At 32.5% G+C, this 288,358-nt stretch overlaps 4 protein-coding genes and 1 long non-coding RNA gene across 10 annotated transcripts; 1 reads left to right on the top strand and 4 right to left on the bottom strand.

Moving 5' to 3' along the window:
• Positions 1–49,231: 49,231 nt before the first annotated feature.
• LOC143045413 (sodium-coupled monocarboxylate transporter 1-like) lies at positions 49,232–104,054 on the bottom strand. The gene is made up of 16 exons (XM_076217899.1): positions 104,002–104,054; positions 80,016–80,405; positions 70,468–70,533; positions 68,519–68,570; positions 67,714–67,781; positions 64,484–64,638; positions 62,142–62,282; positions 60,049–60,178; positions 59,229–59,317; positions 58,334–58,449; positions 57,550–57,617; positions 55,947–56,033; positions 53,273–53,490; positions 52,848–52,948; positions 51,771–51,889; positions 49,232–49,527 (listed from the first exon to the last, which is right to left on the bottom strand). Exons 1-16 carry the CDS (start codon positions 104,038–104,040, stop codon positions 49,348–49,350), a joined length of 2,019 nt encoding a protein of 672 aa, XP_076074014.1. The 5' UTR covers positions 104,041–104,054; the 3' UTR covers positions 49,232–49,347.
• A 4,652-nt stretch (positions 104,055–108,706) lies between these two features.
• Positions 108,707–128,261, bottom strand: LOC143045412 (sodium-dependent multivitamin transporter-like). Its single transcript, XM_076217898.1, has 15 exons — positions 127,900–128,261; positions 126,241–126,306; positions 125,762–125,813; positions 124,478–124,545; positions 123,311–123,465; positions 122,217–122,357; positions 121,623–121,752; positions 120,790–120,878; positions 119,191–119,306; positions 113,489–113,556; positions 112,063–112,149; positions 111,264–111,454; positions 110,315–110,415; positions 109,314–109,432; positions 108,707–108,936 (listed from the first exon to the last, which is right to left on the bottom strand). The coding sequence occupies exons 1-15, from the start codon at positions 128,239–128,241 to the stop codon at positions 108,769–108,771; spliced, it is 1,893 nt and encodes a 630-aa protein (XP_076074013.1). The 5' UTR covers positions 128,242–128,261; the 3' UTR covers positions 108,707–108,768.
• A 2,822-nt stretch (positions 128,262–131,083) lies between these two features.
• On the bottom strand, positions 131,084–146,515 carry LOC143045411 (sodium-coupled monocarboxylate transporter 2-like). The gene is made up of 15 exons (XM_076217897.1): positions 145,950–146,515; positions 144,460–144,525; positions 143,591–143,642; positions 142,347–142,414; positions 141,624–141,778; positions 139,308–139,448; positions 138,757–138,886; positions 137,737–137,825; positions 137,032–137,147; positions 136,134–136,201; positions 135,458–135,544; positions 133,899–134,131; positions 132,546–132,646; positions 131,913–132,031; positions 131,084–131,421 (listed from the first exon to the last, which is right to left on the bottom strand). The coding sequence occupies exons 1-15, from the start codon at positions 146,316–146,318 to the stop codon at positions 131,263–131,265; spliced, it is 1,953 nt and encodes a 650-aa protein (XP_076074012.1). The 5' UTR covers positions 146,319–146,515; the 3' UTR covers positions 131,084–131,262.
• A 4,372-nt stretch (positions 146,516–150,887) lies between these two features.
• LOC143045410 (WD repeat and FYVE domain-containing protein 3-like) lies at positions 150,888–265,050 on the bottom strand. Of its 6 annotated transcripts, none has more exons than XM_076217890.1 (70): positions 264,923–265,050; positions 260,542–260,718; positions 260,029–260,152; positions 259,165–259,439; positions 258,234–258,426; positions 257,322–257,508; positions 253,303–253,469; positions 252,935–252,964; positions 250,826–250,881; positions 249,296–249,442; positions 248,934–249,031; positions 247,878–248,038; positions 246,938–247,033; positions 246,195–246,388; positions 245,075–245,213; positions 243,085–243,185; positions 242,012–242,157; positions 241,461–241,547; positions 240,839–241,070; positions 240,299–240,513; positions 239,736–240,130; positions 235,051–235,269; positions 224,907–225,088; positions 223,347–223,575; positions 222,877–223,016; positions 222,445–222,556; positions 222,031–222,221; positions 221,252–221,404; positions 220,598–220,671; positions 217,457–217,618; positions 216,845–216,963; positions 216,260–216,368; positions 213,145–213,362; positions 212,384–212,568; positions 211,583–211,726; positions 210,433–210,636; positions 209,301–209,358; positions 208,173–208,288; positions 207,438–207,639; positions 206,753–206,824; positions 204,045–204,270; positions 198,590–198,764; positions 197,776–197,861; positions 195,973–196,078; positions 195,599–195,700; positions 195,057–195,134; positions 194,494–194,709; positions 190,694–190,856; positions 189,636–189,871; positions 184,136–184,284; positions 183,815–183,865; positions 183,235–183,381; positions 169,947–170,030; positions 169,173–169,227; positions 168,685–168,804; positions 168,144–168,261; positions 167,580–167,686; positions 167,064–167,217; positions 166,007–166,098; positions 165,349–165,561; positions 164,566–164,710; positions 162,163–162,320; positions 161,528–161,620; positions 160,340–160,573; positions 159,912–160,034; positions 159,395–159,454; positions 157,951–158,653; positions 157,293–157,404; positions 156,560–156,754; positions 150,888–155,916 (listed from the first exon to the last, which is right to left on the bottom strand). In XM_076217890.1, the coding sequence occupies exons 2-70, from the start codon at positions 260,707–260,709 to the stop codon at positions 155,817–155,819; spliced, it is 10,701 nt and encodes a 3,566-aa protein (XP_076074005.1). In that variant the 5' UTR covers positions 260,710–260,718; positions 264,923–265,050; the 3' UTR covers positions 150,888–155,816. The 6 variants fall into 6 exon arrangements, with proteins under 6 accessions (XP_076074005.1, XP_076074011.1, XP_076074007.1 ...); XM_076217896.1 differs by having other exon boundaries at positions 156,700–156,754; XM_076217892.1 differs by having other exon boundaries at positions 224,907–225,082.
• Positions 261,884–263,163, top strand: LOC143046991 (uncharacterized). Its single transcript, XR_012969349.1, has 3 exons — positions 261,884–262,082; positions 262,505–262,743; positions 263,031–263,163. It is a non-coding gene; the product is annotated as an uncharacterized LOC143046991 (long non-coding RNA).
• Positions 265,051–288,358: the final 23,308 nt, after the last annotated feature.

Below are 288,358 nucleotides of genomic sequence, written 5' to 3'. Positions count from 1 at the left end.
TTTCATTTGTCCTTGTTCTATTATTAATATTACTTTTACTGTTGAATGGTTTGGTGTGATATCCGTTTGACGTGGCTCGGTACTTATACATCTCGTCAATGTGCTTGTATTGTCTTTCATTTTTTGGTGGGGTGCTTTGTATATGCGACTTTTTGTATTTCTTTGGTTCTTATAACGTGACTCTGTACTTTAAAAGATCCCGTCAGTATGATATTGTTATAGTTTATGTCATTATGAGATATTTCTATTATGAATTACAAAAAACGTTGAACCAACAACGTCAAAATCATTCAATCGCGTAGTGGAATTAACTATTTTTGGATTCTTATAAATTCTATATATAGTTTTTGGACTATTTTCAATCTCGGTCTGTTTCTGAAATTTATTCTTACATACTTTTGATTTTTTAACCCTATATGCTAACATTGCCTATGTAAATTTTAAAAGTGTTTGTATGCACATTGAACGACAAATTTATGTGACGTATAAAACTTTCTGACGTCAGACACACAAATCAATGAATGTGTTTGTAGATAGATGATTTGTGTTCTGTTAAATTGTTCCTTTTAAAACTGTTATGTTAAATTGTTCCTTTTAAAATTGTTATACGATGATGACTGATGTACCCATATTTAGACTATTTTATTTATTGTGTCTGTTTAGTTAACGCATCAATTTAATTATAACGGAATTAGATGAGACTGTCATCAAAGTGACAGGGTTAGCGCTATAAAACCAGGTTTAATCCACCATTTTCTACATTTGAAAATGGCTGTACCAAGTCAGGAATATGACAGTTCTTGTCTATTCGTTTTTGATGCGTTTTGTTATTTGATTTTGCCATGTGATTATGGACTTTCCGAATTGATTTTCCTCTAAGTTCAGTATTTTTGTGATTTTACTTTTTGGACATAAATTGATTTGTTTACATTCAGTAGTGGTAAACCTATGAAGTATCTGTATCAGGACTGTAAATGATGATGTTTATAGCAGATGATGTTACATCGTGTAACCAAACTCTAGTGTCTGCCTCTTCGTGATCACCAGATGCGTCAAAATATTCTGTAATAGAACCATGTTTGGAGCATAGTGCTTTGTCTTTGAATTTAATATCAAGGTCACCAGCGTTAACTAAAAAAAAATCAGAAATTTAATAGTTTTCATTTGCCAACTGTAAAAATTTGTCTGAAAGAAAATTAACAAGTAAACGTTTTTGTAATCTGACACCAATAAAAGATCGTCAGTTCTCAGGCAAGACTGAGTGTGTTTGGACATATCTCTTCTTAATCTGAGGATTGTATTTCAGAATCACGTCTGGATCGTTGTAGGTCCTTTGGACTGACACCATTTCTGTTCGGGTGGTCAAATTTTATATGTACTTCTGAGACGTTAAGTTGGTGATGTTGACGTACTGCACTTGCCCACAATTCAAAAAAGGAAGGCTGCATATTCTAAAAACGTTTTGTGAATAGAAAGAGGACTTGTATTTATAATAAACATGGCACCAATAATAAAAGCTAGTGACTTAGCTGCTGTAATGAAAATGAAAGAATGATTCTGGATATAATTTCTAAAAAACTTTTTGGCTTTTCTCGGACATACCCTCAGCATCACAAATAGCAAGAGACAGCTGTGTAAACTGTTCCAAACTAGAAACAGGATTGTTTGTTAATTTAGAAAAAGCAATTGTTTTCCTTAAATATGAAATAACAGGGGTTTTTTTTATCTTTTGTTTCTTTTTTTTTGACGATGAACTGTAACCTTAGGTTTTAAATTGATTTTTTATTGGGGAGGGGGTTTTGTCTTGCTGTCCGTAGTCCTCCGCCAAAAACAATTTGCCGAATTTGCTAAATGTTCCTGTCCAAAATGTCTGTATTTCATTAGACTGCCCGTCAGTGTGGCTGTTGCGTCAGTGTCGGTAAAAATGTGATGAAGTATCAGTCTATCTCATGTACTAAATACTAAGACTGCTGTAAATGACAAAAATACTCCTGAATGTTCCTTTCCACAAATTCAACATAAGGGGTAGTGTGTTGTGTATAATGAGGCATAGCATTTTCAAGGAGTAATTTTGTTTTTAATTTGTGAGGAGTTTCAGCCCTGTATAATTGCCCTTGTATACCGTCACGACAACGCCGGCTATATGGTCCGCGTCTAAAGGTGAATAACTTTTATAATGGAGATTCACCGAAAACTTTCACCAAACGTAGCAATTCAACTTGTCTTAAGTCAAAGCTAAGTATGCCATGTGCTGTCTTATTCTATGCATTATTTGATAAATATTATAATCATGTTTTTCCGGTATCGTGAAATTCAAGACCTGAATTGATACCATTGCCAATACTGTCGATCTTGTTTACAAACACAAAAAATATCCTAGTAGTAAATATTACTAAATTAGATTGACCCTATTGCAGTTTTGGTTAGTTCAGATGGAAGCAGCTCTGAGATTCTTATTCCGAAACAAATGGTTATTCCTGCAACGGAAATTAATCCGTACTTTCCAGAAAACCCTATATGCTTTTGTAATAAGCTTATATCATACTGTAGCATAATGTACACTATATACAGTATAATTTGTTACAACTTCAAGAAGCCTAATAGAACTAATAGTTTTGTTTTTAAAAAATCAAATTAAGTATTAAATTAAGGCGATAAATCTGCCAGATACAATGATTTAATGCCAAGATAATGATATTTTTTCTTATTATTAATAAGCTGACCATAAAAGGTGCATGTTTCGTTTGATATCCTTTCTGTGTTATTAAAAAATAACACTTTGAGTTTTTACATGTTAATTTCTTGTCCCTATTTATTACAAAAATCCATTAAATTATCTAAACAATTTTTAAACCAGATGAAGTTTAAGAAATCATATTGAGTTGATATGCATACATTAAACAGTTAAGGGTACTGTTGTTCAACAAAACTGGGCAACAGCTAGAATAAATTAAAATCTGGTTAAGTATTTGTGAAAAGTTTAAACAATGTTACGCTCAAAGTATCGACTTGACAAACACTAATATCTGATGGGAAGTTTTCAATGCGTGTGTTACTATTAGTAGGTTTTACACATAAAGATGTGTTTTATACATACCTTTAATTACATTATAAAAGCATCGCTTAATCAGAGCTTCCTCAATTTAAACAATAAGACTTAACGCCAAATCTTGTCGAAGGCCTTCTTTAAATCAACAAAACAGTAGTGTATGTCCTTGTACAAACATGTCCACTAGTTCTTTTTCCTTTACAAATTCTATTTGCTATGAACAAACTATATTTCTTTTAGTTTTTGACTTTTTCTAATCTGTTATTTATAAATATAATGGAATTTTATGCCACTGGCATACACGTGACAAGTTTAGCTTTATAAATCCAGGTTAAATCCACCATACTACATTTGAAAATGCCTGTACCAAGTCAGGAATATTACAGTTGTTGTCCATTTGTTTGTTGTGTTTTATGATTTAATTAGGGACTTTCTGTTGTAAATTTCCCTCGGAGTTCAGTATTTTTGTGACTTTACTTTTTATGTAATGGGACAATAAATCCTTTAGTCTATATTTCAGGAAATTTTCCTGTTAAATACTAAATATCTTTATATAACATTGAAGCAGATATGATTTGCTGCACTTGAGCACCTCATTTATTATGAAGTTAAAGTTGGCAACTTGCTTGATTTATTGTTTAACCTGAATCAGATTTTCAGCATTTGCAGCGATTAGAGGTATAATCTGTCTAACATGAATTTCCTTTTGAGTACCACTGAACTGTCTGCTCTACTTTCTGAAAATTCCCTTCAGTGTTCAATATACAATCAAGTAAATTATTACTTACCTTCCGTCCAAAATCTGAAAAGAGCTGAATGAATTTTTCAGAGGCTTGTGTCTAAACCTGAAAACCCAGTTTCATCTTAGCCAATGAAATTTCTATGCCACAAAATTTGGCATGATTTCCTGTTCTGAAAGGGCACTCTCCCACATTTCCCCCTAATTTGAGATATTAACGATACATGTGTATCCTGAATATTTTGACCAATAAGGATTTCACAGAGGTCAGTGGCTAAAATGTAGCGGAATAATCAGAAAAATACACTGCTGATATCAATCCATAAAATGCAAACATGAACTTTCTGAATCAAAATCTAACAAACATGCAGTTTCTGTACCAGTGATAAATGAAGCATAGTATTACTTTCTAAATACACCTAAACAGGTTTTCCTTCCAAAACCTTTAAAATAGGGAGACGTAGTCACAACTACTGTAAATATACAGCAGTTGAATACATGACTCAATATTTCTAATACCCTCAAAACAAATATTATTCACAAAAACATTCATGCTAATAAAAAGTTTTTTTTTTTCATATGGGGAATCTTTTAATTGTACAAACAATGAATCATTACTGTTTTTTACATGAGGAAGACCTATGAAATAAACATCGTCGGTATCGGGACTATAAAGTATAACTGTTTGACCAGTGGGAGTAACAACATGAAGCCACACCCTAATGTCAGCCTCTTCACGCACAGAAAGAAAGGATCTCCAGCTACAGGGTAAATTGGTATCGGGGTTGGGGGGGGGGATAATTGATCACATTCAACAGTTTGATTAGTTATATCTCTTCTGGATCTTTCAATGTCTTAAGGACTGGTACCCTGTCTGTTTGGGTGATCAAATACCAAATGAACCTCAGGTGCTTTAAAATGAAAGTGGGGTCGTACCACCCCACTAATCAAACAAAACCCCTGAATATTCTAAAAATGTTTTATGCACAGACAGGTGAATGGTAAAACAATAAACATTACATCTACTATATAGGCAGTATCACGTTGGGTCGGGGTGAACTTGGAATAAAGGATACCGGATATATCTTCTAAAGTAGCCCAGGATTGCTGACTTTTCCCTGGTATTCCATCTGCATCACACATTGCCCTTGGTAATTGCAGAAACTGGTCTAAATTGAAACATCATTGTTCGTAAAGTTGGAAAAACCTGTCTTCTGATCTCTTATTTTCTTCTACTGTTTACCTACTGACATTCGGAGCAGAAAATGTAATAAGGTTTCTTTTTCTCCTTTGGGGAGCTTTTTGAAAGAAAAAAACTACCAAAAACACTGTACATAATATATAAGGTCCTCATGCCCATACCGTCTGTATATATAGGCCTATATATATTTATTGAGAAACTACCCCTTTACATCGGGGACAAACACCAATAGGGTATTAGTGTTTGCGTCATACAAACTATAAATAAAGTGTACATAGATAAAAACATCACTATAATTAAAAATGTCAATATATTCTTTAAACCATTTCTTTTAAAATCCAACATTTGGTAATAGAAATAATAATAATAAAAGGCTGTCTGAATTTTCATCTGTTGTATCAGTGTCCCAAAATGTGGTGAAGGTTTTTTTTTTTTTTTTTATTCTGTGTTAAAATCCTAATTGGGTTTTTAAATTATCAAATGTTTCTGCTCTGTATGGCAGATGCTATGTTAATGTTGCCAGCGAGGATTGGCTGAAAAAATTTAAGGCATTCTGTGTTTTTAAATTAATTTGCATCTCATGAGCTTCATCAAGACCTACTGAGAAATTATTTTCTCCAGAAATGGAAACTGAGAAACACCTTTTTTGAAAAAAAAATCCAAAACATCAGCAGGGAAGTTTTGCAAATCTGCAAGGTGATAAGGTATCATCCTTAAATAATTATGGAGCAACATAAAAACCAAGATAGTTCATAAAATCTGTATGAATAAAAGAATCCCCGCCACAAAAGAATGTCTCATTTTTTAACTCTGGAGTATCTAAATCAGTGTCATGTTGTAATTTAAATGTTAAATATATTTCTTTTTAAATATCAACATTCTCTTTAATTATATATGAATATGACTTAAAACATCATGTACATTACTTCTGTTTGAAAATTTATCTAAAAGGTTTACATCAAATTTCCTTTCCAGTTGGATCAACAGACGTATTGTGATCACATTTTTCTTTGCATAAATTAAAATTATGTAGAAAACATGTTTTTTTTTTTACCTTCATTTGCGCTATCAATGTCTGGACAAGGTTTTTTTTATGACGAAACTCCAATTTCATTTTCTTCAGAAACTTTTGCAAATGCACGTCTAAATTTCATTTCGCATGTTCTACAAATACAAGCACTTTTAGAATAATTATGAATTTGAACAATTGGATCAATAGACGTATTGTGATCACCTTTTTCTATGCATAAATTAAAGTTATGTAGAAAACATGTTTTTTTTTTTTACCTTCATTTGCGCTATCAATGTCTGGACAAGGTTTTTTTTTATGACGAAACTTCATTTTCTTCAGAAACTTTTGCATATGCACGTCTAAATTTCATTTCGCATGTTCTACAAATACAAGCACTTTCAGAATAATTATGAATTTGAACAATAAACTGAGAGAAATCAAAATGATCAGTTTTTTTTCTGGATGAGATGGATATACCCATCATCAAATTTTCTTTCCAGTAAAGTTGGATCAATAGACGTATATTGTGATCACCTTTTTCTATGCATAAATTAAAATTATGTAGAAAACATGTTTTTTTTACCTTCATTTTCGCTATCAATGTTTGGACAAGGTTTTTTTTTATGACGAAACTCCAATTTCATTTTCTTCAGAAACTTTTGCAAATGCACGTCTAAATTTCATTTCGCATGTTCAACAAATACCTTTTTCTATGCATAAATTAAAATTATGTAGAAAACATGTTTTTTTTTACCTTCATTTCCGATATCAATGTTTAGACAAGGTTTTTTTATGACGAAACTCCAATTTCATTGTCTTCAGAAACTTTTGCAAATGCACGTCTAAATTTCATTTCGCATGTTCAACAAATACAAGCACTTTCAGAATAATTATGAATTTGAACAATAAAATGAGAGAAATCAAAATGATCAGGGTTTTTTTTCTGGATGAGAGGGATATACCCATCATTGTGACTTTCACATTTAATGAAAGGTCAAGTCTCTCTTTCATGATATTTCTTCAACCAGTTTGTCTTCTTGGGCATATTTTTTATTTTTTCAAAATATTGTTTGTAAGGTTAAAGTTCAATACAAATGTTGTGCTTGCTACAAGACTGTATATTCACATTTAATGGTATTATGGTATACTAATTATAAGTCTTTAAGTTTTGTCTCGAGCAAATTTGCGTTTTTTTATGCTTCAGTTAACTTAAATAGTTGTCAACAATAACTAATTATTGGTTTTTCTTTTAAGTAATCATATTTGCTGATCCAGTTCCAAAATAATGTTCGAAAGTAATACAAAGTTAATTGTTAAATTTCTGTGCAATACTCTTTCTATTGCAGTAACTTTTTTTATTGAAGGGGTATGTTGTATGAAGTGGTTTGCTACTGGATCGTCTGTTTATGTATGTCCTTATTTTTGCAAAGTTTAATATAAAACATCCTTTGATAGAGTGTATCGCAAGTTTGTCCTACATATATAGGTTTTTTCGCATTTCATACAGTATACTTATTACATACGGTTTTACAGTGAATTTGTTCCTGTATGGTCCCCAGCTACATGTATGATTTTATTTAAATAAATATGTTCCTTTTGACTTAGATGTATTTAATGTTGTTGTGAATGCAAATATCAATACAATTTTATTGTTGTAAACATGTATTCTTTTTTATAATATTTTTTTATTGTGTGCGGCATTCACCCGTTTGTAGCATTCTCTTTAGATTTTGTGTAATAGGTTTTGTCCCTTTACCGAAAGAAACAGTCGTTCAGTGATTGAATAATATGTCTCTGAAAGATATGTCCTAAATGTTTGCACATGTTGGTATTTTCTTTCATAGAGTAACGATGAACAAAAGATGGAAGAATAAGTCCAATCATTTTTTCAACGATTGCAGACGAATTTGAGTTACCTTTTGATTTAAAAAAAAAACAACCTACAGTCGTAAGCCTAAGTAATTCAGACACAATGTTTTACAATGCTGTCAACTTATATGGGAAAAGCCTGTGCTACATTTTACCAACTGTAATGAAAAAGGTTCTGCCTTCCTTCTACTTGATATTGCCGAAACAAGTCACGTTAGGGCATTCGTAAGGTAATATGTTTGATCGTCAACGAATATGAAATAAACCGAGATTATGTTGTGTTTTGCGTACTATTGTTTTGGTCTTGGTCTTTTTCAGCCAGTTTATTTTCGACACATGGTCAATCATACTTCTGAGTTCCTTTTCTATTCCTGTAGGATTTCCTTGCTTCTGTGAAAGAGCACAAGAAAAGTTCTTCAAAGTACTGTTAATTACCATTGCTGAAAGTTCTTTAGTCTTCCATTTAAAAGAAAACTTTTTAGTACTTGCATTTACAATTAAATGGCATCGGTACCTAATCTTAACTATATGGGAATATGGAAGTAATTTAGATGCTCTATTCAAACCAGTTGAATCATCATCTCCTGTATATTCTCTAAATTGACACTTTTATTGTTCAAGTTTTTTTATCATTATATCTGGTTTCATAGCCTCGGCAGATCCGTTTGCCTTGTACCAACGTTTCTTTAGTGGAAGATATTAGCAAGCAAAATCAAGGGAATAGTGCAAATGATGATACTAGCATGAAAATTAGCACGAAGCATCATTATTATATACTTTTCAAGAAAACACTGCTGGCCATAAGAAAATTTCATTTTTTCAAGATGGCCACCACCTTTTCTAAAATGGCTGTTTTTTTCCAGATTAAAATACTTATTTTTATGGAAAACGTTTTCTTTGACCTTCTTTGAGTAAAAAATATTATCAGGTTTGGTGGATACCTTTATATGTGAATTATATCCTAGAAATTAATATTTGACATTTTCTGGGTTTGCGCATGCGTGAAAATGTTACAAAATTAACACACAAACATTTGATTTATTTATTACATGCTTAGCGGTTGTTGAATTTTGAATGATGTGAATTTGTTTGGTGACATTTGTTGTGGTTATGATACACTTACATTTAACAATTTCGCGCATGCGCAAACTATTTATAAACAAAGAACACATTACACGCACTACAAGGGCATAATGATGGAAATCGTTGTTCATCTAACAGATGAGAATTTGAATTCCTAAAACATAATTATCTTGGTCGTCATTCATTCCTCTAAGCATCTAGGCCCTTCTGTTCGAGTATAAAGTGTTACTTCTATAATTCCACTGTTTGAAAACACGCCCTTCCAGTTACAATGATTGAGCATTCGATGGATAAGGTGAAAAAGGTGGTTAACTTTCACAATATCGGGCAAACATCAATTATAGCTGTAGGTAATCCGTTTGGTATTGGCTAAGGGACTGGTCAAAATTTATCGTCACATAGGACCGGTGCAAAAAATAAAAACATTTAATAAAAGTAACAACCCTATGGCTTTCTGACTGAAAAAAAAATGATGTCCTATGCCAATTTAGTAATAAAAAGGTTGGTGTCCTATCCTACTTTACCAATGTATTGTTAATAAAAGTATACTTAATAGAGGCATTTAACATATGTTGTCTTCATAATATGATCAAAAGCAACAGTTTCATGTTTTATTTTGTTGATTCACATACAATTACAGGCATGGCATTATCATAAATTATACTATGAATATAGCATTGAAAAAAACAAAGACATTGCATAATGCAATAAAACCACAAATAGGTGTTTGTTAAACTGAAAAATTAATGAAGCTGCATGTATCTTATATAGAAATTTATCAATACCTTTAAATATTAATTATAAAAACAAGCTCCAGGAGAAACATGCAACTCAATAGCATTTGGTTTAACTATCTATATATATTTTAACCTGAAGACACATAGGTTGCCTTGGAATGTTTTTTTTTTATTAGGAATGGTAATAATTGCTTTAACATTTTCCCATTTACAGAAAATGTACCTGATGTGACCCCTGAATGATTTTTGCTACTTTGTTGGTTGATGTAATGTACATGATGTACATGATGTATGTTTGTTGCACTTCACCATATAAGTGAAAAAACATTTTACAGCAAAACAACAAAAAACAAAATGACATGGGATTCAGTAAGCTTGATATATATCTAAGATAGCTGCATAGTTTGATGAAAATCCAAGTTGAATTTAAAAAGTAATAAAAAAAATTAAAGTGTACTATCTCTATTTTGTTTGAACTGCAAATTCTAGCTTTTTTGACCTAGATTAATTTAATTCTTGAATTTGATAGCAATACAACAAAAAAACAAAATGACCTGGGATTTAGTAAGCTTAATATATATCTAAGATAGCTGCATAGTTTGATGAAAATCCATGTTGATTTGAAAAAGTTATTAAAAAAATTAAAGTGTACTATCTCTATTTTGTCCATATTGCAAATCCTAGCTTTTTTTACCAAGATTACTTTAATTCTTAAATTTTACAGCAATACAACAAAAAACTAAATGAAATGGGATTCAGTAAGCTTGATATATATCTAAGATAGCTGCATAGTTTGATGAAAATCCAAGTTGATTTGAAAAAGTTATAAAAAAAATTAAAGTGTACTGTCTCTATTTTGTCCGAATTGCAAATCCTAGCTTTTTTTTACCAAGATTACTTTAATTCTTAAATTTTACAGCAATACAACAAAAAACTAATTGAAATGGGATTCAGTAAGCTTGATATATATCTAAGATAGCTGCATAGTTTGATGAAAATCCAAGTTGATTTGAAAAAGTTATAAAAAAAATTAAAGATGCCTATCTGAATTTTTATATAATAATTTTTATTTTTACATATTGTAAATTATACTTGTTATTTCAAGTTTTGTTATTAAAATGTTAATAAAAATTATTTCAAAGTAATCGTTCGAAAAAAAACTTGTGTCCTATGGATATTATCTGTGAAAAAAGTGATGTCCCAACAAAAGCGATTCCGGAAAAAAGTATCTGTCCTACTGCACTTTGCACCGGTCCTATGTGTAGATAAATTTTGACCAGTCCCTAAGCAATTTCAGTGGGAATAGCCAGATATATACGGAGAAGATGAGTTTATCGTCATGTTTGGTGGATTTTACATTAAAATGGCTTCTTTTAAAATTCTGAGTGATATATTGCATGATAGTGGATGGACATCATCAAGATATGGCTTCCCGCCATGAACATCACCCACAGGTACCATACGTTTAATTGAAGATCCCGTTGAGACGATGGATGGCAGCTGGAGCAGAAGTAGGTAGACCGGCAGATGAATTTGAAAGATTTAGTTGTTTGAGCCATTCTACAACAGATGAAGGACGTCACGAAGACTCAACGAAATCACAAAAGTATTTCATCGGAAAACTTTAAAGGCTTTCTAAAGTGATGAACGAGTTTCGAAATCCATTACTAATAGGGTCGTCAGATTTGTATTAGATTTACTCTTTTAAGGAAATTGTTGATTCAGAAGTAGGTAAGATGTGTATATGAACTCCAAGAAATTGGGTCCAAAAAGTATGATCTTTTGAAGCAAATGCGAAGCGAAAGAGAATCTGCTTTTTTTAACCAGATAAAAAAGAACGTTTCCATATAAAAGCCGTAAAATGAAACTGGACACTTTGTAAAAACTCAAAGCTAGAAAACCTGAACACCAATTGCGGTCCCTGTTCTAGACTTTTCATTTCTTCTTTAGCCATGAAAACCAAACTGCTCCCCCGTCTTTGTGTCAGGATGTGGTATTAAATAGCAGCATTTGGGTATACTTGAAACATTCTGCGATTTGCCATCAACTAATCCAGTTCTGACGCATTTATCGTTGGTGGGTCAGCAATGGTTAATTTATTGTCACCACTTGGGACAAACATATTTGATGATTATGCAAATGATATCGTACTGCCTTACATAAAATCTTCATTCGGTAAGTATCCAAAAGTAGACATTGATTTGATGTTTACTTAATTAATTATTAAAAGGCTGGGACGAAAACAAAAGGCAAAGTACTGGTGCAAGATGGAAAGACCAATGACCGACATTCGAGTAAAAGGATACCAACATTCGCAGATTAAAACTAAAAACAAATTAACCATATTAATCACTTAATTTTTCCTGACTTACTATAGCTATCCAATGTGTATTGTTCTTATTAACACATCCTATTGCCACATAGGTCCTCACAAACTATGTCCGAGCTGTTTCATTCCATCCATTTAAAAGATGATTACCTATGTTTTCATTTAGTTCATTATAAAAAGTGAACTCTTATTTATGATTGAATATTACAATGAGAAAGGATATTTTTGTAAGGTCACTCAAAAGTGTGAATATGTTCTAAATTGGTCAGACAATACTTGGTCATGTTTTATAAAGATTTAAGCCCTCGGGTTCGCCTTTGGCTTAAATCTTCATAAAACATGACCAAGTATAGTCTAACTTATAAGTAAAGAATAAAAAAAAAATACGTTAATAAATTAAGAAATTGTATTTACACATTAAGAATTTACATTTCACAAATCAAGAAATGTAGAAATTCATGTAACGTATGGAAAAAATACATGTTACAAATTAAGAAATTGCATGTTACGAACTAGGAAATTTCATTTCATAAATTAAGAATTGTTTAATTATGGCGGATATTTACGAAAGCCGAGAAGGCTCACCTATAATTCAGAATTCAACATTCAGAATTCAGAATTCGGAAATATTCGTTTTATAATGTTATAAACTTAGTTATTATTGTAATAATTACTATTTGTTTTCATTGTGATATGAAAATTTAATACCTGTCTTTATATAATCTACTCCTTATATAAAGAAATTCTATTTATTTCTCCATGGCATAATCTATATAGGAGGATTTGCTTTCATTTCATCTTTGTGTGTTTACTGGTTTGAAATCAACCCTTGTAATCCTATGGTTTTAACTTTCACCCTTACCAACATCCCAACATACACCACTACGCTTTTATATTCCTGTCTTTATTTACTCTCTAAAAACATGCATGTTCATCAAACCCCGAAAATATCTTATTTCGAACAAAAAGACAAAAATCCGATTAGCGTAGCTGCTCGATCTGAATTAGGCAGCTATCCTATTGATTGCTTTATAAAAAGACAAACTCTTCTTTTTCATGATAGACTATTAAGGGAAGAAACTAGCCCCTTACTAAAAGAGACACTAAATTTGGCAAAAACTTTACATAATACAGGTATTTATTCTTGGTACTCATATGTAAATCATGTCAGAAGTCAAAATGATTTAGAAATTGTTAACCAAAATAAGGATAAAAATAATAGGCTAATATACAAACAAAATTTAGAAAACTCCTATGAAAATTTATATAATGATAAAATTCTCAATTTACAAGAGAATAGCAAACTCCAACTTTTTAAAAAAATAAATAAAAGCTATAACTTTGAACCATACCTACTTTCTCAAAATTTTGAATATAGACAACTAATTTGTAAATTTCGAAGTGACCACTGTTTATTAATAGAAACTGGTAGATACAGGAAAATTCCCAGAGATTTAAGACTATGTACACATTGTGATGTACTAGATGATGAGTTTCATTTCTTCTTTAAATGTAAAATAAATGAACAATTAAGAAAAGAATTTTTAAATGAAAATAAATATAATAACTTAAATGATATAGATAAATTAAAACATAATTTATCCTCAATCCTGAAACAAAACAGGACACATGCAAATTAGACTCCTTTTTAAAAAAGTCACCAAGACTGAGGGCAGGGAGTCCTTAACATGATTTAAATCTCTTGTGTATATATATATTGATTTAAAAAAAAAGACAAGGATTATAGTTCAAAGTGCCTGCATTGTTAATTTTCATTGCTTTATATATGTAAACTGTATAGTATCATGTTTTAAGCCATTGGCCCATATGGGCGTAAAGTGCTTTTTCAATAAAGTAAAGTTAACATTAAATATAGAATTACATAAAACTTAGGTAGTAAAAGCTTTTTCATGATCGAAAGATAATTTCTCTGGCAAAACTTTGTAAAAAAAGTATTCTCAATTATCCGTATTTTGACATGTAGATACGGACCTCCATATAGTTTATATCTATAATTTGGAAGTGATTATTTTAGGGGGAAAAGCAAGGCGATAAACAGGTGACGCGGATTCTAGCAATTTTCTAGCTTTGGGCTTGCTCTCTCTCAACACTATATTACATGCCTATGAGTCTAACTACAATCCCTTTTTTGTCATTTGCCCTTGTATTGACTTGTATAAACGCATGTTTCTGAAGGGAATTTACTAGTTCCGTGAAACGTTTTCTCGGAAAAATGTTTGATTGTAAAAAAACAGTTCAGATATATATTATATCCTATATTTATATATTTGTTTGCAATCCCCTTTCAACTGACGCGATAGGAACGTGTACATATCTTGCTGAGAAAAGCGATATCAATTTCCCGCGAATTTTAGTGTGGTGAAAGCAAACTTACACAATACTGAGTACATACAAAAACGCAACACAACACGTTTGAAACTTTTATTACAGTTACTCCGTTATCTACTACAATAAAAGCAACAAAAAAATAATAACCTGGGGGTATTGCACATATTTCTTAATCGAATTTTGATCGATCCTAATAGTTTAACGAGTGAGTGAATGAATTCTGCTAAACGTACAGAAGCAAATAAACTACATGCATATTCCTGATGTGAACATGTGAATAAATGATGAATAAACTCTGCTTTGTGTTTGTCCGATATGTTGAGCCGCATACCAATTTCAAAGTATTTTGATTAATCTAGCGGACAAAGGTTCGAACTTACGACATTCTGTACTCAGACAAGCATGCTAACAACGAGACCATCTAGTTTGTTTAGTATAATAATGGATGTTTAAATATTACTTCCATGGTATAATATATTCTTCCCTGAACAAATATTTTTTATAAAGTCCTGTTATTTACATAGCTACTGATATATTTCATGGGAGATAAATTGTTTCAATCTTTAGACAAAGTAATGTTTCATTTGTTGTTGCGTTTTAATTGACACTCACTATACTAACGGAAATCAATGACCGAGCATCATAGACTATCAATGACCGAACTAATAAACTCATTATGTATGTTTATCTTATCTATCTTTATCTTTATCTTGTATTTGATTTGAAGTTGGTCGCAGTTGAAAGTTAGCTCTTATAATAATGATAATTACTGTATTTAAAGAATGTGACTCAATTAGCATTCACTAATCTACCTTGAGACCCTCACAAAAATATTAAAGATATTACAGTCTTTGAACATATCATGCTATATATATAAATGATTGTCTGTAGAAAAGGAAAAATGAAAACAAATTATACATTTAAAATTTATTGCTCAGACTTGTAACTATATAAAGATGTCTTTTTTTTTGGAACTCATAATTGATAATAAATAGTTAATATCTTTTTAAATATAACCATTATTATTTGTTCTAGTACTTTAATTTATGATACTGCAGTTAATGACGAGGGTTTAGGGAGGCACGCACGGGAAATGTTTATCTGTAACAGTTGATTGACATACAGTAACACATGCGATGATAATTTTCATTTTCAACATCACGTATCTTGAATTTTGACTTGACTGTATTTAACTTAATAAAAAAAAAAAGAGACATATAGAAAAAGTTGGCCAAGTTTTGTAATAAATGATTTTGTTTTAAACATGCTCCAAATTGTCCACCTGACGGGACAGATTCCACCGGCCGTCAACATATAATACTTAAGGGGTACACCAGATAAGTAACGGAGTTTAACGGATATGAACGGAAACGAACAAATTGTTTAAAGTAACAAATTGCGATGCTATCCGTTACTCATCCATGCGCGTTATCCGGTTCGGTGATCAGGGCACGGTCAAACGATCTGTATACGTTTTGTTGAAATTATGATTGTTCGTTCCAGAACTATGGGATTTTTTTTATTAGTTGAAAAAGGGAAGGTATTTTATCACATATCTTTAAAATGCCATATCTGATTGGCTTTAAACTTTACACAATTCTTTGTTATTACTAGAACACACCCGTGATATCGCGGGTCCGTGACTGAATTAAAGTATATAACTATGCGCAAGCCTTATTTTAGTATTATTTTTTATCTGATAAAGTCATGCCGATAATAAGATACACAGTTTTTTCTGCTTTCAAATCTTTCTGTTTGAACCCGTCGAACTGGAACTTATCAATTATTGGTAATATTAATTATTTGGATAACAAAAGGTCCTGGAATGGAATAATTTTTAATCAACAGCTAGCATTGTCCTATATGTTATTTATAAATAAAGTTGAATTATTTGATTCACTGTTTTATGTGTAATATTAATTATTTGGATAACAAAAGGTCCTGGAATGGAGTAATTTTTAATCAACAGCATTGTCCTACGTTAGTTATAAATAAAGTTGAATTATTTGATTCACTGTTTTATGTCATGCCCGCTAACAAATTGAAAACGGTTCCTATATACACCTTATTTTTAGTCCAGATTTTTAGTATTCGTATTGTTATCTTAGAAAGTCTTACTGATTAAAATACTACAATAGGTAACAATTTGACAATGATTGAATTTAGTAGTGTCAACCCTGTGATTATTATCCGTGTATATAGCATAATCCTAAATACACCGTTTGGTGGTGCACCTGTTAGATGCGGAACGTACAGATAAGGTAATAGGTAACAGGTGAATATACTATTGGTATCGGTATCGGACTCGACCCGGAACTTCTTAATTATTGGCAATATTAATTACGTGGAAAACAAAAGGGCCTGGAGTGGTGCAATTTTTAATCTACACCTTTGTACTATATTAGTTATATATAAAGCTGAATTCTTTGATTCGTCGTTTTTACGTGATGACGGCTGACAAATTTTAGTATTATAGATATATAGTCTTAAGGTCTGATTAATTTTTTATTTAAGTATTTAGTTACAAGAGATACGGACTTCTTATAATAAAAAATATTAAAAGGGGGACTATATTTCGCGCTGTATTTTGAAAAGGCCTCTTATAATTGGCTTAACACTTTACACAGTTGTTATTGTGAAATTAAGGTCTGCAGACTTTTGGGTGAAATTTTAATATTTCACATGTCGCAATGCGTCTTGAGAATGCATTGTTTTATTTACTTCCGACTTTACGCAGTTGTATGTTGTCATAGTCGGTCTGTATATTAATTAAAGCCGGTTCATACACATACGGTAGGACATTTACCAGCTGGACCATATGAGTATCAATACCAAATAGGTTTTTTATACATGTATCAGAATTTCTTAAAAATATCTTCAAAAATGTAAAATTTAGATTTTACCAAAACGTTGATTGATTTCAATAGTTGAAATTGAAATAGATGAAAAAACTGAAGAAATTAGATTTTAAAGGATCAAATATTTGTATATGTGAGTTTAAAAAAAACTATTACGGTATTGTTGTATAACTGTTGTTCGTCCGTCCGTCGTCCACACTTCGGACTTCTAAAACGATTTTTTAACTTTAAAACATCCGTGCAACCTTGCATTATATTTTGCCTGATACGATCCGGCAAGGTGACGTCGCGTTAGTCCTACAACTATTATTCCGACATCCAATTATTCCGACAACCCATTACTCCGACAGCTCATTTTACCGACAATGCATCTGCCATAACTTTATGGGTTAAGTTTCTGTAAATGACCAACTCCATTCTCCATATTATTTGTATTTGTCCGTTTTTATTCCTATTATTCGCCTCATGTTGGATATTTGCTGGATATTTGTCTCAGTTCCCTGGAGATACACATTCTTATTAATAGACCCCATAAGGATTATTGCCCTTTGAAGTCATTTTTTTGCAATTTTTTGTACACTTTTGTAATCTTTTACAAAATTCTTATCCTCAGAAAGCCCAATTAAACCAAACTTAGCCTGAACCATACTCAGGGAATGTTGTTTAGCAAAATGTATCTGAAAACCTCGCCCATCAACCAAGATGGCCGCCATTGCTAAAAAATGAAAAGGGGTAAAAAACAATTCAGCTTATATCTCTGAAACGTTATCATCAAGATCTATCTACCGTTGAAATTTTCACACGCATCGGACAACCTGCTGTTTGATTACTTCCCTGAATTGGTAATTTTTAGGACATTTGGCAGTTTTATTCTTTATATTCTTGCCTATATAGTTCTTAAGTGTCCTTTGTTTAATATGCACTGCAGCACATAGACCAAGATGAGCGACACAAAAGTCTCATGTTTTGTTTTGTCATCACTTCTTTTCATGTGTCATGTGTTCAGTAGATCCCATTGTAATTAACACCTCTTGTCATCTTTGCAAAAACTTTTTATTACCTTTGATTATGACTTAAGAGCTATCTTAGTCTTACTTTTTTTTAAATTGTTATTTGGATGGAGAGTTGTCTCATTGGCACTCACACCACATCTTCCTATACCTATTATAAACAATTGCTGGAAATTTTGTCGGATGAATTCGAGTCAACATCAATGTGTTGACTTTTGAAGAGGGTTAATTACTTGGGGAGTATGAAATCTGCAACAAAATACAGATGGATAGTTTTAGATACGAGTCCGATAAAGTGATGCTTGATCTAAGGTCAGTACTGTAAAAAATATCTTTATCTGATTCGCATCTTTTTTCGTTTCACAGTGAATATATCCACCTGGATTTGCACCTATAGTGAAGAAAAACTGATTAATATGACGTTAAACGGTTGTTGCTTCTTCTTTTTTCGAACATGATACATTCGGGGGTGTGGATAGGTAGTATTTGTATTATCGTGTAATGGACATATTTTGAGATAGTTAATAGACTATGAAACTTGGATTGAAAAACAACGTAGGGGTGTATGCAAGGACGGTGATGAGGGGGGCATTTTGAACCAGAGACTTACAGGGGTAGATTTTCAAAACGGCAAAAGCACAAAGATATGACGAAAAGCAACCCCCACTATAGATTATATTATGGACAACAAAATAGATATAAACTATTTATATGAGGTGGAGTAGTTAACATAAAGACAGGCATACAATTTTCATATCACAACTAAAACATATATCAATTATTACAATGTGTACGTTATAACATTTGATAAAAATTATTTCCCAATTCTGAATTCCGAATTCTGACTGCTGAATTCTGAATTATAGATGAGCCTTCTCGGCTTTCGTAGATATTCCCCTCCATACTGGTTCATTTTAACATCAAACGCGCACATCAAACATACTAATTATTGTTATGGTTTATTGGACGCTTGATGTTATAACAATAGAACACTGATTTTAAGATAGTGTCTTAAATTGACACCTAGAACATACAAATGTTATTTATTTATAGGTTAGACTATACTTGCTCATGTTTTATGAACATTTAAAGTCCAAGGCGAAGCCGAGGGCTTTAAATGTTCATAAAACATGAGCAAGTATTGTCTGACCAATTTAGAACATACTTACCTCTCCAAGTAATACAATTAGTCTTCTTCTATCAATATAAGCTTAATGTCATTAGTGTGAAAGCTTTAGTAGCCAGTACTTCGGTACTGGCATGAAAATACGGATTTTTTGTGTTATTAATATTTGCTGTTACAAAATGATAGAAGTTATTATAAGTTCAGGAATGTATCTCCCTCATGCAAAGCTCTGATTCCTTCCACGGATTTGACTGTGCTTTTTGGACCTTTTGGATTGTAGCTCTTCATCTTTTATATAGGCTTTGAATTTCAAATATTTTGGCCACGAGTATCACTGAAGAGACATGTATTGTCGAAATGCGCTTCTGGTGCAGGAAAATTGGTACCGTTAATTTTATTACTACCACTGGGTCGATGCCTCTGCTGGTGGACTATTAGTTCCCGAGGGTTTCACCAGCCCAGTAGCTAGTACTTCGGTACTGGCATGAAAATACGGATTTTTTTGTGTTATTATGTCACCCGATCGACAATGTCGGGTGACATATTGCTTTTCCTCTGTTTCTTTTTCTGTATTATTATTATTATTATACTTCCACCTATTTTGTCCGGCAGGATTTTTGGAGTGAAATGGAACCAATCTTAATGATAGTTCACTATAAGGTGGAACACAAAATTTCGGGTTGCAGGTGGGTCTAAGACCATAAAAAATGGCTGCCGTTTCCATGGAAACAGAATAATTGTGAAAAATTCCAGTTTTTGGTTTTGGTGAATAGTTTGGAGATTCTTAAACTCAGAATCATCATATTTTGATACAATGTAGGTGCCAGCCATATACTGGTTTTGGATGATTTTGGCAATCATTGGAACTACTATGTTACCATGGAAACTGCACCAAAAATTTCAAAAATATCAAAATGCTCCAAATTTTTTTAAACTTCATGGTAACGATGAGCAACATTGGTAGATGTGGAATTTGGCGTTGGAATTTCCAAAATGTCTGCCGTTACCATGGAAACAGAGCATAAGTGTCAAAATGCTCTAAAAACTTCAGGGTTTGGTGAATAATTTTGGTATGCTTGAACTTGAAATCATCAAATTTTTACACAATATAGTTATCCACTATATACAGGTTTTGATTGATTTTGACAATCATTGGAACTACTCTGTTACCATGGATACAGGATCAAATATCTCAAAAATTTCAAAATGCTCCAAAATTGATGAAACTTAATATGATAGTTGACTGATAAGTCTGGATGAGACTTTTGACTTTGGAATTTCCAAAATGGCCACCGTTGCCATGGAAACTGCAAAAAAACCAAAATTTCTCAAAATGCTTTGAACTTAATGAAACTTGATATTATTGTTACCTGGCAAGTACAGATGAGACTATTGACTTTGAAATTTTCAAAATGGCTGCCGTTGCCATGGAAACAGCAGAAATGTGAATTTTTTTAAAATGCTCTGAATGTACTGAAAATTTACAGAAAGATGTATTGCCATGAATATATGTGCATTCACTGTTAAACCATTTTGAAATGGCTGCCGGTTAGTGGCAATAGGGGAAGGGTGACATCCGCTATTGCTTGCAATGGCAATTCTAGTTAATATTTGCTGTTACAAAATGATAGAAATTATTATAAGTTAAGGAATGTATCTCCCTCATGCAAAGCTCTGATTCCTTTCACGGATTTGGCTGTGCTTTTTGGACCTTTTGGATTGTAGCTCTTCATCTTTTATATAGGCTTTGAATTTCAAATATTTTGGCCACGAGCATCACTGAAGAGACATGTATTGTCGAAATGCGCATCTGGTGCAGGAAAATTGGTACCGTTAATTTTATTACTACCACTGGGTCGATGCCTCTGCTGGTGGACTATTAGTTCCCGAGGGTTTCACCAGCCCAGTAGCCAGTACTTCGGTACTGGCATGAAAATAAATAATAATTTTGCAATTCATTTTGACATTGTCCTTTCAAAATTGCATATAAGACTAAAAAATAGTTTCGTACACTGATATCTAGCTGGTAATTGACAATGCAAACAATTAAATAACTTAAAATAATCATAGTACATTACAAATTGTTTAAATGATTAAAACACTCATACTAATTAAGAAATCATTGAAATGATTAAAATCAATCATATTAATCAAACTATCATTTAAATTATTAAAAACAATCATAGTAATCAAGCTATCATTTAAATGATTAACATTAATCATCGTAATCAAGCTTTCCCCTCTTTGCAATCATCTAAATGATTAAAAACAATCATAGTAATCAAGCTATCATTTAAATGATTAAAATCAATCATCGTAATCAAGCTATCCTTTCTTTGCAGTCATCTAAATGATTTATCAAAAGCATTATAATTAAGCTATGATAAAGAATTGAGTGAACAATATTAATCCAACTAAACAATTCTAGTAAAATAAAGAGAACAAAAATGGTGGTAAGTTGTAATCACAAAAATGTTTGTGTGTTTAAACACAGTTTGATATGCGAGTTGTACACAAGTGAAAGTGGCTAATTTAGAAAGTATGGATCTGCCTGATTTTCAAATAATTTCAAAACACGACACCGAATGGGAATTAGAAGTTTTGGATTTAATTCAAACTAAACAGTTGGTTTTTAGTGACAATAAGAATAAATTTTCAAATCCAGTTTCAAGCACAGAGTTTGAAAAGCGCATAAGTGACAGAATACCAGCCAAAGCTAAAAGTTCTACTAACTGGAGTGTAAATGTTTGGCAAACATGGGCTGAAAACAGAAACTGTAACCCTATAACCGCTACTGAACATTATACATGTGTTCCGGTTGAGATGAAATCTGCAGATTTACAGCAGATGGACTTCTGGATTTCTAGGTTTATAATGGAATGCGTGCGCGAGGATGGGTCCCCATATCCACCTAATACACTCATTAGAGCTTTCTTACAAATTGACGAAAGGTACGTACGCATGACGAATCATACGTAAGACTCGTTTTAGGGATCCTTTATTTTGACATATCTAAATAATAGTCATGGAACCTCAGACAGACCATTACCCTACGTGCATCGACATTTTTTTCCGATATATAGGACATATAGGATTTCGGGACGTACGATAGGTTTAAATATAATACCACCAGGTGGAAGGAGATAGCTCTATAAAATATCCTAAATATAGGGAATTCAGAAGAAAAAATGCCCCTAAAAACAAAAACAAAAAAAAACCCTTAAGCTGGGGTCACACATTCACGATTTTTACTGCCGTCCTTGACAGGACCGTTCCCGATTAAAATTTGTCAAAAGTATGATCAAGATCCTGTGAATCGTGGATGTAAATTCAAACTTCAATTAAAATTTGTAAAACAAATAATTTAAATAATTTAATCACAAACACATATTGTGGTCATGCAGATTACAAACAAAAAATTCTGAATCCTTTATAGTGTTAAAATTTTGAAAAAAAAAATCAATTGCTTTATAGCGTCGAAAAACCAAGAAAAGAAAAAAAACATTACCCCTCCTCTTTTGAAGTTGGTTGCTCCCATAACTTGTTTTTTCCCCAATTTTATACTTGGTTTCACAGCGTGGACTTTGTAACGTTCATATTTAACTGAATTTGCAATCATTACTTAAAGTTATAATAGTTTCAGATAGAAAAAAAAATTGATCACAATTCATTTCACATTACTTTTTCAAAACAATGCAGCATTATTGTTTTGCAAATCTCGATATTTCACGTTAACAATTTGCTGAAAGTGTAATATAAAAAATAAAAACAAATGTGAGTCTTGTCGTTGAATTTAAACTAACGTACCTCAATAATGCCATTAAAATTTTAATCATGAAACTCGTACTTAAAATATTCCCGCGGAAATTTGTGTACTCGTGGTTTACGTAAGTAACGTATCGGACGTAAGTGTATTTGACACTATTTTTCTTTGTTTTCTTATATTAAAAAAGCGTGTATTATTTGCGATATGCTTATATTTGAAAGATAAATTTGAACCAGGAAAGAACGAGACTAAATTGTTATTGTGGAAATGAAATACGTGCTCCCTTTACGTTCGTTCGCACCTTCCGTCATTTTGTAAGAAAGCTCTATTAACTTGACAAATGGACTACAACGTTACCTAAGAGAGAATGGTCGTCCTGAAATATTTTTTTTGCAAAAAAATACTTCCACGTTTTCGACGTTTCAGAAGGCATTAGATGCAAGAATGAAAGAATTAACCCATGATGGTATTGGTAGGTCATATTTTTTTAAATTATATTATAAATGTAAAAAATAAACACCTTTTCTACGCTATGGCATCAAAAATTACTGATGTTGCCAAACTTCAAGTGAGAAGTATTACATTCACATTCAAGATGTGATCCAATTCTTAAAACAAAATTGAGAGAAAAAAGCAGTGACATACTATCTTGTTGAGAGTGCAAGCTTGTTTTATACATATATCATAATTATAGTTTTTCAAAGACATTTACTCTTATAGATATATGTGGTATGAGTGACAGTGAGACAACTCTCCATCCAAGTTGGGATGTACACTTGATGTGTGCCGAATTTATAGATTTAATGATGATTTTTATTATGCCCCACCTACGATAGTAGAGGGGCATTATGTTTTCTGGTCTGTGCCTCCGTTCGTCCGTCCGGTTACAGTTTTTGGTCGAGGTAGTTTTTGATGAAGCTGAAGTCCAATCAACTTGAAACTTAATACACATGTTCCCCATGATATGATCTTTCTAATTTTAATGCCAAATTATATAATAGTTTTGACCCCAATTTCATGGTCCACTGAACATAGAAAATGATAGTGCAAAGTTCAGGTTAAAGTTTTTGGTTAAGGTAGTTTTTAATGAAGTTAAAGTTACATCAACTTGAAACTTAGTACACATGTTCCCTATGATATGATCTTTCTAATTTTAATTCCAAATTAAAGTTTTAACCCCAATTTCACGGTCCATTGAACATAAAAAATGATAGTGGGAGTGGGGCATCCGTGTACTATGGACACATTCTTGTTTTTCTTAAAATTATCAAAACTGTATTTGTTTGATATCCCATTGTTTTATCATATTTTTTATTGTGTAAATATACTCTTTATCCTTTTTCATATGGGGTTGTCACTGTTCGTCGTCCGTCATGTTTGTCGTCCGTTGGTCCGTCTGTCATAACCTTTTTAGTAGATATGTTTGCTCAGTCCAATGACCAACAATTAAAATTAAGGAGGAAAATGTTTAAGATAAAAAGTACTTTTGCAAATAAATATTACTTCAAATATCCAATGGGATTTGGGGAAACCTTAATTCATCCACCTTTTTACAAAAGTATTTCAAATTCAGTTTTCTTTATTTTTCTGATTTTTTTTTTTTCACTTTTGTCAGGAATTCATAAGAAGGAGCAGATCCCGTATCTATTGATGATGAAAAGATCTTATGGGAGAAAGAAATTTTTAGCATTAAGACATCTGAAGGCCTACGTTTTGCAGTGTTTTATTACAATTGTAAACTCTTCGGTTTCCATGGAATGGATGAGCATCGAGATTTAGATACCTCACAGCACAAAATCTTTATTAATTATACGCAAAACAAACACTGTTTTAAGTTTTTACTTTTTAGGTAGAGTATCCAAAAATGTACAAGGAGGAATCAATCACCGCAAAATTGAACCGAGGGAATTTACCCATTGGGAAGATACTTCAAACCCAAGAGACATTTTTGAACTGTTTAGCACATATTTGAAATATATTCCGGGTGAAGGGCCCTTTTACAAAAGGCCAATCGGGAAAATGAGTTTGAAAAACGAGGGAACTAAATTTTCTGCACAAGTCATTGGCGTGAATAAACTGTCTACATACATTATACTTGTGTTTGATAAAGCAGAAATAGATTGTTCAAACCGCAATATTTCAAACCATTTAGGAAAGGTTTCATGTGTGACAACCCTATACAATAGTGGTTTTGGTGAATCTGCCGTAAAATCACGCAGTGGTCATCGCAGTAACGCGGTTGAGACATACAGAAGACAGAGCATAGAAATGAGCAGAAATATAAGTGACGCATTACAACCCCCTCTCCCATCTGTATCTGATGAAAAGGAACGACGGACCAAAAAGCGCAGTCCAACAATGATGAAAACGAATTGATCATTCATGTACCCAAGAGCGTAAAGCGTTTGAAAGTTGTCTCTTTCGATGGCAAAGTGATGTCATTTGACATGTATAATACATTTAACTTTTTTCAAATTGTGTTCCTTTTAATCTTTTAAAACTATGTGTTTGTAAGACTCATGTTCTTTATTGAAAATCCTCAATAAATATATGATTGAAGTAATATTATTATCATAATTGTATATTTAAAAGTTATAGACTCATTGAAGATTCCTTGCAATTTGGTATGATTTTTAGGCATCTCCTTTAATCTTTTCTGTGAGAAAGTCAAATTTTCATAGATTGTTTCATTAAAATTTAATGAAATAAATGATTTCAGGTTGTAAATGAAAAGTAATTGTATTAATTTAAATTTAAGACGGAAGTGTATATAGAGAAATAAATGTTGTTTCTGTTGGTGAATTTTAATTGTTTGAATGGCTTAAGGGTGAAATTATTGCATGGACATACTTTTTAAGTAGTACCAGAATTTGACTTGCTTGTTTGTAATTTCCTATTGATCCTTGAAAAATATTCACATTTAACAGATAAATGTGTACAATACAAAGTTAATTGTGAGTGACTAAATATAGAGCATGGTTTGACCATGTACTATGAAAAATAGTGTCTCAATTCGATACTTTTGATTGGACGAGGAGAGGTGAGTATGTTCTAATTATAGGTTAGACTATACTTGCTCATGTTTTATGAACATTTAAAGTCCAAGGCGAAGCCGAGGGCTTTAAATGTTCATAAAACATGAGCAAGTATTGTCTGACCAATTTAGAACATACTTACCTCTCCAAGTAATACAATTAGTCTTCTTCTATCAATATAAGCTTAATGTCATTAGTGTGAAAGCTTTAGTAGCCAGTACTTCGGTACTGGCATGAAAATACGGATTTTTTGTGTTATTAATATTTGCTGTTACAAAATGATAGAAGTTATTATAAGTTCAGGAATGTATCTCCCTCATGCAAAGCTCTGATTCCTTCCACGGATTTGACTGTGCTTTTTGGACCTTTTGGATTGTAGCTCTTCATCTTTTATATAGGCTTTGAATTTCAAATATTTTGGCCACGAGTATCACTGAAGAGACATGTATTGTCGAAATGCGCTTCTGGTGCAGGAAAATTGGTACCGTTAATTTTATTACTACCACTGGGTCGATGCCTCTGCTGGTGGACTATTAGTTCCCGAGGGTTTCACCAGCCCAGTAGCTAGTACTTCGGTACTGGCATGAAAATACGGATTTTTTTGTGTTATTATGTCACCCGATCGACAATGTCGGGTGACATATTGCTTTTCCTCTGTTTCTTTTTCTGTATTATTATGGCACCCTCAACGGAGTTGGGGTGACATATTGTTATTCTACGTTTCTTTTTTTTCTTATTATTTTTATTTTTCTTCCACACATTTTGTCCGCGCGAGTTCTCAGAATTGAACCTACCAATGTTTATGGAACTCAACTATATTGAAGAACCCCACTTGAAGTTGTGCACCTTGCTATGGAATGGTAAAAGATGGCCGCCGTTTCCATGGAAACAGCACAAATGCGAAAAAAATCAAAGTGGTCCAAACTAAAAGAAACTCCACAGGAATGTTAACTGGCATGTGCTGATTTCCAGTTTGACTTTGGAATTTTCAAAATGGCTGCCGTTACCATGGAAACAGCTAAAATATCAAAAATTCTAACTCTTTCGTTATAACATCCAACTGGATGAAACTTTATGAAAATGTTCTCCAGTATGCCAAGATGTCAAGACAATATTTGGATAGTTCAAAATGGCCGCCGTTGTCATGGAAACTGGGGCCAAGTTTTGCATTGACCCTATGGAAAAATGCATAAAATCAGCATTTTCTCAGAGAGTAGTGCACCAAAGTTAATGAAACTGCATTGATATATAACATGACATGTGGCAAAGAGATGTACGCTTTTAGAATTTTGGAATTATCTACTGTAACCATGGTTGCAGCACAAATGTTCAAAATTTCCAAAAAAATTAAAATGCTGCAAATTGGATGAAACTTTACAGGAATAGTAACTGACATGTGCGGAGTTGCATTTTCAAGTTGGAATTTCCAAAATGGCTGCCGTAACCATGGAAACAGCAAAATTGTCCAAAATTTCAAAATGCTCCAAACTTAATGAAACTTTACAAAAATGATGACTTGCATGTGTAGATGCACTCTTTGACTTTGAAATTTTCAAAATGGCTGCCGCTCGCCTGGCAATGGGGGGACGAGGGTGCCATCCGTTATTGCTAGCAATTACAAATCTAGTTATTATTATTATACTTCCACCTATTTTGTCCGGCAGGTTTTTTGGAGTGAAATGGAACCAATCTTAATGATAGTTCACTATAAGGTGGAACACAAAATTTCGGGTTGCAGGTGGGTCTAAGACCATAAAAAATGGCTGCCGTTTCCATGGAAACAGAATAATTGTGAAAAATTCCAGTTTTTGGTTTTGGTGAATATTTTGGAGATTCTTAAACTCAGAATCATCATATTTTGATACAATGTAGGTGCCAGCCATATACTGGTTTTGGATGATTTTGGCAATCATTGGAACTACTATGTTACCATGGAAACTGCACCAAAAATTTCAAAAATATCAAAATGCTCCAAATTTTTTTAAACTTCATGGTAACGATGAGCAACATTGGTAGATGTGGAATTTGGCGTTGGAATTTCCAAAATGTCTGCCGTTACCATGGAAACAGAGCATAAGTGTCAAAATGCTCTAAAAACTTCAGGGTTTGGTGAATAATTTTGGTATGCTTGAACTTGAAATCATCAAATTTTTACACAATATAGTTATCCACTATATACAGGTTTTGATTGATTTTGACAATCATTGGAACTACTCTGTTACCATGGATACAGGATCAAATATCTCAAAAATTTCAAAATGCTCCAAAATTGATGAAACTTAATATGATAGTTGACTGATAAGTCTGGATGAGACTTTTGACTTTGGAATTTCCAAAATGGCCACCGTTGCCATGGAAACTGCAAAAAAAACAAAATTTCTCAAAATGCTTTGAACTTAATGAAACTTGATATTATTGTTACCTGGCAAGTACAGATGAGACTATTGACTTTGAAATTTTCAAAATGGCTGCCGTTGCCATGGAAACAGCAGAAATGTGAATTTTTTTAAAATGCTCTGAATGTACTGAAAATTTACAGAAAGATGTATTGCCATGAATATATGTGCATTCACTGTTAAACCATTTTGAAATGGCTGCCGGTTAGTGGCAATAGGGGAAGGGTGACATCCGCTATTGCTTGCAATGGCAATTCTAGTTAATATTTGCTGTTACAAAATGATAGAAATTATTATAAGTTAAGGAATGTATCTCCCTCATGCAAAGCTCTGATTCCTTTCACGGATTTGGCTGTGCTTTTTGGACCTTTTGGATTGTAGCTCTTCATCTTTTATATAGGCTTTGAATTTCAAATATTTTGGCCACGAGCATCACTGAAGAGACATGTATTGTCGAAATGCGCATCTGGTGCAGGAAAATTGGTACCGTTAATTTTATTACTACCACTGGGTCGATGCCTCTGCTGGTGGACTATTAGTTCCCGAGGGTTTCACCAGCCCAGTAGCCAGTACTTCGGTACTGGCATGAAAATAAATAATAATTTTGCAATTCATTTTGACATTGTCCTTTCAAAATTGCATATAAGACTAAAAAATAGTTTCGTACACTGATATCTAGCTGGTAATTGACAATGCAAACAATTAAATAACTTAAAATAATCATAGTACATTACAAATTGTTTAAATGATTAAAACACTCATACTAATTAAGAAATCATTGAAATGATTAAAATCAATCATATTAATCAAACTATCATTTAAATTATTAAAAACAATCATAGTAATCAAGCTATCATTTAAATGATTAACATTAATCATCGTAATCAAGCTTTCCCCTCTTTGCAATCATCTAAATGATTAAAAACAATCATAGTAATCAAGCTATCATTTAAATGATTAAAATCAATCATCGTAATCAAGCTATCCTTTCTTTGCAGTCATCTAAATGATTTATCAAAAGCATTATAATTAAGCTATGATAAAGAATTGAGTGAACAATATTAATCCAACTAAACAATTCTAGTAAAATAAAGAGAACAAAAATGGTGGTAAGTTGTAATCACAAAAATGTTTGTGTGTTTAAACACAGTTTGATATGCGAGTTGTAAACAAGTGAAAGTGGCTAATTTAGAAAGTATGGATCTGCCTGATTTTCAAATAATTTCAAAACACGACACCGAATGGGAATTAGAAGTTTTGGATTTAATTCAAACTAAACAGTTGGTTTTTAGTGACAATAAGAATAAATTTTCAAATCCAGTTTCAAGCACAGAGTTTGAAAAGCGCATAAGTGACAGAATACCAGCCAAAGCTAAAAGTTCTACTAACTGGAGTGTAAATGTTTGGCAAACATGGGCTGAAAACAGAAACTGTAACCCTATAACCGCTACTGAACATTATACATGTGTTCCGGTTGAGATGAAATCTGCAGATTTACAGCAGATGGACTTCTGGATTTCTAGGTTTATAATGGAATGCGTGCGCGAGGATGGGTCCCCATATCCACCTAATACACTCATTAGAGCTTTCTTACAAATTAACGAAAGGTACGTACGCATGACGAATCATATGTAAGACTCGTTTTAGGGATCCTTTATTTTGACATATCTAAATAATAGTCATGGAACCTCAGACAGACCATTACCCTACATGCATCGACATTTTTTTCCGATATATAGGACATATAGGATTTCGGGACGTACGATAGGTTTAAATATAATACCACCAGGTGGAAGGAGATAGCTCTATAAAATATCCTAAATATAGGGAATTCAGAAGAAAAAATGCCCCTAAAAACAAAAACAAAAAAAAACCCTTAAGCTGGGGTCACACATTCACGATTTTTACTGCCGTCCTTGACAGGACCGTTCCCGATTAAAATTTGTCAAAAGTATGATCAAGATCCTGTGAATCGTGGATGTAAATTCAAACTTCAATTAAAATTTGTAAAACAAATAATTTAAATAATTTAATCACAAACACATATTGTGGTCATGCAGATTACAAACAAAAAATTCTGAATCCTTTATAGTGTTAAAATTTTGAAAAAAAAAATCAATTGCTTTATAGCGTCGAAAAACCAAGAAAAGAAAAAAAACATTACCCCTCCTCTTTTGAAGTTGGTTGCTCCCATAACTTGTTTTTTCCCCAATTTTATACTTGGTTTCACAGCGTGGACTTTGTAACGTTCATATTTAACTGAATTTGCAATCATTACTTAAAGTTATAATAGTTTCAGATAGAAAAAAAAATTGATCACAATTCATTTCACATTACTTTTTCAAAACAATGCAGCATTATTGTTTTGCAAATCTCGATATTTCACGTTAACAATTTGCTGAAAGTGTAATATAAAAAATAAAAACAAATGTGAGTCTTGTCGTTGAATTTAAACTAACGTACCTCAATAATGCCATTAAAATTTTAATCATGAAACTCGTACTTAAAATATTCCCGCGGAAATTTGTGTACTCGTGGTTTACGTAAGTAACGTATCGGACGTAAGTGTATTTGACACTATTTTTCTTTGTTTTCTTATATTAAAAAAGCGTGTATTATTTGCGATATGCTTATATTTGAAAGATAAATTTGAACCAGGAAAGAACGAGACTAAATTGTTATTGTGGAAATGAAATACGTGCTCCCTTTACGTTCGTTCGCACCTTCCGTCATTTTGTAAGAAAGCTCTATTAACTTGACAAATGGACTACAACGTTACCTAAGAGAGAATGGTCGTCCTGAAATATTTTTTTTGCAAAAAAATACTTCCACGTTTTCGACGTTTCAGAAGGCATTAGATGCAAGAATGAAAGAATTAACCCATGATGGTATTGGTAGGTCATATTTTTTTAAATTATATTATAAATGTAAAAAATAAACACCTTTTCTACGCTATGGCATCAAAAATTACTGATGTTGCCAAACTTCAAGTGAGAAGTATTACATTCACATTCAAGATGTGATCCAATTCTTAAAACAAAATTGAGAGAAAAAAGCAGTGACATACTATCTTGTTGAGAGTGCAAGCTTGTTTTATACATATATCATAATTATAGTTTTTCAAAGACATTTACTCTTATAGATATATGTGGTATGAGTGACAGTGAGACAACTCTCCATCCAAGTTGGGATGTACACTTGATGTGTGCCGAATTTATAGATTTAATGATGATTTTTATTATGCCCCACCTACGATAGTAGAGGGGCATTATGTTTTCTGGTCTGTGCCTCCGTTCGTCCGTCCGGTTACAGTTTTTGGTCGAGGTAGTTTTTGATGAAGCTGAAGTCCAATCAACTTGAAACTTAATACACATGTTCCCCATGATATGATCTTTCTAATTTTAATGCCAAATTATATAATAGTTTTGACCCCAATTTCATGGTCCACTGAACATAGAAAATGATAGTGCAAAGTTCAGGTTAAAGTTTTTGGTTAAGGTAGTTTTTAATGAAGTTAAAGTTACATCAACTTGAAACTTAGTACACATGTTCCCTATGATATGATCTTTCTAATTTTAATTCCAAATTAAAGTTTTAACCCCAATTTCACGGTCCATTGAACATAAAAAATGATAGTGGGAGTGGGGAATCCGTGTACTATGGACACATTCTTGTTTTTCTTAAAATTATCAAAACTGTATTTGTTTGATATCCCATTGTTTTATCATATTTTTTATTGTGTAAATATACTCTTTATCCTTTTTCATATGGGGTTGTCACTGTTCGTCGTCCGTCATGTTTGTCGTCCGTTGGTCCGTCTGTCATAACCTTTTTAGTAGATATGTTTGCTCAGTCCAATGACCAACAATTAAAATTAAGGAGGAAAATGTTTAAGATAAAAAGTACTTTTGCAAATAAATATTACTTCAAATATCCAATGGTATTTGGGGAAACCTTAATTCATCCACCTTTTTACAAAAGTATTTCAAATTCAGTTTTCTTTATTTTTCTGATTTTTTTTTTTTTTTCACTTTTGTCAGGAATTCATAAGAAGGAGCAGATCCCGTATCTATTGATGATGAAAAGATCTTATGGGAGAAAGAAATTTTTAGCATTAAGACATCTGAAGGCCTACGTTTTGCAGTGTTTTATTACAATTGTAAACTCTTCGGTTTCCATGGAATGGATGAGCATCGAGATTTAGATACCTCACAGCACAAAATCTTTATTAATTATACGCAAAACAAACACTGTTTTAAGTTTTTACTTTTTAGGTAGAGTATCCAAAAATGTACAAGGAGGAATCAATCACCGCAAAATTGAACCGAGGGAATTTACCCATTGGGAAGATACTTCAAACCCAAGAGACATTTTTGAACTGTTTAGCACATATTTGAAATATATTCCGAGTGAAGGGCCCTTTTACAAAAGGCCAATCGGGAAAATGAGTTTGAAAAACGAGGGAACTAAATTTTCTGCACAAGTCATTGGCGTGAATAAACTGTCTACATACATTATACTTGTGTTTGATAAAGCAGAAATAGATTGTTCAAACCGCAATATTTCAAACCATTTAGGAAAGGTTTCATGTGTGACAACCCTATACAATAGTGGTTTTGATGAATCTGCCGTAAAATCACGCAGTGGTCATCGCAGTAACGCGGTTGAGACATACAGAAGACAGAGCATAGAAATGAGCAGAAATATAAGTGACGCATTACAACCCCCTCTCCCATCTGTATCTGATGAAAAGGAACGACGGACCAAAAAGCGCAGTCCAACAATGATGAAAACGAATTGATCATTCATGTACCCAAGAGCGTAAAGCGTTTGAAAGTTGTCTCTTTCGATGGCAAAGTGATGTCATTTGACATGTATAATACATTTAACTTTTTTCAAATTGTGTTCCTTTTAATCTTTTAAAACTATGTGTTTGTAAGACTCATGTTCTTTATTGAAAATCCTCAATAAATATATGATTGAAGTAATATTATTATCATAATTGTATATTTAAAAGTTATAGACTCATTGAAGATTCCTTGCAATTTGGTATGATTTTTAGGCATCTCCTTTAATCTTTTCTGTGAGAAAGTCAAATTTTCATAGATTGTTTCATTAAAATTTAATGAAATAAATGATTTCAGGTTGTAAATGAAAAGTAATTGTATTAATTTAAATTTAAGACGGAAGTGTATATAGAGAAATAAATGTTGTTTCTGTTGGTGAATTTTAATTGTTTGAATGGCTTAAGGGTGAAATTATTGCATGGACATACTTTTTAAGTAGTACCAGAATTTGACTTGCTTGTTTGTAATTTCCTATTGATCCTTGAAAAATATTCACATTTAACAGATAAATGTGTACAATACAAAGTTAATTGTGAGTGACTAAATATAGAGCATGGTTTGACCATGTACTATGAAAAATAGTGTCTCAATTCGATACTTTTGATTGGACGAGGAGAGGTGAGTATGTTCTAAGTGTCGGTTAGTGTATAGAAAGGTATATACTAAGAAAATTAGAACGAGGGGCTTGCCCCAATCTCTTATTTTCATAGTATATACCTTTCTATTCACTATCCAATTTAGCACATATTTACAATTCGAGTAATCCTGTAATTAGTCTATTGATATGTTTTGACTGACAAGGTGTAAATCTACTCACTATTATCATTGTAAGATATTGACTCCAGAATAAAACGATTGTAGTAGCTAGTGTAAGTATGTTTATTGGTATATTTGTATAAAGCTGTGTTTTATGTCTGACCAGTTTAGAACATATTCACACTTTTGAGTGACCTTAAAAAATTATCCTTTCTCATTGAAATATTCAAACATAAATAAGAGTTCACTTTTTCACTGTGTATCATCGCCACCGGAAATTGGGTACTAACGAAGCGGAGAGAAATAGAAAAAAAAAGTAAACAAGTTAAGAATTCATTCAATTTAAAGCTTTTCCACTCATTTGATGAGGGTGCCGCTTAAGAATTGATTTTCTGATATATAATTCTTTAGATTATTAGGCCGATAAGTACAAAATTCATACAAGATTTTGTGTAATACTCCAAAACTTGCCACTTAGTACCGGAAAATTTTGAGGTCGATCGTCCTCTGTCGCCCCATTCTCACGATATTGAACTGTTTTTCATTATTTTTCCAGACACGTTTTTAGATTATTATAGTGTGGCATCATATTTACTGAAATTTGTTGTCAAAAAGATGTTTTTTAAAGAATACGGACAAAAACATTGTTTGTTTATTGTACGGCGAATTGCAGGCCGTTGTACGGCGAATTGCAAAATAACAACTTTTGTCTGTACGGCGTCTTGCAATATATTATAATTTTAAGAGGAAATTAATCACTGTTTAGATAATATCGAGTGACGATATTTTGTTGATATCAAAGCTTTACAGGCTTACAAATATACAAAATGACTTACTTATCAAACATTATTAAATATATGCCGTTAATTCCGTTCATAAGTCGTCGTTGCGTCCCGCTATTCGACTTTGTACAAAAAGGTTTTTTTTCAACCATATTATCCTAAATACATTCATCTATCGTTATACTACTAACGACTGTTGTCTTATTTGTTGTTAGGGTGAAATTTTGTAAGTTCAATAAAATAAACCGCCCATTCATCTTTTGTTGGTGCTAGTTGGGTTTTTTTTTAGATAAAACCAGGCAGTGGAGATGTGGTATGATAGCAAATAAGATAACTATCCATCAGGATCAAATAAAGTGTATGTAAGCAATTATATGCTATCGTACGGCCTTCAACAACGAAAACTCGTACCTTATAGTCGGCTTTAAAAAGCACCGACCGAAAAATGTGGAAGGATTCAACAAGAAAACTAACGGCCTAACTTATAACAAAACAATTTATGAAAAACAACAAATATGATAAAGATGAACCAACGACAACATGCATCGAACCACAGGATCGAGAATTTGGACAGACACATAAAGTATGTTCTGGGTTAAATACACTGTTTGATTATTTAGTTTCTGAAGTGATTCATTTGTAAAAGTAAGGAGAAATAAATCGTGAATTGCATTTCGAATTAATTTTCTTGTCAGTTTCTTTTTGAAAATATATAATGTGTATACATCTTAAATGCTGTCAAGCGAATGGTATTTCTATCTAATGCATTTTATCTAATGCATAATTATACGGGGGGCGGGGGCGCAATAAGGGGTCCGTTAACATGTTAACAACACCTCGATTTTGGCAAAAACAGTTAAAAACAAATTTTAAATACTGCTAACAGTTAACAGCAACTTTAATTTACCCTTTTCAGGCGCGGATCCAGAGGGGGGGGGGGGGGAGGGTTCCGGGAGATGGAACCCCCCTTTTTTTTGGACGATCAATGCATTTGAATGGGGACATGTAATTGGAACCCCCCCCCCCCTTTGTCCTGGGTTAGGAACCCCCCTTTTTAAATGGCTGTATCCGCCCCTGCTTTTTTCCAAACGAACCCAAAAGAAATGAAAAGGGGAAGTCATTAGTGCATATCTTCAATGTATTCAAAAGTTTGAAAACCACTGTACAAAGTCGCAGATATGCCAAGCTTTATAAGGAAACTTTTGTAAAGCTGACTAATTTTCAGAATACACACGCAAGTACCATATTTTTTTTATTGACACATGGACAGACAATTGAACGAATTGAAAAGCAGACGGAGTGATTGACTCCAAGAAAAATGACTTTATCATGAATAATCGAAAATGCTTCAAACAGCAAAAGGAAGGCTTCTTCTGGTTATATGTATTGTTGAGTAAATGTTTTATGTCAATCAGTCGTAACATACTTGGGTTATCGTCATGACGTAGGAAAGTGTAACAAACAGATAGAATGAGTGAATACTAAAGGGCGCGAACATTATTTATTTTTATGGCGGGGGCTCTCATAAATTATGGTAACATCTCAGGGTATTCATACGACTCTTTGCTTACATGATTTTATTAAAAGGAATTACGAAAGTTTACTGATTTTTATTTTAAATCATCAAAACCAGTGTATAAATCAGAAAGTAACATGTAAGGTGTCACAAGTTGAAGCACTCTTTCATCTCCAAGTCCCAATTATGAACTCTGAGGTGATATACAAAAAATCCTTGGTCCATCTTTACATTTCCGAAGTCTTAGACTAGCAAATTTGACATCAATTTGAGAACCAAGTCTTCATTTTTCGGCCTCTTCTACCAGGCCACACTGTTCAGTTATTTTACGGATTGCAAATTGAAAAGGTACTTCAATTTTCACCATTCTATTCAGATACTCTGGGTCAATGTAACTTATCAAACATTACATATACATCTGAATTATTTTCATCATAGGACTGACCAGGGTTTTAGCTGGGTAAGAATTGGCCCTTCCTTTTAAAGTTTTGTATACATTACAAATAGAAGCCAGAAATAACTATTTTGGTTAGACGTATAGGGGGCCTTGAGATATCCAAAAACTTGTTTAACACTGCCGCGTTTGTTGCACCTGTCCCAACTTGAGTCCGTAACCTCTGCTATATAGTCTTGTTTTTATTTAATTTCTAAATTTTGGTTCATTTATATGTTTCAGGAAACAAATATTGAACTTCTACCCCCTTTTTGTAGTTAAATGATTGCTCACTTAGGAGACAGCTTCATGTATACCAACACACAGTTACAAGTTTAGTTTCGTATTATGGCCATGGTGAATTTTCTAAACATGAAAGTTTTTGTACAATTAAATTGATTTTTAGATAGTTGAAGTATAATATAGCCTTCCTAGTGGATTTATATGAACATTTAGTTTGTTTTTAGCATGTTATATAAGCCATTTTTCAGTTTGACTGTCCATATTTTCCTATCCGTACCGCCATAGATTTAGAAATTTTGTATTGTTTTTCAACAAAGATTTGACGCTCGATCTTTTTAATTTAATTTTATGGAAAAACCAGCAGAAATGTATATGCTTTTTTTTTACCTCTTGATAGATATATATGTCTATGGTTTCAGGAAAGGTATCACTCTAATTGATTGAAATGTTTCTTTGGACCAAATTTTTGAGACCTTTGTGTGACATGTTCAACCCCCTATTTTGCAATAATTGGTATTAAATAAATGCTGATTGTTGCCATGGATACACAAAAAAAAAAAGATATTATATCTCACCATTATAACTATTGGAAATCAAATCTATGGACGATTCTCTTTCCATAAATATACACATGCATAACTCAAATATTAAGCATTATGTGTTAGGAAGGAAGGGAAAGAGGGTGTTTATAAATACATCCCCCACCTTAGATATTTGAACTTAATACTTTATTTTCTTTGAAAGGACGGTAAACGAATACTCTAAAATTAGCAAGTTGCCATACAGTTGAAAACAAGTTGCCATACAGTAAATTTGTCAACACGAGCAAGTTGCCGTACCCTAGACTTTATTTTTTATGGTCTATATTCTTTAAAATACATCTTTTTGACAACAAATTTCAGTAAATATGATGCCACACTATAAAAATCTAAAAACGTGTCTAGAAAAATAATGAAAAACAGTTCAATATCTTGAGAATGGGGCGATAGAGGACGATCGACCTCGAAATTTTCCGGTACTAAGTGGCAAGTTTTGGAGTATTACACAAAATCTTGTATTAATTTTGTACTTATCGGTCTAATAATTTAAAGAATTATATATTCGAAAACCATTTCTTAAGCGGCACCCTCATCGAATGAGTGGAAATGCTTTAAATTGAATGAATTCTTAACTTGTTTACTTTTTTTTCTATTTCTCTCCGCTTCGTTAGTACCCAATTTCCGGTGGCGATGATACACAGTGTTTTTATAATGAACTAAATGTAAAACATAGGTAATCATCTTTTAAATGGATGGAATGAAACAGCTTGGACATAGTTTGTGAGGACCTATCTATCCCAAATTCATGTATTTGGTTTTGATGTTATATTTGTTTTCTCATAGGATTTTGTCTAATGCTTAGACCGTTTCAGTGTGTGTTACATTTTAATGTTTTGTCGTTGTTCTCCTCTGATATTTAATGCGTTTCCCTCAGTTTTAGTTCGTTACCCCGATTTTGTTTTTTTTGTCCGTGGATTTATGAGTTTGAACAGCGTTATACCACTGTTGCCTTTATTTTACTATACATGATAAATTTTAAAACATAAAGATAGTTTGCAGATGCAGATCCAAAAAGAGGGTGGTGGAAAACGCTTTTAATTTTTGGAATGATCAATGATTTGAATAAGAACATACAGTTGGACCCCCTCCCCTTAATTTTGGGTTGGAACCCCTTTTAAAATGATGGATTTGCCCATGGTGTACCCATAGGTAGTCTAGTGGATGGCATGATATATCTGTCACTGAAAATTAAGCAAACAATAATCATCAATTCATGACGAAATAGAATCAATGGATCAAGTTGCTTTAATTTCCCTTCTCAAGATTTGATGGTTCTCTCTATTTTTGGGTACAAAGTAATTACATGGAAGATAAATGATTACAATTTTAGATGGCATTGTACTCTTATCAAGTTATAAAGAACTATATGTGTTACTCTTTATTTAAATGAAAGAAACTTTTAATTGTCAAATCATTTTTAAATCCAAAGTGGGATGTTTAAATATTAATTTAAAAAAAAACTATTTGTGGGATATATGTTTAGCGACTACATATATTGGGTATATGTTCAGGAGAGCACATATATGGGGTATATGTTCACGAGACAGCAACAGATTTACCGCTAAGTTTTTGAATACACTTGTATATTTTCAGGTACAATTCTTACATCGGATGATTGGTCGTTAGAAAAAGAAAAGATAGAATTTTATAACTGTTATTGTAAATATCCTTTGGTTTTATGAGTCTTTGTTTACTCCTTGGTTTTGATTGTTATTGTCTTTTATTTCTAGGATGCAGTCATTAAAGCTATTGAAGAAGAAGAAATGTCAATAAAAGAGAACTTATAAATAGCCTTTAAGAACTTTGATATTTTCATCCATTCTGTGTCAGCTTTTGATAGCAAAATTAGAAACATAATGACTCTTTTTTTTAAACGCATTGGTGTTACTTTAGTTTATGATGTAGTTTATTTTTAGCAATGCATTTTAGTGAATTATGGCCCTATTGTATTAAATATGATATTTTATTTTACTGGTTAAAGAACCCCTCTTAGTTGGAAAGTATTTTCAATTTGCCAGTTGGTTTAATTGTAGAGATGTGAAAACTCAGACTCAAAAAACATTAAAAAAGATCAAGACATGTACTTGGATAGTATACATGTACTCCCATAAAACTAAATGTAATGCTACAGTGAAAAATGAAGCTAAAGGCCTTCAACAAAGGCGTCCTTGTTTAAACACTGTAGATGGAGATAATTGTACGTTAAAAATAATGTACAAAATCTTGAAAACAAATTGAAAATTGCTAGGAATACTAGAATCATGAATGCCAATTTTAAATTGACCAAATTTAAGAAGAGCAATGTGAAAAGGGTTTACTCATCAGATGGACAAATTAAAGTACAAGTGGACGTGACCGGGTTATTTACTGGTTCAAGTTATTTACTGGTCCAATGTGGCTTATTATAGAAAATTAAGATTATATCTTAGATTTTAATCAGGTTTGGGAACAATTTAATGTCTTTTTGGAGTTTTATTCTCTAGATGATACTGATTTAGTCGAAGGACAAATATTGTGTAAAAACTATAATAATATTGATGAAAATTTTTATTGTTTATTTGCGATTGAAGACGAAAATCTCAACATTTTTACTACTGAAGCTCTTCAAATAATTATATTAAACTTTCAGTAGATTCTAGAGAGACAGTTGAGTGAGTATCTTCCTGGAGGAATCTTAAATGTAAAAAAGCCAGATGGGATTGATTTAAATTGAAGAGAACAGAGCGAATCAGTCGCTACTACTTATATATTATGGAAAGAGACTTTGCAAATTTAGATAGACTTCAAAGGGAAGAACCAAATACTAATGTAATTGCACTTGAAGGTAAAATTTTATTTGCTTACAAGACAGTTAAGTGTGGGGTTTTTTTAAAGGTAAACGACAATCATAGACTTTCACCTGGAAAGTAACGATAACAAAAACAATAAAACTAGACGAGAAGGCTAAATGAGATGCAGAAGAAAAGAAATTAACAGCTATTAAAAGGAAGAGAAAAGGCAAAAAAGTGCAATTCATTTATTAACACTTTAACCAGAGACGAAAGAAGTTACAACTTACCAATCAGAGATTACTATGGGACCAGATGAAACCCATGTAGACATCTAAACTATCCTAGACCCAAGTGCATTAGAACTACCAACAAGAGCCGACATTGATAGTAACGAAGATCTTTCTGATGTCGTTTTCGACATTTAAACCACCGGATTTGTAAGTTGAAAATATTAACACAACGATGTTTATTATTTAAATAACTTTACTGAAAAGGACATCGAACATGAACATCTATATTAATTGGAAACATTTCAGAATAAATTGCCATCTATTGAAGTTTCACTATGGTATGAAAGCGATGACCGAAACATTTTTTTTTCTCTCTTTTATCGTATTTCATTTAGTTAATGTCACGTATACTTTTTGGCCAATAGATAAATGCCTGTTGGCTTGATTGATTAAATAAATATATATATAAAAAAAAGATGTGGTATGATTGCCAATGAGACAACTCAGCACGTGAGACCAAATGACACAGAAATTTATATATATATATCAAAGTTCGGTCTTCAACAATGAGCAAAGGCCATACCACGTAGTCACCTATAAAACGCCCCGAAAGCCTTTTTATGATAAAATTAACAGGCATCCACTAATACAGTTATAAGCCCATTAGAACTAACGTAAGACGCTGTATTTTTTTGTAACATATTTCATTTGCAAAACACTATTAATTTCTGGTTCATCACATGGTTGTCAAACTTACCGGATTACTATCGATTTATGAAAAAGAAACAATCATACGTTATATAAAGTTAGACGCAATTGTTATTAATAAAAATGAAAATTTTAATGTTTATAATTGTTAAATATATGTGCATTTATTACAGGATACGATTCCGAGATAGTTCAATGTCAGCAGTTTGTATCAAAGGAGGGTTTGATAAGTACATTATTCCGACAAAACCGATTCATCCAAAAGCTACCGAGGTCACCTATCTTTTCAGTACAGGGACGCGGCTTTATTATAACTATTATTATATCAGCAACATGTGACAGGACCAAAGGAGAATGTTTTTAATAGTTTTATTGACTGGTTGTCGAAGAACTCATTACTGGTTGCACATAATTGTAAACAATTCGATGCAAAACAACTGGTTTCCCAGATGCAGCCTTTTAACTATTTTACAAAACCTCAAAGACCATATATTTCGATATTGAGACACGTTACAGTTATTCTGTGTTAAATATCCGAAAGGAAAATTATATATTCACAAAGCTTATTTGCCAATGACATTCTTATAATATAATGCTCACAATGCCCTTAAACTATTAAACCAGTTGATAGAGGTAGACATTGCAAATAATCACCTTATTGAGAATAGTTACGTTGTAAATGATGGATTTTGTCTGATGCTTGGTCCGTTTCTGTGTGTGTTACATTTTAGTGTTGTGTCGTTGTTCTCCTCTTATATTTAATGCGTTTCCCTCGGTTTTAGTTTGTTACCCCGATTTTGTTTTTTTGTCCATGGATTTGTGAGTTTTGAACAGCGGTATACTACTGTTGCCTTTATTTATATAGACCGACAATCGAAGCTGTTTCGCGTTGTACATGATATAGACCGGCAATCGAAGCTGTTTCGCGGAAAGAAGCATTTAATGGTCTCCTATAAATGGGGTTATTAGAGAAAAGGTCATATCAAGTCTTCTTGTAGAGCTGAACAAGTCGGCGTTCGGAGTATTTTGCTGAGGACTTCAAATGGAAAACCACACATAAGTAATCGGAAGAAAAATTATAAATCGTGTTAGCCAGTATTTATCTAAAAAGGAAAATCACAAAAATACTAAACTCCGAGGAAAATTCAATCGGAAAGTCCCTAATCACATGGCAAAATCAAATGACTACACACACCAAACTAAATGGACAACAACTTCCATATTCCTGACTTGTTACAGGCATTTTCAAATGTAGAAAATGGTGGATTGAACCTAGTTTTATAGCACTAAACCTCTCACTTTAACAACAGTCTCATCAAATTCTAATTTATCATATCCATTAAATTATATTTTTATACATGATTGCGTGTTATTTACTTGATACTTTTATGTTCCAAGAATAACAGGAAATGAAATACAACTGAAATGAGTCAATGTAAAACAACGTAAAATTCTGTATTTCGTAACGTCACATATTTTTGATAATTTCTAAGGATATTGGTCATCTTTGAAGCGATTTATCTGCAAAACAAGGATGGTGACATATGTTTTTTATGTATATATTTTGTTCACATTCCTGGATATTGTTAGATTTTAGACTTTCTCCGTATATTAGAAAATAGCCATCCATTGAAAAATTTAGAAAAGCAAGTAGAAAAAAAGCTTTTTCCCTATATCTCTTTGTAAATTTGGCACCAAAATTGGCATTTACTTAATCAAAGTACTAGTGTGCCATATTTTTTTGAAATCGGGAGATATGCCATTCGGTATCGTGTTACCTTAAAAAAAGAAAGATTGAAATAGAAAATCAACATTTATTAAAACTAAAGAAGAGCGGTAGATAAACTATGTACGTGTCTCTAGTGACGTTTTTGATTTTAACGAACGTAATCTATGTATTACTGGTAAATTATTAAGCCAGGGATTTCGTAACCATAAATTGCTTAAAACCTTTAATGAATTTTTCATAGATATAAAGATTGGTTCTGAAGTTATTTCTAACGGTATAGCACATCCTCATTTTTACGGAAATGTTGTTAAGCGTGCCCGAAAATTTAGACACGATCCTGGTAATCTTGTCGATCCTTTAAATAAACTTATTCTAAAAGGTTACCAATTCAACACTCATAAGATCATTGGATATTGTTTTTATTGGTATAAATATTGATTTTGTTATCAGTAAATTAAAAGCAAAATAAATATGACTTGTATGTTAAATACATACTAGAAGACACCCGCGAAATCGCGGGCATTCAGAGCGTAGTTTAAATTATGTAAAGTGTTGTTGGAAGAATTTTGTAAAATACTGAATGACTGGAGTATTTCAGCAAAAGTATCATATTAAGTCATAGGTTATTGGGGACAGGAAAATGTTTTTTTTTTATCCCTCCACATTTATTTCCAAAGTTCCTAATTTTTGGTTTTCTATCAATTTCAATATGAACATACATTAAGTATGTTATGAACATTTAAGTAAGGAGCTTGTAATTCAGTGGTTATGTTATTAACATTTAAGTAAGGAGCCTGTAATTCAGTGGTTGTCGTTTGTTTATGTGTTACATATTTGTTTTTCGTTCATTTTTTTTGTACATAAATAAGGCCGCTAGTTTTCTCGTTTGCATTGTTTTACATTGTCATTTCGGGGCCTTTTGAAGCTGAGTATATATGCGGTATGGGCTTTGCTCTTTGTTGAAGGCCGTACGGTGACCTATAGTTGTTAATTTCTGTGTCATTTTGGTCTCTTGTGGAGAGTTGTCTCAACATGGCAATCATACCACATCTTCTTTTTTTTTGTAATCAATGAATTTTGTAAAAGATTTAATGACTGCAGAATTTCAGAAAAGGTATCAAAAGTTCACATGAATAATTTTAGCGCTTATCTGTATATTATGAACATTCATTACTATATAAATAAAGCGTATTTACTTTCAATTCTAAGTTAACTAATCGATCCATGGTGGTCATTGATATAGTATACAGACCCTCTCTATTTAATAAACTCTGTGACCGCCGTGGATAGCTTGAAAATGATAGCAGATAAAATTATGAAAATACACTTTATTTGTAGTATATGTATGTTCAAAGTATACATAAACGCAAACCGGAAAGTCTAATCCGACTTAAAATTTCGTCCAATGACTGGACAATATCCGGATGCCTTTTTTCTCGTTTTTCTCCCAAAATAACTCAATCTGAATAATCATATGAATGGATGACAAATGCAACTATGCACTGTACCTATAGGACACAGAGGCGTGTTGATTAATTTATCGTGGAAAGAAGAGAAGCGACACACAAAATGAGGTCTTCTCGTTTAATAGTATAGATACACATTCATGGATCTACAATCTGTTGATATCTATATCTTGGCATTGCACAAGATCATGTTTTTCTCTGATGTTTATGGCGTCCTTACACGAAATTCATTGGATGTGTACGGATTGATAATTTAGTCTTAGATACATGATTCTTTTATTAGTTGTCAGAAGCTTTGAACTAGCTGCCAGTTAACTGCAAGTACTCTCAGATCTGTACCTAGTGTTTTTTTGTTGTTGGGATGTACAAGTACCCGTCCACGTCCACTTGTATTTTTGTCCATCTGATGAGTTAAGCCTTTTTCAACTGATTTATATAGTTGTACTGTTATACCACTGTCCTAGGTAAGGGGAGGGTTAAGATTCTGCTAACTTGTTTAACCCCGCCATATTATGTATGCATTTACCTGTCCAAAGTCGGGAGACTGTAATTCAGTGGTTGTCGTTTGTTTATGCGTTACATATTTTGTTTTTCGTTAATTTTTTCTACTTGAATACAGCCGTTAGTTTTCTCGTTTGAATTGTTTTACCTTGTCATTTCGGGGCTTTTCTAGCTGACTTTTCGGTATGGGCTTTGCATATTGTTGAAGGTCGTACGGTGACCTATAGCTGTTAATTTCTGTGTCATTTTTCTCTCTTGTAGAGAGTTGTCTCATTAACAATCATTCCAAATCTTTTTTATAAGCACTGTGCTACAGAAGGATCGGTTTTGTGGTGGCAGTTTGATGGTTTGGGGAGGAATTCATTATGGTGGTACAACACATTAAGTGATCGTTCGCTGTGTGGTTTATTTATGTAAGCAGATAGCACATATTTCTGTGTAGTAGTCATATATATTTCTAATATTACTAAGATTTAATATAAACTTTTATCTTAATAAATAAGTATAGTATATTAATAACTTAGTTTGGGTTTGGGCTGTTTTAATCTAGATCCCATAGATATAAACAAACATGTGATTGCCTTGAAATGGGAGCCATTTTGCACCTGCGAAAATTAACCGCTATTTGGTATGTGCCGTTTGGTGTTGCTTCGATACATAAAGCGTGGCTGTGTACTTATACATCCAGTTATTGTGATATTGTAAAAATAAGTTTGTATGATTGTCTTTCCTTATTGCTTTTTTTTCTTTGATACATTTAGGACGTGGCTCTGTACTTATACATCCCGTTATTGTACTTTGGTAAATTTCTACATTCTTGTTTTTAATTTTTGCTAATATTCCATTTTGTGCGTCTTTGTTGCATATTTTTTGTTGTTTTTAAAGATCGATTTAAGATTATAACACAATGTTGACTGCTGTATATTTTTTTTTCGTCGTCCGTCGTCGTTAACTTTTACAAAAATCTTCTCCTCTGAAACTACTGGGCCAAATTAAACCAAACTTGGCCACAATCATCATTGGGGTATTTAGTTTAAATAATGTGTGTCGTGACCCGGCCAACCAACCAAGATGGCCAACATAGGGGTAAAATGCATTTTTTGGCTTATAACTCAAAAACCAAAGCATTTAGAGCAAATCTGACGGGGTTAAATTGTTTATCAGGTCAAGATCTTTCTGTCCTCAAATTTTCAGATGAATCCGACAACCCGTTGTTGGGTTGCTGCCCCTGAATTGGTAATTTTAGAGATTTTTTGCTGTTTTTGGTTATTATCTTGAATATTATTATAGATAGAGATAAACTGTAAACAGCAATAAGGTTCAGCAAAACTAGATTTACAAATAAGTCAACATGACCAAAATGGTCAGTTGACCCCTTTAGGAGTTATTGACCTTTATAGTCAATTTTTAACCATTTTTCGTAAATCTAAGAAATCTTTTACAAAAATCTTCTCCTCTGAAACTACCTGGCCAAATTAATCCAAACTTGGCCACAATTATCTTTGGGGTATCTAGTTTAAAAAATGTGTGACGTGACCCGGCCAACCAACCAAGATGGCCGCCACGGTTAAAAATAGAACATAGGGGTAAAATGCAGTTTTTGGCTTATAACTTAAAAACCAAAGCATTTAGAGCAAATCTGACATTTGGTAAAATTGTTTATCAGGTCAAGATCTATCTACCCTAAAATTTTCAGATGAATCTGACAACCTGTTGTTGGGTTGCTGCCCCTGAATTGGTAGTTTTAAGGAAATTTTGCTGTTTTTGGTTATTATCTTGTATATTATTATAGATAGAGATAAACTGTAAACAGCAATAATGTTCAGCAAAGTAAGATTTACAAATAAGTCAACTTGACCGAAATGGTCAGTTGACCCATATAGGAGTTATTGCCCTTTATAGTCAATTTTTAACTATTTTTCGTAAATCTTAGTAATCTTTGACAAAAATCTTCTCCTCTGAAACTGCTGTTCCAAATTAATCCAAACTTATCCACAATCATCTTTGGGGTATTTAGTTTAAAAAAATGTGTCCGATCACCCGGACATCCAACCAAGATGGCCGCCATGGCTAAAAATAGAACATAGGGGTAAAATGCAGTTTTTGGTTTATAACTCAAAAACCAAAGCGTTTAGAGCAAATCTGACGGGGTTAAATTGTTTATCAGGTCAAGATCTATCTGCCCCGACATTTTCAGATGAATTGGACAACCCGTTGTTGGGTTGCTTCCCCTGAATTGGTAATTTTAAGGAAATTTTGCTGTTTTTGGTTATTGTCTTGAATATTATTATAGATAGAGATCAACTGTAAACAGCAATAATGTTCAGCAAAGTAAGATTTACAAATAAGTCAACATGACCGAAATGGTCAATTGACCCCCTAAGGAGTTATTGTCCTTTATAGTCAATTTTCAACATTTTTTATAAAATTTGTAAATTTTTACTAACATTTTCCACTGAAACTACTGGGCCAAGTTCATTATAGATAGAGATAATTGTAAGCAGCAAGGATGTTCAGTAAAGTAAGATGTACAAACACATCACCATCACCAAAATACAATTTTGTCATGAATCCATCTGCTTCCTTTGTTTAATAGTCACATAGACCAAGGTGAGCGACACAGGCTCTTTAGAGCCTCTAGTTACCTATTATGTCTGGTTTTTTTTTTTTTTTTGTTAACGCATCGTTGTCAATATAATTAAATTTGATGAGACTGCCTAACAAGTTAGAGGTTTCGCTAGCTATAAAACAAGGTTCAATCCACCATTTTCTATATGATAAAATACCTGCACTAAATCAGCAATATGACAGTTGTTATCCATTCGTTTGATGTGTGAGCTTTTGATTTTGCCATTTGATTAGGGACTTTCCGTTTATAATTGTTTTGGCGCTTTTGTTGTCTACCTTTATTAGGAACACTCACTCTATGACCTTTGAAATTCAAGGTTGCAAAAATATGTAGAAACTTATTGAGCTTTATGGCTTAAAGAGACTTTTAGGAAATAGCTTAATTCATCGAAGATCAACTTTGCTCAAGGGAATAACAACCGAAGTCTCTCTTTGTCTTCATTCATCATCGGGACTTCACAATTTAAGTTATAAAATGCGCCACTGAGTTATATCCAAAATTTATTTTCAAAAGCTCTTACTTCAACACCAAAAATAATTGTTGTAGTTTTAACATTGGCAGGCATTATATTCGTGATTATTTTTACCCGAGCAATGGTGAGTGCTAAAATAAAACAAATATAATGCCTTCCCATGTTAAAATTTCAATAAAGTATTTTTAATTTAATTTAACTCCCGTTAGCGCCATGTGTCGCATAGGGCGCGAATGGAAGCCTTCCATCTGAGCCTGTCTGCTGCTGCTTGTTGTGCTTCTCCCTTATGTTCTCCATCCAAATTCTGTTCTTTCCATATCTACAAATCGCCTATAAGTTTCTATTAGTCTTCCTACATTTCCTGGTGGTGTCCATGTCTAGGCGATTCTACAATCATTCCATGGGTCCATCCTCAGGGTGTGAACTGTCCAACGCATGGGTCCATCCTCAGGATGTGACCTATCCAACTCCATCTCCTGTTCTTAATGGTGTTGGTTATGCTGCACATGTTGGCTTCTTGTAGCAGTTCTGCGTTGGATATCATAGTTGGCCAAAATATCTTAAAGATTCTACGCAAGTTCCTTGTGTTGAAGGTGTTAAGTCTATCTCCATCTTCCTATATTCTGCCCCATATAGCAACAAAGATATTACATTGCTTTTATAAATTAAATAAAGTATAGCTTGCATCAATTATTTGGATTCTGATTAGAACAATTAATGTAAATTTTTATGACCGATGTGTATGCTCTTCCATGAACCTCCCTTTTTTTGTTGGCAATGTGAATTATCAGAGGGAGCAGTTTTAAACAGCCAGCATGAACGGTTGTTGTATCTAGGTCAAATATGTCAATTTCGAATTACAACACATTACAGTCATAATAAACGAATAAGTGCCAACATGTGCATCATTTAAGAGTTTGGAAGTGTTTTCAGTAAATGAAATATATTATATGTATAGTTCATTATTTTACAGTAGTCAATATACGCATGTGCAAACAAACTTTAATGGATTTAGAGCATGGGTTTATTCTCACAAAGCGAAAGAAGCGTTATATATAATATCATATTCACTTCTTTATATAATAAATAATATATATGTATACATTTCAGTAGTGTTTTCCATTAGTGTTCCTGTTAATCACCGTCTCTTTATCATTTATTTGTTCACCAAGATTAACCGGTAATAAGGTTTCTCCTTCCTTTTCGTCATTTTTGTCGTCTACATTTAGCACAATGTTTTGTGGTTCTTTAATCAGTGTAGACAATGTATGCTGAATTTCAAATTTCTGAAAGAATTATGAAAAATTCAAGAAAAGACATACACAAATTAAAACAGTGGTTCACCAAAGCCCTAAATCCTAGTATTTTTGTCTATATACTAGCTGGGTTGTTTATAAAAGATTGATACTTGTATCTCGACACTAATGATTTCACTAATAGTGAAGGAGATCAAAAGACTGTTCTACAATCCTTCTGTTGATCTTGTAATCCTTATTTTCACAATTTCAAGCTCTGCAACTCTTCATTTCGCTACAGCGTAATCGATTTATGAATTTATCATGTCACTTCGGTAGTCTCCACCTATTTATTTAGTTCAACTCATCCTTTCCTTACATTCTATGAAAATTATTTGAAAATAAATGTGGATATTGTTTTATTGTTTTTTATTTCAGAAATGCATTTCAATTCGAATTTCTTATTTTTATTTCTTGAAGGTAGTAGAAGATTTTAACTTTGTATTTGATATATGGGTACCTTTTGGGATTTGTTTTTTACAGCTACAAAAGGACACGATAAATTATTCAATGCAATTGTTATTTGAAGTAATGTAAATATTTCTAGCATTCATTTGATGCACCATTTACTACAATAAATAAATGGTGAAAAGGTATCCGCACTCAATTCTATTTTGGACAAAGTTTTATATTATTGTATATAGTTGTTTATAGTCTTGTTGTGTTTAAGAGTAATAAGTTTGATCCGATAATCTTTGTGAATACAATGGTATACAAAAAACAATAACAACAAAGTAACCCTGTGTCACAACGATGGTGAAACTTGAGGTTTACATAGAAATATTTAAAAATGTACCGGATTGTCTTTAAAATAACAGAATTTGTTAATTTGATAGCAGAGTAATATTTTGGCGAAATAATATTCCCTTTTCACATATGAATTGAACAACTTGCTTTTATGTACAACACATGTTAGTTAAGAGGTGTGATGTTTCAGATTCATTACTTGGTGTTGATCTTTTGTTACTATATTGTTGTGGTATATTTTGCCGATGCATGATACTATCGACACTTGCGTATTGTAGTTTTTCGTTTCCAGCTATTTCAGTATTCGGTCTGAAAAGATCGATATACAGCTCATCTCTAACCAACAGTACTTTCCTTTTTTCCCTTCTGGCCTGTTTTGCCACTGGGTATAAAAGTTTTCTTTTTTGTTCTATTTCTTTATGAAATTGTTCTTGTACTCCGAAATTAGTCCCCTTTAATTTAATTCATTTTTCAATACAATTTCTTTGTCCTTAGTTGAATTAAATTTTGTCAAAATCGGACCATTACTTCTGCGACCTCTTTTCTCGAATCTGTGAACTGTAACGAAGTTGATTATATCATTAACTCTATAGGCAAGTGAGTTAGCCGTGCATTGCATAACATCTAATTTCTTAATTTTCTTTTCAAACTTCTCGAATCGATGCTGAAGACCTCGAACAACTTCTAATAAACTGTTCAGAACCGTAGCAGTTTGGTGTCAAAACTGTATTCAGACATTATTATTTCACAAAAAGTCTTTCACATACTACTGTTGTCTGTTCTATGGTCGGGTTGTTGTCTCTTTGACACATTCCCCATTTCCATTCTCAATTTTATTTCACATACAGTTGATCAAAAAATATATCGGTATTAAAGTATCAAGGAATTGTATCTAAGGCGCCATATATTTAAGGCAATCTTCAGACCAATAGGCTACTATTGGAGACGGTGCTACGTTGACCTCGTCAAGATAAAGGTATCGCTGATTTACAATTTTCACAATATTCTTAAGTTGGCATTGTTTTTTGATCAACTAAGATTGCATTTTAACGAATTATCCTTTTACTGAAGACTGTTCCACTTTTCATTCAGAATTACTTCCAAAATTTAACGTAATATCCTCTTTTTTCGGGAGCTCAAATTTCGTTGCCGTTCCTTAGTAGTTCATCCGTGGTTTTGTGTGTCTGTTGGGCTTTTCATCTTTTAGTCCTGGTGTTTTCAGATCATTACTGACTTATAAATGCGAATAGCCCTTAAGTATCTCTCGCCTCTCTTTGGTCAATGAGTCAACATACAACAAAGACCAAATTACACAGAAATTAACCACTATGGGTCAGAGGACGATTTTTAAGCATGAGTAAAAGCTATGAAAAGGATCAAAATGGCAAATAAAATAAAACAATCGAAATGTTAAAAGTAAAGACCTAACATTTTAATAGGGCAATCTTTGTTTTAATTTGAAATATATTTATATAACTAAACCTTACGTTTTTGTGTACTATTCCAAATCGTAGAGGTTTGAGTATCTTTTCGGGTAGATATGGACATAGAACATCAAATATTGGACAAATGAACCGTGCATCAACCGACTTTGGATCTGTATAACCTGTGTTAATGATAATTAGTATATGTATTAATGGGTCTCTATAACTTGTTACTTCAAAGAAAATTATATACATGCTCACTATCTATGATACTAAAGGTACGAATTTTCGATCATTCAAGAAGTCTCATGAACTCTGAATTGTCTTATCCTGTAGCCGAAACACTTTCTACAAACAGGTCAGATCATTTATTGAAGTAGTAAATGAAGAAATACCCTCATGTCATATAAACTCTGTGTTTAATATTCATAAGAAACGTTCCAATCTAAACATATATTTAATGGAGAGTTGTCTCAATGGCATTCATACCACATCTTCTCATATCTTTGTAGATACTTAAAATACGATGTAACGTTAGATGGTATATAACAAAAGTTAAAAGTTAGCCAGCATGTTATTAGATTTTACATGTTATTTGTGTTTTATTAGCAATCACAACGAATATCCATTTTATTAGTGTATAAAGTTACCACAGCATAACAAATTTGACAATAAAGACAAATATAGTTACTACCTCGGAATATACATATGACAGATTTATTATTCATACACAATATTAGAAAAACTTTTTTTTTTTGAATATTTTACCTGCATTTCATTTTACACGCAGAGAATATAGCACAAAAAATAGAAGCATGCAATAGTGTTACTATAGTTTCAATTCAAGAAAGAGTATTTATGGCTAGACACAAAACCAGGTCCAACCCATAGTTTTTTCTTAAAATTTCCTGAACCAAGTCATAAATATGACAGCTGTTATCTGTTGTTCTGTTCTTTTTCTCTTGTTACTTGAAGTGTTTTCCTAGGATTTAGTTTGTTACCAGATTTGTGTTTTCGAATTAAGACTTTTGAACAGCGTTTTACTGTTACCTTTATTTGGTAGTCGCATTTCGTCGATGTCATTATCAACATAATTATTTAGTTAACAATAAAAAAGTGAAAAGCAAGTAATTAACATACCTGTCATAAAACTGACAATAAGACCCACCACTATGACTATTCCCGGTCCCAGAACATTATACCAAACAAATGACAGGTCGTACAGTGGAAAAATTGTGTTACTGAAAAAAAAAGTTGTTGAATATTTGATTTCATTCTGAAAGCATAATTAGATATTTCATCAAAATCTCTTAGTTTTCGTTTGCTCCTTAAAAGAACTTCTGAGGTAATTCATTTTAGCCTTGTGCTTTCCAGGTTTTATATTTACAATTCATCAAACAGAAAATATGTAGTCAGTGATTTACAATTTTATAGATATGCATGTCAATCAGAGGGAAATTTATCGGGATTTGTGCATTACATTGTTCTATAAACATTAAGTATGAAGATCAAATTAAAAGGTCCTATGAAATCTCGTATTTGTTTAAACAGTCCAAACCTCAAACCTGTTGTTTGTCGGCTCTATCGCTGCTGTAGAATTGTATTGTGTATCTACCGATGCTGTAAAGTTGTACATTGTCCTTGAGTAATTGCCAAATTCAGATGTGTAATTCATACATCCCTCAGTAGACAAAGGAGATTTTGGATATATTTTATATAAAAATGAGCCAAGTCCAATCCACAGCATCATAGCAATGCTTACAATTGTTCCCACAAAAGCTCCCTGAAAAATAATTCAAATAGCTACAATTCGTTTTGATTTAGACAGACAAAAAACGTCAACTGGAATTTTGATATCACTTTTCTCACTTGGCAATAGAACGAATGTCGTATCATAATCAAGATACAGTCTTCAATTACAGAAAAACTAATATCACTGCTGTTACTGGTGATAATTGGCCTATATAATACAAAATTATTTTTTTTTTTTTTATTTTCAATGCAGTAGCACTTGATTTGTGTTTATGTTCTTCAAGATTTGAATCATTTACCTCTGAATCTTGTGTACCCGAAACGCGTCGACATACTTATACTAAACGTTTTATGATTGATTGATTGTTGGTTGCTTTCCATTCAGTGGCAAATATTTCATGTTTGTCAAGGACGAGAATAGATTAGCAATAAATACAACACAGATGGTAGTTAATACGCCGTCCGGGCAGAAATTCGGGTAAATATTTACTGCCACTTAAAACTGAAGGTATATTGCGTAACCTTGGACGGAAACGTTGTCTGGCAATTGGCCATTTATGAACCCCTTTTTGTGCCCTCTTCTTGTCTACTGGTTTCTTTATAATTATGAGGCTGACTTCATACAGGAACTTCTTAGAAAGAAAGATAAGAAGTTAGCGATATCTTTTAACTCTACTTTCCGCTATATAGATGATGTTCTTTCACTAAATAATTCAAAATTTGGTGACTATGTGGAACGAATCTATCCCATCGAACTAGAGATAAAGAATACTACAGATACAGTTAAGTCGGCATCATATCTTGACTTACATCTAGAAATTGACAATGAGGGTCGGTTGAAAACAAAACTTTACGACAAAAGAGATGATTTCAGCTTTCAAATTGTGAACTTTCCATTTCTAAGTAGCAAAATTCCAACAGCACCTGCATACGGGGTATATATCTCCCAATTGATACGATATTCCCGTGCTTGCATTTCCTATAATAATTTTCTTGATAAAGGGCTGCTGCTCAAAAGGAAGCTATTTAACTAAGAGTTCCAAAAGGTGAAGTTGAAATCATCCCTTTGTAAGTTTTACGGACGCCATTACGAGTTGGTTGACCGTTATGGAATAACCGTTTCACAAATGATATCGAATATGTTACTTACGTCGTAACTACAATCCCCTTCTCTTTCATGAATGTGACCTACCGAATTAGACTATACCGGATTTGTTTTAACATAAGCAACACGACGGGTGCCACTTGTGGAGCACCTGAGATCACCTCTAGGTTTTGGTGGGGTTCGTGTTGCTTATTCTTTAGTTTTCTATGTTGTGTCATGTGCACTATTGTGTCTTTTTCATTTTAGCCATGGCGTTGTTAGTTTATTTTCGATTTATGAGTTTGACTGTCCCTTTGGTATCTTTCGTCCCTCTTTCATAGAGATGGTGCAATTGTTCTTGACGTGCAGTGCAGATAGTGTCGCATTGTGTTTGCAAGAGCAATCGTAATTGACGTCGTCATTATGAATATACGTAAATCAGAAGTTGTACATCTAGAACAACCTATCGTACATCCGCTTTGTAAACGGTTCAAGTGCCCGTCGGAAGAAGAAGATGTGACCATATCCTTAGTCACTTTCGTCAAGGTTTTTTTCTCAAATATATTAATGGTACCTTTTTGTGAGTTTCGAACTTTTATATCTGGGAGTCACTGGTAAGTCTTCTGTGGACGTGGCGCGTTTTTGACGTATTGAATTTTAACCTGATGCCTTTTGTTATCTATTATTCATGTGTTTCTTTGCCTAATACGTTCTCCTATTTATTTGTATTGCAGTCCTGTATTATTATGTTGTCACTTTAATGTTATATTTAACAATGCCATTAAAGTGCGAGGTTTGGCATGCCACAAAACCAGGTTCAACCCACCATTTTTTTCTTTAAAAATGTTCTGTACCAAGTCAGGAAAAGGCCATTGTTATATCATAGTTCGTTTCTGTGTGTGTAACATTTTTACGTTGTGTTTCTGTTGTGTCGTTTGTTTTCTCCTATATTTGAGTGTGAATTCACATTACTATAAGACGTGTCACGGTACTTTTCTATCCCAAATTCATGTATTTGGTTTTGATGTAATATTGGTTATTCTCATCGGATTTTGTCTAATGCTTAGTCCGTTGCTGTGTGTGTTACATTTGAATGTTGTGTCGTTGTTCTCCTCTTATATTTAATGCGTTTCCCTCAGTTTTAGTTTGTTACCCCGATTTTGTTTTTTGTCCATAGATTTACGAGTTTTGAACAGCGGTATACTACTGTTGCCTTTATTTAATGGGTCTGATGAAACCACTGTAACAAGTGTTTTCATTAAAACTCGAGATATTCTTTGCTTTTAATTATTCTGGCTGTCCTCAAAAACCGACGCCATAGTATCAAATACAATTTTCATTACATAGCTGTTAAAGATGGACAATTTTAAATATATATCCTAAGATACGAAAACGTGAAATACCTTAGTATTAGACCATGGGAATATCATTCCTAAGGTTATCACGCCACAAATAGGCGATCCCAAAATTCCAAACATGGATACAGCAGCCTGAAATTATACATTTAAATGCGTATCAGTATCACAAGGTCGATAATTAACATTAAATTCACACAAACAGGAACGGTCTCCGACGATATCTGAATCTAATCGAGACAGAAATATTTTTACTACCAACTTTCTATTTAGTAATAAATCAATACTTGGTTTTTACTGTGGATACATTTATTTCGTGGATTTTATTTTCGTGGAAATTAGGTTTTGATGCCGCGGTATGGCCAATTTTAACTTTTCAGAACCTTACAAATAAACTCATCAAAGATACAGTTAGATATTTACGCCAGACGCGCATTTTGTCTACAAAAGACTCATCAGTGAAGCTCGGATTAAAAATGTTTAAAAGGCCAAAAAAGTACGAAGTTGAAGACCAAAAATTCCTAAAGTATTGCCAAATACAGCTAAGGTAATATATTCCTTAGGTAGAAAAGCCGTAGTATTCAAAAAATTCAAAGTTTTGATGACAGTTAATTTATTATTATGAACATATCAATGATAACTCAAGTAACACAGAAGTGCTGACTACTGGGCAACAAAATAAACGAAAACTTAAACGACTTAAACAACAAGCATTCTGAAAGTATTGCATGGCAATACATAGTCCCCTACCGGTTAAAAATGTATTGTACAAGAACAAAATGCTAGCACAATAAAACAAAATAACAAATATCAAATCAATATCTTATAGAGTTTACAAAAAATAAGGGTAGAAAATTGATTATTTGCGTTAATATTCTATTTTCGAGGACCATATAAACACTGCTCATAAAATCATCCAAACCGAACAAAAGTCTAACTTGATATATAGCTGCTATTGTTAAACCAAAATATCAAATTAATATCTTCAAGCGTGACAAAAAAAAAACGTATGGAAACCGATTTGCGGGACCGACGGATGGAGTGCAAACCTATGGTATCCTTCTTCTTTGGTATGAGAATAATAATGAATCGCCTATGTATATTTTATGACACAAGCAGGTAATTATGGTTCTAGTAGGTCGCAACAAGATTTCAAGATTTCAAGCGTGATTGTAATTTGACCATACACACTTTCACACTGGAACTTATAAATATATATGATTAAAATATCAAATTATTAAACAATAAAATATACAGCTCCTTTACTGAAGTTTTTCTACTTTTCAGCATTAAATAAAAGTATTCATAAATCTTACATGTCTGCATTCAAATAGTATAAAACAAGGTTCAATCCACCATTTTCTACATTTGAAAATGCCTGTACTAAGTCAGGAATATGACAGATGTTGTCCATTCGTTTGATGCGTTTTATCATTTGATTTTGCCATTTGATTAGGGAATTTTCCTCTGAGTTCAGTACTTTTGTGATTTTACTTTTTATGGTACAAAAATCAAAATCAAATGTACCACTTAATTTTTAAGGGTTTTCTGCAATAAATGTCTTAGAAGACGTACTCGCAATTTTTGTTCAGTACCGTAATCTGTTTATTTTTTTAACTTAGAGTTAAGACTCCTTTTTAATAACCATTACCTTGACAACGCCTCCCATGGCTGATGCTAAGTATACAAAGAACAAACATACAATCCCGAGAACCAGTACTGAAATGTATAAGATGTGTCCTTAAAAATATAAAAGGAATTACTTTTCATTTAATATTGTATCCATTAAAAAGGTTTATGAATACACTTCATATATCAAAATTAACTAAATGTGCGGAACGGTGTACAAGAAAGAATGTAATAATTGAATGAAATTCATTTTTGCACAATAAAAACTACTGGCATGTTTTACGTGCTTTCTGTTTTTTCAATTTTTTTTACATCGATCGTACATAAAATCCTACAAATGTTTCATGGTGTTCCTTAAATCTTCCTACTACCAGAGCATTTGCATTATTCACTTTTGTGGATCAGATCGACGTATACGTATCGAAAAGGTTTGTATAAAATTGTTATGTTGCTTCAAATCTATGTTCAGTATAATGTATGACATTTAGTGTGTAATGTAAGCTTAAAATACCAAAGCATTTATGTGAACATTGATTTGAAATACGCAGAATAAAATTTTAAGGAAAAATGAACATGTATTTTTATTGTGCATAGTACACCTTATAGATGATGCAAGACAAAATACAAATATAATGTAATATTTGACATTTAAATGTCATATGAAACCTGAAGGATATTGTTTGATAGGTTAAGAAAACTTCACAAAGGCCAATTGTATGCAGATGGCTGATCATCCCTCTAATTTCAATTAAACGTAGATGTCAAGCCTAAAAGAATGTCCACTTTTATTTTTTGTATTTAATCACCTATGAATTTTGAAATGATTGCTGCTCTTTTGTCTGTTAGAGTTGATGATACAAATGGCTTAATGATATCCTGTAGAAGTGCCGCAGACATTGCGTTCAGACCAGACGACACAGTGCTGAAATAAAAATTGGTATATTCTTGTATGATACATATTTCTGAAGAATAATATAACTGGACAAAAATACCATAATACAAATCTACTTCTATTTTTTAAAGAAGTGCCGAATGAATGTATGTTAAACATGTTATTACAGCTAAAATTTGATTACTAGATTTGTAGAAATGACCAAATTTACCCATACATTTACGACATAAGAGACGACTTCGTTTATTTTCTATTAAATGGATATAGGAAGATGTGATACGAGTGCCAATGAGACAACTCTCCATCCAAATAACAATTTATAAATGAAAACCATTATAGTTCAATGTACGGCCTTCAACACGGAGCCTTGGCTCACAGCGAACAACAAGCTATAAAGGGCCCAAAATTACTAGTGTATTCAACGCCTGATAAACAGTCTTCTTTATGATATAAAAACTTATCAACGATACCAGGCATATGATTACGAAGCCAGACGCGCATAAAGTCAGCAATAAACTCGTCAGTGCCGCTCGAATGAAAACATTTGCATGGTGTAATCAAAAACGGAGCTGGTTTCTGGATTTCGTCAAACCCGGTTAAAAAAGTTCGGTTTTTTTCTAAAATCGAGACTTTTATCTAAATTGTTCATATTTGTAGGTACTTGTTCTGATGTTGGTTCATTAAACAGTTTTAGTTTGTTTATATTTCGAAATCAAACGATAGAATTGGACAATTTTGTTATATCCTTCACTTTATTTATTATTATAAATAATTGCAGCATTCTCTTATTCTCACTAGTAGACACGTACCTTAGTGCACCACTAAAGACAGCAGCAATAAAAATACCACATACTCCAGGATAAATTCCCATTATGTCCATTACAAACAATGGTAATAACTTAAATTATATAAAACAATTATGGAATAAACCAGTTTCTTGTTGATCATTTTGAATAAAAATGTTCGTTTACTGTAACAACGGTAAATTCAGGTTTTTTTATGAATGCGAATAATACGAATGTTTGAGTATTGCAATATTGAAAACTCGCATTCTGATATCTGATACATATATATGTACATGATGATTTTCCTGAAATACCAATAATTAATCTTGCACTTTTCTTCTTTTTTAAAAAATCGCAACAATAAACGCACGCAATAATTTCCAGGATTTAGTTTGTTTTGTCCTTCTGTCCAATCAGACTGATATAACGGTAACTTAAACATCGATTTTCCTTAAGAGTTTTGAATGATTTCGAATGTCTATCGTATGTCAGTCAGGGGACTAAAAACACTGAAATCTAGTGTAACTTTTAATAACATATACAATTGCTGGTGACTTGTGCAAGCTTAATCTGAGATGAAAAATCTGACAATCTGGCCGTAAAAGATATTTTCTCATCTTGAACCCGTTCCATTTTACGATTGATATATGAAACGTTATAAATCCCAAAACAAGAAAACAATAAAGTACTTTTTTTTCAAATATCAACCATACAGTGATTACCTTGAAGGCACTATATGACATATCACTTAACAGTGGATTACAGTTAATTTAAGTGATATATTGTACTGCTTCAAAAATTGATTTTTTTTTTCTTTTTTATTAAGGCTTCAATAATATCAAACCTGGTCACCCGCTTTAATAGTTCCTGATGACAGAGGGTCACAGGTATGATAGTAAGCAAAGACTACCAGACCATTCAATCCTCCTACCACTAGTATCATCATTAGTCCAGGTACACTTATCCACAAAGCCCTGTAATAAATATTGATTGCAAAGTCTTAGCAGTTGAAATAAGAATTCTAATAAAACAATATCGTATTAAGTTATTATATAGGCAAAAAAAAAACGGTATATTGTCAACAAAGTAAACTGGTTAGGTTAAGGTACTGTCTCACAATGTTGCTTTTTGAAACGCTTTATATTTGTTATTTGTATTTTCTAGCACTAGGTTAATAAAGGAAAGAGTAGTACGCCGCTAATCAAAAGAGTAATAAATCGATTCAGAGAAAATAAATCCGGGTTACAACTAAAACCGAGGAAACACATCTACTATAACATACCACACTTAATGACCTTCTATTTCCATGAAGATCCTCTGCTAATGAATATTGCTTTGGGAGTACGCAGCTTATGATAGTTATACCGAATTTTGCATGTTTTTTAGAAATTGCAGTTTAAAAATATATTTTTTGTTTCCGAATGAGAGTCAGAATAGTGGTTTTACGTTTATGACGTTAAATTATAAATGTGTTGAATTCTAAAAGTTGAAAGGTGATACTTGTATTCATAGTCCAACGCCTGCAAAAATACTGCATAGGCTTTTTATTTTCAGATTTCTTCAGTTATAGTAATTTTACCCTACGTATAATGTTTTTGACCCGTCCGTCAGTCCTGTTTCTTGTCATCGCAAATCCTCTCAAACCAGACAACAGAACAGAATTTCATGAAACCTTTTTAGAGCGTTGTCAGTTTGTTTTCCATTTATGAGTTTGACTGACCCTCTGGTAAATTTCGTCCCTCTTTTAGATAATAAGGACATACTATGTAGATGTGCGTATCGACAGGAAATTACGATTCATTTTTTTTTTCTAGGAGTTACGCCCTTTTAACTTATATGCTTCAATATACTACTGTAACAGTTTGTCATCGCAACTCCTCTGAAACCATACAATAACATGACTGTAACAGTTTGTCATCGCAACTCCTCTGAAACCATACAATAACATGTCATGAAATCTTTTTCCATATTAAGGAAATACTATGCAGATGTGCATCTCGACAGGTAATTATAATTAATTTTTTTCTATGAGTTACTCCCCTTTGAACTTATTTGTTTCGATATATACTACTGCAACAGTTTGTCATTGCAACTCCTCTGAAACCAAACAGAATTTCATGAAATTTTGTAGATCATAGGGACAAACTATGTAGACAATTATGATTCGTTTTTTTTTCTAACAGTTATTTTATTCCTCCAGTGACAATGTGGGGACGTGGGGGTATGTGAACGCGCTAAGGTTCTTTAATTATAGGACAAAAAAAATGGAATAAAGAATAGTCCCTAGGTTCATATGACCAAGAACTTCTACTATTGTTCAGTAATCAACGTAAACATTTCTCTGTGATTGAATACTGCTTGCTTGTGATTAAAGTAATTTTGCAAATATTTCATGGATATAGAGGAACACAAAAAAAATCTGGGATGAATGATGGGACATTTGGACTGACAGTGACAAATATTGCATCTTATATAGGGTCAGAATGTTTACAAACTAACATGCCGCCAACAAGCGACCCTTCACGGAGTTATTGCAAGGGTTATTTATATAACGTGGAAAGAGCGTGGTAAACTACACGAAACATTGAATTCAAAGTACCTATCAAAACCAGAGGTGACTGTATTTATACATTCACCGCAGATATATAACAGGTGTATCCGTGAAGAGATCAGTGACTCAGATACGACAAGTAGTATGTAACTTTATTTTGTATATATAATGATTGTAAAGGGTATTTGTCCATCTGACCGACAGATTATTGGACTTTCATACCAATTTGACATTAATTAATGCATGGCATCATTACATAAAAGTTTAATAAACGAAATAGATTTTCACACGAAGGTGTATATTAGTCCGAATGGAATAAGTTTTTTTTTGTAAATACAATACAATCTTCGTACCACAAATTCGACGTCACATAAAAGTTTCCTTACCTTTGTGAGTTTTTAAGTGTAGGACATGTCAGCGTTCTTTGTACCATTGCCTGATTGGTTCCGAACAGTATAGTCCACATAAATGTTTGACCAATTATAGCACCCCATACCGTATAACGTGTTGACATACTAAAGCTAAAACTACATATTTAAAAAATCATTTAATTAATTTGCATCTTGATAAAGAATCTGTTCCCGGTTTACATCGGGTATTGCATCAAAAAACTAAATTTGATTCCATCGCTTCATGTATTGCTTTGTATTCTTGATTTCTGTGAATTGGCTTCACTAACAACACCTATAATAATATAATAACATAAAACGTTTCTTTATCTTACTAGCCTAAAAACCAACAATTGAGTTAGTATTTGTTTATCAAATGATTTTGTATTAGTACGGGTGGATGCCTCTGCTATTCTTGGGGAAATGCGCATTTGATGCATTGAAATTGGTACAGTGAATTATAATACTCTAATAAAGCCGATACCTCTGCAAGTGTACTTATAGTCACAGATTCCAGTAGCCAGTATTTCGGCACTGGTATGATGAAAAGGATATTGTTTGATTGACATTTTCTCATACAAAGCTATTACCTTTTCGGTTTTGACAGCTCTACGACGTTTTTATAAGCTATCAAATTATAATCTTGATATCTTTGATACCCCAGGGTGAACGTTGCTATTTCGTCTCCTAGAGCATTGCAAACATGTTGTCAGCACTTCTGTGTTAACAGCAAATGTTACTGTAACAATGATGTTTCTATTTACTGTTTATATGAGTCATATTGACACAACTTTGGGGATTTTATAATATAGTTTCGCTTCTAATTTAATGCATTTTTGTTTAAACAAAATGATAAGCTATGTATCTTTCATGAATTTTATGTATGCTTCAAAGAGCTTTTCAAAGGATAAACAAGATAATCGTACTAAGTCGTAAAATTATTTTGATAATGTCATTTATCTTAAGTGTATATTCCATATTAGATTAGAGGCGGGGCTTATTTCACTACACGGTTAGTAGTGGAGTTACGTCCCTTTGTATAGTAAACATGGCGTCGACGAGATGTTCGTAACGATTTGCAAGCACAACAAATCAAGAAATTGATGCCAAAAGATTAAATGTGAATGCCGATAATACTCTGAAGGCAAACAGAAAGTGTGCAAATATACTCCGGGAATATCTGCAGGAGAAAGAACAAGATTATGACTTTGAAGAATTTGATAGTGTGCTAAACGTTTTAGATTTCTCAAGTATAAATTATACTATACTATTGGCTATAAAAGAGAGTTTTTACATCCAATTGGTTAATTCCAGAATTTACTTGACAGTAACGTAAAATATGCGTCACCGATGACCACCAATATTGGTGTCGTTTTCCTTTTCTTGGTTAGAAAAATGACTAAACACAACTGATAACTAGATTTTTATTTTTAACAGGACGGACAATGAGTGATTTATTTTCCATTTCCCGAAGTTACCACCTTTTTTTTCGTTTTGTTTACCTCAATTTAATTTAAATGGTTATCAAAGGTACCAGGATTAAAATTTAGTACGCCAGACGCGCGTTTCGTCTACATAAGACTCATAGTGACCCTCAGTTCAAAACAGTTATAAAGCCAAACAAGTACAAAGTTGAAGAGCATTGAGGACCCAAAATTCCACAAAGTTGTGCCGAATACGGCTAAGGTAATCTATTCCTGATATAAGAAAATCCTTAGTTTTTCGTAAAATTCAAAGTTTTGTAACAGGAATTTTTTAAACAAATGACCATATAATGGATATTCATGTCAACACCGAAGTGCGGACTACTGGCCTGGTGATACCCTCGGGGACGAAACGTCCACCAGCAGTGGCATCGACCCAGTGATGTAAATTGTTATCAAAGGTACCAGGATTATAATTTAGTACACAAGACGCGCGTTTCGTCTACATAAGACTCATCTGTGACGCTCAGATCAGAACAGTTATACAACAAAACAAGTACAAAGTTGAAGATCATTGAGGACCCAAAATTCCAAAAAATTGTACCAAATACGGCTAAGGTAATCTATTCCTGGGATAAGAAAATCCTTATTTTTCCAAAAAAATTAAAGTTTTGTAACAGGATTTTTTTTTAAAACAGGGACAAACATGCCAGATTTAAATTTGATGTAATTTTTATCACCATACTGATAGTTTAACATCATATACTTACAATAACTATTGTACCAAAGGATTTAAAGAGAGACAAATCTGAGAGAGTAGGAGCTCATTGAAAATTGTCTGCGAACAAGTGCAAACACGTTGCAAAAATGCCTACAACTTCGTCAATATTTCCTATATTTTGATAATTTATTTACTCAGTAAAATTTATTCTTCCATATTCATCTGCAATTTTCCAAACTGCTGACATCCCACCAACTTTCACAGAACCCAAAATAAGGGTTACCACGATACCTGTTAGCATAAGCACGGCTTGAAAACTATCAGTCCATAAAACTGCTTTCATACCTCCCTAAAAGAAGAACTGGCAATAAAAGCATTTATATAATCCGAAAAAAAAAATATCTGAAACTTGTGAACTCATAATTTTCTTCGGAAATGCCTGAACCAAGTCAGAAATATGACAGTTGTTTTCCTTTTGTGCTGTTTGTTGATATTGTCTAACGTATGATTTTGTCGTTTAAGTGGATTTACCTTTTTTTGAAATTACCGTTGAGTTTTTTATTATACTTTTTTAATTGATTGTGGAGAAAGAGGCAACCTAAGTTTAATTGAATAGTATTCAACTTCATCACATACATTTTTATTTGTAAACAATAGGAAGAGGGAAGCTCATGTAGTTTATCTGTGGCTTTAATGTTAAAAAGAAGATGTGGTATGATTGTCAATGAGACAATTATCCACAAAAGACCAAAATGACAGACATTAACAACTATAGGTCACCGTTCGGCCTTCAACAATGAGCAAAGCCCATACCGCATAGTGAGCTATAAAAGGCCCCGATAAGATAATGTAAAACAATTCAAACGAGAAAACTAACGGCCATATTTATGTAAAAAAAAAATGAACGAAAAACAAATATGTAACACATAAACAAACGACAACCACTGAATTACAGGCATATACATAAATAATGTGGCGGGGTTAAACATGTTAGCGGGATCCCAACCCTCCCCTAACCTGGGACAGTGGTATAACAGTACAACATAAGAACTAACTATAAAAATCAGTTGAAAAAGGCTTAACTTATCAGATGGACAAAAATACTAGTGGACGTGGCCCGGTACTTATACATCCCACACAAAAAGACACAATGAACAGATCTGAGAGTACTCGCAGTTATCTGACAGCTAGTTCAAAGCCACTAACAACTAATAAAAAATCAACTAAGACTAAACTATCAATTCGTACACATCCAACATCTAATGGATTTAGTGTAAAGACGTCATAAACAGCCAGAGAAAAACATGACCTTGTGCAATGCCAAGTTACAGGTATCGACAGATTGTAGATCCATGAATATGTATATACATATAGCATACTAGTAATATTTAGTTAGCTTTTAATTTACTGATAACAAAATCAATATTTATACCAATAAAAACAATATTCAATGATCTTATTACAGTGTTGAATAGGTAACCTTTTAGAATAAGTTTATTTAAAGGAGCGACAAGTTTACATGGATCATTTCTAAATTTCCGGGCATGGTTAACAACATTTCCGTAAAAATGAGGATGTGCTATCCCGTTTGAAATAAGTTTTCTACAGGTACAACCAAATTTCAAAACCAACTCTTTATATCTTTGGATAAATTTAGTAAAGGTTTTAAGTAATTCGTGGTAACGATATCCCTGGTTTAATAATTCACCAGTAATACATAGGTTGCGTTCGTTAAAATCAAAAACGTCACAACAGACACGGGCATAGCGAACGTAAATTTTAGTGTGGAGTTTCCCGTTTAAAGCCGAAATATCTAAATCCAGGAAAGGACAGTTATTACCGAATAAATTTGATTTATTTAAAGTAAGTTCCTTTTGGTAAATTTCCGCAGTATATTGAGAAAATTCTTGATTATTTAACGAAAAAATATCATCAAGATAATGGTAAGTGTTGTTGAATTTATCAATTAAATGCAATTTCGACGGGTCTTTACTGAGTTTAGTCATGAACTGTGATTCGTAACAGTACAAAAACAAGTCTGCTATTAAAGGGGCACAATCAGTGCCCATTGGGATACCTACAACCTGTCGATAAACTTTGTTGCCGAAACGTACATAAATATTATCAAGGAGAAAATTAACAGCTTCAATCATCTCATCACACCTTCAGTAAGTATATCTAGCATATTAACCTTTCTCATTAGAGAAGAAGGCTTTAAATGAGTTGCAGCAAATATATCTACATTCAGCTTTACCAAACGACCATTTAATTAAATAGGAAAACTTTTGTTTAATAAGCTAGTGTGGAAGTGTAGTGTAAAGAGTAGAAAAATCAAAACTATTAACAGAATCAAAAGGACCATCAAAAGCACGTAATTTATCTGAAACATCCAAAGAATTTTTTACACTCCAAAAATAGTTTATACCACTATGTTCATATATTTTATTACAATAGTTTATGATAAGCTCTTTAATAGTAGTTAATGAACTAGTTAAGAGCACTGAATGATTACTTGTAGAACACTTACTAGAGGCCGAGATGAAACGATATTTAAATGTTTTTTGTGTACATTTAGTTTAGGTAGCCAATACATAGTAGGGACCTTCAAATGATCAGAAGAAACCTTAAGCTTTGATGTGGTTGTGATATTCTTGTTTACTATATGACTCTCTGTGGAGCGGATGGACTTGAATGTAGATGAATTTAAAACTTCATTCTTAAGAACGTCCGTCTAGTATTTACGGCATACCCCCACCATATTGTTGGCTGCTTTGTCGGCCGGTACAGACACAAACCGCTTTGAAAGTATTTGAAGTTTATTTCTTATTCTGGAAATAGGTGTATTATGTACTCTATTATTTACTTCTAAATTATTTTCAAAATATGATATTCTCTTATCTACCACATTCATACATTTATTTAAATAAGAATCAAGAGATTTTTTATCAGATTTTTCAAACTAATCATCTTGGAACTATTCATACTTAAACATTGGTACTTCTTATTGCAATGTAACATCAGAGTATGCTATACTTATAATTTTCAAATGCTTTTTACAAGTTTCTTATAAGGATTCCTTACAAATATTCTGAAAGAACTGTCTATTACATGCAATGCTGAAACACAACATTTCTCTCTAATGCTTACTCTAGCTGAATAACAGGAACATGCGATTTACTATTGCTAACATTTACTCTATGTTTCAATACTATAACTGACACTAACTCTCTTTTTTTTTGTGCAATACTGTATTAACTCTTGTTTTAATATCATGAGTAACATTTACAATTTGTTTCAATATATAACAAACATTATAATTTTGTCTCAATTCTATGAGTAACATTTACTCTGTTTCAGTTATGATTATCAATTAATACACAATACGTAGTTCTAATGGATTACACATTTGTATATGTATACTTACTATAGATGTATATACTATGCATACAATCCCAGCAGATAATATTGTTCCCCACAGCGAAAGTCCAGTTACTGTCATCAGAATAATAGAATTATTAAAACAAAAAAGTTTAAAATAAGAATAAACAACTTTTAAATGTTGAATTATGTTTTACTGTTGAAAAAAATGAACGAAGAAAATCTACGATTGATGCTATGAAAACTTACGCGCGAGCGCACTCGACGTATGATTTTACGTTGTTTTCTGTCAGTTTCATTATAATGGAGATAACAATATTGTCTTTTAAGCTCAGATGGCATACATAGGTGATTTGATAGTCGCAAATCCCCGTTTACTGGCTGCGCAAACGCGTCGCCAGTAAACTTAATTTGCGACCATAAATCACTTATTTCAGCCGTCGGAGCTTAAAATACAATACATATATCTCCTAATGTTTAAATTGAATGTGTTGTAAGAGTTTTGTCTGGATTTACCTTCACCTGGAACGCTCAGTGTCGAATAAATGAAAGCCAAGGTGTTATAAGAACAGAAAAGGGTTAAAGTACTATATAACAAACAATGGACCTGAAGATAATAGCCACAACCATCGGTCTCAGAGTGTGATCATATGAAAACAATCGTCAATTATGATTAACATCACAAAATTGGTTAATGGTTATCAAAAAAGACAGAAATAAAAGCCGAAAAAAAAACGAATAACTAAGTATTTATTTAAAGTACGTCTCATTTAATTACCGTCATTACCTTCCGTTATTTTTTTTTTTTTAAACTTATATCTTCTTAATTCTATAGTAAAATTCATAGTTACCTGCATTAAATGCCAGAGCTGGAGCATATAAAACGATTGCCATATACATTATCTGAAAAAAAATAAGACAATTTAAAGAAGTAAATATAGATTTACTATATATTTTTTTTATCAAGATACATCGATCATATAAAGTTAATGGTACTTAAAGGGCAAATGAAAAAAAAAACACTTCTATTAAACTGCAAGTATTACTAAGAAACGAAATTCAGTCAGACGTTTTGGAAAATATACAAATTACATCTACAACTACAGTTGCTAGAATAATCTAAAGTGCAACAGTTTCATAAAGGTATGGACTAAGTTATAATCCTGGTACTTTTGATAACTATTTACACCACTGGGTCGATGCCTCTGCTGGTGGACGTTTCGTCCCCGAGGGTATCACCAGCCCAGTAGTCAACACTTCGGTGTTGATATGAATATCAATAATGTGGTCATTTTATAAATTTCCTGTTTACAAAACTATGAATTTTTCGAAAAACTAAGGATTTTCTTATCCCAGGCATAGATTACCTTAGCCGTATTTGGCACAACTTTTTGGAATTTTGGACCCTCAATGCTCTTCAACTTTCTATTTGTTTGGCTTTATAAATATTTTGATATGAGCGTCACTGATGAGTCTTGTGTAGACGAAACTCGCGTCTGGCGTACTAAATTATAATCCTGGTACTTTTGATAACTATAGATATAAACACCAGTCGCTACATCATGGAGTAAGTGACATGAAAGGGAAACAACACAACTGTAAAATTAAAAGGTGTCCTGAAGAAAATTCACAAATTATTAGTGTACCCTGTTCAGTCCACTGTTGTGCACTGGCTACATGTTAAGCAGCTCAATTTGTTACTGAAGACTACATATTTTGTACAATAACCTTTGAAAAGTTGAGATAATACAGCTCAAATGATGCAGCAAAATCCTATCAAGATGATTCTTTTTTTTTTTAATCATGGTATTTTTCGCAGAACCAGAAAGCCAAAATTAGAAACATAAGTACTGAATTTGTCAAACACTATATAGCTAAACATAAAATTAAAATGACTGGTTGGTATTGAAATATGTCAATGTATGTTTTACTTCTACAATTAAACGTTGTTTAGATTTGTTATTTATATAAAATATGAGTTTATTTGTTAAACTTTCCTCTTTTCCCGTTTTCATTAGTAAAATAGAAAACTTTATCTCATTGGTAAATGTAGACATAAATGGAATCTCATATTACCGTGAAAACTGCTCCCCTTTCGTATACCATTAAACAACAGATGGCAAGATATATGTGTTCCTCATAACTTTTATTTCTGTAAACGATTGTTATAAAAATGGTATGATATCTGTTCCTATCAGAACAACTTTTATATCGTAATTCCGTCTCTAATATAAACAAAACAATTTCTACTTATTCCATGACATTCAAGAAGACCTGTACAAACTGTAAGTAAATATAATATTTTTATTCATTTAACGAGTGAGTTTGAATTCATAAGTAAAGACATATTTCACATTTACAGGACATACCATTTTGACTCAGACCAAACCAGTGTATGTAATTCGTCGTGATAAGTTATAAAACAGCAGCTTTCGTTACCACTTGGAAGGTGAAACCCCGTAAGCTCAACCAAACATATTACCAATGTTATTTCAACTGATCGGGCGGAGCTTACGTTTTAATTTCCATACGGATAGTCTCTTTGAAGATGTGTGTGTGATAAGGATGATGGCCGTTATCGTTATAATTGATTTCTAAACACCTATCAGTTTCACTAAACTGATATACAAAAGAACTAAGAGTATGATATAGGACAAATAACTGAACACTTCATTGATGAGTGTATCCAAAACTATCTATAGATAGACTATTCTTCAATAAGTGAACCGGTTAAGCCCCACCCAGTCAAGTGAAATAAATCAAGTAATAGATACGAGTGTAATACAAAGGTGAAACTTACCATGTAGACACAAAAACAAATTGTGACTAATATTCTAACACTCTTGCTAAAACGTAGTTCCAGATACTGAAAAGGAAAAATACTAACATCTTTATATAATTTAATTTTGGATATAACGCGTCTTCTGATTGGCTGTTATGAGCCCATAGACATAATTTAGTCATGTGACCGTGACGTCATCAACGTGTTTTCATGGTTTTCTACGGTTTAAAATGAAATTAAGAATTAAATTATAAGAAATGACTTAGATATTTTTTCTGTCTATTCGAAATAACATAAAAAATGTGGTGCACACTGCTAAATAACCCGCTACGCGCGTTATTCAGTGTGCACCAAATTTTTTATGTTATTTCGAATAGACAGAAAAAATATCTAAGTCATTCCTTAAATAAATTAAAATACTGGACGATGTCATGTACTTACGACTTTGTGTTTGCATTGAAGTAACTTACTTATCATTGTTGTTGGGATTAACGAGAGTAAACAACAGTTTTCTATTTAAAAAAAATTTGAATTGCTTTTCCAGAGTTTTGGACTCTTAAGCGTTTGTAGACGTTCAAGAACATCCTCCTGCGTTTTTCTGCTGAACCCCTATTTACTGACTTACGATTTAAAACGTTCTACAGTCTACATTTTTCATTTCATTCTTGCACAAATTTCTGTAGGGCATATCATGAGATCTTGGAGCAGCTGTGTACTAAGAAAAACAAACCTTTTAGTAAAGATAAACGAGCAAAGCCTTGACCTAGTAAAGATTTTTATTTATATAAAAACAAATCGGATTTGTCCTAATGTTTTAACTAATATTATTGAACAATTATTATAATTTTTATATTTTTTGAATTACAGCCAACAAGATAATGACCTCATGATCAGGACAAGAAACAGGAACTCACTAACGTTGCAAGTTATGAGAGAAGAGGGTCAGGTGAAAATGACATTTATGAAAGTGTATGTCCCATGTTAATACATATGGATAAATGTCTTAGACCACACGTAAATAACCTCCGGACATATCACAAGGAAATAAATAACAAATGTGATAGTTATAAGAGAAGTGGGTCAGGTGCAAATGACATTTACGAAGTCCGTAGGCACTCATACCACATCTTCTGTTATCTTTAACAAAATTTTCCCCATATTTTGGAGTAAGGAGAAACTCTCCCAAATACATTTTAATATTCTCTATACCTGTTTCTTAAAATTTTGCTATGATTGAAATAAAGGTTGAAACGGGAGAATAATGTTTCATTATAGCCAGTTATCAAAGGTACCAGAATTATAATATTATAAGCCAGACGTGCTTTTCGTTTACATAAATAAAACTCAACAGTGACGCTCAGATCAAAATAGTTATAAAGCCAAACAAGTACAAAGTTGAAGAGCATTGAGGACATTAAAGACCTTATAATACCTCAATCATACACACAGCGATTAAAAAAGTGTAATTTCCTTCATTCATAGATTTATGTTTAATTGTTATTGTGTACTTTTATACTTCTGGTTGGAAACTTGCATCATTGTGTAGTCTAAATCTGTAGAGGAGAGGGTTAAACACTCACAAACATTTTTATCCCCACCACATTCGTGCCTGTCCCAAGTCAGAAGCCTGTATCTCAGCACTTGTTGGATGTTCATGTCTATATATTTGTTTTTTCGTTTATGGGTTTGTTATACAATAGGTCGTTACTTTTATCAATTGTATTGTCATGTATTTTTCAGGTCGAGAATTTTTTATGGGTTTTTTCCCATTGTTGAAGGCCATACGCCTGCTTATATTGGCTAACATTCAATTCCTTTCGATATATGTCTGATAACAGATTTATTTTAATTCGTAAATGCACTTTGAATAATCTACAAACTGCCACGTTTATTTTTGTTTTGTTTAACATTGACATTCCACAATTTGAGAAGACGAACTAATACGTGCTTGACCTAAATAAAAGGCCTTGTAACAAGGATTCTGATAACAGCAATACGCATGTCATACATCATTTTGCATATAATCTAATAATATAAATTTACGAAATTACAAGTTTAAGTGGGATAGACAACAGCATTATCGAAATATATTAAAGTGCGTGACCAAGTGTCATTTCTATAAAGTTCTATAAAGTTCCAGTATGAAAGCTTCTGTTTTATAAGGGTATATATGGTGATTTTTTTCAGAGAAAAGTGTCTGTCATCAACATGCATTTAATAATCACTCTCATTTGCTCCACAGTGACTAAGAAGTGATTGGAGCATTGCAGGAGGATTTTGAAAATGAATGAACTGGCCTGGTAAGAACTGAAAATAAATACTAGTAACTTTCTCAAGATAAAAAATGAATATTCTGCAACAAAGAAATAAAGGATAGTTGAGGATTCAAATGTGTATATACTAAAAGTAATAGTAGTATATGTGTTGTCGTTGGTTGCAGCACTAATGTGTTCTCTTATTTCGTTGTTTTTCACTTATAGTTGTTGTGTTTCCCGTGGTTTTAGTCTGTAATCCGGATTTGTTTTCTCTCAATCGATTTATTCCTTTTGAACAGCGGTATACTACTGTTGCCTTAATATATACCACTTTTCAATAGTCATTAACTAATTAAACAAAAACAAATCCGAGTAACAAATTATTTCCAAAGAAAACACGTCAAGTATTAAAAACAACGGAACTACAGAAACACTGAACTACAACAAAAGTCAAGATACATAGAAACGAACTGTGGATACAAACTACCATATTTCTAATTAGCTATAGGTCATTTTTTTAAAACAAATTGTGGACTATAACTGTGGTTGTGGCTATCCAAACCTCACGCGTATATGTCAATGTTAACAATACTGCTTAATGATAGATATACGTAACAGGAATGCAGCACAGACAAATAAATAAATAAATAATATAACAGTACAATATGAAAGAAAACAAATGCACAACAGGACACCACAAACGAAATATGAATTGCGCCTCTCATAAATGGTTCAACGTCACAAAAAGTGACGTATGTCATGTGACGTTTATAATTTATAATCACAGGTGAATTTAAAAAAAAATGTTATATTTATACTCGTACAATAATTGTTAGACATAGGAACACTATTATCTACAAAAGATAACGTTAAATTTTCTTTTTTCCTGTACATTTTTTTAAAGATTTTCCCGTGTGATATTGAAATATCAAACTATAGAAATAGAGAGTTATTGCTGTTGATAGTTGGATATATATCAGAAAATAAATTCAACAATAGTTCCTAATGTTCTTGTAAATAACGCAACAGTAGTATAACGCTGTTCGAAGCACAACACTACAACAAAAGGGATACAATCTATAAACTGCGTGGCTGAAACGTACAACAATGTTTTGAATCATAAAATTTACAGTTTCAATCTTTTCATCACAGTTTACGTAAATATATGTATAATTTTGACCTTTTTATATTTCAGAACTGGGCTTCATAGGAGTTACAGAACATGTATATACAATTAGTCCAAGCCCAATGAATGATAAAATCTATACGGCATTTACTGGCATTTCTGCATCCCGCAACGGTATTTTGAACGACACATCTAATATGAGTAATGAATAGTATCATGAAAAGAAAGTCGAATAGTATTTTACATTCAGTAGCATTAACTTTTGGCGAAAATTAAATATATTTGTTTTTAAAAGAAGTTGTTATTGGTGACGATAGGCATTCCAGGCTTGCATTATCCCTCGGAACCATTTTGAATACAAATATAAAATTGACAAAAGACAAACCAATCGTCCGACGAGTCGCTCCTTATCCTTTTCAATGACAGACTAAAACAAAATGAAAACTGTTTAATTGAAAGTACTTAGTACTTAAATGATGGGGAATCTGTAGAATGAAGGAGGAATTTGTATTTCATCATCAATTGTTGTCTTTTTTTTTTATTTCTAGTAGGACTACAAATTTATTTTTATTAAGGTTGCGTGATTTATTCTGTAATATCTGTTATTTTCATTTCATTGCCGTTTTTTAACAAGTATGATCAACTTCTATTTTACGAATATGCCCTGGACATTGTTTTATATTATATGTTCGGTCAAATGTCAAAAGTTAACATCTCTATTAATTCTCTTGGGCCATTTGTACAGTTAAAGTTCATATTATCAAATTACATAACAATGGAAGGAATCGTTAAGAAGAAAAAAAACAATCGTTGGTCTTTTTAATATGATTGAAGGGGTTAAAAAATCAGATAGAATTGAATATTTATGTGAAAAACTATTTTTTAAATTAGTATATAAAACATGTACTATTTTTTTGCTTTTGTTATTTCAAATGGGAGAAATTCAACATATACACCAAATACTTGTAGTATATGGCTGTTTTCATTATCACAACCATATCAACACGATACTCCAATGTTAAAACCGAAGTAAATAAAAAAATAATAAAAAAGTAAGATCATGAAAATAACGAACGCCGAGGAAAATTCGAAAAGGAAAGGCCCTTATAATATGGAAAATCAAAAGCTCAACACATCAAACACTCAAACAAATAGATAACAACTGTTATATTTAAGACTTGGCACAGGCATTTTCTTATGTAGAAACCTGGTTTAATAGCTAGCTTAACCTTTCACTCGTACGAAAGTCGCATAACATTTGATTATATTGAAAACGATGTGTGAACAACAACAAAAAACGGACACCATAGATAAAAATGTCAAAATAGGGGTAAAAAAGTCAACATTGTTTTATAAACTTAGTCACTATAAAAACAAAGAAATATGTAACAAAGAAACACAAAAAGGCACATAGACAAAGGAAGAGTTATCATTTTTTCGAATCTATACTATTAAACGAGACGGCCTCAATTTGTGTGTCGCTTCTCTTCCTTCCACAATAAATTAATCATCATGCCTCTCTGTCCTATAGGTAACATGCATAGTCGCATTTGTCATCTATTTTTATGATTATTCAGATTGAGTTATTTTGGGAGAAAAACGATAAAAAGGGTGTCCGGATATTGATTCCGTCACCAGACTGACTTTTGGTCATAGATAGGTTTTCCGGTTTTAAATATGCACAACTACAACTAATCGTATGATGGATAACAAAAATGAAAAATAAATAAGCCAATCAGACCGTTCTCCATATTATGATTTATGGATCAATCGTATGATAGATAACAAAAATGAAAAATATATAAGCCAATCAGAGCGTTCTCAATATTATGGTTTTTGGATCGCAAGAACCACAACTATTATACCTGATCATATCTCCTTAGAGAGGACAATTATTTTTCGCGTTTATCTACATGTAATCTACGATTATAATAATTTGATATATAGAGACTTTCTGTATAATTCTGTCTTCTGTTTTCTTTGAAATGACTATTTAAGGGGTCATACCAGTTGCATATATATTGAAATCAGTCAAACATGTGGAAAAAAGAATGTGTCCATAGCACACGGATGCCACATCGGCACTATCATTTTCTATGTTCAGTGGACCATGAAATTGAGTAACATCTCTAATATTTGGCATTCAAAATAAGAAAGATTATATCATAGGGAACATAATTATTTACTAAGTTTCGAGTTGATTGAACTTCAACATCATCAAAAACTACCTCGACCAAAAAGTTAAACTGAAGCCGGACAGACGGACGGACGAACGAACGAACGGTCGCACAGACTAGGAAACAAAATGCCCTTAAATTGAGCATAAAAATTTATTGTTGAAAGTGAAAGTAGTGATTTGGCCAAAATGAAAGTAGGGTGGAGACTTGAGGGAGGCAGGACTTTTTGGGGACGTCAGGATCGGGTGTTTTTAAGCTCGGGATTTCGGGAATGATCCTTTCGTGATCCGGGAATATTTTTTTCGAATTTCGGGATGTCGGGATATGAATGTCTTTAAATTAGACACCTCGGGATATGAATGTCTTTAAATTAGGCACCTCGGGATTTCATGTTTTTAAGCCCAGGAATTTCGGGATGAGGACCCCTCCAACCCGTGACCCCTCAAATTAGCATTCGTCATTTATACAAGATTCAAATCCTACCATTAGCATTTTAATAGGGCTCTCAAAAGAGAAAAAAAAGCACTAATGGATTGTCCTAGAAGCATATCTATTTCTGTTAGAATAATAATGGTCGATAAGCAGTTACATTTATTTTTTGTTTGAAGCGGTGCAAATTTTTAATTTGATAATTTGATTTGACTTTTACAAAGAAAATGCATTGTAGCAAAAGGGTAGAGACATGAATATAATTGAATTTAACAGAAAGGAAACAGTTAACGGACTTAGGAACAAAAGTGAGGGGGCTTTTGATACCTTTTATGAAATTCTCCATGCAGACATAATATCTTTTACAAAAATTGATCCTACAACAGTTTACAAATGTGTATGCCCGCGATTTCGCGGGTGTGATCTAGTTCATTTAATTCAACAATTCACGTGGACACGGCTGTAGCCAGTGCCGCATCGATAAGGTTTCGAAGATAATTTTGACTTGATAGATGATCATTCGAAAATTTAGTTCTATGTTCTTAGTGGTAGAGTTATTATAATTGATCATATACGTCACGCAAGATTAAAATGACTGTTTCATTCTGTATGGGGTGGATGGAGGGATCTAAAATTAAGATATTAACGAGTATCGGTGGATTGAAAGGACAATTCTGTGGATGTTTGTCACCTTCTTTTATGATAAAAAAAAGACGATGGTTAATCATCAAGACCTAAAGTTAATACTGCTTTTATGTAGGTTACTGGTTATTGCGCAAATCCTCCTCCATTATTTTTGTTAAAAAAAATGAAACAATGGTCATGGAAGCGCTTCCAGTTTTCCTTGATGTATACAGGTACTTTATTCTTCCTTAAATGAATTCAACAATTATTTTATAACTTATCATTGTCATGAAAAAAAGACCAAAAGCCAAACAACAGTATACAAAACAGAACATAGAAAAACTAAAGACTGAACAACACATAAACCTTTTAAAAAAAATTGATAACCCGGGTTGATCTGTGTGCTCCGGAAAGGGTAGGTACATCCTGTTCTACATGTTGCATCTTTCGTGTTACTAATGTAAAAACAAACTCGTTGAAAAGAGGGATACGTAGGGACAATCTGTGCAATGGCTGTAAGTTTGATTTCTATATATCATTGGTTTTAATAGAAATAATATGGGTTTTTTTCGAGCACTTTTGTTATCCCTAGGGAATCATGCTATCTTACCTTGTCGCTTTAAGTTTTTGATCGTGGAGAGTGTTGAAGCTGGGTGACATTATGAATAATGGTTTTAGCATAATGTATGATAGTTATAGATTATCGTAGGTCATCTCGACGAGATTGATTTTCTCGCTTGAGTCGGTATGGCAAAAGTGAGAAAAGAAATCGAGTGGAGGTTACAATGATAATCTGTTTATCGCTATTTTACATATGAAGACGTTGTTTATTTCAATGACAACGTACGTTCTACCTTAGTTTCTAGTGATAACTTTTCATATTACTCGACACGCTGAGAAACGAAATTGTCAGTCAGTAAGATCAAAGGAAAATTTCGTAAAATAGCGATAAATAGCTGCATCTTTGTGAACTTAAAAAGGCATTGCTTTTATAGGGCGTATTTTTAAATCCAAAAATATATATAGGGATGAGGAATTCCGATCTTTTTTGGCACTTACCAATGAATGATTATACACGAACTTTATTAACTAAGCTGTGTCGAGCAAAGTACATGTAGTTAAATGTTTTTATGTTGACTTGATTGCCCTGTTTAATTATAACGTGCACCTGTAAAGTATATTCAAACCTTTTTGTACCTGTTCATTTTATTTTACAGATAACCTTTTCTAGGAACATCATTTATCATTTGACTGTAGTTGTCTTTTTGTGACAAGTTTTCTCTTTTTTATCGATTTACGACATTGAAACGTCAGTAAACTACTGACGCCTTAAGTTGTAGTCTGTCTTACTTTGTAAAAATTAAAATCACAAAAATACTGAACTCTGAGGAAAATCAATTCGGAAAGTCCATAATCACATGGCAAAATCAAATAACAAAACGCATCAAAAACAAATGGACAAGAACTGTCATATTTCTGACTTGGTACAGGCATTTTCAAATGTAGAAAATGGTGGAATAAACCTGGTTCTATAGCGCTAACCCTCTCACTTTAATGACAGTCTCATCAAATTCCGTGTTATTTAAGTTAACTTACTCATAAGCATTTAGATACGTTCTTGGTTATTTAAAAAACCGAGTAGAATTCAATAAAACAAAAAAATAATTATGGAAAACATTTTTTGCGTTTGCCAATAAATAAGTGTCTGCTATAATTGTACACTCTGTAGATACAGGTGTTAAATACAATACAATGCAGATACAATATTCCACAATGGATTATATCCATTCTAATATTGTATTAAACAAAGTAATTCCAGATGAAGTCACATAAGGAGGTGAAAAGATTGTGAAAGCAACCGGTTTCCGTAAAGATAGTTTTAAAATATATTTGATACAGACTCGTTAAGTTTAGGGGACGACCGTTTGATTTTTCTGTGGTGGGTGGGAGGCAGGCAGGTTGAATGCGAAAATGAAAATATTGGCTTAGTAAGGGGAGGACCATTTGATATTCTGTAGGGGACCAGGAGGATTTTGAAAATAAATAACTCGGCCTTGATAATCACAAAAATAAATGGTTTGTTCTGTGGTAGTTTGAAAATAAATTACCTGACTTGCAATGTACTGAAAATAAATAACTGATTCCCAAATCTTTTAATAAATAAAAGCATAAATATTATTTAAGTATACTTGAAATATTTGAAAATTAGTTTCATTTAACTTGAGGAATATATTTCTCTAGAACACTTACCTCACTTTTATTACAGGACCGTTACTACCATTGAAGCAAATGCCTCATGTAGGAAATTTTAAAACCAAACACTTGTCTTCATATCTTATTGTGTTCACAGCGAGTGCCTTGCAAGAAGCAAGTTCTGTTCTCCCTCAGATGTAGCCCCTGTTTTTTCGGGATCAATGTTTCTTATTTATTTTTCTTTTGTTCATTGATTGCCCTTCTCTGTAAAGACTGTTGCATTCCTTTTTTAATTTAGTAATTTTGTTAGTAACTTGATCATGAGTTTAAATAAAACAGAAGCCACAGGCTTAGCTATGTGAATTACATTTTTGCTTTATCATGCATGGGTCTTTTGATGTTGTCCCTAGAAACTTAAGTCTTACATTGAATCTATACATTATGCTTTGAGACCAAAATATTGTCAAAAAATAATTAAAACAGAACTTGCATTTTCAGATTAAGAAACCCCCCCCCCCCCCCCCCCGAATATCAAATGATCGTCCCCTAATAGCTCAAAATAAATAACCTTGCATAAGACGGGATGATATTTGATATTTTGCAACACAAAATTCAGAAATCAATCGTGAAATCGTGAAAGCATGTGCCTTAGGAATAACATGCATGAGTAACAATAGATGAAAAGAAATAGTTGATCTGAAAAATAAAATTATATAGTAGTAAATACTTGTTCAAGAGAATGAAACAAGCTATGTGTCTTACCTCGTATGCATTAGTCAGCTTCAAATTATAGAAAATTGGAATATAAATGTAAGCCGACAGATATATGGATATTGGTGCAGCCACTGCGCCCCACATAACCATTGAATCAAAAATGTATGCTTCAGCTGGTATTCCTATCATGGAAACGGATGAAATAAAACTGGCAAACAGTGAAAAAGCCACAGGTATCACTCCCATCTCTCCTCCTGCTAGCAAGACCTCCTTGGTACTCTGTTTATATCTAGATTTAAAAGCATTGTATATCCCAATACTTAATGATATTAGTAAGGTTACCACAAATATAACATAGTCCAGTGTTGAGAATTCATTTCTTTGGTACAACGTTGATTTCATGCTGTTTCGCTTTGTATTACAACCGTCCAGCAAATTCTGTTAAAGATTAAATGAAATTAATGTGTGTACCCAATACCATAAGTATGTACAATGTAATTTGGTATTCTATAGCCTCTATACACAATTAATTGCGGTGTCACCATGATTAACGATTTCACTAATGTTTTTATGTTCGTTAAATTCATATCAGCAGTATGACATTTATTTTACTTCCTTTATTTGTTTGTAGAAAAACTAACCACAAACGTAAGTTATTCACTGATTGCAAAATTGCTAACCATAATTTCACATTCACAATAAGTCCGTTTGTTCTCTATTTAAATTAAACATAATTTTTTACTGAAATTAACCGTGTGTATTGCTGTGTATTTGATCATTCTACATTAGCCAGAATTAAAAGGGAAGGGTCAAGATCTCACAAAACATATATAACTCCGCCGTATTGTTGCACCTGTCCCAAGTCAGGAGCATCTGGTTTTTGCTAAGTGTTGAATGATTTTTTAATTCTGGTTCTTTAATATTTCGGAATCTAGCGTGACATCCACGTTCGCATACTAGTACACATTTTTGATTAAGGGGCCACCTGTATGCGGATTTTTTCGCTGTGTTGAAGACTTATTGGTGTCCTTGGGCTTTTTCTGCTCATTGATCGCATTGTTGTCTCTTTCACTCATTCCCCGTTTTCTTTCCTAATTTCATATCAATAGAGACGGGATCGATATAGGTCATTTTGTTGAGGATATTCATTCTTGTAAAACCTTAACATTCAATTTTTTAAGCTCTTCCATTTCGACAAAAAAAAAATATTTGCTTTTTTTGGTAAAACATCCAGTGGTCGTTATATCATAGTTATTCAGGACACAGCAATTAATGCAATAGGTACGTCTAGTGGTATATTTGAATTGCTACTTGCAACATGATGGTATTTTTGATAGAATAGCTATAACTTGTAAGCATGTTACCTTTGATAACTATTTACACTACTGGGTTGATGCCACTGCTGGTGGATCTTTCGTCCCCGATGGGATCACCAGCCCAGTAATCAGCACTTCGGTGTTAGTTTAACATATTTTATTGTCCAAAACATTGACAATAGGATTAGACACACGTTTTGCAACTTAGAACGTCTTCTCCATTACATACAAATAATAAAGACCGAACAAAAATAAAATACATAATAATATTACTTGATTTATTTCACTTGACTGGGCGGAGTTTAAACGGTTCGCTCATCATAGACCAGTCCATCTAAATATAGGTGTTTAAGGATAAGCTCATCAATGAAGTGTCCAGTTATGGTCATTGATCCGGTAAAAAAAATGTAAACACCATATATGTGTATTCGCAAGGTAAATATGGCGACACAGCTGTTCTTTTAGTTGTAAAACTTGTTATAAATGTTACATTCAATAAATTGAGGATATAAAAGTTTAACTATGACGACGGCAGTTGCAAAATATGCATATTTCGTAATTCTATAACATTTAAATATACATTTTCCTTCCTTTTAACTATTATATGCTATACTATACTATATTATTAGTATAATAGTCCCAGCTTTATTCCGAATGATTTTGTTGTTGGGATGGGAGGTGGGGCAGTTGGATAACTTGAATAAGAGGGACGAAAGATACCAGATGGACAGTTAAACTCATAGATCAAAAATAAACTAACAACGCCATGCCTAAAAAAAAGACGAACAAAAAATGGAACAAAAGAAACAACTTTAAATTCAAATAAGTCACCATCAGAATTATCAGAATATCTTTCGTTCGGAACCATGTATTTATTTATTGTCGAACGTGCTGCGTTTTCACACTCTGCAGTTTGTTTTTTTTAAGTATGGGGGACAAGTGGGATGGTTATACTGTCTCTCTCTGTAAAAGAGTATATATGCAAATATGTCCATGTAAGGGACCCATTTACTTGCTCTAGTCATTGTGTATTATGGTTCACCATTAATGATATGCTATTGTTTCAAAAAACTTTATTTGGGGTTGTTTATATCCCACCTGATGGTAGTTTATATAGTAGTGTTGACATGTTTAATGAAATTGAAAATTTTATAAATGAATCAGATTTACAAGTTTGTTTACTTGGTGATTTCAATGCACATTGTAATAACTGTAATGAATATGTTGACATTGATAATAATATTCTTGACTTTTGTGCCAAATATTGAACAAATAAAATTGAGAATGGAAATGGGGAATGTGTCAAAGAGACAACAACCCGCCCAAATAAAAAACAACAGCAGAGGGTCACCAACAGGTCTTCAATGTAGCGAGAAATTCCCGCACCCGGAGGCGTCCTTCAGCTGGCCCCTAAACAAATATATACTAGTCCAGTGATAATGAACGCCATACTAATTTCCAAATTGTACACAAGAAACTAAAATTAAAATAATACAAGACTAACAAAGGCCAGAGGCTCCTGACTTGGGACAGGCGCAAAAATGCGGCGGGGTTAAACATGTTTGTGAGATCTCAACCCTCCCCCTATACCTCTAACCAATGTAGTAAAGTAAACGCATAACAATACGCACATTAAAATTCAGTTCAAGAGAAATCCGAGTCTGCTGTCAGAAGATGTAACCAAAGAAAATAAACAAAATGACAATAATACATAAATAACAACAGACTACTAGCAGTTAACTGACATGCCAGCTCCAGACTTCAACTAAACTGACTGAAAGATTATGATTTCGTCATATGAACATCAGGCACAATCCTTCCCGTTAGGGGTTTAGTATCATACCATCATAACATATATGAGAAGAACATAACCCGTGTCATGCCAAAGTCTTGTTAATAATTTACATATATTAGAGGAATGTGGTATCCCTGTTGTAAGACAATCTCAAGATAAGCATAAGGTTGATAAATATGGCAAAAATTATTAGAACTATGTAGAAGTTTAATAGAACTGTTCTTTGTTAATGGTAGAGTGGGTAATGACAAGCATATTGGGCTTACAACTTGTAATAATTCTGTTATTGATTATGCCATTGTATCACCGAATCTATTTCGATCGATTGTTGATTTCAATGTATTGTTATTTGATCCAATTCTTAGTGATATTCATAAACCTATTTGTTTACATTTGTGTACAAATTTAACTTGTGTTGTTGATGTAGATTTGAATAACTCTAATGTTAATGACAATGATATGGTCAATACAAATGACTCTAACATTGTAATCACCTTGCATGGTGAATCAGAGTCTATTGTAAAACCAATATGGGCCAGAGACAGAGCACCAGTTTTCACGGAGAACCTAGACAATACCAGTATAGGTGAACTTTTGAATAAATTAGAGGATATTGATTCTCAAAATACTGATAATGTAACTGTCAATAATGTTGTAAATGATTGTGTTAATATTATAAGGAATGCGGCAGAACAAGCCAATATGTTTGTTAAAATCAATGATAAAAATGTTAAAAAAAATGTAACTCTCAATTTGTACATCGTAAGAAGTATTTCAATAGTGAATGTTATGTAAAACGTAAAAATTATCGCAGGTCTAAGAAGTATTACTATAGAGTACGTTCAACAATTAATTATGATGATTTGGTATGTAAAAGTAGAGAGTACAAGAAAACTTAGAAAACTCAATTTAACGAGTTTCAGAAGGCATTAATAAGTAAATTGCGTGGTTTACGTACCACTGATCCTAAGTCTTATTGGTCATTGTTACACAAGGGCTGCGAGAAAGGTAAAAATGTATCTCAGAAGGTTGCTCTTGATTTATTTTTTAACCATTTTAAAAATTTGAATAATGTAGAAAATGATATTGATGTTGTATTACCAGAGAATATTAGTGAGTATAATACTGTAATTAATCAGTCTATTTGTGAACAGGAAGTTGTAAATGCAATTAAGTCTTTAAAAATAACAAAGCACGTAGCGATGGCATGATACTTAATGAATTTTTGAAACATGCAGCTTGTAAATTTATGCCTGTAGTTTTGAAAATATTTAATATTGTATTTAAAAGTGGTATTATACCTGACTCATGGCCAAAGGGTTTTATCTGCCCTATTTTTAAAAAGAAAGGTAATCCTGCAAGTGCTGGCAACTATAGAGGTATTACGATATTTAGTTGTTATGGAAAATTGTTTACATATATTTTGAATAATAGATTGTTCAATTATTTGGAAAGTTTAGGATTATTATGTGAAGAACAGGCAGGCTTCAGAAAGGGGTATGGTACTGTTGATTATATCTTTAATTTGAAATGTCTCATTGATTTGTATTTATTAAAAAGAAAAAAATTGTATTGTGCTTTTGTTGATTTTCGTAAGGCTTTTGACTCTGTTAACAAAATATTATTATGGCAAAAATTGTTACGTAATGGTATAGATGGTAAATTGCTGATTGTATTACAAAACTTGTATAAAAATGCAAAATCTTGTGCAAGAGATGGATCTAATTGTTCAGAGTTTTTTTTGCATCTAATATTGGTGTGAGGCAGGGTGAAAACCTGTCGCCCCTATTATTTTCTATTTTTCTTAATGGTTTGACTGAGTTTATGTCACATGCTTATAGTGGACTGAATGATGTTTGTAATATGTCTCATTTACTGTTTGACAATGATGATATTGAAGTGTATTTTTAATTGTTACATGCGGATGACACAGTCATGTTTGCAGAATCTGCAGTTGAGTTACAATCAACATTGAATTCAATGTATTTATATTGTGAATCATAGAATCTCAAAGTTAATACTGAAAAAACCAATGTTGTTATATTTTCTAAAAGTCGACAGGCTGAAAATGTTCATTTTATATATAATAATGACCGTTTATCTGTTATTGATGAATTTCAATATTTAGGTATTGTATTTTCTAGAAAAGGTACTTTTCATGTTAATAAATCTAGACTGGTTCAACAAGCCAAAAAAGCAATGTTTTATGTATTACGTAAGGCAAGACAAATTGTATTTACCTATAGATGTATTGTTAGAACTTTTTGATGCTATGGTTAACCCTATATTAATGTACGGTGCAGAAGTTTGGGGGTATGAGAAAAATGATATTATTGAATCACTGCACTTAGAATTTTGTAAATATATAATGAAAGTAAAAAAATGTACACCTAATTGCATTGTATATGGTGAACTAGGTAGAGTACCGATGTCTGTTAATATTAAAGCAAGAATGGTTGGTTTTTGGAAACGTATTGTTACTGGCAAAAAAGAGAAAATTTCTCGTACATTGTATGAAATGCTATATAAACTTGATTCTGGTAATGTTTACCACTCTAAGTGGTTGAATTGTGTAAACGATATTATATCTGAATGTGGTTTTATTAATGCCTGGAATAATCAATATATAGATACAAATTGTCAGTTGTCTAAAAATGTGAAACAGTATTACCACAATTTGTTTGTAAATGAATGGAAAGCTCAGATATTTAATACCTCAAAATGTTTAAATTATAGAATGTACAAGTCTGAGTTTGGTTTTGAAGATTATTTAACTACATTGCCTTTTGATCTTAGAATTAATTTGTGTAAATATAGGTGCAGTAGTCATAGGTTACCTATTGAATGTGGTAGATTTTATAGCATTGATAGATCAGAAAGAATATGTGATTTATGTCACAGCAATGTGCTAGGAGATGAATTTCATTATATATATGATTGTACTCACTTTAATGCTGAAAGGCTGAAATTTTTGCCTGCAGATATTTGTAAAGTTAAAAATACTATGAGTTTCTCTAATTTAATGAACAGCAAAGATAAATTTGTTCTTGTTGTCTTAGCCAAGTTCTGTAAAATTGTAATGTCAATTTACAAATGATATTTACCTTCCCATTTATTCATGCATTTGTAAATATTTTTGTTCATGCATTATATCTTATTTTTATTTGTTATATTGTTGTACTATCATGCCTCATCTGAGGCCTTTAGTGAAATAAAATGTTTCAATGTTTCTCTTTTTTTTTATTTTGTTCAATACTTTTAATTTGTTTTCAACTTCGATTTACATGTAAAGCATATATAAACTGAAACCAATATTTTCATCACACAATTTTTAATGTATCAAAGACGTTTGAAAATTATACAATTGAAAGTATGTTAAACATTGTCATCATTGTCACTATCACTGTCACTGCTGTCTGCCAGATCAATTATCAATCTCTCCATTTGTTCGTCGATTACAATGTCTCTTTTTCTGTATTCTTCTTCAATAATTGCAACATGACGGCAAGTTTTCTCCAAATCAGAAACTGTGATATCTGCCACTGCTTTATGCGCAAGTTTTAAAACATCGCCAATCCTGTGGGTAACGTTTCTTGAGGCGACACTTTGTTTTACTTGGTTCCATATCAGTTCTATAGGATTAAGATTTGAATGATAAGGAGGGAGACGTAAAATTTCATGTCCTCTCTCTCTCTGGCGATATTGTCTATAACATATTTTGGCGTTTGGTTGTTGGCTTTTGCTAAAGCAAGAAGCTGTGGACGGAGAAGTTTATTTTCAAACTATTTCGTGTAATCGAAGATAAGCCTGAATATCTTTCTTGGTATTGGTTGTGGGACATTTGTCAAACTGTACAGAATGGTATGATGCATTGTCCATTATTATAACGCTCTTTCGGGTAGGTTGCTCAAAAGTTTTTCTGTAAACCACTTTTTAAAGTTCTCACCATTTATCTCGTGATGGTAGTCACCAGTACACGATTTAGCCTTGTAAATCAGTAATGCATTTGGTACAAATCCCAACATCCCGCCCCCGTGAACGATGATAAGACATTGTCCGCGGCTTACTGGTTCTAAAACCCTGCATTCATCTTCATGTTGCCAACATTTCTTTGCAGTATATGCAGTGTCAATCCACGTCTCATCTATGTACACCAAATTCATACCTTTCTTCCGGTAATCTTTTATTCTGTTCAAATACTGAATTCGCTTTTCAACGATGGCATCCGTCTCTAACAGAACCTTTCTCTTTGTTTGAGAGCGCTTCCACTTGCAACCAAGTTCCTTCACAAATTTCAGAAGTAGTGATTTACCCCGGGAAAATTAATGTCACACTTTAGCGATTCATAAAGTCTGTCAATGGTTAGTAACTGACGGCGGACTGTGTAAAATTCATGAATCTTCTGTCTTATGGCACATTTATCGAAGACATCAACATGCTTATATGGACCTCTTACTTTCTGTCTTTATTGTGAAAAAAGTCTCCCTTTTTCATTTTCTCACGTCAAATTCTCCGTATAGTAGCCTCGCTAACCAGGGTAGCTTCTGCTGCTCTTTCTGTGTATGCTTTTACTGGCGTGGATGTCGGTTGCTGAATCTGCGACTCAAAAAACTTTGACACGTTGTAGACTATTTCTTTTGAATGAGAGGAAAGTATTCGCTTACGCTAAGCCATGTTTCGTAATACAGAATGATTTAACAGGATTATAAGATGTGCTTAAATAGTAAATCTAAAAAGCGGCAAAACATTCACGCGTAAACGGAGAATTTACTTTTTTAAAGCTTGTATTATGATTATATTTTAGGAAGGAAAAATGGAGTGTAAATATCTTATTTTTAACATATATTTTTTTTTATAATATTAATCTCAAAATAAGAAATATTTGAATAGAATAATACCAGAGCTGGTACTTTCAAATACTAAGCTATAGCACATATAAATATTTTTTTTATTTTAAAATTGTTCTACACCTCCCATATCATGCACTCATCCTTTAATAAATATATTAGGTGACACTGATTGGTGATTAGAAATCAATAACAATTATAACGGAAATCATCCTTATCATACACATCTTCAAATAGACTGTCCTTATGCAAATTAAAACTTAAGCTCCGCCCGATCAGTTGAAATCACATTGGTAATAATATCATAAACAATATAAATATGAAGACATGAAATTAACAAGAATTTAAATGACATCATGGCTCATCGATTCCTAAAAGTCGAGTTGACCGTAATTTTTTTATGATAGACCTACCTAATAAGTTGTTTTAACCTTTGAATAAATATTCACTCAAAAGGTGTTTTGAACAATTAAATTAAATTGTTGTTTAATAATAAAATCAAATTAATGATCCATGTCTTTGGAAAAAATGAACAATTGCATTCGAAGTCAACAAAAAGTAATTACATTATTATTGATATGTATTTAAACATAATGTTTAAAACTATGAAAAGCGATTGATCTCTTTAATATAATTCTGCACTTTTGTAAAAATTGGCGTGTTAATGTTCAAATTAAACATAGCATTGCCGTACATTAAATTTTCAAAGTCGGTAGGTATATTTTCTTTTTTAAGTTCAAAAAATAAGTTATTCCTTTGAACTGTATAATTTTTACACGCGAGAAAATAATGTTGAGCATTTTTGTATAAATTGACACATTGCGTTAAGTTTAATATTTACGTGATACAGATCCATGTTAAGGGCACTGCATTTGTTTCTCATCTTGCGTGTAAAACATTTAAATATCTATCGCCTACTTTGAAATATCTAGGGGGTGATTTGTTTATATAATATTTAATTTAAACATTTTTATCTAATACTTAAATCGAGCGAATTCCACAGTTTGAAACTACACGGAATAAATGATTCCTGATAAAGAGACAGTCTGCTAGAAGTTTGGTATATATTTTGTGATTGTTTGTTTCTGCAACAGTAGGAGGTATTATATCTAATAAATATTCTTGGGCGTCCTCATTCATAAATGTAAAATAAAGATAATTTCTTAACTTCCCGTCTAATCTTTAATTTTTCCCATCCCGTCTCTAAAGAAAGTGATTGAGTGCTAGCATAGCTTGTTATACCAGTGACAATATGTGCTGCTTTCAGTTGTAATTTTTCTAATCTTTCAGAATTTAATTATCCACAATTATTCCAAACTTCAGAAGAATATTATAGAACAGACCTTATAAAAGTTAAATATATTTTTTTTTATAAATAATCCCTTTTTTAGTTGTAATTTCAAAAGTCTAAGAACATTTAATTGTTTTAATACCTTTTCTATTAGAATGAAATTCAAAACAGTGTGGCTGTGGCCATTGATTGACACATTAAATTCATCCATTGACTGGGACAATTTAGGTGAATGTTTGTATGTAACGATCACTGCTCACTATGTACTTTTTAAAGACATTTAAACTATGGGGTCACCAAAGGTTCTCAACACCTTAATAAAGTAATTCGAAAAATTAATCAGAAATAACACGATGTTTTGATTTATATCAATTATATAAATCAAAACATAAAGGTTATTCCTGATTAATTTTTCGAATTATTTTATAATTAAAGGCGTTAAGAAACCTTTGGTGACCCCACAGTTTAAATGTCTATCGTAGGTACGTCGTGAACAGTGGTCGTTACAGACAAACATTCACGTAAATTGTCCCAGTCAATGGATGAATTTAATGTGTCAATCAATGGCCACAGCCACACTGTTTTGAATTTCATTCTAAAGAATCAACATGCTTGGTCTACTTACAGTAACTGCTAAAAAATATGCCTAAATGTTTATGACTAGTAACTGTATCTACTTGAACTCCGCCAAATCGAAAATCTAGTTATTTTTGAATTTTTGTTACTAAATAACATGAAATTAGTTTAATTTGGATTGAATTTAACTAGCCAATCATTTGCCCAGGAATTAATATTTTGTAAATCGATATTTATCATAGGATTGGAGAGTAGTTTCATCTGGAGCAGTATGTCCAATAGATGCATCATCTGCAAACATTCTACTTAATCCAATCATATCATCTGCAATGTCATTAATAAATATTAGAAATAAAAGAGGACCCAGCACCGAACCCTGTGGAACACCAGCTTGTAGATTACCTAATTCTGAAGTCGCCTCTTTTAATACTACCCTCCGAGCTCTATTTGTTAAGTAACATATGTTCGGTGTTGACATGAATGTCTATTAATTTGTCTTTTTTTTTTATAAAATAACTGTTCACCAAAGTATGAATTATTCGAAATACTAAGGATTTTCTTATCCCAGGCATAGATTCCCCAAGCCGTATTTGGCACAACTTTTTGGAAATTTGGGTCGTCAATGCTCTTCAACTTTATACTTGTTTGGCTTAATAACTATGTTTGATTTAAGCGTCACTGATGAGTCTTATGCAGACGAAACGTGCGTCTGGCGTATCAAATGATACGCCAGGTACCTTTGACAACTAGTGTACTTAAGTTCTTGGTAGCTGTGTATTGATTTCTCGGTGCATGATTTTTAACGTAACTCACCTTACGTGCGGCGTTAAAAAATAACGTCTCTATTCTGACCGGCGTAGCGGCGTATCTTACATCCAATCAGATGCCCGGAATAAATCAGTCATTATATAACGGTGTTCAATAATTCCTACATCAACGCCCGAAGCTTCAACGTTTATGACAAACGTCGTTTATACTATTTGCATTCTGTTTCTGTTACTTGCGAGCTCACAATTACATTAAAATGCCTATCTACGTCATATTTCATGTTGTTGTCCTGAAAGAATCAGGTCTAAACAATGTCGCCTTTTTAACGGAACGAATGCGAATTAAATAAAAACATTTAGGCGTCAACTTTAAATTGCTAGGTGAAAACAATATACATATAACGTACATAAAAATATACATAACAGTAAAACTTAAATGCCATCCCTAAATCAGCCCTGAATTGTGTAGAAATGTGACCCAACATGAAATCAACATTACACGAAATGTGCATTTTCACTATATTTGGTTAACAAAGACAACAAAACGTGTTGTAGATACAATATGAAGAATAGCTTTTGGTTTCGAAAAGTAAGAATTTATCATACATGGTGACTTGTGGTAGTGACATTTTGAAACAATCAAGTTATGCAACGAAACTGTGTCAAGTTGAAGTTTTTTTTTAGATAATATTGATTTAAGTAACCAGCATCCTGACCATTAAACTGAAATATCCCAAACATTTATATGAATTATATCTCATTTAGAATTACTATTAACTTTCATGACATGAAATATTTGTCAAATGACGTAGACATACATCATTCAGTGGTCATAATCATGGTTTTCTTGGTATTTGTTGTTGATCTTTATACAGATAACGTAAGGTTCATTGTAATTTTAAGACCTGGTCATTAAATTTTTGTCAATAAATGTAGTAATGTCATATATTACTTTTAAAATATGCTTTCGAACAATGAAATTGGTGGTTCTTAATTGAGAAGAATAGATGTAAATCATGTTCTAAGCAAGGGATTGACCTATTGTCCAGGCCTACTTACAATTCAAACCAAGAAATTCTATAAATGAGTTACAACTGTCAGAAACACGTTTATCACCATGAAGGGATTTACTAGTATGATTAAAACCGAATAAAAATTTAATTTATTAAACAAACCAAAATTACAATTACAAAGTTTATTGTGAGTATTAGTAACTTAAAAAATATTAAAAAATAAGAACAAAATTTTTAAAGATTCCAAGATATTAACATTTTAATTTTATATAAACATCATTGTATTTGATAAAATTTAAAATCGAAATGGGGGAATGTGTTATTTTGAAAATGTCTGTACCAAGTCAGGAATATGACAATCGTTGTCCATACGTTTGATGCGTTTTATCAATTGATTTTGCCATTTGATTAGGGACTTTCCGTTTTGAATTTTCCTCGGGAGTTCATGGAGACAACAACCTGATCAAAGAGCAAAACATTTTAAATTTAGTAGATTACGTAACACAACAAAGTAGTTTTTGATATAAAAAGCTGGAATCAAATATTGGTACTGGAAAAACATAGACATAACTAAAATTTTGAATTTATTGATTTGAACTGTAAATAAACAAAAAGAGAATTCCTTACGTATGTTGATAAAACACAAATTATCAAAATTTCCAAAAGAAAGTACTTACAAAAATAAGACTTATCAATAAATGAAATGAAATTATACAGACAATAATAAAGGGTTATTGCATGAATATTTGGGGAATATTGTCCCGAGTAGAATTTTATATTGCACGAGCTTGCGAATGCAATATATGTTCTACGAGGGACAATATTCCCCAATATTCATGCAATTTATACTTGACATGTATATAAACCAACACCAAAGGGTGTGTCATAATTTATGTGCAACTTCCTAGGTCAAAGGTCAAGGTCAAAAACTTTGGTTTCAGTTGACAACCCCATGTCCTATGGTAAAGATCGTGTCCGCTCTATATCTTGAGAACCTTTATCATTTCAAAGTTTATACTTGACATGTTTATAAACCAACACCAAAGGGTGTGTCATAATTTATTTACAACTTCATAGGTCAAAGGTCAAGGTCAAAAACTTTGATTTCAGTTGACAAACCCATGTCCTATGGTAAAGATACAATTTTTTAATGCACATTATTCACAGCGGGGCCCACAGAGATGGCTCCCATCTCAATGATATCTAGTTGTTTTTGTGCTTTCTCATAAACGCAAGGATTAAGATTATCTTATATATACTAAGGATACATATCCCCACAATATTCATGTATAAGAACCAGAACCAAACAATACTAGACATTAATCGTTAAAAGTATGAAGAAATCGCTGATTATGCATATTTCTTATGTTGGTGGAATTATATATAAGTTGAATGAATAACCAAATACTTACTGTAACTTCTGACTGTTTTCATTAAATACATTATGAAACTATTTTACCTGCATAAATTGATATATAGGTATGTCAAAGGCGTTACCAAATTCATTACTTAGCAGGTTGCATTGGGACATACGCTTTTTACATGATAATGTTTTATATAAATAGTTGATGTGGTGGTTTTGTTCAATGATTACAGCTCTATAATAACTCTATAGAGCAGAATAAATTCTTCTCTGCTCTATATGGTTATTATAGTGATGTATACATCACTGTAATAACTCTAAAGAGCAGAGAATGATTTTTTTTCTGCTCTGTATATTTATTATAGTGCTGTAACCTGATGTTATTCCAGTTTTTGGTAGGGTTCATGTAGCTAATTAATTTTTTTTCTATGTTGTGTTTTGTGTATTATTGGTTATCTTTTTCTTTTTTTAGCCATATCGTCAATTTATTTTCGATTTTTGAGGTTGAATGTCCCTCTGGTGTCTTTCGCTCTTCTTTTAAAAGTTTGAAGTACAAATCTATGTTTCGTCAACTTTATTTTTATTCAAGTTTTTAAACAACCCACGCAATTTATTTTATTATTTTATTTTCATATTCAGTTCGGTAAAAAAAAATCAATTAAGGCTTAAAAGTGCAAAACCTTTATATACATGCATTTCATTTATATCCCAAATAAAACAACAACTTTAAAGTACTTAATACTTGTACCATCAATCTTGTTCTACCTTATAATTTTATTTACTTAAAATAAAAACATTGCATACATATTTTTCAACTCTAACACTACAGGATCAAGATTTTCTTTGTTGTTGATAATTTCTAATGGAATAAAACGTTCTTGTCATGTCCTTTTTAAAACAAACAATATAGAGTTCGAGCTTTTTTGTGAGTTTCCAAACATATTACCAGGTCTTAAAAGCTCAAAATGACTGAAAATGCAATTTAAATAGATCTCACGTTATAAAAATTATCAATTATCCCATGTTTTTAACTTTGATCATACATATAAATAAAGGCAACAGTAGTATACCGCTGTTCAAAACTCATAAATCTATGGGCAAAAAACAAAATCGGGGTAACAAACTAAAACTGAGGGAAACGCATTAAATATTAGAGGAGAACAACGACACAACATTAAAATGTAACACACACAGCAACGGACTAAGCATTAGACAAAATCCAATGAGAATAACCAATATAACATCAAAACCAAATACATGAATTTGAGATAGAAAAGTACCGTGACACGTCTTATAGTAATGTGAATTCACACGCAAAATATAAAATATTATTGTAAGTAATTATCAAAATTGTTCTTAGATTAAACTTCATATTTTTCTTTTTCCATTTTCATCAAAAACTAATAAACACCGTTGCTAAAAATGAAAAAGAGGGATGATTTCAATTTCTTCACTTGAAATATTTTAATGTTCGTCATTTATGATTAACTTTTTTTCACTTGAGGCTCAAAAGTACAAAAGGTTGGAATACTTTTTAGCTTACCTGGCCCGAAGGGCCAAGTGAGCTTTTCTCATCACTTGGCGTCCGTCGTCGTCATCGTCGTTAACTTTTTACATTTTTAACTTCTTCTAGAGAACCACTGAATAAAATTAAACCAAACATGGCATGAATGTTCCTTATGAGGTGCTGACCAAGTGTTGTTACTTTGTAGCCGATCTTACATCCAAGATGGCCACCAGCAGGGGACTTAGTTCAACATAGGACCCTATGGGAAATGCATACAAATGACTTCTTTTAGAGAACCACTGAATGGAAGAAACCAAACATGGTATGAATGTTCCTTATGAGGTGTTGACCAAATGTTGTTACTTTGTAGCCGATCCATCATCCAAGATGGCCGCCAGCGGGGGACTTAGTTTAACATAGGACCCTATGGGAAATGCATACAAATGACTTCTTTTAGAGAACCACTGAATGGAATGAAACCAAACGTGGCATGTGTGTTCCTTATGAGGTGCTGACCAAGTGTTGTTACTTTGCAGCCGATCCATCATCCAAGATGGCCGCCAGCGGGGGACTTAGTTTAACATAGGACCCTATGGAAAATGTATACAAATGACTTCTTCTAGAGAACCACTGAATGGAATGAAACCAAACATGGCATGAATGTTTCTTATGAGGTGCTGACCAAGTGTTGTTACTTTGTAGCCGATCCATCATCCAAGATGGCCGCCAGCGGTGGACTTAGTTTAACATAGGACCCTATGGGAAATGCATACAAATGACTTCTTTTAGAGAACCACTGAATGGAAGAAACCAAACATGGTATGAATGTTCCTTATGAGGTGTTGACCAAGTGTTGTTACTTTGTAGCCGATCCATCATCCAAGATGGCCGCCAGCGGGGGACTTAGTTTAACATAGGACCCTATGGGAAATGCATACAAATGACTTCTTTTAGAGAACCACTGAATGGAATGAAACCAAACGTGGCATGAGTGTTCCTTATGAGGTGCTGACCAAGTGTTGTTACTTTGCAGCCGATCCATCATCCACGATGGCCGCCAGCGGGGGACTTAGTTTAACATAGGACCCTATGGGAAATGCATACAAATGACTTCTTCTAGAGAACCACTGAATGGAATGAAACCAAACAGTTATGAATGTTCCTTATGAGGTGCTGACGAAGTGTTGTTACTTTGTAGCCGATCCATCATCCAAGATGGCCGCCAGCGGGGGACTTAGTTTAACATAGGACCCTATGGAAAATGTATACAAATGACTTCTTCTAGAGAACCACTGAATGGAATGAAACCAAACATGGCATGAATGTTTCTTATGAGGTGCTGACCAAGTGTTGTTACTTTGTAGCCGATCAATCATCCAAGATGACCGCCAGCGGTGGACTTAGTTTAACATAGGACCCTATGGGAAATGCATACAAATGACTTCTTTTAGAGAACCACTGAATGGAATGAAACAAAACATAGCATGAATGTTCCTTATGAGGTGCTGACCAATTGTTGTTACTTTGTAGCTGATCCATCATCCAAGATGGCTGCCAGCGGGGGACTTAGTTTAAGGAGGCTCGCGGGTATAAGATTTTCAGAAAAAAATTAAACATTAATTTTTCATTACAAATTTTATTTATAACCTTAAGTAGTTGTAACTTTATCATATGGTACAAAAATCATTCTAAAAAATCAATTCGTGTTGGCCCCAGTGGACTTTTAAAATGTAGATATCATTGAAAAAGCTCCAAATTATCTCCCTTTGCCCTTTAGCAAAAATGCCATTTTTTGGCATTAAAATTGAAATATCTTTTTTAACTCATCGGTGACCTGTATTTTTTATTGTTGTTTTCGAATAAACTGAACATAAACTAAATGATTGTAAAATTTTAGCGATTTCTGTAATTTAGTTCTTTTTTTATTTCGATATTACCGCTATTTCTCTTATTTGTTCAACAGAAAAAAAGGACATTAACAAAAATGTATGCTTCTTTCGAAGGCAGATTGTGAGCGTAAATGAACGGTGACCCCATTTTTTTATTTCATTTTTCTATTAAGCATAAGATAAAGTTCACTTATAGAAAAATATAGAGAAATCCTACATTAAATAATAAATTTCATTTAGACCCGCGAGCCCCATTAACATAGGACCCTATGGAAATGCATACAAATGACATCTTTTAGAGAACAACTGAATGGAATGAAACCAAAGATAGCATGAATGTTCCTTATGAGATGCTGACCAAGTGTTGTTACTTTGTCTCCGATCCATCATCAAAGATGGCTGCCAGCGGGGGGGGGGGGGGCTTAGTTTAACATAGAACCCTATGGGAAATGCATACAAATGACATCTTTCAGAGAACCACTGAATGGAATGAAACCAAACATAACATGAATGTTCTTTATGAGATGCTGACCAAGTGTTATTACTTTGTCTCCGATCAATCATCCAAGATGGCTGACAGCGCGGGGCTTAGTTCAACACAGAACCCTATGGGAAATGCATACAAAAGTGTTCTTCTAGAGAACCAAGGAATTGAATGAAATCAAACATAGCATGAATAATCCTTTCCTTATGAGGTGCTGGCCAAGTGTTGTTACTTTGAAGTCGAATTTTATCTGTTTTTATATGATTTCAAAAACCCAAGTAGAGTCAGGTGAGCGATACAGGCTCTTGAGAGCCTCTAGTTTTAAGTACCATTTTCTTTTTCTAAATAGCTCTGAAGGTGGTAATTGACAAGTATGCTCAAATTCAAGAACAATTGTTTATTGCTAGAAAAGGGTGTACCAAACATATCTAACTCAAAAGTAAATTCAAAAAGTGGAAATCCATTAAACCTCAGAAGGGAGGAATACTTTTTATAAGTACACTTTTGTTGATCATTTTTTGCAGGTAATGGATTGTGATTAATACATCTGCATTATCTCATTAAATCCAAAGTTATCTAGATTTTATGAATTTAGATCATATTCTGCATCTTCATTGTAAAGTTTTTTTTAACTCTCATGTTTGAACCTTCTTACATGTAGTTTTGCATGTCAAACACATAGCATATGAATTTATAATTACATGTACTGTTCGAATAATTAGCGCAGTCGTCAGTGCTTTGGTAATGGTATGATTTCTTTTACATACCTTTCTTGAATAGCCCGTTTATAAAAAAACATTAAATCACAAAAATACTGAACTCCGAGTAAAATTCAAAACGGAAATTCCCTAATCAAATGGAAAAATGCAATGATAAAACACATCAAACGAATGTACAACAATTGTCATATTCCTGACTTGGTATAGTCATTTTAGAAAATGATGGATTCAACTTGGTTTTATAGCGCTAAACTTCTCACTTGTATAACAGTCGCATCAAATTCCATTATATTTACAACAATGCGTGAACAAAACAGACATAATAGGTAAAATTGTCAAAATATGGGTAAAGCAGTCATCACTGTGTCACAATCTAAAAAAAAAACAAATATTTCAAAAAGAAGCACAAAAAGCCTCAATCAAATTTAACACCCACATTCATTGCTTCGCAGGCAAAGTTTACCTGCGATTGATTTGGCTATAATTTTAGGTCCCTTTTAGTCATGTGGTACTGAACGTGTTAAATTAGTAACATATGTCTTGGTATTCCTAAACGAAAGATCATATAGACAGAAGAAGAAGGATACTCAACAACAAAATTATTTTAGTTTACCTGTGTATAATATGACGTAATTGTTTTTCAAATTTGATGTTTTTCTAAAATCGTTTAACATTTCACAACAGTTTTATACTTTTACTTGAATAATTCATCCCTTGGTTTAATTATTCTGTATTTACATTGTATCACAGATCCAATATATTCGTTCATTGTGTGTTAATTTGTGTCACTTCGTTTTTTATTTCATTCCAATTGATATTTTATAGTGTGTCTTTCTAGGTTGTGATGTGATACTACAGTTTCAGAAAAGGGAGAAGGTTTGGTACCATTAAAACGTTTAATCCCGCTGCCATTGTTTGCACTATTCCAAAGTCAGGAATCTGATGTTTAGTGGTTGTCGTTTGTTTATGTGGTTCATAAGTGTTTCTCGTTTTTTATATAGATTATACCGTTGGTTTTCCCGTTTGAATGGTTGTACACTAGTAATTTTTGGGGCCCTTTATAGCTTTCTGTTCGGTGTGAGCCTAGGCTCCGTGTTGAAGACCGTACCTTGACATATAATGGTGTCAAGAGTTGCGCTAATATTAACGTACCTTTTTGCGGTACGTCCGCTATCTTTGTGACGTCGCGTTATTATGATACTTTTATATTGTATTGAATAGAAACGTATAATGGCAGACGTGGTTCTATCTTTAACGCCTTGTTAATTAAGCTTACGATCAAAATACACAACGCAACGCAATAATCTACATTGTTGCCGTGACTTCAAACGGAGAGAACTTTTATAAATATAAAATGTGATGTTGGATGGATGGAGAGTTCTCTCATTGGGACTCATACCACATCTTCCTATATTTAAGTAGTTGAAATATCTAGCTTTGAGCGTTCCTGCAAGGTAAACCCAGTACAGTGCTTTGGACATATACAATTTATGAAGTATACTACATATTGAATCCACAATAAATAGATTTTCTGTTTAATCTTAACTTTTGCTATTTGCTATCACTAACTGTTTCGGGGAAAGGGGTGTTTATAACCCTGCTATAACCCTACCACATTTTATGTGCATGTCCTAAGCCAGTAATTTTTAGTGTTGTTGTTCTCAATGGTTGTTTGCTTTGCCATAAACTATGCCTTTTGCTTTATCTTTTGAATTCGTGTGTTATTTCTGCTGGTTGAAAGAAAACAACAAGACATTGTTGACATATCGTAGCAATACATAGAGATAAATACATGGCCTTTTCCATATCAGCCTGGGTATCATCCCGAGACCCCCATATCAGCCCGAGACGGAGTCGAGGTGCTGATATGGGTCGAGGGATGATACCCAGGCTGATATGGAAAAGGCCATGTATTAATCGCTTTATCATATACTTCCGACAATAGTTTTATGTAAGGCAAATAAACTAATGCAATAACTAAAACAGTCGAACACTTTATAAAGAAAATTAAAATTATGAATCAAATATACTATAGTTGTCCAACAACAGCATCATTAACTCCTTATATATTTATGGTAACATTTCCTATAGAATTTTGAAACATTGAAAATTTGGAAGAGTTTTACGATCATTACTACTCCATGTTTGTTGTACTATAAAATGATTCATAATTGTCAATGGCATTTGTTAGCAAGTATTAAACTATCCCCACAAAAGTTCCCGTAAATTTTGACGTCGTCATAAAAAAACATCTGACGTCACAATGGAAAAGTAAACAACCGATACCGGAAACACCGGAAGTAACTTGCACGAGAGGCACTGATATGGGTTTTTTGCACGAGAGGCACTTGATATGGGTTATCAGCCCGGGTGGGAAGATATGGCTTGTGCACTTCCGCCCATTACACATATGCAAAAGCTATCATATTAATGCTAAGTATATGATAAATGTATTTATCGTCCTCCCCTCTGCCTATATCACCCTGCTCTGTTGCTCCGTAATTCTCGTATCAAGACTTCAAAACGAGACCAGGCATTATCAGCGACGTCACAATGTGAGAGGAGAAGTTATCAGCGACATCACAATGCGAGAGGAGACGTTATTAAGTTTGCTTTTGTCAAGCGTAAAACTGTCTTAGGGAGAAAGAAACGACCAGTAATAGAACGATAAAAAGATAATCGGGTTTTCTTCGTATAGATATCGTAAAATATCAGCCGCTCGACACAATGTGAACCTTTTTGGCGAGTGAGGGTAGCGAACGAGTAAATGGGCTATGCTCGCGGCTGATATTTTACGATATCAATGTGTAGAAAACCCGATAATCTATACATATTTGATCCTGTGCAATCATATAAAGATGACAAATTACGAGTGTTGGCTTTGATCCGTCAAGGATCGGAACTTTGAAGTTGTTAACCTAAAAAGTTAATCTGAGATCAAACTGTTAAAGAAACATGCAGCCTTATGTTGATAAATGAATTGAAAGAACATTTGTGTACTTTTACCAAAGAGGACTTGCGGTATGATGTGTTACGGTTTTATGGATTATCAGTATAGTTTATACAAGGTCTAGAGTTTCGGCGTCACTAACGGATGTAAAATGACCTGTATTTGTTTTATTTAACATCCTATTTTGTGTTATGGTGGTAATTTGTGTCATTGACAATCATATCACATCTCCTTAAACAGAAAAACAGTATATTTGTACTTGAATTCTAAAAATAAGTAGAATACTTAGAAAGGTTTAATCTTGTCTCATTTGTTACAATAAATTTATATATTTTGATATTTCCATGGCTTTCATATCATGACTTTATTCTTGGACTATAATGATAGTATAATAGTAAAAGTTTTAACATGATTATTAAAAACAAAAAACTTTAGAATGACAGCAATGAATGGGCATGTTTGTATTTTGATTGACATAACACGGAATTAAATTATGTATGATAATGTTAATTTAGTATATAGCACCGTTAAATGACTGACCATGTTATAACACGGATGAAAGTACAGAATAGTAAATGGGCTATGTCGCAGATTTTTCTAAAATTTTGCATACAACCTTGGCTCGGTAAACTACAACTCAAAATCGAAAAAAATAATGCCTTTATAACTTTTATTATCTGAAATATTGCAGATAGATTTTGTATTATATGGGTGATTATTTGTATAGAAAGAACATAAAATCGGCAAAAAAAAAATAAAAAAATTGTCTTAAAATCGCTAAATCTCTAATTTCACTGCATAGATTTTTCTTAATAAACTATATAGTGTTGACTCATAAATTTCTGTTTAATGATATAAAATAATCATATGGTTACCGACTTCGTTTTTTTTTTTTTTTTTTGTCTAATAATCAATTTGTTACCTTGTTGGTAGTGAAAAACGTCAAAAATCAGCGGTTTACGACCTGCAACGTTGTGACGTTACGATTATTTCGACGTTTTATTTGATTTTTCAAAAAAGAACACAACTTTGAATGATGTATACCGTAAAAATGAAGTCGGAGACCCTTTCTTTATTTTGCATCATTATAACGGAAATTTATTTATCAACTGTTACAACATATAGCTTTTTAAAGAAAAATCTATGGAGTAGAATTAGAGACAAATTTTTGAAATTTTTATGCCGAATTTATGTGCTTTCTCTACAAATGTTCACCAATTTTGTAAGAATTCAATCAGTAATATTTTAAATGATAAATGAGATAAATGCATTACTTTTTCGATTTTCAGTTGAAGCTCATGGAGACAGAGTTGGATGCAAAATTTTACTGAAATCTGTGACATAGCCCATTTACTGTAACTTGACCTTAACCTGACTTAAATTCGTATCATTCAGTCCGTCAGTAAAAAGTAAATTCCTTAGAGAATAAAAATTACTAGAACACACCCGCGAAATCGCGGGCATATACAGCTTGTGAACTGTTGTAGGATGAAGTTTGTAAAAGATAATTATGTATCATGGAGAATTTCAGAAAAGGTATCAAAAGCCCTCTCCCTTTTTCCAAAGTTCGATATTTGTTTCTTTTCTGTTAAATTCAACTATTTTCGTGTTTCTGCTAAATTAAAAATTTGCACCGCTTCAAACATTAAATAAATGTATCTACTTATATATAGACCATTATTAGTCTAATAAAATATGCTTCTAGGACAATCAGATCCATCATTACTTTTTCTTTTGAGAGCCTTATTAACATGCCAATGCCGTGTAGGATATGAATCTTGTTTAAATGACTAAGACCGACTAAGGCTAATTTGAGGGGTGGTCGGAGGGGTCCTGATCCCGAAATCCCGGTCTTAAAAACATGAAATCCCGATATGCAGAATTTAAAGAAATTCATATCCCGAAATACCGAAATCGAAAAATATATTCCCGGATTCCGTATTGATCAATCCCCAGATCCCGCGCTTAAAAACAACCGATCCCGAAGTCCCGAAAAAGGTCCTGCCTCCCTCTAGTGTCTACCCTACTTTCATTTTTGCCAAATCACTACTTTCACTTTTTATGCCCCATTTATGTGCATTATGTTTTCTAGTCTGTACATCCGTGCGTTCGTTCGTTCGTTCGTGACGTCCGTCCGTCTGTCCCGCTTCAGGTTTAAGTTTTTGGTCGAGGTAGTTTTTGATGAAGTTGAAGTCCAATCAACTCGAAACTTAGCAAATATAGTGCCGAGGTGGCATCTGTATACTATGGACACATTCTTGTTCCACATGTGTTTTACTTATTTTAATAAATATGCAACTGGTATGACCCCTTAAATAGTAAACATTTCAAAGAAAACAGTAGACAGAATACAGAGAGTAACATAATCGTAGTTTACATGTAGATAAAACGCGTAAAATAATTGTCCTCTCTAAGGAGGTATAATAGTTGTGGTTCTTGCGATCTAAAAACCATGATATGGAGAACGCTCTGATTGGCTTATTTATTTTTCGTTTTTGTTATCTATCATACGATTGGTTGTTTTAAACCGGAAGTCTTTTCTATGACTAAAAGTCAGTCTGATGGTGGAATCAATATCCGGACTCCTTTTTTGTCGTTTTTCTCCAAAAATAACTCAATCTGAATAATCATAAGAATGGACGACAAATGCAACTATGCATGTAACCTGTAGAACACAGAGGCATGATGATTAATTAATCGTGGAAGGAAGAGAAGCGACACACAAAATGAGGTCTTCTCGTTTAATAGTATAGATATGTCACACGTTAGAGCAAGAAAGTAAATTAGTTGCTATGAAACCTCAAAAAGAAAACCTCTACTTTAAAATAAAAATGTAAAGAAAAGGACTATGTAATATTGGCATTTGAAAATGGTCATTATGTTAAACTGGAAGTTCAAATAACTGTATTTTGTTTTTGGAAATAAATGGTCTGAGGCCAGTAAAGTCAACGTCTAGTATGGCCATGGACTTCAGATATTAACATTTATTTTCGAAAGTACCAATTGTTTGAGGATGGATGAAAACTTGCATATTCGTGGATATTTGATTTCGCGGTTTAGCCATAAGTATGCGTACATTCCAATAGAACATTTGTTATACGTTAAATATTTCAATTCATGCTTCCCCTGTAACCACAATTACCATAAAAATTGGTATCCAACAATAATGAATTCACAGTAATAATAAATCTTACAGCTTGAAAAAATTTCTTCAGAGTAACATTATTTGATTTTGTAATGGTTTCCCCTAAATGTATGAAGTGTTGTACTACATAATCCGCAAGCAGAATTTTCAGATCAAGCTGAACAAGTCGCAGAGCATACGGAAATTGAAGATACTGATAACTTTAATGACACCACAGAATCTACTGCAGGTCAATCCATCATTGGCTATTATTTTACTTTTCTATGATACAAAAGTAAGTAACCAATAAGAAGCCCAGGTAAACCTAATACCAAAAGTTCTTATTTAAATCTTTATAATTGAAAGTTTCTATTAGAACTTAAAAGAACTTACGAGTATAATTCGGTTAAAACTCTCCACAGCATCAAACATGACATTGCCACGTATTAAAGTACTTGTTAATTTTATTTTCATATTTCAATTGTCAATTTTGTTTTGTTTAATTGAAAGTATATAGGTCATGGTTTATAACGCATGTATCATAATGTGTATTTGATGTGTTAATACAACCATCACCAGTTACGGAAATGATTTGATTGGGATCATGAGGAGAAGGAATGTTCGGTATGATTTGATTGGGATCATGAGGAGAAGGAATGTTCGGTAGGATAGTTTTTCTTGGTTGTTATATGAGAGGATAAATGTTTAATCTTTGAACACTAAATTTCAATATTTCCTATAATTGTTCAATATGTTTTCGGCTTGAAAAACAAAATAAAGGCTTGTGGTTTATCTGACACTACATGCTCAGTTAGCTAATGGTCTGAAAGGTTTTTCGTGCAGACGAAAATACAGTATGAAGTTGCAGAGCATTGGAGACCTAAAATTCGGAAAGGTTTTGTCAAATATAACTACGGCATTTTATTCTAAAAATACTAAATAATTTGACAATTCAATCAATACAGAAAATGATCAAACAACAATAAAACAAAAAAATTTTATTCAATATTTTAACACTTTTCATGATATACTTTTAGCACATACCATTAGACTTTCAACTAAGGTTCTTGGTTTGCTTCTCTAATGATTCATTAACATTTGTGTATTGTTTCACGGACGTCATCACGAGTTGGTTGACAATTATGTAATATCCGTTTCAAAGATTATAGCGGATACGTTCCAAATTTCCTGTCAACATTCCCGTCCCAATTTCCCAAATGTTACCAACCGATTTCTATGTCGTTATAACAAGTTAGCTAAGTTGTTTAAACGAGTTAGCTATTTCGTTGAAACAAGTTAGTTAAGTTGTTATAACGAGTTAGAAAAGCTAAGTCGTTAAAACAACTGAGCTAAGTTGTTATAACGACTTAGAATAAAAACTCCACCCTGACACTAACCGGCGTCCGTAAATAGCCCTAGAGGAGTCTTTTAATTGAAATGGAGACACGAATATCTAAGACAACACTAATGGGATCAATAAACTGTTTGCAAGATAGCAATATACTTTTAAAGATCGTTCGTATGGAAATCATGTATAGTTTCCTTTGATCAAAATATGAAAATAAAGTTTGGATTCCGATTAAGGACTTTCCTTTTTATAATTTCCTCGGAGTTCAGTATTTTTGTGATTTTACTTTTTTTTTATATATCCTTACATTTTATTGTTAAAATTATCTTATAGACTGTCGACTTTCAAGTACTGTTTCATGTAGCATTCAGGCTAGACTCAGTAGATGACCGTCTTTAAAATATAATTACAGATATCATTGGTTGATTGATTTTTCACTTTTTGGTGTTTTAACTTCACTTTTAAGCAGGCTATATCGTGGCGGCCAGTTTTTATTGGTGGAGGAAGCCGGAGTGCCCGGAGAAAACCACCGACCTTCGATAGGAAAACTGACAATCCTAGTCAATCAAGATTGAAGTCGAGTGCACCCGCATGAGCAGGGTTCGAACTCACAACCCCAGTGTTGACTGGCTTGTGATTATAGTAATAACTACTTAGACCACTCGGCCACCGAGGCCCCAGAGCATTCAGGCTAGACTCAGTAGATGACCATCTTAGATTTAAAATATAATTACAGGTATCATAGGGATGTAACTAAAATACTTTTAGTATATTAAATGAGCGATCATATTGCTGGTTGCTATGGAAACAGAAGTTGTTGTTAAAATAAGCACTTAAATATCAAACTCGTAACAAAGGAAGTTTTTTTTGTAATTTTGCAGTGAAAGTACAGAATGTGAAATAGAACATTTAATGGTGATTTCTTATTATGTTATGATTGAAGTAAAAGTAACATATATATCAAATGTCCATTAAATCTAACAAAATTATAATTATTATAGGTTTTAAATATAAAACAAATGACACACATAAAGCATTTTTGGGGTTGTAATAATTTTCCAAGAACAGACAGATATAGTCAAAACAGCATTTAAATCATAAAACATGATAGGTTTATTACCTTTTCAAGAAGAAAAAATACATGTTTTATCATTTTGTCTGCATGCAATTGACCTTGTATAAAGGAATAATGAATATTACGAATACTAGAATCAATTGACATTGCTGTACTTCCTGCTTAGTTTGACTTTCGTATAACAGTTGGAAACTTAATCAATTAATATAAGAAATACGTATTAGGTAAACAGAACTGAATCATTTAAAAACAAAATGTACGTCGCTTTACGGCATTGTGACCTTGACCTCAAAAATGCGTAAAAACGACGAATCCCTACATTTTCAGCTTCTGCTTGTTCTTATTTGCCATTTAAAGGAATGATATTGCTCAATGATTAAAATATCAGAAAATCTCTGAAATCTCTTTGACATAAAACATATTTCTGTCCAAACAGATCAGAAACTTTTTCTATAAATAAATGTGGAAGAAATGTAAAAGACCAGTCCATAACAATTAAAAACATATTTTCTTTTTAAGTTTTGAAATGCATTTAAATCCATTATATACTGTGTGTAAAATATGAAAACTCCTTCCAGAAACTTGTCGTTCGGAACACCGAACATCCTGCAAGAGTATATTTACATCTGTAAATTTATAGACAAAACGCGCGTCTGGCGTAAGTGTCAAATTTTAGTCCTGGTATCTATGATGAGTTTATTTAATACCAATGGGTCGATGCCACTGCTGGTGGAGATTTATTTCCCCGAGAGTATCACCAGCCCAGTAGTCAGCACTTCTGTGTTGACTTGAGTTATCATTGATATAATCATAATAATAAATAATTTTTATTAATTGTTAACAAAACTTTGAATTTTTGTAATGCTAAGGCTTTTCTACCTCAGGAATATATTATCTTAGCTGTATTTGGCAAAACTTTTAGAAAATTTTGGTCCTCAATGCTCTTCAACTTCGTACTTTATTTGGCCTTTTAAACATTTTTTGATTCGATCGTCACTGATGGTTTTTTTGTAGAAACGCGCACCTGTTGTAAGTGTAAAATTTTAGTCCTGGTATCTATGATGAGTTTATTTGGCATGGATTTGATGCATCAAGAATTTTGTCAATTGCACTGGTAAAAAAATTACATTTTTTACATGATAGCAAATGTGTGTGAACAGACATGTCTAAATGATGGAGTTTTTGGATCACTTAATACAAACAGTTAGCGATGATATGCACATTCGTATTCTCTTTGTGAGTGTTTATCATAGACTCTTTTAAAAACTCGAAGAAATTTCCATTGAAAATTAATCTGCACAATGACTTCTCTATTTAAATACGCAGTAAAACATGATAAGTTGCAAAGCCGTCTTGAAAATCTTGAATACAAATGCATAATTAAAATTGATATAAAAAATACCGACCAATGGTCAATTCCTTATCTATATCGTATCTATTTCAAGCCACATCATATTGAATTTAAACTTTTATAAAATAAAAAAACTAAGGTTTTGTCACTCCCATGTATAGACACCATTAGCTGTATTTGGCAAAACTTTTTTGAAATCTCGGTCGTTCATGCTCTTTATCTTCTTACTTTTTGTTTTGGCTTTGAATCTGATCAGGTTTTGGCGCCGCAGATGAGTCTTATTTACCCAAACACGTGTCTGTCGAACCAAATTACAAACCTGGTATCAAATAGTTCGTTTCAATGTTTGTTGGCGTTTGTTTTTGTGGCATTTCAGTGTTTCTTTCGGGTTTTTTTTTTTGCTCAATAGTTGATGTGTTTCTCTCTGGTTGTGTTTATGACCCGAATTTGTTTTTGCTTCATCGATTTATGCCTTTTGAACAACGATATACTACTGTTGTCTTTATTTAACGATCTATAATGAGTTTTAAAACCACTTCCTGGTGGAAGTTTTGTCCCTTGGGTATCAATATTCAAAACGCTAGACTTTATCTGCACCCAGGTATAGATAGTCTTTCACCACTGGGTCGATGCCACTGCTGGTGGACGTTTCGTCCCCGAGGGTATCACCAGCCCAGTAGTCAACACGTCGGTGTTGACATGAATATCAATAATGTAGTCATTTTTATAAATTTCCTGTTTACAAAACTTTATATTTTTCGAAAAAACTAAGGATTTTCTTATCCCAGGCATAGATTACCTTAGCCGTATTTGGCACAACTTTTTGGAATTTTGGATCCTCAATGCTCTTCAACTTTTTACTTGTTTGGCTTTATAAATATTTTGATTTGAGCGTCACTGATGAGTCTTATGTAGACGAAACGCGCGTCTGGCGTACTAAATTATAATCCTGGTACTTTTGATAACTAATTTCAAAGTGTTATCCGAGATATTAATTTATATTAGTATTCAAGTATGTCCAAATCAAAAGAAGGAGCATCTACGTTATATGTGAGATTAGTTTTCAGTTTGAATAATATAGTAAGAAGAACATGTCATAAATTAAGAGCGTACTATCTATCTCATTCATTGAACAAAATGATTATATTCCACATGTGAAAAACTCGGGAAAAATAAAGTCAATCCAAGGTGCAGTTACAGATGACACAAACAATGTACTTTTTAAGTGTATTCAAACGGACAGACTCAACTGAAAAGCTCTAATTGACCTGCTCTCGGCTCTGGTTATGCAAATACTAGTCTTGAAACAAAGTAATATTTTTTTTTTTATTTCATTTCATACTATTAAAAAAATATAATATGATGTTCGTGTGTATTATATTTTTTTCAATTAATATGCTGCTTTGCACCGTTCATTAAAGTTTCGGAAGTATCACTAGGTTTAACATCTATAAACATTTCCCTTTCCTGCTGGTCTTGAACATCATCTGGGTTCAAAGTTATAAGTTGAGCTTCTGTGATCATCTGTGCCATTTTGCTTTGAATTTTATATTTCTATATCAATGGAATAAGAGTAAAATTACAATATAAATGTATATTTATGTCTTATCCTATAATGTTATGAAATAAGAAGAGCAGATGTTGCACCTTTCGCGTATTGTGATGATCAAATGGTTTTTTTTTATTTCTTCTCTCGCTCCTAGTACATATGCTTCGAATCATTCCTATTTATTTCACGTCTAGTTTCTTAAGTAATGTTATTATGTAGAAAATATTGTTCAATTCGTAAAGGTTCTACCTTTGGAAAAATCTTTGAAGACGGTTCTTAGTTATTATTTCGACCCTAACCTTTAATCTAAAAGGACATAATGTAGTAATGGTTCTATCAGTTATCGACTGTAAGGTTTTTTTCAAAAAGTATTAAAGCTTACATCTTTGTGTATTATCCCGAATCGAAGAGGCTTTCGGATCTTTTCAGGAAGGTATGGACACAAAACATCAAATATTGGACAGATCAGTCGTGGATCTACAGACTTTGGATCATTGTGTCCTGTAAAAAAAGGCAACACTAGATTACTTATGTTCAAACTCGTAATTTCATTTATGATTTAAAAAGAACACGAGGAAAACCTGTCGGAACCACATATAATGACGGACAATTTGAATGAATCGAAAATGTCAGCGTCAACTACCGATTGAACAAGTTCTTAAACCATCGACATCATTATTTTTCTGGGAATTTATTATCATTGATCAATAAAAACAGTTCAATGTTTTTTACCTTAATATGATAGTTTATTTTTCATTCCGTTTCGACTTCGCGCGTAAAATAAGATTTCAACATACAAAGGCGGATCCAAGTGGGCCTGGGGGCCAGGCCCCCTCTTTGAGGAAAATGATGAGGATACAGTTTATCACTGAAGCATGACTGAACCCCCCCCCCCCCCCACCCTCCTTTACCATTTAAGTCCGTCAGCGCCCCGCACCCTATACTAAAAGTTCTGGATTCGCCACTGACAGATGCTAGATGAAATCATCGTGCCAAAAGTCATATGCATAACACAGTTTGTGCTTCTTGAATGTGCATGTCTAGTGACCATTATTATCGGATATAAATAATCAGACTTGTCTAGTCGGAACTCGATACTTTGTTTATGGAGAGTGTTATGCTGGTTTGTTTTTTTTTTTGTTAAAATGCTCCATAGCAAAATTTCTGTCCCTATTTAACAAGTTCTAATTTTTCCAGTGGCGCTCTAAATTTACAATCCTTTATCTTGTCCAATCCACTTTATAAAGCCTTCCATTTACTTTCTTCATAATATTCACAATATGTACACAATATTTGCCACTGGACGTTAGATTAAAATAACTATTGTTGATAAAGGCTCATACTAAACTTTCTGTCGAATTGTAATTAATGAAAGAAAACTACCTGTTAGAAAACTCACTGCTAGGCCAACCACTAAAACTATCGCAGGTGACAAAAGCATATAATATGTGTATGATAAGTCGTACAGAGGGAAAATTGTGTTGCTGAAAGAAAAAGAAAATACTTTTAACAAATTAAGGCCAAGGTGCAGTAAATTTGCTTTACACAACTGTTAAAATAATTTCTGTTTACCTTAAGCATATTGACCTTAAATGCTAACAAAAAATGGATGATGCTTTTTTATTTCCTAAAATAATATCGAAAAATTTCTGAAACTGAAGCGCTTGCATAGAATGTATGTAAAATAAGTGAAAACTTACTTTGAACTTATTTCTTAGCGCCATTCCTTTTATACAAATCATGTTAATTGAATTATTAGATGGTCGCCTTATTTATTTTAAAAAAGAATCCGACGAAGGAACATGTGGAAATTTTTACAAGAATCTGATAAAAAAAAAGGGGGGTTTCAAATTGGACATATAGAATAGAATAATTCAAATTTTATAACTATACAGCTCCGAATTCTTAAATAATTATAGTTCTTAATCTATAGATAAAGAGTGGATATGAAAAGAGAACTCATTTTTAATACATCAGATTAAAATGTGATAAGAAACTAAATCCTGAACAATGTATTCACAATATCTAAAAGTGTTGATTCTCTAGGTTATGTTTTATTCTTACAGTTTTCCTTTGATTGTGTGTATGGTGCTTTTTTTATCAAATGTCACTAGAGTTTCAGTTTTGTTTTCTTTGGAAAGCTGTCGTAATCTAAAAAGCAACAAGGGAGGGAGAAGCAACCCAAAGTGTGTGTTAGATGCTTATTTTTCTTTCGATTATGTTGTAATATCTTTGTAGTTCACGAGCTTTCAAAAATGAATCTAAACAAAAAGTGTTACAAAGGTAATAGTACAAAACAGTTATGTAAAATTTTTATTTTTAAAACCAAAACCTTTCACTCTGTGTTGGTATAGTGGTCATTGCTATGCTGCTAAATGTTGAAGAGTTATTCCAAATTCCTGTTGTGTTGTTCGGGCATCCTTCTGTGGACATGGGAGACATTGGATATACTTTGTACATGAATGAACCAATACCTATCCACATCATTATACCCATACTGGTAATAGTTCCAGCAAATGCTCCCTTCAATTAAAACATAATATATAAAAAAATATATATATATAGAAGAATTTTCTGCGATTTGTTTTGCAATATCTAATTATTTATCTGTATCTAAGCTGTTACAGTACTAAATGTGAAAGAAGTTGGTAAAACATATGATATTAAAACTGGGGAAAAGGTAGGGGGTATATTTATTCATAATATGTAATGAATTCTGCCCTAATATTTTATTGTTATGGCCAGTCATACTTGCATGGTCATGGTCAACTAAAACTGTATTTATTTAGATAACAATGAACTCTATGAATTAATTGTAAATAAAAGTAGTGTATGAATGTTAATCTGCAATTAAAGTATGCACTACATCTTGAATAAGATTTATTAGGAAATTTCGCATTACATTCATATACATGGATCTATATTTTATTATTTATAACTCCAGAGATCCACATGAAACTGTCGAAATAAGGGACTTTATTATTTGCAACTTAAGCGGTGCATCTACAAAATACGCTTAATTCTAGTTGTTGACCCTTGTCGTCACTAATACAGTGGCATTAGACAAATAAAGCTTTGACCAATTTGTCATTTGCGAACCAAAATATCGTTAGAAAAAAACTCATTAATACCTTTGCGTTTGCCCATGGGAATATCATCCCCAATGTAATGACACCATGCACCGGTGATCCCATAATTCCAAACATAGAAAGAGCTGCCTGAAATGATAAAATAAATCACGGATAATTATATAATTAATCGGTAAAGGATTTTTTTTTACTTTATGAATTGGTGTACAAAAAAAGTACAACACAGTGAAAAGGCTGAACAAAAACACTGTCTGATGAACGGATTGGTTAACATCACTAATGTCTGTGACTTCCTCTAAACGTATAATTATCTTACATCTTAAGACAACTCGAAAGAACATGTCTTCTCTACGTGATCCAAAACAAGACAATGTCTGCATTTTTTTGCATGTTGGTCCGAGACCAGAATTATTTCGTAGTGCATTACTTTTAGACAATAAATGCAAATTTAAAAAATCCTACCTGCGCTTTCTCAATATAATTTTTACAGAGTGTTGTACTACTTTTGGGACAAATTATATCAAAATTATAGAAAACTTCATCGGCTCTAACTCAAAATATGGACAATTTTTTGTTAAGGGCAGTCTTGAAATCTTTTGTCAGCTTCCAAAGTGCTAATTTTTAACCTTTTTCAACTGAACCAGATCACTACTTTACTTTAAAATTCATGACCCAAATTTTTTGACAGTGTCATTTCATCCCTTGACTTGCTGCTATGTGAGGCATAAAACATGGAGAAATACATTTGGAAGAGGTATACAAAACAATTAGCAAGTAACACAATGTCCACACTAGGGACTACATTCGTGGACAACGAAAATCAAGGGACGAAAATTGTGGTCTCGGACCTGTTTATCTGATTAAATTCAAAAAAAATCAACACTACTGTTCCTGAAATCTTATTTGAAATATTTGTTATACGGTTTTATTTTGAAATTAAATGTGCCAAGTGAAGTCTTGTCAAATCTGGTTCTTTTGTCAATTTAGGTACCGTTGGGTCGAGTTTGAGTACAATGTAAATATACCATCGGTTTGTAGTTTTGTCATTGGTTGTGTGAAGTTGCTCTTGTGTCTAGCTTTATACAACAATGTTGGAATAAGTCACGTCATTTCCCTGTAATAATTTCAAATGAGTGTTTTGTTTTGGTATGTGTGATGCTGTACAGTGCTTGCCTCTATAGTCGATATTGGTGTAAATTCGGGGGGGGGGGGAATGAATTTTATTTGTTCTAAATATTTCTTGTGTTGTCTTATTTATCGAGGGTGTTTGAACTTTTTCAATTGTTTATACTCAACTCGGTTTAACTCTAGGTTTTACTTAAATATGTGCGACATCTTTAGCACAACTATAGTTTTTATTAAGAGTGATCACCAACCTCTACATGATAACGTTAAAATTATAATGCTACTAAATAAATGGTTTTAGCGTATCACTTAACTGTTTACAATTGACCTATTTACGTGTTACCTTGACAACACTACCAAGCTTCGATGCGACATACGAAAACAGCAAACACACAATTCCCAAGACCAATGCTAAAAGTAACGAAAGTAAAGAGAATGTATAAGAAATAAATAAGATGTTTGTCATTGTATCAGTACACCATCTAAACTTCAAAAGTTATAAATTAGTTTTGACTTAAGAAATGGTAGCATTTGGTACAGTATATATGTAATTGTACTGTGACATAGTTTTTTGTACAATGATGTTAAATAATTTCGAGAGCGCTCATTGTGAACCACTTATAGATACATATCTTTAATACAGCTCTGTTGTCAAAGAAATCAACTCATTGAATAGCATACCTATTTTCAATCATCATAATTTTGTTTGTTTGTTTATTTTTAATATATTTTTGGTTTCTGACCATATATTACATGTATAAAAAAAGCTGTATTTAATTGAATCATTTAATTGAACAAAACCTTATCGCTCGGGACTTAGAACGTAAAGCCTGTATGTGTAAATTGTTTCCTGATGGCAAATTGGGTTTCCATTCCTTGATTTAATTGAAACGTATAAAGTTGAAAGATATATGTCACTATTTCTAAAAGGGGAAAAAATGTTTTTTAAAATAGGGTTCTGGTATACAAATAAGTAGCATTTGCTCTATTAGTATGTTTCTGATAGAGATGGAATATGTACTACAAAAATAAAAAAAGTAGCATATTTATTTTAAAGGCAATTTCAGTCTATGGAAGAAGCGTATCGATAAAAACTCTTCTTATATCACAAAGCGATATTGTCTAATATCAATTGTAAATATGCAGACATTCCATGCGGAAAATGTTTTCGGCAACGAAAAATTAAGAAAATACTAACTTTAAAACTTATTGTTCAAATATAAACAACAATAGTCTAGATATACATTGAGAAGTTAGTTAGAAGCTAAAGTTTATGTCCGTGTAAAATTTGAAGTGCTGTGTTTTTCTTATATACATAAATAAACAATGCGATACTTTTAAAATATCATAACAGTGTTTTTCTTATATCAAAATTAGTACCGATTAGTATTAATATTAGACTGTTGTACCCATATTTTGACAATTTTACCTATTATGTCTGTTTTGTTCACGCATCGTCGTAAATATGACATAATTTGATGAGACTGTCATACACTTGAGAGGTTAAGCGCTATAAAACCAGGTTCAATCCACCATTTTCAAAACTTGAAAATGCCAGTACTGAGTCAGAAATATGACAGTTGTTATCTATTCGTTTGGTGTGTTTTATCATTTGATTTTACCATTTAATAAGGGACTTTCTGTTTTGAATTTTCCTCCGAGTTCAGTATTTTTGTGATTTTACTTCTTAGTAGTATTGTATGTAAAAAAGCAGTTTTAAGACCATTGCTTAAATTCAAATTGTTTTTGGTAACATCTTACAAATTTCTCAATTAGTTTTGGAAGCAAAACTAATCAAATAAGGGTTTAATAAACAATGCCGTAATCAAATCGCTAAGTATCAAAATGATCGTTCATATATATAACATTTAGCAAATTTCATAATGAATGCACCGAAAAAATATATATCCGATATGCTTGCAACGCACGCATGGAAGACTTTCATTGGATAACAATAAAACTAACTTGTGACAAAGATGAATCATACTGTCCTCGTTCAGATTGATTCGACAAAATCTGACCTGTACTTTTGAATCTCCTTTTTTTTACAAACTAGACCGTTGGTTTTTTTGTTTGAATGGTTTAACACTAGTAATGTTCTTGTTCCTATATAGCGTGGTGTTCGCTGTGAGCCAAGGCTCTGTGTTTAAGGACATACTTTGATCTATAATGGTTTACTTTAAACAAATTATTACTTTGATGGAAAGTTGTCTCATTTGAACTCATGCACCATCTTCTTATATCTATAAATCTTTAAAATTTCCCCTTATAAATAACTGCTTTCCAGTCCTCCAACTGAACGATCTAAATGTATAGAATGAAATTCAAAACAGTGTGGCTGTGGCCATTGATTGACACATTAAATTCATCCATTGACTGGGACAATTTACGTGAACGTTTGTCTGTAACGACCACTGTTCACTACGTACCTACGATAGACATTTAAACTGTGGGGTCACCAAAGGTTTCTTAACGCCTTTAATTATAAAATAATTCGAAAAATTAATCAGGAATAACCTTTATGTTTTGATTTATATAATTGATATAAATCAAAACATCGTGTTATTTCTGATTAATTTTTCGAATTACTTTATTAAGGTGTTGAGAACCTTTGGTGACCCCATAGTTAAAGTGTCTTTAAAAGGTACATAGTGAGAAGTGGTCGTTACATACAAACGTTCACCTAAATTGTCCCAGTCAATGGATGAATTTAATGTGTCAATCAATGGCCACAGCCACACTGTTTTGAATTTCATTCTAAATATAGAAAAGATATAACACATTTCTAACGTCAAAAGACATTTACATCTTATTTATATGTGTTCTAAACATTTTTTTTATTGCTCATTGAAGAAATGAATTTATGACAAGCGATACGGATTGTTATTTTGCACTAAGAAAAGTTCGCGTATTTATACGATCGGTTACTAGCCAAAAACGAAAGTCAAATCTCTGTGGCAACAATACATCGGAATAACCTCACGGTCATCGCGATGTAAAAGAGCGTCCACGCGGCGACCTGATTATGTTCATAGAGATATCGATTTGCCAACAGGAAAAGTCTTTGATATCCAAAAAGAACTGTTTTCCCTCTCAATATCTTTTTCTATGTTAATAATAAATACATTTTCTGTTTGACAAGATTTTTGATTTTCGTTGTATCTGAATTTGTCCAATTTATAGTCTGAGGCTACTCAGTTGGTATCTTCAAAGTTCGGGACATCAGCATTTGTACATTTTAATTTGTTTGGATTATTGATTTTACCATTTGACTATTTATTGTAATTTGGAGCTGTAATGGATTGGATTATTTGAATGAATGTTTCTTTTAAGTAATGATATTTTCTGTCTATTTCGATATTACCAAGGTGGATAGTCTATAGCAGTGTGACCGGTAGATTATAATCTAATAGGTCGGTAGACGTATTTGCAACAGCATTTAAATCCCGCCATTGCATCATAACTTCAAATAGAATTATAAAAAATAAGATGTGGTATGATTGCCAATGAGACAACTGTCCACAAGAGACCAAAATAACACAGACATTAACAACCATAGGTCACCGTACGGCCTTCAACAATGAGCAAAGCCCATTCTGCATAGTCAGCTATAATAGGCCCGATAAGACAATGTAAAACAATTTAAACGAAAAAACTAACGGCCTTATTTATATATAAAAACAAGAGGCTGTCACAACAACAGCAAACCGGATTTATTAACATTTATTTGTGTCCTGGCAATATCACAAGAACCATTACTGATGAATGGTGAAAGTGAAAATCGTCAATATCAAATTTGACCTCCATTTTGTCATCAGTATCAACATATTAAAATTTGCAAAGCTTAGATTGAATGGTTCATGAGTAAATGCAACAACGTGAATGGAAACGCAATTTTACGATCTTTCAAGAACCATAACTCCTGAACGGTAAAAGTCAAAATCGTCATTATTGAACTTGACCTCTATTTTGTCATCAGTAACAACATATTAAAATTTCAAAAGCTTTGGTTTAATGGTTCATGAGAAAATGCACGGACACGACGGGAAACACCACTTTTCAATCTTTCAAGAACCAATACTCCTGAACGGTAAAAGTCAAAATCGTCATTATTGAACTTGACCTCCATTTTGTCATCAGACAGCATATTAAAATTTCGGAAGCTTTGGTAGAACAGTTCATGCATAAATGCACGGACACGACTGGAAACTCCATTTTTCAATCTTTCAAGAACCATAACTCCTGAATGGTAAAAGTCAAAATCGTCATTATTGAACTTGACCTCCATTCTGTCATCAGTAACAACATATTAAAATTTGGGAAGCTTTGGTATAACAGTTCATACGTAAATGCACGGACACGACTGGAAACTCCATTTTTCAATCTTTCAAGAACCATAACTCCTGAACGGTAAAAGTCAAAATCGCCATTATTGAACTTGACCTTCGTATAGTTGTCAGTAACAACATATTAAAATTTTAAAAGCTTTGGTTGAACGGTTCATGAGTTAATGAACGGACAACATTTGATTGCCGCCCGGCCGCCCGCCGTACATCCCCAAATCAATAACCGACATTTTTGTCACAAAAATCCGGTTAAAAATGAACGAAAAACAAATATGTAACACATAAACAAACGACAACAACTGAATTACATGCTCCTGACTTCGGACAGGCACATACATAAATAATGTGGCGGGGTTAAACATGTTAGTTAGTCGGTTAAACCATGTCATTGAAAACAATAGACTGAACAGATTATTAACACTTTCATCTATCATACGGGTCAAGAAACATTTTTGAAATGATAAGTTCATGTAAGCGTTAATTTTGTTACAGTTACGAAATTTTAGTGATATTGATCCTAAAACATTAAACCGGTCATGATCTAAGTTTGTGAATTATGTTTGCAGTTTTCTTGACATGCATTGTGACATGTCATCGTATTCATTTTATATTAGAAAACTATAGCAGTTATATTAGAAAAGTATCGCATTCATAAATTTTTGATATTAAAAAATCCTCGCTATGATATAAGACAAATATCGCATTGATATTTTAAAATATAGCAGTATCGTTGACTTATAGGTGATTTTGGCGTAGCAAACAATTGAATTCATCTCAATTGCATTCCACTGAATTTGCTACATGATATTGATAGAATGTGTACATCTACAAATGATAAATCGTGCATTTATGTTTCATTTATTCAATAATTCAATTTTCTCGTTTAAATACACCTTACTTGTTATTACATAAAATAACTCATGAAAATTACACACTAGACGTATGTCGTGTTAAATGTCGACCTGTTTTAAGAAAACAGTCATTACTTTATACAGAGAAATCTGCCTTTCTTCGTACAAATGCTAACATTCGTCTGAAATTTCCCACAATGCAACTCGTTGATATAAGACAATATCGCTCGTTGATATAAGAAAAGCTTTTATCGAATCGCTTCTTCCATAGACTGAATTTGTCAAAAATCAATTGCAAAAACAAACAAAAATTAAGTTGGTTTCGTGATGGTATTCCACTATGAAACACACTTACACAGATGAAAAATAATGGCTACTAGACTGTGAGAATTCAGAAGTTTGAATGAATGAATACTTTATTGCAAAAAGCACATATATGCTATAGAAACGAAAACAATCGTATTGTAATAGTTAGTTTCTTGATCTTGTGAATTGTTCCTTGACGATATAATATACTCTGTCATTTTTGTCAGTATGTTGTATACTTAAAATAACACAGTCGTTTTTTAACTAAAATGTGCAGTTTATGTATCATCAGTTGGCGGTGTCAGCTTTTTACTTGTTTACATATGTTTCATTAAAACGTATGTTTTTATATTTCACCCTAGCTTGACACAAGGTTATGTGACATTGTTACTTACTACCTGAACAAATTAATGCTAAATATTTACAGTGCTAACAATATTATTTTTTATTGACAATTTTGTTCAAAGGTACCTTTGATAACTATTGTTCTAAAACTGTTGGTTCAAGTTGGTAACAATGTTAAATGTTTTATATTTAGTTACCCATTATCTTAGACACATTAGCTGCCTTTTTATCGCTGATGGTAGGTGCTATAAATGGTTTAACGATATCTTGTAGAAGTACTGCTGACATTGAGTTCAGACCAGATGACACAGTACTACAAAGTAAATGAGAACAAATGACACAGTACTACAAAGTAAATAAGAACAAATGACACAGTACTACAAAGTAAATAAGAACAAATGACACAGTACTATATAGTATCACACAGTACTAACCTTTGAATAGACTTATTAAGAAGGGATATAATTACGATACTGTTGTCAAGTCATTAAAGATTGCATATTTTGGTGTTAATATTGAGTCACTGATAAGCTCTTTGCATCGGAACTAAACACATTTATTCTAAAAACAGTTGTTGGCATGACACGGGTTATGTTCTTCTCATATATGTTATGATGGTATGATACTAAACCCCTAACGGGAAGGATTGTGCCTGATGTTCATATGATGAAATCATAATCTTTCAGTCAGTTTAGTTGAAGTCTGGAGCTGGCATGTCAGTTAACTGCTAGTAGTCTGTTGTTATTTATGTATTATTGTCATTTTGTTTATTTTCTTTGGTTACATCTTCTGACATCAGACTCGGATTTCTCTTGAACTGAATTTTAATGTGCGTATTGTTATGCGTTTGCTTTACTACATTGGTTAGAGGTATAGGGGGAGGGTTGAGATCTCACAAACATGTTTAACCCCGCCGCATTTTTGCGCCTGTCCCAAGTCAGGAGCCTCTGGCCTTTGTTAGTCTTGTATTATTTTAATTTTAGTTTCTTGTGTACAATTTGGAAATTAGTATGGCGTTCATTATCACTGGACTAGTATATATTTGTTTAGGGGCCAGCTGAAGGACGCCTCCGGGTGCGGGAATTTCTCGCTACATTGAAGACCTGTTGGTGACCTTCTGCTGTTGTTTTTTATTTGGGCGGGTTGTTGTCTCTTTGACACATTCCCCATTTCCATTCTCAATTTTAAATAATAACAAATGACACAGTACTACAAAGTATCACACAGTACTAAAGTAAATAAGACCAGATGAAACAGTACTAAAGTAAATTTGGTTTCATGAGACAAACAGACTGAATGTTCGTATTTATTTCTTTTTTAGTTTCAAGACTGTGTGTAAGTTAGAATATGAATAAGAATACAGATTTTACATAATTAAACATTACACAATGAAAAATGCCAATAATGCACTTTCATTAACAAACTTATGAAATGCTATGAATATTATGATGCAGTGTTAAAACTATAGTTTGTCAAAAGCTTGTGACCATATAAAATATACTTTAGTGAGCCACTAAACACTGATGCTATGAATATACCTGGTAACTCTGAAAACTATCCCTAATCGAGTCACAAAACACTCATTGCTACTGTGAAAATACAAGGTAACCATGTAAAATATACCTTAGCGAGCCATTAAACACTGCTGTAACCCTATACAATATACCTTAGTGAGTCACTAAAAACTGCTACTATGAATATGCCAGCTGCAGGTAACCATATACAATTTACCTTAGCGAGCCACTAAACACTGCTGCTATGAATATACTAGCTACAGGTAACCATATACAATTTACCTTAGCGAGCCACTAAATACTGCTGCTATGAATATACCAGGTAACCCAGGAATACTTCCCATGATCTCCATAACAAATAGCGGCAGAAGCTTTAATTATAAAAGTGAAAATGGTCTGATTAGTGTACCAATCTTTATGGTATTTAATTCTAAAAGTGAAAACTTTCTGATAAGTGTATACATCTTTACGGTATTTTTAGTTATAAAAGTGAAAACTTTCTGATAAGTGTATACATCTTTACGGTATTTTTAGTTATAAAAGTGAAAACTTTCTGATTAGCGTACTCATCATTTTGCTATATAGAAACAAACTAAAAAAAAAAGCAGTCATTTTGTTAGAAGCAAGAAGGCAAACACAATTAACATGATTTCACTCGAATGTTTTGTAACCGTATATAAAATAATTCAATACAATTAGTTATAAAGGGTACCAGGATTATAATTTAATACGCCAGACGCGCGTTTCGTCTACATAAGACTCACCAGTGACGCTCAGATCAAAATAGTTATAAAGCCACAAAAGTACAAAGTTGAAGAGCATTGAGGACCCAAAATTCCAAAAAGTTGTGCCAAATACGGCTAAGGTATCGTGGGATAAGAACATCCTTAGTTTTCGACAAATTAAAAGTTTTGAAACATGAAAGTTATAAAAATGACCATATAATTGATGTTCATGTCAACACCGGAGTGCTGACTACTGGGCTGGTGATACCCTCGGGGACGAAACGTCCACCAGCAAGCAATAGCATCGACCCAATGGTGTAAATAGTTATCAAAGGTACCAGGATTATAATTTAATACCCCAGACATGTTTTCAGTCATTAGACTACAAACCTGATCTCCTGCTTTGATAATTCCAGCCGATAATGGGTCGCAGGTTTGGTAGTAGGCAAAGGCTACTAGGCCATTCAAACATCCCATTGTGATTATGATCACTAATCCTGGCATACAAAACCACAAGGCCCTAAAGTAGATTTAAAACAGAGGGTCAAACATGTTGTATAACACCGTTGAAGCTCTATCTCTCTCCGAATTGAAATAAAAACTTACGTTTAGGGGGTATACAGTACAAATAGTATATCACGCAATGTAAATTGCAATTCGAGACGGAATAAAAAAACAATCAGTAGAGTGTATATTACTCTGGGCTAGAGTGATTCCGTTACTCAAATGACAAAGAATGATTATTTATCATGAAACGAAGTAAGCACAGCAACAGCATAATTATGACACACACACACATATCTTATAAACATGATGTCGTCCTGAATATGCATGTTATATTTGCCGCTAGATGTTATGCATCCATCAATCAAGTAATAAATCCACCAATAGTAGTAGTAACACTGTAATAATTCCTGTGATAAAATGAAGAGACAAAAAGATTTCTACATATTGTTGAATAATATCTTCCTTTATTGTACTTACTTTTGAGCGTTTTTAAGTGTAGCACATGTCAGAGTTCTTTGTATTTGCGCCTGGTTCGTTCCAAACAGTGTTGTCCACATCATTGCTTGACCAAAAACACCAGTCCATACAGTATAACGTGTAGAATGGTCAAAACTAAAACTAAATATTGAAGCGTTTTAATTGACAACTATGTTTACTGTCTTGAATTCAATATATTGTTGTGAACTTGTTTTCCTTCAATTTATATAATATATATATACTTTAATGTAGATATAAGTGCCTAATGTATAATTTCTATTAGTTTGGCAATATTTTAGAATATCATATGTTTTGCACTTTTCCTTTATTCTTTTTGACAGATATTAAAAAAGACCAACTATTTTTATATGATTAAGTTCAGCAGTAGCGATTTGAAAAGTCCGTTCTTTTATCTGTGTGGGGATGGGATAGATGCCCATAGTTGTTTTGCGTTTTCGTTGTATGAATCTATAAATATATCAAATGACATTATAAAAACACTATTACATTAAGGCTTCAAATGTCTTGCATCTTATAAAAAACGTTCTTGCAAAATAACATCTTTTTGTAATCTTGTCGTTAAATGTGAACCACAGTCTTCTCCAAATTGATAGTATAATACAAGATGTCTTATAGTAAAACGATATTTATTTTGGGAATATAACTTTGTGAGAAGGGCTTGGACTCGTATCTTCTTTTATACAAAACCTTTGGTCCAAATAACTATTAAGGGTCAAACATGTCAATGTTCAAGCACAAAATATGGTGGGATAAAACTAGTCGGACATGTATACAAATACCCTTGTCTATCTATATCATATACTTTAAAAGACAATCCTGTATTATGATAAACCTGACAGTGGTAAGTCCCGCTACCGATAATATGACTACTAACTAAAATGAAAGGAAAAACATTTATAGCAGATTCATAATGTCTCATTTTAACTACTATGATCAAAGAATTTTCAAATCGTTGTCCCAAAGAATTATAGTAAAACAAAATAACCGTTTTCTCATAAATTTCTTTACAAACATGAGATTATCAGGAAATAGAGAGTACATGTTTTTCCTCTCCATTTTGCATTATCATTTACTCAATGAATTTAATTCTCTCGTGTTCTCCTGCAATTCTCCAGACTTCGGACATTCCTCCAGCTTTGATGGACCCCCAAATCAGGGTTACTATGACACCAATAAACATGAGAACGGCCTGGAAACAGTCAGTCCACAATACTGCCTTCATACCTCCCTAAAAAGTCAAGGTCATCAAATTCTTTTACTTCAAAATTTACATAGAACAATAGATCAAACTGATGAGAAATATTTTAGATACTGCTCTTTGTTAACATTAACAATGTTGCCACGGGAGATATACATATATACATGATATATAACTGAACGGTTGAAAAAAGATGGGATGTCATTGCGCGCATTAAATGGGAAATTTAACTCGAGAAAATACGTATTTAGTTTTCTTTTTCTGCACAAATATTTACTGGTTTGTTAAACTTTCAAAGGTCTTGATAAAAAAAAAATCACTTAAAATATATAAAAATACAAAGTAAAAACTGGACAATGGGACTATATCAATATATATATTGTCGATAGGTCGAAGAAAAAATAGACAATGTCGTGGCTATAATTGCAGTTATATAGAAGCAACCATAAAGCTGAGTGAATATCCCTTATTCGCCTCAAATTGCAGTCTCCAAATGTTATTTGAAAACAATAAATCCATGAAAAGTCATATTGGTTATGTTGCAATTTTAAACAAATGATTGGTTGTAGGTGGTTTTATGTCCAGTGGCAAATATTACATACATGTTCGAGACGAGAACAAATCAACCAAAAATAAAACTGCCACTGGCAAATGAGGGTATTTTAGATATATATTGCATAAGAACACCAATGACCCTTGAAAGAGCGTCACACTCTCTCTAGACGAGGTATTGGATTTAACGCACGCATACTAACCGGACATGACTACATAAACTTATACATGCCGCACAGCCATACAGACGCACCACTTCGGAAACAGTTTTACTCACGTCACGGTCGGAAAAAGACCAAAAGTGACCATACTTTCATTCACCCAGATGGGTTTTTTAAAAATGTGACTGAGCTAAACTATATGTGCTGTTTTGAAGAGAACATCCAGTGTCTTATGGTTTATAGTCTTGTGTTACTGTTTCAATGACGTATTATCCATATCTTGTTATATTGTATATAATGTATATAACTTAATCACTGAATATACTTACGATAGCGGTATATACAGTACACACTGTTCCAACTGATAAAATAGCTCCCCATAATGAAAATCCAGTAACTTACAATAGAAAATAGCAATGTATGCAGTATACATACAGTTTAAAATACAGATTCTGAGAATAGTTATAGGAAGTCTTGCATCGAAATATGTTGATGTTATAGGATAATTTTTTTAAATAGCAAAAGGATTTATAGGTAACGTTGATGAAGAGTATAAGAAAAAGTAAAAGATACATGCATTTTACAACGACATTTGGCTATATACTATATATGAATATACCAATACACCCTCTTGGAGAAGAAAGCAGACGATAGATCGCTCTATTTTGTAACATTAGTTAATTTAGTTTTTATTAAAGCGTTCTAAGATATAGAGTATGCAAAAGTGTTTGATATTTAAGGAATGACTGTAATATTTTTTCTGTCTATGAAGAAATAACATAAAAAATCTGGTGCACACTGAATAACGCGCGTAGCGGGTTATTTAACAGTGTGCACCACATTTTTTATGTTATTTCGAATAGACAGAAAAAATATTACAGTCATTTCTTATAATTTAATTCTAAATTCCATTTTAAACAGTAGAAAACCATGAAAAACGTTGATGACGTCACGGTCACATGACTAAATTATGTCTATGGGCTCATAACAAAATAACGTCAGCCAATCAGAAGACGCGTTACATCCAAAATTAAATTATTAAGTTTTAGACAAAAAAAGAAAACAAAATCGTATGTAAGGTTTTCATTAAACGACGATATTCGTGTAGAAATAAATTAAATAATTTTCCTTTGAAACCTGGTCCAATCAAGAAGAAAATCTTCTAGTGATCTTCGTTAAAAACAAAAATGAAACTGCAACATCCGTTGATTACCTAATATCCTTTTAGTTCTTAGATTTCGTATCTTCACCTTTTCAGCTTTTCTTTGGAATATTTAACAATAATTTAATTTTGGATGTAACGCGTCCTCTGATTGGCTGACGTTATTTTGTTATGAGCCCATAGACATAATTTAGTCATGTGACCGTGACGTCATCAACGTTTTTTCATGGTTTTCTACGGTTTAAAATGGAATTTAGAATTAATTATAAGAAATGACTGTAATATTTTTTCTTTCTATTCGAAATAACATAAAAAATGTGGTGCACACTGTTAAATAACCCGCTACGCGCGTTATTCAGTGTGCACCAAATTTTTTAAATATGTTATTTCTTCATAGACAGAAAAAATATTACAGTCATTCCTTAAATGTTTTAAAAGTAGTTTTAATTACCTGCATTAAACGCGAGAGCTGGTGCATACAGAACAATAGACATATACATTATCTGCCAATAAAAAAAATATGGTTAAGAGATGTAGTGTTATACATTTGTATTTAACGTATTTTAAATGATATTCCATTTTTCGAGTGCAAAAAAAAATCAAAAATAACATGGACAAAACTACGTGTCCTCTCTTCGAGAAGGAACAACCATATAAAAAGCATAACTAATATGTAGTAGCTTTGCTGATTAATTTCATTCGAGTTTGATCTGATTCAAACTTTATTTGCGGATATAAAAAAAATGGACAACAATTGGGTTTTCCCATTTCAGAACTTTCCATTTTTATGTAGAAATATCCAAGAACTATATGCACATAGATAAAATATATATAAGTTGACTCGATATCCCATTATATTTGTTTTTTCATATCAAATTGACAATTAACTTTACTTTGATGCTTTTAGTGTATTGCTTCAAAAATACATACCATATACATGCAGAAACAAATCGTCACAAGAATTCTCACACTTCTACTAAATCGCAATTCAAGATACTGAAAAGTATTAAATAATGATTATTCAAAGTGTTTTTTTCACATCGATATAATTGAGACACAGATGTATTTCGCAAGATTAACGCGTGATTTTTATACCATGTTTTACATGAAGAAAATTAATTAATATCACTCCAACAGATTTAATGTAATAAAGACATAAGTATATGGAGAGCGAAAAAAAATAATGTTACATCCACTGGCTCTTGTTTGGTATAAGATTTGGGGATACCTCTGGCTCCGGAATCCATCCTTATTTTATCTTTGGATTTCAGGTTCCCTATTAGGTAGCAATACACAGTTAGGAGTTTAATTTCGCATTTTGGCCCCTGTTGATTTTTCAAATAGGAAAGTTATTGTGTAATAAAATTCATTTTTAGGCAGCTGAGTGCTAATTTAGCCTTCAAAAATGGTCTATAAGAGCATCAAGATTATTTTTACATGTTTTATGGGCTGTTTTCTGTTTGACAATCCGTATTTGCATAGCTAGACCGGCCATCGGTCCAGAAATTAATGTTATGTTTACAAACACTTTTTTTCTACACGAAGTTTTTGACGCAATTTTACAAAAAAATGAGATGAAAGACATATGATTTTCATTGGATTTGCTGAATGATATATGTACACAGTTTCAGAAAAGGTATTACTTCAAGCAATTGAAATTCTACTTTTAGTCAAATTTTCGGGAAATATGTGACATCTTTTCCCCCCTTTTTGCAATATTATATAACAAATAAATTATTGTTGCCATGGATACACCCAAAAGAAATTATATTTTACCATTTTATATACTGGATATAAAATCTATGGAAAATTCTGATTACATACATGTGCCCATATATGATACAAACAGTAAGCTTGATATTGCAAGAAAGCAATGAAAAGGGGATGGTAAAATTTATAAGGGCAAATTTTAATATTTTTTCCTAACTGTTTATTGCTACCTTATGAGCCCTGTGCTACTGTGATCAATGATGTAGGGCACCAGGCTCCACTAATAGGGTCCCAAGCTACAGTGATATAGGGCTACGAGGTTCACGACACGTGCTGATAAACTGTAGATTTAAAAAAGAAGATGTGGTATGATTGTCAATTTGACAACTGTCCTCAAGAGACTAAAATGACAGACATTAACAACTATAGGTCACCGTGCGGCCTTCAACAATGAGCAAAGACCATACCGCATAGTCAAGGACAAAAATACAAGTGGACGTGGCCGGGTACTTGTACATCCCGACAACAAATACACTAGGAACAGATCCGAGAGTACTCGCAGTTATCTGGCAGATGGTTCAAAGCCACTAATAACTAATAACAAAAAATCATGCATCTAAGACTTAAGTCCGTACTGATGAACTGCGGAGACCGTGCTTATGATTCGAGTGTAGAGGGGTTAACATTTGCTCTAATTGGCCACTATTAAATTGTGCCAGTGTTGGTTATTTAATTCTATCACGACACAACAGAAACATATTGTCTTTCATAAGTATGCTAATTGTTTGAGTTTTTTTTTAAGTTGCACCAACATAACGTAAAGGATAAACTAAAGCATAATATTTGTTCAATAAAGAATAGTTAATAGCAAAGATTTACCTCGTATGCACTTGTCAGTTTTAAATTATAGAAAATCGGAATATGCACATGAGCCGATAGGAATATTGCTATTGGAAACGAAACTACACTCCACATAAACATCGTGTCATACACATATACTTCAGCAGGCACTCCGATAATGGCAATGGAAGACATAAAACTAGCGAACAATGATAAAGCCACAGGCAGCACTCCCATATTCCCGCCGGCCAATAGAATTTCCTTGGTACTTTGCTTATTTCTGTTTTTGAAAGCATTGTATATTCCTATACTAAGAGACACCAGAAGGGTCGCTGCAAATATTACATAGTCAAGTGTGGAAAATTCATTTCTGTGATACATCGTCCAACGGTTGGTGTTGATAAAAGATACTGTGTTCTACTAAAGTATGTTAAATGAATTCGAACGGGATATAAATGAACTTAAGAATGCGTTAACATGTATTATCACTCGGATACTTCATTACACAGTCCGATAACTAAATGTGATACTAAGTACATGCAAAATATTTCATATTCGAATATTAAAGTGACAGTATATGAAAATTACTCCTGCCTCAAACGCTTCAAACAAATTAAGACACATATGTATAAATGATTGAGAACTGCAAGATCAAGAAGAGATCTAGACAACCAATCTTTCGACGAATTCAATTATCTGTGTATCCTCATGTCCAAACCATTTGACAGTTGTTTGTTTTTTGTTTGGCCCTTACAATAAGTCTGTTTTACATGTTAAATGAAGGAGGAAATAAACTCATCATAGATACCAGGACTAAATTTTGTATATACGCCAGACGCGCGTTTCGTCTACAAAAGACTCATCAGTGACGCTCGAATCCAAAAAAGTTTTAAAAAAGCCAAATAAGTACAAAGTTGAAGAGCATTGAAATCCAAAATTCCTTAAAGTGTTGCCAAATACAGCTAAGGTAATATATGCCTGAGGTAGAAAAGCCCTTATTATTTCAAAAAATTCAAAATTTTGTAAACAGTTAATTTATAAATATAACAATATCAATGATAATTCATGTCAGCACAAAACGTGCTGACTACTGGGCTTGTGATACCCTCGGGGAAATAAATCTCCACCAGCAGTGGCGCTTATTATAAACACTGATAACCTTCGAACGCAAATGGTTAACCAAAGCCAAATATATCGCATGATTCAACCAATGGACAAGGAATGAAAGAATTTCAGACGTGTGGAAACGGACAATGATGAAATTAGCAAATAGTAAGCAAAAATACCAAGATTATAATTTATTACCCAACGCCTTCTCATTAAAGCTGATAACCGAGACTATTGTTGATATAAAAAACAAATATGTGTAATTGACGATGATGGTCTGACGACAACGAAATTCAAATAACAAACACGAAAAATTCAGTGAAACAACATTCTAGCATCGCCTTCATGTGTGGGATCATCGCAATTTTCCAGCATCGTGTTTCTGCATAGTGGGTTTCTTTGTGTATTGTCTTATAGATGACTGTGTGTGTTGTATTTTCTCGTTCCCTGTTCTTGAATACCAAAATCGATGTCAATGATTTTTGTGTCCCATATGGCATTAGTAAACCATGCATGGTAAATACGTTGTTCAAACCTTTAAAATGTTATATTTCGACAAGATTTTTTATATCATTTATTTCTATAAAACGACAGAGATGAGCAATCGAAACAAAATTCGATAATATAGGGTTATTGCATGAATATTGGGGAATATTGTCCCGAGTAGAATGTTATATTGCACGAGCTTGCGAAGCAATCAATCTAATTTAAAACTGATCTCTCATCGCTCCCGTTTTCTGATATGTCGCGTGGCAGATCTAACGAAACCCGCTTTGAGGTCACATGTGAGTGAACTAGAAGTTATGAATTTATAATTATATGCAAATGAGTTGACGACCTATTAATAAGCCAATCAAGAAAGTTTATGAATTATTTTGACTGACGATTTCGTCGTAAATAAAATGAGTTGCATCCCTTTGCCTTACGATAAACTTGCAAGATCGTGGAAGACTCAATTTCATTGGTCGAAAAAGACACACCTACAAGGTCACTCACATGTGACCTCATAGCGGGTTTCGTTAGATCTCCCACGCGACATATCAGAAACAGGAGCGATGAGAGATCGGTTTTTAATTAGATTGCGAAGCAATATATATTCTACGAGGGACAATATTCCCAAATATTCATGCAATAACCATTATATTGTATAACAATATAATTTTTGAAAGTAAAAATTGGTTTAAACTAAGATTTTGCCGTTGATGACGTCATGAATTTTGAAGATTTATTGCACTAGTGCAATATTGGAATTTATTGCACGCTTACTTTTGGTTACTTTCTGTGGGAAATATTATATTGCTATGCAATAAGAGATATAGTTTGTATTTTTGTTCTGTTATATATATTTGTCATATCTATATGTGATGACCTATCCCAGATGACGTGCAATCATGTATACATGTTCTCTTTATTGTAGTGACAATGATAGAGGTGTCATGATAGCCAAAAAGATTTTTAGGGAAGACAAATTTCAGTGCTTATAATTTTATTAATTCACAAAAGTTCTAAACATATGTCACCTTTGAAATTTGAATTTTGGAAAGATCAAAAGATAAAACGTATCAAACAAATGGATAACAAATGTCATATTACTGATTTGGTACAGACATTTTCTAATGTAGAAAATGGTGAATTAAACCTGAATTCATAGCAACCTAAACCTCTCACTTGTATGACAGTCGCATAAAATTCCATTATATAGACGACTAACCTAAACTACATTATAAACAATCAAAGTTTCCTCTCTTAGACATGCAGTTATAACTCTTGGTTAAAGTATCGACTAAAATATCGCAAGAGTTTCCTTCATGTCTTCTGTCACCACACATTCCGTCAATTACGTATCAAATCAAAGCTTGTAGTTTATAAGTTTCGAAAATCAGCTTTCTACCAATCACAACATACAAACCCAAAAACGTAGCAACACGAACCCCACTTATTACCAGGTGTGATCTCATCGACAAGTGCTCGAGAATTGTAATAATCATATCAATTGGGAGAGATATAAGCAAACCGCTTGATAATATATTGCAACTTTCTCTCATTATATATTATTATATTCAACTATATATTTATTGAAGGCGTTGAACCTAACCATACAAATAACAAACTATGCTTATATACAAAATCATTTTTTATTTAGGTTTGTCCTATATGTACAAGTTAAAAAAAAAGATGATGACTGTTTATTTAGAAATGAATATTAATTTTAATAAAAGAAAGTTTCTTTTATTTACAATGAATGTTTGAATACTGTTCTGGTGGATTGTCTCTTTTCAAAATGTTGTCATTCTCTTACACAAATTTGACATCTCCTTTTTCTTTTTCATCCGGCTTTGGAATCATAATTTCCATTTCAGTGTCAATACCATTGACCAGCTGGTCTGTATTTCCAACGCTAGGATTCTTGTCCTTTAAAGGCATTTCAGATGGTGTTGGTTTGATGTCGTATTTCTGAAATAAAAAAAAATACCATGTCAGCAAAGAGTGATGCATAAAACAGTTCACTCATTTATTTGTAATGTTATTTTAGTAAATATATATTATAAAAATATGTATTGTTATAACAAGCTATGTCGATTTGATAAACAAAACATGTCCATCGCTCGACTCATCCTTTAACCATGTAATTTTGCGTGTGTAATTATTTTTCGGATTTATTGAAATAAATAATACTTTAACCAAATTTATACAAATAATGGTTCCAACAATACGGGAAGATCGTTAGAATCGTACATGTATACACCATTACACGTACCACATGATTACATGTACAGCTATAACCTGCCAAAAGTTTACTTTTTACCAACGAACCACTAACCGTGTTTTGAAAGAGAAAAAAAAAAAAAACATTTAAAAGTAAAAGTTCTACATAAATATATAAAAAAAAATATTATTCACTGAACTCTTTTTTTTTTTACAATCTTAAATAAAAAAAACTTTACCCCTTTATGATTGACTCCAAATCTGAGTGGTTTGAGTATTTTTTCTGGAAGATACGGAAAGATAACGTCAAAAACTGGACAAATCAATCTGGCATCTATGGTCTTTGGATCTTTTTTACCTGCAAGAAAAAGTCATTTTTTAATAAGCAAAGTTATAACCAAACAATATCACATCAACTCACAGGAACATGTATCTGAAGAATTCAAGCTTTGCCTTTTAATTTTTAATCTGAAATTTAAATCCGAATAATGTGGAATGTACTCCATAAATCGTACTGATGTCTTATCATTTGCTGAGATAAGTTAAAGATGTTCGCCTATACAGACAAATTAATGTCCGGATCTCATATAAACCATTTTCTGTATACATAAATAAAATACATTTACGGAGCACCTGAGAGCCCCCCCCCCCCTAGTTTTTGGTGGGGTTCGTGTTGCTTAGTCTTGAGTTTTCTATGTTGTGTCTTGTGTACTGTAGTTTGTCTGTTTGTCTTTTACTTTTTTGGCCAAGGTGTTGTCGGTTTATTTTCGATATATGAGTCTGACTGTCCATCTGGTAGCTTTCGCCCCTCTTTTTGGCTTCCATTATTACTCATAATTGTGTTGTTATATTAATTAAGTATAAAATATTACCAGTTATCATTGTTACAATCATCCCAACAAAAACAACAATTAACACGGCTGTAAAACTGTACCATACATACGACAGGGTGTACAACTTATCTACTGGGTTCCTGTGGTAATAGAAAATAATATATAAATGACCTATATGTATACAATTTGAGATATCCAGCATGGATTCAGAAATCATTCTTAGCATACATTTATAGATAAGGCATGTATTTTGCATATCTTTTATGAAACTGTCAAAGTGAGCTCTAACCATTTTAAATTTTGTGTAATAATATTAGTTATCTTGGTGTAATCAGGGGTGTACAGAATTTTACACCGTTGTTGAAAATTCATACACCCTGAGGCGCAGCCGAATGGGTGTATGAATTTTCAACAACGGTGTCAAATTTCGTACACCCCTGATTACACCAAGATAACGAATTTATTTCTTATGAACAATTCCTTTACTCATTTTGAAACCAGGATGTAAAATTGAAAAAAAGGTAATAAAAAATTTACAGCGTATCATTTTTTCAATGTCCATGTTGCTGCACATTGTCAAATACTTTTTACATAATTTTTGGAAAAATTGAGAAATTTTTGTGTTCTTTGAGTTTTCCGGGGGAAAAAAATTTGAAATATTTTTTAAAATTTTTTGAAATATTTTTTTTAATTTTTTAAAATTTTTGCTTATTAAATTTTTTAACATTTTGTTTTGATTATTTGTTTTTTTTTTTTTTTTTTTTTTGTTATCTTGGCAAAAAAAAAATCTGAAATTTTTGGCAAAATTTTATTTATCCCCGGGTGAACCAGGGTGGGGTGTTATTTACACCGGGGTAATTAACTAATCAGATTGCAGTATTTTTGCTGCATAAGAAATAACATAAATTATCAAATATGTGTACATTTCAAATGTAACACACTTTGTGTTTCTACAATTATTACAAGCACCGTGATTCGATAGAATATCGTTTACCACTGGTCGACAAGTAAGAATCACTTATCATTTATCTCTTTTATATAAGAAAAAGCAAATAACAAATATACCAGACTCCAACGATAACTCAAAACAGAAAGTCATTAATCAAATGGCAAAATCAAAACCTCAAACACATCAAACGAATGGAAAAAAACTGTCATGTTTCTGACTTGATGTAGAAAATGGTGGATTAAATATGTTTTTTCATATCTAGCTAAACCTCTCACTTGTATGATAGTCGCATAAAATTCAAAATGTTTTGCCACAATTGCATTTTTTTAAATCATTTTAATAACTACAGTATTTAAAATGGAAGATACACGAAGGTTTACCTACTTAATGTTTTGGATATTGATGTTTGTCAGATCGTGTAATCACTTCATGGATTTACTTACGAGTCATCTACAGGTGAATCTGCTATAGAAGTTGTCATATCTATTGTGGAGTTATACAACATCGAATAATTGGCATATTCTACATATGTGTCTGTTCCATTTGAAAATACTGTAAAGTTCGGACATCCTGCTAACGAGATCGGAGCTTTTCCCAAGTCTGGTTTGGTTACATAAGCTCCTATTCCTATCCAGAACATCATAATCAAACTGGTGGCAAGACCACTATAGGCCCCCTGTTAAGGTAAATATAGGTATCAATGATTGAATGAGATTTTAAATAAATTTGCAAACTTTAATATCGTATCTTAATGATGTAAGTGTCACTATTGTTGACAGGTGCACATTTTTTTTAAGCGACAGAATCCATTTAAAAAAACCATGTATTGTTTACACATCATACATATAATAAGTCAGTGGTCAAAGTTGTAATAACTGAGGATATTTGTCGTTCGTATTTTGTGGCCCGTAAACCTTGCGCTTTGATTCGTAGTTGCTGATCATTCTTAAAAAACAAATCATCAGATAAAATCGTTGATTTCTTTTCTAATATTTTTTTAAAACGAAAATAAAGATTTACTTTGATATGTGAAATATTAACATTTAATCATCATTGATATGTTCATAATTATAAATTAACTGTTATCAAAACTAGGAATTTTTGAAAAACTAAGGCTTTTCTACCTCAGGAACAGCTTTCCTTAGCTGTATTTGGAAAATATTTAGGAATTTATGGTCCTCAATGCTCTTCAACTTCGTTAATTATTTGGCCTTTTATAACACTTTTGATTCGAGCGTCACTGATGAGTCTTTTGTAGACGAAACGCGCGTCTGGCGTAAATATATAATTTTATTCCCGGTATCTATGATGAGTATATTCAAGAAATTTTGTGAAAAGTTATAATCTGCCACTATGATAATCATGACATAGAGATAACTCGACAGGATCATTTAGAATTGCGAATGCTGCTAACACAAACACTCATCAAAAATACCGGGATTAACCATTTCGTTTACGTTTTTCGTTAAGAACCATCAGTGTTTCATTTTTCAGGAATCGGAAGTTAAGGTGGCTACTAACTTCAAGATTCTTCTGTTTGTTATCAATGCTTTTCAATCCGAAATAGCAGTTTAAAGATTTCTGACTTCTTCAAATCACAGCATTGTTAAATAATAAGATACAGCCAGGATGAGAAGAAGAATTTTCCTCATATGTAATTGCGTTCAAAAACCAACGGTGGTAGCGATTATTCTAAACTGCTTATAACTAACTTAACATTTTAAACGATGTATGATGACCTTGGGTCAGATTTGCATCGTATTGTAAACCATTGAAATACACACATCCATTAAATTCTCCCTTTCTCAATTCAATGTAAAATAAGGTAATGTGGTATGATTGTCAATGATACATTATACAATTACCCAACAGAGATTAAAGATCAAGGATTTCAAACAACGGTTATATTACTATTATTGCGTGTGTCTGCATTTTTTATTAAGGTTGAATAAAGATGACATAACACAGATACATCTTATCTATTACAAACAAAAATACCAACCCATTTATTTGCCCAAGGGAATAGCATACCAAGGGTGAAGAGACCCAGCATGGGAGCTCCCAACATGCCGAATATAGCCAGAGCTGCCTGAAATTTGAAACAACATAAAATGTAATTTAGGCATGTTACCGTAAATTAATACAACACAAAATGTAATTTAGACATGTTAGCGTAAATGAATAAATAAAGTTTTGTTTGATAGATACATGTAATTATATGTATTTTAATTTAAAACCGGATGTATCATTGGATTTAACATTTGTTTGTATCCATGCCTAATACAGTAGTAAAAACAACAGATGAATCGAAGGTTGTTCCATTACACTGGTTTTTCGTCGTTTGCTGATGTTTATTAGTTTGAATCGAAATTTTCTATTTGACATATGTTTCTTGTCCTCACTTGCTTGTGTTTTGTTGTTGTTGTTTTGGGTAGGTTTTTTTTGGTTGAGATGATCTGATGCTGACGCTGTTTTAGGGTTGTTCATTGTTTGCATTGTTTTTTTTTCAATAATAGTGTGAAAAGCAAATTTACTTCACGCCAACAAATGCATCATTCCATTGGCAGGAGTTCATATGGTAATTCAACAATATAAAGTATATTTTTAGAATACATTTGTACCTTAACAAACTAAATACTCAAATAAATTTTTAATGGAGTCAGAATAAAATGACATACCTGTAGAATTCCTCCCAGTAAAGATGCTACGTATGTAAGACTTAAACAAATAATTCCAAACATGACAGCTAAAAAAGAAAATAACATGAGATTACAGTGTTCATATTAATGGTCCTCACCAGTAAAATAATATCGTGAATTCAAAAAAATATTGGTGTATAACGAATATACGCAGTCTGTCAGAAAGGGAAGAAGGCATGGACCTCATTAATTCGAATATTATATTCTCCCCAACTGCTCATTGTCATAATCTAAGCAATTGACAGTGATGGTATGTATACAGCATGTGCCTTGGCGAAAAATTATGAAACCTAATGATCACATTAACAACCATACTAAAACATAAAATCACAAGAACACTGAACTCCGAGGAAAATTCAAAACTGAAAGACCCTTATCGAAACGCAAAAATCAAAAGCTGGAACCCACCAAATGAATGGATAACAACTGTAATATCCCGGACTTGGTACAGTCGTTGTCTTATGTATAAAAGGGTGGCTTAAACCTTGTGACTAGTTCACTTGAATGACAGTCGCATTAAATTACATTCTATTGACAACGATGTGTGAACGAAACAAACAGACATAATAGGTAAAAATATATAGTATTTGAAACCTCAACTCTGTCATTTTATATAAACAAGATGAAGTCAAATTATTGGTCTGCAGTGGATTTTGTCACTTCATTGGCAAATATGTTAAATTTTTACAAGTTATATTAAAATATCGTGAAACCGTCATGAAAGACCATGCATATATGTAGATGCTGCTTAAATTCTAATAAAAAAATATTTGAGGAAAGTTTGGTCCATTATATTTTTTTCCTATTTCTGGAAGTTTACAAATTTTCAAAAAAAGTAATGTAACTCATTTTGTTCATATATCTAAATCAAACTAACCAAAGACTTTGGTGAGTAATGCTGCTCTCTGATCAGTTATGTCTGGAGCTATATATACTTTAACGACGTCTTGTAATAAAACAGCTGACAATGAGTTTAACCCAGAAGACAATGTGCTGAAATAAAATTAAAAAAAAAAACGCTATTGCTTCTATTGTACTCGATACATTGCTTCGAGGGCAAAGAAAATTCTGGAAGTAAGATTTTTTTAATGGTAATTACAAAAATACCGAACCCCAATGAAATTCAAAATGGAAAGTCCTTTAACAAGTGGGAAATTCTAAAGCTCGTATACATCAATCAAATGAAAAAAATGTCGAATTCCCGACTTTTTCTAGCTCACGTGTTCCAGTATGTTGCGCGCGGAAAAAATAACCGTTGGAACAGAAATGGACTAAAATAATACTAGATATAAACGATCAAGACCTCTTCAATTTGTGTTCAATATAAAAAAATAAGGAGATGAGGTATGATTGCAAAGATACAACTAGCCAGAAAAGTTCAAATAAAGTGGATGTAAGCAATTATATGCAACTATGTTAATTTTAATATTGAAATAGGAAAAAAAAACAGATTCAAAATAGAAAGTGTCTAAATTAATAAATTACGTGTAAATTTACTCTAAATTGTCCACCAAATTACTGCTAAAATTAATACGTTTCATGGTCAAATGCAATTTATTCTAATGGTTTGTATTTGGTGTACCTTAAACTTCCGCTGAAAATGGAGGCAACAAACAATCCAGGAACACCAGGAACATGGCCCATAATATCCATCACAAACAGAGGGTAAAGCTGAAAAACAAACGTTTTTATTGTAATAATTTGATTGTTTATACAATAGTCGTCTGATAGAAACAATGGGCAACTGTTCGAATATGAAGCCATGAGTTTATTTAATTCCAAGTATTTACTGATATATGATCCTTTGCCGTTTTTTTTAAAGTAGCACCGTTCCAATCATTTATGTTTATTTTTACAGTTTTCTTATAGTTGGAATGTAATTAATGCCAAAATACTATAATATGCATTGCATATTGCAGCATTTCAGTTGTTTGAATATCACTGGCGTACGAGCTTGGAGGCAAAGAGGATAACTGCCCTACTTCTTTTTTGGAAAATAAAAAAATATTGAAATAAATAAAATATAATAGGGTTAACGATATACTAGCATATTAAACTATAGAAAAGTTTAGGTTTTTTTTGCTTGTCACTTTCAATGGTTTGTCCCCTCTCCAACCTTTTTATTCTACACTGCTACGCCACTGAATATGTATTGGCAATAGATTATAAACGTCCAGTGGAAGATATATTGAATTTTACAAAATGTCTTGCTTCGTACTAGACCAAAGGGCTGAGTTAACGTTTCATGACTTAATCACAAGGTAACAATCGTATAGTAACGTGTCGGTCTACCTGTAGACATTGTTCTGACACCGAAACATCAAGATGGTCCTCTTACTAATTGTTCTGTGCAATTCCCATGAACAGCAGCGTACGTGTATATCATTTTTTTTTTTTTTTTATGTAAAGGTTTTGTTTACCCAGTCAGTATTCGAACAATCTCGTGAACTCTTGGCGAGCACGGTACCCGAAGTCATCAAAATGTTCAATTGCAACTGAGGCTACTACTATAGTAGTCTCAGATTGTACTTAGAAAGCGCTTGTTCGAGACTTAATCCAGATAGCACATGATCATTATCAAAATATCAAGAGGACAACCAACCTGATCTGACGCCATAATGAGGCCATATGTCACTGGGTCACAGTGTCTGTAAAATGCATATAGCACAATGCCAACCAAACAACACAAATATAGAATAATACACAGGCCTGGAAAATTCAACCATAGTGCTCTGAAAATTACAATAAAACATGCATTAACAAATCATTAAAAAGATATTATTTATCAATTGAATAGTTAACATAGTTGCAATACATATAAAGACATTTTAAATTATTCATCACAGTGCTTTTTCATCTTTAAAAAAAATACATTTGGTTTAAAGTTAATGTCAACGGTATAGCATTTGACAGTATAATTTGTACGACTAAAAACTATTAATTAATTTCAATTTGGCGCATGTAAATCCTTCAAAATTGGAATATTTTGATAACCAATAATTTAAGAAATTGATTGATTTATTATTTTTTGGTTATATCACGTCGGTAACTATATTTTAACCAATATGTTTGTGAACCTCTTTCGTCAATTAATCGCGTACCAATACTATAATACTATAATAATATTTTTTTAGCTTAAGTCCCTATACTTACATTTTAGCATCCCTTAATGATTTACATGTAAGAGCCCGTTGGACTTGTGCTTGATTAGTACCATAGACTGATACCCATAGAAATGATCCACCAATAACTAAAGCCCAGGCACTATGACGGACTGATGGATCTACTCTAAAACTGAAATGAATGTTTGGAATTAGTTCATGTGTTTTATAAAAAGTAAAATAACAAAAATACCGAACTCCAGGAAAGATTCAAAACGTAAAGTCTCTATAAATTAAATGACAAAATCAAAAGCTCAAACACATCAAACGAATGGATAACAACTGTCATATTACTGACTTGAAACAGGCATTCTTATGTAGAAAATGGTGGATTCAACCTGGTTTCGTAGCTAATCAAATCTCTCACTGTACGACAGTCGCATACAATTCCATTATATTTAAAACGATATGTGAACAAAACAAAACGACATAATAGGTAAAAATGTCAAAAATAGGGATACAGCAGTCAGCATTGTGTTTTAATCTTATCACTACAAAAACAAACAAATATGTCAACCAAGAAACACAAAAAGGCATATATACAGAAAAGCACATCAGCAAAAAAAAAAGACAAGAATACAAAAAATCACCAGATCACAACAATACAATGATGAGAAGTATAAGTACCGAACCACGTCAAATGGACATTCATTTACCAAAAATAGACAAAACAGTAAACGTATAACGCTGCTAATGAGAAATGTCATGTTCTTGCAAAACATGAAACATTCACTAGTACATATATGAAACAAAGTCCGAGACTTACACAGAGCAGACCACAGAAACACTGGTAATGTTTGAAAAAAAACATATAATAAAAGTTTATAGTATAATAGTTCCTGTTAACATTTTTTTAGGAAAAAAGTCCCTTAAAATTTTTAAATATATTGTTTTTAAATCGTGTAACGAATATTTCTGTAGTTGCCTACTTGTTGTAGCTATCAATTTGCTCAGAAAATGGGTATGGTGCAGTTATAAATTCGGTAAATAATCAAAGATTAAATGAACACATACCAAAAGTATTCTAACATGAAATAAAAAATTGTATAATTTACAACTGAATTGTTTTCTTTCAGAACAAGGAGTGTTCCTTCTAAAATTGTGGACATTTCACAAATAAATCTATAGACATTGTGACAGATACTGAGATGACATAAATTTTAGACATATATAACGTCCTTATAGTTTTGTTACACTACATTTAAAACTGACATCGGACTAAAAAAACAAGTGGATTATGTAACCATGAACACTTTACTAGCAATTTTTGTCGTCAAGACTTACTTTACTTTAACTTAAAAGTTGGGTGCAGGATGAGATGATTAATTTTATCATATGTTGGAGATCTGAATTGATTTGTTATTTCCTGTTACCATAGTAGATCATAGTATACGTCGAATATCTCTGAATAAAAACACGTAAAACCCAATAAGATTTGAAACAGAAAGTAAAGGAATAATATAGTTTCCAATAAATGGTCATATCTTAAGTCTTACATATAACAGAAATATCTTCTTTTTTCAAATAAGAACATGTAATATTTATCCCAGATTTATGCAGTTTACTATTTATATATCTTGTCTGTTTAAGACTTCTTGCCCCCAAAGTGTTCACTGTAATACTCTCTATTATTTTTCAGATCAGATTTGGTTGTACATTTTAAGGTACACAGGGTTGGTCCTACTAAGATTAGAAATGGAGCCCTGTTTTGATTGTATTTTTTATTTCATTTTTAATTCTTGCATTTTTTATTTATATTTAACAGTCAAACGTGTATAGAATGAAATTCAAAACAGTGTGGCTGTGGCCATTGATTGACACATTAAATTCATCCATTGACTGGGACAATTTACGTGAATGTTTGTCTGTAACGACCACTGTTCACGACGTACCTACGATAGACATTTAAACTGTGGGGTCACCAAAGGTTTCTTAACGCCTTTAATTATAAAATAATTCGAAAAATTAATCAGGAATAACCTTTATGTTTTGATTTATATAATTGTTATAAATCAAAACATCGTGTTATTTCTGATTAATTTTTCGAATTACTTTATTAAGGTGTTGAGAACCTTTGGTGACCCCATAGTTTAAGTGTCTTTAAAAAGTACATAGTGAGCAGTGATCGTTACATACAAACGTTCACCTAAATTGTCCCAGTCAATGGATGAATTTAATGTGTCAATCAATGGCCACAGCCACACTGTTTTGAATTTCATTCTATCATATAATATAAATGAATTATAAATTACAATACTTATATATATATATGTATTTAAATTCTGGACAGATCTTTTAAGAAACCTACTCTGTAAACCATACTCTCTCATTATCAGCTGCTATTTCCCATGCTTTAGCAAATCCTCCAACTTCTATAGAGCCTTGTATCAGTGTAGCTAACACACCAGTTATCATCATCACAACTTGAAAAGAATCCGTCCATAACACTGCTTTCATTCCACCCTTCAAATATATGTAACAAGTTCAAATTACATCTTACGACTGTAGAATGTATGCCCAGGATTGTGACCTTTTAGTAAATGTGGGTATAACTTGGACATTACTATATATGGATTTTAAAAAAAACATTAAAAATGCACCAGAGTCCGTGGCATACAATTTGTTCAAACACTCTTATTTTATCCTCTGAAATCAAATTATGACTAAGAATTGTCGAATTATGATTGAGACTGCTATTGTTTAAATTCCGGCACTCACACTTAGAGGATAAGCATAAAGTTTACCCATACTAAACATGTTAATATAAGATGGAGAAAGATTTTAACAATATCGTCACTTCATGCAAATTTTGTCTTTAAAAATCAAGTCTACTTTGGTATGTGCTTGAATTGTAATATTTATTGTTTATGCAGGATTGTTAAAGCTTGTACGAAGTATTGGTTTATTTAAAAAAAAACTACTGTAGCAATGAGTTATTCCCTAGTTTGGTCACTGTTAACATTTTTGTTTTTTACTAATGTAGACTTTATTTTTGAATATTAAGTTCTTTATTTGTTAAACATTTTCTTACCAGTGCAGTATAAATCATGCAGACAATACCAACCGAAGCAACAGCACCCCACAATGATAAACCAGTCACTGCAAAAATAAATAAATATGTGGAACTAAAATTTAATTATTACACCAAGGATTTTTATAGTAAGACTATATAAATCCTGTTTACAAGTATGTTTCATAAGAATTCGTATTTTTGATTGGCTAACAACAATAGATAGGCATTTCAAATTAGATTTTTCCCAAATAAAATGCAACAAAATGACAGAATGTACTTTCCGTGATTCTTAGAAAAATCAAAACAATAAAAGAACAGACTGCCAGTGTCCCCTGCATAGCACATATTTTTCTACACATCACAACGCTAACAAGACCGGACGGACGCCCGATATTTCTCTGTCATATAACATGTATATTCAAAAATCGTATAAATGATCACATGCTTCTTTTTGTAATTTGATAGGGTTGTTACAGTATTTATCGTGTGTACAGTTTGCTTCGGTCAACTCTTTTTGCATCCCAATAAAAAACAAAAAGGGGCTTTCCATTCTTAAATCAAAATTGATTTTTCTGAATATGCATTATATATGTATTACTTGCTGACAAAATTGTGTAAATAATGTGCACTAGTCATTGTGAAATTGGTGTCATTGAAAAACTGAATTGCTACAATTCAGGCAATAATTTTATAATCATAAAATAAATATTTTATTCTGAGAAATCGAGTTCGTAAGTTTATTTAAATGTAAATTATGGTCAATTCTAGATTATGAAATATCCGAATTTATTTTTTAACTTTATACCATGAACATCAATAAATATTAATCGTTTTTGCACTCTTAATTATTATAACCAAATTAAGTAACCTTGTTCACAGTCTAAACAAGCAGGTAGTTGCTCTAGACTAGTATTTAATCATTTAGATGAAATTGCTTTTAGTTTATATTGAAATCATATCCTTCTGGAACCCCCATCAGTATGTTATTAGTTTTCGAATTACTTGTCATAACCAGATGGCCTTCTGCTAGGTCATTCAACCTACGAAACGGATGAAGCCCTGAACACGTTACAAAACAACAACCAAAGTACTGAAGTACTGAACATCGGATGCCCACAAGATCTTGTGGATGGGACATCTGCATTGTACATTTATCCATTTGGCAATTCCAATAATCATGTGAAAATGATAGAACTAATGGGAATATTGCTTTTTCAAAGCAAAAATAAATTCCTAACGGATTTACGATAACCAAAACCTACCTGCATTTAATGCTAACGATGGTCCATACAAAACAATAGACATGTAGATCATCTACAAAAAAACAAAACAAAAGAATACATCATGTGCATGAAATATATGTTAACTTTTATCTACGATTGAACGTTGTAAGATAACTTTTTAAAGATGGTGTAATTGTTGGGAAACAAGAGGAGAGTGAAGTAACTAATCAGCCGTGCTTTTAACCCTGTTACAAAGTGGGGGAACATCACTATCAACATGATCAACAATGATTTTTACCCGTTTCTTATCTTTACAGTTCCTATAATCTGAAGAAGAAACCTCATCTTATAACATTATAAAGAGATTTTAAAAACAATGAAAACAACACTTACAAATAAAATGGTGCATACGAAGCTATTATCGGGATAAAAGTCTAACGTGAATTGTATTGTAAAAGTCTGTAAAGTACTACATCTTTAGCATGCTTAGTGTGAGCAAAGAGTCGTATCCAGTTTTTAGTAGGGTTCGTGTTGCTTAGTCTTTACTTTTCTATGTTGTGTGTTGTGTACTATTATTTGTCTGTTCGTCGTTGTCTGTTTTAGCCATGGCGTTGTCAGTTTATTTTCTAACGGTTGTGTGTTGTGTACTATTATTTGTCTGTTCGTCGTTGTCTGTTTTAGCCATGGCGTTGTCAGTTTATTTTAGCCATGGCGTTGTCAGTCTATTTTAGCCATGGCGTTGTCAGTTTATTTTAGCCATGGCGTTGTCAGTTTATTTTAGCCATGGCGTTGTCAGTTTATTTTCGATATATGAGTATCTCTTGTATCTTTCGCCCCTCGTTTATATCATATATATGTAAACTGAATTTTAAAATTATTGTTGATGACATCTAAATTCATATACCCACCATTTGTAGTGAGAATATACACATGCCTGCTGTTCTGACACCTTTGCTGAACCGATGTTCCAAATACTACAAGAAAATAACATTTGTTTAGTAAGTGAATAAATGGGTTATTTAGAATAATCTTGCATTCAGTAAAAGAAGTTGAGCAGATAATGAAATAGGAAATGAACTTTGATTTTATTATCAGTACTATAGCTACATGTATATGATGTAGCAACTAAAAAGCAAAGTAGCATTAGGTATTATGACGAGTTCAAGGACAAAATGATATGTCTAACTTTTGAAATCTTCACACGGCATCTTGAATCAGTGTTATTTCACCTCCTGAACAGCCAGGCAAAGGGATATCGGGCATTGACTGGGAATATGAACGGCAATAGCTTCTGTGAATTACATTATAATGGAGTGTCTCCGTTCGACATTGATTACACTTTGATCTTTGGTTTTGTTCACAGGGTATATACCATGTCAGGAAACGTATCAAACTGCAGGATATACGCCAGTATTTTTTACTCCAGTATATTATCATGTTATAGTTCGTCGGCGTTTCAGAGATTTAAAGCTGCTGATTATGTCATTTCAAAGCATAATCTGCGGGATACCTACGCAAACTGTTAATTAAGAAACGGTAATTTCTTTTATCGACGTCAATAATTTAGTACATGTTATTTACGTATATGTAATTGATAGTTATGACCTCTCTATTTTATTTTTTACATAACATATACAACTTTAAAAATAATTTATAAACATATTTATGTATAAATTATTTGTAATGTTTGTAAACTTTTATTACGCAATGTCATATTTATTACATATGAGCTTTATCTAATATCTGATATTTGATATAAATCCCGGTTTTAGCTTGTTGAAAATATGCTATCAACAGGTACATGTATATATAGACTCTCGAGGGTAGACTTTGTTAAAGTCACCGGTTAAAAACTTTGTCAATGAAAACCCTGCAGTGTTATTGAATAAATCCAACTAAATTTAAATAAAATAGAATGAGATTGTATTCCATAATTTTCTTATTATAAAAAAATCCACCAAAAACGTTAAAGATCAAGAAAACACTGAATGATAACGGGAATGTGAGTATGTTTATGCAAGGAACAGGGGCGGATGCAGGAATTTTCGAAAGGGGGGGTGCTAAGGGGTGCTAACCCAGGGCAAAGGGGGGGGGTGCAAAACATATGTCCCGATACAAATGCATTGATCGGCAAAAATAAAGGGGGGGTGCGCACCCCCGGAACCCCCCCCCCCCCCCCCTGGATCCGCCACTGAGGAATTTTATATTTAGATTTAGGCAACACTCGCACCCGCAAAGTGGAAAGGGATTAATATTATAAGTTGAAAAATTTGTTTCCCAATCCACTATAAATAAATATGTTTAAACTAAATCGATTGTGATTTTAATGACTACAGTATTAGTATCAGATTTATGAAAAATGAGCGGGAAATAATAGCGTGTGTAAAAGAATACTAACCTCATATACACTGGTGACCCCGAGGTTATAGAAGACGGGAAGATAGATATGTGCTGCCATGAACATAACAAAGAAATAAGAGATTCCTATGTACCAGTACATGGTGGTAAAGTTATACATTTCTGCTGGAGTACCGAGCAATGTTATAGCCGACATGAAACTTGCCAAAAGTGACATTGACACAGGTATAAAATGCATTTTCCCTCCTGCAAGCAGCACTTCTTTTGTACTATGTTTGGTTCTTCCTCTATATCCGAAGAATATTCCGATAAGTAAAGAAACAACCAGAGTTCCAATGAAAAATACATAATCCAAAACATGAAATGTGTTTTTCCTGCCTGTTACAAAACTGTAAGATTTATCCTCCATTGTTGAATAGTATTTTTAACGCAAAAATCTAACTAACTTGTTGCACTCTGCGTAATCAGAGCGCAAAACAACCTCTCGGTACAAACTTGAAAACAACGCTGAAGTGTTTACTCAACACATAAAATTATGTGTGTTACATTGATAAACAGTTTAAATGTGTACTTCCTCACAATTCTTAAGATAGTATTGTCGATAATGAATCTCCGCGACAAGAGTTTATTATTATACTACATTATTTATAATACACCGTAACATCCAGGTGGTCATCCCTGGTCTTGTAAATGTCAACAGTATTATGAATCGCTGTAATATCTGACCTCGAGGGCTCTTGTGGGGCAAGCATACGGACATAACATATCTGTAAAACAGATAAGTTTCATGGTTTAACTATAAAAGACCAACTTTGTTTCAAATCGGGTTTCAAATCTAGTCATTACATATTTATCCTTAATTTTAACAGATAAATTCTTTGCCTTTTTAAGTTAATATAGAAACTGCACATTGATAATGCAACTCATCAGTTAAATTTTCTTTTAATCATTTGTCACTTTTTTCAGATGGGTTTAACAAATGAGTTTTTCGAATGCACATATTTATTTCTAACTTTGGTAGCTCTCAATTTTCGCTTAAAACTAATAAGATAAAAATCAGATATTTTTATACTATTTAGGGGCAGTGAAAAGCAAGTAAAATACAGTAATTTATGTAATGGAGTTGACAGATGGTTTTGACACTCATATATAACTGTATTATCACTTTAATGTATTAATATAACACAAGCCACAGCCATAGTCAGGGACATGGCCATACACATATACATGGTTTTAATAAAGGCAGATTACAGTAACATATAATAACCGCCAAATTTTCTCCAAATTTTCATCATAATACTATCTTAAAAATGTTCTGGGTTCAAAACATTTGACAAAAATGAGTTTGTTGACAAATACTGATAGTAAAGAAGGCTTTAAGTACATGTAACTGCTTATAAAATACAATTAATGCATTAGTAGCTGATCTTTTTTTTTTGGAAGGGGGGGGGGAGCATGTTTTCCTGTTAACAATTAATCCTTCCCGCATGCGCACATAAATTTTCACATTTTCCACGAGCAAAGGTAACTACAGTGAAATAACCTTTTTTAAACGGACAAAACATGCATAATCATCTGAATTTGAAAATTTTAAAAATAGAGCATAAAAAGTTTCATAGAACAACTTCGATGAGGAATGATGTTTGAGTTTCAGATTTTAGGAGATTGATTTACTGTTGTTTGCTTAAAGTACAGTGGCAAATATCAAATCAAGAAAGAGAAAGATAAAATTGAGAATGGAAATGGAGAATGTGTCAAAGAGCCAACAACTCGAGACCAAAGAGTAAACAACAAGCAAAGGCCACCAGTGGGTCTTCAACGCAGCGAGAAAATCTCGCACCAAGGTTACGTTTCAAAAGTTCAACAGAAATGTAACCTTTCAAAAGGGCATCTAATGCTCCCTCAAAGACATTTCAATGGATTTTTTAATCGAATTCAATTTTTCTATTCCAAAAAAACGTGTCAGTGTATTTATGCATCCCGAATTAACAGAATGAGCGCACCGAATGTACGACTGCTACTGTCGGATTCTAACTTGAATATCAGATTACCGAAATATTCTCTTGAAATCAGTCTAAATAAGTCCCAGGTTGTAAGTTTGCTGCTCCGTGGACAGATTGATGCAGGGAGGGGACAAAAACGCGCCAAATGGTTAAGCTCATCCAAATTGCGTGTTTGCTTTATATTATATATGCAATTGTCAAAAGAAGAGGTGGCTGTTCGGTTGTGACGTGTAAGATGGATCGAATTTATTTGTTGCATTTCTAGAAAACCTAAATATGTTAAATACTTCAATTATAGCGTTTAAAAAATAATACAAAAAGGCGCTGAACATTGATTGATGTAGAAACCCAAAATACCGTGAAAAAAATCAGTGATAAGAGATAGCGAGCTCACTTAAAAGATATGATAAATATTATCCCAGATACATTATCAATATCATATCTTATACTGTTTGTTTTACTCAATATAAGTTATATAACATATATTATTAGGCTCCTTCCTTCCATTTTCTGTTTTTGTTTCCGTTTATTTCTATTAATTATCAGACAGTGAAACTGGTTTAGGTTTTTTTTGTAAATCACCCACCATTCACTTTAAAATAAGTATAATTTCCCGAATGTCGAAGATCATTATTGCGTATTATGAATACGACAGTAACAAAAACATATCAACACTACAAAATCCTTGATACACTTATGAACACTTATACATATTGGCGGATATCTCATCAATTCGGACAATTAACTGATGTAAAAAAAAAATATCGAATCAAATACTAGTAAACATATTTTCAAAATTTCCCCCGGATAAACAGCATGCATGTAGATGCACTGCATCGAGGAGTGCCCACTATTATAACGTATATGTACGGCGTATTTTCATGTATGAGCTGCGTGAACTAGTTCAATGACCCAAAAATGATGATATCTGCATTTAAAAGAATGAATTAAGGCTCAACATGAAATCAGTATAGATAACACAAACGTTAAGTTAATGATTAAAACAGTAGTTATCCATATGTATCGCTATTCATAAACACTTGTTATTTTTGACTTATTATACTTAAAAACTTTGTCCCAATGGTTGTTGAATATCAACACAATGATCCCCCCTAACCTGTTTTACACTAAACAAATCCGTGAACAAGCATAAACGTAGGTTAATTAAAAAGGTTTTTTGCTTATATAGTCTATACCATGCCTGGAATATTTTAGATTTGTATTATAGCAAACAAACTTTCAGATAAACGTTTTAAGGGCTGTTTATTATTGGCAGAGCAATATGTTTATGCTATTGGTTTGATTGATTGATTGTCGGTTGCTTAACGTCCAGTGTTTTAAGGAAAATCTTGTAAAATATCCAAGATAGAACGTCTCTGTTTTTAACTTAATGTTTTTCTTTAATTATTCTTTGCTCAACTTAGGTGAACCAATGATACCAGAATAAAATGATTTATAAATTCACTGAATGGTACGGTCTTTAATGGACTGTTTAGAGAAGGGTTTATTAGAGTGTCTCTAAAATCAAATCTGGTGAAAATTTTGTGTTGCCAAATGATCAAATCTCAACTTTACCAATACTGAAGCAAGGACGTACAACCAGAGCTTATTTCCTAATGCTGGTAGTTTTAAACTTTGATTGGCTTTCTTGCTTTGTCTGTATTAATGTTTGCTCAAGCATTGTAATTAAGATTGACCTCTGAAAACAATATAAATGAACTTCGCCTACTTCAGTATATTGTTTGCAGATGTCAATCTTAATTGCAATGCTTGAGCAAACATTAATACAAACAAAAACTAGACAAGCTCTTTCTCTACATGCATTAGGAAATTGACTCTTGTACACGTCCTTGACTGAAGTTAACGAATAAGTGATAGTGTATGTATAGGTTCTGTGGGCAGATGGTCTACCAGGAAAACTAGAAAGAAATCTAGAAAAAGAGGGTGTTGGGTATGATCGGCAATTTGGGTCTTAAAACAGGGTTCAGACATGAAAAATTGTGCAGAACAGTCTGTGGAGAAAGGAATGTTTGGTATGTTCGTTTTTGTTTTACTGTTTTAAAACACAATAGATTAAGTATGCAATAAACACAAAATTAGGTTCTATGAAGACAGATGATAGAGATTGTTATCCTCATTCTTAAAATACAATTGATTACCTGTAAATGTAACTGTTTCAAATATCTCATAACTCTAACCTCTTTTATGGAAGACAAGGAAGTCTCAATAAAGGTTGGATAAATTAGTAAATTAATAAACAAATGAAAGAACTTTCAGTCAAAGTAAGTTTACCCAATAACAGTTGAGAGCCTATAAACTGACATATTCTGTTGATCAACTTTAAGGTACAGTTCTATTTCTGCTATGAGTTGAGAAAGCAATAATATATATAGCCATGACTTAAACCAAGTGACTCCCAAAGCAAACTGGATCTTCCTGCTACTTTAAGCTTCCACCATGATCTATTCAAAGGTCGTAATTCCGTATGTAGTTTTGAATCAGCATCCTGAAAGTGAAACCCATATCTGTGTTCTGTGCATAAATTATATGCTACCATATTTCCATGTAAGGTTGCAATCTCCTATGTAGTGTTTGATTTAGCATTCAAAAACCAATTAACGTTCAAGTAATTTGACCTTTATCTCTAAAGTAATGACCTCAGAATCGTCTCTTTATATATGACCATATATCCAAGTATAAAGGTAGCAATCCCTTATGCAATACAATTTGTATTTGATTTATCATTTAGAAACCACTTTCAAGCACTAAGTTCAGTCTTTCTTTGTAACTATTACCTTGACCATTGACATGTTGACCTAAAAAACCAATAAGGGTCTTCATCCCATTAAATGTGACCACATATTTAAATAAAGTTTGAATAGCTGACATTTTGAAAGAAGGAGTAGAAGAATATGGTAGAAGGGAAGAAGGTAGAAGGTGAGCAAAAACAATAATAAATAAAAAAACAATGTATATATATATGTTGTATTGTTTATCATGATATAATTAACAATTACAGTATCACAAACAAGATGACATCAACAATGAACACAGGGTGGGTAGACGAGTATTCTTATGGTTCTCTACCCATTCTACTATTAACTATTATCATGGATCATAAACATATAATAAACTACTATCTGTTATCCATCATATGCAATGGAAATTCACTTTGCAACTCTCTTGATATCTTGATTTTTTTTTTATAGTTATACACTTGCATGTATTTCATAACAATGTCATTCCAATATAAGTAAAAAAAAAAACAAGAGGATCACACTATATTTTGTGCATGTATCTTTCACTTTACATGTGCTCTTATAGTATCAATTTTAAATTCTAGATTGTTTTAATTTCACCTAACTTCATCCCTAAGAACCAAGATTATTATTGAAATGAGATTTGTTTTTAAAATATAAAGCATGACACTATATTACTGAATATTTAAAGAAACCACAACCAAATTCTCTGTGTGTAGCATCAATGCTCTACAACTGCTTATGCTTCAGAAAAAAATACTTGTATTCACAACTCCCCATATAATGAAACAATTTGCACAAATAGTTTAACATTTTGTTTTGACTATTTTTTTTAATTGAAAAGCAAGCTGGTATTTTTAACAAAATATAATATGAAGTTACAACTATCCATTAAAGCTTAGTTATTTAAGAGCCTACAAAAATATAAAATAAAGCAATCAGATTTCGAAGATACCTTCCTTCAGTGGGATTTATTCAACCGTAAAAATACACCACTACTGCTATGTACTTTAAACTGTGTATATCAATCTACTTTAGACATATATATGGTTTATATTGCACATAACAATAAATTATTGTAAAACAAATGTACACAGTTGACACATAAATTAACACAAGTTTTGCATCCATCTTTGATTTACTACATATATGTGTTTACCTATATATTAAGCTTCACTCACATTCTATTTATCTTATAGATACTGAACAACTTACTATATACAACAAATGTATAGGATGATTTTACCCTTGTAGTAATGTCATTATATAAGTGATGTAAGGTATGAATGGTCCAAGCATTGAAAAGCCTCATAGAGACTAGTAAAAATCTACTGAGACGAATAAAATAAAAGACCTGATCTGAAAGTCATAACTGGGACTAATACATTGAATCTTTTTATCAATTAGTCCCATGTTCTACTGAATTTGGAAAGATAAATGTCAATAAGAACTGGTATATGTATGTTGTATTGATGCATATGATTGAATTACTAAATATACAGGCCCTATTGATAATGTAAAATTGTCAACAAGACAAGCAAAAACTGTTCTTTAATACAACCCTTAAGCATTTATGAGAAAAATAACATTTTTTTAAGTGAAGAAATAAATTATGTCAATCAATATTTATGTACTAGTCTTGAAATTGAAATATTGCAATTTTTGAAATTACTGAATTCAATAGTGTCTTTCAAATCTGATTTTAAATTTCTAATTTCAAAGAGTTATGTTATACATATTTTTCCTTTTACAAAATTTGGTCACAAGAGTGACAAGACTAACTGATAATAATTGCACTGTAAGTATTGTGGTTTCTCCCTCACGCAAGGTTTCATTTTTTGAATTTGTTCAATTTTTTTCCTTTAATCTTTAATTTTGCAATTTAGATAAAATTGCATAAATATTCTGAGCGTAAATTTGATATTACAATCAAAAACATTAAACCTAAATCCCAATAAAAAAGTTTGGTTCTAGAAATTACAAAATTTTATCTGGAATTATGGTCCCATATTTTTGACCTCATATAAAACTGATGGACTTCTTCCAGAAACATGTGTACAGATATCAATATCTTCCATTTTTTTCTTTGGATTAATTAAATTATTAAATTTTATTATCAGATTTAGGAACAATTACTATTGTACATGTGAATAAATTTCACAATTACAAAACATACCACAATTTTGTTATTCACTGATTACAATTTTGTATTAATCATGCGATTGAAATATATTATGCTTTTATATAGAGAATTCTTTATATAACAAGTTAGTCAGTTAACTCTGAAACATCACACGAAAGTTACTCACTTATAATGAGATTCATGTATTTAGTGTTGATCTATTTTGCACCCTGTATTACACAGAGACTTTACACACAGACTACCTACTACGATGAGACATTTGGCTACAAAGCATGGATATATACAGCAGGTACAAAAATGTATAAAACAATTATCACAGACGATGTTATAATGTTAACTAGCAAATCTACATAACAATTTGTTTCAACCTAGAAAATGATTTCAGGGCCTGTTTTAAAAATGCCTTGAAGTTTAATTTCGACACAGGTTGCAAACCTCAAGTCTCCAAGTCATAACACATTAATATTATCCTAACAATTTCCAGTAATTTGACAATCATTCCAGTTTTAGTAAAAGGAATGTTTAAACAACACTTCTAAGTTGCTAACAAATATTTACAGTATAATCAAACAATAGGTACAGACATATATATATATATTTATTGCACTTTATCAACAATTAGTTCTCTGGCTCAAGTAGAAGAAACACTGACTTCACAAGAAACTTGAATTTTTTTGGTTATTTTAACATTTACAATATTATTCAGATTTACTAGTGACAAGCTAAGCTTCAGCAGTAATTAATGCTTATACAAATCAACAGACTTTTTGAAAGTCGGAATGAAATTCATTTAAATGGCACAATAATGGAATGGGAAGGTTTTATCAGTTCTTGGTTTTAATTTTTCATTAGTTTAGCCATACCTGTCAACCTGTGATGATGAAAATGCAGGTCATGACCTGCATTGAAGAATGAAATCTCAGGTCATAATGGATACAAACTTTTTCAAGCTGAATTTCTGTTTTTAGGGAACATTTGTCTTATAATTTAAATCAAAGTTTTCAAAACATTTTCACTTGGTTTAGTAATTTAAAATTTTGTTAATTATTATTTCATTGCACTTTAAAAAGCTTTTGATAAATTTGTATAACACTACCTTAACTCCTCTTCTTTGTCAACTATACACATAAAGTTTATTTAAGCTTCGTATTCAAATACTATTTAATGATATTTTTCTTTCTTCATTCCAAGAATGTGATGATTATGGCCATATCTTTGGCCTTTGAACATATCTTGTTTTCTTATTGAACATATCTTGTTTTGATGATTGAAATAAGAGTATAGTCATGATAGTAAAATAAAGTTCAACTTTTTTTTTTTTATAATTGTATTCAGGTATGAAAAAAAAGAAAAGTTATATTTCAATATGTATTTGAATACTATTTGTATTAGATTTAATCTTTTTTACCCCAAAAAACGTAATTATAAGCAACATTTTTGAATGGTGACAAATAAGGGGAAGTAACTCAAGTTGAAAAATGTTTGTAAAACAAGTGAAATTTATTTTACGACCTAAAAGCTAAGGTAGTTGGAGTTAATTAACAGTGTGTTTGACACCAAAGCTGTCAAGTGAAGCCATGCACTTAATGGGTCACTTCATTTGACAGTTTACACAGCTAGCTGAACTTCCTGTTCATGGAAGAATTACAACTTTGCCGGTATTTCAAAGGAAAATCACTTGTGAAATCAATCTCAGGGCTAAGAAATACAGGAGAAAACGGGTCATTTTTGGAATTCCCGGGTTATTCTATGACCTGACAGGCGTTCCGGGTGATCCCTTAGAATTGTGAAAATCTGGGGTCACACCCGCAGAATACAGGTCAGTTGACAGGTATGGTTTAGCTATTAAATATCATATAAGTTAATTCACAAACAACATAAATGTCAAAAGAACAAGTTTTAACCTTTATATCAATTCTAAATATTTTTACTTGATTTGAGATTTAGCAAATAACCTCAACAAGATATTCCAGTTTTATCTCCTCATAGGACAAGCTGTGAATGCAGCCTTGCAAATCTAGAAATCCTAGTATATAAAGTCTGTAATTATGGAAACAATTGGAAGAACATTTAAGAGTAAGACTGATCACAGCTGCTTTTGTCCGCATAGAAAGGTAAAATTTTAAATTCAGTTTACCCAAAGTATGACACCAGTTTTAATAGATATCTTTCTACAGACAAACTTATAAACTTTATTTGGAGATGATGTCCATCCTGTGTTACCATGAACCGAGAATTAAGACTGAGGACCCCAATTATTTAAAATTAAAGTGTTTTAATATGGATGAAAACTATATTATTTATTTAATTTTGCAGGATTTTATTTTTAGTTCTGCCATTCTTATCATGTACTTATTAGGGGATATGCTTGAATGCATGCCCATTGCATAGTAGCAAAAGGTGACTTCTAAAAATTAACTCTTTTCAATTACAGTAAAGAATCTAAATCAAATTTTCAATTTATCAGAACCATAACATTCAAAAAGATACCTTAACTTGTAGGTCAAAATGGAATGTGATATTATATTTCAATCTAATTCTATCACAACCAAATATCACAAAAAATGGAATATACTTAACATTAATTCAGCATAAACTATATATTGGTTTACAAATACTAAACAGGTTTTGTTAGATAATTTTAACATAAATTGAGTATAACTTAATATTTAGTAGAAGTAAAAAAAGCACTTATGACATAGATAAATATTTTTTTACAATCTGACAATATGGAATGAAATGCCATAGAAAAAAGTAACAATGCCAATATGAAGTTCAATAGAATTCTTTTAAGAATGACAAAATTTGTCTACTGAAAATGCCATGATCAAATTAGTATGCCAATATGTTTACAATCACTAACTTACATACTTTGTTAAATAAAAATCTTATGTCTTATCTAAACAACAAAATAATACTTTATATCTCTATGTAACAATGTACAAAATAATTCTAATGTACAATAATGACTAGATTCTCGTAGGCCAGATCATCAACTCAGATCATGACTTGTCTCCCTTGATAGATTTATAACATTCTTTACATACTCGTACTGGTCGTAATATCATCCGTCTTCTTATTTCTGTTTCATATCTTGTGCACCTGTGAAAAAAAAGAAAATATTTTCTAAAACTTTACCATTAGAATTGGACATGTTCTTCATTTACACATGAAGTTGTACTGAAATAAGTTGTTGATTCGACTTGCAATAGCACAAATTTAATCATATGTTTCATACTTTGTCAAAAACAACTGTAAATACAAACAGATTATAATATCTCTGAAGCATATTATTGGTTGATATAAACAATGGCAAAGATGTAACTATATAATATACCTTCTTATTATAATACATTCTGCAAGGGAATAATATAATTTTAAGAAAAGAAACTGATTAAAATAATAGAAGCAATTATGATATATAAATATCCTTAATTCAAGATGCCTTCTTTTTTGTGAAAGAAATTTGTAATTTTACCTAATCGGACTATATATCTAGCACTTTAAAATATTTTTGCAAATGGAAGTGATGCTAAAACTAACACTAACTTTCTATATCAATAAATGTAGAGATTCAATCTTACTAACAGGAGGGAAAATTATGTGTTTAACTAAAATATGTTTTGTATGTTTCTAGACTTGTTATAGAAATCTGTGAATATACGTGCAAGGGAAGATTTGAGTAAGAGACAAATAGCAAGGGTGAAGCATTCAGCTGTCTAATGAAGGAAGAATTTGTACACACTTTGCACAGAAGACATTTCCACAATCTCGACAGTGATGTCGTCTATCTGAAAATGAGAATTTAACACCACATTGACAAGCATCGGCTACTTCATCTTTCATCCAGTGGTCAGCTACAACACGGCCAGGCTGGTCACTTACCGTCCAGCTGAAGATACGACCTTTGTTATCACCCACATACACTGTCTTGTGATCCCTAAAAAGCAAAATAATATAAAATATAAATGACTGTTTCTGTATAAAAGAGAAAGCTGATGATATTCAAAAGAGAATGTTATTTTACATGTTTAAATGAGTTTATCTTTATACGATTTAATTTGGATGTAACAAGTCTTCTAATTGGTTGATCGTGTTTTGTCTATCAGCTTATAGACATAATTTTTTCATGTGACTGCGACGTCTTCAACATGTTTTCTTGTTATCTACAACCTTTTTTTCAGAAAGACATTTCAGACCATAAATTATTATTATACAAATTGTGAATTTTTAGCTATTTGGCTTCTGAAATGTAACACTTTACACAATTAGTTAATATTGCTGTCACCAGATTTGCATCTCTTATGTCTCCCATTCTGTAACTAATGCGGTGAGGAAAGAAAACACAGTTAAGAAATGATTCAACAAAGATAATCAATCATCTACACACATACAATTCTGTATAATTTTTGGTATGATAAATAATGATATCTTGGTTTGTTCCCTTCATTGAAGTGTCAAAAGCAAAAAAATCTTACTTGGAAATAGCTATAGAAGTGACAGATGCTGGGTCTTTGTTGTCTTTACGCTCAAACGCTGTGTGCATTGTTAATTTATTTCTAAATACCAACTGTCTCTGCCATCTAAAACCTGAAAAATAATTCTATTATTAAGATAAATCTTTTCACACCTCAAAATAAATTCAAATATCTAATTGTCTCTGGTATATATTCTAGTTTCAAAACTTTAATTACCTCTGTGAACTGTACGTTTCATATACTTTCTTTTCTTTTCTTTTTTGATGATGATGGTGATGATGATAAATTGGTGTTTTTTTATCCAGTGGTAAATATTACATGCATATCAGAAAAAGAACCTGTTTATGTGATATCAATAAAAGCCTTGCTTTATACTTGATTGAAATTTTTGTTCTGTTATAACAATATTATCCAAAAATATTTTGATTATTATTTTTCCATACAGTAAAACTCAAAATTTTCAACCACAAATAATAGAAAGGCTTTATCTGTATATAGAGGGGTTGAGTTTTTAGAATAATTTATCCATTATTATAAAAGAATAACAAAAGTAGCAATTTTGTATTCAGATTACAATTGTAAAAAAAAAAAAAAAACTTAAATGACTTCTGTGAAAAAAGATAACCATGGGAAATATGTGATGACAAATCAAATTTACCTTCTCTTAAAGCATGTCGAGTTCTTGGTCTGTATTTTTTAAGAATGTCTTCCACTGTCTTTGGAGAATTTCTGGCTTCCTTATCAGATATTATTTCAAATTCTGAAGATCCTGATCTTCCAAAATCTGGTTTATCTACCTCCCCAGTCTTAAGATCAGGATGACTCTGACTCTTATCCATTCCGGACCCCTCTGCCAGACTAACCAAATTAGGTTCAGATAGGCTGGGAAGTTGAGTATCACTGATGTTTGATTGAACCATTTCATCGTAAGCTTCCACAGCTGTGTCTATAGATAAATCAGCTGATTTAATGGAATGTGTATCATCGCTAATGACATTGTCACTATATCCTGTCCGACTGTATTGAAAGTCACTAGCACTACTGGTAGTACTGTCCTCTCTATCAAGGTTTCCAGGAAGTATACCTTTACCCTTTGACCCTATTAGTTTTGTCATATTACTTTCACTATCTAAGGAACTACTAATGTCTACAAGATTTGGCTCTCTGAATTCCTGTAACCTTTCTATGGCTGAATTCTGTTGTAGTCCGTAACTATCACATGATACCTGACGTGAGAGTTTGGAGGTAGGACTTGTAACATCTCCTCCTGTTCCCTTTGTCATTGTATCACTACTGTCATTTTGTGCATCTTTGGAAGGTTTCTCTTCAACAGGAACCTGCACATATTCAATGGACCACATCTAAAAGTACAAAAATAATGCTTAATGATTTGGTACAGTCTGAGATAATTATCTCCCTTTTAATATGTTGGACAATGCTGGATTTACATTATTTGAGCACAATCCTCGATAATTTTCTACTACTGTGTAAACTTTCATCATAATCATCATAATCATCACTATCATCACTAGCAGTTCACTTATATGGCTAATGGATAAAATTAAGAGAGACAAAAGAATTCCAATATACATCTGGATTTATCTTTGCCATACAAAACAAGAGTTGTGTCCCTTGGTCTGTCAAACTTTCGGTATTTATTTGAATCAAACTAAGACTATCTCTAAATATTTCTCAGGTCCAGTTGGTTCAAGAGGACAAGAATCTTCTGCATAAATAAATAGAGCCCTATCATGTGTAAATAATTCAAGCTCGGATATAAAACGTTTAAACTGCAATTGTTTGCACCTGTCCTAAGTCAGGAATCTGATGTTCAATAGTTGTTGTTTGTTGATGTGATTCATAAGTGTTTCTCATTTTTTTATACAGATTAGACCATTGGTTTTCCCATTTGAATGGTTTTCCTCTAGTAATTTTTTATGGTCCTTTATAGCTTGCTGTTTGGTGTGAGCCAAAGCTCTGTGTTGGAAGGCCGTACCTTGACCTATAATGGTTTACTTTTATAAATTGTGATTTGGATGGAGAGTTGTTTTATTGGCACTCATACCATATCTTCCTATATTTATCTGATATACATTACTTACCCTAACAACACCATCCCCACTGCCAGTTAATATTACATTTCTGTTGTCCCACTCAAGGATCTAAAAAAATATAAATAAAAATGATACTATACATATGCTCAATATTCAACTTAAAAAAAAATATTATCCAAATATTGAAAGGCCAAAATTGCCTAGCTTTTTTTGAAATCCAAAATGACAGTTATAGTCAAATTGCCATTTAATTCTGTGTTCCAACCAGTAACCCCAATAGTATGAAATTAGTTTTCTATGAAGCAACTCTCTGCCACAACACAAGTTTTTTCCTATATAACCGACAAATAAAACAGTTTAATGGTTTGTTTTAAGAATACTTATATTAACATTGTCATTGCAGATGCACCATCCTTACTGAAGATGGAGATACCATTTTTATTCTCTTATCTTTTTAATTAAAAATATCTTTACAAAAAATCTATTTGTCCCTCCAGAAGAAAATGGTATATCATAATGACTAGTTACACTTTCTAATATTTATTGTTATAAAGAAAAACTTTACCTGTGACATGGCAAGACATAGAATCTGTTGACTTCTCAATGAAGCTGTATTTACACAGGCAATCTCTTCACCATTTATAGACCAAACATACAGGTACGTTCCTGCACATGTTGCTATGTCACCCTGTAAATACATATACATTCTTGTAATGTTTTATTTTAGGTCTCAACACTTATCAGTTATCTTTATATTTGCATTTAATTTATTATTTTCTTTAGAAAAATATCTTTCTAAAGAACAAAATTTCAGAACACACCTATAATAACCATATTCTACTATGTTCCTCCAGAAATGATTGACTGTTTTTTCTGAGACTGCACAAATAAGGCATCTCATTCAACAGGTGCAATGCTATTTTATACTATGGCTGCCTTAGTAAGAGGGATGAATAACATAAGAGTAAATTAATAGCATATCTTACTACCTACCGTAAGTTCATTTATACACACAGCAGCCACTGGAGCTGCATGACCCCTCAGTTGTTTGACATAGACCAATCTACTTAGATCCCATATAATACATGTTCTATCTCTGGACCCACTGACTATCACATTGTAGGCCTGAGATGATGCTAGACAGGTGACTGTTTCTGTATGTCCATACAATGGCTGCTTCAGACAAACTTTCTTACTCTTTGGTTTTAGCTCCCAGACATTGACAACCTGGAAGTCAAATAGTATTTATATCTGAGATTGCACAACACAGGAATTAACAATCAACAATATCCCTACAAACAAATGTTTAAATTTCAATTATTTAACCTTGATTTAAAATTTATAAGAGACAGTTATATGTTCTGTAATAATTTATTGAATTTGTTTGAATTATTTTACATAGAAAATTAGGTCTCTTTCTTATTTTTTTTAAATTCTTCTTTTGGTCAGGAGAAACAAATTTTTAACATGCCTTTTTGCTTCAACAGAACCACTACTATAGAAATGATTTTACTGTATTAACCATTTTGATAGAGTATACTTACAGTGCTGGTACCTCCAATTATCAATGTTTTGATAGAGTATACTTACAGCGCTGGTACCTCCAGTTATAAATGTTTTGATAGAGTATACTTACAGTTCTGGTACCTCCAGTTATAAATGTTTTGATAGAATATACTAACAGTGCTGGTACCTTCAGTTATGAATATTTTGATAGAGTATACTTACAGCGCTGGTACCTCCAGTTATAAATGCATTGATAGAGTATACTTACAGGGCTGGTACCTCCAGTTATGAATGCTTTGATAGAGTATACTTACAGTGCTGGTACCTCCAATTATCAATGTTTTGATAGAGTATACTTACAGTGCTGGTACCTCCAGTTATCAATGTTTTGATAGAGTATACTTACAGTTCTGGTACCTCCAGTTATCAATGTTTTGATAGAGTATACTTACAGTGCTGGTACCTCCAGTTATGAATGTTTTGATAGAATATACTTACAGTGCTGGTACCTCCAGTTATGAACCATTTTGACAGAGTATACTTACAGTGCTGGTACCTCCAGTTATGAACCATTTTGATAGAGTATACTTACAGTGCTGGTACCTCCACTTATAAATGTTTTGACAGAGTATACTTACAGTGCTGGTACCTCCAGTTATGATAGAGTATACTTACAGTGCTGGTACCTCCAGTTATGAATGTTTTGGCATTTGGATAGGAAGCACAAAGGATTTCTCCATTATCTAAGTTCTCAAAAACATGTAAAGCCTATAAACAAATAATAAAACATTTGAAACATAATTTTTGCTATTTTTTCTATATGAATATGAGGACTGCAACCCTTAGCATTCCTTTCAACAAACAATAACTTGAATGTCTTGTTGAAATTAACATAACAGTAAAATAACTAATTGTTCTATTGGGTATTTTTTGTGTGTTTCTTATTGAAATGTTTAAATTTAGCTGCTTTACTCTCATCCTTATATTGATTTCTGACATAGAAATAAAACTATTTTTTATTGTGATTGTATACACAGGTCAATGATTCTTTGCTTGAAACATGTTGATATAAATTTCAGGTATCTTTTTCACTTGATCATTACATAACCAAAATACAAAATCTTTCAGCACCTAGAAATAGCCCGTTTTTAATAAATTAGATTTTTTTCCCTTTTGAAATGACCATAAAAATCATTGGAAATATTGTTTAAGCAAATACCAAAGTGATGAGATTTGTCAATAATGTAATCAACAGAAAATAAATATTGGTTGCTATAAAAGTATTTAATAGATATAGTACACCCACTTACTTTTTCAGATTCATAGTGGCCTATTCTAACACTGAGATCGGAGAATCCCCAAGATAAATATTTGTTATACTGTGGAGGTATCAGTACTTTGTTCTGTTCTACAGCTAGTACATTCTTACTTTCATGGTGAATAATCTGTCCAACTGCACCTTTCAATTCTACTCAAAAAAGAAAATATTATATAAACTTATTCTAGCATAGAAGTTGGCTTGCCTTCATTTTTTTAGGTATTACATAAAAAGCTGTCGTTTAAATGATTCATAACATATTTGTTTACTGTCATTTCTAATACCTATTACCATGAAGAGTCGTTTTTATTAAAGTCAGTAATGCATTTTCTGTCTTTCAAAAAACCAATGATATACTTTATCATATTGGTTGCAATAAGGTACTGTGTTTTTCAAGTCAATTAACCAGATGCTACGCAGGGTGCAGCTTTATACGACTGCAGAGGTTGAACCCTGAACGGTTGGGGCAAGTATGGACACAACATTCAAGCTGGATTCAGCTCTAAATTTGGATTGTGATTAAATAGTTGACACAGCATAGGTTTCTGACACAGAATGAATGTGGTCTAATTAACTTAAAATACTTTTTTTTTCCTTTGAGCAATTCACTATGCTGTTGAATATTAATCCTCTCAAAAAAATGTTTAAAGAAATTTTCTTTTTATTTATGAAATCTGAAATGAGAAAAATTTAAACCCCCCCCCCCCATTTTTTTTCACATCCCCCTTTCCCTTTTTCCAAAACTGATCTCAATTCAAATTTCTAATGGAGTTTGCAACAATAACTACTCATTTAAATACATCATAAAATATTAAAATGTAACAAAAGGTGCTTGTTATCACTGAATGGTAAAGATTGTTTTAATTTATCAGTTGGTAGTAAAAGTGAATATACATTGTATATTGTATAAAACAATGATTTAAGTTGATTCAACTACTATTCTGGACAAAGAAAGATAACTCCAATCAATTGAAAATTTCTTGCTATTGCACAATATTGTGCAATTAGATATTTCTTGCTATTGCGCAATACTGTGCAATTGAAAATATTTGCTATTGCACAATACTGTGCAATTGAAGATTTCTTGCTATTGCGCAATACTGTGCAATTGAAAATTTCTTGCTATTGCACAATACTGTGCAATTGAAGATTTCTTGCTATTGCTGAATACTGTGCAAATGAAAATTTCTTGCTATTGCACAATACTTAATATAATAATTTTGGATCCTGATTTGAACCTACTTGAAAACTGGGCCCCTAATCAAAAATCTAAGTACATGTTTAGATTCAGCATATAAAAAAAGCTCAAGAATTCAATTTTTGTTAAAATCAAACTTAGTTTAATTTTGGACCCTTTGGACTTTAATGTAGACCAATTTGAAAACAGGACTAAAAATTAAGAATCTACATACACAGTAAGATTTGGCATATCAAAGAACCCCAATTATTCAATTTTTGATGAAATCAAACAAAGTTTAATTTGGACCCGATTTGGACGAACTTGAAAACTGGGCCAATAATCAAAAATCTAAGTACATTTTTAGATTCAGCATATCAAAGAACCCCAAGGATTCAATTTTTGTCAAAATCAAACTAAGTTTAATTTTGGACCCTTTGGACCTTAATGTAGACCAATTTGAAAACGGGACCAAAAATTAAGAATCTACATACACAGTTAGATTCGGCATATCAAAGAACCCCAATTATTCAATTTTTGATGAAATCAAACTAAGTTCAATTTTGGACCCTTTGGGCCCCTTATTTCTAAACTGTTGGGATCAAAACTCCCAAAATCAAACCCAACCTTCCATAAACCTTGTGTTTAAATTTCATAGATTTCTATTTACTTAAACTAAAGTTATTGTGCGAAAACCAAGAATAATGCTTATTTGGGCCCTTTTTTGGCCCCTAATTCCTAAACTGTAAGAACTAAAACTCCCAAAATCAATCCCAACCTTCCTTTTGTGGTCATAAACCTTGTGTCAAAATTTCATAGATTTCTATTTACTTAAACTTAAGTTATAGTGCGAAAACCAAGAAAATGCTTATTTGGGCCCTTTTTGGCCCCTAATTCCTAAAATGTTGGGATCAAAACTCCCAAAATCAATCCCAACCTTCCTTTTGTGGTCATAAACCTTGTGTTAAAATTTCATAGATTTCTATTCACTTTTACTTAAGTTAGAGTGCGAAAACTAAAAGTATTCGGACGACGACGACGACGCAGACGACGACGCCAACGTGATAGCAATAAACGACGAAAAATTAAAATTTTTGCGGTCGTATAAAAACAGATAATTTCACATGTGACTGAACCAACATATCATTTTGGCAAAAACAATTAAATGAATAAATTATTACTATTCTTTACAAAATTACTGTGTTAAGTAGTCAATACCTTTAATTGCTTGTTTTGTTGGTCTGAGATTGTCTACGTTGTGGAAAAATAACTTATCATTGGCATTAGGTGGGAGTGGTCCCATTGGTATGGCATCACCAAGTCTTAAAGCTAACTTCTTCTGTGGATGAGGTTTCTTAAACAGCTGTTTATATAGAACAAAATCTGTTATTTATAGATAATTTGCATAATGACAGATTCTACTATCCAATCTTTAAATCATCAGTTTATAAGATAAATTAGCTATCAAGCAAACTTTTCAATTGGTATAACAAGTTTATTTCAAGTTCAAACTTTGATGTCAAAATCACTCAAGTATATTTTTTTTTATTTCATGACATACAGACAATCTATATGTTGAAAGTCATACTTTGAGATGAAGAACAGCAAAAAAAGCGGGTGTGTTTTTTGTTTTGTTTTTGTTGTTGCAGTACTGATTTCATGTCATAGATGAATACCCTATATCCTCTGTTTTTCTTGTATTATGTAGCGGGAGAATTTGTTTTTTAGTATTATATAACAGGAGAAAATGTTTACCAAATTTAGAATGTGATAATCTATACAGGCCTGTAACCAGAAATTTCTAAGGGGGGTTATTTGGACCCACAAACTCGACTTTAACAGTCACAATTCAAACAGAACGTTGACTTTAACAGTGATTATTTGTTTTCAAGGGGGGGGTTCGTCTGAACCCCTCGAACCCCCCTGGCTACGGGTATGCTATATTCAAAGTCAAATAATGAAAATTCTAAAAATAGCATATAATGATAGTCTAATGCTCACCTGTTTTGGTATTTGTCCAAAGTTGTTTATAAACCCAATGGTAGCATGTTTCTTGAGTGGATCGTCTATATTATATATATCTACATTCCCTTCATAGAACAGATGATGGAACACATTCACTGCCTCCACAGCTGCCTGGCCTTGTTGTTTACAACCAAATATCAAATCAATCCATTCATGGAGATGGGCACTCACATAATCACACTCAAGGGCCTGAAATATATACCATTCAATAAAATAAAGTTCAAAGTAAAATTATAGAGTTGTTTTCTGTCGTCGAATAACTAGCTAGAATGAGTGTCAAATTAGTATTATTTCTTGAACGGAGGGGATATAAATGATATGATGTGCATTGTGCTATGGTATGATCTATTAAAGCAAGATAAGATAGCTGGCATGCTAGCCATTATCCCCACCCACCCCCATCATAAAAAGAAGGTGTTTACCAACTAAATATCTTCAGAGGTCTTTTGATTCATCATGTTTTGTTGCTGTCTAATTGATGAATATCTAAAATCAATTTCATCCATACCTTTACTTACCCCTCTGCCATCAAAATCAATTTCTTGTTACAATTGGGCACTATTTAGTGCTTTTTTAACACACTGTAATATCATTATTTACATGTATATGATCATCTATATAAATTGTACCCTACCTCTCTATGTGCTCTGATATATTCCCTTGGATCTTCTTTTGCCCACTTAGGAAGCATCACATTATCTAACTGTACACCACTTTGTTTCATCCCTGTTAAAAAGTGTCAGCATCAATAAAACTTACTCTAGTTAGTATCTATTTTCTTCAACATTTATAATTCTTTTTTAAATTATATTGTACTTTTGACACTACATCAATTGTTTTTGCTAATTCTTTAAAGCTGTGCTACTTATTCCAGGAGTTGCATGACTAGATTGCCATCAGCTCTTTATTGGTTAAAATCAAATGTGACTTGACATTTTTTTTTGTATTCTCTGATTTTTACTTTACACTAGAGTGACAATTAAGTAAAGTGGGGTGCGCATATTCACCAGGGACACAATTTCGCCGTTTTACTATTTTGAGGTGTAAATACTTCAAAAGATGACTGAAATGGAAGAAATATGCCGGTGACTTAGATTTTTATAACAAATATGGTTATTTTTTAAACTACGACAAAATTGGAGCACTTACATCAAAGGACCAAAAAACGGACAACGATTTTCGGCCAATTTCCTGAATGAAAAACACGATTTCAAAGAGGTATTTCTTAGTAAATTTTTTACTGATTGCCCTAAATTTCAGTTCTGTACACCTTTAAAATGTCTGCTATTGCCATCTATAATGAAGTTGATTTGAAAAATATTGTTTAAAGCTGCAGTTATTTGAGTTTAAATAGATATATAAAAACGGCGAATATGTGTCCCCCATTGACAAAACATCAGGCAATTTCAAACACCCTTAAATCTAACTTTTCAGATGATTATTTTCAAACAAACACGTTTTCAAGCTTAAGAATATTTTGCATTTGAAGTTATCTTCATATAGAAGTATCAGTATACTTATAAAACATACAGACCTGAACATAAACTGTAGAAAACATGGAAAGATATGGCGAAAATGAGCACCCCACTCTATCACTTCTGGTGACATAACACTAAAATATATCAAAATATCAAAATATCTTGTCGCAGAAAGTTAGGATCTGAAGTAATCTATAAAGACATACAGCATACCTAAATCAAAGTTGTTAGAATTGCTAAGGAATTCTGGGAGATAGAAGAATTCTGGAATTAGTTCCTTGACATCAGCCATGTTGTTTTTGGAAGCAGAACACCATCCTTCCTTAATACTGTGAAACATTCTATCAGCAAGGTCAAAGTGACCACCCTAAAACAATTAAAATACACATATTTCCCAATTAAGAAATTCTAAATCAATTCAAGCATAATAACAATCTTGAAAACACAAATAAATATCTGTTATGCTGATGAAAAGCATATGTGGATTCTGAAAAAAATATCAAAGGGTATAAAGTTTTATTCTTTTTATCTACAATATTATAATATTATGATTTTTTATCTGGTGAACAGTCGCAGGCTAATTCACAGAAGTAAAATACAATAAAACCTTCATCTTTATATTATGGATTCAGCCATTATTTAAACAGTCAATTCAACAGTATTCAATGTTACTGAACATTACAATATATGTAATATATATATATAGTCAACTGGAAAACAGAAATTTACCTGTAATTTGAGAAAGTGTTGTGTAAATGGTTCCATTCTGACTAGATAAGAAGCTACAATCATGGCTGAAGAATAATGAGTTCCATAGTGGTATGGTGGAGTTTCACCTGAAAAAATATAAAATAAAATATTGACTAGAGCACCACAAATAACATTTTCCCTGAATTTATCATGTTCAAACTATAGGTAAAAATTATGAGACAAATGCACAATCATTAGTGGATCAATATGACACATTCCCCATTTCCATTCTCAACTTTATTAATTTCTGGTATTTTTTACCTTCCCCCTCCAAAAAAAAACCAACATTGGCGATACATGAAGGCATTAAAAGAAGAGTTTTCTTGTTATCCTGTCAATGTTTTAAAAGGAGTTGCAATGTCTCTCCATTCATGAGACACAGTTCATGTTTTTCTTTAGGAAACGTTAAACATTATCTTCAATTAAAACATAATACAAGAGGTACACATTTTTATTTTTAACACTATCTTCACTTGAGAGGCTATAATCAGCATCTTGAATACATAACAAGGTAGACAGGAAATATATTCTATGAGAATTTACCTTGAGGATCATCCCAGTCAGTGTATCTCTTTCTAAACTGTCCCAGTCTGTTTGGAGTTAGGGCTCCCATTGGTTTAGCCAGATCTCTAAATGTAACTTCACTATACAGATCTAATTCCTGAAAATAAATTGATATCAATAATATCAAAATTGTGCTAATCTCTCTAATTAACCCTCGTTCTTTTATGAAATTTCCAAAAGGTTAAAATTTTCTTAATGAATCAATTTTCTTCTACTTTGGATATTCAAAAACAAATATTTTTCTGAAATTCTTCTTTTTACATTTTACAGAGTTTAATAGCCTTGCTGTTTAAAGCAATGTGCTGAAATTTTAAACCAATCGAATCATTACAGATCCTTTAGAGTAACACTGAAAAAACCAACAGTAGTGGTGTTTATCTTCTACAGTTGGGTACACTTTATGAATCCTTAACCTGTGTGGTATGCAGAGTAAAGTTTGAAGTCAAATCCTAGCATATAAACAAGTAACACTTTTACTGATTATTTTACAAATATATATTTGGATACTGCTTCTACTTACTTCAGAATCATAATCTGCCACAACCCATGGAAAGACAGGATACTGCATCAGATCATTGTAAGAGCGTCCAGCTAATGTATTCAGGTGCATTAAGTACTGGAAATTGTTTATTTCTCCTCTCTACAAACACACATTAAATAAAGAATATTATCATCTATATAAGGAAAATTATCAGACTTTTAGAAATTAATATTAAAATCTTAATATTGTCATCATTGTTTTGAGACGAGAAGAATCCATTTTGCTGACAACTGTTATAATTAACATTAGTGTTGCCAGTTTTATGCACACCAAACAAAGCAGTCAAAACTCTTTAACCTTGCACATATTTAATCTCTTCCCTTCCAAACAGCAATGTCTTTTATTTGGTCAATTCAAACCTGCCATACTAGCTTTACTGAGAACTCTATCATGAGTAAATTTGCTAACGAATACTCAATTAGCAAATGAATTTATAATTTAATACATGTAATATAAAATAGAATTACCTCCCATCTTTGTGTCACAGATTTCTCACCCATAAAGGAACTTATCAAACCAGAACTGAAATGAGAAAACACTATTTCACAAACTAATCTTTCTATTGTATATTATTCATCATAATAACTCAATCTAGAAAAGTGCCTGCATCTCAATTATTATTTTATGTTCATAATGATCTATCTAATATAAAAAAAGAAGATGTGGTATTATTGCCAATAAGACAACTATCCACAAAAGACCAAAATGACACAGACATTAACAACTATAGGTCCCCGTACGGCCTTCAACAATGAGCAAAGCCCATACCACATAGTCAGCTATAAAAAGCCCTGATAAGACAATGTAAAACAATTCAAACGAGAAAACTAACGGCCTTATTTATGTAAAAAAAGAAGAAACACATATCATATCACTTTTTTATTTTCAAGTTTAAGGGGCCTTGGTGGCTGAGTGATCTAAATAGTCGATCTACTGTTTCACTAGCCTTTGTGCTGTTGTGAGTTGGAATCCCTCATGTGGCGAATGTGCTTGGCCTCATTCTTAGTAGACTATGACAGTCAGACTTAACATTGTTGGTTTGCTGCAACAAAACTGTCCACCACAAAATACACAATAATTCCTGAAAGTGGCATTAAACTCCAATCAATCAATCATATTCAATTTACTTTTAATTCTGTAAGTCCTTCAAATTATTTCATGTTTTTCTAACCTGACCAACTCAAAAGTTTGTATACAAGTTTAATTATGATCTAATCTTTCATTTAAGCAACTATTTTTACCTTGCTTCAATTTTAGCTCCGACTTTTTGTCCTGATACTGACTGCTGAGCATTATCTGTCATCTCATTGGCCACTGACATAAATCTGTAAAATAAAGAGGTAAAATGAGCTATTTATCACAAATCTTTTCCCCTATTATGTTTTAGAGAATACCAGCTAGAAAGAAGCAGGTGCAGATCCAGTCATTTCTAAAAGAGGTTTCCACCCAAAGGTCCCCATTCAAAAGCATTATTTTTAACGCCTGGAACCCCACACTGGATCCACCTCTGATAAGTGTTAAATTTTGATTTAAAATGTTTATATTTTCAACCAGTAGGAGGCTGACATGAAACAGGTGTTTAAATGTATCTTAGTACATGCTAACACTGGAAAAACAAGAATGTGTCCTCAGTACACGAATGCCCCACTCGCACTATCATTTTCCATGTTCAGTGGACCGTGAAATTGGGGTAAAAACTCTAATTTGGCATTAAAATTAGAAAGATCATATCATAGGGGACATGTGTACTAAGTTTGAAGTCGATTGGACTTAAACTTCATCAAAAACTACCTTGACCAAAAACTTTAACCTGAAGCGGGACAGACGGACGGACGAACGAACGGACGGACGAACGAACGGACGGACGGACGCACAGACCAGAAAACAAAATGCCCCTAGGTGGGGCATAAAAATATACTTATGAATAATTGTTTGATGAATGTTTGCTAAATGGCACATTAGCAAAAATCGGCTATATCACTTTTAGTTTTTATACTTAAGGTGGTATGGGAGTCTAAAATAAGAATGATAGAATTTGTTCATACTTTGCCAAAACATAGTATCTATTGATATATGTTGAAAAATATAATAAAAATGATAGGTCACCGCGCATTTTCTCAAGCTACAGGACGTGACAAAATGACACATTTTGTATGGATTATACAGGAAAAAACACCATTTTGTGATTAGAAACTAAACAAAATGATAGAATTGTTAAGTACAGCTATTTGTAAGATCCAGGCAGGGGGTGATTCATGTATGTCTCAGAACTGCTTTATTCTTTTATATAAAAGGCAGCTAAGATTGAAATAAAGTTTGCAAGCTTTTTTTTTAAATTTTGTTGAACGGTTGCTATGGAAACATGCAGCCATTTTTTTGAGGAATTTATGATGAAATCAGGCATGAAAATTGGAAAATGTCTACTTTTTGGTTGCAGCAATTTCATGATAATGACAATTTCAAGAAAAAAATAATTTCAACATATAATTAGGCATTATTTGAAGTATATATTTTGATGTTGAGGTTGTGAATTTTTTTTTTTTATATTAGGCTAAAATGGTATTTAAAAAGGTGCAAAAATCTGCATTTTGACATTTTCTGAAAATAGCTTAAATATCATACTTTAAATCAAGAAAAATTGACATTGAGCAGACAAGTTCATTATAAACTATGATTGCATCTTAAAGTTCATACATTGAATTATTAAAAACAGGAAAAAAACATCTGGGTTTTTTTGAAATTTTTTGTTACCATGGCAACAAAAATTGGTAAAATTCATAAAAATGACAAAACACCATGCTTGTTCATTATCAAAATTTTTGCTATTTTTTTTATATTTATATAATTTAACAGACAAAAAACTTATGATTTGTTTGAAAATGATAAAAAATATATAAGGTTTAATTTAAGTGGCTGAAAGACCATAGCAACCAAAAAAAAAGCCCTAGCAACCGGTCTGAAATTGCTGAATTAATTCAGAATCAGCATCAAATACATGGTTTTCTAGGTATTGGATGCATATAAATAATGGAGTTTGAATAATATACTCAACAGTAAGATAGTTAATTTACACTTGATCTGCTTTTGGTTACCATGGGAACAAAAAAGTTCAGATTTGATACAAACCATTGTGTACCTTATAATATCTGTTTTGCAGCCCTGTAAATGGACTTCTTTCAACCATAATCAACAAAAATCATATTTCTCTATATTTACAACTCATATCTAGTGATTTCATGAACGGGTCATTTGTTAAGTGTGATAACAGAGTATGGCATAGAAATTTTAGATGGAGAGACAGAGTTAACAATGTAGGCCTGCTGAATTTGGTGCATGGTTTCCTCAAAAATGTGTATTCCTGGATTTTTCTCAATATCTCAATATCTCAAAATTCACATTTTATTTTGGTCTAGAATCGTAAAAGAAAACGGTACGTCTAAACAAGGACTCCTTAGTGCACTAAAGACCTATACAATGCCAATAAGGACTAGAAGGAGTGCTGTTATATATATTATTTTTACATATTATCATGATTATGGTAGAGATAGATATTTGATGCAAAAAATTCAAATTTTATAGAAAAATAATCATAAATAAATAAGATATTCAACATTATTTAAACGATTCATTCCTCCTATTCCCACTTTTTTAGCTCACCTGGCCGAAAGGCCAAGTGAGCTTTTCTCATCACTTGGCGTCCGGCGTCCGTCGTCGTCGTCCGTCGTCGTCGTCCTGCGTTAACTTTTACAAGAATCTTCTCCTCTGAAACTACTGGGCCAAATTTAACCAAACATAGCCACAATCATCATTGGGGTATCTAGTTTAAAAATGTGTCCGGTGACCCGGCCAACCAACCAAGATGGCCGCCATGGCTAAAAATAGAACATAGGGGTAAAATGCAGTGTTTGGCTTATAACTCAAAAACCAAAGCATTTAGAGCAAATCTGACGAAGTAATATTGTTCATCAGGTCAAGATCTATCTGCCCTGAAATTTTCAGATGAATCGGACAACCCGTTGTTGGGTTGCTGCCCCTGAAATGGTAATTTTAAGGAAATTTTGCTGTTTTTGGTTATTATCTTGAATGTTATTATAGATAGAGATAAACTGTAAACAGCAATAATGTTCAGCAAAGAAAGATCTACAAATAAGTCAACATGACCAAAATGGTCAGTTGACCACTTTAGGAGTTATTGCCCTTTATAGTCAATTTTTAACCATTTTTCGTAAATCTTAGTAATCTTTTAGAAAAAGCTTCTTCTCTGAAACTACTGGGCCAAATTTAACCAAACTTGGCCATAATCATCATTAGGGTATTTAGTTTAAAAAATGTGTCCGGTGACCCGGCCAACCAACCAAGATGGCCACCATGGCTAAAAATAGAACATAGGGGTAAAATGCAGTTTTTGGCTTATAACTCAAAAATAAAAGCCTTTAGAGCAAATCTTACAGGGGTAATTTTGTTCATCAGGTCAAGATCTATCTGCCCTGAAATTTTCAGATGAATCGGACATTTCGTTGTTGGGTTGCTGCCCCTGAAATGGTAATTTTAAGGAAATTTTGCTGTTTTTGGTTATTATCTTGAATATTATTATAGATAGAGATAAACTGTAAACAGCAATAATGTTCAGCAAAGTAAGATCTACAAATAAGTCAACATGACCAAAATGGTCAGTTGACCACTTTAGGAGTTATTGCCCTTTATAGTCAATTTTTAACCATTTTTCGTAAATCTTAGTAATCTTTTAGAAAAATCTTCTCCTCTGAAACTACTGGGCCAAATTTAACCAAACTTGGCCATAATCATCATTGGGGTATTTAGTTAAAAAAATGTGTCCGGTGACCCGGCCAACCAACCAAGATGGCCGCCATGGCTAAAAATAGAACATAGGGGTAAAATGCAGTTTTTGGCTTACAACTCCAAAACCAAAGCATTCAGAGCAAATCTGACAGGGTAATATTGTTTATCAGGTCAAGATCTATCTGCCATGAAATTTTCAGATGAATCGGACAACCCGTTGTTGGGTTGCTGCCCCTGAAATGGTAATTTTAAGGAAATTTTGCTGTTTTTGGTTATTATCTTGAATGTTATTATAGATAGAGATAAACTGTAAACAGCAATAATGTTCAGCAAAGAAAGATCTACAAATAAGTCAACATGACCAAAATGGTCAGTTGACCACTTTAGGAGTTATTGCCCTTTATAGTCAATTTTTAACCATTTTTCGTAAATCTTAGTAATCTTTTAGAAAAAGCTTCTTCTCTGAAACTACTGGGCCAAATTTAACCAAACTTGGCCATAATCATCATTAGGGTATTTAAGGGCATACGATACAGTTTTGATCCTGTATTTACAGTTTGATGAAAATTTCCAAATAGGCTAGTTTTTGCCTGCTTAAATCAAATATGTAATAAAAAATATACCTTCATGTGCTACTTTTTGAGTTAAATGAGGTCGAAATTTTGTATATTTGCTCAAAATTCGGATTTGTTGCCGTATTTTCTCTTTCGAAAGAAAGCAATAACTTTTTTGTTTTAAAAGATAAACACAAATTGTTTTTTGTTAGATAATTTGTAATTTCTGTATTTTATAAGTATTTTAAAAAATTATGCCTTTTTTTATTCAGAAATAACTCATATTTATCAAATGGTCATGAATTAAGAAAAAATCGTATTTTTTTGCTGTATATTTATCAAAATTAAAAAAAATTCCTCTATTTACAGTTTTAAAAAATTTGGTCCACATAATCTCCCTGCAAAATGAAACAAAATGTCGTTTTAAAAAATAGGGGTCCATGCACTCGTTTTCAAATTAAATCAGTTTGAATGATAAAAAATAGTAGAAAAATGCATCTTTTCCCGATATGTCATAGTTTGACGTCGCGAAAATAACATTTTACGTTAGTAACGTCATTACCTCCCCTGTAACTGTATCGTATGCCCTTAATTTAAAAAATGCGTCCGGTGACCCGGCCAACCAACCAAGATGGCCGCCATGGCTAAAAATAGAACATAGGGGTAAAATGCAGTTTTTGGCTTATAACTCAAAAATAAAAGCCTTTAGAGCAAATCTTACAGGGGTAATTTTGTTCATCAGGTCAAGATCTATCTGCCCTGAAATTTTCAGATGAATCGGACATTTCGTTGTTGGGTTGCTGCCCCTGACATGGTAATTTTAAGGAAATTTTGCTGTTTTTGGTTATTATCTTGAATATTATTATAGATAGAGATAAACTGTAAACAGCAATAATGTTCAGCAAAGTAAGATCTACAAATAAGTCAACATGACCAAAATGGTCAGTTGACCACTTTAGGAGTTATTTCCCTTTATAGTCAATTTTTAACCATTTTTCGTAAATCTTAGTAATCTTTTAGAAAAATCTTCTCCTCTGAAACTACTGGGCCAAATTTAACCAAACTTGGCCATAATCATCATTGGGGTATTTAGTTAAAAAAATGTGTCCGGTGACCCGGCCAACCAACCAAGATGGCCGCCATGGCTAAAAATAGAACATAGGGGTAAAATGCAGTTTTGGCTTATAACTCCAAAACCAAAGCATTCAGAGCAAATCTGACAAGGGTAATATTGTTTATCAGGTCAAGATCTATCTGCCATGAAATTTTCAGATGAATCGGACAACCCGTTGTTGGGTTGCTGCCCCTAAATTGGTAATTTTAAGGAAACTTTACTGTTTTGAATTATAATCTTGAATATTATTATAGATAGAGATAAACTGTAAACAGCAATAATGTACAGCAAAGTAAGATTTACAAATAAGTCAACATGACTGAAATGGTCAATTGACCCCCTAAGGAGTTATTGTCCTTTATAGTCAATTTTTAAAAATTTTCATAAAATTTGTAAATTTTTACTAACATTTTCCACTGAAACTACTGGGCCAAGTTCATTATAGATAGAGACAATTGTAAGCAGCAAGAATGTTCAGTAAAGTAAGATGTACACACACATCACCATCACCAAAACACAATTTTGTCATGAATCCATCTGCTTCCTTTGTTTAATATTCACAGACCAAGGTGAGCGACACAGGCTCTTTAGAGCCTCTAGTTTATAAATCTGCTAAGAAAAGTTAAAATTTCATGTGGGAATAGGAGGAAAACTTATGCAAACAAAGGATTATACTTAATCAACTTTTAATTGGCCAATGTTTTTTTGGGATAGGAAATAGGTTATTTTTGTATATGTTTGAATTTTGTGTTTTTAATTCAAATAAAAATGAAAGAAATGGAATAAAATTGAGATTTGAAATTCTGAATAAGTGAAAGAGACAAATAATAAATATTGCATAAAACAATCGAAATAAAGAAATGTAGCAAATTATTTAATATTTCTTTTATAACACAAATTCAAAAGTAAAGTCACGCAAGCATTATAATATGAAACAAACAATACAGGTAAACAACACTTAAGCAAATCACACATTTAGCACACACATCGGAAGTCCAACGTATATTAGTCTATTAAAGTTTATAAATCTATTCAATGTGAATAAGGTGGGTGGCTGCATCGCCAAACTGTACTGTTGTTACTTCTTGGTGGGGCATTAATGCTGCATAGTGAATCATGGTTGAGGCCGAGCAGATTTCCCTGTACTTTTTAAAAGAAAATATAGTTGATACACTGTTCAGTGGCGGATCAAGTCATTTTAAAAAAAGGGGGGGGTTCCAACTATGTGCTCCCATTCAAATGCATTGATCGTCCAAAAAAAGGGGGGTTTTCAACCCCGGAACCCCCCTCCCCCCTTTTCCCCCTGGATCCACCACTGAACAGTGTATCAACTATATTTTCTTTTAAAAAGTACAGGTAAATCTTAGGTGAATTTTTAATTAACCTTGATTGTTATAAAACCAATTTATAATTAATCAAACCATCAATTGAAGGCATAGTGATTTTTAAAAGTGTGAATTAGGAGGAATACAACATTTAGACACGGGCCCGTTTTTTTCTTTGATATGCCTTAAAAAATCAATGAACCGATTGACATGTGTCAAATAACATAACAACAGTTACTGATTAAACAATCATGATCTTTTTATTTTAAGTAATTTTTTTTTCAACTAGTTTGATATTATGTTTACAAAGCCTTCATATGGTACTATGTGGTATGTGCTTTACTTACTTTTGAAGGCCGTAGGGTGACTTATGGTTATTTATTTCTGTTTCAATTCGTTTCTTGTGAAGATTTGTCTCATATCATAAGTTTCACCCATGTCCGTCAGTACTTTAATCGTCACGAAGTTGGTTTCCATTTTCTAATAACCAAATGTTATGAAACATATACATAATGCTTATTACCACAAAACAGATTGATTGATTGTTGGTTGCTTAACGTCAAGTGGCAAATATTTCATGCATATTCAGGACGAGAACAAGTTCACAATAAATACAATAGGTAGGTTGATACAATAGAGGCCATATAGGATGATGGTCGGGGAAATTTGAACTGCCACTGGAAAATGAGGGTATATTGGATAGGGACAGAAATGTTGCCTTGCAACAGGCCACCTACGGACCCCTCAAAGAGTTGTTGCAAGGGTTCTTAACGTGCAAAGAGCGTGGCACTCTCTTTACACGAGGCATCGGATTTAACGTCCCCCTTCTGACCGGACGTGACTGCGAACTTGATACATCCCGCACAGCCAAACGGACGCCCCACTTCGGCAAGCATTTTAGTGCTGGTCGGGAGAAGACCAAGTGACCATATTTCTATACCCCAGTCACCCTTGGGGAGACCACAAAACAGAGATCAATTTGAATTTAGTTGGCGTCACTTTAACTGTTCCCGAGTTATGACCGTTTTGCGTAACTTTTCTTTGTTTCATACTTTAGTACTTTAGTCGTCACAAAGTTGGTTTCCATTTTCTAATTTTAGTTTGCCTCAACCAAATGTTATGAAACATATACACAATGCTTATTACCACAAAACAGAGATCAAGTTTGAATTTAGTTGGCGTCACTTTAACATGTTTAATTGTTCCCGAGTTATGCCCGTTTTGCGTTACTTTTCTTTGTTTGATACTTTAAATAATTGTTAAAACCGAGAACCAGATCAGTTTCACAGGCGGATCCTGGGGGACAGCTCCCCCCTTTCGTGGGAAAAAAATGATTATATCGGGAATCACTGAAGTGTGACTGGAGCCCCCCTCCCTTTACACAGAGTTCTGGATCTGCCACTGAGTTTAAAACTGTATAGTTTACCTTAAATGACCTGGTTAAGTGAAGAAATATCTAAAAGTGACCAGTTGATATTTAAGGAAAACCTTTCTGAAGCCCTTTTTTTCTGTCATACATACCATATAATATTTTTTCGACTTTCATGTATTTATTTTTTTATCATTTCTGTTAAAATAAAAAAAAAAGATGTGGTATAATTACCAAATTGAAACAATTCTTCACAAGAGACCAAAATGACACAGAAATTAACAACTATAGGTTATCATACGGCCTTCAACATTGGCAAAGCCCATGCCACATAGTCCGCTATGAAAGGTCCCGAAATGACAATGTAAATCAATTCAAACAAGAAAACCTATTTATTTACAAAAAGTGAACGAAAAACAAATATGTAACACATAAACAGACGACAACCGCTGAATTACAAGCTCCTAACTTGGGACAGGCACATACATAGAGAATGTGGCGGGGTAAATATGTTAGCAGGATCCCAACTATAAATAAATTAATCCTCAAGAAAATCTTTATATAGATAAATTAGTAATGATTAAGAATTTGACATGTTGTGTAGACATCTATAACTACTAGCATTGTTGAAATCTTTATGTTGCCTGCTAAATGTCATTCATTGGTTGTTTTTTTTCGTTTGATTGCTGTGTTATTGACGTATAACCTACATCTCCTACAGTTTTAGTTCCATTTTGGTGTACTTTCAAAAAGGTGTATGCAAAATCATAACTAAATATAGATGTATTTCTTTTCTTCCCCTAGGTTGTATGTTTAGAGAAAGATGACCCAATGAGAAATGTACCTCAATTTAGAAAGTGAAATAAACTGAAAAAAAAGTTTCACTTTCCAATCTTAAACTCTCCCCATTTTTTTCCATTTTTCATTCAATAGATTGTTTATATTTATTGACGGGAGTTCACTTTTAATTTGTATACGTTTTAGGTCACGGATAAATGTGATTTTAATCATAAAAAGGGGGAATATTCCAGTTTTCAGACAATGCTTTAAGCAGTTATGAATTTGTGAAATGACATTGAGAAGTTATTAAACTTTTTTTATTCTTTGGAAAAGCGACGGGCGTAACATGCGCTCATGGCGCAGCTGTTTATTTTTATTTTATGGAATTACACCCCTTTCAAAGTCTAGGATCAGTTAAGAGTACATTTGAACTTTGCAGTATATCTGAGGTAGTTAATGCACACCTTAGCTGTGCATGATCCTGATCTATGAAAGATTCAAACAAAAACTACCCAACCTCCACTCCTCCCCCAAAATGCAACAGTGTATATATTTAAATTTGTTAAGTCTTTTTAATGAGCAAAGACAGTCATGACAGTACTGAAAGTGAAACAAAGCAAAGCATGCAGTTATATTCCCATTAGAACAATTATTATATGTAATTTTTTACATAAACTATATTATATATCATTTGATTGACTGTTATGGGTGATATTTGTCACCATGGCAACTGTTGTAATAATACTTAACGATTGCAGTTTAGAGCTTATATATGCTTCAATGCATGTCTTTTCATAAAGGTTTGGAAACAATTGAGAACATTGAATTCCCCCATACCGCAGAATTCAATAAATAATAACTCTGTTTCCAAGGGGAAAATACGTTAACATGGTGATAAAATTCAAGAGAGCCCCACGCAATGTTTTATATATTTTGGTCAGGTAGTATTCAAACTTTGTTACTACAATGCTACATGTAGCTATGATTTACATATTTTCAATTTTCTGAAAAACACACAAGGAAATTTGATAATTTCACAATACTTCATGATTTCGAAAAAAATGAATGTTTTTTAGTATTTTTTAACAAAAAAACTAAAAGTCGGGGTTGAACTGCAAGACTAACTAAGCTCTGAAGCTAAAACCAAGTTATATCGATGTTATACATGCATATGAAATTTCTGAAAATAAAATTGATTCTATTCATTATCATTATTCTATTCATAATCAGGCTCTCCGACCAAACGTTATCTTTTCAAGAATCTACATGCCATTTGTATGATTTTTTTTAAATAAACCTACCCCCCTTTTTTCCCCTTACCTTCGGTTCTAACCTCAATGTTTCATTATATATTATATACATACAAGACTGTGAGTGAAGCAAAGCATGCAGTCATATTCCAATATGAATATAAACACCGTCTATATATAATATATGTATTTTTTTACATAAATTTCTATTGATACATTTTAAAATAGATATTACTATGGGTAATATGTATTTCCATGGTAACTATTGAAGTCAGCAACTATTAACGATGGTAATTTAGAGTAAGCTTATGCTTAAATATATATTTTTTTATCAGTTATGGAACAATTCAGTACATTAAAGCTCTAAAACTGCAATATTCTGCAAATAATAACTCCGTTTCCAAGGAAAAAATCGGTTGCTATGGTGATAAAACTAAAGAAAGTCCCAAGCTTTTTTCTATTTAATTTGGTAAAGTAGTATCCAAACTTCATAACTAAAGTGCTAACTATGCTATACACAGTTGCTCTTTTCTGAAAAACACCACAGAAAATTTGAAAATTTCGCAAAAATCCCAAATTCAGAAAAGTTGAAAATATGCATTTTTTGGCAAAATTTTAAAAAAAATTTACAAATTTGGTTTACATGCAATCTGAACTAAAATGATGCTAAAACCAAGTTGTATCAATGTTACATATGAAAATTAATGAAAAATGCTTGATTCTATTCCTAATCAGGCTCTGAATTGTAGTGATTTAGCTGATTTTTGGAAGATTTTACTATGCTTCACAACCAAACAATAGAGTGTCCGTTACCATGGCAACCACTCGTAGTTTCCCACTCATATTTATTTTTTGAGCAGTATTCAGTTACTGCTTCTTCTGGGCCATTTATAGATAAAATCTGAAACCCTCATAAATCACATGTATATGGCACCCTGTCTGGTTCTTACAAAGAGCTGTACTTAAATACTTAAGGAAAAGATAGCTTTTATACAATGCTTTGAGAATATCAAAAGAAAAGATAGGGTCACCGTACGTTTTTTCCGGCTAAAATACAAAATAGGAAAATTCCATGTAGGATCCTTCAGAAAATGCACTGTTTTAGAGTTAACTCCCCTTAAAATGGTTATTTAAAAAAAAATAAAAACAACCAAAATTAATCAATATTTGCAAAAATATTAATATTTATAAGTTATATTCTTATAAAGTGGTTCTTTTAAGGTGGTACCTAACACTACAGGGAGATAACTCTGTAAAATCAGGTAAACGTTTTAATGACGTTGTGTTGTTTAGGGAATATTAAGCTTTTCAATGATCAAAATTAGTGTTTGTCAAACTGCTATATAACCAGTGTAATTTTTCTGACAAAACGGTTGGTTCAAAATTTTTGATATTTTTATATTTTTGTTAAAGGGTGAAAGTAAATACTTTGACAAAATTTTATGAAAATTAAACGAGCCAAATTAATTTTAGTGAAAGTGTTGGGTACCACCTTAAATGAAAATTTACATTAAATAACTGCATTCCTGCATAAAATTTTGCTAGCTTGATAGAAAATCTGGACCTTTGGTTCTCTGTTTTTTACAATCCAAGATGGAGAGGACACCCATACCACCTATTGATTTCTGTTAGTGTTATATGTTGTTGAGGTGAAACATGAGGCAAATATTTTCTACAGGTGAATTTCACAGTAATCAAATACATGTAATAATGAACATGAAGTTCATAGAAACAAGATATTTAGAACATTAAAGCTGACCTAAATAAAGTCTAACAATGTTATTTGTTGATGAAGAAGTAACTGCAATAAACATTTTCCATATATACATTATATTCAGAGGAAACAATTTAATTTATTTAAATTCAAATCATATGCAAACAAGAGGCTGTCACAACGACAGCAAACCGGATTTATTTACATTTATTTGTGTCCTGGCAATATCACAAGAACCATTACTGATGAATGGTGAAAGTGAAAATCATCAATATCAAATTTGACCTCCATTTTGTCATCAGTATCAACATTTTGAAATAATAATATTTGAAAAGCTTAGATTGAATGGTTCATGAGTAAATGCAACAACGTGAATGGAAACGCCATTTTACAATCTTTCAAGAACCATAACTCCTGAACAGTAAAAGTCAAAATCGTCATTATGGAACTTGACCTCTATTTTGTCATCAGTAACAACATATTAAAATTTCAAAAGCTTTGGTTGAATGGTTCATGAGAAAATGCACGGACACGACGGGAAACACCATTTTTCAATCTTTCAAGAACCATAACTCCTGAACGGTAAAAGTCAAAATCGTCATTATTGAACTTGACCTCCATTTTGTCATCAGTAACAGCATATTAAAATTTCGGAAGCTTTGGTAGAACAATTCATGCATAAATGCATGGACACGACTGGAAACTCCATTTTTCAATCTTTCAAGAACCATAACTCCTGAACGGTAAAAGTCAAAATCGTCATTATGGAACTTGACCTCTATTTTGTCATCAGTAACAACATATTAAAATTTCAAAAGCTTTGGTTGAATGGTTCATGAGAAAATGCACGGACACGACGGGAAACACCATTTTTCAATCTTTCAAGAACCATAACTCCTGAACGGTAAAAGTCAAAATCGTCATTATTGAACTTGACCTCCATTCTGTCATCAGTAACAACATATTAAAATTTGGGAAGCTTTAGTACAACAGTTCATGAGTAAATGCACGGACACGACTGAAAACTCCATTTTTCAATCTTTCAAGAACCATAACTCCTGAACGGTAAAAGTCAAAATCGCCATTATTTAACTTGACCTCCATATAGTTGTTAGTAATAACATATTAAAATTTTAAAAGCTTTGGTTGACCGGTTCATGAGTTAATGCACGGACAACATTTGATTGCCGCCTTTCAAGAACCATAACTCCTGAACGGTAAAAGTCAAAATCGCCATTATTGAACTTGACCTTCGTATAGTTGTCAGTAATAACATATTAAAATTTTAAAAGCTTTGGTTGAACGGTTCATGAGTTAATGCACGGACAACATTTGATTGCCGCCCGCCCACCCGCCCGCCCGCCCGCCCGCCGTACATCCCCAAATCAATAACCGACATTTTTGTCACAAAAATCCGGTTAAAAAAATAAAAAATATGACTTAGTGAAAGCATAGTATAAAATTGTACCAACTTGCATGGATTTAAATGCAGAGAAAACTATGAATTTATTCACTGAATTGCCATTACTGTTTACTGTACAAACATCTTGCACCCAAAAACCTTCATGTTTTCAGCTATGGCTTTCAACAGATTTTCAACAAACATCTATATGTAGTACTCACTTTGCATAGACTTTATTCCTCAGCTTTCGTGGAAATGCTAATAGATAATTTCTTCCATCAGAGGAGAAGACTTCTACTGCTATTGGTTGTAACAAGTAACGTCTCTTGTGTACTTCTTTGATATCATCATAGGCAAATTTACTGTTCCTATTTAAACCAGATACATTTAATAAAACAATTATTATATTTACTTTAGCAACTCTATTGTACCTAAGATTTACCAGGCATTGGTGCATGTCGTTAGCAATATTATATTTACTGTTTTGCATCATTTGAATATTGTTTAACCTTTCATGTTGTCCTTTCAATTGCCGAGGTGTTTTTTTTAAATCAGAGAAAATCAAAGTAACTAATAAAACTGAAGTAAAAATTAACTGAGTTTTCTTGAAAAAAGAGAGGTCTTAAAAAAAGTTTAAAATTTTGTAACATAAAAATTAAGATTATGTTCACAAATGTTTGCATTGTTTTCACATTTGCTGTATCTAATAATTTTTGCAACTGTAAAAACAAATTTCATAACCACTACAATGATCAACTTGTTTCAACAGTATTTCATATCAACTACGTATAAAATACTTACGTTCGTTTGTGAGAACATGATCCCTTTGATGGTATGATAGGATCATGAAGGCTGAAAATGGAGAAAAACATCTATAACTATATAATCATAAAACTTAAAATAAAAGAATGAAAATTTTTGTCATTGCCTGTAAAAAGTCATAATTACTACACTTTTAGAATGAATGAATGAATGAATGAATGAATGAATGAATGAATGAATGATTCAAATTGTCCACCAAACTACCTTCTCTATAATATCTTTTTTCTGACATGGAAATTAATTCAAATTTCATTTCTAAAAAATCTTGTATATAAAATTTTGATAAAATAGCATGCTTACTCAAGTGGCAGACTGTCAATATCTCTGATTTCTCTAGATTTTAACATGGTCAAGCCATCTATGATATAAAAGTATTCCTTCCCAAACAGCAACAATCCTTCTGCTGTGTCCAAACCTTGGATTCTGGCACAACGGAAAATGTTGGTGATCTGAAACAAAAATCACTTGATTCATAATCTAAATCACAGTGCAAACATTTAAAACTGTTTATTTGATTTAATATATATTTCTCAAATCACATTGATTTATCATGAAAAATATATAGAACATTTATAAAAGAGGGACAAAAGATACCAAAAGGACAGTCAAACTCATAAATCGAAAAAAAACTGACAACGCCTAGCTAAAAATGAAAGAAGACAAACAGACAAACAAAAGAACACAGGACACATTATAGACAAGAGTGAACACGCTGAAATGTCTCACCTTCTATACTAATCATTGATATTATGTTGATAGTCCTAAGTATAAAGCTAAGCTTTGTTACAACTGTCACATAAACTTAACATTAACCAAGATAACTAAACAAAGACCAATGAACCTTGAAAAAGAGGTCCAGGTCAGATGAACCATGCCAGGCAGACAGGTACAGCTAACAATGCTTCTATACAACATATATAGTTGTCACATTACTTATAGTTTAAGAAAAATAGACTAAAACACAAAAACTTAACACTGTGCAATGAACCGTGAAAATGAGGTCACGGTTAAATAAAACCTGCTCGACTGACATAAAGATCATAAAATATTTCCATACACCAAATATAGTTGACCTATGGCATATAGCATTAGATAAAAAGACCAAAACTTAACTTTGACCACTGAACCATGAAAATGAGGTCAAGGTCACATGACATCTGCCCGCTAGACATGTACACTTAACAATCATTCCATACAACAAATATAGTAGACCTATTGCATATGGTATGAGAAAAACAGACCAAAACACAAAAATTTAACTATAACCACTGAACAATGAAAATGAGGTCAAGGTCAGATGACACCTGCCAGTTGGACATGTACACCTTACAGTCCTTCCATACACCGAATATACTAGCCCTATTGCTTATAGTATCTGAGATATGGACTTGACCACCAAAACTTAACCTTGTTCACTGATCCATGAAATGAGGTCGAGGTCAAGTGAAAACTGTCTGACAGAAACGAGGACCTTGCAAGGTACGCACATATCAAATATAGTTATCCTATTACTTATAATAAGAGAATTCAACATTACAAAAAATTTGAACTTTTTTTTCAAGTGGTCACTGAACCATGAAAATGAGGTCAAGGACATTGGACATGTGACTGACGGAAACTTTGTAACATGAAGTATCTATATACAAAGTATGAAGCATCCAGGTCTTCCACCTTCTAAAATATAAAGCTTTCAAAAAGTGAGATAACGCCGACGCCGTAGCTGCCGTAGCTGCCGCCGGATCACTATCCCTATGTCGAGCTTTCTGCAACAAAAGTTGCAAGCTCGACAAAAACTAAAGAATAATCAACATGAACCCCACCAAAAACTATGGGTGATCTAAGGTGCTCCGGCCTGGGTGCCGATCCTGCTCCACATGTGGCACCCGTCCTGTTGCTTATGTTATAACAAATCTGGTAAATAGTCTAATTCGGTAGGTCACATTCATGAAAGGGAAGGGGAATGTAGTTACGACGTAAGAAACATATCCGGTATTATTTATGAAGGGTTTATTCCATAACGGTCAAGCAACTCGTGATGGCGTCCGTTAAATTTACAAAGGGATGTTTTCAACTTCACCATTTGGAACTCTTGGTTTAATAGCTTTCTTGTGAGCAGCAACCCAGCAACCCTCTATCAAGAAAATCATGATAGGAAATGCAAGCACGGGAATATCATATTAATTGGGAGACATATACCCCGTATGCAGGTGCTGCTGGAATGTTGCTACTTAGAAATGGAAAGTTCACAATAGGAAAGCTGAAATCATCTCTTTTGTCGTAAAGTTTTGTTTTCAACCGATCCTCATTGTCAATTTTCTAGATGTAAGTCAAGATATGAGGCCGACTTAACTGTATCTGTTGTATCCTTAATCTCTAGTTCGATGGTATAGATGCGTTCAACAGCGTCACCAAATTTTAAATTATTTAGTGAAAGAACTTCATCTATATAGCTGAAAGTAGAGTTAAAGGATATTGCTAACTTCTTATCTTTCTTCCTAGGAAGTTCCTGTATGAAGTCAGCCTCATTATAATAAAGAAACAAGTCTGCAAGAAGAGGGACACAATTGGTTCCCATTGGAATGCCAACAGTCTGTTGAACAACACATCCTCCGAACGTAACAAATATGTTGTCAATAAAAAATCAAAGAGCAGATTGCTCTGAGGGATACGATTGCCATTGTTTTCATTGACACATGTATACATGTAGTTGGATAGAATGACTTTCAAAACTAATTCAACTGCATATGTGATCATATGTAAAATGTAATTTACGTAATCTGAATAGTTACAAAATAAAATAGCCAATCCCAGTTAAAAGTGTATGAACAATGTACTTAGGCCTATTGTGTTTTATTTTTGTTCTATCAATTCCAAGTTTACTTTCCACAGCAGTCACTGAGACTCAGAGTGAGAGAAGTATCTTACTTCGTATGTTATCACCTATTTTCCTACGTTATTTCTAGGAGGAACCCCATTCCTAATTCTTTAAATATGAATTTCCTTTGGGTCAGTGATCAGTGACTCCTTTCCGTACACATTAATTTTTCTCAACGTAATGTTTTGATTCAGAATTCACGGAAGTGACTTTCGGAAGGGTGACAACTCGAAACGATAATATGGAAGACTCCCTTTTGCCTGAAGGTGTGTTGAAAATAAACCTTAACGATGAGGACTAATTTATTTTAATTTAAATGATGCCTATGATTTAAAATTATGCAACAACAATAACCCTCAATAGCAGACATACATAGAAAGGATCACATGAGTTTTAAATTAATCAATCGAGTGGGGAATCCAGAGCAATCATTTAACCTAGTACCCCTTGACGTCAAGAAAACTATACGCATGCGCATAATTACCTAAACAAACCCTGTAGTAAGAACGTATATTAAACCTAAATGGTTCTCTATTTTTTATATCAAATATCAGTTTAATAACGGTGACATATAAGTAAAACTCCACTTTAGTTCTTATATGACAGAAATAGGTTTATCGGAATTCAGAGAACTCTCGCATTTTGATCACATCTGGGGAATTCCCTCTGACGTGTTTCTAAACTTATAAAAACACTAAATATAAATACTGCTTGATTTTGATTTTCCGTGTTGTTAAAAACACGCATATAAGTCAAGGGAAATATCAAACATGAAGATTATGAAAAGAACATTATAGGAAAGTTGTTTAAGTTCAATCCCTTTGTTTGTTTTTACCTTTTAATCCAAGACAATCGTAAGAATCTGAGACGGTCCTTAATGTTTAGAATAAAACGGTTGACGTGAGGGCATTGTCCTGAGCCACTGGTATAAGTCTACAGATTGCTTGAAAGCAATCGTATCCCAAAAAATCAAGTATCTTGGTAATGTCAGTTTCAGAGAATTTTTGTTTGAATCAGAGTGATCCTTTACAAAGTAGGATTTATCCCTCCCTAAGACAAGATACTTGTATCTACGTTGGCCATTCATTTTAATGAAACAAAGAAATACCAACTCTTTCAATTTGTCTTTTAGTTTGGAATGTGGAATACTTGTATAAAGTGTAGAAAAGTCAAAAGTTTTAATACTATTGCAAGATGAAAGAGAGTTAGATTGTATGTACTCCAAAAGATCTTAGGAATTTTTAAGTATCCACATCTGATTCACGTCACCTCTAGAATAGGTAGTTTCACAATAACTTTGAAGCCTGTCTTTGATTGCTGATAAAATAGATGTTAATAATTTAGAAAGGTTTCATGGAGCACTTAGAAGACCCAGCAATATACTATTGTTTGTAAGGACACTTATGTAGTTTAGGTATCCAATACAGTGATGGAAGATCCAGTTCTTCATCTTTTGTTAAAATTCCAAAGGAACATAGAACAGACCTATGATTATCCAGGATTTTTCTCTTTGGTAAGTGTCGTGTCAGAGGGTATATGTTGAGTTTCCAAGTGAAGTATCAATACCTAATTTGTTTATCAAGCAGTTAATGTAATGAGTTTACACACAAAAACGATGTTGTTTGGGGCTTTATCTGCGGGGACAACAACATATTTGTCATGGAGGTAGGATAAGTGTTTTGAAACCTTTGGGTCTTTAAAGATTGATGTAGCATGGGCATTGGTAGACCCATTCAGTTTCTTAATTCTGATTTGTATCAACAACCTCACCGCCTTTATCAATTTGGAAAGAGTGTCTACGTCTTCCTTCTCGCATTTAGCCCATTGCCTGGCGTAATCCTCGACTGAATCCATCAAAATTTTAAAGTTGTATTTCCAAATGATGGATTAAGGCTCACGAAATTTCAGACCTTTTGATAACACATTTCGCAGGGAAGTGTTATCTACTATGTTGAGGTCACCGGTAATAACGTGGCCAGCCGGATTATATGTGAATTGGGAACTAGCACAAGTGCAATCGGAAGGTTTAGACTTGAAGTTGTCAATATTGAGATCCTGCAAAACTTGTTCGTAATTGAAAGTTTTAGTTGCGATAGATTTAGTATAGGTATAAGAAATTATTGGTACAGACTGATCTTTGAAATAAGGAGGTATTTTCGATTGAACTAATTTATGATGAAGGATATTGCCTAAGTTGACGCCATCGAGACCTTTGTTTGCAAAGGAAAGATTAAGAAAAAATCTTTTCTCTTTATCATCTTTTCCAGTACAGACTGGTTTGAAAAGTCTTGAAAAACTTGCAATATCCGAAATTATAGCTGTTAGTTTGTATTGGTTTGAATGAGGGTTTTCCAAACATGAATTAAACAGAGAATGAAGTTTTGAAAGGGGTAAAGAATAAAGTTTTATGCAAATGTGATGAATAATACCTTATGGTTTTTGTATAAATGGCAGCAAGTCATTAATAGAGACATCATGCAGAGTAGGTGATGTATAATGATGATAATCATGACTGCGTCTACGTCGAGGAGTCGAGTTGAAAATATTCATCACATTTACCGAGTTACAGGAAGGACTAGATAGAATACCTATACCATCAATTTTGTCATTGCAACCATATTTTTTCGATAATGTGAACTGTTATAGAAACGATGGAATGATCTGGCTAATTAAAATGCTGGTAAAGAATGTCGTTTGTATTGAGGTTAATGTCTGATCTATGACCGCACATACGTTTGTTTAGCCTTCCTTTCGTTTCACCAACGTATACCAATCCGCAAAGGTTGCACTCTAATCCGTAGACAACATTTATGGATTTACAATTCAGATCATCGTAACTTCTGGTAAAATATGATTTCTTGTTATATTGATGAAATATTTAAAACAAAATCACAGGTTCTAAAAGTATAATGAATAAAGATATACCTTCTCTCCTTCCCCTAGAATCCTAAATATAGCTTGGTTATTATCGGACTTGCTGTTTGTTTGTACATCTGTTTGGTTATCAGATTTACCATCAGTCTGATCACCTTGACCTTCAATAGGACCCTCCGTTTTATCTGTTTCTGTATTGTTATCAGCTGTGATTGTTTCCTCTAAATCTTCATCCAGATCAGTGGATTTCTGATCTGATTTTCTAGGTACTAACTTTGGCAAAATATCTGAAAACAAAGTTGTTACATAGTATTTATGTCAAAATGCTTTTAATCTGTATCATGATTATTTTTCATCTGATCTAAGACATGAAAAGTAATACAAGGCTGAAATAAAAGAGGAAACGGGCAAACTAGATATTGACTGTTGATATACATATCTATTTCCTTGTAGCAAATGCAAAACATCTGTATAGAGAAAAATGATATAATACATAATCTGAAAACATGGGCAAGTTGGTAAATAATAGGGATTGACTTACGAGAAAAAGGTCAGTATTTCTACTTTTACCTTGAAGAGATCTTGTCACATATCATTTAAAGATGTACTTAAATTTTATACTATAAGCTGGAAGAGTAAAAGTTAAGGATCAAAATAAGCTAAAAATATTGATAGGTCATGGAGCTCCTTTTTCAAGATATTTGATTTATAAAGTATGACGGGAAGAGGCTAACTCAGACTTTACCTTATATTTGCATAGGTATTATTTCGGTCTCAAATCAAAAGAAGGAAAATCAAGAATCAGCTTAAATTTTATCAAATGACATTTTATGAGCTATTAAGTCTTATGTTAAAAGATAAATATGTGTTTTTGGGAAAAATATTTTACTTTGAATCATATGGAAAAACACCAAAGAGTCTGAACATCTGACACAAATTCCAACACCTCACCTAAATACATCCTGAAGTCAGGTTTTGTAATCTACATGTGATTTTGGGGATTTCCTTTTACCATCATGTGCCAGTCTGTTACCAGCAACACTGGTGATAACATGTTTTATTACAAGAAATTCATAAATCTGTAAATCCTTCCTGTCTATTAAACTGACCTTCAGGTGACCTTTCCTCTGCACTGTCTTCACTACCACTGCCAACATTTGTACCAATCTGTATGGGCAAGGTTTCATTGCCTAATCCTATCAATGTCTTGGGCAAGTACCTCTCATAGTATTCTCTACTGTCTATGCACATTGCTACCTTATACTTCAGTGGCTGCAAAATAAAGTTGTTATGGTATTCAAACACTTAACTTTCCCTTTACAAATGATAAGAAATATACAGAAAAAAAAGATTAAGAAGAAAAAAATGAAATATCTTTTTTATCAATTTTTCATGCAACACTTTCCTTATTTCAAGCAGTCATATAAAATATTCCCCATTAAAATATTCACCCCATTTCTCAGCATACTGACTAAATTGTGTGCCCAATAAACAAACAAATGATGTCAAATAATGACACCTAGAAACCAACACTTAGAATTGAGAAAACGATTGGAATCAAGTTTATTAAGGTACCACTACAGTCAGAATTTTCTGACTCCAATCAACAGTCTTTAAAGATTAATTTCTCCAAAACTACTCCATGGATTTTTAAAATCTTTAACTCATTTTAAAGCTGAAATATAACTCTTTCTTAATTTATATATAAGTTAATTTTTGGTTTGATTAATCTCAAAATATAGCTCATTAAATGCCAACCAGATGCTCCGCAGGGCGCAGCTATATACGACCGCAGAGGTTGAACCCTGAACAGTTGGGGCAAGTATGGACACAACATTTAAGCTGGATTCAGCTCTAAATTTGGATTGTGATTAAATAGTTGACACAGCATAGGTTTCAGACACAGAATGAATGTGGTCTAATGAACTTAAAATATTTTTTTTGCCTTTGAGCAATTCACTATGCTGTTGAATATTAATCCTCTCAAAAAAATGTTTGAAGAAATTTTCTTTTTATTTATGAAATCTGAAATGAGAAAAATTCCCCCCCCCCCCCCATTTTTTTTTCACATCCCCCTTTCCCTTTTTCCAAAACTGATCTCAATTCAAATTCCTAATGGAGTTTGCAACAATAACTACTCATTTAAATACATCATAAAATATTAAAATGTAAAATAAAGTGCTTGTTATCACTGAATGGTAAATTTGTTTTAATTTATCAGTTGGTAGTAAAAGTGAATATACATTGTATATTGTATAAAACAATGATTTAAGTTGATTCAACTACTATTCTGGACAAAGAAAGATAACTCCAATTGAAAATTTCTTGCTATTGGACAATATTGTGCAATTAGATATTTCTTGCTATTGCTCAATACTTTGCAATTGAAAATATTTGCTATTGCACAATACTGTGCAATTGAAGATTTCTTGCTATTGCGCAATACTGTGCAATTGAAAATTGCTTGCTATTGCACAATACTGTGCAATTGAAGATTTCTTGCTATTGCTGAATACTTAATATAATAATTTTGGATCCTGATTTGAACCAACTTGAAAACTGGGCCCATAATCAAAAATCTAAGTATATGTTTAGATTCAGCATATCAAAAAAGCCCAAGACTTCAATTTTTGTTAAAATCAAACTTAGTTTAATTTTGGACCCTTTGGACTTTAATGCAGACCAATTTGAAAACGGGACCAAAAATTAAGAATCTACATACACAGTTAGATTTGGCATATCAAAGAACCCCAATTATTCCATTTTTGATGAAATCAAACAAAGTTTAATTTTGGACCCCGATTTGGACCAACTTGAAAACTGGGCCAATAATCAAAAATCTAAGTACATTTTTAGATTCAGCATATCAAAGAACCCCAAGGATTCAATTTTTGTTAAAATCAAACTAAATTTAATTTTGGACCCTTTGGACCTTAATGTAGACCAATTTGAAAACGGGACCAAAAATTAAGAATCTACATACACAGTTAGATTTGGCATATCAAAGAACCCCAATTATTCAATTTTTGATGAAATCAAACAAAGTTCAATTTTGGACCCTTTGGGCCCCTTATTCCTAAACAGTTGGGACCAAACCTCCCAAAATCAAACCCAACCTTCCTTTTATGGTCATAAACCTTGTGTTTAAATTTCATAGATTTCTATTTACTTTTACTAAAGTTATGGTGCGAAAACCAAGAATAATGCTTATTTGGGCCCCTTTTTGGCCCCTAATTCCTAAACTGTTGGGACAAAAACTCCCAAAATCAATCCCAACCTTCCTTTTGTGGTCATAAACCTTGTGTTTAAATTTCATTGATTTCTATTTACTTATACTAAAGTTATTGAACGAAAACCAAGAATAATGCTTATTTGGGCCCTTTTTTGGCCCCTAACTCCTAAACTGTTGGAACCAAAACTCCCAAAATCAATCCCAACCTTTCTTTTGTGGTCATAAACCTTGTGTCAAAATTTCATAGATTTCAATTTACTTTTACTAAAGTTAGAGTGTGAAAACTAAAAGTATTCGGACGACGACGACGCAAGACGACGACGCCAACGTGATAGCAATATACGACGAAAAATTAAAAATTTTTGCGGTCGTATAAAAAAGTGGTCTTCCAACTTGGATGAAAATGGCACATTCATGTCAAATGGTAGTAAAAATTTGTTTTCATTCCTGTAATCAACTATATACAATCACCAAAACCATGTCTCAGATTTTTGATATATGCCTCCAGTAAGAAGATATATTGATTTAACTGCTGGGTGCCAAACCTCATTTCACCTTTCATCTTCGGAGACCTATAAATTCATTTAGAAACAAATTATCCAAAAACTGGGACACGGTATTGTAGAAAATACACCCTTTAATCATATATTTCCTAGTCAAGCCAAAGGGGGTACCCATAAAGTTTCTATTTTTATTTTTTCCTTGCAATTTTCATGAAAAATTGTTCTGAAAAATGACCTAAAAACTGAATTTCCCCCTTAGAACCCCTATAAAGTCAATATAAATACAAACTTCCACTGGGAACACCCCAGGAGTGTTCTGATACCATTACTATATCAATAGAACCACACACTTTGTGTCTTTGATGCTCTAATGCTGTAAATTTTGCATTATATGTGAACTATCCAACACTAACTTGGCATTTGGCGGGAGTTTGACGTCACAGATATGACCAACATCTGTGATGAAGTATTTAAATATAGACAAAGCTCCGCCTCTTTCCAGGCAGTCTCAGATAAGAAAAACATGATTGACCAGCTGCATTTAATCAATGTTTAACATTATGTTTATAAAAAGATCAAGACCACCCTTTTCTCGAAAATACATTTAATTCAAATAGGATTGAAAAAATACACATGAACTGAAAATTTATTTAGTTAAAATTCATAGAACTGTATTCAAATGAAGAAGATCAAAGAGAAGAAATTTATACAGTCAGTCAGAGGTTTTCAAAAATACTTCCCCTCTCTTTTCCATAGTACTTTTTTTCCTTTTTGGTAGATTTTTTCCCTTTTAAGTTTTTTTTTCTTTTTCTTTGTTCACTTCCATGTTATATAAAGAATATTTGTTGCAAAACAATGACATAAGACTACAATATTTGACTTGTGGTCAGGGATTAACAGCTGGACACTGGTATCAACAGATGATTGACATATTAGCCCCTCCCAAATGCCTATATATTTAGATTAATTACCATGTGCTTTTATTTATATAAATTCATTATCAATTTACTCCCTGTTGTGATATGATAATGACTTTGGGATTTTTACAAACTGTGCAGAATAATACTTACTTCAATATTATGTGATAAAAAAAATATGATCAAAAAATCATTGTTAGACTGTAGTGCTACCTTAAACAGAACCTGCATTCCCTAGTTCACATAAAGGAACTTACGCTGTTCTCCAAATCTGGTCTATAAGGATAGTGAGTGTAGAACAAATCATTGAACACCATTTTCTTCCTCATCCTACATGGCCCCTCTGTTACATCTAACGACCATTTGTCAAACCTGGACCCAACATATGGACCCCAAAGTCCTTTCTCTCTTAATAACTCATTCTCAGACTGTTCCCATTCTTCTACCAGGTATCTCTCCATGTGCTCATGTCCCTGTATTAAAATATTCATGTCAATTGTATATTCATTTTTTTAAAGAATTAATTCCAACTTAATCATGAAAAAGTTATGCCATCTTAATTTTATGCAATATAAGACTTCCAAGTTCATATATTTTCCTGTACATTTCCTAAGTCACAATATATATATGCTATTACATTTACATCACAGTAAGAACTGTCCAATGACTTCATTTATGACGATTGAGCTTGCATCTACTGGTATATCTCATTCATTAAAAAGAACTTGACTCATATCAATTCAAAACAGATTCTCCTTAAATGTTCCCATTTCAAACTATTTAAATGATATATCTTTGTAACTCTAGATTATTGTCCTACCTGAAGATACTGTTGAAACTGTAACTGTACTAAATCTCTCACTACTGCCATGTGTGTCAATGTCCAAGAAATGTAGTCCTAGTAAAACAAGATTAAATCAAAAGCAATTAAATTCAAGTATAAGTGATTACATTGGAAATCAGTAGTTTTAAAGCAACATCATTTAAATTTTCAAAATATCTGTGGTTTATCAAACAAAATATAAACACTAACCTTAAATACAAAGTTGCAATATTATTTATAAAAGAAGTCATTTGTAATATGTAACTAAATCAATCTAAAAAAAAGATTTTGAAGATATAAAGTAAAATGTCCTTAATAATTTTATATTGGTTAAAACTATCTTGTAAAGGAAGAAAAAAACACAAAACCTACCTTATTTGCCTTTCAACATTTTTTGATTCAAGCGTCACTGATGAGTCTTTTGTAGATAAAACGTGCGTCTGGCGTAAATATAAAATTTCAATCCTGGTATCTATGATGAGTTTATTTTCATAGTTTATTTGACTATTATAAACAATTGCAATGAACAACATACTTACTGTCATATGAACTGTAGACGAGGGTGAAGATTTGAGTGGTAGATCTTTTTTATTCTTCCTTACTGAAAACTTCAGAACAGCATTTCCCATTTTTGCTATTTTCTAAAAATATTTATTATATTTATGAAGTAACAAAAAAGAATGTTTTGTAAAATTCTGATTACAAGACAGAATATTGCTTTCATTATGGAATATATTTTGCTTTACACATATCAGTAGTTTCAAAAAGTTGGTATCCTAGGATTAATCATAAATCAAAAGTATGAAGTAAACTGTATATCCTTAACAAATACAAGACTAAGAAGACTGACATAGATTTGATTGAATCATTATCTAAAGCAAAAAAGTAAGAGAAAGTGACAGACTAAACTTACAGACTGTATTTGAGCTGGTATTCTATCTGTGTAGGAGAAGTTACATTTTCTCTCATTCTCAACATACTGGACCCAAACTTTGGAAGCTGATTCCTGTATCAAACCTCTGAAATAATAATATATTTATAGTCAAGTAAGACTTTTCTATCAGATTATTAAATATGACAAAAGAAACTTTTGGTCCCTGACATTGCATCAATTGTAAAATTCTCCAATTATTTCCAAATAGTGCTAGTTGTACTGGTAAATGCATAGGGGGATATAATCTGTACATTTCAGCATAAAAAAAAAACAGTTGTGAAATCTCTATGATGTTGATATCTAAAAATTTATGTATTTGACCATTTTAAACAGATTTTGGTCAAATTAATCTATGAGCCAAGGCCTTGCCTAAAAAGATATTTTACCTAATAAACATCTATGTATAAGACAACTATTATTTTTTGAAGGTAAAGTTTTAGCTCATTTCTAAATAGAGATAACAAGATTTCAAAGCAAGGGTCCGGAAACGGTCATATATGCCAGACATGACCGATTTGGAAACTCAAAAGTCCTAAATCATTTATTGGGATTTAGGTCAAATTTTATTTTTCAACAGAAATAATTTCGGTCATTTCGTTGAGATTGAGTTTCAAATCGCCATTTTAAACATATTGTTGTTTTGTTATCGATTTTATGTAATTAAACTGCCACTCCAGTAAAGTGTTATAATCCTGAGGGCCCTCCTAATAGCTATATTAATGCCTCGGGGAGCTATGGGCTAATGATCGCCAATCTCTTTACCTGTGTTTTTAATTCATACCTGGCTATTTTAAATCACAAGCTCCGAACTAATATTATAAAGAAATTAAAATTCAATACCAACTGTCTTCATTATTTAATTACTTTTCAGCTAAGACAATTGTCAATTATGATTTAAAATTAAATTAAAACTTGATTTAATTTACGTAGAAAAAAGATTTTTTTCACTACTAACACACGTGCTTTGTTTACTATGATACGCATGCCTAAAATTCTCTTCCGCAGATTTGACACTAAATCGTAAATTTAAAATGATTTCTTGCTAAATAAAGCAAGTGCAACTATTTTCATTAATATTCTTACACTATTAAAGGTAAAATATTAAAAAAAACGATGTGTTCCTGTGAATTTGATAAACAAAACTAATCCCGGGAATAAGTCCGGAATTATTCGTTTTAGTATTGTCGCATTACATCCGGTTTGAATTTCGACTTCAGAATCGAAAGAAACGTAATCGATGACTGAGAAAATTACGATTTTGAGTCATTAAAATCATTTTATTCTTAAACTGTTGCCTTTCCTTAATTGCTCTTGATCGATTTTAGGAAAATGGTAGGATAAATCATGAAGTAAACGCGATGCAACAGTTAAACAAGTTCGTTGATGCTACGAGTAGGAGCATACTCATGCAGTAATGAGATTTTGACAATCTGTTTTTGAAAAGGGGCACCAACTTTTAAGTTATATGAAAATGACCGAAATTAGGTGAAAAAATTTCCGGATCCTTGTTTCAAAGTATAGGGTTTTGGCAGATTTTGCAGTTATGAACACTAAATATTAAGTTTGAAAAATCAAAACCAATGATTTAGGTCTATTGCTATCTATAGTCATTCAAAATAAAAATTTTACACTAGGAGCAAAGGTGCCAGTAGTAAACTTGAATAGAGACATGAAACAAAGGTACTATTGGATTATGCTGTTAACTTGATTTCATTCTAAAGTAATTTCACCTGAATCTAGTTCTAATAGTAGAACACTATAGTGAGCTATGAGTATTCCTACCTGACAGTATTCAAATCTGGTGATGTGAAGTCTGTACTCATGGAGTCAATGTTATTTAACTGTGTCTTAAATACCTCTTCTAGAGCCTGCAAATAAATATGTTTTAGAGATGTATCAATTAAAACAATAAATATTACAAAAACTTCCATGACAAAAATTGAACATCTGTAAAAAAAAATTCCACTAAATAGTTTTGAAGACAATTAATGAATAAGCTTTCAAAACCTGTCAAAACTTAGTTTTATTTGCCCTAAAAAATAAGATGTTAATATTTGTGATGTTGTGTCCTGTAAATGTTTACAAGAGGTCCAAGACCACAATTATTTCGTAGTGCATTTCTTTTAGAACATAAATGAAAATAAAAAAAATCCCACCTGCGCTTTCTCAAAGAAACTTTTACAGTGTGTTGTACTACTTTTGGGACAAATTATATCAAAATTATAGAAAACTTCATCGTCTCTAACTCAAAATATTGACAATTTTATCTTTAGGGCGTCTTGAAATCTTTTGACAGCTTCCGAAGTACTATTTTTCAACCTTTTTCACCTGGACCAAATCACTACTTTCCTTTAAAATTCTGGACCCAAATTTTTTTACAGTGTAATTTCACCCCCTACTTGCAATTTGAGGCATTAAACATGGAGAAATAAATTTGGAAGGGTTATAAAAATTAATGGCAAGTAACCCACTGTCAACACTAGGGACTATATTTGTGAACAACGAAAATCAAGGGACGACAATTGTGGTCTCGGACCAAGAGCAGTCAAAATGAACATTGGCAATTCTCTGAGTGTAGTGAACTACAAAAACTTACAGGTTTCTTGTATGTATATAGTTCTTCCCAGACTCTCTTGGATGCTTTACAGACCAATAAATGTCCCTCTGGTACTGCACTGCCCTCTATGACAAAATCGTTGTAAGGATCTTCTTCCCCTAAGTTTACATGCCATGTTGTTGTCATAGCTTGTCCTCCATGTAAGTTAATTGACCTAAAAATAATAGACTACTGATAAAAATTTCTGATGTAACCTTTTTATATTTCTGAAATTGACACTATTGACAAAGACTCAAATCAAAGATACACAATCTGAGGCACTGACAATAACTGACCAATTCAGAAAATTCACATTTCATTAATGGAAAACAACTTTTAATATTTCCAGCATCCTATTGAAACACTATTTAATTTTTTTAATTCTCATATTGCAACACCATTTCTAAATTACCCTTTGTTAATATGATGTTTTTCTATTGCAAGCTGCACTACTCTTATTTCAACATCAGAGACACACATTTTGGGTTATCAAATATTTAAAGAAAAACAGTTTTTGATATATAGTACATAAAAAGACGAAGGAGAAATAAAAAATGAAAAATAACAGCTTATATCTATGCAAGTATGTACAAAGAACAAAATTAAGTTTGCTAATTTGCTAGGCAGAAGGAATTCACTATTGCTTTTCTTTACAAGAAAATGAAAGACTAGTGGTCAATTGAATCATAAAACAGGTAAAAAGTGAAAGACTGAAAAAATCAAAGCGCTGTAAGCACTGTAGGCAGTTAACCAAAAACCAAGGCAAACATAATTATGAAAACTGTGGCAATGTTGCTTCAATTTTTTTTTTAAAGATTTAACAGAACAAACATTAAACATTCATATATAATTGTACATTTATGTTCATTTAATGAATTAATCATTAAGGCAAATGATTCATATTTTATCAAGGTTTTCTATAGCAACGTATATATCTAGTATATTTTTTTTTCTCATGGTCATGAGTCTCGAGTCAGCAGTGGTACAAATTCGCAATGATTGCAGTTCTTCTAGTTGATCGTAATTGTTCGTATTAGTTGACTGTTAGTATTTCAAGTTGACTTTAGTACGAGCTTGTAAAAGTATGAATGGACTTGCTTCTCTGGAAAGAAAACCGAGTTTGTGTTCTACAGTACAAAAGTTATGAGACACAAATCAGACAAATGTTTACTACTACAGGGATCAATAGTGAGGTCTGACTGACCTGTCCATAGTAAATGTAAATGACTCCCACCTTTAACCCAAGTCCATGATGTCTAAGTTTGGAATAAAATGACAGGTGTTAGGTCTAGCAAAGTGATATACATATGTGACGCCTATGAGATTGACCTTGTATGTCATTCAATCTTTTTGAAATGACAAACAGGAATGAATATGGTTTAGGAGTTGGTATCTCAATCTTTTACAAGTTCTCAAAACTCACACACGAGGGTGTGAGTGACCCTAGGGACTACCCCTATTTTTCATTTGATTTTTTATATGGTCCCATACATGAATATATATGGTTTAGGGGTGGGGGACCCCAGTGACTTCCCCTATATTTCGTTTGATTTGTTATATTGTCCAATACATGAATATATATGGTTGAGGGATGGGGATCTCATCTGTTTTCAAGTTATCAAACAGGATTGGGTAGGGTGACCCTTAGGACTCTCCCTATATTTCATTTGATTTGTTCTTTTGTCCCATACATGAAAATATATGGTTTAATTTAAGGTTAGGATCTCGACTGTTTCCAAGTTCTCAAACAACAGGAGGGGTGGGGTGACCGCAGGGACTTCCCCTATATTTTATTTGATTTGTTATTTAGTCCCATACATGAGTATATATGGTTACGTGGTGAGGATCTCCACTGTTTCCAAGTTCTCAAACATGAGGGTGCAGTGACCCTAGGGACTCCCCCTATAATTCATTTGATTTGTTATATTGTCCAATACATGAATATATATGGTTTATGGAGGGGATCTCAACCGTTTTCAAATTCTCAAACAGGAAGGGGTAGAGTGGCCCCACAAACTCCACCTATATTTCATATGATTTGTTATATTGTCTCATACATGAATATATATGGTTTAGGGGTTGGGATCTCGACCGCTTCCAAGTTCTCAAACAGGAGGGGTGGGATGACCCACAGGGACTCCCCCAATATTTCATTTGATTTATTATATTGTCCCATACATGAATGTATATGGTTTAGGGATGGGGATCTCGACTGTTTCAAAGTTCCCAAACAGGAGTGGTGGGGTGACCCCAGGGACTCCCTTGTATTTCATTTGATTGGTCATATTGTCCCATACATGAATAAATATGGTTGAGGGGTGAGGATCTCGACTGTTTCCAAGTTCTGAAGCAGGAGGTGGTGGGTGACCCTAGGGACTTCACCTGTATATTTCATTTGATTAGTTATATAGTCCCATACATAAATGTATATGGTTGAGAGGTGGAGATCTCATCCGTTTCAAAGTTATCAAACAGGAAGGGGTAGAGTGCCCCAAAGGACTCCACATACATATAATTTGCTTACATTCAGGTATCATATAATCTAGTTGCACTATATGTGTAAAATAAGAAACTTCCAGCTATTTTAACTGACCCATCAAAATTGAGAAAAAAAATACCCATTTAGTAATATGTTTACACTTTAAAAGCATCTAACTTGCTTTACCAACATTTATTACTGATAAAGAAAATTTATACTGTCACCAGGACCATATATATTGTTAGATATACTGTTCCCAGCTGTCACAAAGACTCACATTGTATTGGATTTTGACATTAAAATTTGTCAAAAAGTAATTTTGAGTTTCCTATGGATACCTATGGATCTTCAGAACGCTGGCACTGTTACACCATTATATTCTGCTCTACTTCATCATCATTGTATTTAATTGTACGTTTCTCACATTTTCAGTACAAAATATTTTCTGTTTTTTCATTCTTTTACATATATCTTTTGGTTTTCAATTCTAGTGTTTATATTTATTTACCATGCAAAGATGTATTTTGTCATCTGTCTGATTTTTTTAAATGTTCAAAGATCGCCAAAACCCGGAATTACCCATATCCGCTTCCGGAATCGGATCCGATATTAGAATTTTCTTCTCATGTCAGCCATTTTGTTTTCAATGTTGTTTTTGTCAGATACGATTTTACTCGAATTTACACATTATTTGTCGGCGATATTTTTTTGTATGAAGCTAGTGGTTGAACAAAATGAACATCGCTGTCATGAATAATAATGCTAAAAACAAGTTTTGAGATCGTTTACTAGGAGACTTTATTAAAAAGGTTTGCAAAGTTATTTTTTTGATTTCCTCTCAAGTAGTGCATGTCGAGCGTAGCCAGTAACCAAGTCGAAAGTCCCACTGCAAAAGTGGAAGTTCGCAGACCTCAGACAACCGCAAATTGAACCCCTGCCTCCAAATTGAAAAGATACAAAAATTTCGTCTTATAATTTAAAATTGCCGCCAACAGCATGAACAGTGGAACTTATTTTAAGACTACTGACGTAGTTGACTACATATTGACGACAAACAATATTCCTACGACTTTTGCCATTTGGGAAATCTAAACGACTTGTCTTTAGAAATTTTCGGCGATTAAACATTTCATACATTTGTTCTTTGACAGCTTAGCCAAAATCTCAGGGGATAATAAACTACATAAAGATTCCTAATGTGCCCTACTTCCTATGTGCAACTTCAAAACTTTTGGATAAATCGACGATCATTTAAGGTTTTTCTGATCATATTTTTTGTAATCAAGAATTAAAAGTATGAAAAAACTGTCCAATTAGTTATGAATAACATAACATCCAGCTAGATAATAACAATGGCACATATTTCAGCATTTATTGGGTAGAACACAAATCTAGGGTGCTCGCATAAGGCAGCTTAACTGCCTAAAAACCAATTTGATTCTGTTTTCATAAGAGCTAATAAAGAATCGAAAATTCCCCTTTATGATAGCAAACATAAATTTCAAGTAATCAGTACATACTATGATACACAACTTATAAATATCCCTAATAACCAATCGTGAACGAAATCAAACACAAGTGGAATAAAAGCAAAGTATTCAATAATATTTTTTTTTTGCACTGAACTGTTTTTAAAAGCACCTTCAGGCATCCAAGTAACTTTGCTAGACATGATGCCAAAGGTTTGTTATCATTAGTAATAACTTGTGTCAAAATCCAGATACAGAAATTTTCTTATTTATTATAAGAAAATTCTAATTTTCAAATTATGTTTAGTAATATTTCCTTAGCATTTAAAGATCATAACATTCAACATCTTAGGCTTACAGGGACAAAGCTTACATGTATATGAATGTTCCAGTTTCATAAACACATACATGAGACATAGGAAAGGCACTTCCAAATCTGAAATATGGGTGGGAGTCATCTATTTTTTTGCATTATGGAGATGTAAGTAAAATTTTAATTGGACTCTATAGGTGGTTGCACCATTTTAAAAGTGCATTCCCTGGGTACCATGCATGTTTTAACTGAACAGTCCTAAGCAGAAAAATGTTGGTTATAATAATCAAGATAATGTGAAATGTATCAGTACTATTGAAGTTGAAATTCCAAAAAAAAACCTGTTTGGCCATCAGTAGTAAAAGTGTATTTGCTACAAATGTGAAAAATTGCAACACTTGATAAAGGGATGGTAGAAGTCTGGTATACCATAACCTTGTATAGGAAAATCATAGTGAGAAAACACAGCAAAGCATTATAATCTGTCAATATAAGAATATAAATATACAAATAATACAGAAGCATTTAAAGCAAGATGGTGAGTGAGTCCTATACATGTATTTGGTTAAGATCTATGATATGTTTATTTATCACATCAGATTTACTTACTTGAGACTGTTGGAAAGAAATAATAATCTTATTGAATAAGAATCAATATGAAACCTTCTATTTCTTCATTACAATTGAGAAACTTTCAGATAGTACAATATGTTGTACAGGAATACAAAATTTACAAAATATTCTGTAGATGTTTAAACTTAGCCTGATTCAAATATTATTGGACTTCAGGACATCTGTTGTTTTGGTTTTGGGGAGCTTTCTTCATCAGCATTAATTGTTTTTGAAAAGGCAGCATATATTGTACAAACTGAATGATCAAATATTTACCAAGCTTTATCTCATTGACACAGCTAAAATATTACATATAATGTGGGAATTTCATTCCGAATTTGTAAAATCTTTGGAATTCCATATCAATTTCATGTTTATGTTTGAAAAATCTAACTTAGTGACACCTGCAAAATGTACTATATATTTTAAAAGATGAAATAGCAAAAATGAACCTGCAAAAAAATAGTAGATAGAGCAGCAAATCTATATGAAACATCATTATCTAATCAGCTTAATAGCCATGAGCACAGTTGAATTCTTTTTCTTTAAAATTTAAAATTTTGCTTGTTGTAAAGACGTTACCCTTTCTCTGGGTCCTCTGTAAGTTGTAACAAACAATAACACAAACACACAAGGAACTCTGTATCATAATTATTAGGTCCAAACACAAGACTTCTGTTACTGGTTAATTTATGCAGAGCATCTAGTACACCTGTTGATGAGGCTACATTGGTGAGCGGGCGAGACAGCTGGTAAAGAATGGTTCTGTTTAGAGATTTGTATATCAGATCCAGAGATACACCAGAAGCTGCAAAGAAACAATCATTTAGTATATGAAATTAATTCTAATGAGCTAATGCTAAGAACCATTTTAGTCAATTCTAGAAGAACTAGTTTGAATGAAATGAATCAAAATATTAAGACAAGAGTGCACACACTGAAATGTCTCACCTTCTTTACTAATCATTGATATTATGTTGATAGTCCTAAGTATAAAGCTTTATTACAACTGTCACATAAACTTAACATTAACCAAGATAGCTAAACAAAGACCAATGAACCATGAAAATGAGGTCAAGGTCAGATGAACCATGCCAGGCAGACATGTACAGCTAACAATGCTTCCATACAACAAATATAGTTGACCTATTACTTATAGTTTCAGAAAAATAGACCAAAACACAAAAACTTAACACTGTGCAATGAACCGTGCAATTGAGGTCATGGTCAAATAAAACATGCGGGACTGACATATAGATCATAATATATTTCCATACACCAAATATAGTTGACCTTTGGCATATAATATTAGATAAAAAGACCAAAACTTAAAAACTTAACTTTGACCACTGAACCATGACAATGAGGTCAAGGTCAGATGACATCTGCCCGCTAGACATGTACACCTTACAATCATTCCATACAACAAATATAGTAGACCTATTGCATAAAGTATGAGAAAAACAGACCAAAACACAAAAACTTAACTATAACCACTGAACCATGAAAATGAGGTCAAGGTCAGATGACACCTGCCAGTTGAACATGTACACCTTACAGTCCTTCCATACACCAAATATACTAGCCCTATTGTTATAGTATCTGAGATATGGACTTGACCACCAAAACTTAACCTTGTTCACTGATCCATGAAATGAGGTTGAGGTCAAGTGAAAACTGTCTGACGGGCATGAGGACCTTGCAAGGTACGCACATACCAAATATAGTTATCCTATTACTTATAATAAGAGAGAATTCAACATTACAAAAATTCTGAACTTTTTTTTCAAGTGGTCACTGAACCATGAAAATGAGGTCAAGGACATTGGACATGTGACTGACGGAAACTTCGTAACATGAGGCATCTTTATACAAAGTATGAAGCATCCAGGTCTTTCACCTTCTAAAATATAAACTTTTTAAGAAGTAAGCTAACGCCGCCGCCGGATCACTATCCCTATGTCAAGCTTTCTGCAACAAAAGTTGCAGACTCGACAAAAATGAGTTTCTATAAATTGCTTTCAGTATGGAAAGATAGGATGTACATTTACTAAAGGCAGATTCAAGTTGCAAGCTTTTATCTATTTCATACAGAGGATTTTTATTAACTCTATGCATTACACGGTTCCCAGAAACAAAAAGAAAACTAAATTTGTTTTAATAATTACCAACCAAACTAAACTTTTGTTTTACAGTGACTTGACTGTTAGTGTTGCTCTCCACCAATTGCAATTCATTCAAAATTTTGACCAAATTGCAATTTGTTTTATAAAATCAAATTGTTCAACTGGTCAGAAATTTGAACCAACTGCTGTAGAAAACCACAGCCAAGTCATGAAAGTGCAAGGTGATAAAATAAAACATACTTACAATCCTATAAGACTTTAACTCCACTTTAATGATGTTGTGACAAAATTAGTTTATCAGTTTGTATAGTTATATTATATTCATTTCCATGCTGAAGGGGAACTGTTTATTTTGAATTGCTATTAAATTGTCCAAACAAAGCTTTCATATAGTTTTTCTTTCTAAAAGTATTCTATATTTATAAGAATCAGACATTATGTGAATTAAAACATTTCATATTCAGTAAAATATGTGTAAAATTGCAATATATGTTTGTAGGAAGTTTCCATGGGGGAGATAATAACTTTTCTTTCAAAAAGTCTTTATTCAAAAGAATAATATTTTAGGTTATCTCCCCTGAAAACTTATCAATAACATATTGTTATTTCACACATATTTTACTGAATATATGATGTTTTATTTAAAATGATATCTGATTCTTATAAATATAGAATACTTTTAGAAAGAAAAACTATATGAAAGCTTAGTTTGGACAATTTTATAGCAATTCAAAATAAACAGTTCCTCTTCAGCATGGAAATGACTATAATATAACTAAAAACTGATAAAATAATTTTGTCACAACATCATTAAAGTGGAGTTAGAGTCTTATAGGATTGGAAGTATATTTTATTTTATCACCTTGCACTTTCACATTTTGACTGAACAATTTGTTCAATATTCTGACCAGTTGAACAATTTGGTTTAATAAAACAAATTGCAATTTGGTCAAAATTTTGAATGAGTTGCAATTGGTGGAGAGCAACACTAACAGTCAAGTCACTGTAAAAATAAAGAAATGTCAACACTTTTTTTCGCTGACTGCTTTAGTTTCTTATTGAAATCCTCCATGAAATAAACTGTAATATGCTATTGTGATCTATGGAACTATTGCAAAATATATTTCATTACTTGTGATATCATATGTAAGTATAATACCATACCTTTCCTCTTTGCCTGAGCAATTAACTTGCTGATGAATTCAAAAACTTCCTTGGATTCTCTCATAAATACACCTGTATAACATAAATACATGTAGGTAAAACAGTTACTTATGTATTTCTTATTACACCTCATTCAAGAATTAAAATCCAGACAGACTTTAAATTATGAAGAAAAGTAGCACAATATAACAAATGCCTTTAAGAAATTGTAAGTGTATCTATATGAAAAAGAACGGACATTAGACAAACAATACAACAGAAGGTTCGATATACATCAAAATTAATCACAGATTTGCTATTTGTAGCAAGTCAGTCTTTTTAAAATTTATTTTGGCATAGAGATTAATTCCAATTTTCCCAGAAAAGCATTCAATTGCGATATAGCCAGTTTCGCTGATTTTATTCATAGAATGTAATAGTTCTTACAGCTAATTTCCTTATGCATGTAGAGCAAGACTTTGGTTAGCTTGCTTGCTTTGTATGTATATTGTACAATTATAATTGGGATAACATTCAATTAAATTTAGATACAATATATACAGGTTAACTATGCTAACATATATTGTTTGAAGATGTCAATATAAATTACAAAACTTGAACATTTATACAAACAAACTAAGCAAGCCAACCAAAGTTTACTCTTCAAGCATTAGGAAATTAGCTGTAACAAAAATAGAACACTTACTCTGCCATAATTTATCCACAACCCTACTGGCAAAGTAGAATACATTATTAGCCATGCTGACATAGCTACCTCCTGTAGCTATAGGTAGAGCAGCTTGTTCCCCTAACAAAACATCAGCAGCTACTAAGTGTTCCATGATAGTCTTCATTATCTCTGTCTGAAACTCATGTCTCTGTTGTCTAGTGGCATTGTCTGGAGAAGCCTGAAATACAGTATCGAGATAAAACAGCATATTCCTAACATTTTCATCCATAAATTTTACAGAAACTATGAAAATTCTGTAAATGAGTGCAAGAGGTGCATTTTTCTGACCCTTGTAATGCATAATTTTCTTATTATTCTTTAGTGAACAATTAAAATAATTAAATGAAAAAATCCGCAATAATCAATAACAATTTCACCTGAAAAAGACTCAGATTTCCTTTTTGGTTTCATCAGAAATAGTTTTAAAGGCAATATCTCAAGGAGGTCTTAAAATATGGTCAATAAAAACTGAATAGCATATACTGCCACACCATCAATGTTTGTTTGACCTGAAAGCTTTCCTTTGCTGGATATAAGTGAACATTACAGTAGTTTGGTGACTACAATAAATCCTCATTCATTGTTTTCCAATTCTAAAAAATACTGGTTTCCTCTGTGAAAACATTACTTACAAATTTACAGACCTGTCCCCAATATATATTACACATCCTTATCTACAAGGAGAAATGAAATGCTTTCTAACCAACTTACATCTAGTACAACATCTAGCACTGGTTTCGGAGAGTATTGCTGGGAGAAACTGTCCAGTATTATAGTCCTTAGGAAATCTACTACAAACTTTCTGGCTGGATGTTCACTTAATACACCTGAAATGTTCAATAAAAATTTTACAAATTGGTCTGATTTTGTGAAAAAGAAAAGTATTTGTACTGATCTCAGACTTTGTATCTAACACACTACAGGATGGATTTCAAGTGTAAAGTGTTTGTACTGATCTCAGACTTTGTATCTAGCACACTACAGGTTGGATTTCAAGTGTAAAGTGTTTGTACTGATCTCAGACTTTGTATCTAACACACTACAGGTTGGATTTCAAGTGTGAAGTGTTTGTACTGATCTCAGACTTTGTATCTAACACACTACAGGTTGGATTTCAAGTGTAAAGTGTTTGTACTGATCTCAGACTTTGTATCTAACACACTACAGGTTGGATTTCATGTGTAAAGTGTTTGTACTGATCTCAGACTTTGTATCTAACACACTACAGGTTGGATTTCAAATGTAAAGTGTTTGTACTGATCTCAGACTTTGTATCTAACACACTACAGGTTGGATTACAAGTGTAAAGTGTTTGTACTGATCTCAGACTTTGTATCTAACACACTACAGGTTGGATATTAAGTGTAAAGTGTTTGTACTGATCTCAGACTTTGTATCTAACACACTACAGGTTGGATTTCAAGTGTAAAGTGTTTGTACTGATCTCAGACTTTGTATCTAACACACTACAGGTTGGATTTCAAGTGTAAAGGAAGCTAGAAAACCATGAGAAAATATAAAGCATGTGAACTACATGCTCGCTTTTTAAGAGTGACAAACTTTGCACACGACCACAAAGATTACCAGAGCTTGATACTTTGAATAGGAAATCTTTTTGTTACTTTTGATGTTTGTTTGCCCATTTATGTTTACATTCCATCTCCCATTCTTCAAAATTATTTAAATGTTGCATAATAAGTGTTTTCTGTCAATTTACATTTTCACCAGTAGGAACAAAATCTTCTTTATCTTATTTACTTTTTGCCTCCACCAATAAACAAGAATGAACAAGTAAAAGTTTTAGAATATCAAAATATAGCAGTAACTTGAAATACTTACTGGCACGTGAAGGGTCTGGAGTTTTTATGTGAATATATCCATCAGCATCTGGAAATGGCTGAAATTATATTCAAAATGTCTTTACTTAACATTATTCTATACTGAATGACTGTATAATAATACCAAAACAAAATGATTTTCATTTGAATTTAAATGAACATAAATGGAGAAGGTGTCTATAGGTTAGAGATGCCCCGAATTGTAAATATGCATGAGTTGACTTCCACATACAAATGCAAGCTTCACTGTTGTATTTGAAGATAATTGGGGAATGTGTCCATAGGGACATAGATGATGCCCCACTAGCATATAACGTTATAAAGGGACATAACTCAAGAACTGTAAAAGTGACACAAATTTGAACATAAACTGAGTTTAGTTGTAATAAGCATTTTATTTACATTTCATTAAATTTAGTTGAGACAAACTTCAGTTAGAGAACAAAATTTGTAAAGGGGCATAACCCTAGAATGGTTATTAAAGTGCTTGTAAGTACTGAATGGTGAGGATTGCTTTCAATTTATCAGTGGGAAGTAAAATTTAATATTGCATAGTATAAAGCATTGGTTGTAAATGTTTTAAATCACATTCTGGACAAAGAAAGACAACTCCAATTTTCAAAGAAGATTTAAAAAATGACTTTATTTACAATTTTAGAATAGCAAATTTTTTCCATTTGTAAAGGGGCATAACGCTAGAATGGTTAAATTGATGCCTCCAAAATTCAACTTTAATCTGTATTTTGTGATAATAAGAATGTTGAAAAAGTTTCATAACATTTGGTTGAGGCAAACTTTAGTTAAAGAACGGAAACTAAAAATTTTTCCATTTATAAAGGGGTACAACTCTAGAACAGTTGATGTGACGTCATCAAAATTCAAAATTGATCTGTGTTTTGTGGTAATAAGCATTGTGTATATAAGTTTCAGAATATTTGGTTGAGGTAAACTCAAGTTAGAGAATGGAAACCAATTTTGGTAAATAGGTACATACATTCTTACAGACAGACAGGGTTAAACTTAATGCCCCCTCCACTACGATGGGCATAAAAATGGCATCATTAAAGTATCTTTCTATGTAGTAACATTTTTTCTTAAGAAACCAAATCAGCATAATTACAGAACATCCTTACCATGTATTCATCCTGTGGTGTAGTAACTTTACTTTCAGTGGATACATTGTTGGATGGAAACAGTGTTGCTACCAGTCCTGATATAAATTCTGAAGTGATTGACAATGAGATAAAGTCTGGCTGGTTGTGGTACAAAAACAACAGAAACTGCATCAGTGTTACTGGGTATTCTTGTAACCATGTACTGCATTTCTGGTCAGACTCCTGTAAAGGAGCATTTTGAAGTTTAAAAAATAATTTAATTGTTAGAATGTCTCTCATTCAAAAAATTGTCAATATCAACTTATTATATAATTTATTGAGACCTGCATAAAAATGTCACTTGGAAGAATCAGAGGAGGCAGATTAAGTTCTATTTCTCAATAATAAGCAATTTTGTCAATTGTTTCTTATTATGTTAAACATGTAGAGTGGGTGGCTCATATTCACCATGTTCAAACAGTTGATATTCCTCTTTTACCCATGATTATTTGCACATATTAAGAAATTTGCAGGAATTTTTAAATAATTCATGGCTATTATGTGAGATTTATATGGCAATCATGCGTAGTCTTAGAGTAAATATTTGTAAGAAAAATCTTATAGGAATGATCTCTCAAGCTTCTTCATTTAATTACAAATATTCGTTTTGATAATATACCAGGATAATGAAGATAGTCAAATCATACATTACGGCGAAAATGTGTCCCTCAATGTACACAAACAACTTGATTTCCTCTTGAGTTTGCTATCGTTTTTTGAACAATTAACCAATGATTTAAAGATAAATCCTTTATCAAACATTTTTTTCATATAGTAATATTTCTGAAACCTACATAAAAAGTTCAAAATATTCGAATGTAGGTCGGATGTAAGTGGAAATGAATGAATTATGCGGAGAATATGGGTCACTCACTCTACATATTTCCATAAAGTATTGAAAATTTGAAAATCCCTAAAAACTTTTGTTTAAATATTTATACTTCAAAAGGTTTATTACAGCTTAACATTAATCTGTAAACAAGACATAAAAATAATCTGGCACACATTGGTTTTTTTTTATATTGTTCACTTCTGTGAAATCTTTTTATTTAGTTTTATTCCAGATGAAGCATTTGCACAAACAATGTCTTTTATCTGCAGGAACCATCACTAAATATCTGTTACCCACCTGATTCAGCATGTGTCTGATAAGAGCAAGCAATACTAGAGCAGCATCAGGACACAGTTCAGCCTGTTTTTCCTTAGCTATGGCTGACACAGGTTTACTGGCAGGGACACCAAATATCACTGTCCATACTTGATCCAAATTTAACTGAAATAATAAAACAAACTATAATCATTGACAAATAGATGGCAACTCTCAATCCTATGCTTGTTGAAAACTTTTTTCTACTAATCATTTATGAGATTCTTCTCTTTCTCAATAACAAAGCTGTCAATTCAAAGATGTTGACAAATATAATGCCCAATTATGTTACAATATCTTATAATGAAAAAGTTATTTCTACATAAATCTTCTTATACCTATAATAATAACCAGTGCTCTTGAGTCTTGTTATAATTGTGAACTTACTAAAGCATCAATACAGCTATAAGAAAGTTCACTTTATGTTCACTTATTCAGTTAAAGTCAAACTCTCTCACATTGTGATATTAGCAGAGCATGTCGGTAAGTATGTAAAGTTCTGTCACATGGTATATTTACCTGTACATCAGAAGGCAGATCTTTAATATGTTGACCCATTAACATTGCCATCAGTATGAAGTATATTTCTGTCACATGGTATATTTACCTGTACATCAGAAGGCAGATCTTTAATATGTTGACCCATTAACATTGCCATCAGTATGAAGTATATTTCTGTCACATGGTATATTTACCTGTACATCAGAAGGCAGATCTTTAATATGTTGACCCAATAACATTGCCATCAGTATGAAGTATATTTCTGTCACATGATATATTTACCTGTACATCAGAAGGCAGATCTTTAATATGTTGACCCATTAACATTGCCATCAGTATGAAGTATATTTCAGCCACATTAGCATGTTTTGGTAGCAACCATTGTACTATAGTAAATCCAGGGACTTGACACACCTCTCTGTTTAGTGCCCTTTTCTGACCTTTATTGCTTGTTCCTATGTTCAAACCTGTTGATAGAATAACACAGCATATGAGCATAAGGACTCATATAAACTTTAAAACTGGTTTTTATTATGAGTTGGTATTCTTTCAAAGGTTGGAACAGACAAAAGAGGTCTGAATATCCATAAACCAGACCAACCTCTTTCAATTCAATTGCATGTACATGGGGTATATTCAGGCTTTCATGACTTAGTGTACTAAGTTCCTTGCATCTGAGTTGAGAAAATAAATGCTGCATTAACTTATTTTTAACAAAATGTTCGAAGTGTCAAACATTTACTATCATTCAAACAAAACATAATATAGTTTAAAAAGTCAGCTTGTCTGTAAATCTAATCTAAATAAAAATGTTTTCTGTGATTTTAAAGGGTATCTTAAGAAATTAAATTGGAAAACAACAGATAATTGCAAGGTTACAAGTTGTCTGTTATATGCATCAAACTGATAGAATTTAAACATAATCATTTTCTTTACATTATATTTAAACTTGAAATTCCTACATAGAAGAAGCAAGCAAAAATATCAACCCAAAGTTGTAATGTTAAATAAGAATAGAAAGTTGACTATAAAGATCAATTTACCTAACATAACTCCCACATGCTGTTTAAGGACTGGTTCTGTTCCTTTGAGCCATCCACCTCCCAGACTACCCTCTCTGAACTTCTGCGTAGCTGTCTGGCTCTGTAGCATTGTCAGTAGGATCAATGATGCCTTGACAACTGTTGAAGGATGAATGTGACCTTGCATAAACAGCAGTAACCAATCAAATCCAAGCACTTTCTGAATCTCATCTGATGTTCTAGAATGTGGAAAAAATATTTGTTTAAAAAATTGGACCATTACAAATGTTTAAAGTTCAGAAAAGAACAACCTGCCCCAGCATTTTACCTTTATGTATAGATGAACTGTAACTAAAGACTTAAAATGTACATTCTAAGTCTCTAGCACATACTTATAGTACTAAAAGCAAATACTGACAATTAAAAACCAGGTGCTCCGCAGGGCGCAGCTTTATACGACCGCAGAGGTCGAACCCTGAACAGTTGGGGCAAGTATGGACAAAACATTCAAGCGTGATACAGCTCTGAATTTGGATTGTGATCAAATTTTTGACATTACATGGTGTTTTTTTACACAAAACAAATGTCAAGATTTTACAAATTTTACAATTAAAGATTTCTTCTTCAAACTTTTTAAATCTAAAATTAAATAGTTGACACAGCATAGGTTTCTGACACAGAATGAATGTGGTCTAATGAACTTAAAAGTTTGTTTTTGCCTTTTAGCAATTCACTATGCTGTTGAATATTAATCCTCTCAAAAAAATGTTTGAAGAAATTTTCTTTTTATTTATGAAATCTGAAATGAGAAAAATTTACCCCCACCCCCCTTTTTTCACATCCCTGTTTCCCTTTTTTCCAAAACTATTAAAATGTAAAATAAAGTGCTTGTTATCACTGAATGGTAAAGATTGGTTGGTAGTAAAAGTGAATATACATTGTTTATTGTATAAAACAATAAAAAAAACTTCATCAGCAACATTTTATATTGGCAAATTTCCAATGAAGTTATTTACATAAAGTTATTGGCAAATAAAAATAGAAAATGACATCATAGTCATGTCTGGCAAATGTCCAACATACATTATCTAAAAACATTTTAGATAAGATAAGGAAAAACAGCTTCATCAGCAACATTTTATATTGGCAAATTTCCAATGAAGTTATTTACATAAAGTTATTGGCAAATAAAAATAGAAAATGACATCATAGTCATGTCTGGCAAATTTCCAACATATATTATCAACTACTATTCTATACAAAGAAAGATAACTCCAATTGAAAATTAATTGCTATTGCACAATATTGTGCAATTAGATATTTCTTGCTATTGTGCAATACTGTGCAATTGAAAATTTCTTGCTATTGCACAATACTTGATATGGAATCCTGATTTGGACCAACTTGAAAACTGGGCCCATAATCAAAAATCAAAGTACATATTTAGATAAAGCATATCAAATAAGCCCAAGAATTTAATTTTTGTTAAAATCAAACTTAGTTTAATTTTGGACCCTTTGGACCTTAATGTAGACCAATTTGAAAACTGGACCAAAAATTAAGAATCTACATACACAGTTAGATTTGGCATATCAAAGAACCCATTTATTCAATTTTTGATGAAATCAAACAAAGTTTAATTTTGGACCCCCATTTGGACCAACTTGAAAACTAGGCCAATAATTAAAAATCTAAGTACATTTTTAAATTAAGCATATCAAAGAACCCCAAGGATTCAATTTTTGTTAAAATCAAACTAAGTTTAATTTTGGACCCTTTGGATCTAAATGTAGACCAATTTGAAAACGGGACCAAAATTTAAGAATCTACATACATAGTTAGATTCGGCATATCAAAGAACCCCAATTATTCAATTTTTGATGAAATCACACAAAGTTCAATTTTGGACCCTTTGGGCCCCTTATTCCTAAACTGTAAGGACCAAAACTCCCAAAATCAAACCCAACCTTCCTTTTATGGTCATAAACCTTGTGTTTAAATTTCATAGATTTCTATTTACTTATACTAAAGTTATGGTGCAAAAACCAAAAATAATGCTTATTTGGGCCCCTTTTTGGCCCCTAGTTCATAAACTGTTGTGACCTCAACTCCAAAAATCAATCCCAACCTTCCTTTTGTGGTCATAAACCTTGTGTTAAAATTTCATTGATTTCTATTTACTTAAACTAAAGTTATTGTGCGAAAACCAAGAATAATGCTTATTTGGGCCCTTTTTTGGCCCCTAATTCCTAAACTGTTGGAACCAAAACTCCCAAAATCAATCCCAACCTTTCTTTTGTGGTCATAAACCTTATGTCAAAATTTCATAGATTTCTATTTACTTAAACTAAAGTTATAGTGCGAAAACCAAGAAAATGCTTATTTGGGCCCTTTTTGGCCCCTAATTCCTAAAATGTTGGGACTAAAACTCCCAAAATCAATCCCAACCTTCCTTTTGTGGTAATAAACCTTGTGTTAAAATTTCATAGATTTCTATTCACTTTTACTAAAGTTAGAGTGCGAAAACTAAAAGTATTCGGACGACGACGACGACGACGACGCCAACGTGATAGCAATATACGACGAAAAATTTTTCAAATTTTGCGGTCGTATAAAAACAATGGAATTTTCATCAGTCTGCAGAACCTAGGATGGCCATATGTACATTCTTTTTACAACATTATATATCAAATGACCATAAGAACAAGTTAAAGGGTTTTTTTTCAAGGACAAGTGAATCTTTGTATCAGACAATATAAATAAGAGGATGTAGTAAGAGTACCAATAAGACTTCATCAAAGTCACAATGTATAACAAGTTTACAGGTCAAAATACAGCCATCAACACAGAGCCTCACAGCTAACAGCAAGCTATCAAGGGCTCCAAAAATACTAGTGTAAAACAATTCAAACAAACAAAACAAACAAACAGGAAAATTAACGGTCTAATCAACATTAAAAAAAAAACAAGAAATTAGAAAACATTAAGAACCACACCAACAAATGACAATCACTGAACAACAAACAGGCTCCCGCCTAAGGTGAATAAAAATGCATCATTGAAGCCTTGAATTAAATTGAACAAGGTGCAATCCTCAATCTTTAATGACAACAATACAAACCATGTTACTACTTACTGAGTATTAAGTTGTATCGGTTCTACCTCTGTGTTCAGTATCAACTTATGTATCACATCTAAACAGATATTCCTCAGTTTAATTGTGTAGGATGACACTTGTTCATCATCTACAAAGCAAAAAACAAAACCCTGAAGTAATCAACCATACATTTATTATGATTGGTAGAATAGATTCCTATGTTCTATACTAGCCTCAATTAAAATTTTAATTGCTTTATTACAACAAAAATTTTATCAATATCAAAACAGGTAACATACAATATTAATCAGCTGATTATTTTGATTTCTGCTGAGTATGTTAAAAACTTCTTGAGAAACACCTTTTCTTTGATTTAAAAAAAAAATACTGTATACCGTAAATTAAGAAATTATTGCATGCATTTATTATTGCCATTTTGTCATTTAGACTAAAACGCGATTTTTATTTTTGGATATTGAGAAAAAATCTGTTTAATTCATATAAATAATTTCAAAATGCAAGTTTAAATTATTACGATTTTAACCCTATCCCATTTTTTGCAATAGTAAAAACATCGCAATAATTTCTGAATTTACAGTAATTGTACATTCTTGTTGAAAATACCTGATAATGATATCCTGTCCTCTTGAGTCTCTTCAGCTGGTACCTTCAATCCATTGAGAGCCACATTTTTCTCTGAATTAGACATCTGGGGTAATGTTGATACAATAAACTGACCAAATCTGAAAATTTCATCATTACAATCAAGTAAAAACAAACTTGTGCATATTTGACATACCATACACAAGAAAACCAGTACATAACCTTTTCATTGCTAATATTTTTAACTTGACTATAGTGTGAACATTTTAAATAATATCATAATCTCATTACTGCTGGAATCTTGAGGCTGGAGTTATAAATAAATGACATTGTATGAATTCACTTATAATTGCTGATAGTTTTAGATTCTACATCATGCTTGTCTTGGTGGTTAAACCCCGACTAACTAATAAATGGCAGATGATATTGAAGGTTCTGTTTAACATGACTAGTAACCACTAGTCTTGGTGCTTACATTGTGATATGTCAACAGGACCTGTTGAGTGTAGTGAAATTGAAGGTTTTGTTAATAAGACATGTATCCCACATGCATTGGTTTTTTTGTCATACCCAGGAAAGCGTTGTAACGATACATGTTTCACAGTATTCATGGATTGATCTATACAAACTCACCTAAGTAAGGAATGATTATCTGGAGGGCTCTGTAACAATACATGTATCACACTTGTAATTGTGTCTATTGATGCTTGAGTCAGTTTATTGTCTTTTAGAATGTGTAATAGTCTGGATACCAAGCCAATGTCTCTCATTAGCTGGAAATTACTAATCTGTTCACTGCAACACAAAATCACCATATCAGTATATATGCAAGTATTTTTTTTAACTTTTACAAACATAGTTCAATATTTTTTGACAAAAATAATTCTTATGATTTACAAAGAAGCTTGTTATCACATTGTTCATGTTTTAATTTAACATTTTTAATTGCAATCAACTTCAATATTAAGCTAGTACAAATTACTGCTTACAATTTAAGTATGGTAAGCATTATTCAACCAGATATGTTTTCTTAATATGGACTATTGAAAATACAGCTGAATGATTCGAACAAGCTCTAAAATTAGATACCATGTCTGCACAAACATGCCCCACAGTAGTTCTAAATTATTTGTTAAAATGTCCTGTGCTTATTTCAAAAGAGTAGTATTTTGATTGATGTAATTGGCAGCTGTGGTTAAGTCTTCAAAGGTTGACTAACGAAATTACAACCAATTATCTATGCAAGACAGATTCCAACACCAACTCAGATTTTTTCTGTACTCTTTGCTCTCATATATATGTTAATACAATGTATCTAAATACTGGAGATTTTACTAAGAAAGTCCCCACCATAAAAATAATGCATAGCCAGACAAATTCACTAAATAGTACATTCATAGACAGAGAGAAAGAGAGAAAGATGACATACCCACACAAAAATACAACACTATGTTCAAAACATTATTCTTGGCAACAAGATCACAAGCTACTAATGATATACAAATCTTGATAATTAAATGATATGTTTATTTGTGTGAAATAACGAGAGAATTAGTTCTCAATCATGAATTAATTTGATATCACAAATTCAAAAATACTTTTTCTCAACCGTGTACAAACAGATTTTACCACTCATGAATCTAGTGTGATATAAAATTTCTCATCTTAAGACAGTAAAATTTCAAACTCAAATGTAATGCTTACCTTGCATATTCAATAGTTAGAAAGTACAGGCATGTCATTTTGAATGATATGCATAGGATGAATCTATTTCTTATAAAAGTGTTTAAAGGATTTGGAGCAAACTTATCTCACTTTTTTAATGAATAACAAGAAGACTGTGCTGTTGTGTGAGATTTCATTAGATAAGAATAAATCTGTTGAAAATTAAAGAAAACATATTTAGATATACAATTACAATAATGTTAATGTTTTACAAATGTGTAATGGAACATCTTCTGTATAATTGGATTTCTTCACTGGATGAGAGAAAAGATAAAACAACCTGCAAATTTCCACTACTCAGTTATTTCTATTGTCCAATAAGTCTGTTCATTTTGCTAACATGACATTGAATAAAAGGACTTATAGGATGAAAAACAAGAATGTGTCCCAAGTATACATATGCCCCACTTGCACTATCATTTTCTATGTTCAGTGGTCTGTGAAATTGGGGTAAAAACTCTAGTTTGGCATTAAAATTATAAAGATCATATCATAGGAAACATGTGTACCAAGTTTCAAGTGGATTAGACTTCAACTTCATCAAAAACAACCTCGACCGAAAACTTTAACCTGGAGCTGGACGAATGGACTGGCAAACAGAAGAACGAACAGACGCCGAACAGACGAACGAACAGACGGATGAACAAACAGACCCACAGAACAGAAAACATAATGCCCCTCAACTACAGTAGGTGGAGCATAAAAATACCAGCCAGCATCATACTAGCCTGTTAAATACAGTCATTTGAACAGTTGCTAGTGAAAATCATATTTAAACAGATCTATGTAATGATACAATGGTTCGTAAGAGGTTATACTCTATAAACTAGTGCATAAATGTTTCATGCATATAATGGTTATATATATAAACATGGTTATTAAACTTCATGCGATTCCCAACAGTGATTTTTACAACTATTCTATTTTTGATTACATATAATAAATTGTCAATGATTTCTTAGTAAAATACTTTCTAAAGGGCATGTTTTACTTAATTCAATATATCTCATTTGGACAATAATCTTTAACAGTATATCTCCATAAACTGTCAGTGTTATCCAATTAAAGTTTGTACATCAAAACTAATGAAAACAATATTTTGAGCCTCTACCTTCAAAATCAATGCCTCTCATTCTATTGTGGAGACAAACACTGTGTTAAAATTTCATAAGGATCACTCAACAATACTTTTAAGTTTATATGAAAATACATCTTCTACAGACTGACAATAATGATGAAAACACATGCATACACTAAAATGACCACATAACTTGCAGTTGGATAAATATATAGATGAAAATTGTACAAACATTTGAAATATATCATGCATTTTTCAAAAAGACAGGTCATCTAAATAATAAAAAGCAACTCTTAACATAAAATTGAGCTTTTGTAGCTGAAAAGTATAAAATGTAAAACTTCAACATTGAAAGAACAGGAAACAGTACACTTATAAAGAGTACAAAATATTGTCAACACTGGTTAGTGAACCACTACCAAAGGTGAACTCTTTCTTACCTATTATCAATGCATCTATTTAGAGAAATCCAGTAAATTACACTATATACTTCATACAGATGGTACTGATTAAAAATTTAAATTACAGTCAAACCTGTATATAAATGTCAGCCTTTGGACTAAAGAAAAGGGACCTTATAAGAGAGATGACCTTTGAATTAAGGTTCAAAAATGTTATAACTACAGTGAGACAAGAAGACAAAAACCTGACAAGACAGGTTTTCCCTTAAAAGAGGTGACCTTCTTAACAGGTTTGACTGTAAATTTAACTCATATTTCTCCAATATCAAAAACGGACAACAAAATATTAATTAAAAAAGCAGGATTTAAAATTATCAAGGACAACAAAATATCAATATCAAAAGCAATTAAAAAATTAATAGGACATAATTATAACATATTTCGAATTCAATGATAAATTAGAATACAATGACATTTTAAAATCAGGAATGATAAATAAAGCATTCAACCATCACATGCAAGTTATAAAAAGATGAGTAAAGTACCTGAAATGTTCTATCAAATATTTACCTTGATTCAGTTAAAAGTTCAAAGAAATGTTCATAAAGGGATTTCTGTAGATCAAATGGTGCCTCATGCCAAACCTATTGGATGAAAATAAAAAAATTATTCAAGGAATTTTTTTAAAATTTGAAACTTAAGGTATAGAGAATCAAGAAATATTTCATCACACAATATACACAAGTATGAAATGCAGGAATTATAATTACAACAAAAAATTCTCTTGTAAGATCTTTTTTTTTTTCAAATAACAATAATAGTACAATCTGCGTATAAATTATTCAATAGTACGATTATTTTGACAAAATTGCAGCCAATGTAATTCTTTTACAAACAAGCTTTAATTTTTGGGGCCCTTTATAGCTTGCTGTTTGGTGTGAGCCAAAGCTCTGTGTTGAAGGCCTTAACTTGACCAATAATGGTTTACTTTTAGAAATTGTTACTTTGATGGAGAGTTGTCTCATTGGCACTCATACCACACCTTTCTATATCCATTTAATAAATGATTTGCAGTGCACTATTCAAAATCATAAGTTTATTTTGTATTCAGTTTCAGTCTGCTATTTACACTTTATTTGATGCCTGTTTATAATATTGTGTTTAACAAATAAACAATATAAAATGGAAAATAAATCCTTTTAAATATCACAGAATTAAACTTACCTCCAAATCACAGAGTAAATCTTCAAAAGCCTTTTTATTGGGAATGACTGAACTTTCTTTACCACTGTCTACAGTACCAATAAGTGAGAAAGTCAGGTGTAAGATATGACTGTTCAATAGGTGTTGTTTCTTCTTATATAGCATGGACAGTGTCTAAAATATACAAATAGCGTATTGCATATGAAAATAATAAGATATGACTGTTCAATAGATGCTGTTTCTTCTTATAAAGCATGGAAAGTGTCTTAAATATAAAAGTTTCATATTAAATAAAGAAACCAAGAATGTGTCCCAAGTACACGGATGCCCCATCCACACTATCATTTCTATGTTCAGTGGACCGTGAAAATGGGATAAAATCTCTAATTTGGAATTAAAATTAGAAAGATCATATCATAGGGAACATGTTTGCTTAAGTTTCAAGTTGATCAGACTTCAACTTCATCAAAAACTACCTCAACCAAAAACTTTAACCAAAACTTTAACCTCAAACGGGACAGACGGACGGACGAACAGACGAACGAATAGACGAACGAAAAGACGGACGCACAGAAGACATAATGCCTATAAATGGGGCATAAAAAGATATGTTTATATCTAATAAAGAAAATAAAATAAGGTGATGTTTTTCAGGGAAGGTTTCTAAAATACATGAATGTCATATTGAATATGAACAGAATTAACAATGTAAAATATTTACAATAAGTTTTCAGCGTGGAATGTACACCCCCATAACTCATTGAATACAAGTGTTCTTCTATAAATTTTAACATAAATACCTGATATCCTTGTATTCTGTCCATGTCTTTCAAAATGTTTTTGTTACTCTTGACAACACACACAAGGGCTTTAACTGCAGCATACAGCTCTTCTACATCTGTTGCCATGGCAATTAATCCCAATAATGCAGAGGCTCCACCCACATTCTCTAACATCTTAGCTACAGCTTTTGGACAAAATGTCCTAACACCTGTAACAGACAATTATATAATAATCTGTTACATGTCCTAAAATGGCATTAATATTACAATGTTTGCAATGATAAGTAAACTTTCTAATTCTACTTTCCCTTTATAAGAAAGTGTTATCATCTACTATATAAATTCAATAACCAGAATTCTCATATCTTTGTTTCATTAAGGTCAAGTTCATTTGTATAATGACGATATGATTGATGTTTTATGTTTCCTTACCTAAATATCCAATCAGTATAGCTCCTAGACTTCTGGCTGGCCCATTCATATGACCAGCTGAATTTGGCAGGATTCTAATAGGAGTAGCATTATCATGTGCTGACATGGCAAGCTGAAAACACAATATAACTTCTAATTTTATGTTAATGTATGCTAGAAGATTGAACTTTACATGCATAAAAGAAGATAAAAGTTTCATATAAACTTAAGATTTGGTTTCTAGCATAGTTATTTTGCATTTCAAAGTTATTAGTTATATTTGCAGTATACATACATCTTTAGTTTATTCAAACTTTCAGAATTGAATTCTGAATCAGCTGTGTGTACAATTTTTTGAAAAAATGATCATAAGAATATCAAATTTATGAAATTTTTGATAAAAAATACCTAATGTTTTAAAAAAAATATAAACCATTGAGATAAGTTGGTTACCTGCTTGGCAATAGATTTACTATCTACTTTGTTGTAAGCCTTTCTGATCTTTGAAACAGTCATTTGTAGTACAGTATGTGCATGTACACCGTACATTACTTTTTCTTCGTTGATGTATGGTCCTTGGAAGTCAACTTCATCTATGAAATACAAAAAATGTCTTTTAAGGGTTTCCTTTCTTAAACTATATGGTTGGTTGAAAGAATTTTTTAAGTCACAATCTGGAAACTAGTGTTTTCACCAGGTCTGTTTCCAGTTTTAAACTAATCTCTAATACAAAACACATTTCATTGGAAGTTACGATGTCTAACATGTTTTAATCAATTGGATGCATACTTTGATGAAACAAGTTAGCAGTATAACATTTGTTTTTGTTGAACTAATTTTTTAATATCATCATAAAAATACAGTAATAAAGTGTTACAAAATTAATAACATATCACACTTGTAATCTAATAACTGCATATTACCCATATTTGGTGCTTGGAAACTGCCAATATAAATAGGTCCAAGGTTGTAGATATTTCTAATGACATTGGAGCTGACTATATCCTCCATAAGATGACATGGACCCTGTCTCCAAGTAAGTCTTGAGTTCCGCCTGACCTGAGGAGGACTTCCAATGTAAGCAAAAACTGAGGTAAAGGCTGTGGGACTAGCCGTTCCTCCTACTCCAAGGTTAGGGGATACATAGTGTAGCTAAAAAGACAAATATCCATTTTCTGTGGAATTCTTATTTATTAGTTTAATATCAATTTCAGTGGTTTTACAAGAGTATAGGTGAACTACAAATTCACATGTTCATCAAATTACAAATTTTCCATCAAGTTCTATGAAGACTTTGGCAACACCACTAACTCACATATCTACAAACTAGAGGCTCTCAAGAGCCTGTATCGCTCATCTGACTTTTCTTGGGTTTTTGAAATTATATAAAAAAAAGATAAAATTAGGCTACAAAGTAACAACACTTGGCCAGCACCTCAAAAGGAAAGGAACAAACATGTTTGGTTTAATTTAATTAAGTGGTTCTCTAAAAGTAGAAATTTGTATGTATTTTCCATAGGATCCTATGTTAAACTAAGTCCCCCGTTGGCAGCCATCTTGGATGATGGATCAGCTACAAAGTAAGAACACTAGGTCAGCACCTCATAAGGAACATTCATGCTATGTTTGGTTTCATTCTATTCAGTGATTCTCTAAAATAAGTCATTTGTATGCATTTCCCATAGGGTCCTATGTTAAACTAAGTCCCCCGCTGGCGGCCATCTTTGATGATGGATCATCTAAAAAGTAACAACACTTGGTCAGCACCTCATAAGGAACATCCATGCCATGTTTGGTTTCATTCCATTCAGTGGTTTTCTAAAAGAAGTCATTTGTATGCATTTCCCATAGGGTCCTATGTTAAACTAAATCCCCTGTTGGCGGCCATCTTGGATGATGGATCGGCTACAAAGTAACAACACTTGGTCAGCACCTCATAAGAAACAATCATGCTATGTTTGGTTTCATTCCATTTAGTGGTTCTCTAAAAGAAGTCATTTGTATGCATTTCCCATAGGGTCTTATGTTAAACTAAGTCCCCCGTTGGTGGCCATCTTGGATGATGGATAGGCTACAAAGTAACAACACTCATAAGGAACATTTATGCTATGTTTGGTTTCATTCCATTCAGTGGTTCTATAAAAGAAGTCATTTGTATGCATTTCCCATAGGGTCCTATGTTAAACTAAGTCCCCTCCTGGCGGCCATCTTGGAAGATGGATCAGCTACAAGGTAACAACACTTGGTCAGCACCTCATAAGGAACATTTATGCCATGTTTGGTTTCATTCCATTTAGAAGTTCTCTAGAAGAAGTTCAAAATGTAAGAAGTTAACGACGACGACAGACACCAAGTGATGAGAAAAGCTCACTTTGCCCTGTGGGCCAGGTGAGCTAAAAAGCGAGTGTTCTTCTTACCATGAAAATTGGTACCCAGGAAAATAAATGAATTTACAGTAGTTCATCAGTAACAAATTGAGTTACCTTCTGAGTATTCACATGATCTCCATCAACAAATAGACCAACACTACTGTTCTTCATAATCCCTGCTCTGTGAAATATTAACACCAGATGGTGCCACTGTCCTTCCTGTGTTAGTTCAGGATACCAGAATCTCACTCTATTGTCATTTAAAGATAATTCTTCATCTATTTCAGACCCTGTAACTAACAAAGAAAAGGAGTCAATATTTCATATATAAAGTTTTAATGTATATAAATATTATAAAGCTACATAACAACATGAACAATGAAAGACGTTTCATTTTGTCCATTCAGAATTTGATATTGATATCATATTTTTTTCTACAGTTTTCTCAATAAAAGAAAAACACATATGCTCCGCAGGGCGCAGCTTTATATGACCGCAGTGGTCAAACTCTGAACAGTTAGGGCAAGTATGGACACTACAATCAAGCTTGATATAGCTCTGAATTTGGATTGTGATTAAATAATTGACACAGCATAGGTTTCCGACACAGAATGAATGTGGTCTAATAAACTTACCAATTTTTTTTTTGTTTTTGAGCAACACACTATGCTGTTGAATATTAACCGCCTCAAAACAAATATTTGAAGAAATTTTCTTTTTAATTTCTGAAATCTGAAATAAGAAAAATTGTAACCCCCCACCCTTATTTTTTTTTCACCTACCCCTTTTCCTTATTTCAAAAATAATCTCAATTCAAATTTCTAATGGAATTTGCAACAATATTAAACTACTCATTTAAATTCATCATAAAATATCAAAATATAAAATGACATACAGTCATGGTTAAAATTAGTATTAATTAATTGTAACTTCTAATCAAAGGGCTGTAAGCGCTGAAGGCAGTTAACCAAAAACCCAAAACCAAGGCAAACGTTATTATGAAAACTGTGGCAATGTTGCTTCAACATTAAACATTCATATATAGTACATTAATGAATTAATTATTAATTTATATGTTATCAAGGTTTCAAAAGCAACGCATATATCAATGCATATTTATTATGGTACAAGTTTGCAATGATTGCAGTTGTTCTACTTGGTAGTTAACGTTGGTTTTAGTTGACTGCTAGTAGTACAAGTTGACTTAGTACGAACATGTAATAGTATGAATGGACTGGTTTCCCTGGAAAGAAAACTGAGTTTGTGTTCTATAGTACAAAAGTTATGAGACACGAATCAGACAAATCTTCACTACTACAGTGATCAAAGGTGAGGTCTGGCTGACCTGCCGAAAGTAAATGTAAATGATTTGGTATTGTGTCCCATACATGAATATATATGGTTAAGGGGTGGGGATCTCGATGGTTTTCAAGTTCTCAAATAGGAAGGGTAAGGTGACCCTTGGGACTTCCCGGGCCTACATTTCATTTGATTTGTAATAGTGTCCCATACATGAATATATATGGTTAAGGGGTGGGGATCTCATCGGTTTCCAAGTTCCCAAACAGGAGGGGTAGAATGACCCCAAGGACTCCCCTATATTTCATTCAATTAGTTATATTGGCCCAAACATTAATATATATTGTTTCGGTGTGGGGATCTCAACCGTTTCCAAGTTCTCAAACAGGAGAGGTGGGGTGACCACAGGGACTTCCCCTATATTTCATTTGCCATGATTTGTTATATTGTCCCATACATAAGTATTAAAGTTTTATGGTTGAGGATCTTGACCATTTCCAAGTTCTAAAACAGAAGGATGTACGGTGACCCCAGGGACTCCCCTATATTTCATTTGAATTGTTATATTGTCCAATACATGAATATATATGGTTGAAGGGTGGGGATCTCAACGGTTTTCAAATTCTCAAACAGGAGGGGGTGGGGTGACCCAAGGGACTCCCCTATATTTCATCTGATTTGTTATTTTGTCCTATACATGAATATATATGGCTTAGGGGTGGGGATCTCGACCGTTTTAAAATTCTAAAACAGGAGGAGTGGGGTGACACCCAGTGACTCTCCCTATATTTCATTTGATTGTTCATATTGTTCATATTGTCATAAACATGAATATATATGGTTAAGGGGTGGGGATATCGACCGTTTCCAAGTTCTCAAACTAGAGGGGGTGTGTGACTCCAGGGACTCCCCTTATATTTTATTTGATTTATTATATTGTCCTACACTTGAATATATGGTTCAGGGGTGGGGATCTGGACGTTTCCAAGTTATCAAACAGGAGGGGGTAGTGTGGCCTAAAGGTCGTCACCTATATATCATATGATTTGCTTACATTTAGGTATTATATAATATAGTTGTATTATTTGTGAAAGTAAAGCTGAGACTACTATAACATGTGTGTTATAGAAAGTAAGAAACTTCCAGCTACTTTAATTGACCCTTCAAAATTGAGAAAAAATACCCCTTCAAAATTGCAGTAATATGTTTACACTTTAGAAGCATCTCACATGCATTATCATCATTTATCACTGATAAAGAAAATTTATACTGTGACCATGAACATATATATTGTTAGATATACTGTTCCCAGCTTTCACATTTTATTGGATTTTGACATTAAAATTTTTCAAAACGTAATTTTGAGTATCTGTATAAAATATTGTCTGCTTTTTCTTTCTTTTACATATGTTTTGGTTTTCAATTCTAGTGTTTATATTCATTTACCATGCATAGATGTATTTTGTCACCTGCCTGGATTTTTTTGTAGATCACCAAAACCCGAAATTACCCTTATCCGCTTCCGGAATCGGATCCGATATTGTACATTTTATCTTCACGGCAGCCATTGTTATTGTGTTTACTATGTTGATTTTGTCAATCAGATACGATTTTACTCGAATTTACACATTATTTGTTGGCGATTTTCCGTATAAAGTCTATAGAGCTAGCGGTTGAACAAAATGAACATCGTTGTCATGAATTATGATGAAAATAAGTTTTTAGATCGTTTATTTGGAGACTTTAGTGAAAAGGTTTGCAAAGTTATTTCTTATTTTCTTTCAATTGGAAGTTGACTCCGTCGGGCGTACATTTTTGTAGCTTGAAACCAAGTCAAATTTCCGCGTGCAAAAGTGGAAGGTCGCGGACCTCGGATCATTGCTAATTTCAACCCTGCCTCAAAATTGAAAAGATACGAAATTTTCGTCTTCTAATTTGAAATTGCCGCCAACAGCATGAACAGTTGAACTTATAAATAGACTACTGACGTAGTTATACTACGTATTGATGACACACCATATTCCTACGAGTTTTGCCATTTGGGAAATCTAAACTACTTTTCTTTAGAGATTTTCGGCGATTAAATATTTCATACAATTGTTCTTTGACATCTTAGCCAAAAGCACAGGTCATAATAAACTACACAAGGATTCTTAATGAGGACTACTTCCTACGTGCAACTTCAAAACTTTTGGATAAATCGACGATAATTTAAGGTTTTTCTGGTCATATTTTTTGTAATCCAGAATAAAAAGTATTAAAAACGTGTTCAATTAGTTATATATAACATAGTAGCCAGCTAGAAAATAACAATGACAAGTATTTCAGCATTTATTGGGTAGAACACAAATCTGGGGTGCTCGCATAATGCAGCTTAACTGCATAAAAATAAATTTACCGCTAATGATTCAAGACAATAATAATTTCTTAATTATAATGTGTATTTAAATCACAGTATTTGATGTTTCTCGCTTGCCGAAGTGGGGCGTCCGTTTGGCTGTGCGGGATGTATCAAGTTCGCAGTCACATCTGGTCAGAAGGTGGACGTTAAATCCCATGCCTCGTGTAAAGAGAGTGCCATGCTCTTTGCACTTTAAGAAACCTTGCAACAACTCTTTGAGGGCCTGTTGCAAGGCAAAATTTCTGTCCCTATCCAATATACCCTCTTTTTCCAGTGGCAGTCCAAATTTCCCCGACCAGATGGCCTTCTATTGAATCAACCTACCTATTGTATTTATTGTAAACTTGTTCTCGTCCTGAATATGCATGAAATATTTGCCACTGGACGTTAAGCAAACAAAAATCAATCAATCTCCTATTAGTTCAACAGGAAACTAGAGGCTCTAAAGAGCCTGTGTCGCTCACCTTGGTCTATGTGAATATTAAACAAAGGAAGCAGATGGATTCATGACAAAATTGTGTTTTGGAGATGGTGATGTGTTTGTACATCTTACTTTACTGAACATTCTTGCTGCTTACAATTATCTCATCTATAATGAACTTGGTTCAGTGGAAAATGTTAGTTAAAATTTATAAATTTTATGAAAATTGTTAAAAATTGTTAAAAATTGACTATAAAGGACAAAAACTCCTTAGGGGTCAATTGACCATTTCCGTCAAGTTGACTTATTTGTAAATCTTACTTTGCTTAACATTATTGATGTTTACAGTTTATCTCTATCTATAATAATATTCAAGATAATAACCAAAAACAGCAAAATTTCCTTAAAATTACCAATTTACGGGCAGCAACCTATCGGGTTGTCCGATTCATCTCAAAATTTCAGGGCAGGTAGATCTTCACCTGATTAATAATTTTACCCATGTCAGATTTGCTCTAAATGCTTTGGTTTTTGAGTTATAAGCCAAAAACTGCATTTTACCCCTATGTTCTACTTTTAGCCATGGTGGCCATCTTGGTTGGTTGGCCGGGTCACCAGACACAATTTTTAAACTAGGTATCCTAATAATGATTTTGGCCATGTTTGGTTAAATTTGGCACAGTAGTTTCAGAGGAGAAGATTTTTGTAAAAGTTAACGACAACAGACGCCGACGGACGCCGGACGACGCCAAGTGATGAGAAAAGCTCACTTGGCCCTTCGGGCCAGGTCATCTAAAAAGGACATTAACAAAAATGCATGCTTCTTTCGGAGGCACACTGTGAGCTTAAATGGACGGTGACCTTATTTTTTTATATCATTTTTCTATGATGTATATGATAAAATGAAATCCTATATTAGAAAAAACAAGTGAAACTGTCAGCTACTGCTCACTGATGATACCCCGCTGTAAGTGGATAATTTTAAAAGTGTAACCAGATGCTCCGCAGGGCGAAGCTTTATATGACCGCAGAGTTCAAACCCTGAACATTGGGGTACATGTAAGTATGGACACAACATTCAAGCTTGATACAGCTCTGAATTTGGATTGTGATTAAATAGTTGATACAACACAGGTTTCTGACACATAATGAATGTGGTCTAAGAACTTAAACTTTAAATTTTAAATTGGACATTACTTATTATGGTCCAATATCCAAAATCAAAATACATGGTTAGATTCAGCATATCAAAGAACCCCAAGAATTCCATTTTTGATGAAATCAAATAAAGTTCAATTTTGGACCCTTTAGACTTCAATGTGGACCAATTTGATAACCGGGCCAAAACATCAAAAATCTAAATACATGGTTAGATTAAGCATACATCAAAGAACCCCATATATACAATCTTTGTTGAAATCAAACAAAGTTTAATTTTGGACCCCAATTTGGACCAACTTGAAAACTGGGCCTATAATCAAAAATCTAAATACATAATTACATTCAGCATATCAAAGAACCCCAAGGATTCAATTTTTGTTTAAATCAAACTTAGTTTAATTTTGGACCCTTTGGACCTTAAGGGAGTTCGCTTCTCAGTTTCAAAGTAATTAACTTTTTAAATCAAAGCGCTGTAAGCGCTGAAGGCAGTTAACCAAAAACCAAGGCAACCGTAATTATGAAAACTGTGGCAATGTTGCCTCAACATTAAACATTCATATATAGTCAATTCATGTTTATGTAATGATTTATTTATTAAGGCAAATAATTTATATGTTATCAAGGTTTCAAAAGCAATGCATATATCAATGTATATTTTTTTATGGTGAGTCTGCAGTGGTACAAGTTCCCAATGATTGCAATTGTTCTACTTGGTAGTCAACCTTGGTTTTATTTGACTGCTAGAAGTTCAAGTTGACTTAGTACGAACATGTAATTGTATGAACGGACTGGTTTCCCCGGAAAGAAAACTGAGTTTTTGTTCTATAGCACAAAAGTTATGAGACACGAATAAGACAAATGTTCACTACAACAGGGATCAAAGGGGAGGTCTGACTGACCTGCCCATAGTAAATGTAAAAGATTTGTTATTTTGTCCTATACATATGATTATATATAATTTAGGGGTGGAGATCTCAACGGTTTTCAAGTTCTCAAACAGGTAGGGGTAGGCAGGGATTTAGGGGGGCAGGGCCCCCCCCCTTTTTGGGAAAAAATTGGTTGCTTATGTAGGGAATCACTGAAGCGTGACTGGAGCGGCCCCCCTCTTAGGTCAGTCAGTGGGCCCCCACTTACGAAAATTTCTGGATCCGCCACTGGGGATAGGGTGACCCTAGGGACTTCCCCTACATTTCATTTTATTTGTTATATTGTCCCATGCATGAATATATATGGTTTAGGGGTGGGGATCTCATTGGTTTCCAAGTTCTCAAACAGGAGGGGTAGGGTGACCCCAGGGACTCCATCTATATTTCATTTAATTAGTTATAGTTTGGCCCATACATGAATATATATTGTTTTGGTGTGGGGATCTCAACCTTTTCCAAGTTCTCAAACAGGAGGGTGTACAGTGACCTCAGGGACTCCCCTATCTTTCATTTGAATTGTTATATTGTCCCGTACATGAATATATGGTTAAGGGGTGGCGATCTCAACGGGTTTCAAATTCTCAAACAGTAGGGGGTGGGGTGACCCAAGGGACTCCCCTATATTTCATCTGATTTGTTATTGTCCCATACATGAATATATATGGTTTAGGGGTGGGGATCTGGACCATTTTTAAATTCTAAAACAGGAAGGGTGGGGTGACCCCCAGCGACTCTTTCTATATTTCATTTGATTTTTCATATTGTCACAAACATGAATATATATGGTTGAACCCCCTTTAAATTTGCAAAGCATGGGTTGTTCTCAGCTTAATAAAGAATATTCCGATAATTTTACCTCAAATTTTTTTTAGCCTCGCTCTGCTCGGCGAAAATTTAAGTTTGCGCACTTCCTAACCTAAAATCCTGGATCTGCCCCTCATATGGTTTAGGGGTGGGGAGCTCGGCCGTTTCCAAGTTATCAAACAGGAGGGGGTAGAATGGCCCAAAGAATGCCACCTATATATCATATGATTTACTTACATTTAGGTATATATAATATAGTTGCATTATTTGTGAAAATAAATAAAGACACTTTCAGCTACTTTAATTGACCCTTCAAAATTGAGAAAAACAAATAACCCTTCGAAATTGCAGTTATATGTTTACACTTAAAAAGCATCTCACATGCATTATCATCATTTATTACTGATAAAGAAAATATAGAGTGTGACCATGAATATGTATATTGTTAGATATACTGTTCCCAGCTGTCATGTTGTATTGGATTTTTAAATATTAAAATTTGTCAAAAAGTAATTTTGAGTTTCTGTATGAAATATTTTTCTGCTTTTTCTTTCTTTTACATATATCTTCTAGTGTTTATATTCATTTACCATGCATAGATTTATTTTTTCACCTGCTTTGATTTATTTAGGAATTGGTCGCCAAACCCGGAATTATCCTTATCCGCTTCCGGAATCGTATCCGATATTGTAAAATTTTGTCTTCGCGGCCGCCATTTTTATGTGTTTACAATGTTGTTTTTGTCAATCAGATACGATTTTACTCGAATTTATACAATATTTGTCGGCGATTTTCTGTATTAAGCTAACGGTTGAACAAAATGAATATCGCTATCATAAATAATAATGATAAAAATAAGTTTTTAGCTCGTTTAATTGGAGACTTTGGTGAACATGGTGAAAAGTAATTTCTTATATTCTTTCAAGTGGAAGGTAACTACGTCGGGCGTAGCTAGAAACCAACTATCCTATTCGAAATTCCGCTTGCAAAAGTGGAAGGTTGAGGACCCCGGACCACCGCTAATTTACACACATGCCTCCAAATTGAAAAGCTACGAAAATTTCTTTTTCTAATTTGAAATTGCCGCCAACAGCATGAACAGTTGAACTTATTATATAATAGACTACTGACGTAGTTGTACTACGTACTGATGACAACCAATATCCCTACGACTTTTGCCATTTGGGAAATCTAAACTACTTGTCTTAAGAGATTTTCGGCGATAAAATAGTTCGTACAATTGTTCTTTGACATCTTAGCTAAAAGCACAAGTCATAATGAACTACACAAGGATTCTTAATAAGCACTACTTCCTATGTGTAACTTCAAAACTTTTGGATAAATCGACGATCATTTAAAGTTTTTCTGGTCATATTTTTTGTAATCCAGAATAAAAAGTATTGAAAAAGTGTTCAATTAGTTATATATAACATAGTAGCGAGCTAGGTAATAACAATGGCAAGTATTTCAGCATTTATTGGGTAGAACACAAATCTAGGGTGCTCGCATAATGCAGCTTAACTGCATAAAAAGTAGTTTAGGCCAAATAAAAATATATGTGTGGTTCCAGTAACCCTACCGTCCCTACTTTTTCGGCTTAAAAATAGCCTACCCTAAAGATTTTATTGTCATTTTTCATTAAGCACTGTTAAAGTCAGAATGTTGCTCCCATACCCTCAATGTAAAAAAAAAACATAAAATAAAAAAAAATCCCTACCTACCTACCCTAACTTTATTTCAGATGTAACTGGAACCACACATACTTTTTTATTTGGCCTTATATAGATATGGGATTAATAAAGGAATCCAAAGAGCAAAAATAATTTATAGGTCACCATGCTTGTTTTCGAGATATTAGCCATTGAAATTTTGGCGGGGAAAATATTCTCTCTTGAATTTTCATAGCTTTACCATTGACAAGTTGAAGTTCTCAAAAACTGTTAAAAAGTAACTAAAATTTATAAGACTTTTACAGATGGCTTATCATTATACATGTAAAAGATTTACAAAAAGAAAAATTGGGGTCACCGGGCAATTATTTTCAAGGTATTCAAATGGATAACACCAGAGGATTCCGCAAATCTGACAAAAAATCTAAAACACGACAAGCCAGCTTCCTTAATGTAGACCAATTTGAAAACTGGACCAAAAATTAAGAATCTACATACACAGTTAGATTTGGCATATCAAAGAACCCCAATTATTCAATTTTTGATGAAATCAAACAAAGTTCAATTTTGGACCCTTTAGGCCCCTTATTCCTAAACTGTTGGGACCAAAACTTCCAAGATCAATCCCAACCTTCCTTTTATAGTCATAAACCTTGTGTCAAAATTTCATAGATTTCTATTTACTTAGACTAAAGTTATAGAGCAAAAACCAAGAAAATGTTTATTTGGGCCCTTTTTGGCCCCTAATTCCTGAACTGTCGGGACCAAAACTCCCAAAACCAATCCCAACCTTCATTTTGTGGTCATAAACCTTGTGTTGAAATTTTATAGATTTCTATTCACTAATACTAAAGTTATAGTGCAAAAAACCAAATGTCTTCAGACAACGACGACAACGCCAACGTGATACCAATATACGACCAAAAAATTTTCAATTTTTGCGGTCGTGTAAAATACGTAAGTGTTGGGTAAACAGAAAGTTGTTAAGGGATGAATCTGAAAACACATCACACTGTATTGCTGACTTGTATAAACCCTGAAACCAACTTCAAAAATCCTTGTATTGTAGTTCCTGAGCAAAATGTGACGAAAATTTTCAACTAGGTTACCATGTGTAAAATGATACAAGTGGTCGGTAAACAGGAAGTCGTTGAGTAATGAATCTGAAAATGCACCACACAGTATAGCTGACATATATAAACCCTGAAACCAAATTTCAGAAATCCTTGTATTGTAGTTCCTGAGAAAAATATGACGAAAATTTTCAACTTGGCTATCAGGTGTAAAATGATACAAGTGTTCGGTAAACAGGAAGTTGTCGAGTGATGAATCTGAAAAAGCATCACACGGTATAGCTGACTTATATCAAGCCTGAAACCAAATTTCAGAAATCCTTGTAGTGTAGTTCCTGAGAAAAATGTGATGAAAAATATTCATGGGACGGACGGACTGACGGAAGGACAGACAGAGGTAAAACAGTATACCCCCTTTTTTTCAAAGTAGGGGTATAAAAATTGATTTATACCCACGAGCCCCCTTTAGCTACCAGTATCAAGATATATTCCACATATCTTACCAGTATTAGGTAACAAATGTTCCTCAGTTGACACTATCAATGCCCTTTCCTTAGATGTCAATATAACACTAAGACATATCAAATTTTCTTCTCTACCCTGTAAATTCCTAACTAGTGTAAGCAGTCTGACTGGATGTGGATCAGACCTACTACTGAACTTATCCACACAAAACCATGTGGAAAATGTCATCCCTGCCTGGGGTGGAAATACTCTTTCTCCTACAAAGAGAAAACATATCAAATATAACATGTCAAGATGGACAAACCGTCTTGCATTTAAAAACCTTGTCTTCAAATTATCACAAACAAATTTATAATTTCTTTAAAATTTAGTACAATGTAAGAAAAATATTTTTTATAATTTGTTAAATTACTATTGGAATTCATATGACAATCATTTACAGTTTATAATATACCATAAATTTAAAAATTATTGTGTGCATTAAAAATTGCAATCTTTTAAGAATGGACAAGAATGCAAGATTAATTATTGGGTTTTTTTTTCAGGAAAAGCTGCATACATATCTATCTATCAGATATAATGTGAGTTATTATTGTTGCAATACTCAATCATTTGCATTATAAGCATTAATAACTAGAGGCTCTCAAGAGCCTGTGTCGCTCACCTGTTACTGTATTTACTGATGTCGGCCATCTTGGCAGGCAGGCAGGGTCATTAGACACTTTTTTAAAATAGATACCCTTGTAATGATTGTTTTATTATATGCTTTGTTATATGGTACATTGTGGTACAATTTCAGAGAGCTCCATGCAATTACACACATGGAAAAATGCTTGTTTTGGCCCCTTTTTGGCCCTTAATTCCTAAACTTCGGCCCCATAACCCCTTAAATGAATCCAAACCTTCTACTTGTGATTTTAAACATTGCAGTATACTTTTGAGCAATTGAAATACTGGTAAACCAGTTATTATCCAGAAACTAGAAAAATGCTTGTTTTGGCCCCTTTCGGGCCCCTAATTCCTAAACGGTTCGGACCATCATCCCCAAAATAAATCCCAACCTTCCTTTTGTGGTATTGAACCTTCTGAAAAAATTTCATTAAGATCTATTCACTTAAACTAAAGTTATTATCCGGAAACCAAAGTGTCTTCGGACGACGACGACGCAGACGACGCAGACAACGACATCATACCATTATACGAACCCAAAATTTTTTGGGGTCGTATAAAAATGGTTAAAAATTGACTATAAAGGGCAATAACTCCTAAAGGGGTAAACTGATCATTTCAGTCATTTTGACTTATTTGTAAATCGTACTTTGCTGAACATTATTGCTGTTTACAGTTTATCTCTATCTATAATAATATTCAAGATAATAACCAAAAACAGCAAAATTTCCTTACAATTACCAATTCAGGGGCAGCAACCCAACAACGGGTTGTCCGATTCATCTGAAAATTTCAGGGCAGATAGATCTTGACCTGATAAACAATTTTACCCCATGTTAGATTTGCTCTAAATGCTTTGGTTTTTGAGTTATAAGCCAACCAGATGCTCTGCAGGGCGCAGCTTTATACGACCGCAGAGGTTGAACCCTGAACGGTTGGGGCAAGTATGGACACAACATTCAAGCTGGATTCAGCTCTAAATTTGGATTGTGATTTAATAGTTGACACAGCATAGGTTTCTGACACAGAATGAATGTGGTCTAATGAACTTAAAATATTTTTTTTGCCTTTGAGCAATTCACTATGCAGTTGAATATTAATCCTCTCAAAAAAATGTTTGAAGAAATTTTCTTTTTTTTTATGAAATTTGAAATGAGACAAGTTTACCTCCCCCCCTCCCCCCCTCCAATTTTTTTTCACATCCTCCTTTCCCTTTTTCCAAAACTGATCTCAATTCAAATTTCTAATGGAGTTTGCAACAATAACTACTCATTTAAATACATCATAAAATATTAAAATGTAAAATAAAGTGCTTGTTATCACTGAATGGTAAAGATTGTTTTAATTTATCAGTTGGTAGTAAAAGTGAATATACATTGTATATTGTATAAAACAATGATTTAAGTTGATTCAACTACTATTCTGAACAAAGAAAGATAACTCCAATTGAAAATTTCTTGCTATTGCACAATATTGTGCAATTAGATATTTCTTGCTATTGTGCAATACTGTGCAATTGAAAATATTTGCTATTACACAATACTGTGCAATTGAAGATTTCTTGCTATTGCACAATACTGTGCAATTGAAGATTTCTTGCTATTGCTGAATACTGTGCAATTGAAAATTTCTTGCTATTGCACAATACTTAATATAATAATTTTGGATCCTGATTTGAATCAACTTGAAAACTGGGCCCATAATCAAAAATCTAAGTACTTGTTTAGATTCAGCATATAAAAAAAGCCCAAGAATTCAATTTTTGTTAAAATCAAACTTAGTTTAATTTTGGACCCTTTGGACTACGTAGACCAATTTGAAAACAGGACCAAAAATTAAGAATCTACATACACAGTTAGATTTGGCATATCAAAGAACCCCAATTATTCAATTTTTGATGAAATCAAACAGTTTAATTTTGGACCCTGAATTGGACCAACTTGGAAACTGGGCCAATAATCAAAAATCTAAGTACATTTTTAGATTCAGCATATCAAAGAACCCTAAGGATTCAATTTTTGTTAAAATCAAACTAAGTTTAATTTTGGACCCTTTGGACCTTAATGTAGACCAATTTGAAAACTGGACCAAAAATTAAGAATCTGCATACACAGTTAGATTCGGCATATCAAAGAACCCCAATTATTCAATTATTGATGAAATCAAACAAAGTTCAATTTTGGACCCTTTGGGCCCCTTATTCCTAAACTGTTGGGACCAAAACTCCCAAAATCAAACCCAACCTTCTTTTTATGGTCATAAACCTTGTGTTTAAATTTCATAGATTTCTATTTACTTATACTAAAGTTATGGTGCGAAAACCAAGAATAATGCTTATTTGGGCCCCTTTATGGCCACTAATTCCTAAACTGTTGGAACCAAAACTCCCAAAATCAATCCCAACCTTCCTTTTGTGGTCATAAACCTTGTGTCAAAATTTCATAGATTTCTATTCACTTAAACTAAAGTAATAGTGCGAAAACCAAGAAAATGCTTATTTGGGCCCTTTTTGGCCCCTAATTCCAAAAATGTTGGGACCAAAACTCCCAAAATCAATCCCAACCTTCCTTTTGTGGTCATAAACCTTGTGTTAAAATTTCATAGATTTCTATTCACTTTTACTAAAGTTGGAGTGCGAAAACTAAAAGTATTCGGACGACGAGGAGGACGACGACGACGACGAGCAGACGACGACGACGACGCCAACATCATACCAATATACGACCAAAAAATTTTCAATATTTCGTATAAAAACTGCATTTTACCCCTGTGTTCTATTTTTAGCCATGGCAGCCATCTTGGTTTGATGGCCAGGTCATCGGACACATTTTTTAAACTAGATACCCCAAGGATGATTGTGGCCAAGTTTGGTTAAATTTGGCCCAATAGTTTCAGAGGAGAAGATTTTTGTAAAAGTTTACGGACGACGGAGGCCAAGTGATGAGAAAAGCTCACTTGACCTTTCAGGTCAGGTGAGCTAAAAACCTAGCAATAATTCTGAATTTACAAACTGTGGATTCATTTTTATTCGTGGTATACCAATTATCATGGTTTTCGTGGGTCACATTAAACCACGAATTTAAGAATTCCATGAAGAATAAACCCTGAAAAATTTGTTTGGAGTTGGATGTTTATTTCTGGTTATGTTATGCAGTTCTCGTAAAGTGTTGATTAGCGATAAACATTGCAAAACAACAAGTGTTTTTATTGATTTATTTATAAAAAATAATAACAAAAATATCAGTGACAATTTACATTGAAAATTAATTAAAACTGTTCATGGAAAAACTACAAGTTGTTAATTACTGTGTCATTGTTTGGAATACTGGTGATTAAAAATAAATAGGATTAAGTACGGGGATATTGCCCGTAGGTAATATTATTTATGTCATGAACATTTATTTTTCCCACATTTTACTTATACGTTTGTTTTTTATACCGTGATTAAGGGAAATAAGCTTGCATATATCAATCATAGAGTTATGAATGCCTCATAAAATTCTGAAAAAAAAAAATAAATTGTAAAACAAACAAATAATTAGTTGTCTCTGTTCACGATTATAATCGAAGTTTTCAATGAACACTTTAACCTATAATGATCAAGCGAGGATTTTGACAATTTAACGTGACTTTCTCAATGAATCCCTTCATTTCTGTTGTATTATTGACCAAATCAAGGAGGTTATATGACATACTAAATCAAACAGAAATATTTACGTATCGGAATTTTTCATTTCTCAGCAATCCAAGAATTTACATTTACCACGAAACGTCTTTTTTTCTCTATCCACGAAAATTGATACCCACAAAAATAAATGAATCCACAGTATATGAACTGATCAGGTTAATATTTTGAAATGTAAGAATTTGAGCTATGAATACAGAAAAATAACAACCTAACAGCATATACATATGGAAAACAAGACTTAACTACAGGTATTTTAAGTGTAGGAAGGAAGGTTTTTTAAAAAGAGTTTTTTCTAATTTAAGTAAGATGTTTGCCACTGATGTGTATTCTGATCCTATTTTTGTTATTTTAGAGAGAAAACAATACCTGTTCCAATTCCTCCTATAACCACAGGATCATTACCTCCAACTACACCACTGACTACTGATGGGGTTGGAGGTCCCTGGGGGGCAATACTGGGTAAATATAGACATCCAAATCCCTCCGCTGTCATATCAAACTCTACAAACGATGGTGTCACTGCTGATCCATGCATTCTTGCATCCTTAGGTGTTGTCATGGAAACTAAGCATTTGACTCTGGTCAATGGAACAGCCTCACCAGCAGTTTTCAGTTTTCTTTCTACCTCAACAGGTGTTTTCCTCTCCTCCACACTAGAGGCCCTACTGACTGGCCAGTTACAACTCCAATTGTTAGAACCTATATCATAGTCATTATCCATAGGTCGACAATTCAAAGGTGATCCCAATCGTAAGAAGTCTCTGAAAAATCAGATAAGTGCCAATGAGTCTTTTAAGAAAAATATAATTGTTATGTTGATATATTTTCAATATATTTCATAATTTATAGGTTTTAACAAGTTTTACATTTTACAGTCTTAACACTTTGTTCTTTTTCAATTTTATATCTGTTCATAAATATATATATACCTCAAGTCTCTAGGTGTCAGAGATTGGGATGCCAGTCTTTCAAACATAGATCTGAGTGAGGGATGGAGTGGGTGTGTCTCATCAGCTAATGCTATATATCCATGACTTAATAGTTCATGAGGATATCCATATTCACACATAATCTGTTGGTTCCTCTCTGTGTGCAACAGACTCTTCAGTAGTTCAGCTGTGTTAATTTGGAGGGCTAGGGCAGGCTACAATGAAAATAATAATTAGATAGCAAGGTCTTGATTCACATTTATGTCAACTAGGATATTTTAAAGATATCAAATGAAATGAAATATCATGTCCTGACGCATGTATGACTATGAGGTTACATATAAAATTTGAACAAGATGCGATATTATGCTACATGATAAAATTGTTTAAGAATCAAGTCTCTGGCTGTACACCATAACCCATAACTTCCAAGATTTCCATGATTCACAGAGGCAGTTTTGCATATGTTGTGTGTAGATTTAATTTAATAACAAACAATATGGAAAAATGGCTATATCTATCAAGGTTTTAAGTACCAACCTTTTTGTCATCATCATGTTCTATGGCTGGTAGTAGGTGGAACAAAGACAAGACAGCACCAGGATGTACAATAATTTGATCTGCACTAACATGTGATGCTTCATGTATACTTCCTGTACTGGCCCGCTTCTGTTTGGGTGAGGACTGAGGAGAGCCACTACTATCTTTATTATAAATCATTGTAAATCTCTTTAATGAGGGGGAATCTGTCTTTGCTTGGCTAGATGTTGATCTAAAATGTAGATAGTTGTTTTCTATCATCTCAAACAAAGATATTCTAATTTTTGAGAAAAAAAAACAATGAAAAATATTTATGATACTGTGGATTCATTATTATTCAGTTGGATACCAATTTTGCGTGGATTTTGTGGGTACAGGTGAACACTGAATTTTTCATAGGCTTGTATGCATACTTTAGAAGACCCACGAAAATTTTTTTTAATCCACGAAAATTGGTATCCTGGAAAATAAATGAATCTGTAATTTTTTTTATTGGCCTTTTCAATGCACAATGATTATGAATTTACAAGGTAAAACACTTCTCTTCTATTTACTTTAAGGTATTCCTATTATCTATACATCAGACTATTCCTAATTATACACAGACTTAAAACACACTTACTTATCAAAGATATCCTGAGCCATGTTGTACAAGTACTTTAACATTACACAAGCAGATAACAGGGTCATGGGAATGCCATTGTAGTCCCTGTAAAATATTAAGAAAATGTATATAGAGTATTCTTATCATACACTAACATTTACCAATACAATTTTTGTATATTTCCACTGACACCTGGAAATATGTGAACCTCTATACTACAGACAAATGTTTGTATCAGTCTTTTTACAACATAATCTGGTCTTTCACATAAAAATATTTTACCATATAACTGCAATCCTTGAACCACTTAGATTCTTTTTGAAAATTTTTAAAGCAACTAAATCGGATCATTGATTTTTCTACTTGAAAAAAAATCAATACATGAGGTCAGAAAAACAAGTTGAAGCTCAATGATGTAACAATGAAGATTAAAAGCTTATTGATTATTAAAAACATTTCAGACAGATAATTATAAAAAAAAGTAAATGTTTATCCTAAAACATCCCTTATGTTTATCCTAAAATATCCTTATCCATAAAAGATAAGAAATTAATTAGTTAAATACTTACTTAGTTTCTTTGGTATTTACAAATACATCTTCAAACAGTAGTTTTTGTTCTTCTGCTTCTGTCACTTCACCAGATGGTTGTATATCTATCGTGGAGGAGAAACAACCCAGTAATCTTACTGCTTCTGTCAGACTATCATATCTAACCTGTTAGAAATAAGTTGTTTAATAATGTAGAATACATCTCATGTATTTTAATGTTAAATCAAACAAATTAAAAAAAAACACTATTTGTATAACATGTCAAACCAGCACTAATGATAATCTTGGTTAACTGGCAACCTCCATTATCAAGTCAGACTGAGAAATGATTATAAGACAGTTAGGTAGGTCTACAATTTTGATTCAAATTTCACCAATTGCATGGCTTTTGTTTTTTAAGATGGATAAATTCCCTTTGAGAGTTTTATTGGACCTGACTTCTCTATATTTTTTAATTACATAAAAACAGATACTATTATTAGGGACTTTTCATAATAATGTACTCAATCATTAAAATTACAACTGAGTAAAGAAATAGAAAGTTTTCCAAGAGCTGAAAAAAATGATTTTGTTCAATGTTTGTTGATTGCAGGTGGATAGACTCAATTCAGATATGCTGTCCACTTAAGAACCATGCATAAGGAGTTTTAAGATATGACTTGATTTAGTCAAAAAATCAGAACAAACTTGCAGATTAGACAATATACTGCGGATTCATTATTATTTGTTGGATACCAATTTTCGTGGTTTTCGTGAGTACAGGTGAACCACAAATTCAAATGTTCAATAAATAACATATTTCCAATAGGCTTTGTATACAGATATTGGCAAAACCACGAAATAAAATATCCACGAAACTTGACACCCACGAAAATAAATGAATTCACAGTATATCAATTTTGTTAAGTTTTGAGGGTCTTGAATTTGCATTTATTTTTTTTGAAAAGTGTGACAATGTAGATGAAAACTTTGACAATGCAAGACAACAAAGTGTAATCTTACATAGGTAGGCAGTTATATAAGGTAGATGGACAGAATCTTTATTGTGCATTTATCATTAAGGCCTCAGAGAAACCAGTAAGCATTACATACCTCGGTCTCAAAGAATTTGGCATTAGCAGGTTCATATCTCATGGCTACAGTAATAGTACTGAAAACTGTCTTCAGCATACTTAATACATCTACTCTTCTTACTGAAAAATTCAGTAATCCAATAATTGAATTCAATTTCACAAAAATTATTCTAAACAGAAAGGAATTATCCATATGCAGACTATTGAAACTCTAATATCTAAAAGAAAAAAAAAACATACTCCCCCCACAATAAAAATTAAGCAATTAATCAACCAAGGAACACAGTTTCTATTGGTTGGACACATAACATTTGTAAAGTGTTATTGTTTTTTTATTTTTTAGTAATTAAATAATAAATGGTCAAAACTAACAGCTATACATTTGCAGTAATCTCTGCTTCAATTGCATATGTAAATAGGTTGAATATGTTGATCAACATTAAAATCAATTTGTTATCACTTACAAAAGCTAATGATTTTGAAAACATATTAGTTATTTTAATTTTCCATATAAAGCCTCAGTCACACCTTACCGGATAGCTCGAACAGACGCCTAACGGATAACTTTTTTTCAATCCGTTCATGTCCGTTAGACGTCCGTCCATATCTGTTGCATGTCCTTTAAGTGTACGTCTTATCCGTCAATGTCGGTTATGTCCGGTGGAAAATTTTGAGCATGTTCAAAACTTTGAATGGACGTCCGATGGAAAAAATGTCCGTTGAACATCTGTTGGATGTCTGTTTTGTACGGTACTCGTCCGTTTCGTTTCCGTTTTGTATCCGTTAGGTGTCCGTTATACATCCGTTGGAGGTCTGGAAGATAAATTCATCAACGGACTTCTACCGGACGTTTAACAGATAAAACAGATGTTGAACGGATGAGAAACGGACTTCTACCGGACGTAAAACGGATAAAACGGATGATGAACGGATCTGAAACAAATAAATGCCAATTAAAAATTTCGCGTCAGAAATGCCAATTATTGGTATGTCAGATTCTTTAAGGTTCATGAATTCTTATTATTCATAATCGATCTTAGAGTATAGGCACGTCTTCACAATCAAGCAGTTCTTATTCAGGCCAGACACTGCCCTTGGGCGGAATTTTGAAGAACAAACCAAAACCAGTTACAAAGAGACATTTTGAATATTTATGCGATTAACATGTATTATTATTGTCGCCTTTGATTTTTCCAGATATCTTGTTCATCCGTTTTATCCGCTACGCTTCCGTTAGGTGTCCGTCTGTTTTATGCGGTACTTGTCCGTTGGATGTACGTTCGACATCCGTTCTGTTGACAACCGTTAGCAAATTAATTATAATTTAATCGATTACATTTTAAAGTAACAGATGTCGAACGTACAATGTAATCGATTACATTATGATTACTTGTAATCAGAAATGGCATGATTACTGATTACATATGATTACACTGCAAAATGTAATCAATTACAGGTGATTACGATTACTGATTACGATTACCCCATGCCTGGTCAGTACATCAACGGACTCCCAACAAATAACAATTTTGTCAATGGACAACTTTTATTTTCATCCGTTAGGTGTCCGTTCGTGCTATCCGGTAAGGTCTGAACGAGGCTTTAATACTGTAAAAGATGGAAGATAAGCCATAGATATTGTCTTTTTCTTTTTTTCTGCAATTATGTATCAGGCATGGAAATATCATTAATATAACAAATCAATAATATTGGTGTGAAGGTTCAATCTGATTAAAATATAAATTCTGTGTCCACACTGTTTATCATCTCAGGATTCTCTGGTTATGTCAAACAGATAAACAGCTACAAATTAATTTGAATGGCTGAGATTTCAATGGCTGATGAAATAATTACCAGAACAGTAAGCAGAATGGGGTATTGCTAGATCCTTGTAGGCAATCCAATTGTCAAATGCAAAAATACATCTGGGAAAATAGCAATCCATGAAAATATCCATATTTATGATATATCTTAATGAGAAATAAAGTTTATCTGTAACTGAGATTTACCTTGATCCCAGGGAACTTTAGGTGGATCACATAAGCAACCTTCCATAGACACTAAGACAGACATAACATACACAAAGCCTCCTACTCTACGGAATACTGTTCTGGATCTGTGGCTTTCTCTCAGTACATTCAACAGTGCCTACAAAAACATGTTTATAGGTAATGCAATTACAATAGAATTACCGGTACTGTTTTAATTCAAATTTTGAGATGTATCATTTTGATATATTTATGTCGGTAGTGGACCATATTGCTATTTTGGAATCTGCAACACTTGACCTGAGAATCTACGACCCTTTAAAAATTTGACATCCTTCAACAATCACTTTTCCTTTGTGGCGTCAGAAATTTCTATTTTGATTTAAATTTTACCAGAAACCTTGTGTTGTCCAGTAATGGAGGACAAAAACGATTTAAGGTGTATTGCAAACATAGTATCTTTCTTGAGAGAGACATTTTTTTCTCCCTAACATGTAAAATAGCTATTTCTAACCAAATTAACCACTCATAGCTTGGAAAGTAAGAGTTATGCAAAATATGTTGCTACTTCTCATTAAGCTCTCAATAACAGGAACATAGATGGCAATATCTCATCCAAGATGTTTAAATATGATCATTTCTGTGAACAACATAAAAGTGCTATAATATAAAACCACACATGTGTATGATAACTTTTTAAAGTATTAAGATTACTGCTATACATTGAAATCTAAGATCTGTTGGTTTAAAAATATCTGTTAACTGAAAAAGAAAAGACCAGGGGATATTTTCAGTAATACTTTTACATCATACACATTTCAATAAAACTTAAAATCAATTTATATCATAAGATTTTTGTGAAAAGAGTCGCTGGCTCATTGTGTATTCTATCTGTATTAGCAGATTTGTAAAAATATCCAAATATAGTTCAGTGTTTCAGCTAAAGAAATTACAAGAATATATACATCAATATGAGTGCCTTTTTGCTGATAATAAGTGGAAAATAAATACAGAAAGCATGAATATATTTCTTTGCTTTAGATGAGTAGGTTTTTTTTAAAGAAAATCTTGTTCCAATAAAATCTTCTAGTTTCCTTGCTTTTCTTCCATTTGTTGTTGGATATCTTTTTCAAAAAGTTACCTTTAAAATATGTGTTTTCAGTTGAAGTGACAGCACTGGTGAAGAATGCATCAGACCAAGTAATGTACCCATGTCATCATCACCACCAGGAGACAGCACTAGTTGTTGTACAATATTTAACGTCTGATGACGACACTGTTTATGTGGAATCATGGTATGAGCGCAGCGAGCACCTCCACACTCTCTAAAAACATCTGAAATACAATTAAAGTTCAAATAAAATAAGTAAACTTCGAAAATAGACAAAAAAATATCATATTCTGCACCAGAGATAAAACTTTGAAAGAAAAGAATATGAATATCAGAAAACAGAGCTTGTTTTATTTAACACAAACAGGAATGGCTGCTAACAAACACTTTATTTGAACTCTGGTGGATAGTTGTCTCATTGGCAATCATTCCACATCTCCTTTTTTTCAAATTATCAATAGAGTTATAAATACAGGCGACTGTTGCCTTTTTTTGAAACATGCATGGCATGCATATCATGAGTTTCTGTTATTTTTAAAAGTTTGATTTCAAACTATAAATAGAACTATAACATTAGCCACTGCAATGTCTAAAAGAGCTTGTCGGGGTAACACGCTACGACTTAGAAGATTAAAAGAAATTGATTGGCCCTACACAAAGTAATCAAAATTCAAAGCTTTCATTTGTTCTGTGTTTTGAAGGTAAAAAGTTTAACTAAAGCTTGTAATTTTTTTCATAAAAAACCTTCAAATAAATGTTTAGCCACTACTCACCAGCATTTTTACTATTTCCACTAAGAAGAGCTGTCAGACATTCCATGACCAGAGATCCTAATTCTTGTTGGTCAGCATCTATTGGTTCTGATTCTACTACAATTTAAAACAAATAATGTCAGTTTTAAAAAAGTTGTATATTAATCAAATGTTTATTTTTATACATAATATGTGTTGATTATTTCACATAATTTAATTTTTCTAATCCATATTCTCTTGAATATAACGGCTTCTAGTCTATAATGTTCCATATATTAAAAAGCAATATAGTTAATTCTGATTATAAGATAAATTCCAAAGGATTATTTGTAAAGATATAAAATTTTGCCTTTATTTATTCTGTTCATCAAATAGTTGTTTTTAATCATTACACAAATTAAATTTAAATCTTGTACATTGGTAAATAGAATGCACTCGTAGATTTTCAAATCATCTATATGTAAGTGAATCAAAATATAGAAATTTCAGTTTTTGTATTAATGCTTTTCACAAGTTTCTTTCTTTTAAATCATTGATCAAAAAGGTGATTTTCACCATCTGTATTATCAATGTTATTTCAACTGATCGGGCGGAGCTTATGTTTTAATTTGCATAAGGACAGTCTATTTGAAGATGTGTGTGATAAGGATGATTGCCGTTATGATTATTACTGATTTCTAATAACCCATCAGTATCATCAAAGGAATTAACAAAAGAATGACTGTACATTTCATTGATGAGTTTGTCCTAAAACACCTATCAATAGATGGACTGGTTTATTATGAGCCAACCGGTTAGTCCGCCCAGTCAAGTGAATTAAATCGAGTAATAAATGCTCAGCAATCCAAGATATACTTATATCAACATCAGTTTAAAATAATATCCTGTAATTTTATCTGGTACAAATGTTAATTTTAGTAAGCATAAATTATTATAAATGAAATTTCTAGTAAACATTTACCTGTATCATTATCTGGAGTTTTCAACAGAGCAGCATATCTATGTAAACATGTGATCATCACCTCTAACATTCCAACGTCTCGGAAAACATCTTTATAGATTGTGTGGGTTTGTAAAATCTTGAGTAGACTCTTCATACAAAGTATATTGCACTGTGTGGAACTGAAAACAACAAGAGTGCACACGCTGAAATGTCTTGCCTTCTTTACTAATCATTGATATTATGTTGATAGTCCTAAATATAAAGCTATATCAAGTTAGCTAACGCTGCCGCCGGAGCAGCAGCCACCGGGTCACTATCCCTATGTCGAGCTTTCTGCAACAAAAGTTGCAGGCTCGACAAAAATCACTTAATTGTTTTATGAGCTGTGCCTTATATGTACATGAATATATATTTTATATATCCATTCATTTATATAATTTTTTCATTAAAAAAATGTGACCCCAAGAGTTGGATACACTGTGAAAAAAGTAATTTGACCAAATTTCTTGGTATTTTTTTTACCTCATGAGACAGAGACGCAAGAGGTCCTTTGTGATTATACAGACTACCAAAAAGCTATATAAACAAAAGAGTAATGGAACTTATGAAACTTGCTGATCTGATTTGGTCAGAATACTGAACTATGTGAAAACTTACTGATCTAATTTGGTGAGTATACTGAACTATGTGAAAACTTACTGATCTGATTTGGTGAGTATACTGCCCTATGTGAAAACTAACTGATCTGAATTGATGAGTATACTTACTATGTGCAAATTTACTGACTGATTTGGTGATTATACCGAACTATGTGAATACTTACTGATCTGATTTGGTGAGTATAGTGAACTATGTGAAAACTGCTGATCTGATTTGGTGAGTATACTGAACTATGTGAAAATTTACTGATATGATAAGACGAGTATACTGAACTATGCGAATACTTACTGATCTGATTTGGTGAGTAAACTGAACTATGTGAAAACTTACAGATCTAATATGGTGAGTATACTGAACTATGTGGAAACTTATTGACCTAATTTGATGAGTATACATAACTATGTGAATACTTACTGATCTGATTTGATGAGTAAGCTGATACTAATGAGTTCTTTACAGGGTACAAAATTCAAATCATAGACAATGAACTCCAGGAGCTCAAAAAACTTTTCCTGTAACAAAAGAATTTTATAATTTATAAATGTGTAGGGGAGTAAACAAGTGTTTCAGTATAACTTCAGGAAAAACCAATTTTTTATAAATTCAGGAAAAACAGAATTTTCAATATTTTACAGATAATATGTTTTCCATTAAATTTTTGTCAGTCAGATGAATTATTGCAGTTTTCCAGATCAAATATCTAAGTCTTTTGATTGAATTCTGTGAAGCTTAGTGAAATATGTAAATTATTAATAGCAAGCCTTCCTTTTACGTACCTGAACATCTTGTGGTTTCAGATAGATTTTTTCTACAAACTGTGACATGGTATGTTGTGGCTCTAATATGAAGTAGTTAGCATTGTCTTGATGATATATACTGTTGATGACTTCTAAAATGGTATTACAAAGACAGCTGGTGGAGCCCTGAAAAATAGGATTTTGTTAGTCAGTTTTATGAATTTATATCATGTGATAAAGAAAAATAAAGAAGATTAATAGTTAATTTAACATGTCAATTATATCATGTAATAATCTGTTTATCGCTATTTGACCATTGACAATGTTGTCAAATTTCATGTCATTTTCATTGACAAAGCCATGTGCCCCCTTAGTTTCTAGCGACAATTTTTCATATCACTAGACTTCACTGAGACAGGAAATTATCAGTCAGCAAGATCAAAGGAAAATTTCGTAAAAATAGCGATAATAAAACATATTCTAATAAATAGAAATGATTAATAAAGAAATTAATACCAAACATTGGAAGGAACACATTTAGAGAAAGCTGGAGTCATAACGGATGGCAAAGCAAGGGTGTATTATTTCAAATAAATTCTTGCCCATGTTCACCTAGGCCTGGTTAAGTTCCTTATATGTAATCAACAAACTTTTCAGTGGTGGTAAATAATTTTGCCAAGTTATATGTAAGTAAAAATAGCGATAATAAAACATATTCTAATAAATAGAAATGATTGATAAAGAAATGAATACTAAACCTTGGATGGAATACTTTTACAGAAAGCTGGAGAGCTTTAATGGGAGCCATCACAGAAGGTCAAGCAAGGGTGTATTATTTCAAATAACTTCTTGCCAAGGATCATTGTTGTAAAGTTTCTTACATCAATACATGTGATCAACAAACTTTTTAAAGGTGGTAAATAATTTTGCCAAGTATCACGTCAAACCTCATAAGTTTTAAAGTTTAAGAGCAAATATTATTTTTAACATATACACAGGGCTAACTTAGTTAAACTAAGTTTTTTTTTATCAAAACTAATGAATAAATTGTAAAGATTTAAGGTAATTTGATTGTCATGTTTTGGAATTTTTGTCAGATTTTCAATTTCCTTTGGTTTTCTCCATTTGAATGCCTTAAAAACATTTGCCCTGTCCCATTGACTCTCATTTTTCTTTTTATAAATCTTTTACATGTTTCATTATATGCCATTTGTAAAAGTCTCATAAAATCATTGTTATTTTTTAATAGTTTCTGAGAACTTAAACTTGTCAATGATATAGCTATGAAAAATCAAGAGAGATCATTTTCCCGCCAAAATTTCATTGGCTTATATATCTCAAAAACAAGCACATTGACCTATATTTTATTTTTTCTCTTTTGGTTCCTTTATTCATCCACTATCAATATATACTAGTGTTATGAAAAACTTGTTATTTTGAAATGAGTATCGAACTTCCTTAACCACAAAATTTATCCCTAACTTCCATCATCAAATAATGTTTCAACAGTATTTCATAATCTTCTGAAAGCTGAAAATGAAGATGCTTGACTGTAATTGTATTACAAACCTTCAGGAAAACTGACTGCAACACTTGAAAAGCTTGTATGTTCCGTACACTAACACCTAAAGCAGAGGAAGTTATATTTATTAATAAATAACATTACAATGTTTAGATACATGTAGACATGTGCAAAAAATTTATTCATTTTATGTACTTTTATATTAAAGATAAAGGAAGTTATTTAAAAATGAAAAATTGTTTCTTTAACAGAAAACCTTTGGTAAAACAAAACAAATGATAGCTATTCATATCTGTACAATATTAATTTTATTTTCAACAAATCGATTTTTTTTTTTTAAATACTTAAATAAATTAATACTTTTTACATAGTTTTTGTTTGTCTGTTCTAAATGGTCCTTGATTCCAAAATGTTTCTTCCAAATTGCAGACACTACTGTAACGTATTACTATGTTTAAAAAGTTTCAGTCCAAATATAGGCTACACATGTGTTTAATACATGTATAATAATTTAATACTGAACAGTATCTATCTTTCATAAAGCCCTTCTACATTTTATACAGAATTAGTAATTTGTCCTCACTATTCGATAATAAATCAAAAGATAGTAATATGCATGCATTTTATCCAGATATACATTATGTTCCATACTGACTATGTAAGTGTTATATATGTAAAGATATTTTGAAATCTAACACATGCAACACAGAGCATAACAAATCTGATGTCCAAACACCACACTCCATAAAAAACAACAAAAACAAAAAAAATATTGGTTTTGACTGAACCTTTTCTTCTTCTTTTGAATAAAAATACCCTCTTTTTCTAAGAGCTTTAAAAGGTTTTATGGTAAAAACCTGTATTTAAATAAACATAACACAAGTAAAAAGATCACAACCAAGGCTTAAATTAAAATATTGTTTGTTTGCCCTTTACCGACCGACCCTATCAATTCGTTCCGCCTGAAAATCTTTAATTTGTATTTACCAGCAAGATTTTATTTTATTTTATTTTTTCGTTCCTACCAAAAATCTTATATTTGTATTTCCCGCTCAAAACTTGTTTACCGGAATCCTCGGGTTTTATCTTTACGTATATGGTCCAGTCCGTTTGGTATCACCTGAGCGTTTGACATGAACACTTGCATTTGAAGTTTCAAAGCATTTGTTTGAAATCGATGTTGAACGCTTTCTGAAATCATGATATGAAATACGTTACTCTGTACCTTTAAACTTAAAGAGCAGGGTTCATTTACAAAAAAGTTCGTTTGATACAAAAGTATTAACGTGTGTACAAACTAATTTGTAGGGATGGCCTTTTGTGATCCGCATATCAGAATGATTATGTTAACGATGCCGCTAAATTATTTATATCTGACATGAACAAAAAGTGACAAAACCCTGTAAAGTGGAGAATATCTGGCAGTAAAATCGCCATGTTTTCCATACAGATCATTTATAAATGTGATGCAAAATACGTGACAATTGAGTTTTAAGTCTTATGGCATTTTTATTGGAAAAAAGGCACACACGAAATTTGTAACACTCTATGGACTTTTTCTACTAGTAATATATGTCTGCCCGGACATTATCTTACCAGTGCAAAGTTATCTCTTATAATTTTTTTTTCAAAACTAATAGTCCCAGCGGAAAACTTATTTGCAAAAACAAAACGGACAAAAAAATGACATTATGCAGATTTTGTATCTATATATAAAATAAAATATTTTACCTACCTGCCTACCCATGACAAATAATATACCGAGCCAAGTTATTTTTTTGGGGAAAAAAATAAAATATTTTACCTACCTACCTACCCTGTTTCAAAACATAGGGTCGGAAAAGGGCAAACAAACAATATTTTAATATAGGCCCAAAAATTATCCTCTAAAGCATTTACTTGTGCTAATAGATATAACCATTGCAAATACATAGGTACAGAGAGAGAGTGCAAAATATGTACATGAATATGCATGAGAAAGTCATGACAAATGGGTGCAATATTTTTTTTTTCAATTTACATGTAAAAAGCTTAGAGAAAGAGAAATAAGAACAGCTGTTGTTTCTTATAAGTGTTAAAGATGAAACAAAGAATATAACATTACAAGTTATATGCCACACAAGCCACTATAACTATTTTGTTTTACAAAACTTAACTGGAACTAGGGTTAGCATTCACTTGCACATCTAAAACAACACAGAATATGTTGAGGGTTTCTTAACATGCAAATTATACAAAATAAAATAAATTGCCTTTATATAGAAAAAACTTGTAAACATAAATATATTTTGAAAAAATAAGTTCATGCAAGAAAATAGAAATTGCAATATATTTAATTATACTTTGTATAAAAGAAAATAAATAAAGGTGTATGTTAAATGAAATAAGCATATCATTAATTCAACTAAAAGCTTTTAATACAAATATTTCTAAAAAAAAAAAAAAAAAAAGGAGAGAAAAATAAGTAACATATTCTTGCAATGAATATTACATGAAATGTTAGATCACATATTTTAATCTGTACCTTTGCCTGCAGGTTGTGGGAGAGAAAATCCTGGCATCTGATAGAGTGATCCTGAACTAGCTTGAGTTGGTTTAATTTCCACAAAGCCACAAGTTGTAAGGGAACCAACCAGCAATAACAGATTTCTCAATGCCTGTGTGGATTCTAAACAAGTGTCCAATTCTAATCTAATGCAAATAAATTAAAACATTATTAAAGCATCTTTAACCTTATTGTTTGAATTAACCATGATCCAGATGTTTTGCCAACTTAGTATACATGTGTTGTCTTTGGGTTCATTAATTTTGCTGGCAATTTGCATATAGGCTATTTTTTGCCTGATTAAATCAAATATGTAATAAAAACTATACTTTCATGTGCTACTTTTCGAGTTAAATGAGGTCAAAATTTGGATTTGTGGACGTATTTTTCCTTTCGACAGAAATACATAACTTTTTGTTTTAAACGATAAACACAAGCTGTTTTTTTTAAATTACAGTACGCCTGGAGAGTTTGTAATCCCAAACTCCATACACAGAAATTATTCCTGATGTGACACCAAGAAACTCTGACATCCCTCCCTAAATTCTCGGAGAAATTTGGGAGTATTCCCTTCTACTTCAGCGCAAATTCGCTACCTTTTGTTTATTGTATTAGCGACATCTCTCCCAGTCCAGTGTGACGTGGTGTCAGTCACACCAGGTAATTAATTGCCTTAATCCTTCTGATCTATGCCGGTACATGACAGTCAAGGTATGTGAGATTTCTAATGCAATTAAACAATTGTATTTCCTGTCTATTGATAATCAGGTTATATATCTGATTGCTTGAAACAAATAAAAGATTAAAATGCAAAATGTTATTGTTAATTCTTTCAATTACACTTTACATTTAAAATTAGTTTTATTAAAAACAACTACATGTATATTTGATTTTGACTTCGTTTTTTTGTCAGTAAATAAATATTTAATTTACAAAAGAGATATGACTGTGTAAAAATAAACGGAGACTAACGCTGAATAAATGTGAGCAGTTTAAAGAATATTACAAGTCTCAAAGTTTAGTATACAAGTAAATAAAAAAATATTATTCACTATTCGTTATGCTAATAAGTCTACAGCATTTTCGTTTTACGATTACATAATTGCTTGAAACAAATAAAAGATTTTAAATCAAAATGTTGTTGTTAATTCTTTCAATAGCATTAAAGTTTTATAAAAAAAAAATTTACTTGATTTTGACCTCGTTTTTTTTATCGGTAAATTATATAACTTATGAAAAGAGACATACTTGCGTAAAAATAAACGGAAACTTTACGTTGAATATAAAATGTGAGCAGTTTAAAGAAAATTACGTGTCTCAAACTTGTATATGCAAGTAAAACAGAAAATGCTTTTCACCATTCGTTATGCTTAATAAGTTTACGATATTTTCTCTTTATGATTTGTTAGCGTTACTTTAGGATTAATAATGCATGTCGGCTACAACATTGAACAGGAATACTTCTATAGCTGCATCAACTCGTCGTTGCATAATATTCATTTCTCACAATGAATGTGAACTTGTGTGTTGTATTTAGGATAGTGATCTTTAAATATTTTTAAAGCAATTAATTGCCGAGGGAAGACGAGACACATTTCAGTGATCAACAGTGCGGGGTTGAATTTTGAACTTGACTTCGCTCACAATATTGAATGCTAACATCAATTTTGTCCACGAGATTTTTATTTGGCGGGAAATATTATCACATAACAGTAAACTCCAGTGACCTTTCTGGATGACCGTGGGAAAATTCATTCAGGATTTAAATTTGCTTTATAATGATTGAAATTTGTGTGCGTTAAGATTGAGGCTCTAGAAGGTCATTTTACAATTGATTAACCAGAATCTAAAATATAATCCTTTTCTGAATAAACAAACACTAGCCTTTTATTTTTATTTTTTTCAGTGAACACAGAACATAAACGTGGACATTATTTATATGTCAATGGTCAACAATATACATTAATGGTAGATGAAAACACATGCATGTCTTTCAGTTCCTGTTGGGCCTTGGTAGAGATCCTCTGAGAAAATGTGCAGATCGTTTTATGAATGTAGGGCACATTGCATACAAAACGTTTTCCCTTCATTCAACAGGGTTGTCACATTACAGTTTCTTTTCTGAATTTAAATAATTCAAGTTGGTTATGTATCGGAGGTAGTGAAACATAATATTTTACATTGCAAAATAAATTGTAACAGAGTTCACTTGCTGATCCGATAAATTAACTCTTGGGTTAAGATTGGACAAATTACCGTTAAAACAACATTTTGTTTTAAGCCAGTTGATTTTTATATATTGAACAATTAATGAACCGGATATTGCTAAATGAGTAGGTCATAAAAGATACTAATTGTTGCAAAATCGTCTTTGTTAAAAAAAACCACAAATTATGACTTGACCGGACTATAATAAAAATACAAAATAAGTGCAATCAAGATCGATTAAATGTACATAAACCTGGCTGATCTGTTTATGTTGTCATGCGTCAGACATTCAGTACATCCGATGGGCAATAAACCAATCAACAGCCACGCTGTGTTGGGAGAGAATCTTTGGAGGAAATTGGGAGTGTAATCTGCAATTTGCAGTGTCACACCGCTACACTCCGAAATCGGTGATTAGACTTCTCGATTACAAACTCTCTGGGTGTACTTTATTTGAAAATTCTGTTTTATATAACTGTCTTTTAAATTTGTGCACTTTGATTTTCCAAACAACTCATATTTATCAAATGTTCATGAATATAGAAAAAAAAAAAATTTTTTTGCTGTATATTCATCAAATTTAAAAAAAAAATTGCACTATTGACGTTTTCATAAAATTCAGTCTGCACCAAAAACTTTTTCAACTACTAGTCCGGAAACCAATATTCAGACATTTTTCTTATTGGTCCAAACAAAGTTTTGCAAAAACTTACTAGTCCGAATGAAATTTTACTAGTCTGGGGCATCGGACTAGTGGCTAACCCTGCAGACTGAAAATTTGGCACACATAATCTTCTTATGTAATCAAACCAAATGTCATTTTTTTTAAAATTGGGGGTCCATGAACTTGTTTTCATGTTAAATAAATTTGAATGATAAAAATCAGTCGAGAACTGAATCTTTTCCCGATAAGTCATAGTTTGATGTGGCGAAAATAAAATTTACATTAGCAACATCATTACCTCCCCTAGCCTGAAACTAACTCGTATGCCCTTAAACTCAGACATACATGACATATCTGGATATTTAATTTGCGTTGCTATCCAGAACTTGCTTCATTGTTTTAGATTGTTGAAAATCTTACTTTCAGCATAAGTTCAACAAATGATTTTGTCGTGAAGATAGTTCACTACTTTTGTTATATGTAACACAGACAGTTGGATTCCATAAAGACAATCACCTATTTAGAAATTTGTAGGTTTATTATCATCATGGTTCAAACAATTCACTATCAATTGACAATAGAGCTGAGATATCTGAACTTTTGCATAAATAGTGAGTAAAACTAGTCATCGAAAATAGCTTTGTCTTCTTCACGAAATATAAAAGATAATCCAAAAGTTTGACATTTTTCCTATTAAATATAGTTCTAAATATTTCATAATGAAAATGTAACAACATTATATTTAAGGGTTATATAGAGATCTTTACACACTTCAACATCCGACTAATCATCTGTTTAATCATTTTCTTTATTGTTGCTATTTTTAGACCTTAAATATATAATTTGTCTAAACATCAGCCCAGCAATGTAAGATCTGTTAATTTGCTTTCGCAAACTTTTTGTTCTTCCCTCGCCCGGATTCGAAATCATGCTACTAGATATCGTGACACCATATCGCCTGCACTGTATCCAGCGCGCTAGACCACACGACCACCTTGGCTTCAATGAACACAGCCATGTATCACAATCACTGCTGGTGATCCCATGGATAAATCTGTTGTAGAGTTGTCACTGGTTCAGACGTATATATAAATATATATACATAAATAGATTAAATTATAAATACCTTAATAAAAATTCACATAAATAGTTATATCCTTGACAAGATTTGAAGTCTTCCATTAATATCTGTGACACTTCACTAGAATCCTTCAGAAAACAAAACACAGTAACAAACATCTCTACTTGTTCAATGGGAGATAACTCCTGGATACGCTGCATGTTTTCTATACAGTGTCTAACACATCCTTTGTCTGAAAAGTATAAACTTTTTATTTTGATTAAAAAGTATACATAAGCAAATCATTTTTTTAGAATTTATATACATCGCCATATGAAAACTAAAACCATAATGTTTTTATAAGTAACTAATTAACATAATACACTTCCCTTAATTTTTCAGACAGTTCAGAAACTTAAATGAGTGTTCTATATCAGCTTATGACTGTACAAAGTCAATTACACTTTTAAAATTAAAATCTACATCTGCCTTCTTATTGTCATGGTAACATGAGATCTTGGATTTAAAACCCAACCAAGGACTTCAGAACTGCTATTTGCTACTTCTTTTGTAAGAAAAAAGTCAGGTCAGCAGTTGGTCAGGATATAATGTGTCAAGAAATGGTGGCAACTTTTCTTGACAGATTATATATATATATTGGATTATTTCCCCTGTCACTTGTTGGACCTGGATTATGTCCCTTTTTGCAAATTCTCAAGTAGTGTTCTACATGTCATCTGTGTATAGTTTCATCAATATTTTTCGATCATTTAAGGGAAAGTTTACCTTACAAGGCAGATGACAAGACAGGCAAAATAACAGACTGATCAAAAGACAAAATACATATATACCACTCTAAAACTTTGTATGTGGGTGGTATACAACTCAGAATGTCTGTCTAATTCATTGAAGTTTACATCCATAAAAGGTTACTATAAATTGCTCTGAACATGAATGTCATATTAGGCAAATATTTACCATGTATATATTTGACCACATTTGTTATCAGTCCATGTCTTGACAGAGTCACTAACACTTCTCCAGCACTTTTTCTCCATACCACATTATGAGGAGGGCACCAACTTGTTATTGCACTAAACAGTAAACTAAGATCGTCTTTTTTTGCAAGTTCTTCTGCTGGGGAAGCATAATTACATAATCTGACCAAAACCTTAAAAATATTAAGATTGTAATGCATAACTTATACATTGACAGACCAACATATATTCTAAATCAAGACATGATAGTACAGTCTGACCAATTCATAAAATCAGAAGCATTATTGTTGTTGTCTGACCAATACCTATAACTACAGTTGTAAATGTATTTTCAGTAAAGAACATTTTGTTGCTTTGCTACAAAATCTTAACAACAATATTACTTCATATTAATAAAAAATGTTATCCCTTTTGTTGCAATTAGCCAAAAAATACCAATGAGTTATGAATCATAATCTTTTTAAAAATGGCATATAAAAAAAAAGTACATAAGCATTCTAAATATTTATGGTCTATCATGAGTAATTCTTCATCAGCACACCTAAAACATAACAGAGCAGAAGTTGTAAAAATATTTTCTTTACGAAGATAGAATAGCATGGGCATATACATTGTACATCTAACAGCATACAAAATCAAAATAAATGCAGAATGTGTCCATTGGAAACAGATGATGCCCTGGCTTGAATACAATATTATACAGGGCATAAGTTCATTTAAATACCAATTTTCAGATGTATGTTGGTATAGACAGACAAAGTAACACTTTTAAAATACCCTTCTCTGCTGTGACAGGTGCATAAGAAATAGTGTAATTTGTTGTTCATTAACATTCTTATGAAGGCAAAGTAATATCAGAAGTATGATAAACCTTTTCAGTCCTAAAATACACATGTATTTAAAAAATATACCTGAACGAACACTTTCTGTAATAAAATTCTTCGTTCTGTGTGTGTAAAGTTGCAACCAGGTTCAACTGCATCTCCATCAAGGATTTCTGGTAGGTCAAAGAATAAGTAGAGACATTTTACAAGAGTTGATGGCAGAGAAGCTCCTGTCATGTTGTCTATCAAAGCTTGTCCACCAGAAGATAAGAGAGTTAAAGCCTGAAGTAACATCCAACCATTACTAGCTTCTTCTGAGGAGTTTATCTCTAGGAATCGAACTATTGCACAACTTGCTGCTTCTGTAAGAAGATAGAAAAAAATATGTTTATCAATAAATGACAATAAACAATATTTAGCTCCCCTCTAGGTTAGCAACTACTGAGGATTCAATATTATTGGTGGGAAAGCATATTTCGTGATTTTAATTGATACAGGTGAACCATGAATTCAAATGTTCAATGAATCACAAATTTGCTTTTGGGTGATAAACATACTTTGACAAAACCATCAAATATCCATGAAAATGTAAGATTTCCTCAATCCATGAAAATTGATACGCATCAAAATAAACAAATCCACAGTATGTATTTTTATGCTTTTTCCTTTTTCTTTTTTGTCTTATGAATTTGCTATATTGAAAAAAAAGCCAACATTATACAACAATGCTAACTGCTGTAAAGGACATGTTGTTAAATAACTAAACATAATCTTATCTTAATACATGTACTCTGAAAGCTAGTTTGTCCATATTATTAATAGAATTTCAAAACAGTTAGAAGGATAAAAAAATGTTCAACTTAAATACAGGAACAAAAAACACACAAAAAATGCTTGATGAATCTCTATGTAAATAATACTATTAATACATGTAGTTGTAGTTTATCTAACCTGTAGATTGATTTGAAGCCCTCCTTCTTATCTCAGTGACCATTAATTTAGATAAGTGGCTAGAAAACTGTAAAATATCACCAAACTTCTCCATCATTTCACTGGATGGTACCTCTCCAAAGGTCTGTAAAATAATGTTATTATTGTAATACAGTTTTTGGAATTTTTTCCCACATTAATTTCTGGAAGAGAAAATGTAGCATTTTTCCACATCAATTTGATTTTTATTTTAAATTCTGCAACTTAAATGACGTATGACAAGAAACTGCAGTCATATATAACTTGTGTTGTCCAATACCTGTATCGCCAACATTTTCCTTTATCTTTATGACTTTTTATCATTTATTTGGTCTCAACCTCAGTTGTCTAATTTTAACAGTGTTAGGTTTTTTCATATAAAAACTAACATTTATCATTCAACAATTCATTTTCCTTATTCCCTTTAGGATCATTTTGAATATAATGTACATTTGTACTAGTAAATGTCAGCTAAACAACAGTTATATACATTACCTTGCAAAACAATGGTATCATTGTGTATAATTTTTCTTCTTGTTCATCTTGAGATGCCCTTCTGTTTGGGTGGCGGAATTCAGCAAACAACTTTCGAAGATGATTTAATCCCAGGCTCATATCTGTATGGTGTTTACCTGGCATCATCTTCTTTATAAAGTGAGCCATTTTTAATTCCTTAAAAAGAAGAATTGATTTAATTTAATTACTACATAAAATTTATTATTATTTTTATTTGATAGCTGAATCATTTAAAAGAAAAAAGTGGCAAATTCCTTCGGACAATACCCATGTATGTCCTTGAACCAAATGAAAAGAGAAATTGTCATAAAGAACCATCAGGATGTTCTGGCCAAGTTTGATTTATATTATTCCAGCAGTCTCAGTGAAAATCTGAAATTAAGATTCCTATAAACAGGGCTCAATGACAACTCATGAATGTTATTGTTTGCAAAGCTGCCAAAAAAAGTAGCTATTCCATGTTATTTAGAATTAAAAAAATTTAAAAAAATATTTAGGCCTAAGGACATGGGTCATTAAACTTATATGGCTGAATGTGTTGTTTGACCAATGGGTGGCAGCAAAAGGACAGTCAGACTGAAAACTCTTCCCAGCAACATTTGCAAAAATTAAACAGGAGTCTTGAAACCTTAATGAGAACTTGCTAGTTTGGTTGCTTACAGAATCCAATTCATAGCCACAAAATTTAAACTAGTTCCTTCATACCCCTCCAAATTCTGACAGGATGGCGAAAACAATCAGTATTTTTTTGTTGGTTTTATCTGGTAGTTATACAAAATGTCCACCCATTCTGCTAGAGATATGTGCTTTAATGTTTTGATCAGTATTGTACAAGTCAAAACATTTTGAACAAACTGATTTTCCTATGCTATTGAAAAACAAAATCAAGAAAGTAAGATTTTTCTTTACAGTTTAACATTCTCAAATTAAGGAAACACTAAAGATCATCAGAGAAAACCATATGGATTATGTCACTTCAAAAGTATTTTCTACATTTACAAAATGAATCTACATTTGCAGAGGCGGATTTACACCCCACCCCCCTCTTTTTTTTTCGCAAAAAATGGTTGATTATATAGGGAATCACTGAAACATGACTACAGCAGAACCCTCTTAGGCAGTCAGTGGGCCCTACTTCTGGATCTGCCACTTAATTGTGTATGTGTACATGTATGATGACTACTGTTAAAAGTAAAGTATTTTCATAATAATAATGGATTGGCTGCATTGTTACACTTTATTTATAATTACTTTTAATTACTGTTAATTGAATTTTGACTGCTGATTAGGTATAATTTGAAATCTTTGATATCACGGTATTTTCGCAGCTTGGCTTCTTTGATCTGAAGTGTGTTTTGACAAATTTGTTATATATGGAAGTGGATTATGGAACCGGTGCATTATTCCATAAACTATGGAAGTGTACATGTGTATTTCTTGTGACAGAGAGGTCCGACCTCGTCAACATGCAGTATCATGTGACGTATGTGAGAGATGGCAGCATAGATTGTGTGGCACTGGTAAGTGTTTCAATTTATAAAATTTTGTTGCAACTATCATCAAGAATTAAACAATGATATATATATATATACCTACAATGTAGATGTAGGAAGATGTGGTATGAGTGCCAATGAGACAACTCTCCATCCAAATAGCAATTTATAAAAGTAAACCATTATAGGTCAATGCACGGCCTTCAGTATATATCCATATATATATAACAAATTAGCTAAAGTAACTATATTAAGATAAAATAAGACAATATATATATAACTACGTTAGTATGAATGTTTTCTCATATTTAGTATTATGTTCTAGTACAAGTAGATTTATATATATAAAAAATATCAATGTAAGGGTCACTCCTTGTTAGTCATTTATTTTATATTGATGTTTATATTGTTCATGTGATTATATTTATAATATAAAATTTTAATTTTAGGTATAACTCTGCAAGCTTACAAAGACGCCAGACATGGCAATGATCTAGTTCATTTGCACACCCTGCGAAGAGATCAACTGGCCAGTACCAGAGCCAATAGTTGAGGCAGCACCAGAGCCAGTAGTTGAGCCAGCACTAGAGCCAGATGCAGAACTCCAACCTGACCAACCAAATGCTCTAGATGGTACTTTTGACATAGGGCACCGTAATGCTGATGATCAAGCAGAACCCATGGATACGTAAGTTTACTTAAACAATCATATATAACAAACTAGGAGATGTGGTTTGAGTGCCAATGAGACAATTCTCCATCCAAGTCAGGAATTGAAAATTTAAAGCATTATGTACATTTTATTTATTTATAATAAGCTGTAGTTTATTTGTAGAATTATTTTCTGCTCATTACATATTTGCATTGTGGTATGATGATTAATGAGACCAGCAGACACTGATAAGAAATTAAACAATTAATGTATTTTACTTACTACTGTTGCGTTTCAAGAATAACCATTTTCTACTATTTCAGATCTCTGAATGCAGACCCTGACCTACCTGACGAAATATTAGAAGACGACCATGTCATCAGCTACAAAGTTTTAGAGAAGGGCAGTAAACGTGGTGGTCGTCTGTTGGTTGCTAGTAACGGTTACACATTTGGAGTAAAGGTACATATATAATAAGATATATCAATTTATACGTTTGAGTGTTTAATTTCAATAAAAGAATATATTGTTAGCAAGATTTATAATTATAGAAAAATACGATGTGTTCATTTTAATACTGTACAATTTTTTTTTAATTAAATCGGGTTATGTAGGCGTATTTGAGTATTTTTATTCATAAAATTACTGTTTTATTTAATTTTGTATTATATGATGATTGTATTATATTATATATATTACAAGTGGTGAGACTCCAATAAGATAATAAAACAATTTAATAATTGGATTAACAAGCAATCACATACTTAAATATCTGTAATCACCTTTGACACCTTCATAATTGGATTAATCGTTAGTTTACACATTATTTAATGCTAGTCATTGATTGGTATATTAACATTATGTAATCGTCAAAGATTTGAATTGATTATGTATCATTACCAAATAATTAGCTATAAAAGTATCCCAAAATAAAACATGTAAACCAATTCAAAGAGATAACTTACGGACTTATTTATGTATACAAAATGTTTGTTCATATAACTTATATAGTAATGAGTTGTTTATGTATGCGTGCGAAGTGCAGTTCGGAATTGATCTTGTTATAACTGTTATTGAATATTTTTATATTGTTAAAATGTATCAATAAAGTTAAATATATAAATAACTTAGTTTTTAGTTGTTTCATGTCAAATACTTTGTAGTCTTTGAATTCACAGAAACTTATCCTCGTAGCAGCAAGACAACATAATAACTTAGTACATTTAAAATACAATGTAGTGCTGAGTGAAATTCTGAGACACTTATTTCCCAAAAGCAGCAACACGTAATACATCATAAATAAATATTCGGTGAATGTAAAAAGACTTCAACATATGCCATTACATACAAATAATTTAGTCTTCAGTTGTTTTACATTTAAAAATACAATGTTGTGCTGATTGAAATTCACAAAAACTAATTTCCTAGTAACGTAATTACATACAGGTACTAACTTAATTCTCAATACCTTGAAGTCACAATATCTTGTAGTCCTGAAATTTACAGGAACTTATAACCTAGTAGCAGCTAGCTGTAGACAACATAATACATCGTAAATATTCGGTGAAATTGTAGACTGACTTCAACATATTCAATTAAATACACACAACACAACTCTATAAAAAAAAAAAAATCAGGGCGAACATACCCGGGGCAAACAGGTATCAGATGAACAGTCTCAGGGAAACGGAACTAGGGCGAACAGTAACTAGGGCGAACTGAAATCTGGGCGGACGAACCCGGATTCCGAACTAACCGTGAAGAGCCCTATTTTCATCAGACATTGCTAATAAAATTATGGAAAAATGTATATAACTTCCCTCATCCTTGACAGTTAATGTTTGCAATGTTCTTACTTTAGGGCCTGCAGTAATAACATGTTGTTGTACAGACGGGAAGTATGATTATAAATAATGTTTGGACTAAAACGCCACTTTAAGATATATGAACTTATTAAAGATTTTCTATTGTTCTGCTGCACTAAGTCAGCTGATAATGGTAAGACTTGAGAAATTAATGTTGAAATGTACAGAACTTAATCATAATTGAGCGGTATATATTTGTAATTTAATGTGTCTACAATCTGCAAATTTATGATCGATAACATTTTTTGTTTCAGCAGCTGAAGTGATGGAATGTACAACTGTTGAATGAAGTAATTCGCTGAGTTTCAGACTAAATATCAAATGTGCAAAACTGAAAATTATGGGCATACTTGAATTTGATCTTAATGTCAATCTGTCATTGAACATGTTATGGTAAATTCAATATTTATACAGTGTTGTGTATTTTCGCCATTGCGTCTGATTATTATGGAAAGTTAACTTCCGTGCATCTCATTTCCGGTTTTTTAATTCCGTTAGATGGCGGTTTAATAGGTGAAGTCATAAAATGCGCGAAATTCAAAATATCCCCATGAAAAAAGATATAATTTATTTAAATAAGATAGGCCTAGTGCTTTTTGATAATTTCCTTTTGGTCATTATATCTTACAAGTTGATTTCATTTGTTTGTTTTACTATACTATAAAGTTTGCTCCTTTATGATATTTTACACTTCAGTTCTGTGTGCATTTCGAGACCGACGATGTAACTTCAACTTCAAGGGGCAGGGGGTTTTGTTTTTTTCCTTAAAAAAAAAAAAATTCTGATTCACAATTTGATGGTAAAAAAATATTGTGGTCAAGCAGATAAAAAAAAATCTGCATCTAGTTTATCCCCATTCCAATTATAACTTGCAGTATGACACTCAAATTGCACGATACTAACAGGGGCGTAGCTGCCGTTAGGCACTTTAGGCACGTGCCTACACATAATTTTTTCACAAATATTTTTTTTTATTAAAAAATTAAACAATGTTATCTGTAGATGAACACCAGTGAAGTTGTCAAAACTCTTTAATTAGCGAATGTCAGGTGTACACTAGTCTCTCGTCCTTAGTGAATGGAATATTGGATAGAATTGAATGTTTTTATATGATTTTACCTTATATAGAAACTATGAACTAGAACTTTGGTACTGATCATTTCACTTCTATCAACAAAAACTTGAGGAATGAACCAAAACTTAGACGCACGAGTTTTTTAATTAGTTGTTGTTAGTTTTCAACTAGACCTACAATCAAACCTTTGCCAATGTTGGTCGTCCGTTTTGCTCACCGCTTTGCAGGATGTATAAATACGCAGTCACGTCTGGTCAGAATGGGGACATTAAATCCGATGCCTAGTTGTAGTGAGAATGCCCTCTTTGAGGAGTTCGTAGTTAGTCTACTGAAAGGTAAAGTTTCTGCTCCTATCCAGGTAATCCATCATTTTCCAATGCATGCCATTTTCTAATTTCCAGACCTTCGTTCTGTACGTCACCTAGCTCCCTGTTGCATTTATTGTAAATTTGGTTTTTTTTGGTCCTGATTTTGCACAAATATTTGCCGACACTGGATGTTTAAAAATCAATCAATCAACTAGCTTCCCGTAATTTTTAGTACTCTCAGATCTGCGTGTAATGACCACAATTATTCAAATTTCTAAGCAGGTAGGGATTTTACAGTAGAGGATATAAAGACATATGAATTTCTTGAATTTTGTTACGATATACTGTATGAACAGAACAGAGCTTTTGGATTCGGCATCGACTATGTGTGTATGTGTTTGTGTGGCTTGGGTGAAGGTTTAAGAATCAAAAGATTGATGGTTGATGTCTAGCCAAAAGGATAGTTTGATTATATAGTAATATCAGTGTTTACGACGATTTTTTTTAATGAAGGATTGTCAATATGTACTATAAATTAAGTTAAACGTATATATCAGTCAGAACAGAATAGATATGAAAATACCAAACAGGTTGTACTGCTTAATTAAAGGGATACGCTGATCTATGCTGGGCAATACATATTGTGAAATATATTTTGTTTATATTTCCGATTGTACTGCGTTATTTAAATCACCAGTCAGATGTTACGGTAAATTATTCATAATTCTTCGAACTTTTCATCATGTATATTATAATTTTCATGATCAAATAACCAGTAAATTTAATATTTTTGTACATAAAATTTTGCAGCTAAAACGCTGAAAACCGTTTTCCGTCGGGGGGCTTAGCCCCCTGAACCCCCTACCAGGGCTTTGCCCTGGACCTGCTGGGAGCCTTGAGCGGCCCACAAACCCCCTGTCGATTGGTGCCTACAGTTGACTGAATACCTAGCTACGCCCCTGACTAATAATGATAATGATGGAAGCCAAGAAATTATTGGAGAGTCTGCAGACAGAGAGTATTGCTGATAGTTATGATGGGGGTGTTTGCCATGCTGGTGTCAATGTTGCTGATGGAAAACTGTATGATCGAGTAACCGTTGTTGTCTCTTTGACACATTCCCCATTTCCATTGATTCTCAATTTTATGGTAGATTTTTAAAATCGTTAAAATCTCCCTCCTGATACTGATGATGGAGACAACCTTATTCTGGAAATTCAGACAGATAAAGATTTATAGGAGGAAATTATGGAACATGGTACCGAGTCACATGATATCATGGCATGTATATGGCTGCGTAAAATTAAATAAGAATGAGGCCCCTCATGGGGGGGGGGGTCCTAGTAATCACATAATCACCATTTTTTTGCCAATATAATCACATAATCATTAAATATTTGCTTATCTTTAGTAATCAAATAATCATAAACTAAAAATACAGTCCTAGGTAATCAAATAATCATGAAATATTTGGCTTAATAATCAAATAATCATTAAAAAAACGGCCAAGTAATCACATAATCAAAAACCCCATGAGGGCCCTCAAGAATCAGACGATGATTTTTTGGTGAAAATAAAACAATAGATGTTCTAATGTAAGGCAAAACTTGAAAGGCTACAATAAGAACACGTAAAAAATAGAATACATTAAGCCAGAAAATAAAAGAGGTGATCAGATTTCTATTGATATAAGAACAGCCAATGATTTAACAGTTATAGACAAGTCAGATGATGAGAGCGGCGATACACTGTTAAGTCATATGGATATACAGATGATGACGAGGCATAACTAAACAACTGGAGAACACACAATGAAGAATTTGAGGATAATGATCAAAACTGTAAATAAGCATGTTGGGATAATGTTATGAAACAATTGGAGAATGCATTGCATTGCATTGCATTGCATTGTATAGCATAGAATAGAATAGAATAGAATAGAATAGAGTAGAATAGAATAGAATAGAATAGAATAGACAGATAAAGATATATAGGAGGAATAATAATAGAATAGAATAGAATAGAATAGAATAAAATAGAATGGAATAGAATAGAATAGAATAGAATAGAAGAATAGAATAGAATAGAATAGAATAGAATAGAATAGAATAGAATAGAATAGAATAGAACAGAAAAATAGAATAGAATATAATAGAATAGACAGATAAAGATATATAGGAGGAACTGATGGAACATGGTGCCGAGTCACAAGATATGGCTGTGTAAAATACAGAAGAATCAGACCACGAATTTAAGAGTTTCTGGTGAAAATAAAACAAGAGATGCTCTATAATGTTAGCCAGAACTTGAAAGGCTACCATAAGAACAGGTACAAAATAGGTTACATTTAGCCAGAAAATATGAGAGGTGATCAGCTATCTATTAATATAAGAACCGCGCCAATGATTTAACAGTTATATGGATATACAGATGATGACGAGGCATAACTAGACAATTGAGAACACCGTGCACAATGGAAAAGTTGAGGACAATGTTCTAAACTTATTAGTATGGCGGGATTATGTTATGAAACAATTGGAGAATGAATTGAAGAGAAGAACTAGATTGGTAGCAATTTTTATTAGGACTGATTACTAAATAAGATACAGAAGAATTCTCAACCGTGTGAAAACAATCTCTATGACTGATATTGTCAATATGTAATTGCTAGTAAAAATGATCAATCAAGTCAGTGAACATTAAATCTTATTTCCGACAAGGAGAAAAGATATTTAGAGAAGTCTACTTGAGACCTCCAAAGAAGCTAACGAAAATGATAAAGTCTTGCACATAAATCAATGTGTATATGATCATGCATGACTGGTGTCCAAGCAGTTCATGTAGATGATTTTCTTTGGGAAGGATCAAGTTCTTTTGAGAAAAAAAGGTGTCTAGGAATAGATACTGGTCTGTTCGAGGTTGGGAAATAATCGTGTACATCTTTCGAGTATTTGAGTCTAGATCCAGGTCATGACCATGCTAGTGCTTGACAGAATGACTTTGCCAGAATGTTAAGACAGTTTCAAATAGATAAGGACAGGGTAAGGACCGTCAGTCAAGACTTTATTGAGGTCTTAATTACTATGGTAAATAAAGGAAATAATAGTATACCGCTATTTAAAAGACATAAATTGACTGAGAGAAAACAAATCCGGGTCACAAACTAAAAATGAGGGAAACATATCAACTATAAGAGGAAAACAAAGAAACACCAGGAACTCGGAACTGCTACATAAAAAAACCGCCAACATAGATGGAAACAAAATTTGATACGATGTGCAATATTTCTGACTTGGTACAATACAGTTTAAGACAAAAAGGTTGGTTGAACCTGGTTTTATGGCTAGCTAAACCTCCCGCTCATATTGAAACGTTAAAAGACATCGCTAAAATGACAACTGTGCGTGCACAGGCACTTGTCTCAGAATTTTGTTGTCATTTCAGCAATGTATTTTAACATTTCAGTATAAGCGGGAGGTTTGGTTAGTCATAATATTTTCTATATACCTTATATTAAGGTAGAAAAATATGTGACAAGTGCCTGTGAGTACGTGACAAAACTACAGCACAAACTCACGAAAGAATACTCAAAACAGAGAAACGCACACACACGTAATATAATAGTTGACACAACATGCAAACCACAGAAGAACAACGATCATGTTCCATCAACGACAGACAGCATAAAAACATCATAAACAGTTACGCACTAATGTAACAAATATGCAATCTTGAAATTCATACAATTAATTTTACAATACCATACCAAACAATTACCATTGCAAAGAAGTTTTTAGAATTATTTGGACACTAAACGATAAGGCATAACACATTATCAACCGAAACCACAACAGAAACATCAAGATTAAATACATGAATGTTGGATTCACAAAATACTGAGACACGTCGTATTGCAAAGAAAATTCACACTAAGTAATAAGTCACAATCTACGACGTGGTAAAAAAAGGCAACAGTAGTACACAGGTGTTCAAAAGTCAGGGATCGATTGAAAGAAATCAAACCCGTGCTACAAACTAAAATCGAGTAAATATGTTAAAAATGTCATTAGTTAGTTTAGATACAGACATATTAACTTTCAAAGCAGTTTGTGTACCAGCCGACAAAGCAGCTAACAATGTGGTGGTGGACTGACTGTATGCCGTAAATACTACACGGACGTTCTTAGGCAGCAACCATTTGATTTTCGGGGGGGGGGGGGGGGGAGGTGCTATGGATTTTTTTTTCTGGACAAACTTTTTTTCGCGACAAGTCGAAAACAATTTTTTTCTTTCAATTTTAGCATTACATATAGTGGCAGCTGAGGGGGAAACACACAATTTTTTTTTTCTCAGAATCAAAAACAAATTATTTTTTTCTCCAAAAACTGGAAACAAACTTTTTTTTTCCAAAAAAAATCCATGAACATAGTGGTATAAACCATTTTTGGAGTGTTAAAAATTCTTTGGATATTTTAGATAAATTACGTGCTTTTGATGGTCCCTTTGATTCTGTTGACAGTTTTGATTTTTCTACTCTTTACACTACACTTCCATGCTATCTTATTAAACAAAAGTTTTCCTATTTAATTAAATGGTCGTTTGGTAAAGATGAATGCAAATATATTTGCTGCAACTCATTTAAAGCCTTCTTCTCTAATGAGAAAGGTAAATATGCTAGATATACTTACTGGAGGTGTGATGAGATGATTGAAGCTGTTAATTTTCTCCTTGAAAATATATATGTACGTTTCGGCAACAAAGTTTATCGACAGGTTGTGGGTATCCCTATGGGCACTTATTGTACCCCTTTAATAGCAGACTTGTTTTTGTATTGTTACGAATCACGGTTTATGACTAAACTCAGTAAAGACCCGTCAAAATTGCATTTAATTGATAATTTCAACAACACCTACCGTTATCTTAATGATATTTTTTCGTTAAATAATCAAGGATTTTCTCAATATACTGCTGAAATTTAAGTCAAGGAACTTACTTTAAATAAATCAAATTTATTCGGTACTAACTGTCCTTTCCTGGATTTGGATATTTCGGTTTTAAACGGGAAACTCCACACTAAAATTTACGACAAAAGAGACGATTTTTCGTTCCCTATTGTTAATTTTCCATTTTTAGATAGTGATGTTCCTTTGTCACCATCTTACGGTGTTTATATTTCACAGCTCGTTCGCTATGCCCGTGTCTGTAGTGACGTTTTTGATTTTAACGAACGCAATCTTTGTATTACTGGTAAATTATTAAACCAGGGATATCGTTACCATAAATTACTTAAAACCTTTACTAAATTTTTCCATAGATATAAAGATTTAGTTTTGAAGTTTGGTTGTACCTTTAGAAAGCTTATTTCAAACGCAATAGCACATCCTTATTTTTACGGAGATTGTTAACCGTGCCCGGAAATTTAGAAATGATCCATGTAAACTTGTCACTCCTTTATATAAACTTATCTAAAAGGCTACCTATTCAACACTGTAATACGATCATTGAATATTGTTTTTATTGGTATAAATATTGATTTTGTTATCAGTAAATTAAAAGCTAACTAAATATTACTATTATGTTATATACATATACATATTCATGGATCTACAATCTGTCGATACCTGTAACTTGGCATTGCACAAGGTCATGTTTTTCTCTGGCTGTTTATGACGTCTTTACACTAAATCAATTGGATGTGGGATGTGTACGGATTGATAGTTTAGTCTTAGATGCATGATATTTTATTAGTTGTTAGTGGCTTTGAACTAGTTTTCAGATAATTGCGAGTACTCTCAGATCTGTTTTAGTGTCTTTTTGTGTCGGGATGTATAAGTACCCGGCCACGTCCACTTGTATTTTTGTCCATCTGATGAGTTAAGTCTTTTTCAACTGATTTTTATAGTTCGTTCTTATGTTGTACTGTTATACCACTGTCCCAGGTTAGGGAGAGGGTTGGGATCCCGCTAACATGTTTAACCCCGCCACATTATTTATGTATGTGCCTGTCCCAAGTCAGGAGCCTGTAATTCAGTGGTTGTCGTTTGTTTAGAAGGATCGAGTTAATTCTGCTTCAAGCGAGTACAAAACAAGTCGGCCAGAAGGGTTGCACAATTAGTACCTATTGGAATACCGACTGTCTGTCGGAATATCAATCCTCAAAACTAAACAAATATATTGTCGTTTAAAAAGTGCAGCCTTTTGATAATATAATCTTCACTGTAGATTCTGATAGAAACAGTGTGGTTCTTCACAAGATAGAAATATAATAATCCAAAACAAGAAAGTCTTTCCAAATCTAAATCACCCTCTGGGAGCTTTGATGACCTTCTTTCATATCTTCAATATCCGCTAGGGTTTCATTACATTAGAACTATTCTTTTTTCACTGCATGTTAATTTTTGAGAGATTATGCACTTGACAAAGGATGCATAAATACATTTTCTCCAATATACATACTTGTTAGTATAATTTGTGATGTAGCTCTTTTCCGTCTTTTTAAACCAGTAAGAATATAACCTTTAAATGAGGAGTAGAGGAAATTCCTTTCTGTTTCTTTACCAATACATGAATTGATGAAGTCAACATCACTCAGCAACGTTCTACATTACAAGGAGGTAACATCGAATATTTCATTTTATTTTATAAATCAGTCTGTTCCTATTGTATTTTACAGTTACACCAAAACCATTGAATCCAAAGTATTTAACAATAAGCAAGCATTGCATGACCCTAGAACAATACCTGTTAAATCCTCTGACATGTGAATGTTCCCACCCGCCTTATAATTACACCCTCTCTGGTCATGTTATTACTTGAGATCTAAGCATAATTCAACAAGAAAATCTCCAAAAGGTAATATCGCATGATCCTAAGTTTATAGAACCTCCTACGCATCGATTGGAACCATAACTTCAAAATAATTATTGATTACGTTGAGAAATACGACAGAGCATGGGCTAAACGAGAAGAAGTTGGACTTGAAAATTTGTCAGCATGGGTGAAAACAATCAGGTCTTTGATAAAACGTCGCATTCATTAGTTGTAAAAACTGTGTGAATTATCGACCAAAGTCTGTTGTCAGAGACAAAGATGCTGTGAATTGTCTATCATCTTTCCACGATAAATTTGTTGTTGTTCCTGCGGACAAAGCTTCAAATAAGATTGTTTCCGAGTGTCTTGTAAAAGAATTAGGAATAAATGAGAACTCGTGTAATCCCACATACAAAAACTTATCATCTCACAAGGATGAGATTTTGGCAAATCATAGTTCTTCGTGACTTCAATGAACATTACATTCAACAACACATCAGAGGACTTACCTTGTTTGTATGGATACCTAAGCTTCACAAAATTCCGTACAAACAACGGTACATTGCCGGCTCACGTTCGACTAACTAATTGTCCATTAGATTATTCCCCATATGAAATCGAAAAAATCGTCTAAAAGATATAATTCATAATGCTTTTTAACACAAAAATGATAGCAAACGCTCTAAATTTATTACTTTGGGATACCATACGGCATATTGTATTAGTGGACAAAAAGGTAAGACATGCTACACAGAGGAACAAGTGATCTGTGTACTGGAGTTTCTTATAGACAACATATTTTTTTAATTTGGAGGTAGACTATTTCACCAAATTGTCGGTATTCCTATGGGAACGAAATGTGCGCCTCTCCTTGCCGACCTCTTTTTATTATAGAATTAAATACATTTTTTTCTAGAGGTTATTGATGTGTAAACCGGAGCGATTAACTCACAAACTGAATAACAGTCCGAAGGACTTTTATGTAAAGTTTGTGAGTAAGAGCCCCGGTTTACACATCAATAAACTGGGGCTCTTGTGTAAACCGGGGCTCTTAAAAAGTCAAACAGACAAATAATAGTACAGAAGACACAGCATAGAAAACTAAAGACTAAGCAACACGAATCCCACCAAAAACTTGGGGGTGATCTCAGGTGAAACAACTGACACGGCGCCCTCTGCCTCATTTATAGACTTATACCTCGAATTTAACATACATGGTCTTTTCAGTACCAGAATCTGTGACAAAAGAGACGATTTTAATTTTGATATTATTAGTTTACCCCACCTAAGTAGCAATTTACCAACTCCTAAATTTCCCCACTTATTCGGTATTCAAGATCGGTATTCAAGAGCTTGCAGCTCCTACTCCGACTTTGTGAAACGTTCAGTGTCTGAGCAGAAAGTTGACGAACCAGGATATGTATTAGAATGTCTCGTCCTTTTTCTAAAAAAAAGTTCATTGGAAGATACCAAGCCAAATACACCGTATCATAATAATAAACGATGGTATTGACGTTGTTTATCATCTTAATAACGTAACTAACGTGTTATGGTATTGTTTTGTTTGTATGATAAACTGACAACGTGTTATTATATGATAATATTGTTGTACTCTTGTCACCCATTTTTTCTGAAGCGCTTTGTCTATATGCCTTTTTGTGCTTCTTTGTAACATATATTTATGTTTTTATAGTGATTAAGATTATATCACAATGCTAACTGCTGTGCCCCTATTTTTTAAATTTTTACCTATCATGTCTGTTTGTTTTGATCACACAACGGTGTCAATATAATAGAATTTGATGCGACTGTCATACAAGTGAGAGCTTTAGTTAGCTATTAACCAGGTTCAATCAATCATTTTCGGCATACGATAATTCCTGTGCCAAATCAGGAATATGACAATTATTATCCTTTCGTTTGATGTATTTGAGCTTTTAATTTTGTGATTTGATTAGGGACATTCCGTTTTGAATTTTCCTAGGAATTCAATATTTTTGTGATTTTACTTTTCATATCTATGATTCTCATTTTTGTAGAAAAATCTCTTTTAAATGAAATGGCGAAGTCGATTTTTCAATTGTGCATGATGAATATTAGTGTTAACCGTAGAAAAGTAAAATGTCTTAATGTTGCTGCAAAACTGCAGATTGTGATCTGAGATTTAGCAGTCGATCTTTAGAATTTTAAAGAATTCGTCTACTGACATTGAAAAAAGACGGACGAAAAAGATCCCAGAGGGACAGTCAAACTCATAAATCGTAAATAAACTGACAACGCTAAAAATGAAAAAGACAAACAGACAAACAATAGTACACATGACACAACACAGAAAACTAAAGAATACAAGAACCCCACCAAAAACTAGGGGTGATCTCAGGTGCTCCTGAAGGGTAAGCAGGTCCTTCTCCACACGTGGTACCCGTCTGATACGGTGCTTTTTGTCCGCAATTTGCTTTTTGTCCGCTTTTGCTTTTTGACCGATAATTTTGCTTTTTGTCCGACACTTTTGCTTTTTGTCCGTTGCTTTTTGTCCGTTTCGCTTTTTGTCCGATAATTTCGCTTTTTGTCCGACACTTTTGCTTTTTGTCCGTTGCTTTTTGTCCGTTTTGCTTTTTGTCCGATAATTTTGCTTTTTGTCCGACAATTTTGCTTTTTGTCCGTTTTGCCTTTTTAGCTCACCTTGACCAGAGGGTTAAGTGAGTTTTTTTCATCACTTGGCATCCGTCGTCGTCGATAACTTTCAGAAAATCTGAAACTAATGGCAAAATTAAAGCAAATATGGCCACAATCATCCTTAGGGTATGTAGTTTCAAAAAGGTATCCGATGATCCCGCCCAAAAATCAAGATGGTCGCCATGTCTAAAAATAGAACATTGTGGTAAAATGTAGATTTCAGCTTATATCTCTGAAACTAAAGCATTTAGTTCTGGGATAAAAATATACATCAAGTCATAATCTATAGCCCGAGATTTTTCAGTTACATTAGACAACGCGTTTTGGGGTTGCTGCCCCTGATATTTTAATTTTAAGATAAATTAGCATTTTTTAATTTTAGTTGGATTGAAATTTTATTTTAAAGTCGTTATAACGAGTAAGCTTACTTGTTATAACGACTTAACTAACAACACAGCTTACTTGTTTTAACGACTTAACTAACTCGTTTAAACCACTTGACTAACTTGTTTACTTAAAAACTACTTATTGTAAATACACAATTTTTATGTGATGTTTGATAATAATATAATGATTAAATTTGTTGCTATTAGATAATAAATAAAATTGAGAATGGAAATGGGGAATGGGTCAAAGCGACAACAACCCGACCATAGAGCAGACAACAGCCGAAGGCCACCAATGGGTCTTCAATGTAGCGAGAAACTCCCGCACCCGGAGGGTCCTTCAGCTCCCTAGACAAACATGCATACTAGTTTAGTGATAATGGACGTCATACTAAACTCTGAATTATACAAAGAAACTAAAATTAAAAAGGATACTAGACTAACAAAGGGCAGGGGCTCCTGACTTGGGACAGGCGCAAAATTGCAAAGACCCTATAAGTGAATTAATATTAAAGCCAAAATATGCAATCTTTAATGACCTGACAGCAGTATCGTAACTATATCCCTTCTTAATAAGTCTGTTTAAAGGTTTTGTTAGCTTTTGAGGTGAATACTGACATTTTTGTGCTTTGTAAAGAATATTATCATAAAAAATTGGGTGTGAAATACCTGAACGTATAAGATATCCGCATGTTGAGTTATATTTACGAATTATTTCCTTGTACCGATGATAAATTAAGTAAATGTTTTGACTAGTTTGTGATATCGAAAACCCTGGTGTAATAATTTTTCAGTAATACATAAATTTCTCTCGCTAAAATCTAATACGTTGTTACATACACGAGCAAATCGTACAAGTTGAGATATATAAACACCATAAGATGGTGACAAGGGAACGTCACCATCTAAAAATGGATAATTAACAATAGGAAATGAAAAATCATCTCTTTTATCATAAATTTTTGTATTAAGCTTCCCGTTAATGATATGGATATCAAGATCGAGGAAAGGAAAGGACAGTGGTCATTGTTACATGTAGTATTAGCTATATTTAAAGTAAGTTCAACAGGATAAATTTCTTTAGTATACATACTGAAGTCGCCATTATTGAGAGCCAATATATCATCCAAAAATTTAAAAGTATTGTTAAATTTTTGTTTCAAATGTTGTTTCGATGGATCTTTGCTGGTTTAAGTCATAGTTTGTAACTCATAACAATACAAAAACAGGTCCGCAATAAGTGGTGCACAGTTAGTCCCCATTGGAATTCCAATAACTTGATGATATACGGAATCTCCAAAGCGAACAAAATTGTTATCAAGTAAAAATTCAAGCGCAAATATAGTATCAAAGCATGTCCAATTGACATAGTTCATTTGTTTGTTGCTACTAAAAAATGACCGAAAAGAGTTTGAACATATGTATTGGCATTCTGACTTTTTAAATGCCCAATTAATTAGGGATGTGATTTTTTTTCTTAATAAGAATATGAGGCAAAGTGGTATATAGGGTAGAAAAATCATAACTTTGAACAGATTCAAAATCACCAATATATGCATGCAATTTATCAAGTACTTCCAACGAGTTTTTGACACTCCAAAAGTAATTAATTCCACTATTTTCAAAGGCCTTATTTGAACAATTTATTATCAGGTTTTTGATTGTACCAAGTGTACCTGTAAGTAGAATAGACAATTTAGTAATGCAACAATGGCTTGAAGATGAAATAAATATATACTTGTAATGTGTTTTGTGTAGCTTCGGGAGCCAGTACATAGTTGGGACTTTCATTGTATTTGGTTCTGCTTGTAAAGATGTAGCTAAAAGTTTGTGTTTGTTACAGATGTCGTTTTCTGAAAATGAAGTCATTTGGAATATTGGTGAATTCGTGATTTCCTTTTGCAGAACCTCAATGTAAAATTTACGTCAAACAATAATGATATTAATAGTAGCTATATCAGCCGGGACAAAAACAAATTCCTTGGCTAGTTCATTTAGTTTAAGCATGGATTTCTGGCGAAAACATTTATAACGGCCGAATTTAAAGTTTTATCTTGGTTAATAGAAGAAATTTTCATCATAAAATTGAAACGCATGCGGAAAAACGCACAAACGCATAAAGATATTTATTCAGGACAATAACTTATATCCAAAAATAACAGCAGAAATATATATGAACTACCACCAATGAAGGTTATAAAATACTATAGGTAATACTTAATGCTTTACGTAATGTGCTGTTTATCTTTTTTTTTTTTTTGTGTCGTTAAGACTTAGAATTGCACAAAAATAATGGATTTATACTTTAACGAAAACATCTCTTGAAAAGTAATTCGTTGATGGCTAAATGATATTTATTTCTAAAATCTAAATCTTGTTTCGCTGTTCTGAGTGTTCAAGATGTTACATGCAGTTAAGAATGGTGAAACAAATACAAAAAAACACTGGTCTGTATAAAAGTAAACGAAAGAAAGCCGCTGGAATGCACTCCTGGTCTCAGATAAACATATTTAAAAAAAAATGACAGCTAATATGAAGTAAGTGCCAATAAAAGAGCGAGTCCAACACTTGCTTTTTCAAAAACAAAATCTATATTCAAAATGATAATGTATATATAAAAAAAAAAAAAAAAAATGAATATGAAAGTTTACAATTCAAACAATAGATCGATATCAAACAAAATCATTTCATTATCATTTTTCGGCTACAATGGGTATATGAAACATCCAATGTCGAATTATCAACATTGATTCTTAACAAAGAATGTTTCTGTCATGTTGTGCAACGAAATCTCTACAGCACATGGTACATGTTGTGACACCACTAGATGTTTAATAGGATCCCGCGAAAAGTCTGACTTTGGTCCACGAAGGTAGCAAATTGTCTGTGTGACCATCGCTGGAGGCTTTTGGTACACATAAGATATTTTTTTTAAATATGCCGGATAGCCATTAAAACATCACCAAGGAAAGGTTGCCATGCTCCATTGGATATACATGTCAATTTGAAAGCCACGCCGAATCAATATCGGAGATGTTTAAGACAAATGCATGGATCCTGCTGGGCGTTTGTTCCTTTATATCTCCCTTGACATGGCCTATCATTAAAAGGTCCCTTTTGAGGACTTGTGGATTATTTGGTATACTGTAGAGGGTAATTATACAGTCTACAAACAATTGCATCCTTGGAAAAGCCTCCTTAAATTACGCCCCAAATTGTTTGTCATTAGTTGTTAGAAAGACCTGGCATATAGTCTGCTGTTTATTGAAGTGTTTTTACAATAAGGGCGTGACATTCATGACATAATCTAAACTTTACATGTCGAAAGTAAAAGCAAGAAAAAAGTCATACTTGAGTTAGAAAACGTTCGAACTCGAATTACGTCTCAATGCTCTTCAACTTTGTATTTGTTTGGCTTTTTAACTATTTTGATCTGAGCGTCACTGATGAGTCTTATGTAGACGAAACGCGCGTCTGGCGTATAAAATTTTAATCCTGGTACTTTTGATAACTATTGTATTGCGGATCGTGTGCTGTTTCGATTCCTTCTTTCTTGTTTAGTTTTGCTCAAAACACAAAAGAGGATAAAAAAAAATCCTCATTTAAGTGCAATTACTTCTATAAAGATTCACAGTCTACTTAACTTTGTCGACAACATTTGACTTTTTAGTAGATCTTGACTTGCTGATCATTTTTGTGATTTAAAGTGTATCTTTATCTATAATAATTTTCTATAATATATGACAAAACTTAAAAAAAGATAGATGAAAATCTTCTTTAAGGTGGTATGGAAGTTTAGATTAAAAATGCTAGAATGTGCCAAAACGTAGTACAAAAATGTATTTATGAACTGTGTAAATAAATGTTCAAGAATTTAATAAATATGATAGGTCACCGAGCATTTTTCGCAAGCTACAGGTTGTGACAAAATGACACAATTTGTATGACAGCGCTGAAGTACGTCCATTATTCATTTTCCATTATTCAAAATTCAATAATGAATAATGAAATATTTTATTTCATTAATCACTATACGTTAAGTGATGAATAATGAATAATGAATTAGTTTTTGTTTCAGTATTCAAATTGAAAAGTGAATAATGAAATAGAATAATATTTTTTGACTGTGACACTATATCCTACAAATATTCAAATGAATATCAGACAAAAAAATCCAAGCACTCTTTGAAATTTTAAACTTTGTTTATTTATCTAGTTTCGGAGGAAAAACTAGAGGGTTTCCCTAACTATTTTTAACAGAAATTTCTTGGTTTAATGTATGGACGACCTGAATACCATAAATATATAAAAATTCAAATACTTTACGTTGTCTTTTATTATTTTCACTGGACCTTTGCTATTCTTCATCCCTTGATTATAGATATGACATGCTAATTGTACAGGAATGACCATTAGAGGGGTTACGGAGAGGACCAAAATGCCAAAATACGCGTGAAAATTAAGAAATAGCCAATTTTGAATAATGAAATGGATAATTTGAATAATAGAATGGCTGCTGCGGCCCTTCAACCCCTATTTACATAGTCGGGGCACTTACCGAACACCATAATATTATGGATTTGGCTAATTTCGACTGTATTATGAAAATCCATAAAATTATGAGATACAATAATATTTCTAGTTATATTATGCCAGCCCATTATTTTGAACATTATTGCATTTCATAATTATTCATTAAAAAATAAAATTTGACATGTCCGGAAAACAATTTTTTGGGCACTGCTAAAGTTCTGTAATTTTGTCATCTTAAAATGCATTATGTGATCAGAAGCTAATCAAAATTATAAAATTGAAAACAAAATGCAAGAAGATAGCTTTAAGAAAATGCTTTGAGAATATCAATAGATACAATAGGGTCACCGTGCGTTTTTTTTTCCTGCTAAAATTTAAGATAGCAAAAGTTCATTTATATTCTTTCAGAAAATGCACTATGTCCCCTAAAAATGCCAATTTAAAAACATTAAAAATCAAACAAATAAAATCTACGTTTGTAAAAATATTAATATTTATCAGTTGAATTTTGTTACAATGATTTAAAATTAGACCTTAAGCTTTCTTGTTATTTACAATCCAAGATATAAGGTAAAAAAAGCCCTCCCTCCCCCCCCCCCCCCCCAAAAAAAAAATAGTAAAAGAAATAATCAAAATCATCATCAATGGACATTATCTGTATTAAGGAGTCAATTAACGATTTCGATCATGTTGTCTCATTTGTAGAACTGACCTTCCTGGTCACCATTAAGTTTTTCTGTATCTATTATAATTTTCAAGATAGTAGGCAAAACAATTTGTCATTTTAGGGCAATTAATCCTATATTAAAATGGGAAATGAGTCCATGGGACACAGATAATGCCCCCGCTCGCATATTACTTTAGAAAGGGACATAACTTTTAAAATAACGACAAAAGTGACACTACCCACATTTGTTCTTGATCTAACTTCTGTTGTAATAAGTATTGTGTAATATAGTTTCATAAAATTGCTTGAGGCCGTTAGTTTTCTCGTTTGAACTGTTTTACATTGTCATTTCGAGGCCTTTTATAGCTGACTATGCGGTATGGGCTTTGCTCATTGTTGAAGGCCGTACGGTGACCTATTGTTGTTAATTCCTGTGACATTCAGTCTCATGTGGAGAGTTGTCTCATTGGCAATCATACTATACTTCTTTTTTATATTAAGTTAAGAAACACAAACGATAAAGTCAGTATTTTCCCCATCTATATAGGGCATAAGAGGAAAAGTGAGGTCATCAAAATTCATACCTGACCTGTTTTTTGTGGTACACTCATTGCATATAAGTTCCATGCCATTTTTAAAGGCAAACCACAGTTAAAGAACGGATATAAAAAGTTCAGCAGTTTTTCCATTTCCAAACTCTAGAGTTTGAATTATCATTGATATGGTCATATCTATAAATTAACTGTTTACAAAACTTTTGAATTTTTGAAATACTTTTCAACTTTGAATTTTTGAAATGCTTTTCAACCTCAGGAATAGATTACCTTAGCTGTATTTAGCAAAACTTTTAGGAATTTGAGTCCTCAATGCTCTCCAACTTCGTACTTGATTTGGCCTTTTAATTTTTTTTTTGATTCAAGCGTCACTTTTGTAACTTTTTTGAGTGTTTTATAGACGAAACTGGCGTCTGGCGTAAATACAAAATTTAATCCTGGTATCTATGATGAGTTTATCTGCAAATGATATTTATAACAGCACATTTCGATGAAACATATCGGTATCGTTTGGTTAGAATCTTCAAAAGAATAACCTTTCGTTTTGAAAGGGAATATTTCCATAGGTATATAATTAAAAAGAGCTATCATCGACATCACAAAATCAATCACATCACCTAAGACCAAGGCTTTGTGTTTCAAAGTACTACATGTACTTATAGTCCCTCGTATGGTCTTGGACTGCCAAGTGATGGGGTCCACTTTGCAATATCGCCCATCAAAAAGACAACATATTGGTTTCCACAATCTGAGAGATTTTCAAATGAACAATACAAATTTCAAATGTTGTCCAATATAGAATCATTTTACACCTTATTTGCTATCTTATTGACTTTCTTAAGATTTCAATAGTGCTAGTCTTAGTTTTTAATGAAATAGTGGCAACATTAAAAGCAATGTATGGTAGGTGTTTGTCTGTCTTACAAGGTTGTGGATACTATAAAATTGAGAAAGGAAATGGGGAATGTGTCAAAGCGACAAGTTATGGTTTTCAACACGGAGCCTTGACTCATTCCGAACAGCAAGCTATAAAGGACCCAAAAAATTACTAGTGTTAAACCATTCAAACGAGAAAACCAACGGTCTAATCTATACAAAAAAAAAGAGAAATGAGAAACCCTTATGAACCACATCAACAAACTTCCTTTTTTTATTTATATTTATGACTGATTTTGTCAATCATTGCTAAAAAAAAAAATTCAATCAAGTTAGCGGACATTTAAACTGATATCCGTCCAGGAAAAATGATGACTACTTGAGACCTCCAAAGAAGCTAACGAAAATGGCAAAGTTAGGCGCATAATTAAACGTGTATATAGTCTTGCTGAAACTGAGTTTTAAAACACTATTAAACTGTGGGGAACAGTGTCAAAATTGATTAAGTAGGCTTTAGCGGCGATAGGTGAATTGACATAATGACAAAGGCTCTTCTAGTCTCTAAGCAGTTAATGTAGAGGATTTTCTTTGGACAGGAACCAGTTTGTTAGAGAAAAAAAATATGTTGTATCCATGAATCCATGATAAGTGTTCTGTCCCAGGTTGATAAAATTAACAGTCATGTACATCTTTCAAATAATTGAGACTTGTTCAAAAACAAAGGCAATGATGGTATTGTTCGAAAGCAGAATGACTATGTCGATGGATTAAAGACAGTTTTAATAGATAGGGAAAGGGAAGAACTGCCAGAGCAGACTATATTGACGTCCAAATAGGACAATTACTATGGTAATTAGTTATCAAAGGTACCAGGATTATAATTTAATACGCCAGACGCGCGTTTCGTCTTCATAAGACTCATCAGTGATCTAAATAGTTGTAAAGCCAAATAAGTACAAAGCTGAAGAGCATTGAGGACACAAAATTCCTTAATGTTGTGCCAAATACGGCTAAGGTTATCTGTTTCTGGGATAAGATATATGCCCGATAACGATCGTTCGACAGTGTCCCTAATTAAAACCACCCAATTGTTGTTGCTTAATCGTTAAAAAATTAATCAATTATGCCAATACCTAAGTTGTTTAAATTTTTATAGACGGCTAGACCAAAATCCGAATATTCAACATTGAATGTTGGAGCAATTGGAAGAAGAAAAAAATGAAAATAACCTAAAAGATTGATCCCACTGAATACTTTGGTTGCATAATTGATAATGAGGGGATAGATATTTAAGTGGAGATAATACTTCTTCTTTAAGTATCATAAACTTCTCCTTATTTTCATAATTACAAATAATCTCATCATAGAAACTAGGATAAAATTTTGTATTCACACCAGATGCGAGTTTCACTGCAAACGACTCATCAGTGAACCATCGAATCGAAAAAAGTTAAAAATTCCAAATAAAGTACTAAAAGTTGGAGTGGAGTGGAGTGGTGTAGTGGAGTGTTGGAGTGGAGTCACGGAGTGAAAATATAGAGTTAGAAAATAAACCAATGTATAAGATATTTTTGTATACATTTGTAGCTATAAAAATGCTAGAATGTTTCAACAGCATCCAACTGCATTCATTTTCATTATACCAATATAATTCACCTTGGATTTGTCGTGGGCATTTTTAAGGTCATATCTCCAAACAATATTTAATAAAAAAAAAGATTAATGTTAAGTGATAAATTTCTATAATTAGGGAGGGGGTCCTTCAGCAATTTTACCATAGTTAACAAAATTCTGGTGAAATAATTTTAAAGACAAGACACTGAAGTTCAAACAACCATTCCATCTTACTTTCATAGCTGGATAATAAGGAAATGATCCGGCTATGGAAAATCATTTTCAGATAAACATAGAAATGTTCCAAATGATCTTGTGTTAAAAAGATAATTATGATCATAGAATATATTCAAGTCCAAGATCTAAAATCTTGAAACAATCTGTTTCTCTTCAAAACATATAATTTATTACTTAGACATAAAGGTATAAATTGTTAACATGTGTTTACTTTCTGAATAACAAATATATAAGCAAAACTTAAAAAACAATCAAAACTTTTAGTGTAAAGATGGGAAATAGTGTAGAAAAAAAAAAATATCAAGAAATAATTAAATCTAATAACTCGCTTTTACACGCCTAAGATAGTACAGAGAAAATATTAGTAATGTATAGGAAGCCAAATTCAGTTCCAAAAGGACAGCACTTCAAATATATTTCTTATGACAGAATCGTGTTTTGAATGTACCAGTATATAAACAAGAGTGCACACGCTGAAATGTCTCGCCTTCTATACTAATCATTGATATTATGTTGATAGTCCTAAGTATAAAGCTAAGCTTTATTACAACTGTCACATAAACTTAGTATTAACCAAGATAACTAAACAAAGACCAATGAACCTTGAAAATGATTTCAAGGTCAGATAAACCATGCCAGGCAGACATATACAGCTAACAATGCTTCTATACAACATATATAGTTGACCCATTACTTATTATATAGTTTAAGAAAAATAGACTAAAACACAAAAACTTAACACTGTGCAATGAACCGTAAAAATGAGGTCATGGTCAAATAAAACCTGCGCGACTGACATAAAGATCATAAAATATCTCCATACACCAAATATAGTTGACCTTTGGCATATAGTATTAGATAAAAAGACCAAAACTCAAAAACTTAACTTTGACCACTGAACAATGAAAATGAGGTCAAGGTCACATGACATCTGCCCGCTAGACATGTACACCTTACAATCATTCCATACAACAAATATAGTAGACCTATTGCATATAGTATGAGAAAAACAGACCAAAACACAAAAATTTCACTATAACCACTGAACCATGAAAATGAGGTCAAGGTCAGATGACACCTGCCAGTTGGACATGTACACCTTACAGTCCTCCCATACACCGAATATACTAGCCCTATTGCTTATAGTATCTGAGATATGGACTTGACCACCAAAACTTAACCTTGTTCACTGATCCATGAAATGAGGTCGAGGTCAAGTGAAAACTGTCTGACAGACATGAGGACCTTGCAAGGTACGCACATATCAAATATAGTTATCCTATTACTTATAATAAGAGAGAATTCAACATTACAAAAAATTTGAACTTTTATTTCAAGTGGTCACTGAACCATGAAAATGAGGTCAAGGACATTGGACATGTGACTGACGGGAACTTCGTAACATGAAGCATCTATATAAAAAGTATGAAGCATCCAGGTCTTCCACCTTCTAAAATATAAAGCTTTTAAGAAGTGAGCTAACGCCGCCGCCGCCGCCGGATCACTATCCCTATGTCGAGCTTTCTGCAACAAAAGTTGCAGGCTCGACAAAAACACTTTCGTAAAGGAGACAAATTGTTTATATTGTGCAGTTGATGAACTTTACCCTTTGATAAGAACAGCACATGCCAAAAGATTAAAAGATTTAGAAATTGGAGACAATGTTACAGTGCAAATAGTAGATAGAGGTATAATTGACTGTGGACATATCAAAGGAGTTGTACTGAATATTGCCGAAAGTTGAAAAATAGGAACAAAAGTTGGAATCATGATTGGTTTAATGAGTCGAAATCAAATCGAAAAGATTCAGAGAAAGGATTTGACAGTGTTGGACATACCAGGGAGCACTGAGGTATACGTCATGGAGGCAGTACAAGTGCTTTCTTTTAAGTGGTGACCAAGATCATGTTCACTGCAGTTGTTGGGGTGGCTGTAAGACATGCAGCTGTAAGACATGCAAATGGAAATGAAAAGATCAAACTTAGTGTGTAATTCGACAAGCGACAACCATTGAATGACAGGCTCCTGACTTGGGACAGGCACATACATAATGTGACGGGTTTAAACATGTAAGCTGGAATCCAACCCTCCCCTTTCCTGGGACAGTGGTGTAACATTACAACATAAGAACAAACTATAAAAACAGTTGAAAAAAGCTTAACTCATCAGATGGATGCAATCAGAAATACTACACAGAGTGGACTGGTACTTGTATATCCCATACAACAACCAAAACAAAAACCCACTAAGTATAGAATACACATTTGAAAAAGAGAAAAGAAAACCGAATACAATATAGAGACCCAAAATACATACGCTCTATTATAAGAAAAAAAATAAACAAATAAATAAATACGAGAAAATAGTAAAAGAAAAATAATACCCGACAATTGACAAAACAATCCCATACTTACTAATTACCTCAAAGAAAGTAGTTTTTCAATGAAACATTTTGTTTAAAGCAAAAGTAGAAGCACAGACACCTCAAAGATATTGTGTTGTACAAGTTATTATCCTTTTCTCAACAAAAATTGTACAAGTAATTACTGGTACAATTATATTTGTACAGGTAATAACTTGTATGATGGCATCATACAAGTAATTAGTTATCAAAAGTACCAGGATTATAATTTAGTACGCCAGACGCGCGTTTCGTCTTCATAAGACTCATCAGTGACGCTCATATCAAAATATTTATAAAGCCAAACAAATACAAAGTTGAAGAGCATTGAGGATCCAAAATTCCAAAAAATTGTGCCAAATACGGCTAAGGTAATCTATGCCTGGAATAAGAAAATCATTAGTTTTTTCGAAAAATTCAAAGTTTTGTAACAGGAAATTTATTAAAATGACCACATTATTGATATCCATGTCAACACCGAAGTGTTAACTACTGGGCTGGTGATACAATCGGGGACGAAACGTCCACCAGCAGTGGCATCGACCCAGTGGTGTAAATAGTTATCAAAGGTACCAGGATTATAATTTAGTACGCCAGACGCGCGTTACGTCTTCATAAGACTCATCAGTGACGCTCATATCAAAATATTTATAAAGCCAATAAAGTACAAAATTGAAGATCATTGAGGATCCAAAATTCCAAAAAGTTGTGCCTAATACAGCTAAGGTAATCTATGCCTGGAATAAAAAAATCCTTAGTTTTTCGAAAAATTCAAAGTTTTGTAACAGGAAATTTATTAAAATGACCATATTATTGATATTCATGTCAACACCGAAGTGTTAACTACTGGGCTGGTGATACCCTCGGGGACGAAACGTCCACCAGCAGTGGCATCGACCCAGTGGTGTAAATAGTTATCAAAGGTACCAGGATTATAATTTAGTACGCCAGACGCGCGTTACGTCTTCATAAGACTCATCAGTGACGCTCATATCAAAATATTTATAAAGCCAAACAAGTACAAAGTTGAAGAGCATTGACGATCCAAAATTCCAAATATGGCTAAGGTAATCTATGCCTGGAATAAGAAAATCCTTAGTTTTTCGAAAAATTCAAAGTTTTGTAACAGGAAATTTATTAAAATGACCACATTATTGATATTCACGTCAACCCCGAAGTGTTAACTACAGGGCTGGTGATACCATCGGGGACGAAACGTCCACCAGCAGTGGCATCGACCCAGTGGTGTAAATAGTTATCAAAGGTACCAGGATTATAATTTAGTACGCCAGACGCGCGTTTCGTCTTCATAAGACTCATCAGTGACGCTCATATCAAAATATTTATAAAGCCAAACAAGTACAAAATTGAAGAGCATTGCGGATCCAAAATTCCAAAAAGTTGTGCCAAATACGGCTAAGGTAATCTATGCCTGGAATAAGAAAATCCTTAGTTTTTCGAAAAATTCAAAGTTTTGTAACAGGAAATTTATTAAAATGACCATATTATTGATATTCATGTCAACACCGAAGTGTTAACTACTGGGCTGGTGATACCCTCGGGGACGAAACGTCCACCAGCAGTGGCATCGACCAAGTGGTGTAAATAGTTATCAAAGGTACCAGGATTATAATTTAGTACGCCAGACG

This window comes from Mytilus galloprovincialis, chromosome 9, assembly GCF_965363235.1.
Source record: "Mytilus galloprovincialis chromosome 9, xbMytGall1.hap1.1, whole genome shotgun sequence".
Taxonomy (NCBI): Eukaryota; Metazoa; Mollusca; class Bivalvia; order Mytilida; family Mytilidae; genus Mytilus; species Mytilus galloprovincialis.
This window is presented reverse-complemented; position numbering and strand designations above follow the sequence as displayed.

Excerpts from the sequence above, each read along its gene's own strand:
- LOC143045413 (XM_076217899.1), bottom strand. The coding sequence starts at position 104,040 with ATGTTTGATGCTGTGGAGAGTTTTAACCGAATTATACTC. Across the intron at positions 62,283-64,483 it reads GGAAGAATAAATTTTACTGA|TTTTAGCTTTAGTATGTCAA; the intron begins GTAAATAAATTA and ends TTAAATATGTAG. Across the intron at positions 60,179-62,141 it reads ACACTTAAAAACTCACAAAG|GGCTTTGTGGATAAGTGTAC; the intron begins GTAAGGAAACTT and ends TATTTATTACAG.
- LOC143045412 (XM_076217898.1), bottom strand. The coding sequence starts at position 128,241 with ATGTATCACAGAAATGAATTTTCCACACTTGACTATGTAATATTTGCA. Across the intron at positions 123,466-124,477 it reads GTACTGTATATACCGCTATC|GGAGGTATGAAGGCAGTATT; the intron begins GTAAGTATATTC and ends TTGACTTTTTAG. Across the intron at positions 113,557-119,190 it reads TAATGTGTCTAAGATAATGG|CATTGGTCTTGGGAATTGTG; the intron begins GTAACTAAATAT and ends CGTTACTTTTAG.
- LOC143045411 (XM_076217897.1), bottom strand. The coding sequence starts at position 146,318 with ATGGAGGATAAATCTTACAGTTTTGTAACAGGCAGGAAAAACACATTT. Across the intron at positions 144,526-145,949 it reads GGGTCACCAGTGTATATGAG|TATTTGGAACATCGGTTCAG; the intron begins GTTAGTATTCTT and ends ATTTTCTTGTAG. Across the intron at positions 135,545-136,133 it reads TACTGGGAGGAATTCTACAG|GCAGCTCTGGCTATATTCGG; the intron begins GTATGTCATTTT and ends TTCAAATTTCAG.
- LOC143045410 (XM_076217890.1), bottom strand. The coding sequence starts at position 260,709 with ATGGCTCACTTTATAAAGAAGATGATGCCAGGTAAACACCATACAGAT. Across the intron at positions 235,270-239,735 it reads TATAGGAGGAATTGGAACAG|GAGAAAGAGTATTTCCACCC; the intron begins GTATTGTTTTCT and ends TTCTCTTTGTAG. Across the intron at positions 168,805-169,172 it reads CTGTGACACAAAGATGGGAG|AGAGGAGAAATAAACAATTT; the intron begins GTAATTCTATTT and ends GTGTGTTTGTAG.